A 288,358-nucleotide genomic window follows, 5' to 3' on the forward strand; every position below is an offset into this window, starting at 1 on the left:
ATCACCTTCACAGATGGAAGACAGGAGGGAAAGAAATAAAGAACAGAACATCACAAAACAGCCAAAAACCAGATGAGAAAGTGGCAGGAGTAAGTCTTTACTTATCAATAATGACAATGAATGTAAATAGATAAAACTCTCCAATCAAAAGACAGAGTGGCTGAGTGGATGAAAAAAATCAGACCCATTGATCTGTTGCCTACAAGAAACATACTTCACCTATAAAGACACACATAGACTGAAAATAAAGAAATGGAAAAAGATAATCCATGCAAATGGAAGCCAAAAAATAGCAAGAGTAGCTATTCTTATATCAGACAATGTAGAATGCAGATTTCAAGGCAAAAACTATAAGAAGAGATAGAAGTCACTATATAATGACAGAGGGGCCAATTCAGGAAAAGGATATAAGAATTGCAAAAATATATGCAACAAACAGTGTAGCACTCAGATATATAAGGCAGATATTATTAGAGCTAAAGAGAGAGATAGAGCAAAATACAGTAATAGCTGAAGATTTCAACAGCCCACTTTCAGCATTGAACAGATCTTCTAGACAGAAAATGAAAAAAGAAACATCAGACTTAATCTGCCCTGTAGACCAAATGGATGTAATAGATACTTATGGAACATTTCATTCAACAGCTGCAGAATACACATTCTTTTCCTCAGCACATGGATCATGCTTAAGGATAGACCATATGTTAGGTCACAAAAAAGTCTTAAAGCATTCAAAAAAATTGAAATAATATCAAGCATCTTCTCTGACCACAATGGAATGAAACTAGAAAATAATAACAAGAGGAATTCTGGAAACTATACAAATATATTGAAGTTAAACAATATGCTCCTGAATGACCAGTGGGTCAATGAAGAAATTAAGAAGGAAATTTAAAAATTTCTTGAAACAAATGATAATGGAAACACAATATACCAAAACCTATGGGATACAGCAAAAGCAGTACTCAGAGAGAAGTTTATATCTATAAGTGCCTACATCAAAAGAGAGGAAAAACTTCAAATAAACAATCTAACAATGCACCTTAAAGAACTAAAAAAGCCAGGCACAGTGGCTCATGCCTGTAATCCCAGCACTTTGGGAGGCCAAGGCGAGTAGATTATCTGAGGTCAGGAGTTTGAGACCAGCCTGGCCAATATAGTGAATCCCCAACTCTACTAAAAATAGAAAAAAAAATACCCAGGCATGGTACTGTGTGCTTGTAATCCCAGCTACTTGGAAGGCTGAGGCACGAGAATTGCTTGAACCTGGGATATGGAGGTTGCAGTGAGCCAAGGTCATGCCACTACACTCCAGCCTGGGTGACAAAGTGAGACTCAGTCTCAAAACAACAACAACAAAAAAAAAAAATTTAAAAAGCAAGAGCAAGCCAAACCCAAAATTAGTAAAATAAAACAAATAATAAACATCAGAGCAGAAATAAATGAAATGAAAAAAATACAAAAGATCAAAGAAACAAAAAGTTGGTTTTTTGAAAAGTTAAACAAAATTAGCAAACCTTTAGCCAGACTAAGAAAAAAAGAGCAGATCCAAATAAAATCAGAGGTGAAAAAGGAGACATTACCTAGTAGTGGGATTGCTGGTTTGAATGGCAGTTCTACTTTTAGCTCTTTGAGGAATCACCACACTGCTTTCCACAATAGTTGAACTAATTCACACTCCCACCAACAGTGTATAAGTGTTCCCTTTTCTCTGCAGCCTCACCAGCATTTGTTATTTTTTGACTTTTTAATAATAGCTATTCTGACTTTTTAATAATAGCTATTCAGAGATGGTATCTCACTGTGATTTTGATTTGCATTTCTCTAATGATCAGTGATACTGAGTTTTTTTGCATATGCTTGTTGGCCGCATGTATCTCTCTTTTTTTTCCTTTTTATTTATTTATTTATTTATTTATTTTTTATTATTATTATACTTTAGGTTTTAGGGTACATGTGCGCAATGTGCAGATTAGTTACATATGTATACATGTGCCATGCTGGTGTGCTGCACCCACTAACTTGTCGTCTAGCATTAGGTATATCTCCCAATGCTATCCCTCCCCACTCCCCCCACCCCACAACAGTCCCCAGAGTGTGATGTTTCCCTTCCTGTGTCCATGTATTCTCATTGTTCAATTCCCACCTATGAGTGAGAATATGCGGTGTTTGGTTTTTTGTTCTTGCGATAGTTTACTGAGAATGATGATTTCCAATTTCATCCATGTCCCTACAAAGGACATGAACTCATCATTTTTTATGGCTGCATAGTATTCCATGGTGTATATGTGCCACATTTTCTTAATCCAGTCTATCATTGTTGGACATTTGGGTTGGTTCCAAGTGTTTGCTATTGTGAATAATGCCGCAATAAACATACGTGTGCATGTGTCTTTATAGCAGCATGATTTATAGTCCTTTGGGTGTATACCCAGTAATGGGATGGCTGGGTCAAATGGAATTTCTAGTTCTAGATCCCTGAGGAATCAATGGTTGAACTAGTTTACAGTCCCACCAACAGTGTAAAAGTGTTCCTATTTCTCCACATCCTCTCCAGCATACCCAGAGGATTATAAATCATTCTACCATAAAGTCACATGCACACAACTGTTCACTGCAGCACTGTTCACAATAGCAAAGACACGGAATCAACCAAGATGCCCATCAATGACAGATTGAATAAAGAAAATGTAGTACATCTACACCATGGAATATTATTCAGCCATAAAAAACAATGAGATCATGTCTTTTGCAGGAATATGGATGGAGCTAGAGGCTATTATCCTCAGCAAACTAACATAGGAACAGATAACCAAATACCGTATGTTCTCACTTCTAAGTAGGAGCTAAATGATGAGAACTTATGAACACAAAGAAGGAAACAACAGACACTGGGGTCTACTTGAGGGTGGAAGTGGGAGGAGGGAGAGGAGCATAAAAGATAACTACTGGTACTGGGCTTCATTCCTGGGTGATAAAATAATTGGTACAACAAACCCCCATGACATGAGTTTACCTATGTAACAAATCTTCACATGGACCCCCAAACCTAAAAGTTAAAAAAAAAGACTTGAAACTAAATATCATGCCCCTAATCCTGTAACCCTATATAGGCATACCTCATTTTATTGTGCTTCACAAATACTGTGGTTTTGCAAATTAAAGGTTGTGGCAGCTCTGCAAGAAAAAAAAAAAAAAAAAAGGAGACGTTACAACTGACATTGCAGAAATTCAAAGGATCATTAGTGGCTACTATCAGCATCTATGCCAATAAATTGTAAAATTTTGAAGAAATTGCCAAATTTCTAGACTCAAATAATGTACCACGATTAAACCAGGAAGAAATCTAAACTCTGATCAGACCAACAACAAGTAATGAGATTTAAGCTGTAAAAAAACTCTCCCACTTAAAAAAAAAAAAAGCCCAGAACCTGATAGCTTCTCTGCTGAATTCTACCAAACATTTAAAGAAGAAATAATACCAATCTTACTCAAACTATTCTGAAAAAATAGAGGAGTTGGGAATACTTCCAAACTCATTATATGAGGCCAGTATTACCCTGATAGGAAAACCAGACAAAGACACATCAACAAAAGAAAACCACAGGCCAATATATCTGATGAATATTGATGCAAAAATCCTCAACCAAATACTACCAAACTGAATTCATCAGTATATTAGAAAGATCATTCATCATGACCAAGTGGGATGATTTATCCCTGGGATGCAACGATGGTTCAACACATGCAAATCAATCCATGTAATACATCGTATTAACAAAATGAAAGATAAAAGCCATATGATCATTTCAGTTCATGCTGAAAAAGCATTTGATAAAATTCGACATCCCTTTATGAAAAAGCCCTCAAAAACTGGGTATAGAAGGAATATACCTCAATATATTAAAAGCCATATATGACAGATTCACAGCTAGTATCATACTGAATGGGGAAAAACTGAAAGCCTTTACCTTAAGATCTGAAACACCACAAGGATGTCCATTGTCACCACTGTTATTCGACATCCTACTGGAAGTCCTAGCTAGAGCAATCAGACAAGAGAAAGAAATAAAGGGCACCCAAATTGGAATGAAATAAGCCAAATTGTCCTTGTTTGCAGATGGCATGATCTTATATTTAGAAAAACCTAAAGACTCCACCAAAAAAGCTGTTAGAACTGATAAATTCAGTAATGTTGCAGGATACAAAATCGACATACAAAAATCAGTAGCATTTCTATATGTCAACAGTGAACAAACTGAAAAAGAAGTTAAAATATAGTCCCATTTTTAATAGCCACAAATAAAATTAAATACCTAGGAATTAGCTTAACCAAAGAAGGGAAGGATTTCTTACAGGAAAACTATAAAACACTGATCCTAGAAATTGAAGAATACACCAAAAAATGGAAAGGTATTTCATGATCATGGATTAGAAGAACCAATATTATTAGAATAGCCAACTACTCAAAGCAATCTACAGATTTGATGCAGTCCCTAACAATATACCAATGACATTCTTCACAGAAATAGAAAAAAAATCCTAAAATCCATATGGAACCACAAAAGACCCAGAATAGTCAAAGCTATCCTGAACAAAATAAAAAAAAACTGGAGGAATCACATTACCTGACCTCAAATTATACTACAGAGCTATAGCAACCAAAACAGCATGGTACTATCATAAAAACAGACACATAGATAAGTAGAACAGAATAGAAAACCCAGAAACAAATCCACATTCCTACAGTAAACTCATTTTCAACAAAGGTGCCAAGAACATGTGCTGGGGAAAAGACAGTCTCTCTTCAATAATTGATGCTTGGAAAACTGGATATCCATATACAGAAGAATAAAACCAGACCCCTATTTCTCCCCATATGCAAAAGTCAAATCAAAATGGATTAAAGATTTAAATCTAAGACTTCAAACTATGAAACTACCATAAGAAACCATTGGGGAAAATCTCCAGCACATTTCACTGGGCAAAAATTTCTTGAGAAACACCCTGCAACTACAGACAACCAATGCAAAAATGGACAAATGGGAATCACATCAAGCTAAGAGGTTTCTGCACAGCAAAGGAAGCAATCAACAAAGTGATTGCCGATTATTTAACCCACAGAATGGAAGAAAATATTTCCAAACTACCCATCTGGCAAGGGATTAGTAGCCAGAATATAAAAGGATCTCAAACAACTCAATAGGAAGAAGTCTAATAATCCCATCAAAATAAGGGACAAAATATTTGAATAGACATTTCTCAAAAGAAGACATACAAATGGCAAATGGACACATGAAAAGGTGCTCAACATCACTGATCATCAGAGAAATGCAAATCAAAACTACAATAAGATATCTTCTCACCCCAGTTAAAAGAGCTTTTATCCAAAAGACAAGCAATAACAAATGCTGGCGAGGATGTGGAAGAAAGGGAACCCTCGTACACTGTTTGTGAAAATGTAGATTAGTACAATCACTATGGAGAACAATTTGGGGGTCCCTAAAAAACTAAAAATGAAGCTATCATATATCATCCAGCAATCCCACTGCTTGGTATATACCCCAAATAAAGGAAATCAGTATATTAAGGAAATATCTGCACTCCCATGTTTGTTGCAGCACTGTTCACACTAAGCTAAGATGTGGAAGCAACCTAAGTGTCCATCAACAGATGAATGGATAAATAAAATGTGCTACTTATACACAATGGAGTTCTATTCAGCCACAAAAAGGAATGAGGTCTTGTCACTTGCAACAACGTAGATGGACCTGAAGTTCGTTATAAAATAAGCCAGTCACAGAAAGACAAAAATCACATTTTCTTATTTATTTGTGGAATCTAAAAATCAAAACAATTGAACCTGTGGAGACAGAGAATAGAAGGATGGTTACCAGAGGCTAGGAAGCGCAGTGGAGGAGCTGATGGGGGGAGGTTGGGAAGGTGAATGGGTACAAAAAATAGTTAGAAAGAATGAATAATAACTAATATTTGATAGCACAATAGGGGGATTATAGTCAATAATAATTTCATTGTACATTTTAAAGTAATCAAAAGAGTATAGCTGAATTGTTTGTAACACAAAGGATAAATGCTTGACCGGATGGTTACTCCATTTTCCATGATGCGATTATTACACATTGCCTGCCTGTGCCAAAAGTTCTCATGTACCCCATAAATACATACATCTACTACATACGCACAAAAATTAAAAATTAAAACATTTTTTAAAGTGCTTTAAGGCATACCACATGCAGCCACCCTAGTCATTTATAATAGTGGTAGGCTTTGTTTCTTGGGACTTGATTGTTGTCACTTAGTCCTAAGAGAAGCACTAGGAAGGAAAAGCAGATTGATAAAAGGAGATGAATGCAGGTCTTGGGGGGACTAATAGGTGGAAAGACAATTAAGCACACATTTAACCAGAAAAACAGTGGGATAGGGGTTTAAGATAAAGAATCAGCCAAGACACTGGTTTGCATAAAGGAAAAGCTGACAATCAGGGGGCCTCCTGGGAAGGCAGTTCCCTGTTTAGAGGGCACATGGACTAGACCTAAGGTCAGGGGAGCAGCGGGTCCTTATCAAAAAAATTAAAGCTACTGAATGTACAGTTGTCAGTGGGGAAATAGCTAAAACTGGAATGCATGCCAGGTGCTTATTCCAGCTAATTACAAAAGATTATTCACCATTATAAGGCATAAGTTCTTTACTCTCACCATAAAAGGTATCTCTTACATTATTATTGCATTGTTTGAGATCTAGTATGTATTATCTTGGAGTGGTGATGCCACATGAAGCCTACCACTCATTTTTGTGTTGCCAGGATCATGAACCATTTTTCTGGCTTAAGTGGTTGAGGAAACCTAGGAGGACAGTCAGAGCTGCTGATCCCAGTGGTGGTGGTGGTGCAAAGAAGAGATCAGTGGAGGTAGGTGGCTTCCAGTGAATCAAAGGGCCAAATCCTACATTGATCCCCAGTTTAGAAGGAAAGGCTTTGCATATACCTTTTCTGTATTTAATGAGACAGAAAATCTGGGCAAGAATCTTGAAGAGTGTAGGTATCCTGAGGTCTCCGCAGCCACATGAGACTTGCTGTTTCCTCATTCCTGCACACAGACATGTAAGTCACAGGCCCTGGTCCTCCTGAGGTGTATTTCTCAGGCCAAGGACTGTGAGGCATAAGGGGCGGTGTCAGGTGGAGGAAGACTGGGTATGAATCTATACTGATTAGTATATGTTTTCTGTTTTACAAAGGTACTACGACCAGTATCCTTCTCTTTACTTCCAGGTATCCCTGCTAAGCCTTTTCTGGGAGTTCCTGGCCTCCTGTACTCCAGATGGTCCAGCTCTAGGCTGTCTATTTCCCTTTTGATACATGTTTCACTACATTTCCACCATTGCCCAAATCAGCTGTGTTCTTTTTTTTAAAAAATATATTGACTGAGTACAAGTGCCATTTTATTACATAGGATATATTGTGGAGTGGTGAAATCTGGGCTTTTACTGTACCCTCACCCAAATAGTGTACATTGTACACAATAAGTTGTTTTTCATCCCTCAGCCCCTTCCCGCCCTCCGACCTTTTGGAGTTTCCACTATTATTCCATCCTGTATGTCCTTGTGAATGTATTATTTAGCTCCCACTTATAAGTGAGAACATGCAGTGTTTGATTTTCTGTTTCTGAGTTGTTTCACTTGAGATAATGGCCTCCAGCTCCACCCATGTTACTACAAAAGACATGATTTCACCCTTGCATTTTTGACCTTCCTAAACACTATGGGTCAAAGGTGCCGCCAGATCCTCTTGTTATGTGTTGCTACTATGGCAGACTTCAGGCCAACTCTCTTGACTCTTTCTTTCTTTGATTAGAGATTACACACATTCTGCTTTGGACTCACCAGAAAGCAATGGTAGCCACAGTTACAATTTCACTGTTTTGACTCTATACAGTCTCATGGACCACACACATTCTACCTTGGACATGCCTAAAGAAACAGTCAGAACAGACAATATTTCACTATTTCTTTGTCCCACTTAAGAACGGAGGGAATCCCAGTTTTCGCTTAGTCACCATTCCCAACAGGGCCTCTATCCTTGATGCTATGCTAGCAATTGAGAGGCCTCTGCTCATGACTATTAGTGTCACTGTTGCTCTTCTCTTTCCTCCAGTGATTAGCTTTTAATCATGCTTTTATTACTGTGCCGAACCCTTCCATGGCACTGCCACTTTCACATGGGCCTCTCTAGTTGTCATAATGCTCACTATTGGTGAAAAGTTCCTCAAGAAGTGGTTGCCCACCTTGTATTGCTGCTACCCTCAAAGGAACTATATAAATTGAGTCCTTCTCAATTCTTGTGGATGACCATGAGTCTGTAGCTAAGCGAACCTAGGGCTGATTTTTTCTCCATTTTCCACTGTCAAGGACTGACAAGAGGCCTGGATCCACCTCTCCCTCATTTAACAAAAGGACCATTTTCCAGAGACACTGATGTCGTGAAATGGGCTCATTGTTCTACAACCTATTGCACTCTTATATCTAACTCTTTGTCAGTCCACCAGTATCCTCCAGCACACTGGGCCATATGACCGTTTGTTTCCTTTATATGCTTAAAATCTTAGCGAACTAGGTGGATGGCTCACTGAGTTCAGGTGTTTGTAAGCTGTCTCATCACTATATATAGAAAAGAATAGATTGGTGGCTCCCTGCATAATGAGTAAAACGCTCATTTGGTAGCTTTACTAAAAGCCACCCATTGCTCACCCTTCATAGTGTGTTGGAACATTTTAATTTTCCAGGATGCCTTACTGGATTTTTGTCTACCACAAGACAGCCCCTTCCTGACCATGCAGCAGCATGAGTAGTATGACTGAGATTCCCCATATGAATGGGTGCCCAAATCTCATTATGGCCACCCTCGCAGATATTCAAAAACATGAGTGGTATGTGTAAGACTCAGTCTATGCCTTTGAGGCTGCTATCCGGTTCACAGTGAAGAGGAAGTTAGCAAGATGTAGAGGCTCCTTGATCAATGTGTTTGTGAGGCAATTTTTCCTGCTGCCTCACTACCTTCAGACTTCTAAGGAATAGTTCACTCTTCATAACCCACCCTCTACAAAGGGATCAGTTCTTCCATTTATATGCCCTGCTAACTCATTGAAATCTGTTTTTTTAACCTGTGACAACACACAATTTTTGCCTTGGAAGCAAAATTGGTAGTGCCTTCCTGATGGATGAGTGCACATTCTTTCAAATTCCAGAGACTCTCAATATTTCTATATATCCTCCCTGAGGTTACTGCCAGATATGCTTATGAAACAGAACCAGTCCTGATAACTCACACGAAGAGGTAAGTAACTGATGGAGATTAAAATGGGGAACCTTCAAAGAGTAGAAAACAAAAAGAGCAGCCAGCCAATGTAGGAAATGTACACAGTCATGTATTCTAGTCATGTCCCAAGGACTCCCGGACTCCTGACAAAATATTTCTTCCCTGTTCTCTCTGGATAGAATTGTGCCCTGGAGCTGATTTACACTGCCTCAGGAGAAATGATTATTTACATCTCTTCCCAACTCCACTTTCAGGAATGGCACATGGTAGCTTAAAAATCAACCATGGTAGAAATATTTATACCATAAATGATATAAATTGGGGCACTTCCCTTTCTTTTCCCCAGACTGTTAAAACATTTACCTGCATACCACTGAGTATAAATAAATGACTGAGCTTAAATATAAAGAACCCCAAAAAATAGGGGAACACAGAAAGCAGTCAGAAAATATAATTATGTCACAGAACCCCAAGCATTTCACAGAAGTGATTCACCTGGCCCATCTCTTGAATACTTTCCTGTGTTTTTTTGTCCAATCTTGGAGAATGGATATGAAAAGCCTCCTGCAATAATGATCAAAATCCTCCTGTTTGAGATCATGGTACACAGGGTCTATGCCCTGCTTCAATAATTTATAACAAATTTCTCATTACCATTCCTTGTGCATAGCTATGGGTTTTATGTTTTTTCTCTTACAAAAAAAAAGAATCAAACCATACCTCAGAGGTCATGACTCAGTTTCTTCCTGTATTTTGCTCTAGATTCTTCACTTGACATGAGGCTGAATGACATTCAACCCATTCTGCTGAATAAGCATAGCTTACAGTTCCCTGACTTTCTGATACCCTACCACTGTGCTCATATGCAGTCATGTGCCACATAACGTTTTGGTCAACAATGAATTACATATATGATGGTGGTCCCACTGGATTATAATACCATATTTTTACCATACCTACTCTATGTTTAGATACGGAAATACTTACCATTATGTTACAATTGCCTGTAGTATTCAGTGCAGTAACATGCTGTACAGGTTTCTAACCTAGGTGCAACTAGGCGGATACATATAACCTAGGTGTGTAGCAGGCTATACCATCTAGGTTTGTATAAGTATGCTATGATATTCACACAACTATTAAATCACCTAAAGACATATTTCTCAGAATGTATCCCCATCATTCAGCAATGCGTGACTATACTTTAGGAACTCACCCAGGAGTGAGTGGCAAAGGTAAAAGTTACGAAAATTTTTTGCACCTGCTACCCTGATCTCACAGTCTGAAGTCATAGCCAATGGGGGCTCCCTCACTGATATATGCAAAAGCAGCCCTTTCTTGTCCTCTCTCTAACTTTAAGATCTCATATACTCCATGAGATCTTTTTTTACTCACAGACCCTGTATAATATTCTGCCAGTTTCTTGGAAACAGCCTGTATCTTAAATCAAAGATGAAACTCGCTATGGCTGGATCTGCTAGTGCTTTACCACAATTTTTCCCTCTTCAGAGTTCAACCTTAGCCTATATTTCCTACTCTCCTTGAAAGTAGTGTGAGAATTAATGTGCACTACATCCAGATCTGGCCAACAAATCTTCCCACCTGCTCTTCAATTGATCCCTCCTCCCTTGTTCTTGCTCAGTGGGTTGGAGATGATAATGGCTGTTTGGGAAGCCATAGATAAAAGACAGTTCCTGAGTGACTGCATGGAAAACAGCTACCGTTAGACCTGGAACACAGTGCTGGACTGTTATATGAGTAAGAAGTAAGTATGTTTTGTTTGAGCCATTTTCATTTTGAGTGTGTTTGTTACATTAGTTTAGCTTACCATAATAAATATAAAAGCTCACTTGTGTTCAATGCCATAGATTTCCCAGGCATGTTTCTCAGGTTTCTGGCTCTGCTTTTGACAGCTCTGAAAAAAAATATCACCCTCCCAAATCCCTGATGAAAATTTCTATTGTTAGAAAATTTTTCACTGGTGGTGATCATTAGCCTTTTGAGCCCTTGGGCTAGAACAACCCCTCCTTCTACCACAGGCCCAGCATGTTCAGAGACTTGGCTGAGACATCATACATAGATGGTGCCTACCTTTCTTACTCTTATACTAGCAAATATTCTAAAATTGTCCTCTTGGGCCATAAAGCCCTCTTCTATTCTGGCTTGAACAAAGGCTTGTATGAGATAGTTGGGGAATAACTGGGAAAATTTTAATATTTAGTATGTATTTAAATATGTACTGTGTTAGAAATTAAGAATTTTATTAGGCAGGATAATGGTGTTTGTTTTAAGAGGGAGAATTCCTTCAATTTTAAATATACATACCAAAGTATTTAGGGGAGAAATGTCATAATGTTAATTATTTGCTTTAAAATACTTTAACAAAAATTAGATTAAGCAAATATGAAAAAATGTTTACAATTGTTACATATAAATGAGTATGCACTTGTTCATTACACTATTCTACTTATCAGTACATTTGAAATTTTTAATATTAAAAATGAAATGAAAAACAAAGTCTATATTCCTTGTAAACAGCTCTCAAGTTATGGGCTTCCTTGCACAATCAAGTTTGAAATATTATGGTGCCCATCTTCTGTCTCTGGTCATTTTGTTATTGTGCCTCATCCTGGCATAAGAGGCACAATGGTTTTGTGAAATGGGTGGCACAGTAATAAAAAATCTCCCTTCCCTGGCTGCCCCATGACTCTGACTGTGCCCTCCTAAATTCATCCAGGCCTACATGGAATATCTAAGACCCATATTGACCTGAACACTTAGCATGAGGGAGAAGGCAGAAGATGGGTGTACTCCCAATGGTGTGTATGCATAAGTCAACTCTTCTTGCCAACTCATTGACTTGAAAATCCTGAAGAACAGATCTCTAGCTATGACCTCCTCTACCCTCTTCACAGGATCAGTTTTGCTGACTGCCCACCACTACCACACCTCTAGATATTGCCATGTCCTTGGAAATGTTTTGTATCTCTATCAGTTGTCCCAGACATTTTATTCTGGGTCCCAAATTAGTGGAGATTTATGACCTGTATGCATACATTCAGAAGCCTTCCAAATGTATCCACACCTTCCTTGCAACCTTCTTAATTCCTCTAGCAGGATAGTATCTTATCATCTCACTGACATGAGGCTGTCAAAAGCCAATTAGGTTTAAAATGGGCAACCTTCTAATAAGGGACCAGAAAGAAGACACAAAATATGATAAGGTCACAGGTGTCCCAACTTTATGACTTCTTGCCACCTTCGGCCACCTGCTCCTGTGTCCAAGTATCTTGACCTCCACTCACTCTAATTTGTCCCACAGACACAGCTCTAGGGCAGGGGATTTTCTCTCTGATGGAGGGCGCAAGACTTTTGTGCAGCACTATGCCTCTGCTTCTTCCTTCCTGCCATAGAGCAGGAATATAAATGTTTAAGGCTAGAACATGCTAAATGTGTTTGGGTGCCCTGCTGCCACATTACCAGCTATTCCAGACCGAGCCTTTTTACTAAGATTTGCTACAGCAAATCTCATTTCATATTTGTTGTGTTTAACTAAGTGCTTAGTGGCTTCCTTTTAAGTAGTCTAAAACAAATGCTTTGAGATGTTAGCTCAGATTCTGCTGTATTTTGTCATTTTGCATTTGCTTTTCTACCTAAACCAAGATAGCATACAGTGAAGGCAATCAGTTATGAGATGCAACAGTGCAAATTCTCCCTCCCTGGCTGCCTCCCATTCTTGGCCATAATGATGGCTTTTTGAACACTGGAAAGCCTGAATGCATGCCTGAGCTTTGGTGAGGTGGAAAGTAGAAAATTGTATGGTACTCACTGACTCTTGAGTAGAGATCAGCTCTCTTCATGGACTCTGTCAACTTTTTAGAAATATCTGGCCTTTTGACAGGCAAACACATACATTTTCCTTTGGCCATCAGGAGGGTAACTGTACCTTGACCTAGCTATTGTTGTAGACATCAATCTGGGGGACTGCTTGGCACGAATAACTTCCTTGTTCATGGGAAAGGTATCTTTTGTAGGGATTGAGTCACCAGCATTCATATCAGCACTCAGGCCCTTTGGCAGAGCCATTGCTTATTGATCCAAAGGTAAGTATTTGAGCTAAACCTGGTCAACGACTGTGATTACCAAGGAGTCTTTAACTGGTGATGCAGAGTGGGTGACATTTTCTTTATGGTGGGGAGAGCTGGAAGTTTTGGGAGCTCCCAATCACAGTCAGTACCATGTCAAGGAAGCTGGTCTGCAGGAGGAGGCAATGAATCTCACCCTCAGAGAAAAGCAGAGTCACAGAGTACTGTCAGCATTTCTTTCTTCCTCCAGTTTTTACTGTACCCTAGCTTCAGCTCTGGTCTTCCTAAGGTTTTGAGAGATGCCCCACTACTGGTCTACTATGTTTTTCCTTTTAGTCTAAGCTGGTTGGAGTTTAGTTTCTGTAGCTTACAATCAGGGCTTCTTTTCATTCCACATTTACTAATGTCTACCAGAACTACTGTTCCTTTTGGGAAATGCCTTAATTAAGAGATTTGCATAAGGAATTTAAAAGCCTACTACTAAGATTGTGTACCATTTATGGTACATTTGGTGTTATGTGTTCTCCTCTAATGTAGCTATCATGCAAATTCCTCTAAGATCAGGAGGGAACCTATAGGTAGTTGTCTTCCTCTGGGTTTTGGTTTTAATTACCAAGGAAATGAGTAAGTTTTAAGACACGAGAACTGAGGAATCAGACTTTAGGTAATGTATTTCTCTGCATCTTGCTCTTTGGTGTCAGGACTTTGAGCAATCTAGAAAACAAGTGTGCTCCTCAGTGGTGGTGGGAGGAAGGCTTTTATTATACAGAGTACATGGTCAGCAGCTAGTGAACAGTGTTTTCAGCCATTTTTGATCAGGCCCTACATTAAGAAATATTTACAATGCAACTCTGTGTGTGTGTATGTGTGTGTGTGTGTATTGTTTTGTGAACATTTTTATTATATATACCTATATGGGTATGTATATGTGTATAAGTATATATGTATACATAAATATGTAATATGTATATATATACATATATAACCAAAATACAAATTCACAAAAACCTTAAAATTATGATGTATAGTACACTCTATGTTTTATTCCATTTCTGTAAAAAATGTCACTTATAATCCACTAAAATCAATTTTAGAACTAACACCAGCTGTACCAGCTGTTCTCAATCTTTCTGGTCTCAGTACTCTTTTACACTCTTAAAATTTTTTGAGCAAACGAAAGAGGTTTTGTTCATGTGGATTATATCTATTGATGTTTACTGCATTCAAAAAGAAATATGAGAATATTTTTATATACAAGCATGTATAAACTCATATTCTATTACCTGACTGATCAACTATATCATCATGCATTCTTGAGCCTCTGGAAAACTCCACTATACATTTGTGGGGAAATGAGAGTGAAACAGGCAAATGATGTCTTAGTATTGTGATGAAAATGATTTTGACCTTGTGAACCCCTCTGAAATGGTCTCAGGGACACCAGTGTGCCTAGACCACATTTTGAGAATTTTTGTACTAGTAAGTTATGACCAGACTTTGAAAAACACTAATCTAGAAAAAGCCCAAGCTGATTACGGACAAACTGAACAAAGTAAATCCAATTAGCTAAATTTCGTTTCCCTATGTGTTTTCCTTTTGTTCTTCCTGAGTGAGAAGGGTATTATGGTTAATTCCATAATGATTTCATATAAGATAATTAGTCTAAGCCAATCCATGCATGAAATTCCCCTAGCAACTGGGCCAGGGGCAGTCATATCTCCTAAGCTGACTCCATCAGACTGAAAAAAAGGATTTAAATTCCATGGTTGGGGAGAGGTTTTCTCTCTGGGTCTTAACTAGAGATGATACTGGCAACACAGATTTGCAAAGCTATTGCAAATGGAATGTAAAGAAAAAAAAACCCTAGGTGTTTGAGGACATTTAGCTAATTATACCATGCCTGAGTCTTCTTTTACCTCCACGAAGGCATTGAAGATTTGTGAGAAAACACATTTCCTTACTGTTAAAATTTGGGGTTTTCTGCTTCTTGTAGTAAAAGGCATCCAATACACACTCAGGATTTAGAGAAACCTTATGAAATATCCCATCCTGATTTTTGCTGAGTTTCAGAGTATTTTGAAGGACAAGTTGTATATGACTCTATCTAGCACGGAACCAGCAAGTTGGTAGTTGGTGTAATTAATGAGAGATTTGCAACAGGAAGTTGTACCTCAGAGGATAGGTGCTAGGATTTCAAAGAGAAGCTACCCTTTCCCTACGAGTACTCTCTCATTTCCACCTTTGTGGCCACAGAAACTGTATTTTATTAGGGCAGGCCCTCATTTCTTTATAGCCTTCCACTCATTTTACAAAGACCTATTCCTATGACTCTGCTCAGATGTTGCTTCTTTACACCCATCATAGCCTCAAGCACAATACAGTGTAAGTACCTATCTCCCCAATTAGACTGAGCTCATGACGGCAGGAATTGTTTTATTCATCTTTGTAGCCTTAGGACTTTTCATTGACTGATACGAAATAGGTTCACAATAAATTTGTGTTGAAAGAATAAATGAATGGTAATGAAATATGCTTTTGTAATGCGGGGGTCAGCAAACTACAGCCGGTGGACCAAATCTGGTATGCCTCATGACCTGAGAATGGCCTTCACATTTTTAAATGGTTGAAAGAAGTCAAAAGAAGAATATTGTGTAATACATGAAAATTACATGAAATTCAAATTCCAGTGTCTATAAATAAAGTTTTATTGAAACGCATCCACACTCATTCATTTACATATTGTCTGTGTCTGCCTTCACACTGCAACAGCAGAGTTGAGTAGTTGTGATGAAGACCATATGGCCCACAAAGATTAAAATATTTGCTGGCTCTTTACAGAAAGTTTGCCAAGCCCTGTTGTAATATCCCCTCTTTTTTTCTTTCGATAAATGTATGGCCTTTAGTCTCACTTTTTTAATTCAATCTTTTTTTATCTTAATCACATTGCCAAATAACACATACAAGGTAAAGATGCATTTGACAAAGCTTTGATAACACTTGATAACACATGATTAGTAAGGAACGCTAAATGTAAATAGAGATGAAATATCCACTATGAGATATGAATTATGCAAATTAGGTTCATTGATGAAATAAATGTTTTAATTGTCTGGCATCACTATTGCTTAATTATGCAAACATCTGATTTGATCATGTCAATATTCAGTATTTTTTAAACTGACAAATGCCCAACACATTACCTAATTGTTGAACTTCACTTACTACACATTACAAAATTGCATCCTGAATATTGCATTGATGTATTTTGTATCAGAAGTTAATGCATTGGTGCATTAGAACGTATTTTATACCAGAAAATGACGTAGTGATGTATCAGAACATACTTTATATAGTATATACAAAAATAATGCTGGTTTTTAAATAATTGTGTATAAACAATATACTCATAATTGGCAATAGTTATCTTGATATGTGGAAGACGATGACTTTATTCTTCCTTTTTATACTTTTCAATTTTTCTATATTTTGCATTTTTATAAATACCAGAAGTTTTAAACACCAAATTATTTGACCAATTTAAAATAAAATTCCCCATCTCTAAGAACTTGCTTTGTATTTACTTTTCTTCCTGCCTACTCACAAAGCTATTTGATGTGCAAAGGACTAATACCTGCGGTTTTGGGCTGAAAATCAAAAACACAAGCAAAGGCATAGGAGCTAAGAATAAAATTAGAGGCACAGCCAACTTTCCACACAAGAATGTTTGCTTACTATTCTTGTGGGAGGAAAACACGCAAAGGCCCTTGAAATGAGAAAATAAAAGGTCACATGGTGGAACTAATTAAATAAGACACTACTTAATTGCCCTGTGGTGCACCCTGTCATGGGCTAATATGGAATTATTTTAGCAACTCCCAAAGAAATATTACATATGTATGTATTTAAGTATGTATGTATATTTTAGTCTCTAAAGTTTAGAGAAATGCTTATAAAGCCAACTAATAACTGGCAGGTATTTTTTCATAAATAAAAAGTTAATTCACTGTAAAGCAAAATGTGTAATAATTTTCCAGCTGTTAGAATTGTTTAGTAATAGCACCTAAAGTGTGAAATAAATTGCTATTCTAAATAACACACATCGGTGCAGAAAAGCTACGCTGTCAAAAAGAAGTGGATATGTATGTTTTGTGTTATTCCCTGTGGCCGACTGCTAGAAGATCACCAGCCCCATTTCTTCTTCTTTCTGGTCACACAGCTTTCTGATATTTTCTAGTTTTCTTTGTGTTTATATGTAGCCACAGAACTGACTTCTGGCCAGTAGAATGTGGGTACAGGTAATGTATGCTTCTTTCAAGCCTGACCACTATAGCCCTCCCACCTGCAATCCTCCATTTTTCTTCTTCTGACTGACTGGAGAGGACTACTCTGAGAACCTAAAAGGGGGAGGCCACAAGATGGAAAGAAACTTTGCTGCTCAGAGAAGAGCCACCTGATCAGGCATGCCCCCATGCCTGATCGTTGTTTCTGAATTATCAGTCTGTCTTATATACTCCTTGTATTAGTCCATTTTCACATTGCTATGAAGAAATATCCAAGACTGGGTAGTTTATAAAGAAAAAAGAGGTTTAATGGACTCACAGTTCCACACGGCTGGGGAGGCCTCGCAATCATGGCAGAAGGTGAAGGCGGAGCAAAGGCATGTCTTACATGGTGGCAGGCAAAGAGAGCGTGTGCAGAGGAACTGCCCTTTATAAAACCATCAGATCTCATGAGACTTATTCACTATCACGAGAACAGCATGGGAAAAACCCGCCCCCATGATTCAATTACCTCCCACCGGGTCCCTATGGGAGCTACAATTCAAGATGAGATTTGGATGGAGACACAGTCAAACCATATAATGCCTCCATTTTTAGACAGGTGTTAACTATGTGCAAATGGCTGAACTCACACTGCCTATAAGCAGAGAACTGATACCACTGACCAGCTGCTGTGACTTAAGAACAATAATGCTCAAGAGGGATTTTCAAATTCATACCAAGCTTTACCTAATATTCAAATATACCGCTATTGAGAAAATTGTTTCCTTAATTATTTAACTCAAGATAGACGCAGTGACATCTGCACTGCTAATTACCTAATGGTAAAGAAATTTGGAGACTCACTAGTTGTATTATCATAGCCTTAAATTTTTGGCTCAGATTTAATCTGATCATCTGCAGATAAAGTAGAGAAGATCACAATATGATGCTAATATAATTCTCAAATAATCTTTCACAAAAACATTTTTCCTTTGGGATCCCAGGTCAAGACAAATCTCTAAGGTAATTTTACACAATCCCTTCTCATCAGGCAAGATGGATCCTCTTGAAGATCAGGGAGACTAAACTCAGAATTGTAACTGCTCTTCTGGTTTAGACATGGCTGGCAGTTCTTCTGTGGTGATGAAAAGCCAGTTAGCATCTTCCATAATCTAATTCCCCAAACACAACCAGCAATGAGTTTTGATGAATAAGGTTAGATTTTGTCAAATTCTTTTTTTCCTTGAATAAAAAGGCATATTCACTCATCCAAGCTGCTCAGAGCTGTAAATTCTGATCACATTTTGCCATGCCAAAAATATAGATATTTAATCAAAGGAAGTCGAATCAGACAATAATGGGATGTCTCAGACCAAAATGACATTAAATGTTTTTATTGAACAAAAAAAGATAAAACATGGAAGTTGAATTTACTGAGCAAAAGCAGCTCTCCAGGTGAAGCTGCTATACTTTGTGCTAAATAACCTTATGAACTGAGTATACGGAATACATATAATATGCAAGTTACCTCAACAGCAAAGGAGAAGGAGTAGAATACAGTTTTTGAAGATAAAATCTGGTCAAGTGACAAATTTTGTTGCTCAAAATTTCTAGCCCTTATCCACCTAAATTCTGTATGGTTCTACATATATGCATTCAGTATGTGCATACTGAATTCCCATTTTAATGGAAGCTGCTTTTTGGAAGAATTCTTTTTAATTTCACATTTCTTTGATGTGCCACTCAATTTTTTAAAAAATTATATTTGACATATGTGTATGTGTGTATGTGTATGTATGTATACACACTTTAAAAACACCAAACCCTTGTTTATAAGTAGAGGGTTCATGCTGCTTTTTAAATTAATATTAGTGACTTTAAGCTACTTCTCCTGTATGTCTAAGAAACTTTGTGTTCTCAATGCACCCACACAGTCAAGTGGGTTGACAGATATGTCAAAAATACTTTATGAAAAGAGGGAGGTAGCTCATGCGAGTTGGCAACCTTTTGTGTATTGTTTCCTGTTCAAGCAGGCTGCCTCCCTTTGACATCTTACAGTCAAAGATGAAAGGAAAACTTTTTACTTGAAGCCTAGTGAGCACAGTTGTACATTTACTATAATCCACCTTCAACTTGGCTTATTGGGTTTACTAATGTAAGATGACAAATACCTTACACCCAATACACAGCATTTAAAAAGTACTGAAGAAACATTTTATGGACAATACTTTTTTTTCATGTGTTAAACATCAGCTTCTATGGGATACATTTCCAGAATGGTTGTGTTACCACTTTATAAACATTCTAGGCCAAACAAAGAGCACAAATAACATCAATGTTGTCTTTTTTCCAATATCTGTATCAATTACCAGAGGCTAATCCTAACATATATACTACTTAAGGGGGAAAAAGAAGAGAATTTATGACACATTGCAAAGATAGAACTACAGCATCTTAGTTGTAGAGACGATCTTAAGGTGCAGAAAGAGGGGACTCTCTAGAAGGTGATGGTGTGGTTTCTTCTGGTGGAAAAACTGTGAGTGTGCAAGCACGAATGCCGCCAAGGGATTCCGGGAGATCAAAAACCTTATGCCATTCATCTTTATCTGGATCATATTTCTGCACTATCTCTACCATACAACGATTATTCCAAGAATACCCCCCAACCACATAGATTTTATTTTCGAAGACAGCGACCCCAACATCACTCTGCCCTCTTAACATGGCAGCAATTGGGGTCCACTGGTCAAGGATAGGTGAATAGTATTCACAGCTTAGGACATCATCATAATCACTTGTTCCTCTGAAGTGATTGCCACCAATGACATAGAGCCTTTCTCCCACTGTACACATGCAATGCAGACCTCTGACAGTGGTCATTGGCGCCTTCTGGATCCATTTGTCAGCATCAGGGTCAAAGCACATGAGCTCCTTTTGGAAAGTATCATGAGTAATTCCTCCTAAAGAATGAAAACAATAGTTTTGAAGTAAATAGATTATTATAGAAATGCAAAAGTAATTAAAGGAGCTCTGTCACAGATAACTTTTAGTCACATATTATGACATACAGCTTATTAATACTGTTCTTAGGACTGTCTTTCCTCTATAAATACATTCTCTGGATTAAAGGTAAAGAAAATAGCATTTTCATCTTCTTAAAGAGCAAAACAATTACTTTTTTTGCAATCACTTACATTATTGCAATGACTTTCTCAAATGGAGATCCATGGTATTTAAAAGGCTTTGCTGAAGGAAAATATATTTTGATCACTGATAGAGTTGGGTCTGTAGTAAATTCCAACTACAAAGCATCATTCACTACTTACTGCCTTTTAGTGGGTACCCTCTGGGTCCTGAGCACTGGGCTACAGCACATTAAATTCCAGGTGCCCATTTCCTCACTTGTCACAAAACAATATCTACTCTAGTTATTGCATCAGGATTGTGACTCTGAAGTGAGATATTTATCAAAATGCTTTGAAAAAGTTGAAAGTCTTGCACATGTGTAAAAGCTTATAAGAATATTCAGAATTGTTTATGTTTATAGTTTTCTGCGGGCAGAGTGAGGGTGGATAATGTCATCCGTTATCAGAATGCATATTTAAAAATCTAAAGAATTAGAATGCTGAATATACGTGGAATTTTATATATGCACCAATTTGTTGTTAATCTAATTTAGTCTGTATCATCTACAAAGTGTACTCTTAGATCACATATAAACCAGTCTCTACAATGAAAGTATTAAACTACACCTTCTGTAGACAAGGGAGAGAAGTAAGCTAATCTTTAGTCAAATCATTCAAAGCTTTACTGTCAAGTGGCCAGATGCCAATCACTATCACTGTTTCCTTCTGCTTTTTAAAAATATTTTCCTTGTGCTTTACAGAATTCCCAGAAAGCAAAACACAGTTCATTGTTTTGAAAATCAGCTATAGTTTCTAACCACTCTTGATTGGGACGGTCATTTCTGCAATACACGCCAGTTATGCCAAAACACCACTAGAACAATTCAGGTGTCATTTTTCTCTGAGGAGTTGGAGCTCTCATTATAGTGGTACAGCAGCTGCCCACATAAAATAGATAGATGGTGTAAATCATTGATTAATGGGAGCATATTTATTACCTGGATGGCTCTTCCAATATAAGACATTCTGTAGTTGCTCATGAATTTAACACCAGAAACCTGCCAATCATATACTACAGGCCTTTCACTGATTCTTATTGATTACAGATTTCATAAGGCAGTGGTCAATCAGGCCACAAATAGTGCCTTTACACCCTTGGTCTCTAGTAATGTAACTGCTGACCTGGCACTGGCAGGCCTTCAAATGGGGAAGAATTGTCCCAGGCAGAGTGTGTCAGAGCCAAATGATAATAACCTGACTAACAAAGTTAAATGTCAATACCAGAGGTGGTCATTACATTAAAGGGAGACTTCTTCCTAAATTCTACAGGAGAATGAAAGCAGAAAATGCATTAAAAAAAGAAAGAAATTCTACAGTAGGTTGATTTAAACACCAACAATTTGAGAATGAAAGTTGCTACTGGGACACTGTGAACAAACTATAGCCATTTCAGAATTTTTTAACAGAAAAATATATCTTCATGTGCATAAAATACAGATAATCAGCACAGAAATATTTATGCAATGACACCATAGTAGAATCCCCTTATAATGCTAAGGAAGAAGGAAACCCATATTATGGGCTATACTGAAAGAGAGAACGAACATTATTATGTACTATTATGCATATTGGAAGCACGTTTTATGCATAGGAGAACTTATATAATGATACACTCCTTCACATAGTTTAGCTTAAATAAAATGAATTAATTGTTGCTACAGAAACTATGAATGGTGTTTATTAGAATACAGACCATGGGGACTGGAAAGCAAAATTTGAATGCTTTCCAATTTCTTCTAAGTTATACCTTACAACAGGATTGGTTTACTAGTACTCTTATAAATTTACAGAATGCCCAAGGCATTCATATGCAAATACACACAAAAATAGTTTCTAAAATCAATATAAATTCTATTTTGATTCTCCATTTTTCTGGATTTTTTTTTTTTTTTTTAAGATGGAGTCTCGCTCTTTCACCCAGGCTGGAGTACAGTAGCATGATCTCGGCTCACTGCAACCTCTGTCTTCCGGGTTCAAGAGATTCTCCTGCCTCAGCCTCCCAAGTAGCTGGGATTACAGACGTGCACCACCACACCCAGTTAATTTTTGTATTTTTAATAGAGACAGGGTTTCACCATGTTGGCCCGCCTGGTCTCAAACTCCTGACGCCTGAACTATTATTATTACTATCACTATATGGAAAGATAACCATATAGTTAAAAGCTTATACAGTATATTGTGTTCACATGATACTTGTTTACCTGAAATATACATCACTCCTCCATACACAGTTCCAGCATGGCCATAGTGGGGCTCACTCATTTTGGCAACATAGGTCCATTCATTTGTTCTTGGATTGTAACATTCTACTGTGGCTGTTAAAAAAAAAAAGAAAAGAAAATTATTTTTAACTTCAAATTTAGCAATTAATTATTTTTCTCTTAAGTGGAACAGTAATAATATCCAAACACTTGAAACATATCTATTATAGCTATGATAGATATGTGTAAGACTTTGGGGGGAGCTCTTATAGTAATTATTGAGACTATATTAATAATATAAACCATTAGTACATGTTACATTAGACTAGATAGTGTAAGAATCTAACAAATTTCTGTCATTGCAGAAATCACTAAGATTTATTCTGTAATCTGCTTACATATTTATAATTTGACATTTCTCCATTTTCTTTGCTCTAAAAACATAGGAAGAAAGGATGAAAAAAATAAAAAGAAATGAAAAACTCCTCAATTCTGGGTCCCCATGTTGATAGAAACAAACATTAATACATAAGAAGCAAACTTTTACATTGAGAATGAAAATATACACACTTCTTGGTTTATGTTCTGAAGCCCACTGCTTTAATTCATATACAGACTACAAAATGGACACTGATAATAATTTCTCTACATTTATACTTTAAAGCTAATAGTTTATATATACCCACCATCATTGCAGCCAGTACTACTCTTAACCTGAAGATGGTTGGCGGCATAATATAAAGATCTTTATTAAGAATACTTCCTGTCAGTAATATATTTATCATCTTTTAACATTATGTATTTTGGAGAAGTGACCTCAACTCACTTAAGTATCTTTCATTCAGTCTGTTATAACCTCAAGAACAGAACAATGTCACCAAGAAAGATGGAAAAGGTAATCACTTTTTAAAAGGCAGAAAAGCTATTAAGAGAACTCATCAAAAGCATGAGGTCTAGATTGACTTGAAAAGTTCATATTATTTATTGCAGACACTGCCAACTGCTAATCCAATTTCTTGCTTCCCCCAAACTTACTTTTTTAAACTAATAGAACCACAATACTGCTTAGGGAAGCACTGCACCAGGCTAAAAACGAAATTTAATTTAGCAGGTTCCCTTGAAGCTTTGGTCCACCATATGATATAGTTCTGGGCAGTGACAGGTAAGCAGAAGTTTATTGAGTAGGACAATTTGATCAAGCCACCAGAATTAGGTTTAGCTACTTGCAACCAAATGCAATCCTGATGCATCAACCTTTGAATGGGATTCTCTACTTAAAAAAAATAACATGGTGACAGGCAAAACACACACACACACACACACACACAGAGAGAGAGAGAGAGGAGAGAGAGGACAGAGAGAAAGAGAGAGAAAGACTACTTTTCCGCTCTATTCAATAATTTCATTTCATCATCAAATTCACTATGGAAAGTATGCTTTTCTCCTCCAAGCACACCTATATTATGCCACTTCTTGTATCTCTCTACTGACTTTCTTTTCCACTTACTTTAGCTTTGAATTTTCAGTCTTATTTCAAAGGCTTTTACTATTCTCATTTTTACCTACTGCTTTGTTGGCTTTGTTCATTGCTTTAGGCTTGGATCCTTGCCAATTCTATTTCTTTTAAACCCTATTTCTAAAATTAATAACAAGTTAAACTGCCACATGCCCCAGTACTGTTTTTTTTTTTTTTTTTTACTATTTCCAGTCACTGGATGCCTTTTCAAATGTTCATTTCCATTTGCCTTTGGCATGACTTTTACCTAACGGACAAGCAAAATCCTATATTATTATTCTCTCTCTCTCTCTCTCTCTCTCTCTCTCTCCTTTTCTCTCTCTCTCGCCACATAAGAGAAAACCTAGTGCATTGATTGGTACTTGGCATTAGCAAAGCCATTAATGGGAAGGTTTTAGAAGTAATTAAACCACACATCCTATCAGAAACGGGGTCTAAAAAGACTTCCAGATATCATCTCCATCTACTTGAAGCCAAAGACAGGATTCACTATAGTATTACACTTTTCTTAATGCAGGACTCTGACTTAAACTTTGAAATTTTTGGATTGTAACTGTCCTTTCTTATGTTTAATTCAAACTGTTCCAATGTGATTTCCATTAGTTTCTTCTTATTCTTTTTAAAGTGGAGTTAGAATTTGAATACTTATTCACTTTTTATTATTATTAATATTTTCCCATGTAGAAAGATAATTCCTCTGTCAGTGACTTAATTGCATTTTCCCCTAATAGTGGTTATAAGAATCCATTTGTACTTTCTCATACAGGAGCCCCTCAGTGCAAGATAGCTATTAACCACCAATAACAAAATTACTATATAATAGTCCATCATTCTTAAGCTTTTTTCCAGCTAAAAATCTATCTCCTTTAGCTGTTCCAGGAGTTTAATTTTTATTGTCAACTTTTATTGTCATGCAGTTCTCCATGCAGAATTGCTATTGTTATCAGTCAAATCAATAGTATTTTATTTTAAAATAAAATACATCTAATTAAAAAGTAGATACACATGCTCTTATTTCCATTTTCCATATTTACACGACACTCAGATATAGGTTAGTACCAACAACTCTGATGGGAAGAGGGAGCAAGGGATGATGCAAGGCAAAGAGTTGGAGCCACAAAGTAGTGCTTCAATCGTAGTCTATAAGAGTTGGAAATGGTAAAGAGGCAACTGGAAAAATCTAGAGCAGGTGGCAGCAAACCTCAGTCCATAGGCCAAATCCAGTCTACTTCCTGTTTTGTAGGGCCCAAAAGATAAAAATATGAATGATTTTATATTTTTTACACATTGAAAAAGAATCAAGACTATTTTGTAACTTATGAAAATTCTATAAAATTCAAATTTCAGTGTTCACAAATAAAGCTTTATTGGAGCACAGCCTCACTCATTTGTTTATGGATTATGTAGGGTTGCTTTTACACCACAACAGCAGAGTTGATTACTTGTGACAGAGATTGAATGGCCCACAAAGCTGGAAATAGACTCTTTCTGGCCCTTTACAAAAGTTTGCTGGCTCCTAATCTAGAGAATTAACTTCAGTAGTTTGGTGGCCTAGTGTTTACATTAAAGAATCTCTCCAATTTAAGAATTATACTTAGGTTGGTTATCTCACATATATCAGGAGTTCTTATTTTCTGAGATAATTCCATAGGAATCCAGAATCGGTCCCAGAAGATGATGTGGAATTTATTTGTTCTTTAAGATTAGGAAAGAGATTAGCTTAAAGAAAATCATCCCTTTGATCCATGGAAGTGTTTAATTTTCAAACATATGGGCTTTTCCCAGGTTCCTTTCTGATGTGGATCTCTAAAATAATTCTTTTGCACCCAAAGAACATATTTAAATAACTACAATCTTTTCCATTTTATTGAGACTTGTTTTCTGGCCCAGTGCATGGTATATCCTAGAATATGTTCTATATGCATTTAAAAGAATGTGTATTCCATAGTCAATGGGTGGAGCATTCTAAAAATGGTAATTAGGGCAAGTTGGTTAATAGTGATGTACAAGTCTGTGTATCTTTGCTTATTTTCTATAAGTTATGGGCAGTGGGATATTGAAATATCTAACTATTATTGCTGTTTACCTATTCCTCCTTTTAATTCTGTCAGGTTTTGCCTCATGTATTTTGAGGCCCTGTTGCTAAGTGCATATATGTTTATACTCTTTACATCTTCCTGATGGATCTACCTTTTAATCATATAAATGGTCTCTGTTTCCAGTAACATTTCTTGTCTTAAAGTCTTTTATGACATTAATAAAGCCAATATCATTTTTATGGTTTCTATGTGGGATAATTTTTTCCATCATTTTATAAACATTCAACCTATGTATTTATTTGACTCTAAGTGGTATCTGTTCTAGACAGGATATAGTTGGAGCTTGCTTTTGTTTGTCTTGGCTGATAATCTCTGACTTCTGAAAGGGATGTTTATTTCATGCACATTTAATACACATTGATATGGTTAGATTTATGTCTGCAATTTTGTCACGTTTTTCATCTGTTTCACTTTGTTTATGCATATGTTGCTCTTCATTTGCTTTTCTAGGTGAAATAAATATTTTTAGTGTATAATTAAAAAAAAAGAAAATCATTTAAACAATGATGGCTCTCATACAGGGGAGATGGACTCTAGAAACATAGAACGCTGGTGAGTGATCAAGAAACTCCCAAATCCTTTGGGGGGTATAGAGGAATTTAATAAATTTTAGTAGTTTTATTGTGCATGTATTTGAAAAACATCTAACATGTTTTCTATAAGTTATTTCATTATTTGAAACCTTAACTTATTAATATTTAACTGAAGTGAAAGATATTGGAGCTGTCACATTCTTCTTCAATATAGGAAGCCTCAATGGAAGACTGATTTCTTATATGACACAATTTTGAAAGACGCCAGAAATAACTGACTCCTTTTACACTTAAGTGACAGCTACTCTAAGCTTCCCCTAGTTTCCCATTGTAACCAGTGTCAAAGGAAAGCAGCATTTTGAAGGAATTATATTTCAGCACTAAACCAGGTGAGCACATGTGTGCTAGTGCGTACACACACACACACACACAGTCTTTTTTTGATGAACAATGGGCTTAGGTTTCCTTTGGTCCAAGTACCCCATGGAAAGATTTTAAAAGGCCAAATGCATTAAAGTGATCTAAACTGTCTTGCAAATGTTGCCATTGTTTTTTTTTATTTTTAATTTTTGTGGGTACATAGTACATGTATATTTTTATGGGGTACATGAGATGTTTTGATGCAGGCATGCAATGTATAATAATCACATCATAGAAGATGGAGTATCCATCCTCTCAGGGATTTATCCTCTGTGTTACAAATAATCCAAATATATATACTCATACTTATTGTAAAACATACAATTAAATTATTATTGACTACAGTCACCCTGCTGTGCTATCAAATACTAGGCCTTATTAATTCATTCTAACTATTTTTGTACCCATTAAATTTTTCTTTTTATAATTATATACAGGCAATGGTTACTGTGTGTATGAAGTGGTATACTGGTACTAATCAACCTATTAAATTGTTAAATGACTTTCCCATAAATCCCCTTTTCCTGCCACCCATTCCCATCACCTCCTTCTATTTACATAGGCATATGAACGTGTCAACTTAATCAGTTACAATGTGAATGTTAATTTATTATAACAGATGTTAATGTGTGCATTGAAGGAGGAATTCTATTTTTAAAAAGTGCTTGTAGGGTAGGGGAAATGTTAAAAACTCGGTTTCTGGCAGGAACATTCAGAAATATAGGCAAGAGTTTCTTTAGAATCAAAATCTGCTATTCTGCAAAAACAATGGGTCCAAGAAAACTGGAAATGCCAACTAACACAAATTCACTTTTTATTTATATAAAGAGAAACACGATCATGGATAGAATTCAGGAAATTTCATTAATATTATTCTTTGGGAGCAATAGTAATCAAGGCAGGTTTCATCAAGTTTGGTTACCTCAGTAATATTGGATGTGACGTGACAAGACAATCTACTTCTTGCTTCTATTTGAGTATAACATAGAAAGAACTCAAATGGGGTGGAGTGGATCAGAAACAAATGAAACCTCTTGCTTCTTGGCTTTATCTAATGACTCTTTTTGGCCTTTTTTCTCCTGAAATCAAGACTCTAAATTTGAATGCACTTACTAAGTCAATCACAAAATATTTTTTAAACTTCCAATATATTGTATAATAAAATGTTTAGTACAGAATGCGTTTGATGGGTATGCTGATTTTAAGGGACGCAATCATTTTCTACAAAAGTTTAGCTACTTATAGGTTACAAATCTATAAGGTCATTATAGATTTGTAATCTATAGATCATTTCAAATGGAATAAAATATCAAATAATTGGATGATAACTAGAATTAGAATTCTTGGAATAGATGGTTTGTGCCTGTATTATAACGACATGCATTTTTTTAAATGCAGTTTATGAAATAAGATTAAAATGGATCTATATTTACCATTAGAGGGGAAATTTTTTTAAGTCATTATCCTTAGGTTAAGCTTTAGAAATTTTATTGTTAAAGCCTAAATATGAATTTAGGAATACCCTAAGAAAAGCATGATTCCCTTGTTTCTTTTCCCTTTCAAAATGAAACACAGAAGACTGTTTTTAATCAGAGATGGAGGGGTGGTTTCTGAAGGTCAGGAGCAAGGATTCCTGTGTATGAGCCACTTGCCCAACAGGGTGGTCTATTTCTAGTTCCTAGACGGGTATACCATAGGAGCAACTGAAACAGGGTTGGGATAGGTTCAAAGAAAGAAGCCTCTAGCATCTTGGTTTTATGTAATGACTCTCCTTGGCCTGAAGATTAAAAACTCCCAGAAGATTATGGCTTTTAATTAGTATTAGGAACTATATATTGAAAACTAAGTAGCTGCATATTAACAGGGGTGATAATATCAACAAGCAAGGACTGACTTTGAAAAACGGAGCTATTTCCTTTGAGAAAAGAAGACTGACCAAGTTAATGACCTATTATTTGTGAAGAAAATATTTAAGAAAAGATTATCTTACACAGGGATTTTCTAAGAAACAACCAAGTCACTACTTGCACCTTCCAGATATTTCCAGATATCACAAATTTAAAATAGTATAATAACATGAAAATAATGTGTGTAGGTTGACTGAGGAGGCCTAAAGAACAATTGTACACTAAGGACACTTATGCCTTAACTGCTTTTAAAAGTCCAATTATTAAAATATATTGGAAAACCTATGCAGTTCATGATCATGCAACATAGTCCAACAATCTAGAAAATCTGGTCTTAGAAAAAAATATCATTGTAACAACAAAGAAAAAAAAAAAAACTTTGGGTAGAAAAGATCAGGAAAAAGACCATGTCACTAACAAGAAAGTGTTTTATAAACAGGAAAGTATAAAAGCTGAGAACAGTTATTCTTTTCTCTGATAAATAGCTTAGTCTCAAATACATTAAACTATCTCTTATTTCTTAGAATATTGAAGAATAAAGATTCTGAGAATTACTCTGAACTTATCCAGAGCCAATGCCAATATTTTGAACTTTCCCAGCTCTATGGAGCCTGGAATTGGTCAACTACAAGGACTTTATTTATTTATTTATTTATTTATTTATTTATTTATTTATTGGGTTCAAGCAATCCTGCTTCAGCCTCCCTAACAGCTAGGACTACAGGCATGAGCCACATCTGGCTTTCTTTCTTTCTTCCTTTCTGTCTTTCTGTCTTTTTTTGTATTTTTTTATTTATTTACTTATTTATTTATATTATTATACTTTAAGTTCTGGGGTACATGTGCAGAACGTGCTGTTTTGTTACATAGGTATACACGTGCCATGGTGGTTTGCTGCACCCATCAACCTGTCACCTACATTAGGTATTTCTCCTAATGCTATCCCTCCCCTAGCCCCTCAGCCCCAGACAGGCCCTGGTGTGTGATGTTCCCCTTCCTGTGACAGACTCTATTTATAATAGAGAATAAAAGAATTGAAAACAAGGCCAAACAATAATGGTAATGACAAATATATGTCACAACATAAAATGTGGACTTCCTGCCTTTATTTTTGGAAAAATTATACTATCCCAATTTTATCTGAAATAATAAAATTATACCTTTTTGGGTTAATTTATATAGCCAAAGTATTCTATATCAAAGTATGTTTATGACCAATTTTATATTGGGAAGACAAAAAGGTGACCATCAAATAAAGCTTACCAGATGGGCTTATGGAAAAGAAAACTATCTGATATTACGTCAAGAGAATTATTTTTAAAACAGTCATAGATCATAATATTCACAGTGAACAAACTTTGGATAATGTTGAACTTTGTACATTTAATCTATAAAGAAAATTATCTATGTGGCCACTAATAGGTAACAAATTTTGTAAAAGAAGAAACAATGAAAGTTTTATGTAATGAAGGATTATAACCTGTTCAGTAAAATATCATATGGCCTTTTAAAAGCAGAAAATGAGAAAACATGCCAAACTTCTATCCAAGACCTTATTATAATTTAAATGAGCTAAGTATACTTTTTAGATGAACCTTCAAGATGAAGACCATATACACTGCACAGGTAAAATATGATACAATATACTGATGTATTTGTAACAATTTGTTCCCTCGCCAACGATATATGCCCAGATAAGGCATAAAGATGGTCTCCAATATTTTCTCAGAAAAATAGTTTTAAAATAAAACCCTAACTACATTTTTATCTGATTTTACAGGACTGCTTATTTTATGATATGATAAGAATTTCTGAGTGAAGAAATTTGTCTCTATGCTTAATATAAATGCACTTACGCAGTTCACCTGCTGCATTTCGCCCACCAACTGCATACAGATATCCTTTGAGGGCACTTAGGTGGAAGAAGGTGCGCTTTTCATTTAAAGATGCAACTTGCATCCATTTATTGTATCGAGGATCAAATCTGAAGACTGTATCAACTGCCGTTTTTCCTTTTGTATCATAATTACTCTGTCCACCAACCACATAGAGAAAATTTCCAATGACGGCGATGCCATGCTGGTACCTTGGGGCATCCATGGGGGCTAACGATTTCCACTCATGGGCCTTTTCATCATACATGCGCAATTCCTTACTGACAACCAGCTGCTGCCTCAGCACTCCTCCTAGTGTAACCAAGTGAGTGGTGTCAGACCTAATGGCAGTCCTGTCTGACTGCATAACTGGCTGCATATATGGCATCATTTGGTAATTGCTGGCTTCCAAAAGCAAATTCACACAAGTATTGTCAGTTCTCATGAAATCCACCGTTTGCACGTAATTAATGAGCTCCTGTGGTGTCATCAGTGGAAATCGTATGTTCTTCATTAATTTTGCAGCAAAGTCCATCCGAGGCTCTTCCAGGCGAAGCCAACGACAGGTAGCCTTAAAGAGCTCAAGTTCAGTACAGTGCTTAAGGCTATTACTGGAAAGCACGAAGGCAAGACGCTCAAAAGGGAGTTTCAAGAACTCCCCCGTGCTCAGCAATGCAGGAAAATTCTTCAAGACGAAATTGTTAACATATTTATCCACTTCGGTTAGATTGTAGGTGTTGGCAATCCGTCCAACTTCAACACAATTGTCTAAAGTGACCTATTAAGCCAATTAAAAAAATTAAAACATGACTACTTTCATGGCAATCACATCTTGACAGCACAAATACCTGTTCTAGAATAAGAGTAAATTATGCTTTTAATGTTCATATAGATACAAACAGGATTCTTATCTAAATGTATCAATGATCTACATACAGATAATTTGCAAACCACCTTTACTTAATCCAGTAGAAGGCTGACTAAAAGAAAATGATCATTCAGTAAGTTAGAAGCTACTCTAAGAAACAATGTTATAACTGGAATATGGCCAAACTAGTTACTCTTCTCTCCTCAAAAATGTATCCCACCCCCACCCCCAAAATACTGATTAAATTCCTGCCAGATGGAAACTTGGGAAAATAGAAGGTTGTTCTATTATGATTCATCTCAATCCACTTCTTAGTCATTATTCTTAAAAATACCACACAGCTAGCAGATCCATGAACAGAAAAGCTCTAATACCCAATCCCTAGATTTCCCTTTCATGTAAATAGGCATCACTCATTACTATCATTCATTTTGGTTCCTTCAAAGTTATCACTCATAATGAAAATAATTTAATAAGATAATTATTCCTAGGGTAAATTAATTTTCAACATTATTTATCTGGAAATATAAGCAAGGAAATTTCTTTCTTAAGGGCAGAGGGGCGTAACTACAACAAATCTCTCATGTAAATGAGATTTTGGTATCTGTGATGACTGTTTCCATCTGGGCAACATAGCTTTCCTTAGCCACTCTTACTTTCAGCACATTCTGTTTCTCTCTGGCGTCAACAGGAGCCCAGAACCATCTCCCCACCATAGAGCAAAATATAAAGTGAAAAGCTGACAAAGAAGAGAAGTGACAGAGAGGCCTTTCCTCAGTAGAACCTCTTTTCAATGCTCTAATAACTGACTCGTCAAAGGAAAAATAGGAAAAATAATATTAGCAAATATAATACAAAGAACAAACCACAAAAACAAGCCTACCATAAAAAACGCCAGCGTGTATGTATACAAACAGACACGGATCACAGGCAAAAGACTTAAATGTTTGGTTGTGTTTAAAATTTTGTCAGGTTATGTGTCCTCAACATCACACAAACTTTATCAATGTATTGTTAACCTCACACCTGTATAGTTAACAGATTTGGCAGATGTTTAAGAGACAATAAAATAATCCTCCTGTTGACATTTCTTTAAAAACTGAAATAAAGCTAAAAACATTACTCCTCCACATAAAATGACAGCCCAGTTAGGATATAATATCACTGAAATCTCTAAGGTTAATACACACACACATTGTTATTTTCATAGATTATTTTAATTAGACTTTAACTTATGGGATATACATGCAGAACGTGCAGGTTTGTTACATAGGTATTACATGTACCATGGTGGTTTGCTGCACCTATCAACCCGTCATCTACACTAGGTATTTCTCCGAATGCTATCCCTCCTCTAGCCTCCCAGCCTCCAACAGGCTCTGGTGTGTGATGTTCCCCTCCCTGTGCCCATGAGTTCTCATTGTTCAACTCCCACTTATGAGTGAGAACATGTGGTGTTTGGTTTTCTCTTCCTGTGTTAGTTTGCTGAGAATGATGGTTTCCAGCTTCATCATGTCCCTACAAAGGATATGAACTCATCCTTTTTCATGGCTGCAGAGTATTCCATGGCGTACATGTGCCACATTTTCTTTATCCAGTCTATCATTGATTTATTACTCAAAAAGAATTTGTACTCTTTTAAGTAGCTGACTTGCTTTACAAAAATGTTTAATTGCTTATTTTACTTAGTAGCCATATATTTTAAAAATACCTAACACGTAACTGTAACATAAAAAAATAGAAAAATAAGTTAACAAATTATGAGTCTCTAGAAATAGACAGCATAACACTGTATAAATACCCTGGATTTCTAACGTGGTTAACAAAAAGTCCATTTAATCCAATTTGAGGAGCTGCAGGTTGGTGGTTCAAAAATTTAAGTTTTGTAAATGGAGTTACAGTCAATACCTGTTTTCCCAATTCACCCTGAGTGGAAGGAATTTGAAGTCATGAATTCACATCCCAAGACAAGTAAGAATTATCTTGTCCCCAGAGTGAAGGTGATTTATACTTTTGAAGATGTTTATTAGTACAGTTAAGCAAAAGTTGATGACAACACAAATATAATTCCCAAGTATGCAAATTCTCATCATTATTGATATGATTACTAAAAAACAACAAAGAATGGGTACTTTAAGAAGGCAAAATGATACTACCAGTTGCCAGTCACCAAACTGAAATCTAAATTTATAGCATGTAAAATAGAGCAAGATTAAAGATTAAAAGCCAAACTGTATAATTTAGAAATGGGATCAAGGTATTTAATTCCTTCACCTTTTCCCTCTTCAAACTTATCCAGTGAGAAAATGATTGCTAGAATAACACGAGAAAGAAACTTACATTTTATTTACAGGCATTTGGAAAATACCTTCTGTATATCAATACATTCATATATACAGACACACAAGACTAGAAAAGACTTTGACAGACCATCTAACCAATACAAATAGCTGCCTACTTTTTTCTTTAAAATCACCAGAGAAAGGTATTCCATAACCTTCTGAATTGTTATCTTCTTGATAGAAGAACTAAGTATTTTCTTTTTTTATTTCTTTCAGTTTTTAATTTTTGTAGGCACATAGTTGGTATATATATTTATGGGGTACCCAAGACTAAGTATTTTCTATAGCTCAGGTACAACAGCTACCATACTGTGAGTATACAACAAAGGCTAAATACTACAAATATCAAAAATATAAAAAGTAAAGATACGATGATAGATGCAATTAAAAATAGGATACCTGTTGAATTAATGTAGCAAATTACTAAAACCTTATTAATTTCAAAATGAGACACAGACAAGAAAAATATGTAATAGGAAATTAATTCTTAGCAAGTATATGTAATCAAAGCTTAAAAATTAATCATAGAATATAGAAATTAAAGAAGCAAAGCCTACAGTAATAATTAACAATATAAATAGATCAAAACTGATGGAATTATAGTAAACAATATTCAGAGAAATACATAATATTCTATTATGATTCATTTTAATCCACTTCTCCATCATGATTCTTAAAAGTGACTCAGCTAGAAGATCTCCAAACATTAAGCCTAGATAGTATTTTTAAATGGATACATGTGTTTGTGTATCCATTGGATACATAAAAGGATAAATGGATAATTGGATATCCATAAATGGATAATTGGATTTATAATGCAATTTATGTATATAATAGAATATACATTGAAAATATAAAATATGAAGTTTAAAGCTTATTTTAAAAATTTCTAAGTAGAAATTTCATCTGAGTTCATCTTTTATTTCATCTGAAAACCTGGCCACAATTCCAAAGAAGGTTCACTTAAAAACAGAGTTATAACAGAAGTTAATCCAAATAACTACATTGGCATTTAAAAAGAACAACAAGGCCGGGCGCAGTGGCTCACGCCTGTAATCCCAGCACTTTGAGAGGCCTTGGTGGGTGGATTATGAGGTCAGGAGATCGAGACCATCTTGGCCTACATGGTGAAATCCATCTCTACTAAAAATACAAAAATTAGCCAGGTGTGGTGGCACATGCCTGTATTCCCAGCTACTTGGGAGGCTGAGGCAGGAGAATCACTTGAACCCGGGAGGCGGAGGTTGCTGTGCCAAGACCGCACCACTGCACTCCAGCCTGGTGACAGAGCAAGACTCCATCAAAAAAAGAAAAAAAAAAAAAAAGAACAAAAAAGGATAAAATCCTTCAAGCACCTGTGGGAACCTATAAAATTGTTCTTAAAATAATCAACTGCTCAATTCCATTTCCTTGATATAAATTATTATATTCTTTTATAACCAAACAACTTTCATAGTCATCCTAAAGGCACTTCCAACATCATAACATTGCAAGTGGTATTCTCAATAACATATTGGTCCTCACTGCTGCTGTACTATTCAAATTATAACTGATGTACCCAAAACACTGTCATTAACATAATTTGCTATTTTAATGGAAGATTTCATCTGAAATCTAGGACTTTTTTTTAAAGATTGGTGTTTTATACAAAGAAATTCCCATTTAGAAAAAAATGGGTATCTGCTTTTTTTTTTTTTTTTTTTTTTTTTTTTTTTCTGGCTAGCGGAGTGAAGCAGTGGGAGTGAAGAAGGAACAAAGAAATCTGTAACTGGTTGTGATCAATTAGTCGTAAATGCCATTGCACTCAGACCAGCCAGTATCTGCTTTTGTACTCTCAAGGGAAATGCAAAGACTAAGAAATCTGGCAAAAATTTGGGGAACTCCTTAGCCATTCAATGTGCCAAATTCTACTTGGTGCTATCTAGTTTATTAAAATGACAGCCTGATATCTAGTACAATCAATGCAGAGAATGAAACCATGTCCACAGAATAAGACTGGGAAGAAATCAAACAAGCTACTTTAGCAGGCAGAGAATGTACAGGTATCTTTTCTCAAGCCTCCTTCCACGGATGAGACCGTCACAGGACACAAAGAAGAGACACTTTGGTAAGAACAAAGGGATAATTGAATAATAAATACCTCTCTCTCTTTCAGTTTTTGTCTTTCTTCAGTTTCTAAACGCTATTTGAGGTGAATGCCACTGGTGTCTCCAGCCCAAAATATTCAATTCTCTATTTATTTGCACTTTGAATGCAGTTCTTTTATTGAATGCAATGTTAGTTATTACAACGGCTTTTGTGAGGTTGAAGAGGTTTGAGCCCAGGCTAGGCCTCTTCTTCCCAGACAGAGTCCCAGATAGCAGATAGGCAAGAATGGGTACTCAAGGTTATAGGAGGGATATTCAGAATATTTAACAACCACACAAGATGGGTATCAACCAATCAGAATGGATGGCCGACCATAAGCAATGGGGATGGCCTTCTATGTACTCTTTGCCCAATATCAGCCCTGTCAATAAGGAAGTCAAGACTGGTTTGGTGGGGAGGGAAATAATTTTGATTCATTTTTAATTTTAATTATCTATACAATTTGTCTCTAACTTGCATTAAATTGCCCTCAAAGGTGAAAAAAAAATCTTAAAAAACATGTCTGTTAATCTTTACAGGTAAATACAATTTAGATTAAATGAAGAATGTGAAATATATGTACTATGCAGGAAATCCTCAGTAATTCAGTAACAAAGGCGAAAGCAAAAGGAACTGCCTTCTCCAATGACTTCTGATTCTTTTTGTTTTTCTTTTGAGAGAAACATATTCTCCCTATTCCTCTCTCGTCTCCTTCCCACTTATGAACCTCCTTTATTTTGTCTCCAACTCTTCATCACCTCCAGTCACCTCAATAAACTTTCTCTCTACTTCATTGTGAGCTCTCCACCCCTATCATTGATAACAAATGTGCAGGTGGAACCAGTAATCTCCCTGCATCAAGGGGGGAAAACACAAGTAAAAAATTATTTTAAGAAAGATTATCCCCAAGTCTAAAGCCCAATGACATCTTCATTCTCTTGTTAAAAAATGCTTTTATACAAACATAAAGTGATTTCTTTCTCACCTTTATTCTGTTTTGTTCATTCTATATATTTGTATATTTAAATTGTAATCTTTTGAGTTCAATTACAGATGCCCTATTTCAGCAGCCTAACATTAAATTAGGTTGTTTTGTGAACTAGCCTAAAATCCTCCATAACAAAAGTTCCGTGGGGCAAATGCTAGATGCTAAAAATTTCAAATTGCAAACAAAGGATAAACAAAACTTACACAACTTTCTTATAAACTAGCAAATGAGGCTGGGTGCAGTGGCTCACGCCTGTAATCCCAGCGCTTTGGGAGGCTGAGGCGGGTGGATCACCTGAGGTCAGGAGTTCGAGACCAGCCTGATCAACATGGAGAAAGCCCATCTCTACTAAAAATACAAAATTCGCAAGGCACAGTGGTGCATGCCTGTAATCCCAGCTACTCGGGAGGCTGAGGCAGGATAATCGCTTGAACCTGGGAGGCGGAGGTTGCGGTGAGCTGAGATCCTGCCATTGCACTCCAGCCTGGGCAACAACAGCAACACTCCACCTCAAAAAAAAAAAAAAACAACAACAACAACTAGCTAATGGGCACAGTATTTAACATGTTGTAGTTATACAATGTCATAAGGACAAAACCAATGCAATTTTTAGGTATCACTAAACAAAGGCAATTTTCCATTATCTCCATAGTATATAAAAGTGGTTTTAGTTTTACAGAAATTTTTACCTACTATGCTTCATATCTATCCTTCATTGTCATCCTTCTGTATTCATTTCATTGTCCTCTTTTCCATAACTCCAAGAAAATAACATAACAAAAACAAAAATGCCACATCCTATAAACCACTAAGTAACACTGCAAATGATGGCAAAGTTAGAAGGGAGGTTGGCTCTTGTTCTATTAACACTGATGCTCTGTTATAGAAAACTGGTATCTCTATCCCACCAAAGGTGAGTGTGGCTTTACTACTGTATCTAGAGTTATCATTCAAAACTAATACATACATGTTTTCTGGGTTCTTTACTGATTCGCATTTTACGTACCACTGTTACTGATTCACATTTTACATACCACTGTTCTTCTTCCTCCACACAAATGATTGAGAATAGGATAGAACAGAATTGTATTAGAAGGGAATTTTTCTGTCTAAAAGTTCAAACCCAAATAGTGTTTTGATTATGTGAACTATAATATCACTATATAATTAAAAACATAAAGCCTATTTCCTCTAAAACATCTGATTTCAGCACACCGTTCTTAAACATGAGAACATTATATTAAAATTTATCTATAATAACTTAGCTCATGGAAGAACTTCAAAAAATCTTCCTTTACAAAATACAGTATCTTGAGATGTTCAGTTTTTATAAGTAGAAAATACACTGGGCCACTATTTTTCCTTTTTCACTTGATTGCTGAGAAGCAAAGGGGAAATAAATAGAGCCAGACTGAACATAGGTTTAACTGAAAAACAGAATGCATGAAAGAAGGGTAAAGGAAAACTTGGGTTTTGCATGTTCCTGGAACTAATAATCTGCCAGATTTTCTCAAAAATTACAATGGATTCTGAGAGGGAAGAGATTTCTACTCTAAAACCATACAGACATATCCTCTGCAAAAAAGGATGAAGGACAAGTAAGGAAGAATAATGCAAAGAAAAGAGGTAATTCCTAAAAGTTCATAGGCAAGAAAATTCTAAAACTGAGAGGTAGGAGTAAACTCTATCACAAGTAATCTTTGCTACAGAGAAGCCTCTTCTCCATTAGAAACAGGTTTTAGGATGTCTGCAAAGGATGCAAAAAAATAATGAACATGATATTTAAGGCAACATTAAGTGTTTATAAAAATGAAGACATTTCTAAAAAACAATTATAATAAATGTTTCAACACAGGTTAAGGAACCAACAGTCTAATTACTGGAAATTAGCAATACAAAGTAACTATGGTCTCATCTTTAAATAAAATTGCTTTAAATACAGTTATCTAGAACAAAATTATTTTCTATTATTGTGACAATAATATTACTATAACTTTTTTGTATTGTGTATTATCCAGTTTGCTCATTTTCTTTCAGGTAAAGGAACTGATCACAATCAATATCTGAAGTTCTAAGTACTAAACTTCTGTATTAGAGGATATGCCAACAATGTCTCTTGTTAATGATTAGTTCCAAAGAAATCATGGCACTTTCCTTAATTTGGCTCAGGATGACCACGTGTTGCTAAGATCAGTGTAAAGCAATGTTAAGAGTCTATAAGTACAAGCTTTAGGTGTTACTACTAAATTAAATTCTGGACTTGAGGCATTTTGAAAATCACATTCAATATGATTCATTTTTCCTTGAAATGAAGTTGTTATATCATGCCAGTGACACAACTAGAGGTGAGATCCTAATAGCTCTTGAGGGGATGGGCCTTGTATGATCAAATTAAAATAAAATTAAGCACCTAAATTCAGTAATGGAGGCAAGCAATAGCATGGGAATTAACCAACTTCACTTGGGCTACTTGAGCAATAAAGAAGACAATACAAGTCAACAATATAGCAACATGCTGCCATAAAAACGCTTAAAAGTAGCAATTAGTTCAAATTTTATAAGTAATTGTGAGACAGTAGTCTGAGTTTTCTAAAATCAAACATACAAAAAACACACTTTCAATAGGCCAGTTAAATTAGTTATTGGCTGACTTTTAAGATAGCAAGTACCTTAATAATAAAATAATTAAGGACATGCTCTCTTGAAAGTTAGTGTTTTAAAGAAGGTTCCATGTTCAAAAAATGTAAGTTGTAAAGATCTAACAGCAATTATTTACCTATATTAAGACTGATATGAGTTAAAAAATTATAGAAAACATATCCATCAACATAATGAGTTAGAAAATATACTAAAAATTAATATTGCCAGAATTCTTAATCAGAAAAACAAGCTCCAAGACCTCTGGAAGTCTTGGCAATATTTCTGTCCAATGTAGCCATTTATCTCCCCAGAAGTAAAATGTAAGGGTCTCAACTAAAATAAAACACTCTCTTCAGGAACTGGGTGACTACCACTAAGTACTTCATCGATTGGTAGTTGTATGTGCCCTATCTTATCTATTAAAAAATGGCTAAACACTATTCAGTAGGTGGTATGTTTTTATGGAATCAAGACTTACATTCTTACAGGTTTGCCCATAGGTATTAGTTCTTCTTAAGATCTAGCTCCCATATTAAAAGAAGAAATTTTAAAGAGTTCTAGAAGCTCAGATTACTTTTCCATTCAATTACATTTAAGAAGCCTGCTTGTATAGTCATTAAGCTGAATAAAACCAGATTATGGTATATACCATTATCAAACAGTTAAAGTATATATCTTTATCAAACATTATTAGTATCTAATGTCATTTGATTACACAGAGGCTTTTTTTTTCTTGCTGAGATGGAGTCTCACTCTTGTTGCCCAGGCTGGAGTGCAATGGCGCGATCTCAGTTCACCACAACCTCCACCTCCCAGGTTCAAGCGATTCTCCTGCCTCAGCCTCCCAAGTACCTGGAATTACAGGCATGCACCACCATGCCCAGCTAATTTTTGTATTTTTAGTAGAGACGGGCTTTCTCCATGTTGGTCAGGCTGGTCTTGAACTCCCAACCTCAGACGATCTGTCCGCCTCAGCCTCCCAAAGTGCTGGGATTACAGGTGTGAGCCACGATGCCCGGCCAACACAGAGGCTTTTATTAAACGATTCCATTTCATAAAAATGCACCTGTTTCAATCTCACCTTGCTTGCAGACCACATACTACAAGACACATCTGTCTAATGGCAAGTTTCACATTCCTGCACAGCAGATTTCATGAGTCCTAATCTAAACAGGCTACATCAGAGTCTACCACAGGAAAAATCAGATTTCAAAATATCTTACCCCAGATATGAGAAATACTTTACAGAAGTCCAAAACTGGCAGAATCTGTAGAAAACTGGCAGCTTCCAGCGTGTCTTGAAGGTTGTCCATATTAAGAGAAAGCTTTGCAGTATAAATGAAATCAATAATTTTCCTTAGACCAACTTTGCTGACACCATGAAGTTTAATGCACATTAAATCTTGTTCTTTCATTCCACCTTAAATAAAAAGACATTCAATTAAATGAAGGTGGATAATTATGGTCAAACTCACTTCTGCTGCTAATTAGATGCAATAAAATCAAGGGAAAGTCTTATTTTATATAAGCAGTCGTATTAGAGTCAGCCTGCTGCACATTTTACCGTTAAAAGAGTACTTAAAAAAGATAACCTCTATACTAATGGAGGTCATATATGATGCAAGTGCTTCCAAAATGTTCTCACTTCCTATCTTTTGACATAGAGTAGAGATTGTATTAGCAGGACACAGAGTCTCTGATGGCCCAATAGATATGAGCTTGAAAAAGAAAAGCTGTGAGATAAAGATGGACAGTATGAAAAAAGTGCATCAATTTTCCATGTTAAAACAGCACCACCAAAAACCATACATACTGTTGTGTACTTCTTTTGAAGCTGTTTCCAAAAGAACTAAATTTCATGTTAGAAATAAAAAAAGATTTAAACACGGATTTTTCATATTGTTTTAATGTGGTTTCAGAGTTTTAAAAGGCAAACTACCTGTGAACATAGCCTTGAAGTAATCACTAGCAGATGCCATCATGACTCTATGCACAGGGAAAGCATCATCTGTGTCACCTGGCATCAGGGTCACATCACAAAGCAATCCTTCAAGTCGAAGCTGGTCAAAGCCCTACAACAAGAACATGAGTTGAGTCACTAATCAAGGTAAAATGAGGTTATAAATCTTCGTGTGCTAAAATTGAATATTAATGTGGTGCAACATATGTGGAACATAAAGCCAACAGAATAATTATTCAGGAGAAGAAAAAATAACTGCACAACTTTCCTGATATGTGCAGGTTTTCTTTCACTGTAGGAATAACACAAAATTAAGACTAATTTAGGTTAAAAACGATTAAGGAAAAGTATATACTTTAATTTAATAGTCCTTTTATAGTGCTTGACTGAAGCATCTTGGTTTTGTTTTGTTTTGGGGGAGGTTGAGAAAGAAAAGTAGAGAGCAACTGTATTAAGTGAATGATAGTTCTTTCTACTAATTGTATTATTTCATCTCTTTGAGAAGCCTATACTCAGTACATTGCTGCTGCCTGACCAAATATCTTTCAAGTTTCAAGTTTGAGACTTAATTATCTTTGTTTGAAAAAAAAAAAAAAAGCCCAGGAAACCCCAACGTGAGACTTAATTGTCTTCAAATGCCTAAAGGTTTAGTGAAGAATTAACAGGCTAGCAGCCACAATTCAGAGGAGTGACAGAGCTCTGGTGAGAAGAATCCTTGTTGGTTAGCTTTTTCACTACACCCTGATGGTCTCAACTAATGACAAATAGAGAGTTGTTCTATTGATATAAGTTGGAAGAATGACAATCACTTTTAAGATTATAACAGGTTGAATCTACAACATACACATATTTCAAAACAACATGTTTTTCGTTTTTTATCTTTTATTTTTAATTTTTGTGGGTACAGAGATGTATGCTTTAGGGGATGGATACCCCATTTACCATGATGTGGTTAAAATATCATGTTTTACACGTCAAATTATATATAATGTTTATTTGTTGATTAAGAATAATGAATTTAAAAAGATTGTAAAAGGCTAGTAAAGTACACCAAAAGGGAACAATATACAATTTAACAATGATACAAAAAATGAACATTTTGGCAAGATTGAGTCTGTAGTTTTAAAGATAGAAATGTTTCATTATAAAAAATCAGGAAGACAGATACACAAAATACACAAATTGCTTTCTAATAATATAATACAATAAAAACCAATAGCATTGATTACTCTGTCCCCTTCATATTTTAATGACTTCAAATAAAACTATGTTTTGTTTCACAGATTTAAAGAGCAAAAGGCATAACATATTAAGAATGCAGTTTTAAAAATATTGATCCTACACATATGTGTAATATAAACCCTAGTTAAGCTTCTCATTTTAAAGCTTTTTAAAGAAAATGCTTGAATTACAGAACTGGAACTTCAAAGAGATGATCTGATCCAGCCACTCTCCCTCTAGGGAAAGAGATGAACATTTTTATTCCAAAAATATTTATACATTACACATACACTTTAAAACAAGATTATATATCATATTTTTCTTTTTCCAACAATGATTGACATGTTTATGTTAACAAATATCAAATCTTTCACAAATGCCCCTTTTTCTTTGTAAACCCAAATATTTATCCTATGCCCATATTTATCCTATGCCACTATTTTTATTTTCCATTGCTAATTCGTCTGCTGTCTCTGTTATTTAGAAAAGTAGAAGTAAAATAATAATAGCTCATCTTGTAAAAGAGATGCCAATTTTAAGGGAATATTCTCATGCTGAAGGCATGAGAAGAGTCACTTCAGCTCTTTTTTTTTTTTTTTTTTTGAGACAGAGTCTCGCTCCGTCGCCCAGGCTGGAGTGCAGCGGCACGATCTCGGCATTGATATATGGGGTCTAAATTGCAATAAATTTGTGGGAATCACCTTTCAAATGTAGAGTATTGGGAAGTACTGAATGAGGACACTAGGGTGTGGGAGAGGATAGTCAAGCATCAGCTGAAACAGTTGAGAGACTAGCATCTTTGAATTCCCCAGTGTTTGGCATACTGTTGGTACTTAATATATGTTCCATTAACGCATGAACAAACAAACAAAATTTTACTCAGAAGCTACCACTGGTAACTTTAAAGCCATGTAGTCACATTGGGTAGGATGTAAACTTTGCAACAAGTTAACTGGAAACCAGGAACTTATTTGTGAAACCTCTCCCAATAATAAAATGAGTTGTGCCTAAAGTGTTCGTTTGTGGTAGTTTGTGGTAGTGGTAAAGGTTAAGGTAAGAGAAAAGGTAGTGAACCAGGAGTTAGGGAGAAAACGCTGGCTCCCAAACTTGTGTTTGTTTTCTCCCTCATATAAATTTCAGGTTTAAAAAATTAAATATGTGCTTGTATGTTTTTTGAAGTCAAAATACAGAAGGATATAAGTTAAAAACTTAAAGGCTACCTCTTTCACTTACTAGAAGTAACCACTGTTAACAGTTTAGTAAGCATACTTCAAGACCTCATTCTCTATATATCATAATCTACATTATGCTTATATTAAAATATATAAAGGCCTCTTTAAAGTGGGTTACTATAATACTGTTGTGCATTTTAAAATTCACTTGAGCAGATAACACAGATAGTCTTCTATCTCAGTGCACAGGATTTACTTCATTCTTTTAGTGCATGCACAGTAATCTATAGTAGGGGCATGTCATAAGTTATTTATCCATTCCTGCTTAGTTGAACACTCAGGTTTTCCCTCAAATTCTGCAGTTATAAGCAATGCTGCAATTAACCTCCTTGTACATACACTTAGTTGTCTAAGTATATCTGTGGGAGATATTCTCAGGATTGAAGTTGTTGGTTCGAAGGATATTTATTTTTAAAGTTTTGAATAGCTAATGGCAAGTTAAAGGATTTGATTTTTCTTGGGAGAAATAACATACCTTGGGCATTGGCATAAAGAGAGATGTCAAGATACTAATGAGATGAGTCTAGGTACTGTATGCCCCCTTTATTTTTATTTATCAAATAGTTTTTTATTCTTCTTCTCTAAAGCATACGTAGACAATATCTTTATAAAGCAATTCTGGATTATTTATTCAAAAGCAATGATTGTATCTGATCCATTATTTTCTTCCACTAAAGAACAAAAACAAACAAACAAAACCTTCTTGACTTATTTGCTAGCCTCCTGCCTTTAAAATATTCCTGCAAATATTTTACAATTGGAATTGAATAATGTCGGTATGTTCCATTCCTACTACGTATTACTTTTTATTCCCTCTGAAAAGAGGAGTAGCTAGTGCATCATGTATCGTCAGTTGTGTAATTTCTTGTTTTGTCCATATTCCATTCAAACTGCTTGTGGAAGTATGTAATCAATGCTCAAGATTCTGGACAGCTTTGCTCAGCTAAGACACCGGGAGCTTTTATTCTTTTCACAGATTTTATCATTTTGCGTCCCTTTACACTATCATTTTTAAAAAATCCTTTAACCTTTCTCAGTATAATCTGGTGTCCCAAAAGAAAAGAAGTTAAGGCACCTAGAGCATTTTTAACAAATTCGGAGTGTCTTCTATTCCACGCTTAATGTATCTACCTTTGGCAAGTTATCTGCTTTTGTAAGGTTTTACATTTATTTTCACAACATACAGTGTCCCTTTCTAAACATTTCATAACCTTTATTTTTATATGCATAAATGAACGACCCCACTATCTAATTCCATATTAGTGAATTTTATTCTACATTATGTCTATCTTTATCCAAATGATATCTGTCAATTCAGATTGTTTTCAAACAAATTCTAAACATCTTGTTTGTATATCATTTTCCAGATATCCCAGTTCCGTCTAAAGAGAAGCTCCTTCTGACTATACACATTGTTGTGTACAAGAAGGCAGTCATTTCTCTAAATACCTTTTATTCTCTAATCTTCTAGTGGAGTATGCATACATTAAAAGAAAAAGAGAGAGGTTCATTATCTTCCAAAATTCTCATCTGCCTTCTATATATCTACTTTTTGCTTTCACTCATAAATCTTTTGCCCTATTTAAGAAGCCTTTCAAAGATTCCTGCACACTCGAAATAAGTCCTTTTACTGTAAAATCATTTTCTTTCACCAAACTTGTACTCACTCTTCTTGAAAGATTTACATGAACATTTTTGTCTGTTTCCATATGCTAGTATACCATATACCTATGCAGCTCTGCTTTAGGCAAATTGTTCAGTTTCCAATTAGTTTTTCAGAATGTCCTTAAAACTGCTTCTGTTGATTTAAACTCATCATCTTTCCAGTCTCGCTATCTCAACACTTATCTTAGTTCTCTACTTTTCTGTCTCTGTGCCTTGGGTTTGATTTAAGAGGCGCTTGTCTGTCCTCAATTTCTTTAATATTTCCCTTTCTTCTTCTATAAATCTCCCCATATCTTCCTTTATTTTCTTCTCCATATCCTGGAAAAATAGCAGCATTTAATGCTATTTTGATGCTGGAAAATAGCATTAAAAACATGTTTTTTCTCTTCACTGTATTAAACTTACCCAACGTATCAAAACTTCAACCTCTATTAAATAGAGAGAGGTACATATCTAATACCAGGAAACAAAGAAAGTCTGAAACATCTAATGAGTTTGATAAATTTTTAAATGATCATATTAAAACAGAATAGAATATGACTTGACATTACAGGATTATAACATGGAAATCAGACAAGCTATGAATAATTTGTATAAAAATTACTTGGATGTCAATAGCTTTCAAGTGAAATATAATGCTATTATGAAAAAAAGCTACATTGATACTGTCAGGTATTTAAAAGGAATTTGATAAACAAATCATTCAACTAAATTCTACATTAGAACAAACTTACTAGCATATTATATCTAGTTTTGATCATTGTCATTTTAAGTAGAGAAAAAAACGAAACACATCCTGAAAAGAGTAGTGAAAATTATAATGGAAAATATGTTCTATGAACAAAGATTAAGGAACTAAAGAAAATTAAGAAATGGCTTTACTCCAATGTTATGTAAATGTAATGTATTAGATAAAAACAATACCAGCCATGTTTTTATGAGGCTGCTCTTCATTTTATTCAAAGGACAGAAAAAGGAACAGATGCACTTAAGTTAAAAGAAATATATAGGCTGGACATAAAGGTTTATATTAATTTTAAACTCTATGCTCATTATATAACACTGCTTAGACTTTAAAAACGTAAAGGCTTTCCATCACTGCAATATAGCACAACTTCTGGTTTGCAGAGACTTCTTTGATCTGATCCCAACCTTATTTTTTATTAGTTCCCTATATACTCTGACCCGTCTTATCAGGTTGTTCTCCAAACTATCACATTGGTGATAAATTTTTTTTTCACCTGGAATATCCTTCCTCCTTCAAAGACTAGCTTAAATTAGACCTCCTTTGTTGTTGTTTTGTAGAAAAGGGGTTTCATCATGTTACCCAGGCTGGCCTCAAGGATGCCCCCCAACCGCCACCTGTCTCAGCCTCCCAAAATGCTGGGATTACAGGTGTGAGCCACCACACCTGCCCAAATTTCACCTCCTTTGTAAAGCTACCTTTCACACAATCATCTCTAAAATAATTAGGCATTTTTAGTCTGGATTTCACCATTACTTATTCAATTATATCCTATAAATTTATGTTTCCAATAAGAGAGATTCGATTTACATTACGTCCTGAAACTCTTTAAAATCAGACAAAAATATACGGAAAAAAAGTTTAAAAACATTGAAGGAAAGGGATCTGTGAAAGATAAGAAACAAATTGGGTGAGCCCTATGACTGTCTAAATTTACTGCCTACGGATTTCAGACAGAGGTACAGGGAGTGGGAACCCAGGCAAAACCTAGTATTCTCCTAGAGCTGAGAGTCTGGGGACATTAAGGCAGATAGGACAGAATATAAGAAGAGAGATCAGCACACAGAGAGGATTCCAGAGCTCGAAAAACAGTCACCCTCAAGTATTCCAGCGAGTAATGATAAGCATCTTTGCAGAAAGAACCGCCAAAAAAGAGCACAAGGAATACTCTCCAAGGTTCACAAAGGGCTGGAAGTCGTTTCTATTCAAACCATGAGTGGAAACCTTACAAGGCTGGGGTTTTAGGCATCTGCCACCCCCACTGTCACCATTGTCAAAAGGATTCTGCCTCAGTACTGGGACAAAGTTTGCTCTAGAATAAATGCTGGCCTGGTGCAATTTCACAAAGCTTAAAAGTAAATGAAAACCACATGTTAATGAGAGCAGATGAAATGAGAAAGAAAATCAGAATGCAAACTTTCACCAAGCTGATGGTGAGTCACCCCACCCCCTATCTTATATTTCCCAGTGTACCCCGACCTGGACTTAGGGCATCACGTAAGCTGGAAACAGTCACCTGTCAACAGACAGGAAAAGCTCCAGGAGAAGCCCCCTACTTTTTTTTTTTTTTTTCTTTTTTTTTTTTTTTTTTGAGATGGAGTCTCGCTCTGTCGCCCAGGCTGGAGTGCTGCGGCGCAATCTCGGCTCACTGCAACCTCCGCCTCCCGGGTTCACGCCCTTCTGCCTTAGCCTCCCAAGTAGCTGGGACTACAGGCGCATGCCGCCACGCCCAGCTAATTTGTAGTTTTAGTAAAGACGGGGTTTCACCATGTTAGCCAGGATGGTCTTGATCTGACCGTGATCCGCCCGCCTCTGCCTCACAAAGTGCTGGGATTACAGGCCTAAGCCACCGCGCCCGGCCACTTCTTTCTTAAAGAGAAGAAGATTCTCAAAGCTCAGAGAGCTTGGAGAGGACGCCTCGCCTTGCCTCGCGCCGCCCCGCCTCGCCCCTCCCGGCCTGGCCTGGATCCCAAGGCAATTTCAAGGCATTGGTAGCAAGAGGAGTGACAATGGTGACAGTGGGGGTGGCAGATGCCTAAAACCCTGAAAAAGAGGAACCTTTCTCCTTTGTCAGAGAAGCAGTGATTGTCCTTCTGTGGTGAATATTCAATTCAATTCCTCTCTCTTTGTCTTTGGGCCAAGATGTGGGTGCAGCCATGATAACTGTGTGGCAGAGCAGGGAAAATAAGGTCCCAGCTTTCAGGCCAAAGGGACAAAATAGAGCCCTGGCAACTGGAAAGAATCCGGAAGATGGTCCAGGTGGAGGAGAATGGAGAAGAGACCTCACAAAGTTCCATACCATGGAATACTGCTCAACAGTATAAAGGAACAAACTATTGACATACACAACAAAATGAATCTTAAAATATTATACTAAGTAAAAGAAGCCAGCTCCAAAAGCTTACAGATCATATAATGTCATTTATGTAACATTTCCAAAAAGACAAAAATAAAGCGACAGAAAACAGATCAGTAGCTTCCAGGGTTTAGGGATGGTGGTGGGTATAACTACCAAGGGTAACAGGAGGGAGTATGCTGAGGTCATGGAATGGTTCTGTGTCATAATTCTGGAGATTAAATGAAACAATATATATGTTGAAACTCATAAAAGTATGTACTAATAAAAAATTGACTTTTACTGTATGTTAATTTACAAAAATAAAAGGATGGTAAAAGATATACAAAGCAAACACTAATTAAAATAAACCTAGCATGACTACAATACCAAACAAAATAGATCTCAGAGCATAGTACCAAAAATTAACCAGGTAACTTCATAATAAAGGTCAGTTTACCAAGAGAACATAAATTCCTTAGATGTTTGTGTGTTTAATAGCAGAGTTTCAAAATACATGAAGCAAACTGAGAGAACTACAAATAGAAATAAACAAATTTACAATTATAATTGGAGATTTCAATACCATTCTCTCAATAATTGATTTTAAAGGTGACAAAAACCAGTAAATATACAGAAATTAGCAAGGATACTGAAACAACACTATCAACCAACTTGACCTAACTGGCATTTACAGAATACTTCACCGAAGAACGGTAGGATGCAAATTATTTTCAGGTATATGTGAAACATTTACAAGATAGATCATATTCTGGGCCATAAAACTAGTCTTAAAAAATTTAAAAGGATTCAAGTCATACAAATTATTAATATGTTCTCTGACCCCAGCTTAATTATATTAGAAATCAAAAATAGAAAAATCTCTGGAATATCCCCAAATGTTTTGAAACTAAAACATACTTCTAAATAACCCATAAAGAAATCAAAAGAAAAACTAGTAAGCATTTTGAACTAAATGAAAATATAACATCAAAAATTGTGGAGTGCAGATGAAGCTCTACTTAGGGGAAATTTATATCAGTCAATGACTATATTAAAAAAAAAAGAAACATCTCCTGTGAAAGATCTGTTTCCTTCTTAAAAAACTAGAAATAGAAGAGCAAATTTATCCCAAATTAGGCAGGAGAATTGCAATAATAAAGATCATAGTGGAAATCAATGAAATAGAAAACAGAAAAACAGAAAAAGCAGTAAGACCAAAAGCTGTTCCTTTGAGAAGATCTATAAATCTGACAAAACTCTAACAAGACTGATTAGGTGAGAAAAAGAGAGAATATACAAATTACCAATGCCAGGATGAATAGAAGTGGCATAAACTAGAGATTCTACAGGTATTAAAAGGATAATAAGGAAATATGAACAACTTCATGCCAATAAATTTAACAACTCAGTTTAAATGGACAAATTCTGTGAAAGACACAAGCTACTAAAGTTTTAGAAGAAACAGATAAGCTAAATAGCTACATGTCTACTATAAAATTAAATTTTAATTTAAAATTGTTTCCCCAAGGAAAACTCTAGGATGAAATGGTTTCACTGGTGAAATCTATCAAACATTTAAGGAAGAAAGAACATCAATACCCCACAAACAAATCCAGAATATTAGGAGGAGAGCATATATCCCAAGTTATTCTACATGGCCAGCATTATTCTAATACCAAAACCAGACAAGACAATCACAGAAAGCCAAGATCAAAATCCATTGGGCACAAAGATGTAAAAATTTTCAACAAAATTTTAACAAGCCAAATTTACTGATATATAAGAATAATAAATATATCATGACCAAGTGAAGAGTTTATACCTCCAGTGCAAGGTTGTTTTCACAATCAAAAGTTAATCAATATAAATCACCATACTAACAGACTGAAAAAGAAAAATGCTAAGATCATTTCTTAATGGCTACAGAAAAAAAAGGCATTTGTCAAAATCCAACATCCATTCCTGTTTTTTTAAAAAGTAAACTCGCCAGATGTGGTGGCTCATGCCTGTAATCCCAGCACTTTGGGAGGTCGAGGCAGGAGGATTGCTTGAGCCCAGCTGTTTGAGACTAGCTTGGGCAATATAGTGAGACATCGTCTCTACAAAAAAAAAAAAAAAAAAAAAACTTAAATTAAATTAAATTAGTCGAGTGTGGTGGCACACACATATAGTCCCAGCTACTCTGGAGCCTGAGGTAGGAGGATTGCTTGAGCCTGGGAGGAGGTTGCAGTGAGCCAAAATCATGCAACTGCACTCCAGTCTGGGTGACAGAATGAGACCTTGTCTCAAAAAAAAAATTAGAAAATTAAAATAAATTTTTAGCAAGCTAAGAATAGGAGAGAACTTCCTCAAACCTACAGATAACATCATATTTAATGGTGAAAGACTGATTGCTTTCACCGTTTTTCTAGAGGTTTTATCCAGTGCAGTAAGGTAAGGAAAAAAAGGCATCAGACTGGAAAGAAAAAAGAAAAGAAGAAAGAAAAAGAAAGGAAGAAAGGGGAAAGAAAAGAAAGGGAGGGCAAGAAAGGGTGAAAAGGAAGGAAGGAAGAAAGGAAGGAAGGAAGGAAGGAAGGAAAGAAGGAAGGAAAGTAGGAAGGAAAGAAGGAAGGCAGGCAGGCTTATTTATAGGCAAAATGATTGCCTATATAGGAAAACCTATAGAATCTACCAAAAAAGCTGCTAGAACTGATAAGTCAGTTTACCAAGGTCGCACAATGCCAGATCAATAATTAATAACAAACTGTATTACTATATACTAGCAACAATCAGAAATTCAAATTATGTATTCCAGCATACTTGACTTTCAAGTTGGTTTGTGATAGCCCTCTCTAACACTTCGACACTAGCAAATAACCAAAAATACTCAATTGAGAGAGCAGGACAAGAAAACACTGAAGTGGCCTAAAAAGGGAAAGTGGCAGACAGTCTTCCAACTTTTATCCTAAAGATGCACCGTCAATTCGAAGAATAGGAATAATTTATTGTACCCCAACCTGAGTGCCCCAAGAGCTATGCCCAAGAAAAACTATAGACTCATTTCCCTATATTCTAGCTGCCATTTAGGAAATGAAAAGAAATTAAAAGTATCATTTTCATAAAAACCACAAGAATCTAGACTATTTGAACTCTTATTTTATAAAATGTAAATTATCTTAATCATTATGCTTGTTTCTTAACAACGTACTAACATTATATTTTTAAAGTTGTTTATTTTATGATCATAATGTTTAGAAAAAGGATACACTTCATCAACATGACATTATCAGCAACCCAAGCATTTACCTCAGGATAAACATTCAGAGAAATTAACCCAGGGAAAGGCAACACATGTTAATCTGTATAGGATCTTACAATAACCCATTTCTTTAACATTCTATTAGCTAGATGATAACTTAAGACTATAAAATGATATCCTACATTGACTTTAGAACTAAAAATGAAGAAAGAAAGTAAATAGCTATAAGGGAGGAAAACACAAGAAGAGCAGTCCAATAGGCACCAATCTTAAAATGAGAAAATGTCAACTAGAAGCCCACATAGCCAGAGTAACGAGGCATTTTCCACCTTTATAAGTTTGAGTATCGCCAGTAATCAGGAAATGATTTGTTTCCATATACCTAAGTATTCTGTAATTAATATACACTGCCACCAGCTGAAGCATGATACCCTCGTTATGGCCTCCAGGTCTTAAAGATGAAAGGGATTTTTTCAACTGGCAGTTAACATTTTTCTCCCTGACTTTTTTTTTTTTCTTTTCAGTAGGGGAACGGAAGAAAGGCAAGCCAGCAAGAAGACATTCTGTGTAATTCTGCTGTTTCTATCAAGAATAAAATATTTATTATATCATTCATTCCAAACTATCTTTTAGCCTTTGCTAATACATGTTTTTACATTTATAGTTAATGAACACAATATTTATAGACATTGTATTTTAAAAGGTAAGACAATTTAGAGCAAGACTAGTAGAAATGAAAATACAAAACTACACCATCATCAAATCTGTCTCAGTATTTATCACTTACTGGCTATGTGAACTTGGGCAAGCCTCCTAATCTCCCTGAGCTTCAGCGTCCTTATCTATAAAATGGAGATAACAATTCTTGCCTTTTGTACCTCATAGCATTTTTTTCAAGTATCAATGAGGAAAGTATATATGAAAGTGATTTATAAGCTGCCATCCAGATTAATTTATTTCACAAACAACATCAATAATAGCATTAAAAAGACACTGGGTACTTTCTCTATCCCAGGGCTAAGCTCTTTATATGTATTATTTCTTATTAAAATTTAATTTTTAATTATAATTGGCACATAATAATTGTACATATTTATGGGGTACAATGTGATGTTTCAATGCATGTATACATAGTATAATGATCAAATCAGGGTAATTACCATATCCATCATCTGAAATATTTATCATTTCTTTGTGGCTTTGTGGCAATAACATTCAAAATCTTCTCTTGTAGCTTTCTTGAAATATATATTACATTGTTATTTACTACAGTCACCCTACTGTGTAACAGAAAACCAAAATTTATTCTTCCTAACTGTAACTTTGTACTCATTGACCAATCTTTCCCAGTCCTCTCCTTTCCCCTACCCTCCCCAGTCTCTGGTAACCACTATTTTACCCTACTTCTATGAGATTAACGTTTTTAGATTCCAAATATGAGTGAGAACATGCAGTATTTCTCTTTCATTGCCTGATTTATTTCACTTAACATAATGTCTTCCAGGTTCATCCATACTGCCACAAATTACAGGATTTCATTCTATTTTATTCCTTAATGGTATTCCATTGTATCTATCTCTCTATCTATATCACATTTATATATAGATGTAGATACAAAATTTTTTTCTTTATCCATTCATTTGTAGACGAGCATTTAGTTTAATTCCATGTCTTAGCTATTGTGAACACTACTGCAATAAACATGAATGTGCCAATGTCTCTCCAACATGCTGATTTCCTTTGGATATATACCCAGTAATGGGATTGCTGGATCATATGGTAGTTCCATTATTAGTTTTTTAGGAACTTCCATACTATTTTTTATCATTGCTGTACTAATTTACATTTCCACCAACAGTATATAAGAGTTCTCTTTTCTCCACATCATCACCAGAATTTGTTATATTTTGTCTTTTTTATAATAACCATTCTAACTGGGATGTGATGATTTTGCATTGTGGTTCTGATTTGCATTTCTCTGATAATTAGTGTTGTTGTGTAATTTTCCACATATCTTTGGCCATTTGTATGTCTTATTTTGAGAAATGAAATGTCTATTCAGGTCTTTTGCTCATTTTTAATAGTTAATTTATGGGTTTTTTTGCTGTTGAGTTCCTTATACATTTTGGATATTAACTTCTTATCAGATGCATAGTTTGCAAGTACTTTCTCCCATTCTGTAGGTTGTCTCTTAATTTGCAAATGAAAAAGAGCCTAAAGAGCCAAAGCAATCATGAGCAAAAATAACAAAATTGATGTCATTACACTGTTTGGTTTCAAAATATCCTACAAAGCAATAGTAAACAAAACAGCCTGGTTCTGGCATTAAAAACAGACCCAAAGGCCAATGGGACAGAATAGAGAACCCAGAAATAAAAATCCATGTATTTACAGCCAAGTGATTTTTTAAATAAAGGTGCCAAGAACACACATGAGGAAAGGACAGTCTATTCAATAAATGGTGCCAGGAAAACTGGACATCCACATATGGAAGAATGAAACTAGTCTCTCACCACACAGAAAAATCAACTATAAATAGGTTAAATACTTAAAAGTAAAATCCAAAACTTTGAAACTACTAGAAGAAAATACAGGATAAATGTTCATGAAATTGGGCTGGGCAAGGATTTTTTTAATAGGTCCTCAAAAGCAGAAGCAACAAAAGCAAATAGACAAATGGGAGTATATCAAACTAAAAAGCTTCTTTATAGCAAAATAGCATCTCTTTTAATGATAACTAGTATGCTAATAATACAAAAGGTGGACATTTATTAAGCAGCATCATGTACTGATCATAGGCATACAGAAACAACAACTTAGATCCTACACCTTGAGGAGCTCACTGATAGGTGATATTTATAACAGATAAAATGTATGAATAGAAGAAGCTAGTAACTCTGCTTGGGTCAAGAAAAGTTTAATAGAAGAGGTACCATCCATTTAAGATGGATCATATACACCATGGAATACTACACAGCCATAAAAAACAAGAAATCATGTCCTCTGCAGCAACATGGATACTGCTGGGGGCCATTATCCCAAGCAAATTAAGGCAGAAACAGAAACTGAAATATCTATATGTTCTCACTTATAAGTAGGAGCTAAACATTGGGTACACATGGACACAAAAATGGAAATAATAAACACTGGGGATTCTAAAAGGAGGAAGGGAGAAATGGGGGAAGGGTTGAAAAACTACCTATTGGGTACTATGTTCACTACTTGGGCAATGGAATCATTAGAAGCCCAAACCTCAGCATCACACAGTATACCCATGTAACAAATTTGCACATGTCCCCCTGAATCTAAAGTAAAAATAAATAATTTTTAAAAAGAAAGAAAGGTCATTATAAATAAATTGAGGTTTACCAGACAGGAAAAGTGAAGTAAGGGCATTCCAGGGAGAGGTAATGTGTACAAAGGCACTAACATACGAACACACAATATACATTTAGGGAATAGTGAAAAATCCAAACCCTTCCAGGCATTTTCCTTGACCCTCTCTCCTACTAACTTTGCCAAGATAATACAGAAGCAAAGATTATATGGCTGAATGGATAAAGAATTGGAGATTGGCAAAGCAATTAGCAGAACAAGAAGGGATCATAAAGCTGAAGGTGCTTGGAGAAAATGCTTGTAAATCATGTATCAGATAAGGGATCTGTATCTAGAATACATATATATGTAAAATATATATATACATATATGTAATATAATATATATGTGTGTATGAACTCTTACTACTGAGTAATAAAAAGATAAACAACCCAACTGAAAAATGGGTAAAGGATTTCTTTTTCTGTTTGTTTTGGTTTGTTTTCTTCTTTCCTGGTGACTTGGCACAGAACAAGAATAAGATTTTTTTTCTTCCAGAATCACATACAAATGGCCATAAGCATAAAAAAAAGATATTCAACATCATTAGCAATCAGAGAAATGCAAATCAAAACTACTTCACACCTACAGGGATGACTATAATAATTTTAAAAAGACAGTTAATAAATGCTGGTAAGAATGTGGAGAAATTAAAACCCTCATGCACTGCCAGTGTGAATATAAAATGGTGCAGATACTTTGGAAAACACTAGCAGTTCTTCAAAAAATTAGACAGAATTACCATAGGATCCAGTAATTCCACTCTAAGTTGGAAAACACTAGCAGTTCTTCAAAAAATTAGACAGAATTACCATAGGATCCAGTAATTCCACTCTAAGGTATATACCAAAAAGAAATGAAAACATGTCCTCACAGACACTTACACATGAATATTCATAGCTTTTATTCATAAAAGCCAAAATGTATGAAAAAAATGCTTATCAATGAATGAATAGATAAACAAAATACCTACACAATGGAATATTATTTGAACACAGAAAGGAAGGAAGCATGTTATATGCCACAATATAGACAAACCTTGAAAACATTATGGTAAGTAATAGAAACCAGTCACAAAAGACCACATATTGTATGATTCCATTTATATGAAATGCTCAGAATAGACAGATCTACAGAAACAGAGAAAAGATAAATGGTTGCTGTATTAATCCATTCTCACACTGCTATAAAGAAATACCTGGAACTGGTCATTTACAAAGAAAAGAAGTTTAATCGGCTCATCATTCCACAGGCTATACAGGAAGCATGGCTGCGGAAGCCTCAGAAAATGTACAACCGTGGCGGAAGGTGAAACAGGCATATCTGACATGGTGAGAACAGGAGGAAGAGAGTGAAGCGGGAGGTGCTACACACTTTCAAACGACTAGATCTCTTGAGAACTCACTCACTATCACGAGAACAGCAAAAGGGAAATCCACCCTCATGATCCAATTGCCTCCCACCAAGCCCCTCCTCCAACATTGGGGATTACAATTTGACACGAGATTTAGGCAGGGACACAGAGCCAAACCAATCAGTTGCCATATTGAGAAAAGAGTTGGGGGCAAGTGGGGAGTGACTGCTAACAAATATGGGCTTCTTTTTGAGGTGATTATAATGTTCTACAATTGATTGTGGTGACAGTTGCACAATCCTGTGAATATACTAAAAGCGACTGATTTGCACAATAAATGGGTGATTTATATGGTATGTGAATTATATCTCAATAAAGCTATTATTTTAAAAACTGAAGGTGCTAGGAAAGGTATCATTCAATGAATTACCATACGATAGGACAATAAGAGAAAGATGCTGACAACCTGGAATAACAGGGAGAAGTCAAAGAATAGAAGGTTTCAATGAGAAATAACCACAGATGTAGCAGTAGCCAAGGAGTGAGGGAAATGAAATAATCCTTGATTTTACCAATCACTACTTAAGCTAACCTTAGTTAATCTTTCTTACTTGAGTAAAAGTCATTTGCCCTGCTAACTCAGTCATGGATTATCCTGGAACTTGTTCAAGATTCTAGGAATCCAAGCCTGTTAGGTATCAAATGACTTTCTAGGAATTTTCTTTGACAGCCTAGTTTGCTGAAGCCATTTAATGGAGATGAGCAACGTGCTAGACCTGCTCAAGCCAACTGCCTGCTCAAGCCAATCAGATGGATACCTTATTCGGTATACCCACAACTTCTTTTTTTATTATATAATCACATATTAACACATAATCATTTAATTCATTAACTATTTTCTGTTTTCTTCAATAGTCATTGCAGAAAATAAGTGGCCTCATCCATCTGCCCAATCTTATCCAGTGGGAGACACCATGACTCCTACCCTCACTGCTCTGCTCTGTGTAGATGAGACTTAAAGAGAAAGAGGAAAGACCCTAGTCTGAGAGGAACCACATCCCATAGCCAGAGCCTGGTCCATTAATGACCCAGGGGCTCAGGAGTTCCCTGTGGTATACCCATAACTTCTGATCAGCTCTATTCCCTGTGAGACCTTCTCCATTTACCTCAAGTGGAAGGAAAATAAATGAATATTTATTATGCACCTTATTTCCATAAATTGTGACACTTAATTCTCAAATCTCTTACCCAGATTACAAATAAAAAAAGCTGGGCCAGACAGTATAAATGACATTCCCAAAGTCGCATAACTAGCTAATAAGGGGGCACGATTAGAATTCTAGTTTTGGCTGAAACCCATGTCCTTCTCACTACAATTAGGTAGTGGGTAATCCTGCAGAGTGAGGCTTATTACAACAGTTTCTCCCCATGGATCAGTTCCCCTGACAGCTACTTTCAATGCCTTTTGAAGCTGGAGTATGTGTTATTGCTAATTTTAAAACAATGATAACATTTACACATTAAACACTTCTCTAGCTTGTTCTCTTGACAACCACACACCTAAGATTGATACAAAAATGTTCCCTGTTAGTGCTTGGCCTTAAAAATCTCAATTTGTGAAAACATAATTTTTAATAGACTTTTAAATAGAGCATAGAAGGGTTTTAATAGCAACATAGAGTGGTATCTCTATGCTACCAGAGGAAATATTGTAACAACATAAAAAATCAGTTGAAGAAAAATTATCTTCAAGTAACACAAAATTTCAGGTTACTTTCACATCACTGTTCTTTCTCAGCCTTGACCAATGAGCTAAGGCATGGCAGACCTAAGGGCTCTGAGACCCAGCTACACTTGTTTTGTCAGCTGTTATATATTTTTTTTATTACAGAGGTTATGCAGAAAAATATTTCCATTGTAAATAAAAATTAAACATTGTAAGATTTTACAGAGCAAAAGATGACATTATTCCTCAGCTTCCCTAGTGTTTCCATACCATTTGCTATGCATTCACATTCATATGTATACATACTGTATAATTTTTCTACTGATAAAAAGGATTATACAATACATATTGCCTTGTTACATTTTTAATAGCTTTATTGAGATACAATTTGAATATCATACAATTCACCCATTTAAAGTGCACAAATCAATGGTTTTAGTATATTCACAGATATATGCAATGATATCCAGAGTCAACTTTAGAATATTTCTATCACTGCAAAAAGAAACCCTGTACCTTTAGCTTTCATTCTCATATACTCCCAATTTCCCTAGCTGTAAGCAACCAATAGTCTACTTTACGTCTCTATAGATTTCTTTATTCTGGACATTTCATACAAATGGAATCACATAAAACATGAAATCACATAAAATACGGACTTTGGTGACTAGCCTCTTTCAATTAGCAAAATGTTTTCAAAGTTTATCCATATGATAGCATGTATTAGTACTTCATCTTTTAAAATAGCTGGATCATATTACATTGTATGGATATATCACATTTTCCCTGTTACTTTTTTTTAGTATCTTATTCTTTCCATTCAATATGTACAGATATTACTCTTTTTGGTGACTGCACAGTATTGCATAGTTTTGGTGCAACATATTTCATGCAACGATTCACCTACTAATAGATATTTATCTCTAATGTTTATCCATTGTAACAATAATTTATAACCTCCATAAAATATATAGGGAGAAAAGAAAAGGCCATGACTCTTGGTGGAAGAAGGTCCTACCTCTAGAACAACGGTCTTAAAACTATGTTCCCTGATCTGCAGCATCATCTAGGAACTTGTTAGAAATGCAAATTCCTGGGCCTTATCCCCAGAGTTTTTGATTAAAAAATTCTGGTTTGGGACCTAGTGTTCAGTGTTTTAACAAGCCCTCCTGATGATTCTGACATGCACTAAAATTTGAGAACCATTGCTTTAAATATCTCTCCCTGCACTACAGTGGCAATCATTGTTTGGTTTCCAGTAAATTTTAAAAATTAGCAGGACCACAATAATTGGCTTTAACTATGACTACTATGTGCATTACATAAGGTAGGAGTATAGTAGTGAGGTATTTCTTATTTTTCTTTAGCGAGAGCACTTTAGTATACCAAACACACTTCTTCCTCACATACTTTTCCTATCTGTTTGACCCCTTATTCTCTCTTCCCATAACTTGAAAAATCAACAAGTAAACCATTTACACAGCTTTTTTTTTTTTTTTTGAGCACCTTAAAAATCTATCCTCAGATGTATAACAAACAAAAATAGCCAAAGACTCGTTTTCATATATTAGAGGATTAGAGGGATTTATTTTTTTTATACTTAAAGTTCTGGGATACCCTTTGCCCACTTTCTGATGGAGTTGTTTGCTTTTTTCTTGTAAATTTGTTGGAGTTCATTGTAGATTCTGGATATTAGCCCTTTGTCAGATGAGTAGGTTGCGAAAATTTTCTCCCATTTTGTAGGTTGCCTGTTCACTCTGACGGTAGTTTCTTTTGCTGTGCAGAAGCTCTTTAGTTTAATTAGATCCCATTTGTCAATTTTGGCTTTTGTTGCCATTGCTTTTGGTGTTTTAGACATGAAGTCCTTGTCCATGCCTATGTCCTGAATGGTAATGCCTAGGTTTTCTTCTAGGGTTTTTATGGTTTTAGGTCTAACATTTAAGTCTTTAATCCATCTTGAATTAATTTTTGTATAAGGTGTAAGGAAGGGATCCAGTTTCAGCTTTCTACATATGGCTAGCCAGTTTTCCCACCACCATTTATTAAATAGGGAATCCTTTCCCCATTGTTTGTTTTTCTCAGGTTTGTCAAAGATCAGATAGTTGTAGATATGCGGCGTTATTTCTGAGGGCTCTGTTCTGTTCCATTGATCTATATCTGTTTTGGTACCAGTACCATGCTGTTTTGGTTGCTGTAGCCTTGTAGCATAGTTTGAAGTCAGGTAGCGTGATGCCTCCAGCTTTGTTCTTTTGGCTTAGGATTGACTTGGTGATGTGGGCTCTTTTTTGGTTCCATATGAACTTTAAAGTAGTTTTTTCCCATTCTGTGAAGAAAGTCACTGGTAGGTTGATGGGGATGGCATTGAATCTATAAATTACCTTGGGCAGTATGGCCATTTTCACGATATTGATTCTTCCTACCCATGAGCATGGAATGTTCTTCCATTTGTTTGTATCCTCTTTTATTTCATTGAGCAGTGGTTTGTATTTCTCCTTGAAGAGGTCCTTCACGGTGCTGGAGAGGATGTGGAGAAATAGGAACACTTTTACACTGTTGGTGGGACTGTAAACTAGTTCAACCATTGTGGAAGTCAGTGTGGCGATTCCTCAGGGATCTAGAACTAGAAATACCATTTGACCCAGCCATCCCATTACTGGGTATATACCCAAAGGACTATAAATCATGCTGCTGTAAAGACACATGCACACGTATGTTGACTGTGGCACTATTCACAATAGCAAAGACTTGGAACCAACCCAAATGTCCAACAATGATAGACAGAATTAAGAAAATGTAGCATATATACACCATGGAATACTATGAAGCCATAAAAAATGATGAGTTCATGTCCTCTGTAGGGACATGGATGAAATTGGAAATCATCATTCTCAGTAAACTATCGCAAGGACAAAAAACTAAACACCGCATGTTCTCACTCACAGGTGGGAATTGAACAATGAGAACACATGGACACAGGAAGGGGAACATCACACTCTGGGGACTGCTGTGGGGTCGGGGGCAGGGGGAGGGACAGCATTAGGAGATATACCTAATGCTAAATGATGAGTTAATGGGTGCAGCACACCAGCATGGCACATGTATACATATGTAACCAACCTGCACATTGTGCACATGTACCCTAAAACTTAAAAGTATAATAATAATAAAATAAAAAAATAGAAAAATTAAAAAAACAGCTCCTGGATTCATTGAGATATTGAAGTGTTCCTCGTGTCTCTATCTCCTTCAGTTCTACTCTGATCTTAGTTATTTCTTGTCGTCTGCTAGCTTTTAAATTTGTTTGCTCTTGCTTCTCTAGTTCTTTTAATTGTGATGTTAGGGTGTCAATTTTAGCTTTCCTGCTTTCTCCTATGGGGATTTAGTGCTATAAATTTCTCTCTAAACACCGCTTTAGCTGTGTCCCAGAAATTCTGGTATGTTGTGTCTTTGTTCTCATTGGTTTCAAAGAATGTATTTACTTCTGCCTTAATTTCGTTATATACCCAGTAGTCATTCAGGAGCAGGTTGTTCAGTTTCCCTATATTTGTATGGTTTTGAGTGAGTTTCTTAATCCTGAGTTCTAATTTGATTGCACTGTGGTTTCAGAGACTGCTATGATTTCTGTTCTTTTACATTTACTGAGGAGTGTTTTACTTCCAATTATGTGGTCAGTTTTACAATAAGTGTAATGTGGTGCTGAGAAGAATGTATATTCTGTTCATTTGGGATGGAGAGTTCTGTAGATGTCTATTAGGTCTGCTTGGTCTAGAGCTGAGTTCAAGTCCTGAATATCCTTGTTAATTTTCTGTCTCATTAATCTGTCTAATATTGTCAGTGGGGGTGATAAAAATCTCCCACTCTTATTGTGTGGGAGTCTAAGTCTCTTTGTAGATCTCTACGAACTTGCTTAATGAATCTAAGTGCTCCTGTAGTGGGTGCATATATATTTAGGATAGTTACCTCTTCTTGTTGCATTGATCCCTTTACCATTATGAAATGTCCTTCTTTGTCTTTTTTGATCTTCGTTGGTTTAAAGTCTGTTTTATCAGAAACTAGGATTGCAACCCCTGCTTGTTTTTTGTTTTCCATTTGCTTGGTAAATATTCTTCCATCCCTTTATTTTGAGCCTATGTATGTCTTTGCATTTGAGATGGGTCTCCTGAATACAGCACACCGATGGGCCTTGACCCTTGACTCTATCCAATTTGCCAGTCTGTGTCTTTTTATTGGGGCATTTAGCATATTTACATTTAAGGTTAATATTGTTATGTGTGAATTTGATCCTGTCATTATGATGCTAGCTAGTTATTTTGCCCCTTTATTGATGCAGTTTCTTCATAGTGTCAATGGTCTTTACAATTTGGTATGTTTTTGCAGTGGTTGGTACCAGTTTTTTCTTTCCATATTTAGTGCTTCCTTCAGGAGCTCTTGTAAGGCAGGCTTGGTAGTGACAAAATCTCTCAGCATTTTCTTGTCTGTAAAGGATTTTATTTATCCTTTGTTTATGAAGCTTAGTTTGGCTGGATATGAAATTCTGGGTTGAAAATTCTTTTGCTTAAGAATGTTGAATATTGGTCCCCACTCCCTTCTGCCTTGTAGGGTTTCTGCAGAGAGATCTGATGTTATTCTGATGGGCTTCCCTTTGTGGGTAACCCGACCTTTCTCTCTGCCCTTAACATTTTTTCCTTCATTTCAACCTTGGTGAATCTGATGATTATGTGTCTTGGGGTTGCTCTTCTTGAGGAGTATATTTGTGGCATTTTCTGTATTTCCTGAATTTGAATGTTGGCCTCTCTTGCTAGGTTGGGGAAGTTCTCCTGAAGAATACCCTGAAGAGTATTTTCCAACTTTGTTCCATTCTCCCCATCACTTTCAGGTACACCAATCTAACTTAGGTTTGGTCTTTTCATATAGTCCCATATTTCTTGGAGGCTTTGTTCGTTTCTTTTCATTCTTTTTTCTTTGATCTTGTCTTCTTGCTTTATTTCATTAAGTTTATCTCAATCTCTGATATCCTTTCTTCTGCTTGATTGATTCGGCTATTGATACTTTTGTATGCTTCATGAAGTTCTCATGCTGTGTTTTTCAGCTCCATCAGGTCATTTATATTCTTCTCTAAACTGGTTATTCTAGTTAGCAATTCCTATAATTTTTTTCAAGGTTCTTAGCTTCCTTGCACTGGGTTAGAACATGCTCCTTTAGCTCGGAGGAGTTTGCTGTTACCCATCTTCTGAAGCCTACTTCTGTCAGTTTGTCAAACTCATTCTCTGTCCAGTTTTGTTCCCTTGCTGGCGAGGAGTTGTGATCCTTTGGAGGAGAAGAGGCGTTCTGGTGTTTGGAATTTTCAGCGTTTTTGTATTGGTTTTTCCTCATCTTTGTGGATTTATCTACCTTTGGTCTTTAATGTTGGTGACCTTCAGATGCGGTTTCTGTGTGGATGCCATTTTTGTTGTTCTTGATGCTATTCCTTTCTTCTGTTTGTTAGTTTTCCTTCTAACAGTCAGGCCCCTCTGCTGCAGATCTGCTAGAGGTCTACTCCAGACCCTGTTTGCCTGGGTATCACCAGTGGGGGCTCAGTTGGAAATGCAGAAATCACCCACCTTCTGCGTTGATCTTGCCAGGAGCTGCAGACTAGAGCTGTTCTATTCGGCCATCTTCCCTTTTCCCTACACAGCTTTAAGATGCCAGGAGATGGAAAGATTTTCATTCCTGACTCTCACATATCTATTGATGATACCCACAGGACAATGAACCTTAGATAGACCCCAGCTCCAATTAGAAACTGAAATACTGGGGAAATGGGATTTTACTGAATTCAAAGATTGAAACTAGAAGGAAATTTAGAGGTGTGCTAGTCAAGAGTCACATTTTGGAGATAAGGAAAATGAAATCCGGTGAAATTACATTTAAACACAGAGGATGCACAGCAAGTACAAACCTTGTCCCTCATTATATTATATTCTATATACAGCTTTACTATAATGGTTCTTGATCAGGGATATGCATGAAATCCATCTGGGGAGATTTCTTTTAAATATGCATTTAGAAAGGCAAATTTTCCTTATCTTACTAAGGGTAGTAAGAGGACTGATATAATTTAACTATCTTTAGAAGACATTAATGGACATCCAGTATCATATTGCTCTCTAATTCAGCAATGCCCACAGAAGTCAGAAAATGTCCACAAAGGTCAGAAGTACTTAGGCTTCTAATCCCTGCGCTAAATAGCTCCAGATTGCTGTGTTTCATGTTCTTTTGGCTTTCTACTGTGTTTCTGTCCCCTGCTTTGATTTTAGTTATTACTTATTACATGTATCAGAGGGTTTGCATTCAGCAGTCCTAACCTCTACTCCCACAGTTACTACTACCAATGCGAGTTGAGACACCAAATAAATACAATCTTTAGAACCATTGCAAAGATGATAGTAAAACAGGCTGTGAATGAGGAACTAGGAAAATTCAGTGTAGGGACCCTGTAATACTTACTTTGATTGCTATGGAATGAAATCAGATATGGCATTCTGTAAGAAAGTGGCATAATGTCCTTTACACAAACCAAACAAAAAATTGATTCTGAGGATTTTTTAACCTCAGGAATGTGTGCATTCCTCCATCAAGATTTCTCTCCTGGTTAGTTTTTGTCTTTTGTTTCTTTATTTAATAAACTTCATTTTTTAGAGCCGTTTTGGGTTCACAGCAAAACTGAGCAAAAAATAGTTACCATACATTTCCTATTCACACATACACACCCACAACCTCCTCCACTACTGACATCCTGCATCACAAAATCCATGGTGGGTTTTTTAAAGCTATGTAAACACTACCAAAGAGACAGCTTAAATTACCTGTAACACCACAGAACTGTGGGTATTGCTGGTAAAGATGCGTGTAGGTCCTGCCTTGGAAGACTGCAAATGGGATGAGAGGCCCATTTCGCTGCCTCCAAGGGACAATTTCATGTGTTGGTCTTCCTCTTCCACGAGAGATCTGAAAGTTTTTTTACATAAGAAAGAAGGGGAAATTAAAACTTGTACAATTTACAATGAGATTATTTAGAAAAATAATCAGTCACTATTGCAATCATATGACCATGCAATACGGTGAATATTGTTTCACTGTATTATACGCTTGTACCACTCTTTATCTTAGAAGAAATGTATATTTGTAAAATGCTTTCCAAGTACAGAATATACAGATAATAACTGAGAAATCAACTTAAAAGGTGGTTCAAAATTATAGTCACAGAGTTTTTAAAGGCCACAGTAATTACTGTTGATACGTTACTATTTAGATAGCAATGCCATCAAATTATGTTGCATATAGTTAAAATTAATTTGGAACACCTAATTTTGAAAAGATAAAAATAATAGCTACCATTTATTGAATAGTCATTATATAACAGGTACTTGCCAATAATTTTATACACAGACTAAAGAAGGGTCAGAAACCACTTACCTGGGGTCAAAACGTTATTAAAGTGGTTGGCCCAGGGTTTGAATCTAGGTCTAGTCTGATTCCCACTCCAAACCCCCATTAATAAATGTAAAAGATTCATTGTTATATGTTAATGCATTACTTTATCTTGTTATAGTAATAGTTCTAATCAACTCCAACTGAACAAAATTTTTCACATGAAATAATTTCTTTTTCTAGCAGTATCTCTCACTTACCAGTTTGGGATCATTTAATAGCTACAATCTAGTCACATTTACAACTTTTCAAAGAAATGAATACTAAAAATATAAATACAGGCAATTCTGTATTTGCATATATTGCAGCAATAATATTTTCAAGGGGCATAAGTAAGAGTGGGAGAACCTTAGTAGGTCACTTAGTTGCAAAGATAATATGACAATACATTTGATAGTTTAAAAATCTCAGTTAGGTTATACTAAAAATGTGCCATTATTAACAATCTTTCATCATTCCTTAGAAGAGATCTTGTATTTCTCCATAGGTATACATTGCTAAAATAATCTCTGGATCACCTGCCTAAGAGTGCAGAGCCCATGGCTCATGAATTTGGTTCTGCATTCATGATACAGACTGCTAAAAAGACTGCTAAAATAGACATTAGGAAAAAAGAAGGAGAGCAGATTTTCAAGTGCTGGAACTCTTCATTTTTTCTGTAATTTCCTCAATTTTGAATTATTTGCTTTTCTAACGGTCTAACTGAGCTATCCAATATCAGAAAGGTTTCACCTTTTTTTCCTGTCATACCTAAAACCCCAAGTTGATCAGTTTTAACAAGAAAAAGACTATACTAAAGATTCTGCTTTTTGAATTATGACACCAACCAAGTGGTTTTAAATCTTGCAATAATTAGCAAAAATTCTGGCCTTAAGGATGACATCAATTCTTTTTAATGATATTAGAGCCATAGTATAACCAAAAATGAATTAATAATATATAACCATGTTTAATTCAATTCCGATAGATATTTAATAAAGAAGAGAATAATTTAAGTAAGATTTTAAAAAGCATAAAAGAAAATGGATATAGCCTTCCACCAGAGTTTCAAAGATAGCTTTAAATAGAATTAAGTTATATTTATGATATATAGCACACACACACACTTTTAAACAACTTTTGTGGACAGACGTTTAAAATTACAGAATCAATTGGAAAAGTCAGAAATTGATTGATGGTGACTGTTATCCCTAACCAGAAAATGTCTATTCATCCAGATTATATTAATAGGATATTCAAGCAGACTGTTTTATTAGTTTCTGTATTCCCTGCACAGAGCCTGGCACAAAAGACTTAATATATGTCCTCTGAATGAATACGGAATCTTCTTTCTGTAGATCATTCCAAAGACATTTCTTTATTATGCAGTGCTTAAATGACCATCAATTATCATTCTTATAAAACTGCAGATGTAAAAGGGATAGGAGTAAAGCTGAATTCCCATTGCCACAATGACATATCCTGGAAGTTGCTTTTTTGAGTAAACTACAAGTAACAACTTGTTTACTTTGTCATTTTTCTCTTGCTGTTAAAAACAGAAAGCAAAAAGTAAAAATGCAGCCCTTTCTTGCCAGTATAATATGCTTGCCTTTTTAATTAATTACTTCAAAAGCTGAAGAAGCCTGGACTAAAATTATCTTTTTCATGATGTTTTATCAGTATCTTTTGACTTTTTAACATTCAAAACACTCCCTATTAATTTCTGCTTTGGTAACAGTACATGCCATGTTAACCTTCTTAGCAGATTCAATATTCCCATCTATCTCCCCTTTATTAAGTTTATTGATTGAATGGGAAGAGCACTGTTCTTCAACATTGCAAGGAGGTAACACTTCTCTGCAAATCCCAAGCCACAATTATATCAATCTATGCTTAAAGGAATGATTATCTGAGTAATTCCAAGAAAAAAAATAACAGTTTTTAATCTGATGTTTTTTCAACTCATATAGTTAAATACAATATACACACAAGTCATTCTCAATGTGGGGAGGGGGAGTAGGAGGCATTTTGCCCCTCCTCCCACCTCCATGATTCATAATGTCTGCAGACATTTTTCACTGTCACAACTGGGGATGCTGCTAAACATCCTACAAAACACAGGACAGTTATCTAGGTCAAAGCTGTTCTCAGGCAAAAAAAGTCAAGTGCCAAAGATGAGAAATCCTAATATAGAGGAATTTACTGTCTCATGAAAATTTTTCTCAAGCAATTTCATGATTTAAATAATTTCCCAGTCACAGGTTGAATCCATGAGTTAATGCTAGCAATATGAAACACAGCAGGATTATTAATTATCACTAATTCTTCCAAGGCTACCTAACAGAATATCTCTGCTCTCCACAGGCCCATCAATTTGAAAACTCAAGTCTAAGAGTAAAAAAGTAGATAATGGCTTTGAAGTTTATAAGAAAATTATGCAGCAAAGCTTTTGTTTTACAGAAGCTCATGTAAGAATAATAATTTCCTAAATCTGCATAAAACAGTTGTTATTTGGATCCACTTTTACATGTTAAGTTAGAATCTGGCAAATTCTGTCTAAATAGTCCCATTTCACCAACCCTACAAGATTATTCATGGGAGAGACTATATTAACGAATTTTGTTTCTAAAAATTAAACCTCTTTTCCCAACAATATTATAGTCTGCATATTGCTTGCATGCCACCCCCCGCCTACCCAATCACCACAGCAGACGTCTTATTCTTGAAACAATGACCAACCATAAAGCACAAGAGCAATCTTTCACAAAGTGTACGTGAATCACTCAACTGTGCTGCTCAAAGAAAACAACTACTTTTTTGATGAGTATTAGCTTAGAGATGGAGGCACTGTCTGATCATTTTACTGAAAGCATTGTAAACGTGGTCAAACCAAACATACACAGACTGTGGCATTTCTCTGCACTGCATTTAAAAACAAAGGGAAAAAAAGTCTAAGCCATTGTCATATGTTAACAAAGGGTTGCCAACATTGTAATCCTGCCTCAAAATGTCCACATATTTAAAATTACCCGAAGGGAAACGTGTAAGTGATATGAGCACACAATTCACAAAGATCAAGGTGCAAATGGTTAGCAGATAGAAAAATGTTCAACCTCATCAGTATTCCAGAATATGCACAAAGATTCTATCTTTAAACCTGCAAAATTATCAGAGTACAAGATATACTCTCAAAATTGCTAGTGCAAACATGTAATAAACTCCTACTACTGTCTGCATAGAATTGTTCATCCAAATGGATTTTTTCAAAGGAAATTTAAAACTCACTAAATGGACAAATGTGGTTTTTTTTAATAGCAAGCAACATGACAATGAAGAATTGTGTCCTGGTATCTATGTCCTGGTAGGCAGGCCAAAGCAAGAGTGCTCTGCTGATCTGATTTAAATGTGTTTTCTTCAATGAATCCCTCTGCAGAGGTTTAATTTGGTAGACGTTCTATAGAGAACCACGTACTCTTAGAATTCATTATAGTAAATATGTTTGTTGAAATGCTATATGAGGAAGGAAAAAGCATCTCTTAATTGCATCATTTGGCTCAAAAGCCACAAATAATCTTCCAATGCTCCTCAATCTCCATACCTAAATAAATCCCACGATAATCCACTGAAACCAGTACCATTGTGTTTAAAAAATAAGATATCATCTTGATCAATTATAAAATGTGTACCTCAATTTTTTGGTTTCTATCATTGCAAATAGCAGTTCATGTTAAACAGAAACCCAGGTGTGGTCAAATTTCATTGTCAAGGAAAAGGGAACATTTTGGTGCTTCTTGAGATTATTATCATGAAAACACAATAAAAACACTTAACTTTTCTTGGTAGAGAGGTTATGTGTGCCAGTTCATGCACTGGTACATTAATGTCTAGCTCACATCAAATAAAAAGCAACATCTTGATACTGCTACGAATAAAAGACTGTTCTCTACACTTTCCTGTACTGTTTGTAATTTCTGAAGGGAAAAAAGAAGAAATGAATTAGAGAAAAGCTAGAAAGGTAAAAGTATATGAACAGCACTTTTCTATTTAGTTCCCTCGTTTGTTTCATAGTGCTTTAATTGCCATTATTTCATTACCAAAAAAGGTTAAATCTAACAATATATGCTAAAAACTCAATTTCACTGCAACAAAAGAATGAAAGTCCCAGGCTGGGCGTGGTGGCTCACGCCTGTAATCCCAGCACTTTGGGCGGCCAAAGCGGGCGGATCACCTGAGATCAGGAGTTCGAGACCAGCCCAGCCAACATGGTAAAACCCTGTCTCCACTAAAAACACAAAAATCAGCCGCGCGTGGTGGCAGGTGCCTGTAATCCTAGCTACTTAGGAGGCTGAGGCAGGGGAATCGCTTAAACCTGGGGGGCGGAGGGTGCAGTGAGCCAAGACTGTGCCACTGCACTCCAGCCTGGGTGAAAGAGTGAAACTCCGTCTCAAAAAAAAAAAAAAAAAAAGAAAAGGAAGAAAAAAAAAGAAAGTCTCTTGCGTTAGTGTCAAAAGTATAATATAGTATAATATAGATATTTCAAGTTCCCCAGATTTAACTAAAGTTGGTGTCAGTGGGTTGGTATACAGGAACAACAACAACAACAAAACAAAATGAAAACAAAAACAAGAAAGCTATGAATGGTTTAACAATACAACAAAACAGGTTGGTTAATCAAGGCACTGACTATCCACTACCCAATCCCCAGGAAAATAAAATACATATTGCTCACACTCACAATTTAAAAAGAAAATCAAGAAAAAGGCTTTCTTCAAAGTACTTTCCATCCATTTGTTTTTCTGCTCTGAAACAGAGAAGTGTCTGCTAGCAGCAGCATTTGCTAAATGAAACATTTCTTGTGATAAAGTTGCATGGCAGGTGGAGAAGAAATTTCACCACCTGTTCTCATACTCATTTGAATTTCAGGGCTAAATCTGTCAAGGTATTTCCTTCCACCCTTGAGAAATAAATTAAAAACTTAAGATGGTAGAAGCCATTTTCCATTGGCTTTTCAAGATAGAGTCAAAGTATTCATACTGCATTGAATTCAAAAGATATTAATAGCTTTTCTACTCCTCTCTTTCTCCACACTTCCCAAACAAAAGCTGAATGATACCACACACGTTTGAGTGTACACATACTCAACTTTCATTATGAAAAAAAGGAACATGTTTTGAAAAAATCGGGAACAAAATTTCCAACTCATGAAGTAAACTAATGTATATAAAATAAGCCTGGCATTTTTGTTGAAAAAAATTAAAAACTTAAAATTTCAAATATTGAAAGATTTGTCCCCCAACTAAAATGTCATTTATAGTATCATTACACAAAGAAATTATAAATATCATAGCAACTTCTCTCTCCTTTTTCTTTTTCAAATACCAACAAGAGTGAGCTTGAAAGTAACATCTATTAATAAGGCATAAACTAATTGTTTAAAGAATATATCTTCTTAATGAGGTGTTTTCCTGAAAGGAATCAAGAAAGATAAAGCTTTTGTTAGTTATTTGTAGTTTTTTTAATGATATAAATATATTATTGTCTACCTGAAATCATTTCACTAATGGAACTCCTTAGTTACAGATGAGATTTTATAAAATAGCTGCTATCTTTCCAAGGCTATAAGAAGCTATTGCACGGGCTATAAAAAGCTATTGCACAGGCTTCTTATATGCATATGTCTGTCACATTTAAAATAGAACAGTATTAATAAATAGCTTATGTCTGTTTTAACATAGGAATAAGATCATTTACCCAGCACCTGCTGTGTACTAAGCACTGTGTCAGGCACTTTCTAGTATCCTACTTAATCCTTGTAATAATCTCATTTAAAGACAGGGAACTGAAGCTCGGAGAGTTTAAGGCCTCACCATGAGTCTAGTAACTATGATTTGAACCCACATCTGAATCCAGAGCCTACATTGTTCCCATTTATACCAAGCCTAAAAAATTAAAAATAGCAGACAGTAGAGGCTACAAGTCACTTAGCATTTCAATGCTTAATTTATAAGCACAAGGAGGATATCAGAGAGATACATTCTGTTATAGGCAAGTAATTTTCTGGTTTAATTAATTCAATCTGAAGATCACTTACTTTTACCATTCTATTTCCATAAAAACAATACCAACACTAAAAATCTTTCATGCTATTCTCCCAACACATATGGGGTAGGGAGGTAGTAAATCCTAGAAAATAACTCAGATGAAATTTGGGGAGAATTTCACATACTGATATCAACATTTAAAAGAACACATTCTGAATTCTAATGCCAACCATCACAATAACAGATATAACACTATGACGTAGATAAGAAAATTGGGCTAGACAAATGATACTCCATTAGATAACTATAACAGGATGAAAGTTAATTACCCAAATCAAAAGGCATTTCCACTGAATATCTCAATCTTGTCCTTAAAGAACTTCAAAATAATATTTGCTCCCTCTGCTTACCATATTTCAAGACTTTAGTGTCCCTTCATCTTTTAAAATTTATATTACCAGTTAAACTGCATCATGTCCAATTCATCTTGACCAAAAATGTTTTCTATTTAGAAATCTTAGTTTATATATTATTTCTCATTCTCCACATTTCTTATATTTGTGTGAAAGCAAGATAAGCAGATGGGTAGATTGGTAGATAGGCAGACAGATGGATGGATGGATGGATGGATAAATGGATACATGGATGGATGAATGGTAGGTAGACAGGGTATGTAAGAATCCATTCTATTTTCTGAATGAGATAATTATTTTATTTCTAATGAGGTAATTTAAAAATAATTAGAAGATGAATGCATTTCTAAATGTTGATTCCATACCTTCTATACAAACAAGTGAATTCAAATCTTCCTTGCTTTTATAAAACCACATAGGTGAAAGAATGCACATGTGGTAATGGTGGTAGGGAGATGGCAATATGTAGAAGTGGGCTAGGAGAAACAGCATGTGCTCCCATCACTGTCAAGAGTCCCCTTCCCAGTGCACAGAGGAAATAGTTACAATCCTCTGGTGAAGCATAGGCCCTCTAGAAGGATGCTTTGCCCTACAGCTAGCGCCCAGCCTGCCCTTTGAGAAGTCTCTGTATCTGCGGCAGTGAGCTTGCCTTCTCTTTCTTTAATCCAAAAATGAAGAAACTGGAATGGGTATTCCAACCCCTTCAATGCCCAGGCCAATTTTCTAGGAGACTTGCTTCCAGAGGATTTGTTAACCAAGGTGTCATTTTACTCCCATTATCTGTAGCTCATCAACTTTAAAATTTGACTCTTTTGCTAAGGTGCATTAAAATCAAAAAGCATGTTAAGAAAGAACTGTGTTTCACCTTCCTAAGATTTTTATTAAATATTCAAACATCTGACTTACCCAATTTTAGAGTTTATTATTAAAGCAGATTCCACAAACTCAAAACCAATTAGAAATAACTGAGACAAATCGATTTGGGAACAGGAGACTCATTAATCAACTGCTAAAAGATGGTGAAAATCCTATCCTTTTCTGAATTTCCCAGTTCTATTCAACTTTACAAAGTCAGTAATTCATGACCAGGTCTTAAGAGAATGTTTATTTATCTTTTAAGAGGAAACATGAAAAAACCTAAGAGTAAGACTCACAAAGTAATAGCCATTGCATTCCATGTTTTAAGAAATATAGTTGGCCTAAGAGTCCCAATGACTCTATGTATTCAAAGCCTGTAATAAATTTACCAAATCTCAGTCTTGATTTTTGTAATGGCCTGGAGTCATCTCTAATTATTTCAATGAATGTAGGAAAAAAATAGTATCAAATCAATCATATGTTTTCAATATGACAGCCAGTATTTTTAAGACAGGAGAGAATAATACCAAAAAAAGAAGACAGGCTCTCAACCTAATGAGTCTGGGAATCTCTCTTAGGATAGTTCTTTCAAGCTCATCACAGATACGTGGCTCAATGGAAGCAAAGACTCTAAGTATCATTTTTCAACATTAAAGTTATTGTCCCTTTTCTGCATATCTGCCTCACCATTACGGGTTTTTTTCCACAAAACTTTATTATAAGACTTCAGTTTATCCCTTTTGTACTATGCTTCCCATAAAGAAACATATCCATTGCTGGCCATAAGCTCTCAAGTTGTTAGGAGTTACTTACAGCCCACTCACCTATCTACATATTCACAGTTACATTACTCCAAGAGTATATATGTGGTCTTTAGCTCTAGAACTGGTTCCTGGTTTTTCACCTAAAATGTTTTAGGATCCACCATTTTACTACACTCCTAGAAAGCTATTTTAATTAAGATCACTATAATATTCCAGTCCATATCACAGAGCAATTTCAGGATCTACCACAGACAACTCTGCTAATGTGAATAACAAAAATTGCTCTACCAAAACCACCATAAGTGTTTATCCATGGTGCAGTAACTCTAAAGAAGGATTCATTTGGGCAAGGTATTTATGTGTCACAACTATACATCATTACCTAAAATATTAAAAATTATTTACAAAATTTATGTTTTTCTGGAAGGCAGATTGATGATTTGGGGAGGGGCTATTCCAAATTATAAATCATCAAGAAATTTGTCTCTTTAGGGGTAAGATGTTTATTTTCAGAAACACCATGTTCTCTGGCTAAAAGGCAGCTATGTGTTCTTGGGTAGAACATACCGTTGTGATAAAAATGACATAGTAGGCATCAAGCATTCAAATCTCCTGGTCATTTAAATGGGAATTTTAAATTGAAGATAACTGGAGCGTTTTCAGATTGTGTGTACATGTGTTTTGCAGAAGCAATCTATGAATTATGAAGTAGTAATGAAGTACTTACCCTAATCTGTGTGAGATAAATGAAAAAAGAGAATTATTCCTTTCCTTCCTTTTATACAGTCCTTTAAACCAGTGTTTCACACCCCAAACTATAATTTCTGACTCTCAGTGCAGGTGAGAAGCAGACAAAAGGGGAGAAGAGTCACCATGTAGATGAAACTAGCAGGGAGTCAAGGTGTTAAAAGTTTCCCTAGCTAGTCAGAAAATGCTACTACCCTCACTCACTCCATCTCCATGAGCTACTTGTTGAAGCAATCATCATTTTTACATCTTCAAAATCCAATCTTTTCATATGTCAAAGATATGCTTAATGGTAATGAATTTGACTACATACATATTTCTTAATGACCATTCCTAAAATGTTTGTCAGTCAGAAGAAATTTCAGAAATCTCCGATGTATCCTGATATTACACATTCAAAAGAACTATAGATAAAATATTTGGATTCTAAACGGCAATTGCTCTCACCAAAATTATTTGACCACCTTTGACCCTTGCTTCTTCCCCATTTCCCATGTCCAATCAACTGTTAAGTTCAACTGAATCTCTCTCTAGAATGCTCCTATCCTTCAACCCCCATCCACTCTCACTGCCTCTACCATAGTTCTTGTCTCTATTACCTCTTACCTGGATTTAATTATAATTTTCACATACATAATGGTCTTTATACATACTGTGATTATATTTATAGCTCAGAAAAGCACTCTCTTGCTCAAAGGTATTCAGTGAGTCACTGCTTGCCGAACAGAAGCCAAATCCTACACTCTTGAAGTCAAGGCTTCCTGGCCTCGCCCTCCTTAACTAATTGCACAGTCCAGCAAATTATTCACAATAAATGCTTGTTTAATGACCACAGAACAAACGAAAATCCAAATTTACTTACAAACTACCAATTGTTTTGCTTTGGAATATATTGCTTTTACATATTCACAGCTATGCATTTTTTGTCTCTTGCTAAACAAGTAATGTGTAAAAGCCATTGTACTTAATCATTTTTAACACAAAGAAAATTCATTTAATTTAAATATAATATCGGCTAGACCTTTATGGTTAGGTTGAAGCCCTTTAAGTATAAAAAATTCAGGACATAAATGTAAATACTTTTTTGAGTGTTAATTTTTAATTTATTTCTCCTAAACCCTAGTCAGGTTTTCTTTTTCTCCTAGTCAGTGATTTCTTTTATCAAACTATACACACGAAACACATTATCATTTAAGTAAAAGCATATTAGCTTCAAAACATAAATATCTCAAATAGTTTTCTCCATTATGATGAACAGCATGCAAAAATAAGTCAAATAACTCTTAACTTTGAGAGTAGTTTCTATCGTAGAACAGATTAAAAAAAAAAAACTTATTTTCCTTATCAGTTACAATTTGATGAACCATGACTAAAGTATTTTAGTCACTGCTAGATTGCTTCTAGTAAAATTACTTTCAGTCTGTGCCAGCATCATGGTATTTCTCAGCAACAACGAACAGAATCTGGATTTTTGATTAGTTCTTTTCATAGGAAATACAGTCATAACTTATTCTCTAACAAGACCATGATACACAATAGCCCCCGTTATTCGGTGGATACATTCCAAGACCCCCAGTGGATGTTTGAAACTATGGATATACCAAATCCCATATACACTACGTTTTATTCCTATACATACATAACTACCTGATTTATAAATTAGGTACAGTAAGATATCAACAACAATAACTAATAATAAACAGAACAATTATAACAATATACTTTAATAAAAGTTATGTGAATGTGCTCTTTTTCTCTCTCTCTTTCTCAAAATATCTTATCATACTGTACTCACCTATTTTCATGCCATGGTTAACCATGGGTAACTCATTCCAAGGAGTTGGAAATCATGCATAAGGGACAACTACTATATTCAATTACTGCATATATCAGATGAATAAACTTAACACTTTCATGTGAAGTGATCTGCACAGAGGTACAGATCTAAAAACTATTCTCTAAATTCATTTATAAAATCGACATTTATTGAGCATCTGCTATGTGCCAGGCACTGCACTAGATGATAGGAAAACAAAGAGCAGTCAGGATACTTGCTTGCTAAGAGATGATAATAAAAAACAATTACTTTCCAAATAATTAAATGATATAAAATTATAATAAATGCTTACCACTATTTACTAACAAGTATCATGTTGTATAATTCATAGAAACCACAGTAACAAAACAATTGTCAACTTTTTTCTCTAATCCATAAGGGTATCAGTTCATATTTAGCATATAAGCACCAAATAAAAATAAATAAATAATATCAACTTTCCTTACTATTATGTTAAAGGGTTATTTGTTCGAGATCAGGCTATCTGCAGGGCTGGATCAGCAATCACACAATATTCACTATTCAAAAACATAATCTGCCATTTTAATTATATGGAAGAAAGTCAAAACTCTAGATGACGTGATAGTACCTCACATCATTTGAAAAAAAAAAACACTCTAATTGCATCTATCTATATGCTTCAGCAACATTTCTATGAAAAGTATATTAATGAACCAAGTCTCTGGTCTACTTAAAACCAAACCTTTGTTTCCAGTTCCACGAACTTTGTTGAGCTGTGAATCATTCAGAAATGACTACATGCACACACCCTCAGTAGGAAAGTGATCGTAACAAATGAGAAAATCACTTCAATTTGGTGATGCTAAGGGGTTATCTATTGGACAATGATTCACAATCTAGTGTCATCCATATACTTTTCAAAATTGTGTTTCAAATATTTTGTAGGTCCACCCAAACTAAAGCTAGATCAGACTATTAATTAAGAACATGTTTCACTGTCAGACAAGAGAAAAGCTCTGATATAATCACATTTAATAAAGAGAAACCTAGTTAAGATTTTGTAGAGCTGGTCTTTAACATTAATTTTAATGCAGTTGAAGAAATGGTATTTTAAAAAGGAAATATAAATTAAGACTGGGTTAAATCATCAAATACAAATGTACACAGATGGAGGAAAAGTGATCAGGCATTAATATCACATTCTCTTTCAAGGTAAATGGTATGACCAAAAGAGTGATTTCTAAGATTCCTATCAGCTTGTGGATTGAAAGAACCCTGATTGAGATAATTATGCACATTATATGATGTCAATGTCTTATCTCATTGATCAGTGAAAAGCTCTATATTTTTGAAACCAGAAAAAAAAAGTGAAAATAAAAGATGTTACAGGGCAACTTGTAAATGATTAGCCAAGTTCACTTAGAACTTTTAGAAACAGCTGCGGTGAGAGACTTAAATGTGGGAAGCAAGAAGGGAGTGCAGTTAGGTACAGAGGGATCACATAAGCACAAATTAAGACCAATTGCCCACATACACTCAACTGAGCTTGCCACTCCAATTCGTCATTCTCATAATATTTGGTTCTCTAAATTTTAGTGCTCTAAAACACAGTATTTTCAATCTAAACCTTTTAAATTTAAAATACCATCAGAAGGCCAAGTGTGGTGGCTCATGTCTGTAATCCCAGCATTTTGTGGGGCACAGGTTGGGGGCAGGGAGATAGCTTGAGGCTAGGAGTTCACGACCAGTCTTGGAAACATAGCAATATCCTGTCTCTACAAAAAAAAGTAACAATAATAAATTAAAATACCATCAAGCCCCTGCACCTGCCATAATAGGAGCCAGACAATGTCTAGAAAGTTTGGTAACCAGATCTGAGATCAGAACTTTCCTGGATGCACCTCCAAGTTTAGAAATGCCACTTTTGAGGCCATAACTTGCTGAAGAATCAAACATAATGGTCAATGACTGAGTAGCATAGACAGTCCTCACCTGTTATTTAACTGTTCCTATTTCACTCAGTAGATGTTACCTGACACTCAAAATTTCAGTATTTGCCCCCTGCACCTGCCAAAGACCAAACACTAAAGTGCATTAGCAACAACCACATAATCATATGCCACTGCTAGCTAATTCAGTACTATGTTTTGAAGATTTTTAAGGTTCTCAACAACCTATATTATTTGAATTTCCAGAGACATGCAAAGACCTTCTAGTTGTTAAGTTTGATTTTCTGGTAGCCTTTATGTTCAATCTGATTTTGAACAGTCTTTTGAATAAACTGAAAATGTTTTGGGAAGGTAGAAATGTAGAGTCCTTTGAAATTTTTTTCAATGCAATAAAATGCAATCAACCAACTTGTATTATGCACACACTTTAGTACTTTTTAAATGGCTCTGACAACAGTGGAGTTATTCTGAATGATTCTGCTTGTTGCATCAAATTTTATTAAGAAAACTAATTTCATGATTTTATTCAAAAGGTAGCACTATTACTTATTAACTTTTAATAAGAGACTTGGGCTATGTGAACCATCTCAAAATAGCCTGAATTTTCAAAAAAATAGTTTTTAAATAACTAGCATCTTCAATTTCACTCATATCTGTATTTTATATGATTGTATATGCTTGCAAAATCGATGTAATCAAAACAATTGTGCCTATTTTATAAAATGTGGAACACAATAAAAGCTCTAATAGGAGAAACTTGTTTTCATGATATTTTCTTTTTTTTTTTTTTATTTTTTTTTTTTATTTTTTTTTTTATTTTTTATTTTTTCTTTTTTTTTTCTTTTATTATTATTATTATTATCATTATTATACTTTAGGTTTTATGGTACATGTGCCCAATGTGCAGGTAAGTTACATATGTATACATGTGCCATGCTGGTGCGCTGCACCCACCAACTTGTCATCTAGCATTAGGTATATCTCCCAATGCTATCCCTCCCCCCTCCCCCCACCCCACAACAGTCCCCGAAGTGTGATGTTCCCCTTCCTGTGTCCATGTGTTCTCATTGTTCAATTCCCACCTATGAGTGAGAATATGCGGTGTTTGGTTTTTTGTTCTTGCGATAGTTTACTGAGAATGATGATTTCCAATTTCATCCATGTCCCTACAAAGGACGTGAACTCATCATTTTTTATGGCTGCATAGTATTCCATGGTATATATGTGCCACATTTTCTTAATCCAGTCTATCATTGTTGGACATTTGGGTTGGTTCCAAGTCTTTGCTATTGTGAATAATGCCGCAATAAACATACGTGTGCATGTGTCTTTATAGCAGCATGATTTATAGTCCTTTGGGTATATACCCAGTAATGGGATGGCTGGGTCGAATGGAATTTCTAGTTCTAGATCCCTGAGGAATCGCCACACTGACTTCCACAAGGGTTGAACTAGTTTACAGTCCCACCAACAGTGTAAAAGTGTTCCTATTTCTCCACATCCTCTCCAGCACCTGTTGTTTCCTGACTTTTTAATGATTGCCATTCTAACTGGTGTGAGATGGTATCTCATTGTGGTTTTGATTTGCATTTCTCTGATGGCCAGTGATGGTGAACATTTTTTCATGTGGTTTTTGGCTGCATAAATGTCTTCTTTTGAGAAGTGTCTGTTCATGTCCTTCGCCCACTTTTTGATGGGGTTGTTTGTTTTTTTCTTGTAAATTTGTTGGAGTTCATTGTAGATTCTGGATATTAGCCCTTTGTCAGATGAGTAGGTTGCGAAAATTTTCTCCCATTTTGTAGGTTGCCTGTTCACTCTGATGGTAGTTTCCTTTGCTGTGCAGAAGCTCTTTAGTTTAATTAGATCCCATTTGTCAAGTTTGGCTTTTGTTGCCATTGCTTTTGGTGTTTTAGACATGAAGTCCTTGCCCATGCCTATGTCCTGAATGGTAATGCCTAGGTTTTCTTCTAGGGTTTTTATGGTTTTAGGTCTAACATTTAAGTCTTTAATCCATCTTGAATTGATTTTTGTATAAGGTGTAAGGAAGGGATCCAGTTTCAGCTTTCTACATATGGCTAGCCAGTTTTCCCAACACCATTTATTAAATAGGGAATCCTTTCCCCATTTCTTGTTTTTGTCAGGTTTGTCAAAGATCAGATACTTGTAGATATGTGGCATTATTTCTGACGGCTCTGTTCTGTTCCATTGATCTATATCTCTGTTTTGGTACCAGTACCATGCTGTTTTGGTTACTGTAGCCTTGTAGTATAGTTTGAAGTCAGGTAGTGTGATGCCTCCAGCTTTGTTCTTTTGGCTTAGGATTGACTTGGCGATGCGGGCTCTTTTTTGGTTCCATATGAACTTTAAAGTAGTTTTTTCCAATTCTGTGAAGAAAGTCATTGGTAGCTTGATGGGGATGGCATTGAATCTGTAAATTACCTTGGGAAGGATGGCCATTTTCATGATATTGATTCTTCCTACCCATGAGCATGGAATGTTCTTCCATTTGTTTGTATCCTCTTTTATTTCCTTGAGCAGTGGTTTGTAGTTCTCCTTGAAGAGGTCTTTCACATCCCTTGTAAGTTGGATTCCTAGGTATTTTATTCTCTTTGAAGCAATTGTGAATGGGAGTTCACTCATGATTTGGCTCTCTGTTTGTCTGTTATTGATGTATAAGAATGCTTGTGATTTTTGCACATTGATTTTGTATCCTGAGACTTTGCTGAAGTTGCTTATCAGCTTAAGGAGATTTTGGGCTGAGACAATGGGGTTTTCTAGATATACTATCATGTCATCTGCAAACAAGGACAATTTGACTTCCTCTTTTCCTAACTGAATACCCTTGATTTCCTTCTCCTGCCTAATTGCCCTGGCCAGAACTTCCAACACTATGTTGAATAGAAGTGGCGAGAGAGGGCATCCCTGTCTTGTGCCAGTTTTCAAAGGGAATGCTTCCAGTTTTTGCCCATTCAGTACGATATTGGCTGTGGGTTTGTCATAAATAGCTCTTATTATTTTGAGATACGTCCCATCAATTCCTAATTTATTGAGAGTTTTTAGCATGAAGGGTTGTTGAATTTTGTCAAAGGCCTTTTCTGCATCTATTGAGATAATCATGTGGTTTTTGTCTTTGGTTCTGTTTATATGCTGGATTACATTTATTGATTTGCGTATATTGAACCAGCCTTGCATCCCAGGGATGAAGCCCACTTGATCATGGTGGATAAGCTTTTTGATGTGCTGCTGGATTCTGTTTGCCAGTATCTTATTGAGGATTTTTGCATCAATGTTCATCAAGGATATTGGTCTAAAATTCTCTTTTTTTGTTGTGTCTCTGCCAGGCTTTGGTATCAGGATGATGCTGGCCTCATAAAATGAGTTAGGGAGGATTCCCTCTTTTTCTATTGATTGGAATAGTTTCAGAAGGAATGGTACCAGCTCCTCCTTGTACCTCTGGTAGAATTCGGCTGTGAACCCATCTGGTCCTGGACTTTTTTTGGTTGGTAAGCTATTGATTATTGCCACAATTTCAGCTCCTGTTATTGGTCTATTCAGAGATTCAACTTCTTCCTGGTTTAGTCTTGGGAGGGTGTATGTGTTGAGGAATTTATCCATTTCTTCTAGATTTTCTAGTTTATTTGCGTAGAGGTGTTTGTAATATTCTCTGATGGTAGTTTGTATTTCTGTGGGATCGGTGGTGATATCCCCTTTATCATTTTTTATTGCATCTATTTGATTCTTCTCTCTTTTTTTCTTTATTAATCTTGCTAGCGGTCTATCAATTTTGTTGATCCTTTCAAAAAACCAGCTCCTGGATTCATTTATTTTTTGAAGGGTTTTTTGTGTCTCTATTTCCTTCAGTTCTGCTCTGATTTTAGTTATTTCTTGCCTTCTGCTAGCTTTTGAATGTGTTTGCTCTTGCTTTTCTAGTTCTTTTAATTGTGATGTTAGGGTGTCAATTTTGGATCTTTCCTGCTTTCTCTTGTGGGCATTTAGTGCTATAAATTTCCCTCTACACACTGCTTTGAATGCATCCCAGAGATTCTGGTATGTTGTGTCTTGGTTCTCGTTGGTTTCAAAGAACATCTTTATTTCTGCCTTCATTTCGTTATGTACCCAGTAGTCATTCAGGAGCAGGTTGTTCAGTTTCCACGTAGTTGAGCGGTTTTGAGTGAGATTCTTAATCCTGAGTTCTAGCTTGATTGCACTGTGATCTGAGAGACAGTTTGTTACAATTTCTGTTCTTTTACATTTATTGAGGAGAGCTTTACTTCCAAGTATATGGTCAATTTTGGAATAGGTGTGGTGTGGTGCTGAAAAAAATGTATATTCTGTTGATTTGGGGTGGAGAGTTCTGTAGATGTCTATTAGGTCCGCTTGGTGCAGAGCTGAGTTCAATTCCTGGGTATCCTTGTTGACTTTCTGTGTCGTTGATCTGTCTAATGTTGACAGTGGGGTGTTAAAGTCTCCCATTATTAATGTGTGGGAGTCTAAGTCTCTTTGTAGGTCACTCAGGACTTGCTTTATGAATCTGGGTGCTCCTGTATTGGGTGCATATATATTTAGGATAGTTAGCTCTTCTTGTTGAATTAATCCCTTTACCATTATGTAATGGCCTTCTTTGTCTCTTTTGATCTTTGTTGGTTTAAAGTCTGTTTTATCAGAGACTAGGATTGCAACCCCTGCCTTTTTTTGTTTTCCATTTGCTTGGTAGATCTTCCTCCATCCTTTTATTTTGAGCCTATGTGTGTCTCTGCACGTGAGATGGGTTTCCTGAATACAGCACACTGATGGGTCTTGAGTCTTTATCCAATTTGCCAGTCTGTGTCTTTTAATTGGAGCATTTAGTCCATTTACATTTAAAGTTAATATTGTTATGTGTGAATCTGATCCTGTCATTATGATGTTAGCTGGATATTTTTCTCATTAGTTGATGCAGTCTCTTCCTAGTCTCGATGGTCTTTACATTTCGGTATGATTTTGCAGTGGCTGGTACCGGTTGTGCCTTTCCATGTTTAGCACTTCCTTCAGGAGCTCTTTTAGGGCAGGCCTGGTGGTGACAAAATCTCTCAGCATTTGCTTGTCTGTAAAGTATTTTATTTCTCCTTCACTTATGAAGCTTAGTTTGGCAGGATATGAAATTCTGGGTTGAAAATTCTTTTCTTTAAGAATGTTGAATATTGGCCCCCACTCTCTTCTGGCTTGTAGGGTTTCTGCCGAGAGATCCGCTGTTAGTCTGATGGGCTTCCCTTTGATGGTAACCCGACCTTTCTCTCTGGCTGCCCTTAACATTTTTTCCTTCATTTCAACTTTGGTGAATCTGACAATTATGTGTCTTGGAGTTGCTCTTCTTGAGGAGTATCTTTGTGGCGTTCTCTGTATTTCCTGAATCTGAATGTTGGCCTGCCTTGCTAGATTGGGGAAGTTCTCCTGGATAATATCCTGCAGAGTGTTTTCCAACTTGTTTCCATTCTCCCCGTCACTTTCAGGTACACCAATCAGACGTAGATTTGGTCTTTTCACATAGTCCCACATTTCTTGGAGGCTTTGCTCGTTTCTTTTTATTCTTTTTTCTCTAAACTTCCCTTCTCGCTTCATTTCATTCATTTCATCTTCCAGGGCTGATACCCTTTCTTCCATTTGATCGTATCGGCTCCTGAGGCTTCTGCATTCTTCACGTAGTTCTCGAGCCTTGGTTTTCAGCTCCATCAGCTCCTTTAAGCACTTCTCTGTATTGGTTATTCTAGTTATACATTCTTCTAAATTTTTTTCAAAGTTTTCAACTTCTTTGCCTTTGGTTTGAATATCCTCCCGTAGCTCGGAGTAATTTGATCGTCTGAAGCCTTCTTCTCTCAGCTCGTCAAAGTCATTCTCCGTCCAGCTTTGTTCCGTTGCTGGTGAGGAACTGCGTTCCTTTGGAGGAGGAGAGGTACTCTGGTTTTTAGAGTTTCCAGTTTTTCTGCTCTGTTTTTTCCCCATCTTTGTGGTTTTATCTACTTTTGGTCTTTGATGATGGTGATGTACAGATGGGTTTTTGGTGTGGATGTCCTTTCTGTTAGTTTTCCTTCTAACAGACAGAACCCTCAGCTGCAGGTCTGTTGGAGTACCTGGCCGGCCGTGTGAGGTGTCAGTCTGCCCCTGCTGGGGGGTGCCTCCCAGTTAGGCTGCTCGGGGGTCAGGGGTCAGGAACCCACTTGAGGAGGCAGTCAGCCGGTTCTCAGATCTCCAGCTGCGTGCTGGGAGAACCACTGCTCTCCTCACAGCTGTCAGACAGGGACATTTAAGTCTGCAAAGGTTACTGCTGTCTTTTTGTTTGTCTGTGCCCTGCCCCCAGAGGTGGAGCCTACAGGGGCAGGCAGGCCTCCTTGAGCTGTGGTGGGCTCCACCCAGTTCAAGCTTCCAGGCTGCTTTGTTTACCTAAGCGAGCCTGGGCAATGGCGGGCGCCCCTCCCCCAGCCTCGCTGCCGACTTGCTGTTTGATCTCAGACTGCTGTGCTAGCAATCAGCGAGACTCCGTGGGCGTAGGACCCTCTGAGCCAGGTGCGGGCTATACTCTCCTGGGGCACCGGTTCCTAAGCCCGTCGGAAAAGCACAGTATTCGGGTGGGAGTGGCCCGATTTTCCAGGTGCCGTCTGTCACCCCTGGAAAGGGAACTCCCTGACCCCTTGCGCTTCCTGAGTGAGGCAATGCCTCGCCCCTGCTTCGGCTGGCGGACAGTGCGCTCACCCACTGACCTGCGCCCACTGTCTGGCACTCCCTAGTGAGATGAACACGGTACCTCAGATGGAAATGCAGAAATCACCCGTCTTCTGCGTCGCTCGTGCTGGGAGCTGTAGACCGGAGCTGTTCCTATTCGGCCATCTTGGCTCATTTTCATGATATTTTCAACACAACCCCAGATTATAGTTCTGTTACTGGATAATTCTACTTTTTAATAAGAATTCCAGGAAATCATTGTTGCAAGGGCTGAGAACTGCCTATGTAATGTTTACACTATTATAATTTTCAAGAACAAAACTACTGATCCAGAGATTAATAAATATGGTTTAGTTACAGGAATGCAAAATTTGTAGAACCACTTGGGTTAATTGGAACACTTTCTACAACGCATGTGTAAGCCCAACATGATTGTGTCCAACTAGAGTATTGTAGATAGAACAAATGACCTCCTAAAGATGTCCACATCTTAACCCCAGGAATCTGTGGATATGTTGTTACATGGCAAAGGAGACTTTGAAAATGTAATAAAGGTTACGAACTTTGAAATGGGGCGTGTCTTGTTTTATCCAGGTAGCCTAATCTAATTACACGAGTCCTGAAAAAAATGGAAGATGAAGGCAGAAGAGTGAGCCAGAAAGCAATGTGAAAAGGATTCAACCTGCTGTCGCTGGCCTTAACGAGGGAGGAATGGGGCTGGAATGCAAGCAATCTCTAGAAGCTGAAATTGTCCTTTAACTTACAGCCAACAAGATGATAGGAACCTTGGTCCTACAGCCACAAAGAATGGAATTTTGTCAATGACAGGAATGAGCAGGAAACAGATTCTCCCCTAGAGCCTCAGCCTTGCTGACACTTTTATTTTAGCCCCGTGAGACCAGTACCAAATTTCTGATCTGAAAAAACTGTAAGATAATATGCCAAGCGTGGTGGCTCATGCCTGTAATCCCAGTATTTTGGGAGGCTGAGACGGGAGGACAGCTTGAGCCCAGGAGTTTGAGACCAGCCTGGGTAACACAGCGAGACCTCATCTCTACAAATAACTATAATAATAATAATAATAATAATAATAATAATAATAATAAGCTGGGTGTGGTGATGTGTGCCTGTAGTCCCAGTTACTGAGGAGGCTGAGACAGGAGGATCACTTGAGTCCGGTGGTCGAGGCTGCAGGGAGCCATGATCATGCCACTGTACTCCAGCCTGGGCGACACAGTGAGATCCCCATCTCAAAAAAAAAAGAAAACTGTACGATAATAAATGTGTGACATTTTAGGCCATTCGTTTGCAGTAATTTGATATGGCAGTAATAGAAAAGTAATACATAGAGATTTGGGTTTTTTTTTTTCATTGAGTATTTGCATGCAATTAAGCAGTGGGAGGATAATGTCTGCAGGAAAGTACTAAACATACTGACTGGGGTAGAACCCTTGGAACGTGCTAAAAAGAGTACACCAGCTATAGCACTGTCCATGGTAGCTAATTACCATGGGTGGGAAATGTGTGTAATCAATGAAGGTGGAATAGTGCTTCAAGGAACTATGGAAACATCAAGAGACAATGAAGTTAATCCCGATATCATATGAGCAAGTAAAGATAATTGCCTCAATATTTTCCTTCAACTTCACCACTTGACAGTATGCAAGTAAAGCTTTCTAACCTCTTCCTATACCACCACCCAATTCAAAAAGCTTTTCCCATCTACCATACTTCCCTTTTCTTCTAATCCTACTAAGGTATTATATAATTAATAGATGGCATGAAAGTAGCAAAAGTCTATAAAAATGAAAAGGCATTGGAGAAATTATGAGCTTTGAAATCACGTGGCCCTAAATTTGAATTTTGGCTCAACTTGTAATTTGATGTGTAACATTAAGCAATTAACCTCTCTGAACTTGTGTCCTTATTCGTAAAATAGGGAGAAGATGTACACTTACAGGGCTTTTTGGGAGGAACGAAATTAAGTGCTTAGCACTTCTATAATAGAAGAAAATAAATTGCATTACATTTAACTATGCTAAACTAGGACATTTCAAAAATCTGGAATATGTCTCATGAAGTTTAGAATATCTGTTATACATGCTAGATTAAAATTTAATCTGAAGTTCTGAAAATTGTTTTTTTTTTGTTATTGAAGATAAGTTACTTCATTACTCCATTGAACTATATTATAAGAAATCCTCTCCAATAAATTGGGCATGTTCTTGCCTTAGCATGACATAAATGTGGGGGGGAAATGGGTAAAAACAACAGATACTCTCATCATAGTAAGTTATGCTGGGAAAAATATTTTAGTATAATTTGAAACACAATATAATTTTATTTTAAACTAAGATTCAATCTTAGAGTTTGAGATCAAATTATTACTACTTGGAAGGTAATATATGTACCCTTGTGTGCTATAAAGCACCTAAACAGTAAACTATTCCCTGTCCAATGTAAAGAATAGTATTCGATTCTTGTTGTTTAAAAAGATACTATGAAGATTAAACATAAATTGCTTCATTTTCCATCCTGTGCAATATGCACTTTAAAATGTGTTATCTACCTCCAGTTCAAGTCTCCTCATTTAGTCCAGACAAATTTTTCTTCTGAGGTGTTTTCATTGCCCTTAAATCCATTATCAATATTGAAAGTACAGTAAGCAAGAATTTATTTAACCTGTTTCTCTTGGTTCCACATTTTCACAGCAGGAGAATAAATTAAGCTATTTAATTGCTTATGAATGAAGATAGTATGGAAGATAAAAAATAATCACTTGAATGATCACAAAGACTACACCCCTAATCCTCAGCAGAGTTATGCCTGGCACATAATAGACAGTTGAGTAACTGCTGAATGTTATAAACTTAATATACAAGGTGACTGAAAAAGAACTGAGCACTTTCTTTTTTTTTTTCATTCTACTTTAAGTTTTAGGGTACGTGTGCACAACGCGCAGGTTTGTTACATATGTATACATGTGCCATGTTGGTGTGCTGCACCCATTAACTCGTCATTTAACATTAGGTATATCTCCTAATGCTATCCCTCCCCTCTCCCCCCACCGCACAACAAGCCCCCGTGTGTGATGTTCCCCTTCCTGTGTCCAGGTGTTCTCATTTTTCAGTTCCCACCTATGAGTGAGAACATGACGCATTTGGTTTTTTGTCCTTGTGATAGTTTGCTGAGAATGATGGTTTCCAATTTCATCCATGTCCCTACAAAGGACATGAACCCATCATTTTTTATGGCTGCATAGTATTCCATGGTGTATATGTGCCACATTTTCTTAATCCAGTCTATCATTGTTGGACATTTGGGTTGGTTCCAAGTCTTTGCTATTGTGAATAGTGCCGCAATAAATATACATGTGCATGTGTCTTTATAGCAGCATGATTTATAGTCCTTTGGGTATATACCCAGTAATGGGATGGCTGGGTCAAATGGTATTTCTAGTTCTAGATCCCTGAGGAATCGCCACACTGACTTCCACAATGGTTGAACTAGTTTACAGTCCCACCAACAGTGTAAAAGTGTTCCTATTCTCCACATCCTCTCCAGCACCTGTTGTTTCCTGACTTTTTAATGATCGCCATTCTAACTAGTGTGAGGTGGTATCTCATTGTGATTTTGATTTGCATTTCTCTGATGGCCAGTGATGATGAGCATTTTTTCATGTGTCTTTTGGCTGCATAAATGTCTTCTTTTGAGAAGTGTCTGTTCATATCCTTCACCCACTTGTTGATGGGGTTTTTTTTTCTTGTAAATTTGTTTGAAATTCTACCAGAGGTACAAGGAGGAGCTGGTACCATTCCTTCTGAAACTATTCCAATCAATAGAAAAAGAGGGAATCCTCCCTAACTCATTTTATGAGGCCAGCATCATCCTGATACCAAAGCCTGGCAGAGACACAACAAAAAAAGGGAATTTTAGACCAATATCCCTGATGAACATCGATGCAAAAATCCTCAATAAAATACTGGCAAACCGAATCCAGCAGCACATCAAAAAGCTTATCCACCATGATTAAGTGGGCTTCATCCCTGGGATGCAAGGCTGGTTCAACATATGCAAATCAATAAATGAAATCCAGCATATAAACAGAACCAAAGACAAAAACCACATGATTATCTCAATAGATGCAAAGAAAAGGCCTTTGACAAAATTCAACAACACTTCATGCTAAAAACTCTCAATAAATTAGGTATTGATGGGACGTATCTCAAAATAATCAGAGCTATCTATGACAAACCCACAGCCAATATCATACTGAATGGGCAAAAACTGGAAGCATTCCCTTTGAAAACTGGCACAAGACAGGGATGCCCTCTCTCACCACTCCTATTCAACATAGTGTTGGAAGTTCTGGCCAGGGCAATCAGGCAGGAGAAGGAAATAAAGGGTATTTCATTAGGAAAAGAGGAAGTCAAATTTTCCCTGTTTGCAGATGATATGATCGTATATCTAGAAAACCCCACTGTCTCAGCCCAAAATCTCCTTAAGCTGATAAGCAACTTCAGCAAAGTCTCAGGATACAAAATCAATGTGCAAAAATCACAAGCATTCTTATACACCAATAACAGACAAACAAAGAGCCAAATCATCAGTGAACTCCCATTCACAATTGCTTCAAAGAGAATAAAATACCTAGGAATCCAACTTACAAGAGATGTGAAGGACCTCTTCAAGGAGAACTACAAACCACTGCTCAATGAAATAAAAAAGGATACAAACAAATGGAAGAACATTCCATGCTCATGGGTAGGAAGAATCAATATCGTGAAAATGGCCATACTGCCCAAGGTAATTTATAGATTCAATGCCATCCCCATCAACCTACCAATGACTTTCTTCACAGAATTGGAAAAAACTACTGTAAAGTTCATATGGAACCAAAAAAGAGCCCACATTGCCAAGTCAATCCTAAGCCAAAAGAACAAAGCTGGAGGCATCACGCTACCTGAATTCAAACTATACTACAAGGCTACAGTAATCAAAACAGCATGGTACTGGTACCAAAACAGAGATATAGACCAATGGAACAGAACAGAGCCCTCAGAAATAACGCCGCATATCTACAACTATCTGGTCTTTGACAAACCTGACAAAAACAAGCAATGGGGAAAGGATTCCCTATTTAATAAATGGTGCTGGGAAAACTGGCTAGCCATATGTAGAAAGCTGAAACTGGATCCCTTCCTTACACCTTATACAAAAATTAATTCAAGATGGATTAAAGACTTAAATGTTAGACCTAAAACCATAAAAACCCTAAAAGAAAACCTAGGCAATACCATTCAGGACATAGCCATGGGCAAAGATTTCATGTCTAAAACACCAAAAGCAATGGCAACAAAAGCCAAAACTGACAAATGGGATCTAATTAAACTAAAGAGCTTCTGCACAGCAAAAGAAACTACCATCAGAGTGAACAGGCAACCTACAGAATGGGAGAAAATTTTTGCAATCTACTCATCTGACAAAGGCCTAATATCCAGAACTGTGCACTTTCTAAAATGAATTACTCAGTAACTTATTTATGTACTGATTCCCCAAGAATCTCATGTTTATACCACCTTTCTCAAAGTCTTGAGGATATAAAGCAATACATCATGGCAGCCATGTCAATCTAAAATTTTATCATGTATGTTGTTTGTAATTCGTAACTCTTTAACTGCAAGTCATTAGCACAAATACCTGCCTATCCCATACTTCTTTCTCATCTCTCCCTCTCCCCAAGTTTGGCCATACTTAAGTCTCAACTAAATATTCTAAGTTTCAAGCAGAATGTATGAGATTCTCAGTAACTCCGTACTTCCCATGATGGTATGGAGATATGAAATTCTGCCTCTCTTCCCTCTATAGAAAGTGGTTTCTTTGCAGTGGGGGAAGCGATTACTTGGAAGATACACTAAGTATAAAAAAAGGAATCTAGATAAATTGTTGACCAGCGAATGTCTTTGAAATATCTGAAAGTGACAGGAACACTAGCTCTTTGTCTTGCAAGTGTCTTGTGTGCAATATTTTTCTGTTATATTAAATGATTTCAAGAGGTCTTTTTAAAAAAATACACAATAGGCTTTAAAACAAAATGCTAACTTCATTTGCACATGCCAGGCTTCCTCAGACTAAAAGATCTGAAGAAGCTAAAAGAATAAACACAGACAGTGAGGAGCAAGCAGTCTGATTGTAAGGCCTTCAAAAAGGCAATTTGCAAACTGTAAATTCACTAGGGGACAGTGTGAATCCTATAATTAAAAAAATATATATAATCTCAGGCCCTTTAAGACAAGCAGAGCTTCTGCTTAAAGGAAGAGAATTGTCTTCTATTTGGACCCCATGTGGAGCATCACATTCAAATGTAGTGTCTTATGTAAAGATTAACATGAAAAAACCATCCACGTGAGGACAACCAGGAGAGTGAAGGGTCTGAAAACCATGTCACACAAGAAGATGCCTAAGCGTGTATGTAATAGAATTTTTTTTTTCTATATAGCTCTATAAGGCTGCACTGGGAATGGGAGATAAAAGATACAAGGAACTGATTTTGCTCCATGCAAGGAAAAGCTGTCCATGAATGAAGGGTGCAGCCTTGGTGAGGTAGTGAGCCCTTTGTCACTGACAGTGTTCAAGAAGGACATGCAATGCCATCTTCGAGAGGTGTCATGGAATGAGTTCCTGTGTTAAAAGGGGTTTGGACTTTCTAAATGACTTCTAACGTCACTTCTATCTCTATGATTTTCCATTAATAAATGACAACCTAGTCCTTCTGCAAGCTCAGACCATGCAAATTCCCAAAGAACATGCCACAAAAGTTGCAGACTAACACAAAATTTATCTTAGGTGTTAGTTGTGTTATTTTTCCACATAATTTTGTTAAATTGTGCATATGTAATAAAAACAAATTAAGTAGACACAAGCAAGTAAAAGTTTATGTTTTCAAGGCAACTAAACATTCTTTTCTATTTTGAGATTATCAATTTAATAAGTATTTTGCTAGAAAAGAAAGATTTCTCTAATTACAAACGACTATCAACTTAACAAGTATTTTGCTAGATAAGAAAGATTTCTGTAACCACAAAGTTTTCTTTTATTTACTAAATCAGAAAAAAAAGACAATATTAGGGGATAGAAACATGTCAAATTTAGAAAATTCATATTTTTATTATGTCTGTGCTGTGAATCACCTACAAACAAGGAGCATTTATACAATATACACAATATTTTCTCAGGAAATGCCAGGTACTGAATTTTATTGAAGAAATTACAGAAGCAATTGCTATAGAATGCTGTGTTTTTTGGCATTTACTATAAAAATATTTTTTACATATCAAAAAAATCATAAATAGGAAGCTAACTGAATGTAAGTGCAGGGACTAAAGGAGAACAAGTCTAGTTCACTAACATTCATCGTCTTTTAGATTGAGAAAGGTAACATTCTAAGGAAAACAACTCACAGGGTCTGTCTTGCTAGAATTCACTGTTATATTTCACTGGTTAATTCTTACCTAATTGCCTTCCTCCTTGCCACACTATTATTGTCAAAACTCGCTGCTGGAAAAGAAAAGATAAAAGGATCACTAGTGCTAATTTTGTTCTATTTCAGTGTGTCCTTAGCATCTAACAAGGCATTAACCCTATAATATTAGCCTGAAGGAACCATTTGCTGTTTTAAAACAATGAATACCTAAACACCATAAAAACACTTAGATGTGATTGCCCTTTCAGCTTTATTAATTTAGGCTAAATGACAGAGTAATTTATATGGTTTGCACCTGTCAGGGGCAGAGTCTTTACTAATGCAGTTTACACTGGCCAGGAGATCCTCCCTCAGGCTAAGGTTGAACTTCAACCTACTGTTGAACAGAGTGCAAAGCAAACACATGTCACCAAGCACTCTATTTCTATCAAGACAATCCCTTCAGAAATCCACATAGATGGCACACCACCCTGCAATGCTCAAATCTAAAGCTGAAAGAATATATCTACCCAATAAAGACTATTTGATCTTCAATCAATCTAGAGACTGAAGTATTATTTTCCTGAATCTTTCGTATTTAAGATATCCCACTTTTCTAGTATGACATTACAGCAAAATTTTTTAAGTGCTTTATACTATATAAGATGCCATTTCTACTAATATTGCCACAAATACTGTAGTCTTCATCATAAAGAAATCTTAAAAATGTTGGGACATTTCAACTGTCATTCAAGTTCTAAACAAACAGAAAGAAAACAAACATGGACTTTAAACCCACAAGGAAAAAACTAATAGTCTTGCTGCTCAATGTTTGCAGTAAGTAAAATGTTCTCTATTGTAGCCTTCACTAGCACAGCAGTACTGCCCTATCTGTAGCATCAATGGAAGAGCTACAGCGAAGCAGCACATACACTGGGTTTAGAAAGAGACCATAGAGCCTTTAGATTTTTCCCACACATGCTCAATCACTATAACACACTTTTACTACTACCTAAAATACTTCATATTGAAATTTCAGTCTTTGACAACGTACTCAAGTCTTCAATGAAAACCACGTAATGTATATTTGACAAAGCACGGTAAGTAATGATAAAACATTACAAACCAATACTGATGCTACACAAGCATACATACAAAAAGATCTTATATCACCTATGAAGAATTCTATATTCAAAATAATACTTTAAATACTTATACATTATTTTACAGGTAAATTTCCTATATATCACAATTTATTGAGGAGTCAGAATTGAACAATTCCATTTCAGTGCAAAGAGTTTAGACCCAAAAGACAGAAGTAACCATTTAAACCTATGTTTGCCAGCCAAACAATTGTGAGAACAAATATATAATGTTACTTGACCCAGTAATCTAATTTAGTCTTTATCGTTTTTGAAGTGAAATTATGCTATACTTAAGTATCATTTTGTGTGTAAATGTGTTGAGGAATATAGAGAAGTACTGATGAGAAAAACATGTTAAACATGATGTTTTTATTTTTGGCCAAGTGAGGCAATGAAATGTCATCTAAAACGGTCAAAAACTAAACAACATATTTAAAAACCTGATTTAAACTCCCCAAGCTAGTCTTGCTACATTTCACATAAATTTCTATCTGTGCATATTTACTTACTATTAAGTATTAATACACATAAAAAGAAAAATAAGTTAAGACCAATTCAATAATATAGAGTGTTATAATGTCAAAATAGTCTGTTACAATGTCAAAATACTCCAGCCTACCATAAGCTCTTCAAATATATTTTTCCATTCTACCTATGTGTACTACCAACAACCAATAGTCAACATGCAAGATCTATTACATTTTGTAGGTTCTATCTTCTAAATTGATTCACTCATATCATCAGGTCAAAGAGGTAAGCACTTAAAAGGAAGAAAGTGATTAATTTAAAATGTTGTGTTGAGTTGTATCTGAGCTTGTGGCTGGCATGAATTAATAAAATATGGGGATTTATTTCACCATCTCTAAAAATCGACAAATCAGCTGCAATAAGGGCTGCAATTTGGATCTTTTAGACAATCAAATATAGTAGGAATATTAGAAACATTAATAACCATTATAATTGTAACCTGATTTTAGTGAGGTTTTGTTTTGTTTTTATAATAAAGTTGCTTTTGGTAAATCTTTAGTCATGTCTTGCCAGTTAAGATGCATAAAGTCAGGAAGCATCCTATTTTCTCGAATTATTTGAAAGAGCTCCATTAACTTCTCACCTCCATTAACTTGTCACCTCCATTAATTTGTGCTTTTGACAAATAGTTTTTGAATAACAAATATAGCTGGTTTATTTTTGCAAACTAGCCTATTTTTTTTTTTACTTCATAGAAAAAAAAGTTTAACACCCAAAGAGATAAAAATATCCTGGATCATAAATGGAAAGGAGCATTGAAAAATCTGAAAATAAAATGATGACAAGATTTAACTCTGAAATAGCCTCATTTTTCAACACTTTCCAGGGAATTGCTTCTTTTGGACTGAGAGCATAACCACACTTCCTCAGCATCTGAAAGGGTTTCAAAGAACTAGATAGGTATAATTGTGCATCTCTATCTCACATAAAACAAAAACTAAGTTAAAAAATGGCAACTCACCCCAGCTCTAAATACACAATTAAACTAAGGCAGGAGAAGTTTTCCACATTTTTCCTACTGATAAATATTTTAAAAATAACACTCAAATTTAAAACATTCTTTTCAAAAGCTTTTCTCATACTAATATTTTCTTTAAAAAAAGATTCGGTTTTCCTCCACCAAAAAGGATCATGAACAATATTTTAAAAGAACATTTTATTATATCTCCTGGATTTTGCCTTTAAAGCAACACTGCAAATTTAAAAAGATTTTCAAAAATTTTGAAAACTTCTAGAAAGACTTCCCAGTGCACGTATTTACTTAAAATACATTTTTAAAACAGACATTTGTAGAATACTTTTTCAATCCCCATAATATAACTGCTCATAGAGATATAATATGCAAAAATTCAAACTTACACTTGAGAACTTGAATGATAAAACTGAGAAAGATGTACTATCAAACATATTAATATTCATACACAACTAAAGTATAAAAGTCTCAATTAAAAGATTTTCTGATCAATGTTAACTGTTTTTAATTCATGAAAAAATAGTATAGAGGCATTACCATATTTAACACACCACCATCAATCATCAATTTTTTAATGCCATTACACAAAAGAAGTCATCCTAAGTGTTTTAGATATTCAAAAATTCAAACAAATCCAACATATGTTAAATATTAAAATTAATTCTTTTGCAATTCCTTAGTTATGCCTTTGTACTTTCACACTGGTAATTAGATTACCATTAAACACTTTAAATAAACATAAACTTTAGAAAAACAAAACAGTGATGAAGTGTGGGCATGCCAACATCTTTAGTAAGCAAGCTTGAGGTTTTAAATCCTGTAGGTTTTTGGATGTTGCTGTTTGGGGGCTCCCCCGCCCCCGTTTTGCCACAAGGTAGATTCATGAATGAAATCCCACTTTAATATCCTATTTTCTCTCACTTACATGTATGCTGGAGAAAGTGGAGTTGACCTGGATGTTTTAAGCACAGGAACTGGGAATTTCCAGATAGCAGGAGAGCTCGTTTTCCATTTCAATGGCATGTTGTCACCACGGTACTACAATAACAGTAAAGAGCGTTTCCATAACAGACTACCAACTAGGACTTCCATTCCACACTGTACTGACACAGCAGTGGCTGCCGCGGAGAACAAGCAAAGGATTCTGCCAGTGCCCTTAAACCGATGCTTCCAATCTGTAAAATAGGGCTGTAAGGTACCTCCTTAAATTTTTCTGTCCCCTAAAGCAATATGATGATTCTATCATTCCAACTTAACAATAGTGCCAGAAAAGCGTTGACTGCAGTATATTTTTTTAAGACTGCACTGTGCATACCATACAATGCAGCTTTATTTAATAAAAGCAGCCAGGCTTTTTTTTTTTAAGCTTGCAATACCATTGTTCTACCTTAACAGGGATACTGCAGCACTGTACTATATTCTGCACCTATTAACCTGATTTCTGACCAATAGTAGCAAGAAAAAACATAGATGGGTTTCATATGAAAATGAAACAACATACCTACTCAGAATACACTTGTCATCCTCTGAACAATCTTCTTTTGAGCTGCAACAATACAAATGGGATATAAACCTCAGCATAGCCTTAGGCCACCGCTAATAGAGATCAGTGACTAAATTCAGCAGCCTGCTTTCCTCCTGTGCAAGCTCTGGTCACACAAATCAAGAATGCCATAACGGGAAAAGCCCGTTTCAAAAATTCCGGTCCCTCTGTTTTCCAGCTAGGAGAAGGCAAAATGTAAGAAGAATATAAACTGCTGCAGAACTCTGCAGGCTCTTCTAGTAGCTTCTGATTCAAGTTGCTCTCCTTTCCCTATTCTTATTTCCAAGCTGAGATGAGCAAAATCTCATATATTTACAACATGCTGTAGTAATACAAATATCACTCTCTCTTCTGCAGCAGCGAAGTACAGAGTAGCATGCTCTTAATAGCAGTCCTCAGAGGGACGCTATCAACAATCTAATTCAATACTGCCCTCCCCTTCTCTCCCCTTTCCCCTCTTGTTCACCCCCCTTACTCCTCCCCTCCCTCCCCCGCAAACAGCTCACAAATTGCCTAGAGGAAAGACCAACGCTGCTGGCCAAGCAGGTGTCCAGCAGGGACCACTCCAAAGCTCAACAGCGGGTCCGGTAACCTATAGGGATTAGCGATTGTCAAGGAGGTTCAAAAATTGAAGCTGCTGTCAAAGGCAGCTTGAGGTATTTCATGAAAGCAATGGCAAATAAAGGGTTCATCTATATTGTTTTAAAATACTGCCAGAAAATAGCGTTGTAAATGCCCTGAAAGTGACTTTTAAGCTTCTGTTTAAAGCACCAAAACAAACTCACAAATTTTCTACACAATTCTAAAAAGTGAATATAGGTTAAATGAGTATTATGCCGAACTGTTTATTTACAGGCTGAGGAATTTTACTTCTGATATAGGCAATTCAATTCACAATCATAGTATCCTTCTGCTTCTACCCAAAAACAGAATTATCCATTTCCATCAATGCAAGCTTAGTAAAGGCAGATCACGATTGACGTGAAAGCCACTACCTATTTTAAAAAATCACTGCAGGGACAAAGAGCTCAAATTTACTTTCAAGTCTGTATCCAAACAATAAACTCATGCCTCCAACTTAAATAGTTGGCTTTCGAATACTCTTTCCAAATTATTCCTAGTTTTTAAAGATTGAGATTTAGTCCCCTAAGAGGCTTTTTCATCTGTATTTTAGAAACACACATGAATGTTTCTACAGTAAGGAACTATTTTCAAAAATTCCAAAATATCAAATTTAATATATAAGAAATACAGCATGAAATCAGCTAATGTAATCACAAATGCCTTCCTTTTAAGATACAGACCAATATCAAGGCAAAAAGACAAACTACTACTTTCCTGTGAAGCACAAAACATATATGTACATGCAGTATGTAAATATACACATACATACATATATGGAAAGAGAAAGCTCATTTTGAAAGATTGACAAGTAATATATGAACTTTGTAAATATTAAAATTATGTCAACCATCATTACCTTACATATAATTTTTATTCAACCTATCATACAAAAGAAACAGCCCCCAAAAACCCAGTCAAGCATTTTAAAGGGTTAAATTATATATCCAACTCCTTTTAGTACTTGCACACAAAACAGACTCATAGAAATTGTCAAATGAGTCAGAGAAAGAAATATTTATCAATGCGTTAGTGGCCAAAATATATTTAAAAGTTTTTTTTAACCTGCCACTAATACGCATAAATTATAGTCAATATTTTACATTAGAAGGCTTTCTGCAATAATCCTTAATGGTTATATAGCAAAAAGGCCTCAGGTATAATCAGCAGGGGCAACTTGTTTGAAATCCAAAGAAGGAGAAATACACACACACACACACACACACACACACACACAGCCACACACATGTATGAACACATCAAGTTTGAAATGTCTTATTCCACAGTGAGTTTCAAACAAATTTTCAAAACCCGAAGCATTTGCAAACATTTAAAAATATAAAACATAAAGCAGCTATATATTATGTAGTAAGGAGGTGACGTTTTAGAAAACAGATTCAATCATTTTCCAGCTTATGAATCTTTTTGTTTGTTTGCTTTTTTGAGACAGAGTCTCCCTCTGTCACCTAGGCTGGAGTGCGGTGGCGCAATCCAGGCTCACTGCAACCTCTGCCTTTGAGGTCGCAGCAATTCTCCTGCCTCAGCCTCTTGAGTAGCTGGGATTACATGCACCTGCCACCACGCCTGGCTAATTTTTGTATTTTCACTACAGACAAGGTTTCACCATATTGGTCAGGCTGGTCTCGAACTCTTGACCTCAGGTGATCCACCCGACTTGGCCTCCCAAAGTGCTGGGATTAAAGGCATGAGACACCGTGCCTGGTCTACTTCACCTTCTGAGAATGAAGATTCAAAAGCCTGTGTAAAAACATAGTAATGAAGTGTTTCCAGGAGTTCATCTGTCTATGAAGACTTCTCAAACATTGATGAGTGGAAAACAGGCAAGTTAAGGTAGAACTTTCCAAATTCCCAAAAAGGGAACCACCACAAACAAGTGAAGATCATTTTATTGTAAAGATTATTATTCTTCTATAAGAATATTCTTCTATAAGTTATTATTCTTCTATAAACAATCAACTGATTCAAAAAAACAACATATTTTTGTCGAATTTCATTGGGCTCCAAAGAAGCTATCTAATACCATGAATCTTCCAGGTCAATTTTTCAGTCGATTCCCTGCAGACTTAATATTTAATATTTGTTTTTGTGGTACTCCAATAATTTTAATATTTGTTCAGCGTGAGAAGAAAGTAAGGCTGCCTCCCTACACCCCATCCTCAGCACTCTATAACACCTAAAACCCTAAAAGCATTATATGTGATGGTGGAGATGTATATATATTCAGTTCTTACTTTTCCTTTAATAAATTATTAAGTCACTTATAATTACCTCTCATGAGCAAACAACTATTATGCCAAAGTCCTTAAAAATAATCCCTTTGATCAGAAATACAGTTCATGAACAATACTTTACACTATTAATTCACTTAACAACACTATTCCTCACATATCATTTAGAAATAAACTTCAGCCAGGTAAAATCATCCTAATTACAAGTTGGCAGCATCCAAACAAATCAGATGTTACTACCCTGGTGGAGAATCCAGTCATAACTATGGAGTGTAATTATAATTCCCATTACATTCTAGAACTAAAAATATGTTCACCTATGGAATGAACAAAAATGATTAAACATATATTTTAAATATAATTTTATGCAGGCTCAGTGTCCCATTACTTTAGAATAGCAAATGTCAAAAAACCCTTGGTCACATCGTGGGAAACACTTATTTTGATTACAGAACACTTGGTTTCTATTATGTACAATTGCATAAAACAGGAGAGAAAGACAACATACATAAAAGCTCTTCAACACATTTTATGAACATTAACTAATCAGTTAAAAAATATCTGTGAAATGCATAGTTCAGAGACGTAACAAACAAAGGACAATGATGGGTCTTGGCTAAGGCTACAAAAAGAGCCAACTCTTAGAATGTAAAAGGAGAAGATTTGTTGAAATTTTAGGACTCTAAGAATTCATTTTTCTCAGTACCCTCATTGTATAAATGAAAACACTGAAACCCAGAGAAGCTAACTTGCCCAATGTTGTATCACAAGCTAGCAGCAAAAGAGAAACTAGAAACCAAATTTCAATCTCCTAGTATAGGACTCTTGTAGAATCCCTGCTGTTCTTCCCAATGAGACCATTCCACAAGATGCATGTTTCTATTTGAAGTGAACCACATTCTATAAATGTCTCAATGTATTCTAAAGAAACAGGATTACAAAGAGATATCAACTCCTCCAATTATATGTTCACTGAAAAATAGAAGTGGGAGAAAAACACCATAAAAGAAAAGCTGTGCATGAAGAACCATTTCCAAAATCTTAATTCCAGAAGATGTTTAAGAATGTTCAGGAAGAAAATATAAGTATAATTTAAGCAGTCACAGTATGAGAGAAAAGGTAAATATATTGCCAATACTCTGATTTTTTTTCTCAATGTATATGTTCCTAAATAATTTTATAGTAAAACTTAATTTGCTAACTGACTAGTACAGTTTGTCACCAGTACCGCCTCACCAAATGAACTAATATATTGTGTTTCTAATCTCTTGCTCCATTTTTTTCCTGATGTCCCCTAAGAAATTATCTACTTTTTCGTGCAAGTTTTGGTTAATCCTGTGGTAGGTACAGCTAAAGACTAATAGCCCTAGCCAGAGATTGTATGAACAGGCACTGTGTAATCTTTTCAGTTCTGAAATGTCTCTTCAGATTAATCTAAAATATCCATGTTATTCACAGTGCTTAGACAAGACCGCAGATCATGCCAAATTGTGTGCTTTGTTTATGTTCCACCAATCAGTAAAAGTACTTGGATAGCAACCAAATAGGACGATTAAACCCTTTAAAACACACACAAAATTCTGGACAGCAAAGCAAAATTCTTGATACATTAAGGGTTCCTTCTTACAGGAAATAAAATTGTTCACATTCATGGCTATGTACACTTATACACTTACATGCATGTGTGTTTGTATCTTTTATACACATATATGACTATATATTCGTGCATGTGTGTCTCCTTTATTTGTTTCAGGAAACTATCAGATACATTTAAAATTTCTTACTAGATACTCAGACATGTAGTCTTGCCGCAATAAAAAATGGATAATCCCAGATGTTTCTCAAAGACAACTACATTGGAAAGTTTTACATTAGAAATTTCCTTAACAGAACTGTGTGAAACCTAGTAGGCCGACAAAGAATCTACAAAGACATTCCCTTTTGTAGCTATGACTATGCCTTGGATTTATATCAAAGGTATCAAGCAATATAAATTAGTCAAAATCATCAAACAATACAAACAATGTTATGCAGGCACACACTCATGTATATGCGTAGAGAATTCCTCACACCATGATGGCATAAGCAATGTGAAGGGCAGTATTCTTCCTATCTGTAACATTTCCTTAAGATAAGAAGGCTGCCATGTTGGGCAGAGAAAAAACAGCAATAAGAGATGCTAGTGTATTGAAAAGGCAGGAACACTAGGTAATGGATCCAAAGGAGAAGACAATAGGGGTGAGGAAGGTAATGGCTGGCTGTAAGGGGAAAGGAAACCCAGAGTGGTAGTGATTGCTGGTATTTACGTAATACTTTTTATAGTTGGGTGTCAGATGAAAGAGGTTATGGGGCTAAGATAGGAGCTGGGATGAGTGGGCAAAAATACAGAGAGACTGAGCAGAGAACAAAGATCCAGTTGTTGGGGACCCAATGATCCACAGATTCTGACTAACTTTACTCCTTCACTAAGGCTGAAAAAAGGAGTAACATTGAATGGGAAATTCAGAAGTTCTTGCCCTTCCTTCTTCATTTTGTTTTCTGGCACTATCTGTACTCTTTATGGCTTTTTTTTTTTTTTTCCTACCCGTGTATGCTTCAAAGTATTCCCATCTGTTTAAAAAAAAAAAAAATGCTTTAAACTCCAAACCAGGATGTTTGTGTATGCTTGGGGTTGTGGTAGGGGAAATCAATGGTTTTTATTTTATTTTATTTTATTTATTTATTTTTGAGACAGAGTCTCATTCTGTAGCCCAGGCTGGAGTGCAGTGACACGATCTTGGCTCACTGCAACTTCCGCCTCCCAGGTTCAAGCAATTCTCCTGCCTCAGCCTCCCGAAGAGCTGGGATTACAGGCATGCGCCACTATGCCCGGCTAATTTTTTGTATTTTTAATAGAGATGGGTTTTTACCACGTTGGCCAGGCTGGTCTTGAACTCCTGGCCTCAGGTGATCCGCCTGCCTCGACCTCCCAAATTGCTGGGATTACAGGCGTGAGCCACTGCACCTGGCAAATCAATGGTTTTTAAGTATATATACTATGTACTATTTACATATGTGATTTTAGATTACCATTTTTAAATTGTTTGGTAAGAGCAATACAGAGAGACGATTTATCATCATCAGTAGGGTAATATATCCAATGCTCCAAAAAGAGGCCATGCTATTACCACACCCTGTGCTATAGCTATTTTACTTCATCTGCCCAAGATGTCTTTCCCAAATTCCTATGTGTCCTTCAAGAAGGAATCCCTAAATCTTTGTATCTTCCTAATCCAGCACCATTTCTGGCCCGTTGGAAAGCACTCAATAAGTATTTGTTGAGTAAATTGAAAGGGAAATTTATAAACAGAGGAGTGAAAATCAGAATTATATATTGAAGCCAGAATATATCCTGAAAGATTTTTAAAACACTGTTGTTAAACCTGCTATTACCAAAAGCAGAGGTCAAGAGGGATATTTATCTGTTAATTTGATAATTTTAGGCTATAATCTCCTTAAAATGAAAAAATATGTAGAAACATACTATCTTATTAAAAATAAGCATATATTGAAGGAAATCATCCAGAATACATATATACTTTCTTAAATAAAATAAACATTCCAATAAAAAAAACTCTATCACCTGAAATAGTGATCACTCACCTGTTTAGTCATCTCTCAGCAACTTCCTAAGTATCTCCTTAAACCACTTTGAGTAAATAAAATAGTCAAGCTATTGTTAGCTTTTCTGATTGAATCTGTAAACTTATCAAAATAAAAAGCCACTTAAAATGTACAGTGCAACTGAACAGTTAAGAATATGGCTCTACTGAATGAAAATACATTCATATGAAGCTTTCCAAATAGTTTCACTTATTTTTTTTAATTTTGGTAGCATCAAATATAGAAGCAAGACTGCCAAAGTGGCATGAAGACAATGTAAGGAATACTGAAATCTTTATATTTGTAAATCCTGCACTATTTTGGTAAGAATAAATAACATCTAACAATGTTCATTTATGATGGTTGAAAAATTTTTCAGTAATAAGCACATCACATACCAAATCTCAAAAGACATGCCAGTTAAACAAATTCAACATTTGCCATATTCTATATTATTTCAGAAATACCTATACTTTTATAAAAGTCTGAATTTCTGAAAGATCTTTAGAAGAGTATATTTTCTTCAACATCCCAATTTTAAATAAATGAAATAGTACTACTACCTTGAAAAATGTATATTTACATCCAAAAAGTTATAACATTCACATGTGCATCATAAATGTTATAACCAAAAATGAGGTTAGAAGATTACCTGGTTATCCAGTCTCTTCCTCTTCCTATTTATAAATATCGGTTAAAAATACTTGTAATCAAAATAACGTTTTGCTAACCAGCAGCACTTTCACAGAAAGCTAATCCTAATGACTAATTAAGACTATTTAACACCATTTAAATTTTCTATGAGAAAGAGCCATTTATATTCAATTGCTTTAACTTTTACCATTTCCTAGGTTTAATCATCAAAACTGAATTTCATATACATATGCCCACACAAACTATTGTTGTCTAAAAATAAAAGGTTTTGACCAAATAATGAATGAGAAAATCTTACACTTCAAAAAAGGCTCAATTTCAAACTTGAACCTTGTGACCCATTGCCATAACATGAAACCCAACAGTTTTCTTAAAGATGTCCTTATGGTAATGTTATTTGCCCACTATGCCACTATCCAAGAGACTTAGCAACCTGGTCAATACTTCTATTTTCATGACTATTTCCAGATCCTTTTCGTTTTCCAATTTAGAATTCTTCTCTTCAGCAATTTTAAATTCTACAAACAACTAAAGAGTACAGAGACAGTTATACTGAAAGATACCAAGTGTATGGTCATAGGTCTAAATTGTAGACTCTAGCTGAAAAGTATGTAATTTAAAATTGCTATGCCTGCAAACAGAAATTCAATTAAAATCCTATGATGTACAACATCATTAGCACATGCCACATCAAGTGTTCATGTGTTGTAAAATAATCACAGCTTGTTTTGGCATTAGGTTTAGCTTTATTATTTGGATGCAATGGCTATCCAATGAAAGGGAAATCATTTCTTTTCCTTTATCTCATGGTCTATTACTAACTAAAGTAAATTCAATTTTGAATAAAAACAGAATTCATCTTCTAGGTTGAATCTAGATTTAAGCTAGAGGTAATCTAAATCTGGGTTTCTTGACTTCCTTTCTATGTCTGTCTACTTCAACTAATAAGTTCAGAATCACTTCATGTCTTCAAAATCAAATATATGTTTTAAATAATCAGTTACTTCTCATAGAATTCTGAAGCTACATAACACTGAGTAAAATACATTTTCCCTTTAGCTAGCATATATTTATTCATTCATTCCTTATTCAGCTTGATTTAAGTCAGAGACACTTGAGCATTTTTATGAATCTTCCACTACAGGGTCTAGCCATTTGTTTAAATTTCTATGATACTGTTCATAAATTAAACAAAAATATTTATGTTTAGGGGTTTCTAGAAATATCAATTTTTCAGATTCAGATTTGTAAAGCACAGAATAACATAACATGTATTCCAAAAAGGGTGAAGAGGCAAGATTGAGTTTGAATGGATACTCTAAACAGGGAAAAAGCACACTTATTAATTAGGACCACACTTTCACATCTGTCAACTAAAATGCATTTATTTCAACTGAAAACTTCTTAGTATATTAACCATTACTGACAGTGTAAGATTGTCTCCTTTAACTTCACAAATGAAATCAATCAACTTACTCTGCCTAGCCCAAAACCCCTGGAAAGGAGATACAAGCTGAGTGAGTTATTTCAGTCACCAATAAGTATCAGTAACTTACGACTTTGCTAGACGTTACAAATATACAAAAGAACACATGTTCCCTGGCCACAAGACCATTATAATCTAATCAGGCAGACTAGATATACACATAGGAAACACAAATTAGTGTAAATACATTGTTACAGTAAACCCTTAACTACCAGAACCCTGAATAGCCTAGTTTTCTATACGGTTTTTTAAATTACTTTACAGTAAAAACAACTGGGAGATGTTATTAAAATATCAAAACTCACTTATTTTTCACCTTTTGGCAGAAATCTTTCTGCCTCTCATGTCTAAAATAGACAGAAACCTTTATAAAATACGTCAAAGTCACCACAATGAACAGTAGCTATTGTGGCATGCTTCAGATGTACATCCAGCAATGTGTGCAAATAATATCTGTCATTCATCACTCTTGCTTGCTCCTTGCTCCCCACTGCCCTGGTTAATATGGTTTGACATGGAACACAAGTTGCTGAGAGAAAAGTGGCTCTTTTCTTTATGCTGCAATACATATACCAAAAGAAAAGTTCTCTACCTTTAAGGCAGACGTGCTCAAACATTAGTGTGCATAAGAATCACATGAGGTGATTATTTAAAATGTAGATATCTGGAGGTGGGGCCCAGTACTCTGCATTCTCAACAAGTACTACAGCTAATTATCACACCAGGTCTACTAAACTATTAGAGAAACACAGCTTTAAAGCCAAGGTTGCTAACCCCTGCTGAATATCCCTTAGCTATAGTAAGATTGTCTTCTTTCTCAGTCCCTGGCCTTCCTTAGCATATGAACACTGGCTGCTCAACACCAGTTGTCATAGCAAACTGTACAGCCATTATCTTGCCCTCCCACACTCCAGATCCTTCTAGGTCTGGGAGAGTCTGAAAGTAAGGTCTCCAGCTGGCAGACAGGCGCAGAGGCAGACAGACAGATGCAAAGTGGGAAACTGTGAGGTACAACAATTAGAAAACAAATTATCTTGACTGTGTAACACAGATTACAGAGTTAAAAACTTGTTTCAAACTTTTTCCATGAGGAAGAAGGCAGAAGAGTACAGAGCTAGGCATCTGTGGTCCAACTGCAGCTGTGTCCCTGATTAGCTTTCTGACCTCCAGTGTTATCTTCCCCCATCTGTAAAATAGGGAAAATGCTGCTTTCCTTGCCCTCTCACAGTGTTGTCATGAAAACCAAAGTAATTTATGTTTGTGAAAGCATGTTGGAAAATACAAGGCACAATACAATGATGCGTGGCATTTTTAACAGCATGATTTACATATTTTTTCCTAATAAACACAGTGCCCTAGACATTACTGTAACTATACTTGATAACTGTCTTCTAGTATTCTCAGGGTCTTTCATGAAAACCAATTCGCACTGAAAAAAAAAAGGTAAGGAAAAATGTAGACCCCTGGACATACCCTGAAGTTGATTTTTTGAATATATCCTTGAAATCGGCTTGTTTTAATGACAATTGCCTCCGTCTCCTGAAAGTGGAGTGCAAAAAGAAACCTGGTTAATTGTAGTTTTATTATATTTAGTTCAAATTTTTCAAAGCATACCCCGACAGCATTTTAGCTGTAAATTAATAAACCATATTTATAAATCCTCAACAGTTAAAACCACACAGAACAATTTTAAACTATGTAAATTAACTTTTAAAAACCCTTAACTAGAAAGCCGTAAGATTCTATTTGTTTTTAGAAGCTTTCTTAATGTCTCAGAAAGTCTGGAATAAAGATTGGCATTAAGTATAACAATTATTGGCAGTTGATCTAAAAGACTAACCTAGCCAAATTTGGACACAAGGAGACACTTTTCTAGTAAATATATACTCGCCCCTTGGAATAATTTGCCATTTTGTAGCTTTTTAAGCCTAAAGGTCAATTCTTTGCTGATATACTTCTTTGCCATAAAAACTTGAAAGCAAATGACACATATTACAGGCTTTCAGAGAACAGATGGCTAATGTTCTTCTAGGTTCACTTACTACCAATTTTTTTTATTTTCATACTGCTTGTAATTAATAAAAACACACATATATATATACTGTCTCCTAACCAGAAGATTTGGTTTTTGTTAGGTTCTGTCATACATCTAGCTCTTTTGGGCTAATACAAAAAGCAACGTTGGATAGACATACTTCTGGTACTGCCTCAGGAATCCAGTTTTAAAAATAGAGACTACTACAGAAGCACTACAGTATAGGCTGCTGACAGTCAACTCTCTTAAAAAATTAAAGTATGCTGGCAAATGTTTGATGAGCTCTAATATAAAATTTCATTTATTTCCATTTATTTCATTTATGTTGTTATCAGCATATACGAAGTAAGCATTAGCCTTTTCTCACTTTTTTTCAAAATAAACTGTCTTGGTTTTTTCTGGGTCATCTCACAAGCACTACTGCATTATTAAATCCATAACTATATCAAAGTCATAGTTTAATAATATCTTTAGAAAGACCTTGACAAAGACCTTATCCAAAATGTGATACTAAATCTAATAACTTCCTATGAAAAAAGTAGGTGGAAAATATTTTATTTTTTTTTTGGAATGATAAATTCAAAACAGCATCTCCTTAATGACAGTACTATCTGAAAGTATACTTTTAAAATGCTATACACATAAACATTATTGTTGAATGATAAAAAGCTATAATAGGTCAAATTCATATCTGTCATGTTTTACAATTAAGCCCTACCAAAAAATAACAATTATATTATTTCTTTGCTTTAAAATGCATCAAAATGTCTTTAAATACAGCTTATTTTATATCCCTATTAATATTATTCCTTTTCTTTGTGCATTTAAAAAAAATCTGGTATGCCACCTTCTGGCGACTGAGTGAAATTATATATTTCTACATAAGTCACTATTCTTTATTTTAACTTTTTAAATATATGTATATATAGATACTTCTTACCTGCATTACATTTAAGCTATATAAATAAATCTATAACACAGTCTGAAATAAAATAAAATTCCCTTAGAAATCTTATTCAAAATCAAGCTTTGTACATGCTTCCTATGATTTTTGCATGGTTACCAATATGTCTCCTGAATTCTACAATACATCTAAAATTGATTTTTGTATATCGCTTCACAGCCACATATGGAAATAACAGGCTTGCTATTTTAATGAATAAGTAACAGCAGTAAATAAAGGAAAAGAAAGGTCTCTTACCAATAAGCCCATTTTTCTCTTAAGGTTTGAACTCTCATCATTTGTCATGTTCTTGTGGATCCCTCTCTCATCAAATTCTCTGGAGTTTTAAAGTTAAGAGCTGTGATGCACAGCTAGGCTCTGCTACATAGTAGCGCACCCCAGTGCATCTGCCTGGTATAACACTTCAGTTGTAGCTTCCAAAAGCAGAAACAGGCTTTATATATTAAAAAAAAAAAAAAAAACCTATGTACTGCATACCTTCCCTTGATAGGAAATTGTAGTCAGTGTAGTTGAACTATTTATATTTCATATCTAAACTGCTGGCCAGATATGAAAATGAGAAGTACATATATCTTGAGCTTAGTTCCGGTACACTGAACAGGAACAAAGTGTTCATCTTTGGAGCAAAGGTGGAGTGAGACAAACACTAACACCAGGAAATCTGACTTAGAAAAAAATACATGCTTACCTGAAAGTAACCTTATTTTTTTAAGGGTCACTATCCTGCTATTTGTTATATTATCTTAATTTTTTATTATCTTTAATTCTTCCCTCTCTCTTGCCCATAGTTGCCAGTCATTAAGTCCTATCTTTTTTTCTTTATCAATCTCCCAGGAATCTATCCCCTACTGTTTTTTTTAAACAAATGAGCTACTTCAAAAAATACATATAACTTATCTCCCTGCATTGCCCATCTTCAATCTGTCAATCCCATTCCATCTAGATTGCTTTTTAAAATGATGTAAAGTAAATGATCAATGAATATTTTTTCAGTAAGTATGTATTTATTGAATTGGCTACATGTTAGGTACTATGTTGGGTGGTGTGGATGTAAAGGTGAACCAGACACAATCCCTGGCCCTCAGGAAGCTCATAAGCTGAGTGAGGGAAGCAGGCATGTATTCTGACAATACAAAATATGGTGTAGAAGCTTTAGTAATATAAGCCTAGCATTCTACAGCAGCAGAGGAATAACAAAAATTCCGTTGCAACTGAGGCTGAAGAATGAAGCATACATCAAGTGAACTCTAGAAGAAATAGCCTGTGCAAAGAAAGAAACATGTGAAGGAATACAACATGTTGGAGGGATCAGCAAATTCTTCTTTATGACTGAAAAGAGTTCAATATTACTGAAAAGTGGGTACATAGTGTTGAGTGGAGTCGATTTTAAGGTATGCAGAAACCACATCACAGAAGACCACATGCCAGAAAGCGGCTTGGATTTTATCCTGTGGGCTATGAGAAACAATCTGTTGAATGAGTAGATCAATCAAATAATTAATCAAGTAACTAAGCCTAGCACTAAGAACTCAGTACATACCGGCCAACCTACTCTTCCAGTTTACTGTAGTAAATCATAACACCAACTTCCAGTTCTCTATCTCAAAAGCTTTCTTTGTTCTTTCTCACCTTTGCTCCAGAGGTCCCTCTTGCATGAAATCTCTTCCCAACTCCACTTTCCTGAACTCAACCCATTCTTCCAGATCCAGCTCAAATTCCATTTGTTTCTGTGATATCTTCCATGGTAATTTGAGTCTATGGTTTTAAAAATATTCTTTCATTACAGGGACCAGAAACCATGCATTCTTGCTAATGTTTAGCACTCAATGTTGAAGAAATCTTTTTGATCCTTTGCCCACAAAATAAAAGAGGATGGTGAGAAAATCACACTAAAGCAAAGGTCAGAGCCTCAGAGTAAGTAAGCAGGTCCCTGAAAGCCCACCTCCCAGACTTCATAGTGCATGCTAATCTTAGTAACTTCCTTCACCACTCTGAGCCTGAAAAGGAACAAACATGAATTGTGAAGAGAGATGGACTTGTATTGGGCAGCAACTCTAAAGTACTATGCAACATTGCTGGCTGTATACCTCACAGCCCTGGTTCAAAAATTCCAGGGAATCAATGAGAAAGGGATACCGACAGAAGAGCTGAATGATGGAGCTGTGACCTTTGGAAAAATAGAGCTGTAAGTGGAGAGAAATTGTGATTGTGCTTTACTACTCATAGTAAACCAAGATAATTCACCTAAAGATCTATATAATAAGCAAAAGGAATTCATGAAGATCTCAAAAAGAGATGAGTGGGTGAGTGTAGGTGCTTGGGTATAGAAGGTTTAGAATCTCCAAGGGTGAGCTTTAATAGGAGGAAATCTAAGTGTAAGAAAGAGGTGTTTCAAAAAGGGTTAATAATGTTAGCTAGGAGATTAGGATAAGACACTATCAGAGAAACATGTCCTTGGGTGTAAATATTTAGTATTCTCTCTCTGTGGAACCACATTCCATTATGCTGAGTGTCAAATACCCAGTAAGTACGCAAGCTTTCGTTGATTTTGGCACTTAACATTCAGCTTTGTCTCATCCTTTTTATGTATGTACAATCTCTTAGATTTATGCAATGATGCAAAAACCATGGTGATTTCTTTTATGTAAACAATAAAAATTTTTCCATCTTAGTCAACTGTTTTATGTTAAAATGGATTAAAAGATTCTGCCAATAATTTCAAAAAGTAGTTAACACTTAAAAATATTCTCTCAATGACTTAAAGCATTCCCAGATAAAAGCTGTCTACACCTTCCTTCTTTTTTATTGAGTGAAAAAACTGACCAGTTGCCTTTCCACTAACTTATAAGGAAAAAAAAAAGCAAGTACAGAACAAGAGGAGAATGTGAGTTGGTGAATGTGCCACATTTTCCAAATAATCTTCAAAAACAGGCAGTACTTGGGGGACATTAAAATGATTTAATCAACAGCACCTTCAGAAGAATGTTTTTAAACTGGGTATCAATGTCACCATAGATTTTAAAACAAAGAGAAAATAAGCCAGACCATTTCCTCATTTAGTTTTGTGAAAAAAAGACAAATTGACAGATTACTTCCTTAGGGCCTGGTAGAAAAATCTCAACAATCATTTTATATTATATTTTGACTAGAATAGGTGTTTTATCCAAATTCACATAACTAGTTCATCTCTAAGTTGCAAAGGCAGAAAGGGAGGAGGGGTAACTACCTCTTGGAATTCCACAAGTGTCATATAATATTAGTGATTATGATGACAGGATCAATACTAGTCTAGTATAAATAATTCAGTTACATTCCATTTAAAATACCATTGCGTTATCTCATCCATAGCAGTACTCTTTCCCTTTCTTCTGATGTATGTAAGATGGTTCAGAGCAGGATGACTTAAGTGGTTTACAGAATTTTCTGTCCTGCTGAAATATCCATAGTGATAGATTTTGAGAACCACTGATCTAAAGAAGGGTTAGCCAGGCGTATTTATATTGGAAGCAATTGCTCATACTCCTATAGTCTAGAAGTTCATAATTCAAGTGATTTATCAGATTTCAGTAGATTACCACTCAATCTAATGGGGGAGATGGGGGTCAAAGGAAATAAAATGAATGGAAATGTCATTTGCTGCTACTAATAACTTCTGCCTGCTTTGTCACTGAATTAGGAAAAATGGCAAAGAAGGCAGAAGGCCAAAGTCTCATAACCTCCCAATCCTAACTGAATGAATCAGGACCCTCTTATACATTTCTAAAATGGAACAAAACTCGTGTCCTACCACCATACGGAACAAGAAATGATAGACAGTATCTCACTAGTAATTCAAACTACTTAATAGGTATGAATTATTCAAGATTGACTATGAAATATACCAACTTATATTTTACTCACCTAAATCTTAAATCAATTGCTATTTAATAGTTATACTGAGAATTTGAAAGGGTCAAGATATACATGCCAGAACATTAGGAAGCTTAAAATTTTTATCATGTTAGTTTGGAAACACAGAAATAAGCTAAATGACATTTCAAAGACGAAAGGGCAGATATAGAGGGTTAACGAGGAAGTAAGAATTATTTTCCAACCTAATTTTTCTATCCAGATACTCCACAAAGTATTTTACTTGCATTAAATGTCAGCTTAACCTCAGCCAGCAGAATTCCAAGTAAAAGAGTTTATTATACCTCTTTAACAGTTTCATTTTCATCTTCAACCTGATCCTGAGGTAGGCAATGCAGGCATTCATATTTCCATTTTACTCGTGAAGAAACAGAGCTGTTAAATGCCTTGGCTCAAGTGACATAACCGCTAAGAGAAGTGGAAAACAATAAGCCAGGTCTTCTGATACCTAATTTGGTGTTTATTAGTCACCTCTGTATTGTATTAATATTTATATTAATATTCATTTTAAGGGAAAACTACAAATATGACTCCTAAACACCTCCCCTCCAAAAAAAAAAGGTCTTCATATAAATGGCTGGAGGAGGGGAGAAGTAAGGAATAGTTAATGGAAGCTACAGAATAGCTATATGACAAAAGTTACATAAATGATCAACCTATACCTGTACCAGAAATATCTTCCCAATGCCAATTCCACAGAGTTCTCTTTCATCTATTAATTAGCAATTTCTTGGCATACATTTCAAACATGTCATACTCCTTCATGCCTCAGTGACTTCACATCTGATTCCACTTGGAATTCCCTGCCCTTCTGCTCTACCAAGCAAACTTCTAGTCATGCTTAAGTGTTCAAGCAAACCTCCCTCAGTGAAACTTTCCCTCACATTCCTTAGAAGATGCAGGTAATGGGTTTGCTATCCTCCTGTGGTACTTTGAATATTATAGCTCTTCTCTCTTTGGGTTAAAACTGCTTCTATGTCTCCCTAGACTATAAATTCCTGAGAACTGAGGTTGGACCTTCCTTATGTTTGTATTATACCTAACTCAGTGCCTGTCACATAGTAACCCAATTATAGGAGGCAATTTTGGTGAAATCAAGCCAGCAGAGGTAGGTTCTTCCCTCCTCCATGCCTAACTACACTTTTCTGATGATAATTAAATAAGAAATCATTAAAGGGCCTTTTCCTTCCAAAACTAAGATTTGAATCATAAGAAAAAATAAAATGTTACAATTGCACATAGAATATCTAAATGCCTAAATGGCTCCTTTTGATGTTTGCATGACAGACCCTATGTGTGTCTGGCAGGGTGCCCAGCATAGTAGGTATATAACAACTTTATGATAGATGAATGAGGATGGGGGTGTGAATGGATCGATAGGTGACTGCTGAACTGAACTGAGTAAGGAAAACACTTAACTACCATAAGGAAGGGAAATGTCAGTAATCAGTTTTCTAAGTCAAGATAGGATTGGTAAAGCAAATGAATGCATTTTATTAGTTTGTCACCACCTAGGCCAGGGAATACTGAAAAATGAAACAATATCTCCTAAAAGCAGTCATTTTGTGGAATGGTAAATGAAAAGGACAAAAAGTATATTCTTTGGACTGTTAAATCCTATTAAATTACTGTTGCAACAAGTGATAATGAAAGAGTAAACCACAAAATCCAATTTTGACAATCACTGCTCCACTACATGGTGCAAAAAAATGAAATAGCAAATTCAACCAAGCAAGTCACTGCACATCACCAATACCTGGTAATGTAAATGGTATGCTGAGCAGTCAAGAGCAAAATATACAAATGACACACAAGAGGGCCCAATGCAAACAAGCCCTTTTAACATTAAAACAGAGAAAAATAAACATATTTGATTAAAGATCTATGAATCCTGTTCCAATGAGAGAATTATAATTTAGGCTTAAGGAAATGTCTCAAATCCCTTTCTCATCCCATTTTCTGGCTTCTCCTTTGTGCAGACTGGTGGAGGAGAAATATCAAGAATACTTACATAATGAACAATATAAAGAATAAAAGACAATGGGGTTCCCCAAAGGGAAGAGCTTATCTACAACGTGGTTTAACATGCATAGGTTAGGGAGTGGGTGTGAAGGTTCCTGCAGCTCTGAGGGCTAACTGATGCAGATCATTAACCACTATCTCTAGTGTGTTTTTGGGGTATGTTTGGAAAGGTTGGAAATTTTCATTAAAAAGTAAAAAAAAAAGTCTTATAAATGAGAGTTTTGTTTTGCTAACATTAGACTTGAATTTTGGGACACAGAAACATAATGTATAAGCCCTTATGTGCTAGTTGGTAATACAAAAGTCATAAAAGCTTCTAGGAGCATTAATCCTGAAGGAAGATTGGCTCAGGAGCCACAGGGAACAGACAGCCAAGGAGAGAGACACTAACAATTAAAGGTGAATGCCCAGAACCATGAAAAATGGTAACCAGAAATACGATTCTGTATAAACCAGTCCCAAGCCAAGAGTAAACATAATACTCCATCATTTCTAATTCGAAATTTAGAATTCATTTTGCCTCCTTTATTGGTTTCATCATCTTAAGCTTTTATTCAAAAACTTTCCATGACTACTTATTTCTATGGATGTATTTGTAGACTCCACTTTCAAGGTCCCCTCAACCCCCAGCCCCACCTTATCTATTCAACCCTATTTCCCATTACAGGTAATCCCAGATTTGCACACAACTAAAAAACACAGTATCACCATACCCAGAACTGCTACAGAAGTTATTCTTAAAAATAATAATAATAATAAACAACTTGCAGCCTATGGTAAACCTGTGAAGAGGAAAACACAAGAACAATTTGGGGGAGGGAGGTGGAGAAGAAAGGAAAATTAGGCAAAGCTCTTGGCCAAAGCTTTCCCTGTCTCAAAATATCTTCTCCTACAGTGAAACTCTCTCTCTCTCTCTGTAACCCTCACCCCCCTCCTACATTGTTTGCTCTGTACCAGTGCCAGAAATTCCAGCAATTACAGGTTCATTTGAGCTAACAAGAAGGCTGTTAAAATTAAAGTAAGTACAGCTGCCAGGATGAGGTGGCTATCAGTTATTCACACACTGGCATGAATGAGTTTAGTCAAGTTTCTTCAAATAGCAAAGAGCTGTTGCCCTGAGGGAATGAGGCAGGCTGGAGGTGAGAGAGAGCCTTTTAGAGCCCTAGCAACTTTGGGTGGGGTTCTGTTTCAAGGAAGTTAGCAGCATATGGTGCCTTGAGGGATAGAGAAATTTTCTCTTAGAGAAACTGAGATGTTAAAAAAAAAAAAAAAAAAAAAAAAAAAGTGCAGAAAGGGTCATAGGAGAACAACAAATCTCAATTTTCTCTATTACTCTGTCTTCTAGCCCAGAATCCATCACACCTTTCCTGACTCTCTGCTCCCAGGCTCTGGAGCACTGTCCCTGGGATAGTTCACTATTAAGTAGGTTATATACAATATTTTGAGCGGGCTAGAAACCATGTATATTACGTGTCATGTCCAAACAAATGATTTGTAAATAAATCTTTAGAACACACCCTGTTTATAGGTTATGATCTACTTGTACTTTTCAACATATACCTTCCCCCCATCAACACACATACACACACCCTAATTAGACTGGTCTCTTCTCTGTTTTGCTAAGGCTGGGCTTTTTTTTTTTTTTTTTCTTTTTTTCTGTCATCACCCATTCAACTCATAAAACATCCCTTTTGCATAGTAGATTGTGGCTGCCTCTCTGTTCACACAAGTTCTGCCCATTCTTAAGTTCTAAATCAAGCTCTACCTTTTTGAAGTATAATTTGATTACCCGCAGCACTCCCCTTTTCTTTCTAAACTCTTTCAGCACTTACTACACAATGTTCATAGTTATTTATCCTTAGGTGTGTTCAACTTAGCTTCCCAAATGAAGACTGTAAACTAGCTTTCTACAGGCAGAGGCCATTCAATAATCCACCCAAGCATTTAATAAGCATCTAATTTGTACCAGGGGCTGTGTTCAGGGTGGAAGTTCAAAACTAAGTAAACCCAGTTTCCCACCTTCAAGGTGGACACAACCCAGGGAACATCAGGTACAGTCACAGTACTATATAAGCTGTGATATAAATGAGATATGTTCCAAAGGACATAAGCGCACATGGAGAGCCCTAAGTGGACTAGCACAGAGGATCACGGAAAGTTTCACAGAGGTGACATCTGAGCTGAGTATTTCAGAATAAGCAAGAGTATGTCAGGCAGTCAAGTGAGACAGAGGGGATGGTTAGGAGAGAGGGTGCGGGTGCAAGACTAGTTAAGGCACAGTTGCAATTGTGACAACATAAGATCTTAAACTAAGGCAGTGGTAGTGGGTGACATTCAAAAAGACTTTTAGGAGACAAAATTGACAGGATTTACTGACTGGAGATGATGATAATGGCTAACATTTGTTTGATCACTTACCATGTGCCAAGCAGTGTTATAAATGCTTACCACATTTAATCATTTAACTTATTTAATCCTTACCAAAGCCTTATAATGCAGTTACTATTAACATCCCCATTTTACAGAAGATAAAACAAATACATCGAAAAATCAAGTGACATGACTAAGGTTACATGATGTGTAAATATTGGAACTGGAATTTGAACCCAAGCAGTCTAGCTCCAGAGCATACATTCTCAAGCCCTCTACTATTCTACCTTTAAATGTGAGATTTTTAGGGAGAGAGGAAGCCCAGAGGACTGCCAAGTTACTGAGAGAGAAAAAGGTAGAGGCAAAAAGGACCACAGTATATGAAACTTGATTACATTATCTGTTGCTTTTTTTCTTTTAGATGGAGTTTCACTGTTGTTGCCCAGGCTGGAGTGCAATGGCATGATCTTGGCTCACCGCAACCTCTGCCTCCTGGGTTCAAGCAATTCTCCTGCCTCAGCCTCCTGAGTAGCTGGGATTACAGGCATGTGCCACCACGCCCGGCTAATTTTGTATTTGTAGTAGAGATGGGGTTTCTCCATGTTGGTCAGGCTGGTCTCGAACTCCCGACCTCAGGTGATCCACCCACCTCGGCCTCCCAAAGTGCTGGGATTACAGGCGTGAGCCACCACGCCCGGCCTGCTGCATTTATTAAGTAATTTTGCTCCCTGTTTCTAATTTCAAAAGCAAATTTTGCTCTAAAATGGTTTCCCACCAACTCCCATCTTTCCAACAACCACGAATGCCAATATTAAGTTGGGGTTTTGTTTGCACTTGTACATAGAGTTTAGTTTAATTTCTTCCTATATATCCTAGCATCTTCCTTCCTCCCTGCCCCTCTTCCTTCTTTCCTTCTTCCCTTCCTTCCTTCCCGTTTTTAGTGACAGGGTCTTGTTCTGTCACCCAGGCTGGAGTGCAGTAGTGTGATTATAGGTGACTGCAGCCTCAAACTCCTGGGCTCAAGTGATCCTCCCACCTTAGTCTTCTGAGTAGCTGAGACTACAGGTGCTTGCCACAATGCCCACTAATTTTTTATTTTTTTAGAGATGGGGTCTCGCTATGTTGCCCATGCTGGTCTTGAACTCCAGGTCTCAAGCAATCCTCCATCCTCGGTTTCCCAAAGTGCTGGGATTACAGGCATGAGCCACTACACCCAGCAGCCTATTCTAGCATTTTCTGAAATGGTACTGGTAATCAAACCAAACAGGTACCTGGTCTTGGCCTCAGTCTGTTTGTCCTCTGTTCCAGTCTCACTGGGCACATTCAGCTTCTTCCTTGAATTATTTATAGATTTGGCTTATCACCTTTAGGTTGAAAGTTTTTCCTAAGGCAAAAGTCACATCTCGTTCAACTTAGATAAACAGCAACTAGTGTCCAATATGTTCTCACTAAAAATTGGCCAGGCACAGTGGCTCACGCCTGTAATCCCAACACTTTGGGAAGCTGAAGTGGTAAGAGTTCAAGACTAGCCTAGACAAACAACACAGTGAGACTTCATCTGTATAAAAAATAAAAAATAAAAAAATAGCAAGGAGTAGTGGTACACGCCTGTGAGGGAGGCTGAGGTGGGAGGATCACTTGAGTCATAGAGTTCAAGGCTGCAATGAGCTATGATGGTGCCACTGCACTCCAGCCTGGGCAACAGAGCGAGACTTTGTCTCTAAAACAATAATAATTATAATAATAACATAATAAAAATTAATTGGCTTGAACATAAAACAAAATGTCTCTTTGAAGCTGCCATTTTTCATTCATTTGTGAACTGCCTTCATGTGTCATATAAGTACCATCTTTCTTATTTTTTCTTTAAAACTTACATTTATCTTTAAAGGAAAACTTATTACTGCAAATAGAAAACTAATAATTTCTCATAAAAAGAAGGCAACTGTAAAAATACATACTTAACTCCTGTAATAAGAAATGCTTATGCACAACCTAACATCATCCTATTCCCCATAAAATGTCACACATACCACACTACTGGGTAAGTCTTTTTTTTTTTCCATACTGAGATGAAATCCACATAAGATAAAAGTAGTGATTTTTTAAAATTTTTTATCTTACTTTAAGTTCCAGGATATATGTGCAGAATGTGCAGGTTTGTTACATAAGTATACATGTGCCATGGTGGTTTGCTGCACCTATCAAGTAAACAATTCAGTGGCATTCAGTGCATTCAGAATGTTGCACAACCACCCCCTTCTATCTTGTTGTGAAACATTTTAATCAACTCCAAAATAAAACCCATACCCATTAAGCAGTTGCTCCCCATTCTCTCCTCCCTGCCCCTAGCCCCTTGCATCTGCATTCTGTCACTATGGATTTATCTATTTTAGCATTTCACATAAATTGAATCATATAGTATCTAATCATTTGTGCTTGGCTCCTTTCACTAACATAATATTTTGGAGGCTCATCCACTATTTACTAGTATATTAGAAGTATCAGTACTTCTAATATACTATATGGCTGAGTATTCCATTATATGTACATACCACAATTTATTTACCCATCCATCAGTTAATGGGCATTTGAGCTCTTTCCACCTTTGGGTATTGTGAATAGTCCCTCCCTGCACATGGGTGTACATTTGTTTGAGTACTAGTTTTTAATTTGGAGGGATATACACCTAGGAGCTTCTGAATGTCTGGGTCATATGATAACTCTATGTTCAACTTTTTAAGGAATCTCTCAGGTAGACTTTGTATAGCACACTTTGTGTTTCAAAAAAGCACAGGATTGAAAGGTTTCACACCAGAATGTGTGTCTCTACACATCTGACATACAAGGAAAGAGGTTCATTCTCATCATACTTATGAAAATACAAATTTCAAATACTTTCATCAAATTTGTGTGATAGTTGTTTTCTTTGCAGTTGGTCCTTCTGTAACAGTAGCAGATGATTCAATTTGCTAAATTTGGTCTTCAAGTTTGTCTAAAGCTACATGACTAACGTCATTAAAATCATCCCCTAATAAGATTTCCCTCACAGTCTGCACCTTTACACTTTAAAAATTCAATTTTTATCCATTGATCCATGCTGACCTCAACAACAAAACAAAACCGATTCCAATTTGCAATTATGCATGTTATAAATACTTTGTATATTTAAATATTACTATTTTCTGGTAGTAGAGTGTTGCTGTATCTATGAAAAGAATGCAGCAATATATTCTTGGGCATGCCTAAACACTGCACCAGTAATTCACTTGGTCTGGGTGAGGTGTTGTTACTTGCATAGTTTTAACTTCAGTAGTATCTAAGAAATGACAAGTGTAATATACCAAGCTTTTTTTCCTAATCAGCGTTAAAATAAGTAACAAATATATTCAAATTGTGTTAGTCTGTCTATTTCTACAGGTACGTATACCACCAGTAGCATGCACATAATACTTCAGAAAACACTGATCAAATCATAGCCTATTTAAAAAAAAAAAAAAGCTACATGTGCTATGCTTACATATTATTTGCCAAAGAAACAGGACATTTCCATCTCATCTGCAAAAAGATGAAGTATGGATTCATTACAAAATATTCAAAACTAAAGAAGGGTTCCTAATAAATCTGAAGACTCATCCATCTTGACTTTCTAAGATAAAAGATTAAGTGTCTTTGGTGGGCATCTCATAGAATCCAAGCTATAAAGACAAATGCTTTCGGGAAGACTCATAGTCACTTGCACTTTGCAACATCTTCCACTGGGAGATGCACTCATCCTGTGATTTGACAGGATACTTTGCATTCAAAGAGTAACCATCTCTAATTTAAATAGTATGCTACATTTTTTCATAAAGTATGCCATCTCCTAGAAGCCTACTGACACACACTCTCTTATGGAAAAAAAAAAAGAGACTGAGTCATCAAATTTTTAAACAAAACGTTTCCCTTTTTCAATATAGAGATTATCATATAATCTATTTACTCTAGTTCTCAGGTGAAAAGTGTTTAACCATCTTTTAAAATGTAGGTATCCATGAATAAATAAGAAAATAGAAAATACCTGAAAAGCAACATAAAATATAATGTTCTATCTTGTAGATTTTACTGCCACTGAGTTTTCATACATAACTGGAGGTAAGTTTCAATTAAAAAATAAAACAAATGAACACAAATCTGTCTTCAAGCAAAATATTTTGAAATCAGTCTAAGACATAAAATAATTTAAGAATATAAGGATGAATGTAAAGATTCAATATGAGAATATATGTAAAGTATGTATCGCAAGGCTCATTTGTGCCACAAACATTTAATAAATTGCAGCTAAGGTCCTTCAAGGTCAGATGATTCTCCTTGGAAATAATCCATGAATCCTTAGACCACAATTAAATTCTAATTTTCAGGGCTCGTGTTTCCTCATTTGTTCCCCTATTTTAGCACCCAGCACATTCAGTCTTATCTAATAATTCTATGTATTGATGTATCTATTTTACCAGTTTGTAAGTACCCCTGAAGGTACCCACAAAGCTCTTAAAATAAAACATAATTGAAAATTTGAAAACATAGAAAACTATTTAATAAACACAGGTATTATCGCCACTTTGTATGGTACTCTACTAATTACAAAGCACTTTCATGTCCTTGATTTCATTAATTTATGATCTTTTATATCACTGCCTCACCAAGACAGAAATTGAGACGCAGGGAAGCCAAAAGCAATGCTGGGGTTGGAAACTTAGTGTATGAAGGCAAATAGATGGAGAAGGAGAGAAGAGTGAGAACTCACAGTTAAGGTGGTGGGACATGAAGATAGAGAAAGAGAGACAAATACATAGGTACACAGAGACCCCATGGGAAGAACAGCTAAACTTCATTGGATTTTGAGACATTTCCCTAAAAGATATTTGAATTTTTTCAACTACAGATACAACGATATCATCTCTTAAGAATTGGCTTACCAGTGATACATGGTGGCTCAGAGAGATCTTTAACTGGTTGCAATTGTCTGGGTCTACTCAAGAGAGAGAAACCGCATAGTAATTTGAACAGGGAGAGTTGTACGTAAGAAATTATTAACTATGACAGAGGGTTGGAATAACAGGAAATTGGAGTAATGAGAAATTGGCTAGTAATAAGTAAAGAGATTCTAAAAAAAAACACAAGAATCAAAGAATCACAGATATCAGGAGCAACTACCCCTAGGGCTGAGAAAGAGCACCAAAGAAAGTGACTTCTGCTCAAGGCTGAGATCCAGACATTATTGGAGAGGGCACAGCCACAGTACAATGAAGGGTAGAGAAGCTGCTGTGGTACTCATTAGCTGGAATCTGCCAGAAACCCACCCTTTGGGACATGCTCAAAATACACCTTCTGGAAAGTGTCCTACCAGAAATACTCTGCTGTAAAACTGTCTCTGGGGGCACCAGGAGAAGCTACTGACCACTGGGTAAAGAAGTTGAGCACTGGTGAAGATGCTCAAAAAACAGCCTGCTGAGCAAGGACACAGGGAACCATGAAGCAAAACCATATAAATGCTATGTATATTATACATATTATATATAACAACTATATAAATAAATATTATAAATATATATAAATATTATATATAAATATATATATTTATAAATATATATAAATATTATATAAACAACTATATGAACATATAAATACTATATAAATTTGTACCATATAATTATTCCTCAAAATTATGATTTGATATGTTAAAGTGGTCACCATTGTCAAAGTACTTCCTTCCTGACGTGCCTTTCCAGCACCCTCTACTGACAAAACTTCAGTGTCAGGTGGTAAAGGAAGCAACCATTCAAAAGGTTCAAAACAAAAAAGAGATAAAAACAAAAGGTTCCTCAGGGATCTAGAACTAGAAATACCATTTGACCCAGCCATCCCATTACTGGGTATATACCCAAAGGATTATAAATCATGCTGCTATAAAGACGCATGCACACGTATGTTTATTGTGGCACTACTCACAATAGTAGACTTGGAACCAACCCAAATGTCCAACAATGATAGACTGGATTAAGAAAATGTGGCACATATACACCATGGAATACTATGCAGCCATAAAAAACGATGAGTTCATGTCCTTTGTAGGGACATGGATGAAGCTGGAAACCATCATTCTCAGCAAACTATCACAAGGACAAAAAACCAAACACCGCATCTTCTCACTCATAGGTGGGAATTGAACAATGAGAACACATGGACACAGGAAGGGGAACATCACACACTGGGGCCTGTTGTGGGGTGGGGAGACGGGGGACGGATAGCATTAGGATATATACCTAATGTAAATGACGAGTTAATGGGTGCAGCACACCAACATGGCACATGTATACATATGCAACAAACCTGCACATTGTGTACATGTACCCTAGAACTTAAAGTATAATTTTTAAAAATCTATTAAAAATAAATAAATAAATAAATAAAGGTTCAGGTCCATTTTCACAGAGCAGGCAACACATGGTGAATCTGAAGCTGAGGGCCAATAAATAAATAACTGGCACATAGAATGGAGAAATATTGTTTTTAAGCAAGAGCCAAATTATGGCCCGGTTAGGTCAAATAATTGTTTTACCAAGTCTACTTTCTAGACAAATTTACTAGGACAAGAATTGTGTAGCTGTGCTGTTTTGATTCTATTAGTTCATACTACATAACTTCTTCTTTAAGATTATTATTTTATATGCTAACGTGATCTTCATTGTCAAAGTACTTCCATAGCTCCTAACTCATTTTATACTTGTAAGATGGGAACTGTTAACCCCATCTGATGGATAGAAACATAAGCTACAAATGCCAAAGATTAATCAGTTAACCTAAGTTCATGTAGGTATTTAACATTGCCCTTACCCAAAACAGACCAATCTCCTCACTAATCTATTTGGCCAAACAAATGCAGCCAGGAGGACTTGTCAAGCCAGAACCCATCCTTATCACAGAATCCTAATCCATCACTGGGAATTGTGGATGGATTCAGGCTGCAACCTTCTCTCCTGCCCCAGCGTCCTAAAATTGCTACAAGATAAACTTAATTTCAATATACTTTGATTAAAAGTATATTTGGAGATTTTTACAACATCCAAAGATTATAACCAACAACAATGTATTTCCTTGCAAACAAAATAGAGAGAAAAATTATTATTGGCTAGGGATGAGTGTAACAGTAATGTTATACTCACTTCAATAGCTTTCAAGGGCTGTTTCCCATGCTTTTGGATTTTGTGGACTAATGAAATTGCAAAAACATTTTGGGGTCCTATATAGGATACTCAACTTTATTTTACAAAGTAAGGACATTTTAAAAGGCAACCCCTTATCCACAATTTCAAAATTCAAACACTTGGAAATCAATTTTTTCTTGCCTGTAACTCATTTGGCAGCAAAATCTGAACTGATATGAACTCATCTGGCAGTCAAGCTTGACCTGAACTGACGTGAGACTATTCACAGGCTTTTTCTCTCACTTAGTATAAATATTCTTATATTCCACTGCAGTAACATTACTGTAACTGATTATGGGGTGTCACCTCAAACCCTGCTGGGGCTGTTATGTAATATAGGATATACAGACTGTTACCTTTCTAAAATCCAAAAAGAATATAAGTTCTGAAACATATCTTGTCTCAAGGGTTTCATATAAAGATACAGATACAGTCCTTGATCACCATCGTAAATTTAATTCCATTAAATTAAGGACAAAAGAGCATTTGAACAAGCAAAAAATGTAAAGAACAATCTCAGAATAAAGGATGGTCCTTTGTAATCAATAAAGTTAGCTTTCTGGTAGATAATCACTACACTGTTGTTTCTCATACATCACTGCAGACCTGCGACAATATCCATAACAAACCAGCTTCCATGAGCTAACTGGCATCTGGGAACCACTGCCATTAGAAAACTTTCTACTCAGATGGCTTCAAACTCAAAAGATGACCTTTGGAACCTTTTCGTAGTCTGGGGCAGGACTACTGTAATAGGACCCAAACGAGTTTAGATATTCTATGGCTCCTGCAGGCCATGGATAGATGATATTTAAGCAGCAAAAGAGCCAATGTGATATCCATCCAACAACAAAACTTTTCATTGTTTTCTCCTTGAACTGCTTTAAGTGAACAAATCAGAAAGTACCTACAACTCTAATCCAAATCTAACTGAAAAGATTCTATGATTTTTAAAGAACTAATGCAATTGAATGAACATGAGTATACAAGGCTAAATCCTGATTGTCAGAACACTGGACAAGATGGAAGAAAAAGCCACCAGTAGGGTCGGGTATGGTGGCTCACACCTGTAATCCCAGCATTTTGGGAGGCTGAGGCAGGTGGATTGCTGGAGCTCTGGAGTTCAAGACCAGCCTCAGCAACATGATGAAACGGTGTCTCTACCAAAAATACAAAAAATTAGCTGGGCATGGTGGCACATGTCTGTGGTCTCAGCTACTCAGGAGGCTGAAGTGGGAGGATCACTTGAGCCTGGGAGGCAGAGGTTGCAGTGATTGTGCAAGCCAAGATCGTGCCACTGCACTCCAACCTGGGTGAGAGCAAGACCCCGTCAAAAAAAAAAAAAAAGCCTCCAGTAAATCATCGTGTTGCATATGAGTCTTACAGATTTTTCAGATTTCTTATTTCTGAACACTGCCGATTCTCTGAACAGTTTGTTATATTAACAAACTGGACTGCCTGGACATGACAAATTCTATCCGAACAGATACTAATGAATCAAGTGCGGTAACAGTTGAAGAGACATAATTTAATCTCTGCTATAAAAGCTACCACCTGCATCTATAAACAAGACAATAATTATTCAGTTTAACAACACTTAATGAGTCTCTACTTTGCCTAAACCACCGGGTTAGATGCACGAAATAGATGGCTAAATGGGAAGATGTCATTTTCCTCATGGACTTCGTGGTTTGGTCAGGAGAGATGATTTAAAAATTATTATACAAAGTGCTAAGCGTTATGATAGATGTGCAATAAAATGTTATGGGATGGAGGCCTGGCGCAGTGGCTCATGCCTGTAATCCCAGCACTTTGGGAGGCTGAGGCGGGCGGATCACCTGAGGTCAGGAGTTTGAGACCAGCCTCAACATGGAGAAACCCAGTCTCTACTAAAAATACAAAATTAGCCAGGCGTGGTGCTACATGCCTGTAATTCCAGCTACTTGGGAGGCTGAAGCAGGAGAATTGCTTGAACCTGGGAGGCAGAGGTTGCGGTGAGCCAAGATCGCACCATTGCACTCCAGCCTGGGCAACAAGAGTGAAACTCTGTCTCAAAAATAAATAAATAAATAAATAAATAAAATGCTACGGGATGGAATATCATGCAATTCTCTCAGAGGCAGGGTTCACAGTGCTAAGATCCAGCAAAAGCAAAGGCACAGAGAAGGGCCTAAAATAACGTACAGGGGCCTTAATTACAGAAAAGGCTATGGTGCTCCCTCACATGTATTTCAAAATATAAATAATTCTAAATTATGAATTAAGTGTAAGGAAGTCCAACAAAGATCTAATTTCCTTGATGATGACATGAAACATCAAATACTCTTTTTCTTCCTCATTGTTTGGTACCTATGTCTGTTTGGTGTTCCAAGCTTGTGCTTGATCTACCTTCTGGGTAATCGCACACTATCACAGAAATACAAAAGAATGTGGCACACTTGGCGAAGGGAAAATAATGTGGTACAGTAACAGCACAGAGTACCAAAATGAGAAGCAGCAGAAACTGAAGCTAGAAAGGAAATCTGAGAACCTAATGTGAAGAGCTTTCTATGCCATGCTAAGGAAGTCAGACTTTTTGAACTCATGTTCCTAACCCTAAATAACCAGGAATAGGTTACTGTGCAATAGGTTTTTAAAATACCTCTATTCAAAAATGAAAGGCTTCACTCTGGACAGGCGTTGTGGCTCACACCTGTAATCCCAACACTTTGGAGGGCCGAGGTAGGAGGATCACTTGAAGTCAGGAGTTCAAAACCAGCCTGGACAACATAGAGATCCTGTCTCATTTTTTTTAAACTCTTCTAAGCCAGCTTTGCTGATAGTTTATATTTATCACTGCTGTTTGTTTGGTTAGTGAAAAGAAAAAAAATTAAATGAAAAACATAAAAATAACAAAAAAGTATTATGAGAAAGTAGTGTTTCTATAAATTATACCATAATTATGTAAAAATCATCTTATTTCCAGTTGCCTCATTTTTAACATCTTATTAGGCAAAAATCAAACCAGTAATAATAATAAACCAGTAAACACATTAATATTAATCTGAAGAAAAGGACTCAAATTGACAAGCAAAAATCTCATAAATTATAATTTTAAAATGTGGATGTTGACTACAGGAAAGCAGAATTTATAGGAACTACAACAATAGAAAGTAAATATCCAGTACAAGGGTAGTAATCCTTACCATGGTTGTAAGGAAAAAGGTGGCAACAACTCGTCAAAGTACAGAAAATGTTCCTTCCCTTCCCCTTCCTGAACAGTTCAATCCATTAGTGGGGCCAAGCAAAGTAGGCATGCCCTATGAAGAGGGCACCATAGAGTCTCTTTGTGGGGCTTGAGAAGATGAGGAAGGTGTCATTGCAGGAAGACTACATCAATGGTGGACTGATGTGGTAAGGTGAAACGCAAACAAAATGAGGGTATTCATGCAGGGAGGTGGCAGCTACAGCCAGGATTTCTGGAAGTCAGAGTCGGGGAGGCAAGGGTGTGTCAACAGGGCATTGGCTACATGTGAAGGAACTGGTCAAGTAATAAGAGACATGTTTCTTAATGTTAGCAATTGAGAAGTGAAATCATGAAAAGGCAGAAAACTAGAATGAACCCTATGGTATTGGATTAAAATTGAAGGTATTGGTGAGAACTCATGGTTTCAATGGATAAAGATATAAACATATATGTATAAATGTGTATATGTATTTATATGTGTATATACATGTATACAAATATTTCCTAGCTCTCTCCATCAAAAGGGCCTTGGAACAGCAATACTGGAATAGCAATGAGCACTCCTAGCAAACAGATTTTGGTTCGAGATATGATTATCCACTAAGGAACCATGATGCCTGATTCCAGAGCTAAGGCAGAGAAAGTACAAGATGAAATGGAATGTAATGAAGCACTCAGAAAGTACAAGATAAACTCCAAACATAAGGAAGGATGATTAAGACTTGTCAAAAAGATACATAAACCAGCTTGAAGGGGATCATACAAATATGAGACCACTTGGCATCAAAATAAATCAAGGATTATAACTGAATAAAACAGGAAACTATGATTCCATATTGATGCAATAAATGAAACATTGAAAGTCTGATAAGGGATAAGATGTTTATATAGTCTCAAAGTATTCTCAACCTCATCAGAAATACTATTAATTAGAAATAAAAGAAAAAGTAACCTTGCAGTGGAGAGGCCTGACAGATACCACCTTAATCAAGTTATCAAGTTGTATGGGACAAATCAATATCAGGTGCCACCTGATAGGATGCAATGAGAAGATCATGTCTGTGCAATTCCTGCTGAAGAAGCAAAACCTCAATAATATCATGAGGAACAATTAAGACTAATGAAAACTGAGGGACATTCTACAAATTAACTGGCCTGTAATCTTCAAAAGTGTCAAGGTCATGAAAGTCAAGAGAAGACTGAGAAAGTGTTCCAGATGGAAAAACACTAAAAAGACATTACAATTAATTGCAATGCATAATTCTTAAGTTGAGCTTTCTGCTGTCAATAACACTTTCGGGATAACTGGAAAAAATTTGAATGCGCTTTGATTACAATGTATTAATGTTATCAGGGACTTGAGCATCTGTGGATTTTTGTAGCCTCAGGGGGTCCTGGAACCAATGCCCCACAGATAACAACGGATGACTGTATATATAAAATATTAAACAATTATTCATAATGGCTAGAAACTATCTTGCATGGAGGGCACTGGGACAAAGATTTGTGATAAATATTTTTGAAAATAATTTTTTAAGTTGAAAACAGCCATTATCTTAATACCCTCCAAAAGAAAACTCACAGTATGGTATAGTTGACATAGATATAGGGTGTGGTAGGCAGAATAATGGGCCCCCAAAGATGTCCACATCTTAATTCCTGGGACCTGTGCATATGTTGCCTAACATAGCAAGAGACGATGCAGGTGCGATTAAGTTAAAGACTGTGAGATGGGGAGATTATCCTGGATTATTCAGTTGTGCTCCTTAACATTGGAAGAGGAAAGCAGCAGAGGTTCAAGTGAGGAGATGTGAGAAAGATTTGACCCAGTACTGCTGGCTTTGAAGATGGAGGAAGAGAGACACGAGCAAAGGCACATAGGTGGCCTCTGGACGCTGGGAAAGGCAAGGAAACAGATTTTCCCCTACAGCCTCCAGAAAGGAACACAGTCCTTTAATTTTAGGCCAATGACCGGCAGAACTGTAAGGTAACAAATCAGTGTTGTTTTAAGGCACTGGAGTTATGGTAATTTGTTACAGCAGCAATAGAAAACTAAGACATGGGCCTATAAATAGCTGGAAAGAAATTGTGTAATGATTTTAGCAGTCTTTTCTAGGGAAAACAAAACAACTGAGGCAGGAGAGTGAAGTGTAACTGAATTAACAATGTTGTTAACAGCAAGGGCTGTGCCTGGATGTAGGTGTGTCATTAAATATATGTTTAAGGCCATATAATACATCAGAATTGCACACATAGCAAAGTTTAGAACAGACTGGGTTGAGTTTCCATTCTATTTTTATCCATCTCCCTACCACCCAATGATTATTAGATCAATACTTACTTTCTATCCAACCCACAGAAAAGAAACTACTGGAACTATTTAGATAAGAGGGAAAGTATTTTACATACAAAAATAGTGGTAAAGGCTATACTAATTTAACTATAAATACTAAGTTCATCACATGGACTGTTCAATAGTGAAAGTCTAACAGAATACATTTTACCAAAGAAGGGTTTTATTTTGCATTAAATATGTGAAATGCAGATTTCTGAGGCAAAAATAACTCTTAATTGTGCCAAAAAAAAAAAAAAAGAAAAACCAAACCTCTGGGTACTCATGTCTTGGCCCTTTACCTTGCTACGTGAACTTGGACAAATGATCTCACCTTTGAATATCAGATTCCCTGTCATTTTACATTTGAGAAGGTTAACAATATCTCTACAACCTTTTCCTATCTAAAAAAGTGTAGGATGTTATTTGTGGAGCCACAGCTATTCTTAGAAAAACAAATAGCCTTAACTCTGCTTTCAGCTCCTTTCAAAAAAATCAGCTTGAATTTATTCAGGGTCCACCTTTCAGGGAGAACACAGTGATTCAAGCATATCATCTCATTAATTTTCAAGATAGGAGAAAGTATTTCTGTTCTGAAAACAAAAAAAAAAAGGGAAGAAGAAAGAAACTGGTACCACTGTTAAGACCAGAGTCAAGACCAGAAAACAGTGGTTTTCAAACTCCACACTCAGTATCACATTCTGCCTTTACAACAGAAAGGTCAATCAGGTAAATAAACTACCCTTAAAGGGAAATGGGAAGGAGTATAGTAGTATACTTGAAAGCTAGTATTAATATACTTTCCCCTTTATATCACATGAGTAAAGGATAAATGTAACATTAAGGGGCAGGCATTGGGTGCCAGAGACCAAATAATTATCGCTCCCTAGAGGCCTTATTAGACTTAGCACTGCTTCAGGGAATCTAGAGAGAAAAGTGTGTTCTAGGTGACCTCCCACTGATTTGAGTAGCCTCCCAAGTTTGAGAAGTCAAAAGTAGGAGTCAGCCAGGTGAGGTGGCTCATGCCTATAAGCCCAGCACTTTGGCAGGCCCAAGTGGGAGGATCGCTTGTGGGCCAGGAGTTCTAAGCCAGCCTGGTGAACATAGCGAGACCCCATCTCTACAAAACAGAAAAAATTAGCCAGGCATGGTGGTATGCACCCGTAGTCCCAGCTATTCAGGAGGCTGAGGTGGGAGAATCACTTGAGCCACTGCACTTCAGCCTGGGCAACAGAAGGAGACCCTGTCAAAAAAAAAAAAAAGAGAGAGAGAGAGAGACCTGCCAGCCCTGGACAATGGCTGATCTCAGCCAAATTTGGACAAAGTTATATATTAGTATTTTCAATAATGTGCCAGCGAAAAATAAATGACACTGTCTACATCCAGGCACAGCTCTTCCTGTCAAAAACAACATTAAATTTAATTTGGATTCACTCTGCTGCTTCTGTTATTTGTTTCCCCTAAAACAGACTGCAAAGGTCACTAGAGGATTTTATTCTAGCTATCTATAGCTCATATCTATGTCAGCTATGCTGTGCTGTGCCGATATAGGAAAACATCTTTACCTTCAGGATCATGCATTTCGTAAACACACCATGGATACAGAGGGCCTCAGGAAGGGAGGAGGACACATTGCCCTTCTCTCAATGGTGGATTAAGGACTCTTAGAAAAGAATCATAGTATGCCTATCTGTGGATCACAAAGCCTTTAAATTGCCATAGCTATTAATAAGTCCCAAAGACAGGCATGGAAACTATAATCCAATGAAAAGGTAGATCTTCCAGGGAAAAGAGGTATTATTAATCTTTTTCTTTTCATTTTAATCTGAAACAAAGCAATGGTACAAAGAAAACCAAGTGTCTAATGGAGGGAAGGGGTCAAAACATCACACAGCACTGATAACCAGAAAGACAAAGGAAAACTTTGTCCTTTGGCTATATATTTTTAAAAGCATCCACATTAAGGCTCTGAATTATTTAATGGGTCCATATTCCTGGTCACATGTAACCCAAAATAGAACATTACACAACTGTTGTTCAGGAGCCTTTGAAAATTTTACATAATCTTTCTAACGCTCACCTTGTAACTGCGTTTGCTGGGAAGATGAAAAGGGGAAAAAATAAAAGACTGAAAAAGGAGGGAAGTGAACATTTGTTAAAAGAAAAAATTACCTTTATCAACTTCCAGGCTTCCAACTCATTAACAGTACTTAACCTATCAGCGTAAATGTATGCACACCCAAAATAAGCAGAACTAGCTTGGCCTTAGGGTAAACACCATGGGTGGCTATTACAATGACTCTTGCCAATACAACCAATGTACTACTAGTATTGGAACTTTAATATCTACTACAGACACCACAGAAATAAGATCTAATACTATGGGAGCTGTAAGAAAGGGACACCTAATTCTGCTTGGAAAAGACAGGAGGATACATTCCTCTACATTCACTTCCTGCGCTCTCTAAAAAGATCATCATGAGAAGTATTTATTACTGCCATGAATTAGTTTTAGGTAATGAGACACAAGAGAGGTAATACAAGACAGGCAAAACCCTTGTCCTCAGGGAGTTTGCATTCCAGGGAAGGAAAAAGACTCACATATGGCTAAATGCAAAGACTCTGGAGCTAGACTTCCTGCATTTGAACCCTGGATCCATGCTTATTTACTGTGTCACCTTAGACAATTTACTTAATCTCTCTGTGCCTCAAAGTCCTTGTTTGTAAAATGGGAATAATAATGATGAGTATCTACTTCATAAGGTTATTATGAGAATAACAAATTAATATGCATAAAGGTTTTGTACCTAGTACAAAGTAACCCTATTTAAGTGTTAGCTATTATAATGACTCTTGCCAATACAACTACTATGAGTACTGGGACTTCAATCCCCCCTACTAACACCAAAATGTAAGAGTCAATGCTATGGGAGCCATTAGAAAGGGATACTTGGCCACATGTGGTGGCTCACGCCTGTAATCCCAGTACTTTGGGAGGCTGAGGTGGGTGAATCACTTGAGCCCAGGAGTTGAAGACCAGCCTGGGCAACACGGCAAAACCCCATTTCTAAAAAAATACAAAAATTAGCCAGGCATGGTGGCACACGCCTGTCGTCCCAGCTACTCAGGAGGCTGAGGTGGGAGAATCACCTGAGCCTGGGAAGTCAAGGCTGCAGTGAGCCATGATTGCACCACTGTACTCCAGCCTGGGTGACAGAGTGAGACGCTGTCTCAAAATAAATAAATAAATAAATAAATAAATAAATAAGAAAAGGAAATATATCCCATGCTTGGAAGAGGCATGGGATATATTTCAGTGAAAGTTTCACAGAGAGGTCCTGAATGATAAACAGGAGTGGGTTAGGCCCAACATATGAGAGAAAGCATTCCAGAAAGAAGGGTGGCAATATGAGGGAAAGTGTCATCGTCCAATGTTGGGGAAGGCTGCAATGCATGCTCTGTGCAGGAGAAAAGCCTGGTGAGGTAGAGAGGAGCCATATAAGAGACCTTGCCATACTGGGAGCCACTGAAGAAATCTAAACAAGAAAACAATATGACCATATTTACATTTCAGAAAGATCATTATGGCTGCAAAGAGAGAAAGAAACTGTCAGGGGAGAAGGGGAGGGCTAAGACTAGAAGCAAAAAAAAAAATAGATTAGGAGGCTATTTTAATGATCTAGCTGACAAATTATGTGGGCCAAATCTAAGAAAGTGATAATAAGGATAAAGCAGCAGGGGGGGTGAATTGGAGAAATAATTGGGAAGGAGAAGTGGACTTAGTGACTAACTGAGTGTGAAGGATGAGAAAGAGTCCAGGATGATGCCCCAGTTTCTGAGTCAGACACCTGAGTGAATGGTGGTGTCATCAAACAATACCAAGAATATAGATGAGAAGGCAGGTACTCAGGGCTAAGATTACATGGGATTGGACATTGGATATGTCATGTTTACAATACTGGGGAATCTTTGTGTTGAATAAACATTTGTATTTATGAGATCCAAAATATTAACAGCGCTTTCAGTGCAGTGGGATTATACTTTCCTATAATTTTTCCAAATACTTCTCAATGAGCATAAATTATACAATTGGATAAGAAAAATATAGATAAATACTTGAATATTCAATTTTAAATAACAAATAGCTAGTTACTTCTGATCCTGCCTTGCCCAATTTACTGTTAAATATCTTGTAGACAGAGTCAGGAAAACCAGTGCCAGCACTGAAACTGAGACCTGGCAATGTTGTTGCTTTTTAAAGCAGCCAGAGTTCTAGTACCTTTTACTGTGTGCCCCTTTCTGACCACCACCACCATCAATTCCTCTTTGTGCTTGTATCAAGTCAGAAATTACAGCTCCTGGTATATATTAGGAAGTCTTTGTGCCAGACTCTGAAAATGAGGGATATTAACTTATTTCCACTGTGACAAATGATCACAAATGGTGGCTTTAAACAACCCTAGTTGATTATCTTACAGCTCTGAAGGTCAGAAGTCAAAAATTAAGTATTGGCAAAGCTTCAGGGGAGAGATGGTTTTCTTGTTGTTGTTATTTTTTTTTCCCAGATTCTAGAGGCTACCTGCATTTTTGGCTTGTGGCACCTTCCTATATCTTCAAAGAGCATCACTCCAACCTCTGGATCCATCATCGCATCTCCTTTTTCTGACTGGCACCTGTGTCCCTTTTATAAGGATCCTTGTGATTGCAATGGGCCTGCCTGATAATCTCCTCATCTCAAAGACCTTAACTTAATCACACCTGCAAGTCCACTTTGCCATGAACAGTGTCATAGTCACAGGTTCTTGAGATTAAAATGTGGACATCCTGGGCGGGGGGGTCGGGGGGCGGTATTCTGTCTACCGCTGGTAGTATTTGTCAGATTTCTTCACTATAAAGTTACCATTTTTTGCCATTCCACATTCTTTTCTTTGTAAGTGAATCATTAAATTAACACCCAGTGGAAGGAGAATAAAGTTCCAGCCTCTAAAGAAGATATATATACAAACAAACATTCACAAATAAAATATGGAATTCTTCTGTAAGGAAGACTTGTCTCTTCTACCCTACTTATTTATTCAATCGTTTATTTCTATTAGTATTGACTCATGGATAAAAATCAGAGAAAAGGGTGGGATTAGTGCACAAGAGCACAGACAGTGGGGAAATGGTTAATTCCTTTATTCATTCATTCAGCAAATATTTATTGAGTAACTCGTGTGTAAGAAATGGTTGTAGGTGCTGCGATTAAAGCAGTAAACAAGTTGAACAAGATGCCTGGCCTCTTGGAGCTTCTATTCCAGTGAAAGGGGATAGAAAATAAATAAAGAAAGAAAATATCTAATAGTTGGAATGATGAGTCTTATGGAGAGAATTAAATTGGGATGGTGTGACAATAGACAGTATACAGGTGGCCACTTTAGACTGGATGGTCAAAGGAAACCTCTCAGAGGAGAGGATATTTAAGTAAAGACCTAGACAACAAGAGTCAGCCACATAAAGACCATGAACAAAAAACATTTTAAACAACAGTACAAAGGCCTTTCAGGGAATCTTTCTTCCTTTGAGAATGAACAGACAAAAACAAAAACAACTAGCATGGAAAGCAGCAATGGAAATATATTGAAAAACACTATTTATTGAATAAGGAAACATGACTTCATTGAGCCAGGAAGAGAAAGCCAAGTAAGATAAGATGAGGAAAGATATAAATTATGTTGGTCAAGGAAACTAAAGGAAACTAAACCAATGTGACAAACAAAATGTACATTAAAGGGAGTAAAGAGAGGATCTGACACAGCATAGAGCAAAAATCAATAAATAGAAGGAAAAAAGATAAATTATAACAGATATGGAAGGCACTACTACAACTAATACCCCCATGTTGCAGGAAGTCAGAGACCCCGAACGGAGAGACCAGCTGGAGCCGAGGCAGAACATAAATTGTGAAGATTTCATGGACATTTATCAGTTCTGAAAATTAATACTTTTATAATTTCTTACGCCTGTCTTTACTACAGTCTCTGAACATAAATTGTGAAGATTTCATTGACATTTGTGACTTCCTCAATCAATACTCTTATAATTTCTTATGCCTGTCTTTAATCTCTTAATCCTGTTATCTTCGTAAGTGGAGAATGTATGTCACCTGAGGACCACTATTGTACAAATTGATTGTAAAATATGTGTGTTTGAACAATATTAAATCAGTGCACCCTGAGAAAGAACAGAATAACAGTGATTTTCAGGGAACAAGGGAAGATAACCATGAGGCCTGACTGCTTACGGGGTCGGGCAGAATAGAGCCATATTTTTCTTCTTGTAGAGAGCCTATAAATGGAAGTGTGAGTAGGAGAAATATCGCTGAATTCTTTTCCCAGCAAGGAAAATTAATAATAGGGACCCTGGGGAAGAAATGCATTCCTGGGGGTAGGTCTATAGATGGCCACTCTGGGAGTGTCTGTCTTATGTGTTTGAGATAAGAACTGAAATACACCCTGGTCTCCTGCAGTGCCTTCAGGCTTACTAGGATTGGGAAATTCCAGCCTGGTAAATTCTAGTCAGATCGGTTCTCTGCTCTTGAACCCTGTTTCCTGTTAACATGTTTATCAAGACAATGCATGCACAGTGGGACACAGACCCTCATCAGTATTCTAATTTTGCCTTTGCCTTGTGATCTTTTATTGCCCTTTGAAGCATGTGATTTTTGTGACTTACTCCCTTTTCGTACACCCCCTCCCCTTTTAGAATCCCTAATAAAAACTTGCTGGTTTTGCAGCTCAAATGGGTATCACAGAACCTGACGATATGTGACTTCACCTCTGGCGGCCCAGCTATAAAATTCTTCTCTTTGTACTCTTTCTCTTTATTTCTCAGACCAGCTGACACTTAGGGAAAATAGAAAAGAACCTACATTGAAATACTGGGGGCTGATTCCCCCAATATCCCCAAAATGGAATTGGCCTAAATATCTAATATTAAGACATTGTTTGTACCACAGAATGGCTTATGCCATGCAGCTATTATAACTACAAGTCTTTACTGATGTCAAAATATTCAAAATCTAGTAAGAAAAACAGGATGGTACAGACATGATATATAGTATAATAAAACAGTAAGTGCTTCCATTTACTGAGCATTTACCATATGCCAGGAACTCAACTATCTTACAAACATTTTATTTAATCCACAGAACAATCCCACATAGTGATATTACTTTATTTTATAGATGAGAAAATGGACTCATAGGAGTTAAGACACTTGCCAAATTTCACACAGCTAGTAAGTAACAGAGTTTGAATGAAACCTGTATTTGGCAGACTTCAGAGCCTCACCCTTAACCACACTACTATAACTAGATCATATTCAATAAGTAAAACCTTAGTTACATTTAAAAATGTATCAGAAGACTAGAGTGAAAATACATCGAGGTGTTAATAGAGGCTATCTTATGTGATTATTTACCCTGCATATATATAATTTTCTATTTTTCTAAGTGTTCTGTAATAAATATGTATTACTTGTAGAGTCCAAACAAACAAACAAAAAATTGTGGAGGGAGAAAATAAACAACTTTTAGTCTGGGACTAAGAAAAAAATTGAGACTCAAGCTATAAATGAAAGGTCTTCAGTATGTAGGCAAGGACTGAAATAATTGCAGTAGATGAGACTGCACAGGAAGAATGTAAATATGAACAGCAACACTCAAGATAGGTAGGATGACTGAAACTGGAGTAGCAATTATTCTCCCCAAGAACAGATATACTTTCTATGACCTGGAAAATTCCTTCAAATATATAAAACATGCAACATTACTAACAAGCCCATATCCTTTGTATGAAACACGCAACTCTTCAGTTATAGGAACAAATATAGTGATAAATTTCATGTGCATCTACCATAAGATCTTATGACAATAATAATGGATAACCAAAACCTACAGAACTTTTAAACCAAAATAATTCCAATGTATAAAAAGTAACTGGTCTCAGAATTTCATGTGTTACCCTCTTATTATTTTTATTGGCTAGATCTTCTAGCCAAAGATTTGGCTTACAATTATTGCCACGCTTACTTCACCAACGATAAAACCAGACCCTCACCAGTTTTTAATCTTCAAAAAACACAGAAAAGATATCTTCATTGAAAGTGAGAAAACCAAATTATGATAAATTAATAAAAGGACTTATCTATAATGGCTGATCACCTTGTTAAATTTGTTTCATGTGAAGTTAATCACATATGTGTTTTTTTAGCATGTACTATGTGCTTCAGCCTAAAAATATAATTTTAGACTTTTAAAATGAAAAGGAAGATTTCCATCTTCCAATTCTTACATTTGACAGATGAGGACACCACTTGACAAATACTAAAGGCTAAATATTTTTAAACATGGAATGACCTGATTCCCAGCCCTGTATTCCCTTAACATTCTACACCATGAAGACATGATTATACATTATGTCAGTACAAAAGTCTGGGCTTATTCCTAGAATCCATACTAAATTCAATTAGCCTATTTTACAGTTTTAAAGAGTGTCACTTAATATTAAATTACTTAACTATAAGTAAGAGTTAACTGTGGGAAACAAAAGAAAACTACTCTAAACCATTTTACCGAATAAAATCACCATCCAGTAATTGTTGATAAATGCTACAACTTCTACAGGTATTTACTGAAAGCTTACTATGTGCAAAATCCTGCATTATGTACAATACAGGATATAAAAATACATCAGATACAGCCAGTCACTCTCTGAAAGGGCTCCCTTAGGCATAAGCAAATAAAGGCTCAAATTACTTCAATGCAGAACCAAACATGATAAAATTCATTGCAGTGGTAAAGCAGTTCAGAGGCAAGAAGCTCTCCTGATCATGTGATTGGATTGATCAGATGAGGCCTTATGTAGGGTATGGAATTCAATATGGGTCTTGAGGAACAAGTAGGATGTTAATAGTCATAAACAGGAAAGGACAGTCTAGGTGACATTATCAGATTAACAATTTTAAAAGAACCTTCTGACTAGAGTGTGAAGAAACCAGTTGGTTGCCAAACATTGTAAAATTCATCCCTAAGTATTTCACAAATGCATTCCCTTTCACTCATTCCCACTGCCATCACCTTTGTTCAGACTCTTTTCATTTCTTTCTTTGACTACTACAATAGACTGATCACTGGTGTCCTAATTTTCCCGTCCTCCTTCCCCAAATAATCCACATAGCCACCAAAGTGATCTTTCTAGCAGTATAAGGCGGATCACATCACTCTTCTGTTTGTAAGCTTCAGTAGATCTCTGCAGTCTGTGAAGTATGTAAACTCTTTAGCATAAACATAAAATGCTTCTTAACTTGATCCATACCTCCCTCTCCTAACTCATCTCCAGCCTTTTTTTACTTTGCTCCTTATCATTATAATTAATAATCATCTGATTTTGATTATAGCTCTGTGAATGCATCATGCTTTTTCATGCCTTCATGCATAGTAGTGCAATGTGAGATTAACATTGGATGTTATCCTAAAATTAAGATACAGCTATAGAATAATTTGAAAGTGAAAAGGCAACATGGCTAGATTTGAATTCTGAAAAGAGAACTCTAATTAGAACCTAGAGAAAAATGAACTAACCAATTGGTTATTGCAGGACGTCAGGCAAAAGATCAGAGTAGCTTGAACTAAGATGGTGGTAGTAGAGTGGAGATGGAGAGAAGTAGAAGAAACATGACTTCACTCATAAAGCCTGTCCTGATCCCCCCAAGACCCGGTGTATATATGTGTTATACACAGTCAGTAGCACCCCATACATCCTTTCAACAGCACTTAAGAAACACAATTATTTGTGTGTATTCCCCACCACACAGAAAACCATGTATTATTCACTGCTATATCCCTGGCACCCTACCCAGTAAGTGGTGAATAATATTTGTTAAAATGATAAAAATATGACTGTACAGTGTTTGGCACTCTTTCTCCTGTGTTGGAAATACCAGACGATATTTTATACTGTGTTTCATCTATGAAAGACTACTTTTAGAAGACTGAAACTCTGTCAGAGCATTACAGAAATGCTTATTAGATCCAGGAATGTAATCAGAAAATACCGCCACAACAACAAACTGGTGACTGTCACCACAACGTGTCCTCCTAGACATTCCCATAATATATGCATGAGGATGTTCAGATAAGTATACTGTTTGCATCAAAGCAAGCCACATGTGGCTGACTTCTCCCTATAGCTCATAAAGCACTAGAATAAAACTTCATATAGGGTAAAATATATGATGGATGGTAGATTACAAGACTAAACACATGCAAGGCTAATAAGAAGTTAATGCCCTTCTACACTGACCTCCGTTCACTCTTAACTCTTTATATTTCCCCCTGCCTTATTAATTTTTCATAACAATTTTCTCTGTGATATATATTTATTATCTGACCACACCACACCCCCAGAAGAAGGTCAATGAGTAGAAGAACTCATCACTTTTCTTCATACTTTTGCACGTGAAAATGTTTAGTTCTTACCAATTACACAATAAATATTTGTTGCGTCATAAACAGAACAAATATAGATTTTTTACTAGTCCTTTATTTAGTAAATTAATGAGCAATTACTACATAGCAGACAATGTACTAATAATGGAGATACATTTCTTTCAGATATTTATTATCTTATTGAAGATTTGCTTTGCCAAATTTTTAAATATCCTACTAAATTTATGTAGAATGTATAGGACAATTTGGAAATAATGTTTCTCTTCTTAGCAGTCAGTCTTTTATCAAGAATCATGGTATGTATAACTCTCCATTTTTAAAATGTCTTCTTTCCTGTCTCTGAGCAGAATTTTTAAATATTCATAATATAAATCCTAGACATTTTTGTTATGGCTATTATAAATTGATTGTTTTCCATTATATCTTCTAAATGGTGATTTCTGATACAGATAAAAGGTACTGTTTTTAAAAATTTTTATTTATATCCAACTATTTTTTATAACTCATTAGTTCTAGCACTAAGGGGTTGTTTGTAAGACTTAGCTTTTATAGATATACAAGCCTAACCTTTTTTATTTATTTCTATTTTTATTGCATATATTTAAAGTGTACAATACGATGTTTTGGTACACATAGACAGAGTGAAATGATTACTATAGTTAAACAGATTAATATATCCATCACCTTCCACAGTTGCCTTTTTGTCTGGTAAGAACATCTAAAATCTACTTCCTTAGCAAATTTTCAGAATACAATATATCATTATTAACTATTGTCCTCATGCCATAGATTACATCTCTAGACTTATTCACCCTACCTAACTGCAAATTTTCATGCTTTGACCTTCTTCCCATTTCTTCCCACTCCTGCCCCTGTGTTGCTATTTGACATTTACAAATACAGTATTTTTTGTTCGATGTCTGCCTTATTGCATTTAGCATAATGTCCTCCACGTTCATCCATGTTGTTGTAAATGGCATTATCTCCTTTTATTATTATTATACTTTAAGTTCTAGGGTACATGTGCACAACGTGCAGGTTTGTTACATATGTATACATGTGCCATGTTGGTTTGCTGCACCCATCAACTCGTCATTTACATTAGGTATTTCTCCTAATGTTATCCCTCCCCGCTACCCTTACCCCACGACAGGCCCTGGTGTGTGATGTTCCCCTTCCTGTATCCAAGTGTTCTCATTGTTCAATTCCCACCTATGAGTGAGAACATGCGGTGTTTGGTTTTCTGTCCTTGTGATAGTTTGCTGAGAATTATGGTTTCCAGCTTCATCCATTTCCCTACAAAGGACAGGAACTCATCCTTTTTATGGCTGCATAGTATTCCATGGTGTATATGTGCCACATTTTCTTAATCCAGTCTATCATTGTTGGACATTTGGGTTGGTTCCAAGTCTTTGCTATTGTGAATAGTGTCGCAATAAACATACGTGTGCATGTGTCTTTATAGCAGCATGATTTATAATCCTTTGGGTATATACCCAGTAATGGGATGGCTGGGTCAAATGGTATTTCTGGTTCTAGATCCTTGAGGAATCACCACACTGTCTTCCACGATGGTTGAACTAGTTTACAGTCCCACCAACAGTGTAAAAGTGTTCCTATTTCTCCACATCCTCTCCAGCACTTGTTGTTTCCTGACTTTTTAATGATCGCCATTCTAACTGGCATGAGATGGTATCTCATTGTTGTTTTGATTTGTATTTCTCTGATGGCCGGTGATGATGAGCATTTTTTCATGTGTCTGTTGGCTGCATAAATGTCTTCTCTTGAGAAGTGTCTGTTCATATACTTCACCCACTTTTTGACGGGGTTGTTTGATTTTTTCGTGTAAATTTGTTTTAAGTTCTTTGTAGATTCTGGATATTAGCCCTCTGTCAGATGGGTAGATTGTAAAAATTTTCTCTAGGCATTATCTCCTTTTTAAAAGACTGAATAATACCCCATTTGTGTGTGTGTGTGTGTGTGTGTGTGTATCACAATTTCTTTATCTAGTCATCCATTGAAAGTTGTTTCCATATCTTGGCTATTGTGTATAATGTTGCAATGAACATGAAAGCACAGATATCTCGAGGAAGAGTTAATTCCGTTACTCTTGCATATATACCCAGAAGTGGGATTACTGGGTCATATGGTAGTTCTGTATTCAGGTTTTTGAGGAACTTCTATACTGTTTACCATAATGGCTGCATCATTTTATATTCCCACCAACAGTGTGCAAGGGTTCTCTTCTCTACATCCTCTCCAACACTTGCTATCGTTTGTCTTTCTGATAATGGCCATCATAATAGGTGCAAGGTGATATCTCATCACGGTTTTCATTTACATTTCCCTGATGATGTGATGTTGAGCACCTTTTTATATGCCTGTTGGCCATTTCTATGTACTATTTTTTAAAATATATCTATTCAGGTCCTTTGCTCATTTTTAAGTTGTGTTATTTGGTGTGTTTCTTTTCTACTGAGTTATGTAAGTTATGTTAAGATATTAACCCTCATCACATATATGGTTTGCAAATATTTTCTCCTAATATGTAGGCTGCCTTTTCATTTTGTTCATTGTTTTCTTTCTCATGAAGAAGATTTTTATGTAGTCCCAACTTGTTTATTTTTGTTTCTGTTGCCTAAGCTTTTGGGGTGATATCCAAAAAAATCATTGCCAAGGCCAATATCAAGGAGTGTTTCCCTTGTGTTTTCTTTTCCTTTTTTATAGCTCTTCCTGATGGCTCTGATCCCTTGTGTTTACTTCCAGAAGCTTTATGATTTCAGGTCTTACACTTCAGTATTTAATCCATTTTGCATTTATTTTTGTGTACAATATAATATAAGGATCCAGTTTCATTCTTTTGCAAGTGGATATACAGCTTTCCCAGCACTATTTATCTTCTAAGAATTGGTAATTTTCTCTTCTTCCTTCCATTAATTATGCCACTTTACTGACATTGGACAGAATTTATAGATATATATTCAATATTATGTTGATTGTGGGCATCCTCATTTTATTGCTGCTTAAGGAACAACTCTTACATATTACCATTAAGTGTGATGCTGAATTGTTGTTTCAGAGAGATAATTTTTTCTTATTATAAGTGCAAGTTTCTGTCACTAATCTTTTTTTTATTATTATACTTTAAGTTTTAGGGTACATGTCTTTTAAGGGCTCTTTTCTATTCTTAAAATGAGCATGTAATTGTTTTCAAACACCTTTGGATTTTCACTTTTGGTTCTCATTACATCTATGCATTCTATGAATAACTTTCATGATCTTAAACCATTCTCATGCTGGGATAAAACTTTCTTAATCAAAAAGAGTTTATTCCCTTCATATATTCAATTTTTCTTTTTTGACAGAGTCTTGCTCTGTCACCCAGGCTGGAAGGCAGTGGCACGATCTCAGCTCACTGCAACCTCTGCCTCCCAGGTTCAAGCGATTCTCATGCCTCAGCCTCCCAAATAGCTGGAATTACAGGGGTGCACCACCATGCCCAGCTAATTTTCTTTGTATTTTTAGTAGAGACAGGATTTCACCATGTTGGCCAGGCTGGTCTTGGACTCTTAACCTCAGATAATCCACCCTCCTCAACCTCCCAAAGTGCTGTGATTCCAGATGTGAGCCTTTTCATATATTTCTGAATGTTTTTGGTTTTATTGTATTTGGAATTTGAAACTGACCCATAATTTGTATATGCATGCAAGCAACGTTTTTCTCAGGTTTTGACATTTGAACTATGCAGCTTCCCATTATTTTCTATGTTCTGGATCACATTACTTAGAATCAGAATTATATTTCTTTCAAAGGGGCTTTATTTATAAGAAAGGTTACAAGAGAAGAAACTCAAAAGTCATTGTGTTATAAACTAGGGGCCATAAGACTAGGTCTCTCTGCAATGCCAGATTTAGCTCAAGTTATCATTCAGCTACCTTGCCATTTACAAAGGTATTAGCTTAGAATTAAAAGTACAAAGAACTTTTCTTCTGTAAAGTGGTCTTATTAATTACTTAGATCCTATGGGGAATCTAGGCCATACATTCACTTCTCTGGTTTGCGGTCAAGAACGCATTTATAATGTGAGGGCTAAAACTGTAAAACTTTTGGAAGAAAACCTCAAATTTGGAAGGGCAAAGATTTCTTGGGCAAGATACAAAAAGCACCAAGCATAACAGAAGAAAAATGACAAACTGAACTTCATTTAAAAAAGAACTACTGCTCATCAAAAGACACAAATACCAGAATTCGAGGGTAAGCCATGGACTGGAAGGAAATATTCACAGTACAAATACCTATATATCCAGAGTGAATTAAAAACTCCTAATAATCAAAATAAAATAACCCATTTTTAAATGGCCAAAACACTTGAACATATGCTTCTAAAATATATCCAAATAGCTAATAAACATAAGAAAACCTATTCATATCATTACACTAGTAAAGATTCTCACTTATTATTGGTGGGAGTATAAAATGGTACAACTATTTTCAAAAAACGTTTGGTAGTTTCTACAAATGTTAAACAACAGTAGCTTACTCTATGTCCCAGCAATTCCACTTCTAGTATACTGTAAATCCAAACAAAATGAGTGCATGTGGCCAAAATAAATTTTATACAAGAATCCTAATAATAGTTTTATGCATTATAGCCAAATGCTGGATGCAACTTAAATGACTATCAACAGGAAAATAGATAGAATAAATTGTTGCATATTTAAACAATGAAATATTACACAGCAAAAATAAAGAAGGAACTACTGATACATGCAGCTATAAATTCAACATCCCCGATCTACTCCTGTTTTCACCCAACATGGCCACATATTATCCCTGCTATGATTCCCCTATTTTCTGTATCTGTGAGCAAGTCTATTTTACAGCCCCTAAGCTGAATATTCTACCCTAGCCCAGATGATAGTACAGTAGTCCCTGCTTATGCACAGTTTCACTTTCCCCTGGTTTCAGTTACCCATGGTCAACCACATTCTAAAGAAAATATCAAATAGAAAACTCCAGGAATAAACAATTTATAAGTTTTCAATTGTGTGTCATTCTGAGTAAGATGATGAAATCTTACACTATCCTACTTCACTCCACCCCACCCACAACGGGAATTACCTCTTTGTCCAGCATCCTTGCTGTAAATGCTACCCACCCATGAGTCACTTAGTAGCCAGTTCAGTTATTAGATCAACTGCTGAGGTATTTCAGTGCTTGTGTTCACAGAACCCTTATTTAATTTAATAATGGCCCACAGTGCAAGAATAGTGATACTGGTGACTTGGATATGTCAAAGAGAGGCCATAAAGGGTTTCCTTTAAGTGAAAGGGTCAAAGTTCTTGACTTAAAAAAGTATGTTCTCCCTCCACCAGGACACACGTTTTAACTACGTAAGAAACCTGCACATCCTGCACATGTATCCCAGAACTTAAAACAAAATTAATTTTTAAAAATCACATGCTGAGGTTGCTAAGATCAACAGTAAGAAAGAAATCTTCTGTTGGTGAAATTGTGGAGAAGGAAGAAGAAGCTTGTGCTAGTTCTGCTGTCACACTCAAACTGCAAAAGTTATGACCACAGTGTATGATAAGTGCTTAGTTAAGATGGAAAATGTTTATATTTGTGAGTAGAAGAGATGAGCAGAAATATGTTCTGATTGATGACAGTTGGATTCAGTACTATCCTCAGTTTCAGGCATCCTTGGAGCCTTGAAATGTATCCTGCATGGATAAACGGGGACTACTGTATACATTCCAACAAACAGGCACCCATCATATTATTTCTCTAACTGGATTATTATGGAAAATTCCTTCTATGGTATCTGTCAAGTAACAGTAACTTTATATATGTTCCCTTCCTACCTCAACCTTTCCTACATTTTCTGTTCATTTTACAACATGCCTGTATTTTAAAATACCTCAGAATTGAAAAACACAAATACTACATTTTCAAAATAATTAAAATCTCACTTTTATATTTGAATAATATGAGGGATCTTCAAAAAGTTCATGCAAAATGCGTATTTTGAAAAAAACTACGCATGGATTTCAATTTTTTTGCACGAAAATAAACTCATAGTAATGTGTTATAACATGCCTGAACAGGACCCAATTTGAAGCACTAAGAAGTATAAGACATCAGTTTGAAAAGAGCCTCTATCAAAGCAACATGAATTCTGCTAAAATTGAATCAAGAACAAACATCAAATTTATCACAAAGTTTGGGTGGAAGAATGATGAAATCGTTGATGCTTTATGAAAAGTTTATGGGGACAATGCCCCCAAAGAAATCAGCAGTTTACAAATAGATAACTCATTTTAGAAAGGGATGAGATGATGTTAAAGATGAAGCCTTCAGCAGCAGATGATCCAAATCAATTTGCAAGGAAAAAATTAATCTTGCTCATGCCCTAATTAAAGAGGACCAGCAAATAACAGCAGACATGATACCCAACACCATAGATACCTCAGTTGGTTCAGCTTACACAACTCCAACTGAAAAATTCAAGTTGAGCAAACTTTCCACTTGATGGGTACCAAAACAATTACACATAGATCAGCTGCAGACAAGAAAAGAGCTTTCAATGGAAAATTTTAAACAAGTAGGATCAAGATCCTAGAGTATTTCTTCAAAGAATTGTAACATGAAATGAAACATGGCCTTACCAGTATGATTCTGAAGACAAGCACAATCAAAGCAATGGCTAGGAAAAGGTAGAAGTAACCCAGTCAAAACAAAAGCAGACTGGTCACAAGCAACAGTCACAGCAACAGTTATTTTGGGATGATCAAGACGTTTTGCTTGAGGATTTTCAGAAGGGCCAAAGGACTATATCATCTGTTTATTATGAGAGTGTTTTGAGAAAGTTACCAAAACATTACCAGGAAAATGCCTAGGACAGCTTCAGCAGAAAGTCCTTCTTCACCATGACAATGCTTCTGCTCATTTCTCAAACAAGGGCAATTTTGTGAGAGTTTTGATGGGAAATCATTAAGCACCCATCTTACAGTACTAATTTGGCTCCTTCTGACTTCTTTTTGTTTCCTAGTCTTAAAAACCCTTTAAAGAGCACCCATTTTTCTTCGATTAATAATGTAAAAGAAACATCATTGATATGGTTAAATTCCCAGGACCCTCAGTTCTTTAAATGGCTGGTATCAACACTTTAAAAAATATCTTGATTCGGGTGGAGCTTATATTAAGAAACAGTTACTTTTTATTTTTATCTTTTATTTCCATTTTTTCCATGAACTTTTAAAAGTTCCCTCATACTAGCTCATATATACTGCTTACTATCTGCCCAGCTCACTCACTCACACCTGCTCTCTATTTTTTTCTCTCTCTCCACACATACACACACACACACACACTTTCATACATCCCCCACCTTTCACACTTATTTAATCTTCACAACAACCCTGCAATGTAGGTACTATTATTAACACCATTTCATAGGTGAGGAAATTGAGGTATAGAATGACTACGAAACTTGCCCAAGGCTATACCACTAGTAAGCATCAGAGCCAGGATACAAACAACTCAAACATACTATTCCAAATGTTTCATCCAAACTGTACAATCAAGCTACTAGGAATAAGACAGACTCTGTCACACCTGCAAAACAAGGCTATTTTTCTTTAAATAATAAATTTAAAATCCTAATTTGTCAGAAGAAGCTTTAAATATCTCATAGTAACTCCCTAAAAAGGTTTTAACTGGATTTTTAAATAATATAAATATATACAATCACAGAACAATCCTATTTTTAAAAATGTGTTGTTGGCACATCTATTCTTAAGCTATGGATATCTGTATTTATTCAGATATGCCTTTAAAACTAAAAATTCAAATAAATATCTCCACTGATTGTATTCCAGGTGCTCATAAGTTATACCAATTATATTTTCTAAATATATTCTCTGTTTTTTCATTATCTCAGGACACATTGTCACTAACATCCTCTTTATTCAATTTCTTTGTCACTTAGTCATTCTCTAATTCATTAATACAGTAAATACTTATTTTATACCAAGTATTCAACAAATATTTATTGAATGCCTGCTATGTTAGATATATAAATAGGAAAGACATTATATAAGTTAAACTATTTCCATAAATATACCGGTTATGAAGTATTGCAGCAACCAATTCCCCTCTATGCAGATGATCCATCACCTCTAAAAGTTGGATAATGACCTGTTCAGGAGGAAAAGAAGCCAATATTTACTATGAAGATTAATACTGGAATTTTCAAATTCTGTTTTTATAATATTTTTATACTTTTCATGGTTGAATTAAAGGAAAAATGTATGCCCCTGTACTTAATGTCCATATTACATCTTAAGAAAATTAAGAAATTGAATCTTTTTTAAAAAACTGAAAGTGGAAATATCTATGAAATTTAATAGTGAATCACTAAATACTATTGACTAAATTTCATGTGAAATCAGTAACTAATGATTATCCATGGAAAAGCAACCAAGTGGAGTAGTCCTCCCTTATCCATGGTTTGGCCTTCTGCAGTTCAAAAAATATTAAACAGAGCATTCTCAAAATAAACAATTCACATGTTTTTAAATTGCACACCATTCTGAGTGGCAGGATAAAATTTCACATTATCCTGCTGCACCTCACCTGGGATGTAAATCATCCTTTTGTGCAGTGTATCCATGCTATATATGCCACTTGCCTGCTAGCCACTTAGTAGCGGTCTCAGTTATCAAAAAAAATAGTATATATAGGATTTGGTACTCTCCACGGTTTCAGGCATCCACTGGGGTCTTGGAACATACCACCTGCAGACAAGAGGGACTATTTATACAGGAAATTGGAATAAACTGAGAATCAGAAGACCTAAGGAGTCTGTGTGAAGTTGGGTTAGACAAGAGAAGTTAGAAGGGGGGAGTTGAGGCAAATACATGCCACATAGATACACACACATAGAGACAGCACTGATTCCCATGTTACCTCAGGAATTTGGGGTCTGAGAAGTCTATAAACAGGGAACACAATTTTAGAATTGGTTGCAAAAAACTATAAGCTAGAAAGGTATAGTACTTTGAAATTCGAAAGACATAAAATAGCGGATAGAAATATTTTCTTGGCCTGCACTGAATTTTTGTTTTGGTGATTATTTTTGTAGGAAAAGAGTAGGTGAGTTTTGGTAAACTCAACTATATCTAAAATATCTACATTTTAGTAATGCCGATGTATAGCACTGGGAAGGTAGAATATATTTTATGTATTTATTCTATTCGTTTCAGATATATTGGGAAGCAAAATGTATATTTTACTTAAATATCTCTTGTTAATAAAATCAATTTATTACATTGGGAAAATAAAAATGCATAATATGCAATTTAGTTTATTCATAAAGTTATGTTTGCTGGGTGCAGTGGCTCATGCCTATAATCCCAGCACTTTGGGAGGCCGAGGCAAGCAGATTGCTTCAGTCCAGGAGTTTGAGACCAGCCTGGACAATATGACAACACCCCATCTCTATAAAAATACAAAAATTAGCTGGGCATGGTGGTATGCACCTGTAGTCCCAGCTACTCAGAGGGCTGAGGTGGAAAGATCTCTTGAGCCCAAGAGGCAGAGGTTGCAGTGAGCCAAGATCACAGAACTGCACTCCAGCCTGGGTGGTAGAGTGAGACTCTGTCTCAAAAAATAATAATAATGAAAGAAAAGAAAAAGAAAAAAAAAGTTATGTGAAGATCTAAAATAATTAAGCAAGCCGGAGGAGGGATTCTTCATTGTCGTCAGCCCTCTTCCAGCCTCTGAATTTAAGGAAAAGAAATAGAAGAGGAAAAAAACTCTATTTATCGGGTTTTCATAATTCTAAAAAGGAAATAAATCAAATGACATCATTTATGTTTATTTGTACAATCATTTTTCTGCTTATAATTCTGTTATTACAAGTAAAGAAACTGAGTAGGCTAAATGAAATTAATATTTTACAGACTCTCACATGAACTGGCCTTTGATTTACCTTTTCTAAAACATGTTAAAGTGATGAGAGAATTTGAGATGTTAAAATTTTTTAATTATGTTTAGACTATACAATTATTTAGAAGATGTTGAAAAGGGAAAAATCTATATCTAGATTACTACTAGAAATCTGATAATGTAAAACTAAATAACTCATGCCCTGTTTCACTAATTGCATCTAGGATGAAACATACAGGTCCTGAAATTAGGTATGCAAATTTTCTCTTAATCTCTGCTATGGTTTGAATGTGCCCCCAAAAAAGCATGTGTTCGAAACTTGACCTCAATGCAACAGTGTTGGGAGGTGGGGCCTAACAGTAGGTGTTTGGCCATGGGGGCACCACCCTCATGAAGGATTAATGCCACTATGATGGGAGTGTGTTCCTTATAAAAGGACAAGTTCAAGTTCATCCTCCTCTTGTGTGTTCTCTCTCTCCCTCTGCCTCTTTTTGCCCTTCCAACTTCTGCCATGGGATGACACAGCAAGAAGGCCCTTGTCAAATGCCAGCCTCTTTATCTTGAACGTCCTAGCTTCCAGAACTGTGAGAAATAAATTTCTGCTCATTGTAAATTAATCTGTTATATATAAATTATAATGTACTCTGTTATAGCAGCACAAAACAGAATAACACAGTCTTCTTATTTCAACCAATCCTCCTACTGTGCCTAGATTTCTGAGTCTGGGACATTCTCATTCAGATTCTCCAGAAAATAAACTCTTTGGTCTCCTGAGCAGCAGGGAGTAGGTGATAGGATATGGAACTGCAGCCACTTATCATAAAGATTTTCAACAAATAACTCATGTATCCAATCTCATGACACATTCCTGCCTTCCACAGACCAGGTACCTCCAAGTCTTAAAATATTAGGAGTTCTATGGGAAGAATTAGTTGGTTTCTCTCAGAAGTTCATGTAGAAGGAGATATTCACGTTGAAACTTTCATTGCAATAAGTAAAAGTTAGTTTGAACCTTACACCTATCAATGCTTCTACTCCTGTTCTCTTTGTCTTATTGAGTTTTTCCATTACCTTACTCTCTTTTTCATGAAGTTAGGAAGGGAGAAGTAAACACATGTGATCAAGTTTATGTAGGATTTAACTTTAACAAAAATTTTTAGCCAGGGAATATATATATATATATATTTAGTTATATATATATATATATTTAGTTATATATATATATATTTAGTTATATATATATTGTTATAGATATATATTTAGTTATATATATATTTAGTTATATATATATATTTAGTTATATATATATATATATAACTAAAATTTTTAGCCAGATCATATATAGAGACAAATATATATTTGAAAATTATCACAGCTCCAACATGGGGATGGAAGAGAGATAGACTAAATATCTAGAGATCAGTTAAGAAAGTTCTTCTACAGTCAAGAACTGAGATAAGAGCCCAGACAAGGTCTATGAGGATAGCCAGAGTAAACTAGGACTGATTGACTAAAAGATCATGAATAGATATTACAGGGATAAGGAGATCACAAACAAAATCACAAATCTGTTTAAATAACTAGGATGAGGATGAAGATATCAAGTGAGGTAGCATGTAGAGAATAAGGAAAAATATTGAAAAAAGGAGAACAATTGTTTGATGCACACACATTTATGTACCACAGGACCCACCAAACAGTGTCTAACAGAAAATTGAAAAGATTACATCTAGATTTAGATTGGAACTAGAAGTGTCAATGTAGGAATATTTAGCCAATTAAGTAATAAGTGAAGTGATGAGATTGGGAAATGTTACTCAAGTGAAGGCAGTCAGAGCAAGATGGCTGAATAGAAGCCTCAAGTGATCATCCCTCCTGTAGGAAGATGAAATTGAACAACTATTTACACAAAAAAGAACTTTCATAACAACCAAAAATCAGGTGAATGATCACAATGCCTTGTTTTAACATCACATCAAGGAAAGAGGCCCTGAAGATTGTAGGATATACAGCCCTTAATCGCCTACACCACCACCCCTCTATCCCCTGGCAGTGGCCACATTGTGCAGAGGGAGAATCTGTGCACTAGAGAGAGACTGCAGTAATGGTGGGACTTTCCATGGGAACTCAGTGCTACCCTGTCAGAGTAGAGAGCAACAAGGGGAAAAACTCAGCCAACGACCATAGAGGGAGCATTTAGACCAGGCCTAGGAAGAGACAAATTGCTTATCCCAATGATTAGAACCTGAGTTCCATCAAGCCCTGCTACCATGGGCTAAAGCGCTCTGGCATTCTAAATAAACTGAGAAGGCAGTCCAGGCCACTAGGACTGCAATTCCTAGGCAAGTCCTGGTGTTATGCTGGGCTCAAAGCCAGTGGATGTGGGGTGCACATGACCCAGTGAGACACAAGCTGGTGCACCCAAGGGAGTGCTTGCATCAGCCCTCCCATAACCCCAGGCAGCATAGTTCACAGCTACGGGAGAGACTCCTTCCTTCCACTTGAGGACAGAAGGGAAAAAGGTGATTTTGTCTTGCAACTTGCATACTAGCTTACCTACAGTAGGCTAGGACAGCAGGCCCAGTTCTGAAGCCCCTATTCCAGGCCCTAATTCCCAGATGACATTTCTACAGACACCCTGAGCAAAAAGGGAACCTGCTGCCTTGAAGGGAAGGACCCAGTCCTAAGCAGGACTCATCATCTGCTGATTAAAGGGCCCTTGGGCCCTGAAAAATCAGCAGTGGTAGTGAGGCAATACTCACTGTGGGTTTTGGGTGAGACTCAGAGCCATGCTGGCTTCACATGTGACCCAGAACATTCCTAGATGTGTTAGCTATGTGGAGAGACCACAGTGGGGTAAAGGACCAAGCAGGCTCCTACAGTCCCCAGTTCCAGGCCTTGACTCCTGGACGGTATTTCTGGACTTTCCCTGGCCAAAGGGGAGCCCACTGCCCTGAAGAGAAAGACTCAGGACAGGCAGCATTCACCACAAGCTGACTGAGGAGCACTTGGGCCTTGAGTGAACATCACCGGTAGCTAGATAGTACTCATTACAGCCCTGGGGTAAGGGTGGCCAAAAGGAGTGGCTCCTCTGCTTCAGGAAAAGAGGGGGAAATGTGGGAAGGACTTTGTCTTGCAACTTGAGTGCCAGCTCAGTAACAGTAGACTAGAGTACCAGGTAGATTCCTAAGGTTTCCGACTCTAGGCTTTAACTCCCAGACAGGATCTCTGGACACACCCAGGGCCAGGGAGAACTCACCATGCTGAAGGGAAAGACACAAGCCTGGCTGGATTCACCACATGCTAATTGTAGAGCACTTGGGCCTTGAATGAACATAAGCAGTAGCCAGGAAGTGGTTATGAGGAGCCTTGGGCAAGACCCAGGGCTGTGCTAGCATCAGGTGGGACCCAGTGCAGTCCCAGTGGTGGTTGCCACAGAGGTGCTGGTGTCACCTCTCCCTCAGCTCTAAACAACTCAGAAAAGAGAGAGAGAGAGACTCCATTTGTTTGGGAGAAATTAGGGGAAGAGAACAAGAGTCTCTGCCTGGTAATCCATAGAATTCTTCTGGATCTTAGCAAAAACAACCAAGGTGGTATCTCCAAGAGTTTGCAAGAGCCACAGCGTTATGAGGCTTGGGATGCCCACTAATGAAAATATAGCCACAGTGACCAAAGACTTAGATCACAACACCCATGTCCCTTTAAATACCTGGAAAGCCTTCCCAGGAAGGATGAGTAAAAACAAGTCCACACTGCAAAGATTAAAATAAATACGTAATTCTTCAATGCCCAGACACCAACGAAAATCTACAAACATTGAGACCACCCAGGAAATACGACCTCACCAAACAAACTAAATAAGGCACCAGAGACCAGTCTTAGAGAGACAGGGATATGTCACATTTCAGATGGAGAATTCAAAATAGCTGTTTTGATGAACCTCAATGAAATTAAAGATAACACAGGGAAAGAATTCAGAATCCTATCAGACGAGAGCTGAAAAATACAAATGACATACTGAAGAATGAGTCAAAGTCTCTCAACAGTAGAACTGATAAAACATAAGAAAGAATTAGTGAGCTCGAATATAGGTTATTTGAAAATAGAGAGACAAAAGAAAAAATAAAAAAGAATAAAGTATACTTACAATATCTAGAAAATAGTCTCAAAAGGGCAAATCTAGGAGTTATTGGCATTAAAGAAGTGGTAGATAGAGAAATGAGGATAGAAAGTTTATTCAAAGGGATAATAACTGGGAACTTCCCAAACCTAGAGAAAGATATCAATAATCAAGTATAAGAAGGTTACAGAACATCAAGTAGATTTATCTCAAAGAAGACCACCTCAAGGCATTTAATTATCAAACTCCCAAGGGTCAAGGACAAAGAAAGGATCCTAAAGCAGCAAGAGAAAAGAAACAAATAACATACAATGGAGCTCCAATACATCTGTCAGCAGGCTTTTCAGTGGAAACCTTATAGGCCAGGAGAGAGTGACGTGACATATTTAAAGTGTTGAAGGAAAAAAAAACTTTTACCCTAGAGTAGTATATCTGGCAAAAATATCTTTCAAACATGAAGGAGAAATAAAGACCTTCCTTGACAAACAAAAGCTGAGGAATTTCATCAACACCAGATCTGTCCTAGAAGAAATGCTAAAGGGAGTTCCTCAATCTGAAAGAAAAGGATATTATTGAGCAAGACAAAATCTTCAGAAGGTACAAAACCTACTGGTAATGATAAGCACACTGAAAACCACAGACTATTATAACACAGTGAAATATAATTACAACTTTTCACAGCATAAACAGTATAACAAGATATAAATAGAAACATCAGGCCAGGCACAATAGCTCACGCCTGTAGCCCCAGTACTTTGGGGGACCAAGGTGGGTGGATCACTTGCACCCAGGAGTTCAAGACCAGTCTGGGCAACATGGCAAAACCCTGTCTCTACAAAAAATACGAAAACTAGCCAGGCATGGTGGTGCACGCCTATAGTCCCAGCTACTAGGGAGGTTGAGGTGGGTGGATCACTTAAGGCCAGGAGGTCTCGAGGCTACAGTGAGCTGAGATCACACCACTGCACTCCATCCTGGATGACAGAGTGAGACCCTGTCTCAAAAAGAAAAGAAAGAGACAACAAAAAGTTAAAAAGCTAGGGGAAGAAGTTAAAGTGTAGAGTTTTATTGGTTTTCTCTGGTTTTCTCTTATTTGTTTGATTATTTACACATTCAGTATTAAGCCGTCAACAGTTTAAATAATGAGTTATAAGATATTATTTGAAAGTCTCATGGTAACCTCATATCAAAAAACATATACCAGATATATAAAAAATTAACATATACAACCAGAGAAAATTATTTTCACTAAAGGAAGACAGGAGGGAAGGAAAGGAGGAAGAGAAGATCATAAAACAACCAGAAAACAAATAACAAAATGGCTGGAGTAAGTCCTTCAACATTGAATCTACGTGACTAAATCCTACAATCAAAAGACATAGATTGGCTGAATGGTTTTCAAAAACAAGACCCAAAGATCTGTTGCCTACAAAAAGTACACATAACCTGTAGAGACATACTTAGTTCAAAAATAAGGGAATGGAAAAAGATATTCCATGCAAATGGAAACCAAAAAAAGAGCAAGGATAGCTATATTTATATCACAAAACACATTTCAAGACAAAAACTATAAAGAGACAAAATGGCATTTTATACTGATAAAGGGGTCAAGTCAGCAAGAGGATATAAAATTGTAAACATATATGCACCCGACACTGGAGCACCTAGGCATATAAAGTAAATATTATTAGACTTAAAGAGAGCAATAGACGTCAATACAATCATAGCTGGAGACTTTAATAACCCATTTTCAGTATTGGACACATCACCCAGACTGAAAAATCAACTAAGAAACATTGGACTTAATCTGCACTATAGAACAAATGGAACTAATAGAAATTTACAGAACATTTCATCCACCAGCACAGAATACACATTCTTCTCCTCAGCATATGGATCACTTTCAGGGACAGGCCATATGTTGGGCCACAAAACAAATATTAAAACATTCAAAAAATTGAAGTTACATCAAGCATCTTCTCTGACCACAATAGAATATAATTAGATATCAATAACAAGAGAAATTTTGGAAACTGTACAAACACATGAAATTTAAAATATACGCTTCTGAATGATCAGTGGGTCAATGAAGAAATTAAGAAGCTGTTCTCTCACAGCAGATTTTATAAAAAGAAATTAAGGAGGAAATTCAAAAAATTCTTGAAACAAATGATAATGTAAACAAAACATACAAAATCTATAAGATACAGTGAAAGCAGTACTAAAAGGAGAGTTTATAGTTATAAATGCCTACATCAAAAAGATATAAAATTCTAATAAACAACCTAACAGTGCATCTTAGAGAAATAGAAAAAAAGCAAACCAAACCCAAACTTAGTAGAAGAAAGGAAATCATAAAGATCAGAGCAGAAATAAATGACATTGAAATGAAAAAAAATACAAAAGATCAATGAAATGAAAAGTTGGTTTTTTGAAAAGAGAAACAACATTGACAAACCCTGAGTCAGACAGAAAAATGAAGAGAAGACCCAAATAAATAAAATCAAAGAAGAAAAAGGAGACATTACAACTGATACCGCAGAAATTCAAAGGATCATTACTGGCTACTATGAGCAAATACATGACAATAAATTGGAAAATCAAGAATAAATTAATAAATTTCTAGACATATACAACCTAGTGACACTGACCCATGAAAAAATCCAAAACCTGAACAGACCAAAAACAAGTAATGAGATTGAAACTGTAATAAAGTGTCTCCAGCACAGGAAAGTACAGAATCAGATGGCTTCACTGATGAATTTTACCAAACCTTTCCAGAAGAAATAATGCCAATCCTACTCAAACTATTCCAAATAATGGAGAAGGAATGAATACTTCAAAACTCATTCTACCAGGCCAGTATTGCCCTGATACCAAAACCAAACAAAGACACATCACACAAAGAAAACTATAGGCCAATATATCTGATGAACATTGATGCAAAAATCCTCCACAAAATATTAGCAAACTGAATTCAACAACACATTAAAAAGACCATTCATCAAGATCAAATGGGTTTTGCCCCAGGGATGCAAGGATGGTTCAACATACATAAATCAATCAATGTGGTATATAGTATCAATAGAAGGAAGGACAAAAACCTTATGATCATTTCAATTGATAATGAAAAAGTATTTGATAAAATTCAACATCACTTCATGATAAAAAGAAAACCCTCAAATACCTGAGTATAAAAGGAACACACCTCACCACAATAAAGGCTGTTTATGTCAGACCCACAGCTAGTATCATATTGAATGGGGAAAAACTGAAAGCCTTTCTTCTAAGATCTGGAACAAAATATGGATGCCCACTTTCACCATTGTTATTCAACATAGTACAGGAAGTCCTAGATAGAGCAACCAGACAAGAGAAAGAAATAAAGGCTTACAAAATGGAAAGGAAGAAATCAAATTATCCTTGATTGCAGATAACATGATCTTATATTTGGAGAAACCTAAAAGCTCCACCCAAAAACTATTAGAACTGATAAATTCAGTAAAGCTGCAGGATACAAAATCAACATAAAAAATCAGTAGCATTTCTATATGTCAAAAGTGAACAATCTGAAAAAGAAAGCAAGAAAGTAATCCCATTTATAACAGCCACACATAAAGGAAAATACCTAAGAATTAACCAAAGACGTTAAAGACCTCTACAATGAAAACTATAAAACACTGATGAAAAATTGAAGTGGAGACAACAAAATGGAAAGATATTTCATCTTCATGGATTGGAGGAATCAATATTGCTAAAATGTCCATACTACCCAATGCTATTTACAGATTCAATGTAATCCCTATCAAAATACCAATGACATTCTTCACAGAAATAGAAATAATAATCCTAAAATTAATAAGAACCACAAAAGACCAGAATTGCCAAAGTTACTCTAAGGAAAAAAAAAAAAAAAAGGAAAATCAGAAGAATTACATTACCTCATCTCAAATTATACTCTAGAGCTACAGTAACCAAAACAGCATGGTGCTGGAATAAGAAAAGACACATAGACCAATGGAACAGAATAGAGAACCCAGAAATAAATCCATACATCTACAATGAACTCATTTTTTACAAAGGTGCCAAGAATATGCATTAGGGAAAGGACAGTCTCTTCAATAAATCATGCTGAGAAAACTGGGTATCCATATGCAGAAGAATGAAACTAGATCCCTATCTCTCACCACATACAAACATCAAATCAAAATGGATTAAAAACATAAATCTAAGACCTCAAACTATGAAACTTCTAAAAAAAAAAAAAAAAACATTGGGAAAAGACTCCAGAATATTGGTCTAGGCAAAGATTTCTTGAGCAATACCTGACAAGCACAGACAACCAAAGCAAAAATGGACAAATGGGATCACATCAAGTTAAAAAGTTTCTGCACAGCAAAGAAAACAATCAACAAAATGAAGAGACAACGATAGACGGATAACTTGCATCTATTTTTTCCCACATGCAAACCATCCATCTGACAAGTTATTAATAACCAAAATATGTAGGGAGCTCAGCAACTCTATAGAAAAAATTCTAATAATCCAATTAAGAAATGGGCAAAACAGGCTGGGTGTAGTGGCTCACGCCTGTAATCCCAGCACTTTGAGAGGCCAAGGCAGGCAGATCACAAGGTCAGGAGATCGAGACCATCCTCGCTAACACAGTGAAACCCTGTCTCTACTAAAAATACAAAAAAAATTAGCTGGGCATGGTGGCAGGTGCCTGTAATCTCAGTTACTAGGGAGGCTGAGGCAGGAGAATGGCGTGAACCTGGGAGGTGGAGCTTGCAGTGAACCAAGATTGCACCACTGCACTCCAGCCTGGGTGACAGAGCAAGACTCCATCAAAAAAAAAGAAAGAAAGAAAAAGAAATAGGCAAACTCTCTGAATAGACATTTCTCGAAAGAAGACATACATATGGCAAACAGGCCAATAAAAAGGTGGCTGATATCACTGATCATCAGAGAAATGCAAATCAAAACTACACTGAGGGCCAGGCATGATGGTTCACACCTGTAATCCCAGCACTTTGGGAGGTTGAGGCTGGTGGATCACTTGAGGCGAGGAGTTTGAGGCCAGCTGGCCAACATGATGAAAACCCATGTCTACTAAAAGTACACACAAAAAAAGTAGATGGGTGTGGTGATGCATGCCTGTAATCTCAGCTACTCAGGAAGCTGACAAGAGAATTGCTTGAACCCGGGAGGCAGAGATTGCAGTGAGCTGAGATTGAGCCACTGCACTCCATCTTGGGCAGCAGAGTGAGACTCTGTCTCCAAAAAATAAAAATAAAAATAAAACTACACTGAGATATCATCTCATCTCAGTTAAAATGACTTTTATCCAAAAGACAGGCAATAACTAATGCTGGCGAGGATGTGGATAAAAGGAAACCCTTGTCCACTGTTGGTGGAACGTAAATTAGTACCACTACTATGGAGAACAGTTTGGCAATTCCTCAACAAACTAAAAATAGAGCTACCATATGATCCAGCAATCCCACTGCTAATTACAAACCCCAAAGAAAGAAAATCTATGCATCAAAGAGGTATCTGCAATCCCATGTTTATTGCAGCACTATTCGATAGCCAAGATTTGGAAGCAACCTAAGTGTCCATCAACAGATGAATGGATAAAGAAGATGTAGTACATATACACAATGGAGTACTATTTAACTACAAAAAGATTGTGATCTTCTCAATTGCAACAACATGGATGGAACTGGAGGACATTGTGTTAAGTGAAATAAGCCAGGCACAGAAAGATAAACTTCACATGTTCTCACTTATTTGTGGGAGCTAAAAATTAAAATGATTGAACTCATGGAGACAGATGGTAGAACGATGGCTACCAGAGGCTGGGAAGGGTAGTTGGGTAGGGAGAAGTGGGAGAAGTGGGGATGGTTAATGAGTACAAAACTACCATTAGATAGAATAAATAAGATCTATTATTTGATAGCACAACAGGAGCAACTATAGTTAACAACAACTTAGTTGTACATTTTAAAATAACTTAAAGAGTATAATTAGATTGCTTGTAACTCAAAGGATAAATGCTTGAGGGGATGGACACCCCATTCTCCGTGATGTGTTTATTTCCCATTACATGTCTGTATCTAAACAGCTCATGTATCCCATAAATATATACACTTACTATGTGCCCACAAAAATTATAAATAAATAAAAAGCAGAAAATGAATATATTCACCATGAGAAGGTGGAATCCCAAAGAAATGGAAGAAGACAAACTAGTAAGGAAAACAGAGAGAACGGTAGAAGGGAAACTATGAGAATTGTGAGATAAAAGCTAAAAAAGAAGAGTAGTTCAAGAGCATTCAACAAATTCAAGACCAAGTAAGACACATCTACTTGATTTAACAATTATAATATGAGTGATGACCTTTACCAAGAGCAGTTTCAACATCAGTGGGGAGAACTTTACTGCAGTGGCTTGAAAAATAAAACAGAAATAAATAAATTATTTCAAGATCTTGTGAGCAATGCAAATACAGCAGGGAGTTACTCTGGGGTTAAGATGGCCTTTCAAACAAGTAAGAGAAGGGGGGATGACTGAATAAGTGATTTCAGGACAACTGGGTAGCCATTTGGTTGTGTTTATTTTTTTAAAAAAGCAGAGGTTATCCACTATTTCACTTGTTGCCCTGAAATACATTCCAGAAGGATCAAAATTTAGAGGTAACAAAATGAAGCTGAAAGAGTACCAAAAGAAAACCTAAGTGAAATTATTTATAATCATGCAGTGAAGAAGGCAAGCAGCACCCAAATATCAGAAATCATAACAGACTATTCAATCTGATCATAGAAAAAAATTAAAATTCTGTACTTCAAATATGCCAAGGCCCTCAGGCAACTGATAAACTAGGAAAAATAATTCATAACACACGACAGGCAACAAAGGGCTAATAATTTTAACCTACACAAATTAGTGAAAACAATAACATATAATGGTAAAGTAAGGAAATAATATAAGCAAGAAGCACATATAAAACCAATATTAGGTTGGTGTGAAAGTTATTGCGGTTTTTGCCATTAAAACTGCAATTACTTTTAATGACAAAAACTGCAATTACTTTCGCACCAACCATAATAGAAATAAGAAACAAATAAATGCTATTTTAATTGAGGCACTGTTTTCACCTATGAATTCACACACGTGCATGCACACGCACAACACATAAAGCCTGTTTATAGCCTTTATTTGTGAGAAGGAATATGAGATGGGAGAGATGTTTACTTTTAATCCTGTACTTTTTTGCTCAATTTATTTTGAAATAAAAAGACAAAAAGGATCTGGTAAAAAGAGTAAGGAGAGGCTGTGGGCTCGAAGGGAAACCAAGAAGGTGTGGTAACCCAGAAGACAATATAAGGTGTTATATGAAGAAAAAAGTAAGCAAGTGTGTCAGATGCTGCTGAGAGATTAAGTAAGGAAGTGAGAAATGACAACTTAGCGTAGTAACAGAGAGGCAACTGGAGACCTTGTTAAGTAAGACTGGGTTGCGTGGAGTGATGGAGATGAGCTGATTAGTGAGAGTTTAAGAATTAGAAGGGAGAGAGGAAATAAGTACACAACTCTTACAAGGAGTGTTCCTTTAATAGACAGTAGAGAAATGCGTGGCAGTTGGATGAGACATAATGTACAAGTAGTTAATGTTTTGTTTTATTTTGTTTTCATAATAGGAGATACTAGAGCAGGTAAATCTGAATAGCATTACATTAGACAAAAATGTAAACTGAAGAAGTTCAAGTACACAAGTACACACATGTACACACATATACATACACACACACACACATACACACAGATATAGAAAAAGGACAAAAATAATAATGGAAATGATAAATACCAAATTTTGGACAGTAGTTCCCCCAGGAGAGGATAGTAGGAAAATGTAATTGTGGAAGGATACTCTAGGAGCTTCACCTGTATCTTTTTTTTTTTTCTTTTTTTTTTTTTTTTTCTTTTTTTGATTTTTTTTTCTTTTATTGTAATTATTATTATTATTATTATTATTATACTTTAGGTTTTATGGTACATGTGCCCAATGTGCAGTAAGTTACATATGTATACATGTGCCATGCTGGTGCACTGCACCCACCAACTCGTCATCTAGCATTAGGTATATCTCCCAATGTTATCCCTCCCCCCTCCCCCCAACCCACAACAGTCCCTGAAGTGTGATGTTCCCCTTCCTGTGTCCATGTGTTCTCATTGTTCAATTCCCACCTATGAGTGAGAATATGCGGTGTTTGGTTTTTTGTTCTTGCAATAGTTTACTGAGAATGATGATTTCCAATTTCATCCATGTCCCTACAAAGGACATGAACTCATCATTTCTTATGGCTGCATAGTATTCCATGGTGTAGATGTGCCACATTTTCTTAATCCAGTCTATCATTGTTGGACATTTGGGTTGGTTCCAAGTCTTTGCTATTGTGAATAATGCGGCAATAAACATACGAAAGGAAACTACCATCAGAGTGAACAGGCAACCTACAAAATGGGAGAAAATTTTCGCAACCTACTCATCTGACAAAGGGCTAATATCCAGAATCTACAATGAACTCCAACAAATTTACAAGAAAAAAACAAACAACCCCATCAAAAAGTGGGCGAAGGACATGAACAGACACTTCTCAAAAGAAGACATTTATGCACCTGTATCTTTTTTGTTGAGGATCTAAAACAAAAATGGCAAAATTTTGAGGTTTTACACAGCTACATGGTGGCTACATGGGCAACTGTTGTACTTTTCTGCATGTTTGGAATTTTCTAATAAAGAAGAAACAAAAAAAGTAGAAAATATTATTTCTGCCCTGAAGTCGGGACTATGTAGGTGTGCAGACAGGATATGACATAGAAAGGCCAACATTTTTTTTTAAAGAGCTTTCAAAGAAAACCAGACAGAACAAAAATATAACGAGACAAGTATTATAATTAAAAATGCACAATTTCCCCTGGCCATGACACCCTCATGAATAAAAGGGAAACTAATCATTACTCAGAGCACATACCTGCCAACGACCTAATTGTAGTTTTGCTCTTAAAATATTCAATATAGCTCACCAGAAACAAAACTGACAAAACTGCTTATGATAGTTGAGATATCTTGCATAAGTTCAAGCAATTTTATTCATAAGTATTTAAGTAATTCACAAATCCAATATTTCTCAAGCACCTATCTTAGATATTTCAAATAAAGATTCCAGTTTATGACCTAGCGTTTAATTAAAACCCACTGTATCACTCTTTCCTACTCTGTCCAAAAACTAATAGCTTTAAAATAATCAGATTTGAGATATCCTTAGCCAATTTCACACTACATAAGGTAAGTCTCACTTATGAATTAAACTGATGCTATATAAAAGAAATTTTAGGAGTTTCTCTAGTACTCTGTCTTCAAATAAAATTTGGATAAGTACTGTGGTAAGAAAAGAAAGCTGACAGAAAGGATTAGTGAAAAATGCTAAACACGACAAAATCAAAAAACCGCAAAATCCAGAAAAACTGCACATAATTGCACTCCTCTAAATTAAGTTATATATAGCAGCATCACAAAAATTCAAAATCATCTTGAAAATGCAAAATCTGAAGTTTAACAGAATTGTGTTCTTTAAAATACAGTTTGTTAGACAAAAGTTGATTTTTTTAAATGTCCCAGAGTGTTAGATCATAGAATCATTTAGCTTATTCTCCCCTCCCACCTGTGGCACTAAAGAGGTCTTATCCTAAAATACCTGAGCACTAACTGTTGCATTGAGTGGTGATTTTTCACTACAGTAAATCTAAAAATTGATAGGTCTATCTGGTATGCTCCCACATACGCACCCTAACAAAATAGCAGTTGCACTATACTAAAGGTTGCAGCTAAAGCCTATTTCAGAACCCTCATTTTAAGTACATGATCAGCCTGCCTGGTTTCCCCTTGACCAGCATCTTATACTAGCGGGTCCAGAGAGGTATGTTCACAGCTACTTTTAGGTCTAAACTCCTACCAAAAAGACTGGATTCCCACGTTTCTTAGGTTTCTCCCTTTTCCTGGCCAAGTGCCAGAGTGGCTGACACACTCTTCTCAACAATTTCAGCTTCCCTGCTATAGTCACTGAAGCAATCTGCCCATGTCACCACCATGCGGTCACTATCATTGTACTTCATGTCGGCTATAGGTATACACCATACACCATGCAGTTCCACTGCTTAATATCATTCCTCCCGTCTTTTCTTTCTTTTTTTTTTCTTTTTAGACAGGAGAGTCTCACTATATTGCTCAGGCTTGTCTCAAACTCTTGGCCTCAAGCAGTCCTCCTGTCTCGGCCTCCCAGAGTGTTGGGATTATGGGCATAAGCCACCACACCTGGCCTCCTTCTTTCCTGACAAGACCCCTTGGTAGTCCCTTCTCATGTTGTCATTCATAATAGGCTTTAGGAATGCCTTTGAGGTATATTGTTGGCTCATGGTATCATCTGACTCATCATTGCAATTGGCTTTTTTGCTAATATTGACAGTATTATCCTTGTATTAATGCAATTCTATATGATTTTCTAATGGTGGTGACCCTCATATTGCAAAGACTGAACTTCATCTTACAAACATTCATTAAGTATCAAATGCCAGGCTTAGGCTTAGCTGTCTTTATTTCTTGCAATTTCATAATGTTACAATTCTTACTTATCTATAGGAGTGATCCTACTTTGAATCAGACTTCCCTCTGTCAACCACTAAAATCCTCACCCTAAATTGTATACTTAATTTCCCTCTTTCTTTCCTTCTCTCTCTCTCTCTCTCTGATTTACTTTTTCCTTATTCACCTAATTAAGGAATTAAGAAATTAAGGAATAATTCATGGCTCATCATTCCCCTCCCATCTTACCCATGGATGTTAGCGATTTGTCTCAGCCTACTCAGTCAGTGCTCATTCTATGTAATCCACTGAGCCCTGATACACACACATTTTGCAATTTAAAAAATGTGAGAAATGAAAATATGAGCAAGACAGCATAAAATTATTATTTACATCAGTGGTCTCCAAACTTGAGCATACATCAGAGTTTGGAGACATGTGAAGCACAAATTGCTGGAAAGAGTTTCTCCTTCAGTTGGTGTGGGATCGGTCTAGAGAATTTGCATTGCTAACAAGTTCCTGAGGAATGTTGCTGCTGCAGGATCATAAATGATTGTCTAAAAATTAATTATTTATAGGTAACATAAGGTTTATGGAAAATGCAAAAGTATCAACTGAAAAACTAGCACGATGAGAGGCCCATTACAAGAATGTCAGGTCCATGAAAACAAGGATTTCTTATATTCCACCAATATCATATTCTAAAAGTACTGGAAAAAATACAACCTACCTGAGAGCAGCAAAGTTTGTAAAAAAAAAAAAAAAAAAAAACTTACAAATATGCTTTAAAAGATGTATGAAAGACATATGAAAAACAAAATTTATGGCCGGGCACAGTGGCTCACATCTGTAATCCCAGCACTTTGGGAGGCTGAGGTGGGCAGATCACAAGTTCAGGAGATCAAGACCATCCTGGCTAACCTGATGAAACCCCGTATCTACTAAAACTACAAAAAAATTAGCCGGGCGTGGTGGCGGGCACCTGTAGTCCCAGCTACTCGGGAGGCTGAGGCAGGAGAATGGCATGAACCCGGGAGGCAGAGCTTGCAGTGAGCCAAGATTGCACCACTGCACTCCAGCCTGGGCGACAGAGTGAGACTCCGTCTCAAAAAAAAGTAATAAATAAATAAATAGAAAGAAAAAGAAAATTTTACAGAAGCACATAAAAGAATAAATGACCCTGAATAAATGGAAACACACACGCTCACGTGCACATACACACACACACACCATATCCAGGAACAGACAAACTCAAAATCATAAAGATGCAAACTTCCCTCAAATTCAATATACAAATTCAATACAATTTCAATCCAATTCCCTAAAAGAGTCAGATTTTTTGTGGAGAAGGTGGATATTTTGTACGCTGAATCTACAGTTCATTGGGAGAACTGAACACATAAAAATTGTCCAATAAGCTTAAAAAAGAAAAATAAGCAATAAACATCATGGCTGGTGTTTGGGGAGGGTGGTTGTGGAGGCAGAGGCAAGGAAACTTTTTCCAGTGGATATTAAAATGTAGTAAAAAATATATATAGTAACTATTACAGTGTGGTACTAGTGTGGGAACAGAGGAATGAACAGAATCAAATCTAAAAACAGATCAAAATACATACAGTTATTAACTATATCATGAATGTGGCAGTTGAAATCAGTAGGAAGATAAAACTTCTCAAAAAACACTTTAGGGGAAACTGGCTATGCTGGGGAGAGGAAATTAAAATCCTATTTATACCATATGTTTCAGATAGATTAAATATTGCAATATGAAAAAATAAAATCGTAAAAGTAGTAGAGGGCTGGGTGCGGTGGCTCACGCCTGTAATCCCAGCACTTTGGGAGGCCGAGGAGGGCGGATCACGAAGGTCAGGAGATGGAGACCATCCTGGCTAACACGGTGAAACCCCATCTCTACTAAAAAAAAAAAAAAAAAAAAATACAAAAAATTAGTCGGGCGTGGTGGCAGGCGCCTGTAGTCCCAGCTATGTGGGAGGCTGAGGCAGGAGAATGGCATGAACCTGGGAGGCGGAGCTTGCAGTGAGCGGAGATGCACCACTGCACTCCAGCCTGGGCGACAGCGCGAGAATCCATCTCAAAAAAAAAAAAACAGTTGTAGAGGCCGGGCACAGTGGCTCACGCCTGTAATCCCAGCACTTTGGGAGGCTGAGGTGGGCAGATCACAAGGTCAGAAGTTTGAGACCAGCCTGGCCAACATGGTGAAACCCCGTCTCTACTAAAAAAAAAAATACAAAAAATACAAAAAATTAGCTGGGCGCACCTGTAATCGCAGCTACTCAGGAGGCTGAGGCAGGAGAATTGCTCGAACCCAGGAGGTGGAGGTTGCAGTGAGCCAAGATCGTACCACTGCACTCCAGTCAGGCCGACAGAGCAAGACGCCATCTCAAGAAAAAAAAAAAAAAACTAGAAGATAGATAAAGGAGAATTTTTTAAAACAATTTTTAATGAGTCACAAAATCTTTCTAAGGGCTGACACAAAACTTAGAGCCCATAAAGAAAATAATGTTTAAGTTTGCTGGTTACAAAAAGTTGCAATTCTATGTGGTACAAAACACCATAAACATAATTAACAAGAGGCAGGAGGGTGTGAGGTTAGAAGCCAGGAAATGTGCAACATAGGCAAAAGTTTAATATTCATCATACATAAAATATTCTAAAAACATAATGAAGAAATACCATTTGACCCAGCCATCCCATTACTGGGTATATACCCAAAGGATTATAAAACATGCTGCTATAAAGACACATGCACACGTATGTTTATTGCGGCACTATTCACAATAGCAAAGACTTGGAACCAACCCAAATGTCCAACAATGATAGACTGGATTAAGAAAATGTGGCATATATACACCATGGAATACCATGCAGCCATAAAAAATGATGAGTTCATGTCCTTTGTGGGAACATGGATGAAACTGGAAACCATCATTCTCAGCAAACTATTGCAAGGACAAAAAACCAAACACCGAATGTTCTCACTCATAGATGGGAATTGAACAATGAGAACACTTGGACACAGGAAGGGGAACATCACACACCGGGTCCTGTTGTGGGGTGGGGGGAGGGGGGAGGGATAGCATTAGGAGATATACCTAATGTTAAATGAAGAGTTAATAGGTGCAGCACACCAACATGGCACATGCATACATATGTAATAAACCTGCACGTTGTGCACGTGTACCCTAAAACTTAAAGTATAATAATGAAAAAAAAAAAGAAAACATAATGAAACAAAGGTGAGCAATCCTGTGAGCAAATATTTCAACAGGCCTTTCACAGAAGAATGGCAATAAAAAGAATAAGCATAAGAAAAGATGTCCAATCTCAATTTGTGTGTGTGTGTGTGTGTGTGTGTGTGAGAGAGAGAGAGAGAGAGAGAGAGACAGAAACCAAGAGAAAATCTGAAACCATAGAATATAAAACACCTCTCAGGGTCCTAGTTACCATGCAAAATCCTATTTCTCCCACAATAAATTGCGAACAACAAAAAGACAATGAAGGAGAAAGAAGAAAAACGCTTACAAAAGATTTTAAATGGAAATCTATAGATAAATTGAGGGAAGATAAAAAACTGTTGGCATTTTATAGGGAAAATTAAGTGGCTTCACGTTATTAAAGCTTTCAATTTGGGATGAGTTTAAGCAAGCAGGTGCAGGTTGTTTCTTTTTTTCCTCATGTCCATGCTAACAAGCTATAATTCAATTTGTCCTCCATGTTCCAAAGGGTAAAATTCTTAAGTGCTTTTATATTACAGTAATCACCTTATCAGAAAGCTGTTTATCCAAGCAAAATGAGATTCACAAACTATCTTAAAACAAAAATGCCTATATCTCTAATATAATAAAATATGATTACGTTCCAAGTAACTCTTGAAATCTAGATGCAAGCGGCATTTTTATAACATGATATTCTTCTAGTATAGTAAAAGAAAAAACATCATTTTGCTTTCTTTGTACAAGAGGTCTTTAAGGTGAAGGATTCTGGATTTTGAGTGAATCTATAGCTGAAATCTAAAGTCCGTGCTCAAACACTAAGCAACATCTAAATAACAACAAGAAGACATAAAAGTATTTCTTTACCAATGACAAGTTTATTATCGCATTTCTTAAAAAATAAGTATTAATCATTTGCTGAAATGACATAAGCTAATATGAATTAAGAACCCTCTTTAAGGTCCACTCCGATTTATATATCACAATCAGTCTTAGAAATATTGTGAGTACTGTATTAAACTATAAACTGCCTCCTTAGGAGTTTATCATATTCCTCAATATTACATTAAAAAGACAAAGCATTTCCTTCTAAATAGATGAAATACTGTTTAACATCCTATTCGATCAAAAGCCACAAGTCAATTAAATGTAAAACAATTAAAACCTGTTGTGATAAAATTCATATAGTCAATGTACTAGAGTTTTAACTCTTTTTAGTAAGTGATTTTCAAATATGGTAAAAAAAAAAAAAAAAACTGGCAAATCACCAATCAGAACTCCTTAGAAAGCAGTATTTCAGATACAAATCCTTCCAGCAGAAATCACCATGTTACTAAATTAGGTCACTCTACTTTTACTGTGCAAGGGATTCAAGGGAGTACAGCATGCAGGTCTGAATAAAGGTAACAGTTTTTCTGGATCTATAACAAATATTTTTAGCAAATTTAAGAAAATGACAGAAGACATAAAGAGAAGTGTAGGTAGCTCTATCTTTTCTACAATCTTCATAGCCACAGTAGAAACCATCTTATGGAACACATTCAGACCCACAGTTCAACAATAGATCAAAAAAGTTAAAGTAGGATATGGTTTACTTTATCATTTGATATAGAACTAAGGCTGTTGATTTGCACAAATGCCTGTTAATTAAATCTTGGCATGGCATCTTAAAATTAACCTCACTACCATGATGAATGCATGAACTGTCAGTTACAGATTTGGTTTCTTTAAAACAGATATAGAATATAAAGACACTTGCAAAACAATCTGAATTCAGAATCTTTAGGACTTTTTACAATTTCCCCCAAATCTTCTATAACCACAGGGCCAAAACTGATGTAAAGTAAGTGAGGTTCTCACCTCAACCACAGAAATTTAAGGGGTTGCAAAAAAAATTCAGTAATAAAGATGAATATGCTGGGCATAGTGGCTCATATCTGAAATCCCAGCAACTCAGGAGGCTGAGGCAGGAGGATTACTTAAGCCCAGGAGTTTGAGACCAGCCTGGCCAACACAGCAAGACCCTCGGTTCTAAGAAAGAAAGATGAATAATAATTTAATGTAATATTTTAAAAAGTCTACAACACTATACTTGATAAAACATTAGATGCTTGTCCCCTAAAATCAGGAACAAGACAAGGATGTCTGCTCTCACTGCCTCTATTCAACATTGTGCTAGAAGCTCTATCCAGGGCAATTAACCAAGAAAAGGAATGAAATTCATCTTGGAAAACTCAGGGAAATAATTTTTAAAAGAAAAAAAGGCACCCATATTGGAAAGGAGGAAGTAAAACTATTTTTGCTTTATTTTTTCAGAGCAGATGACATGAGCTTGTATGTAGAAAATCCTACAGAATTAATGGAAGACTATTAGAACTAAAAAAATGAGTCCAGCAAAGTTGCAGGATACAAGATCAATATACAAAAATAGATTTTATTTCTATACATGTGCGATAAACAATCTGAAAATGAAATTTAAAACAATTCCATCAATGTAAACATAAAATACTCAGAAATAAATTTAACAGAAAAAGTACAAAATTTATATTCTGGGAACTATAAAACATTGCTGAAAAACAGAATAAGATCTAAATAAATGGGAAAACATACCATGTTCATGGATTGGAAGCCTTGATATTGTTAAGATGGTAATACTCCCCAAAGTGACCTGCAGATTTAACACAATCCTCATCAGACTCTCAACTGACTTATTTGTAGAAACTGACTAGCTAATTGTAAAAGTCACAATTAAGTACTCAAAAGCCACATGTAGCTAGTGGCTATTGTATTGGACAGGAAAGCCTTATCTGTCCTGGGTAAAAAAATACCTTTTTACCCTTTCAATTAATTTACAGTAGATAATATATTTACATAATAATTATTTATATTAAATTCTCTTTGTTCAAATAACTCATGTGATTTCTTTCTCTTGATTAGACCCTGGTTGATACATTTATTCATGTAGTTTCATTATCAAGGCAGCATGCTAACAGGCCTTTAGAAGCTTAATGACATAGGTTCAGCTGTCACTTTCTAGCTGCACAAGCAAATTACTTCATCTCATTAATTCTCAGAATGTTACTAGGTAAAAATGGGGAGCCAATACCCACTTCCTCAAGTTTGTTGTGAGGATATATGAACAGCTGACATATAATAGGTGTTCAATATATTTTACTTTTTTATTCATTTCTTTATTATCAGCTTTCAAGCACTTTATCTATTTCAGCTACAGCCTCCCAGAGTATTTCTTCCCCTGTCAAAACCACACTGTACTTTGTCCCTGTTTCTTGGGACTTTTTTTCAGCAAAGATTAATCTTTAAAGGTAATCACAGCAGAACAAAGCTGGAAGACTCACACTTCCCAATTTCAAAACTTACTATAAAGCAGTGGTAATCAAACAGTGTGGTGTTGGCACAAGGATAGATCAATGGAATAGAATTGAGAGTCCAGAAATAAAGCCATGTGTCTATGGTTAACTATTTTCCATAAGTGTTCCAAGACTGTTCATTGAGGAGAGGAAAGTCTCTTCAACATATGGTGCTGGCACAACTGGATAGTCACATGCAAAAGAATGAGGTATACACCACATACATATACATTTGTATATACCATATACAAATCATAACTAAAATGAATCAAAAACCTGTTAGAGATAAAACTCTTAGATAAAAACAAATTTTTATGACCTCACATTTGGCAAAGGCTTTTTAGACATGACACCAAAAGCATGAGCAACAATAGATAATTTGGACTTAATCAAAATGTAAAACTTGTGCATCACTGGACATTATCAAAAATGTGAAAAATCGGCCAGGTGCGGTGGCTCATGCCTGTACTCCCAGCACTTTGGGAGGCCAAGGTGGGTGGATCACGAGGTCAGGAGATCAAGACCATCCTGGATAACACAGTGAAACCCCATTTTTACTAAAAATACAAAAAAAAAAATTAGTCAGGTGTGGTGGCGGGCACCTGTAGTCCCAGCCATTCGGGAGGCTGAGGCAGGAGAATGGTGTGAAGCTGGGAGGCGGAGCTTGCAGTGAGCCGAGATTGTGCCACTGCACTCCAGCCTGGGCAACAGAGCGAGACTCCATTTCAAAAAAAAAAAAAAGTGAAAAATCCTACAGAATAGGAGAAAATATTTGCAAATCATATACCTGACAATAAATTATATGTAAGGATATACAGCAACAACAACAATTTAAAACTGGACAGCTTCCTTTAGGCCCAAACAGTCATCTTCCAGTAATCTGCCAAAGTGATGAATATAAAGAGAAAGACAGGCACTGGTACACGTTTTCCAGGCTTTTTAGAAAACATGAAGTTGTCCAATGTCAAAATAGCCAGAAGGGATGATGCCAGGAATCTAACCCAGGACTCTCTGATTTTAAAGCCTCTCCATTACATAGTGTTACCACCTTAGTCCTTTAAATTCTGATGTCAGCCCACTGTTTCTCATACTGATATCAATAATTGCAGCTCAAAGTCAACAGTCTATTAACAGCTTTGATTTGTCTTCTAAATATGAAACTACAGAGTAATATCTCCAGAAATCCCTTCCCCTACTCCCCCCCATTTTTATTTCTCTTACACACACTAATTAATTAAAGTATGCCACACTAATTTAGTGCTCTGTCTTTATCAGCTTCCACCTTCCTATTACACTCTATTTTATTTCATTCTACAGTTCCTCTCAGAGTTCCTAAACACCAAGTGCTTTAATAGTTCTCTACTCTTAAATCCATGGCTAGTGTCTTGATCTTTCAAAACAATTATAATCCTTTGCTATCCTGATGAGGTATTACTTCTTCTGGGTCAATAACTATAGCTCAGTTATGCAACGTGCCCAAATGAATGCTGGTCATGAATTTATCACCCAAAATATTTGTTGACTTTTCCTTTTAAACAGGATAAATTAAAGCACAATTTCTTTCATTAAGGTAGAAAGAATTTTACTTTCCAATAGTAATCAATTGCAAAATGTCACTAAAACAATCTACTGGAAAAGTAACTGAAATTCTGACTATTAAGCCAAACTATCCCTTTTAACAGACCGAATGAAAATTGACAGCATTTTATAATATAATGTCTAGAATGAACCAATTTTGCAGTAACTTCATCTATTCAAAACACAGTAAAGAAGTCAAAAAGAGGCCTCAGAGACAGAATAGATATCACAAAGCTCAAGCACAAACGCACATTCATGTTAGTAACTGACACACCTTAGTCCTTCATGTACAATTCTAAATCTGTTTGGCCAACTGGTTTTGAGCATGCAAAAAATCAGAAGGAGATAAGGAGCTGAAGGAAGGCACACTAAGGTATGACATAGAAGAAAATGCAAAAGCTGTTCAAGGAACATAAGAAGAGTACAACAATCCGGGATCATATATTGTAGAAGCAAATAGTTCTACAAGTCTCAACAGATCCTACAGCATCTCTAAAACACTTTACTGTAAGAGCTGTAATGACACCTATGAGTCAGCAGGAAAAAATTTAACCAAAGTATTGAAAATGAAAAATACATTGATGTTAAGGAGATAAAATCAGTTATAAATAAAAATACAATAAAACAAAATTCTGGAACAGTTCATCTCCTAAGCATTTAAGAAATCTGAAGTTTTAACTGTTACGAGCAGCATCTTCACTTTTCTTCTCATGCTGTTTCCACTACAAATATAGCAAATTCCCTAAAGCTATATCAATCATCTTAACCCCGCTATCAATGTATAAGGGAGCACAGTCAATGATGACATCCATTTTAAGCGATTTGGGGGCTTACTAGGAAATTTCACTCTATACCACTATAGAAATATATTTTTAATGAAGAAAGTGCATTTCAGAGATACAAATTTTATCTAAACCTTCAATACCAGTAGTACAAATAATATAGCAGACTATGTGCATTAAAATATAACTTCTTTTCCAAGCATCAGGACATGCACACACACCGCCAACTTGCCTTCAGGTAAGGCGTGCTTCAGGTTCTTGGTCCTACCAATTAAATGCTCCAAACTCCCTCTCTAGGCTACACTGACCTACAATATACCAGATGATGACCCTTCCATTCTCAGGGAAGAGACATTATAGCATAATGGTTAAGAGCATGGATCCTGCAAATAAGCTATCATGGTGTTCAATTCTAGCTCTACCACTGAACTGTGTTATCGTGAGCACTTAACTACTGTCTGTAAAACAGAGACAGAGACAGAGACAGCATCTAGCACTTAGCATTACTCATAAATGTTGGTAATATGTAATTTATAGCACATCTACAAAGAATCAGGCACCATGCAGAACATTAGGAATATAAATATGAATGAGGAACAGTCACTACATTCAAAGAGTTCAGTCTCATGGAGAAAACAGAAATAACAGAGCATATAAATGCTATGAATGAAGGTATGTGTGCTATGGCACTATGGAATACAGAGGAAGAATACTTATCTCAGCATATTCCCAGGGGACAGGTATACTGTGTCTTAAAGGAAGTTATGTAAGCAAAACAAAGGTTACAATAATATCTCCTGAGGCAAAATGAGGGTAATCCTTGTGCATCATGTAGACCTGGATGTGAGGTACTATGACTTTATAAAGTGTTAAATGCACATTATTGAGTATAAAGGTATTGAAAAAGCCCTACGACCCGCAAACCTCTCCCTCATCCACCAATCAGGCAGCCTGAAACCCCCACAATAAATGTCCATCTAACAAGTATGCCATTATACCATTTTTGAAAATGCAAAGTACACCTAAAAATGGAAGCAGATGAAAAAGAAGTATTATTTATAGAATTCTTCCACGTACCAGACACTTTACATTAGTTACTTTACCAAATCCTCACAACAACCCAGAGAAGAAAGTATTATTACCCTCATTTTACAGATTAAAAAAAACAGAGGCTTCTCAGAGCTTATTAATATGCTCAAGGTCAGCATTGCTAAGTGACTGAGTCAGAATTCTAACCTTGAAAATCTGAACTGCAACCACTAAATTATACTGCTATCTTGGTATACTAACATGGAAATAACACATAGTAAGAAGTATCAATCAGTCATTGTATTAGTTTGCTGGGGTTGCCATAATAAAGTATCACAAACTGGGCAGCTTAAACAACAGATTCTACATGTCAGCACAGTTGGTTTCTTCTGAGGTCTCTCTCTTTGGCTTCCAGATGGCCATCTTCACATGGTCTTCCCTCTGAACCTGCCTATGTCCCAATCTCTTCTTAAAAGGACACCAGTTACATTGAATTAGAGTCTACCATGAAATACCCTATCTCCACACATCACCACATTCTGAGATACTGGTGGGGTTGGGACTTCAACATCTGGGTTTCAGGAGGGCACAATTCAATCCACAACAGTCACACTGAAAAAAGGCTCCTCTTCCAAGAGAAAATGGGGATTAACCTTAAGTGTTTTTAAATCATAAATAAAATTTGTGGAGGCTGTTTTTCAAGAAATGTAAGCATATACATTTAGCTAGGAATAGCCAATGAGTCCAATGCCCCTGAGGAGCATTTTGGAAATGTGCTGGGGTACTTTTACCACTCAAAATTATTGAGAGAAACCACTAGCATTTGGTGGGCCGAGGCAAGAATTATGGAATACATGGAGCAGTCCCAAACAATAAAGAATGGCCTCATACCCCAGAAGAGGGAAATACCCTGCCCGGTGAAACTTAACACAATAAACACCAGGAACTGTGTATACTAATACACAGGTAGTATACGAACTGTGTATACTAATACAGGTAGATTTGACAAGAAGTTAAGAAAAAAGCCCAATAATTTAGGACAAAGTCTTTATGGAGGCAGAAGCTTGAATCAAATAAAGATGTTGTCTCAAAACTAAATTATATACCCACTCTATGCACTACATACTAGAGCATTTCTAATTATATATTTGTTGAAAAGAGTTTAGTACAATAGTGCAGTTACTGCAAAAGCAATGGAACCTCTGCAAAAATGGCAGAGGATATTTGAGTCCATTCTTAAAGATTACAAACAAACCGTTATTAAATTCGTAGAGACACATGAACCACAGGGATCTCAATAAAAATTACTAAAGTTGAATTCTGAAGAGCAAATTTTTTAAAAGAATAAAAATTATTTAAATGTTTCAAATTACAAAATCCTGTGTGTTAAAAAAATGTTTTGTAACACTAAGAAACATATCCTGTAAAAACCCATATTGAAAGTATTCATTTGGTGATTGCCTGTTATTTTTCTATCTTTTCTGTATAGAGACATCTACTGCCCCATCTTCTCCATACCTTACTGTTTTACTGTTTCTCTTTCTAATCCATCCTCTCTATTTCTCATCACCTAGAGAAGAATTTGGTCATCAAGGTCTTTTGAGGTGCCAGGAATCTAAACCATGTCTTAAAGTGGTAGTATTTCAAAATAGGAAATATGCTTTCTGTGATACCTCATCAGGGTCTTGTTCTCTATCACAACATAGGAAATTACTTTCTCAGTACCCTTATAAATATGGCCCAAGTCCTTTGTGAGAATATCGTACTTCCTCATTTTCTTGATTTTGAGAGTCTGTAATTTGTCATGACATGTTTTCTCGGCTTCAAGTATTTCCTTCTTTCTCTTATTATATACAAGCAAGTCTCGTCTGTGGTTATTTATTCTAACATTTTTATTTTATGGTCTACATGTACCACTAATTTTTCATTTTCTGTAGTTTTCTATACAGAATTACCTTGTTACTTCTCATAAACCTGAACTTATTCTTTAGAAGTAGGTACAAGCTTCATTTCCAAGATTAGGCTACAGACATTAAAAAATTTTTTGTTTTAAAAAAAAAAGTAGGTAAAGCATTCACTACTTCACTACATCTTCTAGTACAGTTGGGCCCTGACAGTCATATCCTGAAATATGTACAGTTTCATTATAAATTATATTTATTTATTCTTTATATTATAATCATGGTATTATGATTTTGTTATATGTATATAAGTAGGTCATATTATCTATGAATTCTATTTCCCATTCATTAAAAAAACTGCTACAAAATGTTTAAAAGGGTAAGGTCAACGTCTGACGGGGTTGAAAGCCACATATGGTGACTTACAGAGACCTGAACCAGGAGAACACAGAAACTGTCCCTGAATCTGGTGAAAAGGAAAAGGAAAATGCTCTTTTCTACTGGTCCTCTGACTAAACAGCAAACAGAACTGTAGCCAAGAAATTGGAAGCAAAGAATAAGTAAAAGAAAAAAATAGAGAAGTGGTTTATAAGAAACCAAATAATTAACTGTGAATATGCAAAACTGACTGCCGGTAGTGCTTTTAGATCTAACCTAGCAGCAGCCTAGCATTGGGGTTAAGGGATGATCTAAATAGATATGAAGAGAGACTAGTTAGAATTTCAATCGTGAAAGACTGCCAATAAGCTGGATTTGACTAATAGGTCAATTAATTAAATCCATAAACCATGCTCACCACTACAGTAAAATTTGGTTGTACATCAACAAACCTGTATATGTGCTGTACTTTAGAGGAGTGGAAAAAGGGAATCAAGAAGTTAGAGAGAATAAAAGGTCAAAAGATCACAATACCAAGAGTTTAGCTTCAGAAGAAGAAAACTGTGTCACTAATAAGCTCCTATCCTGTCTCAAAGCTTACCAATGAGAAAAACACTAGAGGTACTGAAATGAACTACAGAGGACAATTGGTTCAACCCATTAACTCTAAGTGGGCTTCATTTTCCCTACGCTGGGCCAATCAATATCTGGGCCAGTAACTCAGGGTTACTTTTAATTAGGTACTTTCAGAACAGAAATGCTGAGAGCAGTTTGGTCAAAACTCTTTTATGTTTGATGCTTAAAGTATGTCATGCTATATTAGTTTGTCCCTAGAAAGGATAGCTTGTAAAGGAATAGCCAAACTATTAAAGAACTAAAATAGCATGATTTTGGTTGCTCCTTTTATGCCCTAAAGGATAGCAGCAATGTGAACTCTGGAGCATCTAGCTCATCCTCATCTCAAATTCCTCTATTTCAAAAAGGTCATTGTGAATTCTTAATAAAGCATTAAGCTAGATTTACTTTATATCAATTTAATTTTAAGTCATGAGCCACATTTGATCGGACTACTTACAAAGAGAGTACAGTCTTATCTTTTGCTAAAGTCTTAATGCATATTCTTCACCATGCAGAGACAAAAATTATTATAGTTATTTTAGCAATTACACCCTAGCAGCTGTTATATATTTTTTTCCGACTAAGTCTGAAGTTACAATAAACCAAATAATTATTCATTTTAATTGTATTGGACAAGGCCATTTAGGTTGGTAAATTAGAAGGTAAACCATCATTAACTCACAGGTAAAAATCACAAATATTTGAAGGATAGTTTTTCCTCTATATCATCAATACCAGACAACTTAAACTTGTTTTATGTAACTATTACATAAAGCATTTATGTTACAAAATTTGTCTTTAACAATAATTTCTAAAGCATATATATTTTCTGATTTTTCACTTAAAAATGTGTTTTTGAAAAATAACAGGTTTCAAGTGGATAAACATGGAAAGCTTAATATACTGCCTTATACTATTTAGCCAGTCTTTGCTTTCCTCTTCCTGTTGGTTCAGACTAAAAAAGAAAGGTCAGCTTTCCCTTTTTCCCTCCAATTCCCAATTTAGCATGCATTAAGGTTTAGAATATAAGGTTAAAAAACATTTCTCTCCAAACTGAAGAAGCGACTGCTATTTTTAAATATTGATTTATCACTGTAATGACCTCTAAAAAATCCATGTGCTTAAGTAACTAACATTAGATAACTGATATGACTCTCTTTTTGCTCCAGATATGGAAAAATGATTATCATATGTTTGACACTGAGACTGTCTTAAGCACACAGACAAGAAAATGAACTGAATAGCTCCTGTATAGTCCTACTTATAGCCTCTTTTAGAAAAGTTTAATAAATATACTTTCATACCCCCAAACAGTAGAGTGAAGAGAGAAGAAACTGTGGAGTCACACAGACTTGAGCTTAAATGCTAGCCTCACTACATATTTGCTAGCTGTTTTCTGTGAGTTTTAATTTCTTCACTGCTTCTAGGATAACAATGCCTACTTCTCAAAGGGTGGCTATAAGGTCTGAATGGAATAAAATATGTTAAGTGACTGACTAGGCAGAAACACAATAAATGTTGGGTCTCATATCTTCCCTTCCCTGCAACTTGGAATTTTAATATATCTAAATGAAAACTCTTCAGAGGTAAATTTGTAATGCACGTCTAATATTTTAAATATTAATTTTCTTTAGCCTATAACACCTTCAACTGCTGGATCGACAAGACGTTCAGTATGTGGATGACTACCACCTTTGAAAATAAAGAGTACTCTGTGGTCAATATATTTGACTAAATTTGTTATATAAGCTTAATTATTTTTAACATGAAAGTAATAAAAGAATAGTCATCCTTTGATGTCAGTGTGACTTTTCTAGTTTTGTAATCCTTAACTCAGTTTTTAATACACAATGAACTTTTTATAAACTTCTACATTCTGAAAACCAAATTAATTAAAATTGATTTTAAAAGGTAAATGTATACCAACCAGCATTTTGTGAACTTGCAGTAGACCCAACACCCTTCTCAGTCTCTGAGAACTGCATACCATCTACCCACAAGGCAAACATGGGTTGTTCTTTCCGATCTAACTACCTTTGGGCCATGCTGATTAGACCAGAAGTGGAACTTGTCCTAAACTAATTATATATACTATCTCTCCTGGGAATTGGAGCAGAGCAATTCTAGTCTGGCCAGAAGTAATCCCAAGGTCTCAGGGCAGTCGTATGCACAGAGAATCAGAGAAAGCCAGTCTTCAGAAAGAGAGAGGTGTAAAGGACTCACATAAAAAGAAACAGAGCCAATGTAGCCTGGAACACAAATGATACAAGAAGCAAGAATAGCTTCCAAGGTTACTGAGCCCTTCTAGCTTCCTGCCCTTGGCCTCCCTAGGCCCCATTAGGCTAGAGCAAGCTCCAGTGTGTTTCTGCTACATAGAAGTAAAAGAAACTCAACTAAGACAGGAATAGGTAATGAAACACAAATACGGAAGAGTTATAGCTCCTCCAGGGCTGGATATCGCTATTTTAATAGATACTAAAATTCTACAGTATCACAATAAGTTCCTTCTATTACTCCATTTACTGTTTTTTTCTGACAACATAGCTGATAGTATATTATCTAAAAATTTGTAAAGTCATAACAAAAATTAAACTGTGCTTAGAGAAAAACCAAGTAGAATTGTTACAAAGCAGACAGAAAAGGGTAATGACAGGTAATATTTATTTAGTAGTGGAGGTGGTGAAGATTGTGAGTTCCAATTCAGGAAGACAGTTAAGCCAGTATGCTTTTTAAATTATCTGGAACCAGTCATGAGACATGAAATCTGTTTAGTGGGTCAGGACAAGTGTTTATTTTTAATGAAACAGAACTACAGGGGTAAAATAGTAAGAATAAATATTGGTAAGTATTCTTTCATGAAACGATTTGCTCCAGATACTACACACTTTTAAGTCACTAAATTACGAAATCAACTATAGTTCTAACTTCTGGCCAGGGTCAAAAGAGCTTAAATGTCACTAACAATCCCATGCTTCCAAAATACCAACTGGAGGCAATAACTCCTAGTAACACATTTCCATAACATATTTATTTTATGAGTTAAACAAATAAAAGTATTCCTAGCAAATAAATCTTATTTGCTTTAAGTTAACTCAAAGTGGATCACAGATCTAAATATAAAACCCAAAAATATACAACTTCTGGAAGAAAAGACAGGAGAAAATCTTCAGGATTTTAGGTTAGGCAAAGATCTTGTAGCTATGAAAAACATGACCCACGAAAGAGAAACCTGACAAAATGATCTTTATCAAATTAAAATATTTTGTTCTGAGAAAGACTACCAAGAAAATGAAAGGACAAACCACAAACCAGGAAGAAAAATTGCAACCCACACATCTGATGAAAGATTTACATCCAGAATCAATAAAAAAATTACAACTCTACAATGAAAGACGATCCAGTTTTTTTTCCTTAATGGGCAAAAATCTGAACACATACTCAAAGATATATGGAATAACAAATAAATATATGGAAAGATGCTCAAAATCATTAGTCATTAAGGTACGTGCCCATGAACACAATGAGACAATTCTCTATTCTTCCCATTGGTATATACATAGAGAGTTTCCAATAGTTTCTCATTATAAGTACAGTCATGCATCACTTAACAATGGGGATAGGTACTCAAAAATGGGTCATTAGGTGATTTCATCATTATGCAAACATCATAGAATACACTTACACAAACCTAGATGATATAGCCTATTATATACCCAGGTTATATGGTATAGCCTATTGCTCACAGGCTACAAACCTGTAATGCACGTGACTGTACTGAATACTGTAGGCAACTGTAACGTAATAGTCAGTATTTGTGTATCTAAGCATATCTAAACTTAGAAAAGGTGCAGTAAAAATATGGTATAAAAGATAAAAAATGGTACACCTGTATAGGGCACTTAGCATGAATGGAACCTGCAGGACTGGAAGCTGGTTGCTCTGAGTGAGTCAGTAAGTGAGTGGTAAGCGAATGTGAAGGCCTAGGACATTACCGTACACTGTTGTAGACTTTATCAACACTGTACACTTAGGTAAACTAAATTTATAAAAAACATTTCTCTTTCTTCAATAATAACCTTAGCTTACTGTAACTTTTTTACTTTATATGTTTTTTAATTTTTTTAACTTTTTGTCTCTTTTGTAATAACTTAGCTTAAAACACATATTATACAGCTGTAAAAAAATATTTTATTTCTTTATATCCTTATTCTATAATCCTTATTCTTACTTTTTTTTTTTTTTTTTTTTTTTTACTTTTTAAACTTTTTTTTAGCTAAGACACAAGCACATAGGCCTACACAGGGTCAGGATCATCAATACCACTGTCTTCCACCTCCACATCACATCCCACTGGAAGGTCTTCAGGGGCAATAATGTGCATGGAGCTGTCATCTCCTATGATGATAATGCCTTCTTCTGGAATACCTTCTGAAGAACCTGGCTGAAGCTGTTTACAGTTAGGTTTTTGTATACATAGAAGGAATACACTCTAAAATAACAATAGAAAGTATAGTAAATATATAAACCAGCAACACAGTCATTTATTATCAAGTATTATATACTATATATATAACAGTATTGCTATACCTTTATACCACTAGAAGCAGCACAGTGGGGTCGTTTACACCAGCATCACCACAAACACGTGAAGAATGCTTTGCACTACAACATTAGGAGGGATCTGATTTCACCAGGCAATAGGAATTTTTCAGCTCCGTTATAATCATATGGGACCACAATTTCATAGGTAGTTCATCACTGGCCGAAAGGTTATGTGACACATGACTATAATATCGTATTCTTATTTACACATCTCTGCACACACACAATTTCTGTTGGATCCAGCCTTCAGAACAGTATCACTAGAAAAGCACAATGGGTAGAGACGAAGATGGCTGACTAGAAGCCCCCAGCCCTCCTCCCTTCCATAAAGACAAGCAAAACAACAAATAAACAGCTATATTTTAACGAAAATAACTAATGGAGAACACCAGCGTACGTCAAAGGAGTAACACAAACCTTGGTGAGCACAGAAACTCAGGATAGTCACATAAAGAACAGAAGGAAATACTAGGACTCCATCACCCCATCCCCCATGTGAGATCACCTGGGAACCAGAAGGAACTTCTCTCTATGGTGCAAAGGTAGGCAAGAGTATCCCAGCAGCCCCCATCAACCCTTTGGATACCTACAATCCTCACTACTGGGGTCCCCTGCAGTCCTCACTAGCATTAAGCTCAGCTGAGGGAGCTGCCTAGAGACCACAAAGCTGTGCTCCCCCCACAGATAAGAAGCCAACACTGTGCCCCACCCCAAGTGGCCCACAGGGCTACCGCACTGAGAGCTAATGCTAGAGTATGTCTTGCCCCAGGATGAGTACGAGTAGTCACAGCACATCTTCTTCTCTGAGACTAAACTGCCCTCAAACCACCCCTGCTTAGTGGCCCTACATCCTCAAGTCCAGCTGTGAACAACTGTCCCTTCCCTGTGGGGCCAAGAAATGGTGGAACTGCTCCACCCACTCCTTCCCCCATCCCCTCAGGCAGAGTTGAGGCTGCACAGTCCCTCCTGGGGAACCCATACTTTGGCAGAACAGCTCCATCTTCTCTCAGCCATGCCTGCCCCCTGCCCCTAGGGACCTGAGCTGAATCTGCACTCTGCTGCTGAGCAAACAGCGCTTTGGTGGAGCCCTGCATAATGGTGAAAACAGGGCCACCCAGAAGAGTCACACACACACACACACACACACACACACACACACACACCCCTTCACCTGAACTAAAACTGAAAATTGCCCCCTTGGGAGTTGGTGCCTTTGCTGAGCTGAGCAGCTGCACATCCCTTCAGGAGGTATTCCAGAAAAAAAGCATTGTTACCATAGGAAATGACAGCTCCATGCACGTTATTGCCCTGAAGACCTTCCAGTGAGATAAGATGTGTAAGTGGAAGGCAGTGAAATTGATTATCCTAACCCTGCGTAGGCCCAGGCTGATGTATATGTTTGTGTCTTCGTTTTTAACAAAAAATGTTTAAAATTAAAAAAAAAAAATAACAATTGTAAAAATAGAAAAAGGCATATATATGGTAAAAGCCAAGACTTCACCATTATACAATATACCCATGTAACAAAATTGAACTTGTACCCCTTACATTTATACAAATAAAAAACAATATTAATTCTTCCAGTTCATGAAAAAAGAAAAATGCTTATATAAAAAAATTATATGTATATATGTATGGATATAAAAAAATAATTTTTGTATAGCTGTGCAATATGTTTTTGTTTCAAGCTAAGTGTTATTACAAAAGAGGCAAAAAGTTTTAAAAAATTAAAAAATGTACAAAGTAAAAAGTTACAGTAAGTTAAGGTTAATTTATTATTAAAGAAAAAATAATTTTATAAATTTAGTAGAGCCTAAATGTATAGTGTTTATAAAGTCTATAGTAGTGTACAATAATATCCTAGGCATTCACATTCTCTTCTCACTGACTGACACCCATAACAACTTTCAGTCCTGCAAGCTCCATTCATGATAAATGCCCTACGCAGGTGTACCATTTTTTATCTCTTATACCATATTTTTACCATACCTTTTATATGCTTAGATATATTTAGATACACAAATACAGATCATTATGTTTCAACTGCCCATAGTATTCAGTACAGTCACATGCATTACAGGTTTGTAGCCTGTGAGCAACAGGCTATACCATATAGCCTAGGTGTGTAGTAGGCTATACCACATACGTTTGTGTAAGTACACTCTATGATAGTCAAACAATGACAAAATTGCCTGAGGATGCATTTCTCAGAACATATACCTGTTGTTAAGTGATGAATGCTGTGTAAGCATTTAAGGCTACAAATTTTCCTGTAAGTTTTGCTTACGCTGCACCTCACACGTTTTGCTATGCAGTGTTTGTTATTGCTCAGTTTTAAGTAGTTTACATTTCTATTAGGATTTCTTTGACCCCATGTGTTGTTTAAAAATGTTTTTCAATATCCATACATGGCCATTTTTAGTTATTTGTTTCATATTTTTAGCACAATTGCACAGTAACCAGAGAATATACTCTAATTTTCAGTCCTTTTACTAGTTGTTGAGACTTGTTTGATGGCCTAGTATACGATCAATTTTAATAAATGTTCTGTCCATACTTGTGATAAGACATTTTCTCCACTTGCTGAAATATTCTATGTATACTCAATAAATTAAGCTTGATAATTGTATTCAAATTATGTATAACCATACTAGATTTCTTTTTGCCTGCTTGTTCTATCAGTTACTGAGAGAGGTGGTTTACAATTTTCTATTCTAATTGGTAGATTTGTCATTTTCTTATTGCTCAGTTTTGCTTTATGTATTCTGAAGCTATGCAATAGATCCACAAAAGTTTAGAATTGTTTTCTCTTCCTGATGAATTGAAGCCTATATCATGATGTGGTCAAATGGAGAAAGAGGCTGGGCATAGTGACACATACCTGTAATCCCAGCACTTTGGGAGGCTGATGTGGGAAGACACTTGAGCCCAGGAGTTTGAGACCAGCCTGGGAAACACAGTGAGACCCCCATGTCTCCAAACATTTAAAAATTAGCCAGGTGTGGTGGTGTGTGCCTCTATTCCCAGCTACTCAGGAGGCTGAGGTGGGAGAATTGCTTGAGCCCTGGAGGTCAAGGCTTCAATGAACCAAGACTGCACCACTGCACTATTACCTGGGTTACAGAGTGAGACACTCTCTCAAAAAAAAAAAAACCCCACAAATGAAGAAAGAAGTCCTCATTCCCTCTATTTCTCCCTTCTCCCCTATATTAGTCTGTTTTCATGCTGCTGATAAAGATATACCAGAGACTGGGCAATTTACAAAATAAGGAGGTTTAACGGACTTACAGTTCCACATGACTGGGGAAGCCTCACAATCATGGTGGAGGGCAAGGAGGAGGAAGTCACGTCGTACATGGATGGCGACAGGCAAAAAGAGAGCTTCTGCAGGGAAACTCCCCTTTACATAACATCAGATCTTGTGAGACTTATTCACTATCACAAGAACAGCATAGGAAAGACCTGCCCCCATGATTCAATTACCTCCCACTGGGTCCCTCCCACAACACGTGGGATTTAAGATGAGATTTGGGTGGGGACACAGCCAAACCATATCACCCCCCAATATCATCCTCTCTACATATACTTGGCCTTGGATATAAGAGTAGATTGACCGAAATTTCAGCCCTATCTATACTAGGGGTTGATGTTAACATTATTGTGATACAAATGTAGAATACAGCAACAGAAAGTCATAGAAGAGTTAAGGAATAATTTTGAAAGTTGTGGGAAGGGATGTTTGGAAAAGAATGGTTAAACTTTCAACAATATAAAGTTGGCTACCCAGACTGTATGTCCAGCTTACTTTTATAACTTTTACTCACTTCCACCAGTCATGACTACCCATTTCTCTTCCTTGCCAGTAACTGTCATGTGAGCCTGCCTCTATTTCACCCTCGTATCTGTCAGGGAGGTCACTCTAGATCAAATCATACTGTTTCAATGCTGAAACAGACCTTAAAAGATTTTATTATCTTCCTACCCTTAACATACCTTATAAATGAGGAACCTGGGGTCCTCATAGCTAACTAATTTGTAGCAAAGTAGAGATTAGAAACAATGTCTCCCCTTTCTGACTCCCTTGTCCTATTTTTTCTGCTTTTTTCCATTTTAGTTGCTCATTATAGTCACAGATTTTGCTATCTGCTGATTACTGGAATGTTCTACCTATATAAACTGTTAAAAAACTGTTTGTTTCTTCTTAGGAGTCTCCTTGGTATGAAAGAACACTATGACCTTAGCAGAAATGTAGGTTCTACCTAAGGATTTGTTTGTGAAGTAAAACCCTCAACCATAAATCTGTCAGCCCTTGTAGGTTGAGAAAAAACTGGTTCTCATAAGGGTTCAGAATCTCTTTTAATGCATATTTATGAGTCTGACCTGGCAGCAGACATTCATGTGTATTTCACCTAGTGTAATAAATTTGTTGGCCTCATCCTGCTGTGGGGGATTCCACCTGCATTTTTCTTAGTAAATCGTGTTTTCTTCACTTATCATGCAAACTGCCAGGCCAGGAAATTTTCCATGGATGTCCCCACTCCTTTGGATTATGCTACTGCTTTCTGTATGAGCTGGCTGGAGCAAGATAGGGTAAATACCACATGTCTTTCAAGCAGGTCACTGAATTTATGACCGTGGCAAACATTTTCCACTGGTGATTTTGTAAGAGCTTATTGTCAAGTTGTAAACTCTATATAAAATCTCTGTGCCCCTAATTATTATCTACATTTGAAAACTGGACCTCCAGTAAAGTCATTTTTGATTCAATGCCATCCACCCCCAAACTGTTTCACTATAAAAATTTGATAAGATTTTCTTAGGTTTGTGAGGCTGCTTCTCTTTCTTTTCTTTCTTTTCCTCTGTCCCAACATGTGCACATTGAATTATCCCTCCCGAAGTGTTCCCTTCCCTTCTAGAGATTCACTACTTATATTGAGAGTTACTGATAGAATGCACTACACATATGAATAGTATGGGGGAAATAATACATTGTAAACTACTGGTTCAGCCCCTTTGGATTGGAAATTGTTTAGATGATCTGTGAGGCTTTTTGACTCAGTATCTCAGATCATTGCTCTTTTCCCAAATTCAATACACTACAGTTAATATTCTTGTGTCTGTAAAGCTTCTGAGAGGTGACAAAGGTTGATTTCAGTCTTTATTAGACAACATGTATGGGTTAACTAGGCAAAGTGGGGAAGGGAGTGGGCATTCCAGGCAGAGGGAGCCACATAAGGGAGATAAAACATAAACCAGAGCAGAAAAGTCAGTTTGTTTGCTGTGTGTGGAAGACGATGAGAATTAGCAAGTGACCAGGTCCACACTGAAGGGTTTATGTGTAACTCAAAAAAAAAAGGTTTTTTTATACTGATGATACTGGGGAGCCACTGAAATACTTTCAAGCAAGACTGAGTTCAGAATAGCATTAGCAGTATTTCTCAAAATGCAGTTGAACAAACTGAAGGAAGGCAAGGCCTGAAGTCAGTGGATCAGTTAGAAAACTGATAGAGTAATTCAAACTAAAGAATCTGAACTAAGAAAAAAGAGAGAGGAAGGATGAATTGAAAGCTATTGAACGGTTTCACTACTAGAATGGATGCAGGAGTGAAAAGTGGGGAGGAATAAAGAATAAAGCTCAGGTTTCTGGCTTGCACTACTTGGTGCAAGACCTGCCATTCCCAGTGCCACGGAATAAAAGAGGAAGGGGGAGAGGAAAAAGATCATGTAGGATAGGATGAGGAGTTAAATTCTGGGCAGGTTAAAATCAAGGCACTGTGTGCCATCCAAGTTATCTACTAGACACAAAAGAATTAATAAATTTCAATGAGATCTTTCTTATTATCAGGAGATATTCTAACTGAAGGTTGGGTATGCTTTACCAAAAGTTCATTATTTGCTCACTAGTGTAATAGTCTGCTAGGTTCTATTTCTGTGTCATAAGATATTTGTGGGAAAAAAACTGTTTTCAAATACTTCATTAAAATAGTTAAGACAGTTTATTTTTTTAAGTAAAAGCAAGTTTATTAAGAAAGTAAAGGAATAAAGAATCGCTATTCCATAGGCAGGGCAGACCAGTTTCTAATTTTATGTTTATTTGACCACTAGAAATTTCAGCATTAGTGATTATTAATATTTATACTTTATTTTACAACAGTTTTTGTCTCTTCTATTTCTTCTTCCTTAATAAAGTTAAACTGCAGTTTCAGTTGAGGTCACTGGTACCTTATTTAGAAAGAGTAGCATAAGAAGAGAATGTTGTAATGTGTTCCAGGATTGAGGTTTATTTTGAAATTAATTCTTCTGAGAGATTTTTTTTAAATGTGACTGCAATGTAACAAAACTCACCAATCACAAGATAAATTGTTATACACAATTGGGATTTATCTGCAACTTTAAAATAACTTGGAATTTTTTTGGTTATGTGATCACTATAGTTTCTGAAGCATTATCATTTAGTTAGACCTTTCCAGGAATTTGTTTAGCATGCCTTAGATAAAACTGCTTCCTTTTTAAGGAGGTGGCTCCCACTGCAGTCGTTGCATTGGGAGAAGGACTGGGAAGAAGAGACTTGTGGAGCATTTTGTAGAGAAAAAAGGGTCTAATGGTTAATTTATGTGTCAACATGGTTATTTGGTCAACCATTATTCTAGATGTTTCTGAGTAAAGTAGGTTACTTTGAATAAAGTAGGTTATCCTTCCTAATGTTGATGAGTCTCATCCAATCATTTGAAGGCCTTAATAGAAAAATGACTGCTCCTTTTCTGTCCCCCACCCCCAAACAAGAAGACTCCCTTTGGCTGGGGCTTCAATATTAACTCTTCCCTGGGTCTCCAGCCTGTAGGCTTCCACACTTCCTTAAAATCTTTTTTCTCTTTCTTTTCTTTTCTTTCTTTCTCTCACCTCTCTCCTCTCTTCTCTTCTTCTCTCTCTCTCTCTCCCCCTCTCTCCCCTTCTCTCAACCCCCACCCCTTGACAGATAATCTCCTAATGGTTCCGCTTCTCTCTGAACAACCCCGATTAACACAGAGAGAAACATACTTTTGCTTTATTAGTGTATTTTGCTTTCCACATCCACCTCTGTGTTGCCTCTTGGCTTGGTGCTTTCTGGAATCATGTGGCACACTTGATTATGGCTGAACTTCAGTGAAAGTGCTAAGACCTTACAGTATAGCAAGGCACACTGCTAGCTGGTGTGGTGGGTCTCCAATGTACTAGGCTAGGTACTTAATGAGTTTACAACTGGAAGCAATCAAACATCTATGAGACAATGCCAAATGTGATCAATTCTATAAGAGAAAGTTAAGCAGCATGCAGTGGGAATCTACAAAAAGTAATTACTTCTGCTTGGGTGAATGAGGACGTTTGGGGCTGGTCCTTAAGGATGGATGAGGTTTAAATTGCGGCCTTGTTGTGGAGGGTGTGGGAGTATAAAAGTATATTCAAAAACGAGGGAACATGGTGAGAAAAGGCCTGGGACCAGGGACGTAGGGGGTGCATTATGATTAAGGAAAGATGTTACATATTGTGCACCAGTATTTTGTGGGGAGCACTCACCAAGGAGATATGCTCAGAAATAAACAGGCCCTAGAAAGGAGACAGCCTGCTGTTTTCTCTCAGCAGCCATGTAATACAAATGTGCACAAATACATGTTTACATGTATTCTCTGTTTTCTTCCATCAAAGTTGCTTCTGTTTGGGGACACCACAGCCTTACCATATAACTTGGCCTGTTCTACTATCTGAGACTGATTTTTACCTCTGGGTTAAGTGTCACTCAGGGAGAAAATGAACCTTGGGGTCTGACAATCCCTACTTCACAATTGTATTCATAGTCATAGGGGCTTGCAGCTTCATGGGAACATTTATTCGTTGTTAGTGAGGCATTGTTTTGCAATAATTCAAAATGAGATGGCATATATAAAAGTATCTTACAAACTCTAAAGTAATGTACAGATGCAGACATTATTGTGTTTTTTTTCTAGAAACAGTGGATATTATGTGAATGTCATATTCAAGTTTTTGAGCAAAGTTCTTACTCTTTCTGCAATTGAATATTTGTGTAACAACTTTTGTTTTAAAAGTTACTTTTATTTTCAAATTGGCCATTTTTGAACCTCATTCAAAGGATTTAATTAGTAGAGGTGGCAGAAGGGGCTCCTTATAGTTTAGCGTCACCTGTAGCAGTTTATTGGCAAGTTCGTATTTCATAATCACAAATGGTGGTCCAATTTATAATACAAATCACATGGGTTTAATTTTAAAATTTTTAATTAGGTTTATTGAGGTGTAATTTACATATAGAAAAATTCACACTTTTTAGGCGTACAGCTGAGTTTTGACAAGCATATAATAGTCATAATTACAACCATAATCAAGATACAGCACAGAACAATTCCATCACTGTCCAAATTTCCTTGATGTGGAATCATCCACTTTTCACCCCCATTCTCCAGCAAGCACTGACTTGTTTTCTGTCCCTATAATTTTGCCTTTTCCAGAATGTCATATAAATGGAATCATAATATATTTAGCCTTAATGAGTCTGACCTCTTTTAGTTGATTAGCATTAACACCTTTGAGATTCATCCAAATTTTTGTATGTATCAGTACTTTGTTCCTTTTTATTGTTAAGTAGTATATTTTGGTGTACATATACCACTGTTTGTTTATTCAATCACCAGCTGAAAACCACTCAGGCTGTTTTCAGTTTAAGGCAATTATAAATAAAGCTACCATAAACATTTGTATACATATTTTTCTGTGAACATAAGCTTTTACTTGTCTATGGTAAATATCTTTGAATGAGATTGCTGGATCATATGTTAAGTGTATATTTAACTTTGCAAGAAACTGCCAAATTGTTTTCCAGGGTAGCTGTACCATTTTGTACTTCCATCAGCAATGTATGAGAGTTTTACTTGCTCACAATCCTTGCCAGCACCTTCGCATTGTCAGTTAGGTATTCTTTTTTTAATTTTAAGACATTCTAGTAGGTTCCTAGGGGTATCTCATATTTTATTGCAGGTAAATTATACCACAGTAAAATTGATCATCTAAAAATAAAAGACAATCAACAAAGAAGGATAAAATAATAGTAACATACAAAAGTGACTAACAATAAAAATTCAAAGGAGAAAACGAATTCATAAAATTCAAAAGAAAAGCACAAATAGGGCAAATGATTTGAAATTGTAAATTCGCAGAAAATGAAATGTGAATATCTGAGAAGCATAAGAAAAGATTCAGCCATCTCTAGCTAAATATCAGGACATAAAATAAGGCTTAAAAGATGTATAGGAAGTCTAGCCAGAGCAATCATTAAACAGAATGAAATAAAAGGTATCCAAATAGGAAAAAAAGTTAAACTATCCCTCTTTGCTGATGATATAATTCTATTGTTAAAATACCCTAAAAACTCCACCAAAACGCTACTAGAACTGATAAACCATTTTAGCAAGATTTTGGGATACAAAACCAATGTACAAAAATCGGTAACCTTTGTATACACCAATAACACCCAGGCTGAGAGTCAAATCAAGAACACAATCGTATTTACAATAGTCACAAAGAAAATGAAATACCTAGGAACACCGAGAACCAAGGAGGTAAAAGGTCTCTACAAGGAGCACTATAAAACACTGCTGAAAGAAATGAAAGACAACACAAATAAATAGAAAAACATTCCATTCTCGTGGATTTGAAGAATCAATGTCATTAAAATGGCCATACTACCCAAAGCAATTTACAGATTCAACGTTATTCCTATGAAACTACCAACATTATTCTTCACAGAATTGGAAAAAACTATTCTAAAATTCATATGGAACCAAAAAAGAGCACAAATAGCCAAGGCAAAAAGAAAAAGCCAGAGGCATCACACTACCTGATTTCAAATTATACTATAAGGCTACATAACCAAAATAGCATAGTACTGGTACAAAAACAGACACACAGACCAATGGAACAGAATAGAAAACTCAGAAATAAAGCCACACACCTACAACCATCAGATCTTTGACAAGGCCAACAAATACAAGCAATGGGAAAAGGACTCCCTATTCAATAAATGGTGCTGGGATAATTGGCTAGCCATATGCAAAAGAATGAAACTGGATATTTGCCTTTCACCATATATAAAAATAACTCAAAATGGATTAAAAACTTAAGAACTCAAACTATAAAAATTGTAGAAGAAAACCTATGAATACTCTTTTCAACATCAGCCTGGACAAAGAATTTTTGGATAAGTCCCCAAAAGCAATTGCAACAAAAACAAAATTTGACAAACGAGACCTAATTAAACTAAAGAGCTTCTGAACAGCAAAAGAAACTATCAACAAACAGACAACCTACAGAATGGGAGAAAATACTTGCAAACTATGCATTCAACAAACATCTATTATCCAGAATCTATAAGTAACTTAAACAAATCAACCAGCAAGAAACAACCCCATTAAAAAACGGGCAAAGGACATGAACAGACACTTCTCAGAAGACATACAAGCAGCCAACAAGTATATGAAAAAATGCTCATTAATGCTAGATGACGAGTTGGTGGGTGCAGTGCACCAGCATGGCACATGTATACATATGTAACTTACCTGCACATTGGGCACATGTACCATAAAACCTAAAGTATAATAATAATAATAATAATAATAATAATTACAATAAAAGAAAAAAAAAGAAAAAAAAAGAAAATAAACAATTGAGAAAAAAAAAATGCTCATCATTAATCATCAGAGAAATTCAAATCAAGACCACAATGAGATACCCTCTTACACCAGTGAGAATGGCTGTTATTAAAAAGTAAAAGAACAACAGATGTCAGTGAGGCTGCAGAGAAAACGGAACACTTACACACTGTTGGTGGGAATGTAAATTAGTTCAGCCACTGTGGAAAGCAGTTTGGAGATTTCTCAAAGAACTTAAAACAGAGTTACCATTTGATTCAGCAATCCCATTACTGGGTACATACCCAAAGGAAATTAGATCATTATACCAAAAATACACATGCACTTGTATGTTCATCATCATACTATTCATAATAGCAAAGACACGGAATCAACCTAGGTGCCCATCAATGGTGGACTGGATAAAGAAAATGTGGTACACAGACAGTAAGGAATACTATGCAGCCATAAAAAAAAAGAAAAAAATCGCCGGGCACGGTGGCTCACGCCTGTAATCCCAGCACTTTGGGAGGCCGAGGCGGGTGGATCATGAGGTCAGGAGACCGAGACCATCCTGGCTAACACGGTGAAACCCCGTCTCTACTAAAAGTACAAAAAATTAGCCGGGTGCGGTGGCGGGCGCCTGTAGTCCCAGCTACTGGGGAGGCTGAGGCAGGAGAATGGCGTGAACCCGGGAGGCAGAGCTTGCAGTGAGCCGAGACTGCGCCACTGCACTCCAGCCTGGGCGACAGAGCAAGACTCCAACTCAAAAAAAAAAAAAAAAAGAAAAAAAAAAATCATGTCCTTTGCAGCAACATAGATGCAGCTAGAGGCCATAATCACAAGCGAATTAACACAGGAACAGAAAACCAAATGCTGCATATTGTTACTTAGAAGTGGGAGCTAAACATTGAGCTAAACATATGGACATAAATATCGAAACAATAGACACTGCGGACTACTAGAGGGGTGAGGGGCAGAGTGGGGCATGGGTTAAAAAGCTACCTATTGGGTATTGTGCATGCTACCTGAGTGCAATATACCCATGTAACAAACCTGCATATGTGTACACCCTGTATCTAAAATAAAAGTTGAAAATATTTTTAAATACCCCCTAACAAGAATAAATTATTTTTCTCTCTATCAAATTGTGTGCACACCAGTGCCAAAAAAAGCACATCAGATATGTCAAGGGGGTGGGCAGATAGTTAAACTCACTTATCATGGGAGCATGGGTTTTGGAACAACTTGTCAATATCTATAAAAAAATAAGAATACAAATACCATTTGTTACAGTGATGTTGATTTTTTGTTTTTTTTAACTGATACATAATAATTGGACATATTTTTGGGGTGCACACAATATTTTTGATACAAGCATATAATGTGCAGTGTTCAAATCTGGGTAACTGAGTTATCTATCACCTCAAACATTTATCATTTCTTTGTGCTGGGAACATTTCAAGTCTTCTAGCTATTTTGAAATATTCAATAAATTATTGTTAACTACAGTCACTCTATTGTGCTATTAAACACTAGAACTTATTCTTCCTATTTAACTGTATGTTGGTACACATTAACCAACCTTTCTTCATTCCTCCTGCTACCCTTCCCAACCTCTAGTAACCATCATTCTTCTCTCTACCTCCATGAAGTCAACTTTTGTATATGAGTGAGAACATGTAATATTTGTCTTTCCATGCCTGGCTTATTTCACTTAACATAATGACCCCCAGTTCTATCCATGATGCTACAAATGACATGATTTAATTCTTTTTAAGGCTGAATAGTATTCCATTGTGTGTGTGTGTGTGTGTGTGTGTGTGTGTGTGTGTGTGTGTGTGTGTGTGTGTGTGTGTGTGTGTGTGTATATATCTCTCAGCTTTTCTTTATCCAGTCATCCTTTGACATACAGTTAGGTTGATTTCATATCCTGGCTATTGTGAATAGTGTTGTAATAAACATGGGAGTGCAGATATTTCTTCAATATACTGATTTCCCTCCTTTTGAATATACAGTCAGCAGTGAGATTGCTGTATCACATGGGAGATCTATTTAGATTTTTTAGGAACCTTCACACTATTTTCCACAGTGGCTGTACTAATTCACAACTCCACCAACAATATGTAAGTTCCCTTTTCTCCACATCATCCCCAGCATTTATTTTATGTCTTTTTGATAATAGCCATTCTAACAGGGGTTGAGATGATATTGCACTGTGGTTCTGATTTGCATTTCTCTGATGACTAGTGATGTTGAGCATTTTTTTAATATATCTGTCGGCCATTTTTATATCTTATTTTGAGAAACAGCTGTTCAGCTCTTTTGCCAATTTTTTAATCATATTATTTTCTTTTTTGCTATTGAGTTGAGTTCCTTATATATTCTGGATATTATCTCCTTGTCAGATGCACAGTTTGAAAATATTCTCTCACATTCTGTAGGTTGTCACTTCACTCTTGATTGTTTCCTAGCTGTGTAGAAGCTTTCTAGTTTGATGTAATCCCATCTATTTTTGCTTATGTTGTCTATGCTTTTGAAGCTTAGCCAAAAATTTCTTTCCCCAAAGAATTTCATAAAGCACTTCCCCTATGTTTTCTTGTAGTAGTTTCAGGTCTTAGATTTAATTCTATAATCCATTTTGATTTGATTTTTTGTATACGGTGAGAGATAAGGGTCTACTTTTCATTTTTCTGCATATGGATATCCTATTTCCCCCAGCACCACTTATTGAAGAGACTTTCCTTTCCCTCACTGAATGTTCTTAACACCTCTGTTAAAATCAGTTGGCTGTAAATATGTGTATTTGTTTCTAGGTTCTATATTCTGTTCTAGTGGTCTATGTGTCTGTTTTTATGCTAGTACCATGCTGTTTTCCTTACTCAGGCAATGTGATTCCTCCAGTTTTTTTCTTTTTGCTAAGGATAGCTTTGGCTATTCTAGGTCATTTGTTGTTCCATATAAATTGTAAGATTGTTTTTCTCTTATTTTTATAAAACCTATCATTGGTATTTTGGTAGGATTGCATTGACTCTATGGATCACCTTGGGTAGCCAATATAGACAACTGTATGGAGGTTCCTCAAAAAACTAAAAAATAAAACTACCATATGATCTAACAATCACAATTCCAAGTATATATATGTATCTATCATCATATACCTACGCCCACATGTTTACTGCAGCGCTATTAACAATAACCAAAATATGGAATCAACCTAAGTGTCCATCAATGGATAAATTAATTTTTAATGTTGTATACATACACAATGGAATACTATTCAGCCATAACAAGGAATGCAACCTGTCATTTGTGACAAAATGGATGAACTTAGAGGACATTATGTTAAGTGAAGTAAGACAAGAACAGAAGGACAAATACCATATGATTCCACTCATAATGAGGAATTTTTTAAAAGTTTGTCTCATAGAAGTAGAGAGTAGAATAGTGGTTATCAGAGGCTGGGCGAGAGTGGTGGGCAGGTAATGAAGAGAGGTTGCTCAACAAAAAGTTACAGTTAGATAGGAGGAATAAGTTCTGGTGTTCTATTGCATAGCGGGATGACTACAGTTAACAATAATGTATTTTATAATAGAAGAGAAGATTTCAAATGTTCTCACCACGAAGAAATGACATGTATTTGAGATGACTGATATCCTAATTACCCTGATTTGATCATTACATAATGTATATATGTATCAAAACATCATATTGTACCCCAAAAATACAAACAATTATCATGTATCAATTTAAAACAAAATAAAACTGTTTTAAAAGGCTAAAAATAGATGCACTATGCATCTAATTTAATAAGCTAGAAAAACAATGTTATAAAAATCAAAGAAAGTACAAATGGAGAAATAATAAAAAAACAAAAATAAATGAAATAGAAAACTAAAACAATAAATGATCAAGAAAATCAAAATGTGGGTTGTTGCAGTGGCTGACGCCTATAATCCCAACACTTTGGGAGGCCAAGGTAGGCGGATTGAGGCCAGGAGTTTGAGATCAGCCTGAGCAACATAATGAAACTCTGTCTCTACAAAAAAAAAATGTTTAAAAACTTAGCTGGAAGTGGTCACATGCACATGCAGGAAGTAGCCCTACCTGCTCTTGGGAAGCTGAGGCAGGAGGATCCCTTGAGCCCAGGAGTGCTATGATTGCACCTTTGCACTCCAGCCTGGATGACAGAGTGAGACCCTGTCTCAAAAAAAAAGTTGGGTTGCTGAGGATTTTATTAGCTGAATAATAGTGACAAACTTCTTAAAAGATTGATCCAGAAAAAGAGAGATAGCATGAATATATTAGAAATAAAAATGAACATCACAATGCAACAGAGATTCAAAAGATTTTAAGAAAGGTTGTGAGGAAACAGGTACTTAGAGGAATAAACTGATGAAACTTCTCTGAGGGACAATGAGGATACATTTATAAATGCACATGCCTTTTGCTGCAGAAATTCCAACTCTCAACTTTTATCTCACAATTGTACACACAAATGTGCAAGGCTGTTTTCAATATCAATCACAAAGTCCATACCTAACCATAATGTCTCTATGTAGGAGACTATTTAGATAAATTATAAAACATCCAAATGACACAGTACTATGGAGTTATTAAAAACAAGGTAATAGGCCAGGCATGGTGGCTCACACCTGTAATCCCAGCACTTTGGAAGGCCGAGGCGGATGGATCACCTGAGACCGGGAGTTTGAGACCAGCCTGGCCAATATGGAGAAACCCCATTCTACAAAAGTAGAAAAATTAGCCAGGCGTGGTGGCACGTGGTGCAGTTCCAGCTACTCGGGAGGCTGAGGCAAAGAATCACTTGAACCTGGGAAGCAGAGGTTGCAGTGAGCTGAGATCATGACACTGCACTCCAGACTGGGCAACAGAGGAAGACTCTGTCTAAATAATAATAATAATAATAATAATAATAATAATGAGGTAACATACCACATACCAAATTATACACAAATGCTAACAGCAGCTTTATTAATAAGTAAAAAGTGCAAATAACCCAAATGTCCATCAACCGATAAATGAATAAACGTAAGTAGTAGTATATTCATACCTTGTAGAATGATTCATCCATAGAAACAAGAAAGTACTAATACATGCTATAACTAAGACGAACATTGAAAACGTTATGTTAAGGGAAAGAAGCCAGACACAATAGGCCATTTACTGTATTATTCCATTTATATAACATGTCCAGAATAAGCAAATCCATAGAAACAGAAAGCAGAATCATAATTGCCAGGAACTGGGGAGAGGGGAGATAGACTTTATTATAGAACAAATGGGATGAGTAAAAGGATATATATATATATATATTTCAATAGTTTTGGGGGTACAAGTGGCTTTTGGTTACATGGATGAATTGTGTAGTGGTGAAGTCTAGGCTTTTAGTGTACCTGTCACCCAAATAGTGTACATGGTACCCCACAGACAGTTTTTCATCCCTCATTCTCCTCCCAATCTCCCTCCTTCTGAGATTCCAGTGTCCATGATATCACTCTGTATGCTTTTGAATACCCATAGCTTAGCTCCCACTTAAAAGTGAGAACATATTATATTTGCTTTTCCATTCCTGAGTTACTTCACTCAGGATAATTGCCTCTAGTTCCATCCAAGTTGCTACAAAAGACATTATTTCAGTCTTTTTTATGGCAGAGTAATATTCCATGGTGTATATATATATACCATATATTCTTCATCCACTCATCAGTTGATGGTCACTTAGTTTGATTCCCTATCTTTGCAGTTGTGCATTGTGCTGCAGTAAACACATGCATGAAGATGGATTTTTTTTTTTTTTGAGACGGAGTTTTGCTTTGCTGCCCAGGCTGGAGTACAATGGCACAATCTCGGCTCACTGCAACCTCTGCTTCCCGGGTTCAAGCAATTCTCCTGCCTCAGCTTCCCAAGTAGCTGGGACTACAGGAGTGCGCCACCACAGCCAGTTAATTTTGTATTTTTAGTAGAGATGGGATTTCACCACGTTGGTCAGGCTGGCCTTGAACTCCTGCCACCAATTATCTGCCTGCCTTGGCCTCCCAAAGTGCTAGGATTACAGGCATGAGCCACCACGCCCAGATGTCTTTTTTATATAATGGCTTTTTTTTCCCCCTTTGGGTAGATACCCAATAGTGGGATTGATAGACTGAATGGTAGATCTACTTTTAGTTCTTTGAGAAATCTCTAGACTGTTTTTCTTAGAGGTTGTACTAATTTACATTCCCACCAACAGTATATAGGCATTCACTGATGAAAATGTTGTAGAATCAGATCACTGTAATGGCAGCACAACTTTGTGAACATACTAAAAAAAAACACTGAATTGAATACTTTAAAAAGGTGAATTGTACGGTAGGTGAATTATATCTCAATTTTTTTAATTACATGAGAAATAAAAGAATAAGGTAGGTATTTATGTCCTGACATAGAAATATTTATAATATAAAGTTTTGTTAAGTAGCCATAGATCAATGTGTATCATGTACTTCCATTTGTGTTTAAAAGAGGATATACACACATGCTTGTATTTGCATAGAAAACATCTGTAAGCAAAGCAAATAAACAAAACGATAACAATGGCTGCCTCCAGAGAGAGAAGACTTATTTTTCATGGATACTTTGGGTTTCTGTAAGTGTTTTGCCATGTGTGTTAGATGCCTTTATAATTTAAAAAAATAGAAAGCATATGAAATATGTAGATTGAAATTCTTCCAGTCTATGAGGCATGTATTAAAATGTGTTAGTCCTATATGTACCTATGATGAGATACAAATTTGGTGAAATCATAAAACATAACCTTAACAAATAAGGATGTTACTCTACAAAAAAAAACTTTTATTTTTTACTGCTAAATATGACACCTAAATACTCTGAAAATTGGAAAATAAAGGATTTCTCTTATTGAAAATGAGAAAAATACAATATTTAAACTATGCCCAAGTCTCCAGTTTAGACAAAATTTGAAATAATTCAAATCATAAAATCTCAAAGTTCAAAGGGAACTTTACAGATCAAATGGGCCCTGCCACTTACACAATGCTTAATTTCCCTCTAAACTCTCATCCCTGTTAAGAAGTTAACTACCCTTCCCTTAACCACCTCTAGTAATGTGAACTCCCTATAATTTGAGATGGCCCATTCCGTACTTCAATAGCTTTATCAGAAAAATCTCCTTATACTGAGGTGACATCTAACTCTTTGAAACTTCTATCCACTGAATCCACTCTTTAAAATATATATATACATATATATATATATCGTCTGTGAGTACATTTATTCATTGATCTATTTACTTATATAAATTTATCATAGGTTAATTAAATTATGAAACACTCTAAACCAGACATAATCATCCATATTTTTATCCCGAGTATACTTTTTCAAAATAAAAATTAATAAATTTGGGGACCTCTTTATCTAAAAGAGTCTGGAAATAAGATTTCTGACTTCTTTCCTTTTCTTTATGTATGCATAGTACAAAATTAAAGTACAGTTTAAATGCTTAAAGAATTACATTTCAAAAAACTTTATCCAAATATCTTTTATGGGAAAGGTCACCTTCTACCAAGTATTACAATTACTTTTGCCCTTCCCATCTGCTCCAGTAGACTCTTTGAGGGCAGCTTCTATGTCTGATTCTTCTCTCACTGTACCAGCTAATGGAAAATATAGTGGCCCCAGGATCAGAGAATCTGAATTCAAGTCCCAGTTCCTTCTAAGTAGCTTGTTACTTTTCCCAGGTCTCTTAACATTGCTGGGCTTCAGTTTCCTCATCTATAAACTCAGAGGGCTGATATACAGAGAGCTGTATTCAGCTCTGAATATTTTACACTTTTAGGATAAATTTTATTTATGACCATCAATGGATCTTCTTCCCCTTTATCAGTGGATTTCACCTGCAAGAGCAGGGGAAAGCAATGCCACTGATATTATTTTGAAGCCATATTCTCTAACTCCTTTAAGAGTAATACAACAGACAAGGCAAAGTAAATTCACAGTAAGCTACTGAAGTACCTAGGAAATTTATTGTTAAAGCAGATAGCCATTCCCTCAATCCAATCTACATTTACTGTTTCAAAGAATGTAAAACAATATCCTGTGCCAATATTTTATGTCTCTAAACAATTTTGATGAGAATTATGTGATTACTAGTTAACTGGTACTGCAATAATGTGTACATTAATCATTACTTAAGCATTATATATAATACATTACTGAATTCAGTATGACACTCATCCCCATTCTGACTTCAAAATTTTTCTCTCATGAAATCTGTCATCTATATATCACTTCACTTTTATTGCCCTTAACGCAAACAGGATTTTAAATAAGTAAATTCTTAAAGATATAACAGACACATATGTGGTACATGTTTCTTAGATTTAGCATTTTGTCTTACAAACTAAGGAACTGTTGCCTACATAATGATAACTTTAAATAACTCTATTGACAAAGCAGCAAAATAGAATATAAAGCCACTCCAAAATGTCTCCTGAGTTAGGACAAGGAATAGTTTCTGGTTTCAAGATATAATTAAACTATAATAACTTACAAAAACTTCAGCAAGGCCAAAATAAGTCAAACTTCCTCTGGGAAGATGAGGTAGATGCATTTTTTTCCATATTTCTCCTACAAAATATGGCTAACAATCATGGATATTGTATATAAAAACATAAAATGGTTCTGAAAGGTGGCAGGAAGAAGCAGATGGGCTAGGGACCTCAGGACCCAAGGAATAGCACAGTGGAGATTTTCCTGGGCATTCTTTTTTCCTAATATATTCAAGGTATAAAGCTGAAGAAGTTGGCAACCTAGAAATGACAGTGAGCACAAACCAAAAACACAGAAGAAGGAAAGTCTGCTCTCTCTAGCCAGAGGATCATAAAAAGGGCAGAATATCAGGACAGAAAATTTTTAGACAATAATTACTCTACTCCAGCTAAACACTACAGAAAAAAATATGGCTGCACCCTCATCCACATCACCAAAGTCTTAGTGGGAATCCTAGACTTCCACCTTCACAATGCTGTAATGAAACACACTCCTTTCTGCCCTGGGATGGGGTCAGAAGAGGCCCAGTGGAGAGCCAGGACTTTCACCACTATCCAGTGGCTGCGAGACCATCCCCCTAATGATGTCAGTGAAGGCTACTTGTAAAGCAGTAACAAGGCACTCTTAGCCCTCTCAGGCAGAGAGATATCACTGGAGGTCTAGTGAGGAACCAGGACTTCCGCCCTCACCCACCAGTAAGGAAAAACCACCCTCTTAGATATCAAGAGAGGTCAATTAGGAAACCTGGCTGTCTAGACCCACCTGGCAGTAATGAGGCAGTGCCCTCCCTCCCCTGACACAGCAGTATCAGATGAAGCCAGCTAAGACAGAAAGTTTCATTCACAGGGCAAGATTTTAAAAAGAAAGAGAAAGAAAGAGAGAGAGAGAGAAAGGAAGGAAGGAAGGAAGGAAGGAAGAAAGTTTCAATGAGATCCAGAATCTTATGACATAATGCCCAAAATGTCCAGGTTGCCATCAAAAAAATCATTTGCCATACCAAGAACCCGGAAGATTCAGCTGCATTAAAAAAGTATCAATAGGGCTGGGCATGGTGGCTCACACCTGTTATCCCAGCATTTTGAGAGGTCAAGGCAGGGGGATCATTTGAGGTCAGGAGTTCGAGACCAGCCTTGCCAACATGGTGAAACCCTGTCTCTACTAAAAATATACAAATATTAGCCAGGTATGGTGGCGTGCGCCTATAGTCCCAGCTACTCGAGAGACTGAGGCAGAAGAATCACTTGAACCGGGGAGGCAGAGGTTGCAGTGAGACAAGATCACGCCACTTCACTCCAGCCTGGGCAACAGAGCAAGACTCTGTCTCAAAAAAAAAACTGGATCCCTTCCTTACACCTTATACAAAAATTAATTCAAGATGGATTAAAGACTTACATGTTAGACCTAAAACCATAAAAACCCTAGAAGAAAACCTAGGCAATACCATTCAGGACATAGGCATGGGCAAGGACTTCATGTCTAAAACACCAAAAGAAATGGCAACAAAAGCCAAAATTGACAAATGGGATCTAATTAAACTAAAGAGCTTCTGCACAGCAAAAGAAACTACCATCAGAGTGAACAGGCAACCTACAGAATGGGAGAAAAATTTTGCAATCTACTCATCTGACAAAGGGCTAATATCCAGAATCTACAATGAACTCAAACTAATTTCCAAGAAAAAAAAAAAAACAACCCCATCAAAAAGTGGACAAAGGATATGAACAGACACTTCTCAAAAGAAGACATTTATGCAGCCAAAAGACACATGAAAAAATGCTCATCATCACTGGCCATCAGAGAAATGCAAATCAAAACCACAATGAGATACCATCTCACACCAGTTAGAATGGCAATCATTAAAATGTCAAGAAACAACAGGTGCTGGAGAGGACGTGGAGAAATAGGAACACTTTTACACTGTTGGTGGGACTGTAAACTAGTTCAACCATTGTGGAAGTCAGTGTGGCGATTCCTCAGGGATCTAGAACTAGAAATACCATTTGACCCAACCATCCCATTACTGGGTATATACCCAAAGGATTATAAATCATGCTGCTATAAAGACACATGCACATGTATGTTTATTGTGGCACTATTCACAATAGCAAACACTTGGAACCAACCCAAATGTCCAACAATGATAGACTGGATTAAGAAAATGTGGCACATATACACCATGGAATACTATGCAGCCATAAAAAATGATGAGTTCATGCCCTTTGTAGGGACATGGATGAAGCTGGAAACCATCATTCTCAGCAAACTATCACAAGGACAGAAAACCAAACACTGCATGTTGTCACTCATAGGTGGGAATTGAACAATGAGAACACATGGACACAGGAAGGGGAACATCACACACTGGGGCCTGTTGTGAGGTGGGGGGAGGGGGGAGGGATAGCATTAGGAGATATACCTAATGTTAAATGACGAGTTAATGGGTGCAGCACACCAACATGGCACATGTATACATATGTAACAAACCTGTACATGGTGCACATGTACCCTAAAACTTAAAGTATAATTAAAAAAGTATCAACAGATGTTGACAGCAAGATGACAGAGATGTTAGAATTATCTGACAAAGATTTTAAAGTAGCCATCATAAAAATGCTTCAATGAGCAATTATGAAAACGTTTGAAACCAAGAGTCTCAGCAAAAAAATAAAGTCTCAGTAAAGAAATAGATATAAAGCAGAACCAAATAGATCTTTTAAAAGCAAAAAATACAATAATTGTAATAAAATACCCAACAGACAGGCTCAACAGCAGAATGGAAAAGACCAAGGAAAAATCAGTGAACTGTAAAATAGAAGAACACTAATTATCCAACCTTAAAAACAAAGATAAAATGAACTGAAAAAAATATGAATACAGAATTAGGGACTTTAGGGACTATAACAAACGATCTAACATTTGCAATACGAGAGATGAGAAGGAGAGAGAAAGAGGGTGGGGCTGAAAAAGTACTCAAAGAGATAAGAAACCTACAGAATTGAGAAGCCATGCAAATCCCAAATAGAATATACCTAAGAAAATCCACTCTAGGATAAAGAAAATGTGGAGAGATATATATATATATATACACACACACACACATACCATGGAATACTACTCAGACATAAAATGGAATGAAATAATGGCATTCACAGCAACCTGGATGAAGGTAGCATCATTATGTATATACCAGAATATTCTAAGTGAAGTAACTCAGGAATGGAAAACCACCAAACATCATGAATTCTCACTCATATGTGGGAGCTAAGCTATGAGGATGCAAAGGCATAAGAATGATACATTAGACTTTGGAGACTCAGGAGAAAGGGTTGGGGGTAGCGAGGGATAAAAGACTTCACACTGGGTACAGTGTACACTGCTTGAGTGATGGGTGCAACAGAATCTCAGAAATCATCACTAAAGAACTTATTCAGGGAGGAGCCAAGATGGCCAAATAGGAACAGCTCCGGTCTACAGCTCCCAGCGTGAGCGACGCAGAAGACGGGTGATTTCTGCATTTCCATCTGAGGTACCGGGTTCATCTCACTAGGGAGTGCCAGACAGTGGGCGTAGGACAGTGGGTGTAGCGCACCATGCACGAGTCAAAGCAGGGCAAGGCATTGCCTCACCGGGGAAGTGCAAGGGGTCAGGGAGTTCCCTTTCCTGGTCAAGGAAAGGGGTGACAGACTGCACCGGAAAATCAGGCCACTCCCACCCAAATACTGCGCTTTTCCGACGGGCTTAGGAAACGGCGCACCAGGAGATTATATCCCGCATCTGGCTCGGAGAGTCCTACGTCCACGGAGTCTCGCTGACTGCTACCACAGCAGTCTGAGATCAAACTGCAAGGCGGCAGCGAGGCTGGGGGAGGGGCGCCCGCCATTGCCCAGGCTCGCTTGGGTAAACAAAGCAGCCTGGAAGCTCAAACTGGGTGGAGCCCACCACAACTCAAGGAGGCCTGCCTGCCTCTGAAGGCTCCACCTCTAGGGGCAGGGCACAGACAAACAAAAAGACAGCAGTAACCTCTGCAGACTTAAACATCCCTGTCTGACAGCTTTGAGGAGAGCAGTGGTTCTCCCAGCACGCAGCTGGAGATCTGAGAATGGGCAGACTGCCTCCTCAAGTGGGTCCCTCACCCCTGACCGCCGAGCAGCCTAACTGGGAGGCAACCCCCAGTAGGGGAAGACTGACACCTCACACGGCCTGGTACTCCTCTGAGACAAAACTTCCAGAGGAAGGATCAGACAGCAGCATTCGCAGATCACGAAAATCCACGGTTCTGCAGACACCACTGCTGATACCCAGGCAAACAGGGTCTGGAGTGGACCTCTAGCAAACTCCAACAGACCTGCAGCTGAGGGTCCTGGCTGTTAGAAGGAAAACTAACAAACAGAAAGGACATCCACACCAAAAACCCAACTTTACAACACCATCATCAAAGACCAAAAGTAGATAAAACCACGAAGACGGGGAAAAAACAGAGCAGAAAAACTGGAAACTCTAAAAAGCAGAGCGCCTCTCCTCCTCCAAAGGAACGCAGTTCCTCACCAGCAACGGAACAAAGCTGGACGGAGAATGACTTTGATGAGTTGAGAGAAGAAGGCTTCAGACGATCAAACTACTCCGAGCTACAGGAGGAAATTCAAACCAAAGGCAAAGAAGTTGAAAACCTTGAAAAAACTTTAGACGAATGTATAACTAGAATAACCAATACAGAGAAGTGCTTAAAGGAGCTGATGGAGCTGAAAGCCAAGGCTCGAGAACTACGTGAAGAATGCAGAAGCCTCAGGAGCCGATGCGACCAACTGGAAGAAAGGGTATCAGTGATGGAAGACGAAATGAATGAGATAAAGCGAGAAGGGAAGTTTAGAGAAAAAAGAATAAAAACAAACGAACAAAGCCTCCAAGAAATGTGGGACTATGTGAAAAGACCAAATCTATGTCTGATTGGTGTACCCGAAAGTGACGGGGAGAATGGAACCGAGTTGGAAAACACTCTGCAGGATATTATTCAGGAGAACTTCCCCAATCTAGCAAGGCAGGCCAACATTCAGATTCAGGAAATACAGAGAACACCACAAAGATACTCCTCGAGAAGAGCAACTCCAAGACACATAATTGTCAGATTCACCAAAGTTGAAATGAAGGAAAAAATGTTAAGGGCAACAAGAGAGAAAGGTCGGGTTACACACAAAGGGAAGCCCATCATACTAACAGCGGATCTCTCGGCAAAAACTCTACAAGCCAGAAGAGAGTGGGGGCCAAGATTCAACATTCTTAAAGAAAAGAATTTTCAACCCAGAATGTCATATCCAGCCAAACTAAGCTTCATAAGTGAAGGAGAAATAAAATACTTTACAGACAAGCAAATGCTGGGAGATTTTGTCACCACCAGGCCTGCCCTAAAAGAGCTCCTGAAGGAAGCACTAAACATGGAAAGGAACAACCAGTACCAGCCACTGCAAAAACATGCCAAATTGTAAAGAGCATCGAGGCTAGGAAGAAACTGCATCAACTAATGAGCAAAATAACCAGCTAACATCATAATGACAGGATCAAATTCACACATAACAATATTAACCTTAAATGTAAATGGACTAAATGCTCCAATTAAAAGACACAGACTGGCAAATTGGATAAAGAGTCAAGACCCATCAGTGTGGTGTATTCAGGAAACCCATCTCACATGCAGAGACACACAAAAGCTCAAAATAAAGGGATGGAGGAAGATCTAACAAGCAAATGGAAAACAAAAAAAGGCAGGGGTTGCAATCCTAGTCTCTGATAAAACAGACTTGAAACCAACAAAGATCAAAAGAGACAAAGAAGGCCATTACATAATGGTAAAGGGATCAATTCAACAAGAAGAGGTAACTATCATAAATATATATGCACCCAATACAGGAGGACCCAGATTCATAAAGCAAGTCCTGAGTGACCTACAAAGAGACTCAGACTCCCACACAATAATAATGGGAGACTTTAGCACCATACTGTCAACATCAGACAGATCAATGAGACAGAAAGTTCACAAAGATATCCAGGAATTGAACTCAGCTCTGCACCAAGCAGACCTAATAGACAGCTACAGAACTCCCCACCCCAAATCAACAGAATATACATTCTTTTCAGCACCACACCACACCTATTCCAAAATTGACCACATAGTTGGAAGTAAAGCTCTCCTCAGCAAATGTAAAAGAACAGAAATTATAACAAACTGTCTCTCACACCACAGTGCAATCAAACTAGAACTCAGGATTAAGAAACTCACTCAAAACCGCTCAACTACATGGGAACTGAACAACCTGCTCCTGAATGACTACTGGGTACATAACAAAATGAAGGCAGAAATAAAGATGTTCTTTGAAACCAACGAGAACAAAGACACAACATACCAGAATCTCTGGGACACATTCAAAGCAGTGTGTAGAGGGAAACTTATAGCACTAAATCCCCACAAGAGAAAGGAGAAAAGATCTAAAATTGACACCCTAACATCACAATTAAAAGAACTAGAGAAGCAAGAGCAAACACATTCAAAAGCTAGCAGAAGGCAAGAAATAACTAAGATCAGAGCAGAACTGAAGGAAATAGAGACACAAAAACCCTTCAAAAAATCAATGAATCCAGGAGCTGGTTTTTTGAAAAGATCAACAAAATTGATAGACTGCTAGCAAGACTAATAAAGAAGAAAAGAGAGAAGAATCAAACAGACGCAATAAAAAATGACAAAGGGGGTATCACCATCGATCCCACAGAAATAAAAACTACCATCAGAGAATACTATAAACACCTCTACGCAAATAAACCAGAAAATCTAGAAGAAAAGGATAAATTCCTTGACACATACACTCTCCCCAAGACTAAACCAGGAAGAAGTTGAATCTCTGAATAGACCAATAACAGGCTCTGAAACTGAGGCAATAATTAATAGCTTACCAACCAGAAAAAGTCCAGGACCACATGGATTCACAGCCGAATTCTACCAGAGGTACAAGGAGGAGCTGATACCATTCCTTCTGAAACTATTCCAATCAATAGAAAAAGAGGGAATCCTCCCTATCTCATGTGATGAGGCCAGCATCATCTTGATACCAAAGCCTGCCAGAGACACAACAAAAAAAGAGAATTTTAGACCAATATCCCTGATGAACATCGATGCAAAAATCCTCAATAAAATACTGGCAAACCGAATCCAGCAGCACATCAAAAAGCTTATCCACCATGATCAAGTGGGCTTCATCCCCGGGATGCAAAGCTGGTTCAACATACGAAAATCAATAAACGTAATCCAGCATATAAACAGAACCAACGACAAAAACCACATGATTATCTCAATAGATGCAGAAAAGGCCTTTGACAAAATTCCACAACACTTCATGCTAAAAACTCTCAATAAATTAGGTATTGATGGGACGTATCTCAAAATAATAAGAGGTATCTATGACAAACCCACAGCCAATATCATACTGAATGAACAAAAACTGGAAGCATTCCCTTTGAAAACGGGCAGAAGACAGGGATGCCCTCTCTCACCACTCCTATTCAACATAGTGTTGGAAGTTCTGGCCAGGGCAATCAGGCAGGAGAAGGAAATAAAGGGCATTCAATTAGGAAAAGAGGAAGTCAAATTGTCCCTGTTTGCAGATGACATGATTGTATATCTAGAAAACCCCATCGTCTCAGCCCAAAATCTCCTTAAGCTGATAAGCAACTTCAGCAAACTCTCAGGATACAAAATCAATGTGCAAAAATCACAAGCATTCTTATACACCAATAACAGACAAACAGAGAGCCAAATCATGAGTGAACTCCCATTCACAATTGCTTCAAAGAGAATAAAATACCTAGGAATCCAACTTACAAGGGATGTGAAGGACCTCTTCAAGGAGAACTACAAACCACTGCTCAAGGAAATAAAAGAGGATACAAACAAATGGAAGAACATTCGATGCTCATGGGTAGGAAGAATCAATATTGTGAAAATGGCCATACTGCCCAAGGTAATTTATAGATTCAATGCCATCCCCATCAAGCTCCCAATGACTTTCTTCACAAAATGGGAAAAAACTACTTTAAAGTTCATATGGAACCAAAAAGGAGCCCGCATCACCAAGTCAATCCTAAGCCAAAAGAACAAAGCTGGAGGCATCACGCTACCAGACTTCAAACTATACTACAAGGCTACAGTAACCAAAACAGCATGGTACTGGTACCAAAACAGACATATAGACCAATGGAACAGAACAGAGTCCTCAGAAATAATGCCACATATCTACAACTATCTGATCTTTGACAAACCTGAGAAAAACAAGCAATGGGGAAAGGATTCCCTATTTAATAAATGGTGCTGGGAAAACTTGCTAGCCATATGTAGAAAGCTGAAACTGGATCCCTTCCTTACACCTTATACAAAAATTAATTCAAGATGGATTAAAGACTTACATGTTAGACCTAAAACCATAAAAACCCTAGAAGAAAACCTAGGCAATACCATTCAGGACACAGGCATGGGCAAGGACTTCATGTCTAAAACACCAAAAGAAATGGTAACAAAAGCCAAAATTGACAAATGGGATCTAATTAAACTAAAGAGCTTCTGCACAGCAAAAGAAACTACCATCAGAGTGAACAGGAAACCTACAGAATAGGAGAAAATTTTTGCAACCTACTCATCTGACAAAGGGCTAATATCCAGATTCTACAATGAACTCAAAAAATTTACAAGAAAAAAAAAACCCATCAAAAAGTGGGCAAAGGATATGAACAGACACTTCTCAAAAGAAGACATTTATGCAGCCAAAAGACACATGAAAAAATGCTCATCATCACTGGCCATCAGAGAAATGCAAATCAAAACCACAATGAGATACCAACTCACACCAGTTAGAATGGCGATCATTAAAAAGTCAGGAAACAACAGGTGCTGGAAAGGATGTGGAGAAATAGGAACACTTTTACACTGTTGGTGGGACTGTAAACTAGTTCAACCATTGTGGAAGTCAGTGTGGGGATTCTTCAGGGATCTAGAACTAGAAATACCATTTGACCCAGCCATCCCATTACTGGGTATATACCCAAAGGATTATAAATCATGCTGCTATAAAGACACATGCACACGTATGTTTATTGCGGCACTATTCACAATAGCAAAGACTTGGAACCAACCCAAATGTCCAACAATGATAGACTGGATTAAGAAAATGTGGCACATATACACCATGGAATACTATGCAGCCATAAAAAATGATGAGTTCATGTCCTTTGTAGGGACATGGATGAAGCTGGAAACCATCATTCTCAGCAAACTATCGCAAGGACAAAAAAACCAAACAACACATGTTCTCACTCATAGGTGGGAATTGAACAATGAGAACACATGGAACACAGGAAGGGGAACATCACACACTGGGGACTGTTGTGGGGTGGGGGTAGGTGGTAGAGGGGAGGGGGGAGGGATAGCATTAGGAGATATACCTAATGCTAAATGATGAGTTAACGGGTGCAGCACACCAACATGGCACATGTATACATATGTAACAAACCTGCACATTGTGCACATGTACCCTAAAACTTAAAGTATAATAATAATAAAATTTAAAAAATTATACTTTATTTATTAAATGCTTTTAATTTTCAGAAGGGTACATAAAGTTAACTTTATATTATTTTCAAGTACAAAGATGTTATGGAAATAGGTATTTATGCATTTCATTGTACACCATCTGAAACAAATACTTTTGAAGGTTTCCCAAAAAAAGTTGTACAAATTTTCTAGACTCAAATTAATACAACTTAAAACTTCATTAAACTGAAAATTTCCTTCCAATTACTAGGAGAAAGACAAATGATAATATAAACTGTTTTCATTAGGTCCTAAAAAGTAAGTATCAATATGTGTCTGAAGCTATAAACTTAGAGACTTTCAAAAGGCTAAGTTATAGCCAGCCATGGGTTAAAGCCATGAGTAAAGTCCAAGTGTACACAGCTATTAAATAAATACACTCGGCTGGGCACAGTGGTTCACACCTATAATCTCAGCACTTTGGGAGGCCGAGGCAGGTGGATCAATTGAGGCCAGGAGTTCGAGACCAACCAGCCTGGGCAACACAGCAACACCTCGTCTCTAATAAAAATTTTTTAAAAAATTAGCTGGGCATGGTGGCACACACCTGTAGTCCCAGCGACTTGGTGGGGGATTCCTTGAGCCCTGGAGGCAGAGGTTGCAGTGAGCTGAGATGGTGCCACTGCACTCCAGCCTGGGTGACAGAGCCAGACTCTGTCACAAAGAAAGAAAGGAAAGAAGGAAAGAAGAAAGGAAGGAAAGAAGAAAGGAAGGAAAGAAGGAAGGAAGGAAGGAAGACACCCTTGACTATACAAATGAGCTATACTATTTATATAACAAATCTTTCTCTGTGTACATACTTTTTGTCTATACAAAGTCAAAATTTCCTCACAGGCACATGAAGTAAAAGTTCTCCCCTCACACTTTTCATTTTTAGATGATGCTTAATATACTAAAGAGAGCTCTGCTTATTGTTCTTTGTATTTTTGCGAAAAAACAGTATAACATTTTCACTTTCTACAAAACAATTCTTGAATAAAATGGCTCCAAAATGCACCAGGAGAGTTCATGTCACTAGTTAATTTACCCAGTCTCCAAATGGCTGGCAAAATAGCATGGGCTGATGCTGCAGCTGCTACCACGTTCTCAGTTACTTCTGGAATATTGGCGTAACGTGAGAATCTATACAATTATCTATAGTATGTCATGACTAATACATATGCAATACTAATACTATAAGCTTGCTACTTACACTCACTTTCTCCATTAAGAAAAACACTGATATTGTTATGTTAATTATCATGGGAATTGATAGTATATCATGTTTTTGCTTTTGAGCAAAAACGAGAACCCATTAAGTTCATATTTTTAAATTGGCATATTAGACAATATGCCAGTTTCATGACCCATTCAGCCTTCAACCCAGCCCACCTATCAGTCAGATACAACATACAAAAATTGTATTATTTGCCTATTTAAAACTGCCAATGGTTTCCCTCAGCAGCCTGGTATTTAAATCCCTCCAATTTTCTGGCCCAATTTTTCTGTATTCTCTCTTACTACTAAATATCACTCAACTAAAGAGATCTCAAAATTCTCCCGTATATCCTTGTTTTTCCACTTTTATTTATACATTGCCTATATCTTGAATGTCTTCTCATATCAAAATCCTACCCAGTGACCAAGGCTCACTGCAAAGCCAAGATCCTTGGTCAAACCTACCCTGACTATTCCAATCATTTCTACTCCTTCGGCAATTTTTTCTCAATCACCTCTTTCATGTCTATACATATCATCTGTCTAACGATATTACAAGATCCTTGAAAGTGGAGGCCCTTGAACAAGTAATTTAACTTCTCTCTATATATTAGTCGTGTGTCCTTTTAAAATCTTCTAGAAGGGTTGGATTAAATGATCCCTAGGGCTCCTCCTAACTCTTACACATCAATTGTTTGTGCCTTCTATAATTCATATATTAATCATCTGATGTTTATTTCAAATTATTTTATTTTATCAATACCTCTTACAAAATTACCCAGTCCTAGCTACTGGAAAATACTCTTAAGTACTGCAATTTCCAGATGGTAAATAGGAAGAGTTGACATCTTAATCAAGGAGTCATAATTAGTAAACTAAATATTAATTCATTCATTTTCTTACCAACAAACATTAACTAAACTCAACTCTGGAGCAGGTATCATGCCAGACAATACAGATAACTGAGTTAGCCCCTGTCCTCAAGGAATTCATAATCCAGGGAGAGAGACAGAGAAGGAAAAACACTACTTGTAATACAGGTTGCTAAAGAGAGTCATGAACAATACTATGGAAATACATGAAAGAAACACATAACAGGGGTGTGGGGTACAGGAGGCTCAAGAAAACCTTCCCAGAAGAGGTGCTATCTAAACTGAACCCTGAAGGACAAAAAGTAGGCAGCAGTTTAGGATGAGTAGTGATATCGTTTGGCTCTGTGTCCCCACCCAAATCTCATCTCAATTTATAATCCCCAAGTGTGGACGGAGGGACCTGTAATCCCCATGTGTCAAGGGAGGGAGGTGATTGGATCACGGGTGCAGTTTTCCCCATGCTGTTCTCGTGATAGTTCTAATGACATCTGATGGTTTTATAAGTGTTTAGCAGTTCCTCCTTCACTCTTCTCTCTCCTGCCACCTTGTGAAGAAGGTGCTTGCTTCCCCTTCACCTTCCACCATGATTGTAAGTTTTCTGAGGGCCTCCCCTCAAAACTATGAGTCAATTAAAACTCTTTCCTTTATAAATTATCCAGTCTTGGGTATTTCTTTATAGTAGTGTGAAAACAAACTAATACAAGTAGCAAGTACAAATGTGTGGTAAGAGAGCATGGCCAGTATGGGGAAGTCCAAGTAGTCCTTATAAGGCTGCAACTTCGGATGGGGCGAGAGAGGTGCTAGAGGGACAGGCAGGAGTCAAGTCATGATGGGCTTGTATACTCTGCTGAGAAGTTTTAATTTTTACCCTGAAGCAAATGTGTAGCTGATGTCATAGAGATAATATCTCCAGATAAGTCAAGAAATTGATGAATAATTAAAGGTTTACATTAGGGACAATGTATAGCAGAGACAGTTATTCCCCAATATCTGTTCTTCCCGGCTCATATAGTAATAATTTTTTTTGCTTGGCACATATCCATGCAGTGAAGGGCCACATTTTCCAGCTTAGGTATCACCATAGGATTAAGTTCTGGCCAGTGGGATATGTGTGAATGTGATGTGTGCAAATGCTAAACTACATCCTTAAAGGAAAGGAGTGTGTTTTCTCCTGCCGCTTTTCCTATTCCTTTGAATGGAATGTTCCTAGAAAAGAACAAAGAGAGTGCATACAATGCTGTGAGTACCTCATAGAATGAAGACAGAACTTTGTTCACCACTGCATCCCCATCACCTGGGTTAAAGAAAGTACTCACCAATTTCTGTTGAATTAATTTGTGTAAAATACCGCATTTTCTCTCATTAGAGAAAGTGCTGCCCTACATAATAAGGCTAATTAAAGCTAGCGAATCTTCTTTATGTGCAGATAAAGCAGATCCCCATATAAAACAGGTAGATGGACCTAACCTACATGCAGAGTCATTCTAAACCATTTAAGACTTTACCATTTTAGGCACTGATTTAAGCAGAAAATCAAACTATTGTGAAGTAATAGTTTATGAGTATAATGTAATGGGTTCATCTGTTAAAATCAATAAATGATATATCAAGTCACAGAAAACTCAATATTCACATTACTCAAATTCCTCTCTCCTAAATGATGTGATACTTTCTCATTCAGCATGCCCCTCTTATACCAGACCAATTTGGCTTGCCTTAAATGAACAGGTTTCTAACGTCTTTTAACACAGCCCAATATCACAATGGCTTAATAACCAAAATCTAGTTGTAAGAAAAGGTAGCATCATACATATAAGCCAGAATTTCTAAATCAAGCATGCTTTTTGTTTTTAACTCCACGGCACCTGACTCCCTGACTCCAGGTGATGTCAACTGTTGAGCTTAGTGATAAAGAGGAGCTTCCACCTAATTAATATAAAGGTATGCTTAGATTTTTTATTCTAGTGACAGCAGTGCCACCTTAATTGACTTCATCCTACCTACTAGCTGTGAGATCACTACACCTTTTGCCATACACGGCAAAGCAGAAATTCCATCTATGCAAATAAAAAATTTACTTAAGATTCACAGGAAATCATTTTATCAACTCACTTTAACTTCAACTAAAACTACTTTGGCCCCTGAGTAGAAACAACCCAAGTAGATAATAGGCATTTAAAAATACCGAAAAAGTGTAAAATGACATTTCAAGATCATTATGAAAGAAAAATTCAGTAAAATTAAAAGTAAGAAAAATCATAAGAAAAAGAGAGCAACCTAAGATTAACAGATTTTAAAAGACACCTATATTCTTTAAGACATTTAATTATGTCTGAAGGTCATTTTTTAATAATAGAAAGGAAATAGTAATTATTTAGTCTGAAAGATAACACTGACTGTAGCTTATTACTTTAATGAAGACCTGGGAACAGCCTGCCTCCCCCAACACACACAGAGATATTTGGTTTGGTAACTCTCACTGGACAGAAACACAGTCCTTGACTATAAACACTAACTGTATATTTTTTGAAACCTAAATAGCTGAAAAGTCAGTGGCCGAATTTTTTTTAATTCCAGTTATTTCATACTATCTGTACACAGTATCATGGAATACATTTTATAAGACATTTTTCAGCCACATGCAGTCGCTCACACCTGTAATCCCAGCACTTTGGGAGGCCAAGGTGGGAGGACTACTTGAGCCCAGAAGTTCAAGAACAGCCTGGGCAACATACCGAGGCCTCATTTCTACTTAAAAAAAAAAAAAAAAAAAAAAAATGCCAGGCATGGTGATGTGCGCCTGTGTTCCCAGCTACTCAGGAGGTTGAGGTGGAAGAAACATTTGAGCCCCAGAGATCAAGGCTACAGTAAGCTGTGATCATGCCACTGCATTCTAGCCTGGAAAACAGAATGAAACCCTGTCTCAAAAAAAAGACATTTTCCATAACACACCACCCCAATACTATGCCCCAGCCAAAAAAATGGCGTGGAGGAGTTGCTTTTACCTCAACCATCTGTCCACTAGTAACCTATATCAGGTATAACTTTTAGAAGTAATTAAAAATATCAGTGTATACACATAAAATTTCTCAGAAATCTTTGGCTCTGGCCCACTATAGAGCATATGCAGACAAGGAGGTAGCCACTCATACTAATGGGTTTAGCAGTTTTGTTTTAAATACGAGTCTGGCTTTGCTATTTAGAACTAAGACCAATACCTTTATGACAAATACAAATATACAATCAACTTGAATTGAGAATTCAAAATTAGATCAATACATAATGCCTTGAAAGACTGTCACCGATCAAAATTAAATTCAAAGGAGGAGGAGCTCTACAGCAATTTGGAGCTAGACTGCCGAAAAACAGCATGAGGTCTGTGTTAGACTGAGCATAAATCATGAACATTTTGATAGAGAAGCAGTAGTACCAACAGACACACTAGTTCTATCCTCTTTGTGGCCACATTTGTTTCAAAACAAATTTCTCTTTTTGAGGTGATGAAAATGTTCTAAAATTGTGGTGACAGTTGCTCAGCTCTGTGAGTATACTAAACACTACTGAATTATATTACTTTAAACAGGTAAATTGTATGATGAGTGAATTATATCTTAATAAAGCCGTTAAATATTTTTTCGACACAGGATTGTGAAGTCAAAATATTGTACACAAAAACAGAGCTCTGATTAGCTGTCAGTAAAAAGATTCTCAATTTGTTTTAACCTCTAAAGTTTTTTTTCCAGTTTAAAATAAACACTCCCACACACACATACCGACACGCACCTGTGCACACACATGCACATATGTACACATAGCTTTGGGCATTGAAATATTCAGAAATACGTTCCTTGCTTTTCAATAAGACCTCCTTTAAAAGTGCCTTCTTCAAACTATCTTTCCAACTTTAACACCCTCATCTGATCATTTCTCTGTATTTCTCTAGAATCTGTTTTCTAACATGCCTTTTTTAGATATCATGCTCTGTTATATAATGGCCTCTGTCAGAGATAGCATGAAAGGAAGTGTTGTGGTTAAAAGCATAGACTCAAGAATCAGACTACATGGATTTTATTCCTAGCTCTTATACTTATTAGGTGTGTAACCACAGGCAAGTTATCCAGCGTCTATGTGCTTCAGTTTCCTCATCTGTAAAGTGGGGCTAATAATAGTTCCTACCTTATAGTATTGTTATGTGGTTTAAATGTTATCAATGCATCAGATGCACTTGGAAGGGTCCCAGGCTCATAATGAGTGCAATAATGATTTATTAGTCACTGCCTGGTTGGTAATAATATTAGTATTGGCTGATATCAAATTGACTCATGTTCTCTGTTGCCCCTGGCAAGACTGTAACCTATTTCAGGGCAGTGAATACATTTTCTCCCTCCTAGTAGAGTGCTTTACGTATAATTGCTTGTTCATAAATGTTCACGTGGATACTGTACCTATATGATACCAAAAGTACTTATAAAATTCTTACTGAATCCAAAACTCATTTTGATAAATACCAAATTGTGCAAGAAGGTGTATAGGTATAGAATGTAGGTATCACAATTACTGACATTTTGCTTTAATCCCATCAATTGAAAGGCTACAGATATTAAAGGATCCTTTGGTCTAAAGAGCTTTTTTTTTTTTTTTTTTTTTTTTTTTTTGAGATGGAGTCTCGCTCTGTCACCCAGGCTGGAGTGCAGTAGTGCGATCTCAGCTTACTGCAAGCTCCACCTCCCAGGTTCACACCATTCTCCTGCCTCAGCCTCCCGAGTAGCCTGGACTACAGGCGCCTGCCACCGCGCCCGGCTATTTTTTTTTTTTCTTTTTGTATTTTTAGCAGAACGGGGTTTCACCATGGTCTCGATCTCCTGACCTCATGATCCGCCCGCTTTGGCCTCCCAAAGTGCTATTACAGGCATGAGCCACCGCGCCCGGCCAAGAGCTTTTTATATCATTAGTACAAAAGCATTGGATTAGAAACTAAAGGCCTACTCTTAGCTCCACCTCACAGGATGTAACCCTTCTGCAATTTACTTGAACTCACTGTGCATATTCCACAGGAATAAACAGAATAAGGACAGTTAATCATGCTTCAAAAGAAAGATGCTCTAAAAATAAAGGGTATTATCTTTATTTAAGGTTTGAGCTAATGACCTAATGGTAGAGTAAGTCTAATTTTTCTAAAAAATATATAAATTTGAATATTGTCTTTTTATCATCAAATGATACTGAGAATGATCACTATTTATAAATGTAGGTATCACTGCTAATAAATAATATATTTCATCAATATAGTGAGCTAAGCTTTTCAAGCACTTGAATATACATTATCTTAATAACAGTCACGAAAACCTGTGAATATATAGTATATGACCAATATGTTACCTGCTCTTTTCCCCTTCTGTGCACCTGTGGCACTTCATAACCAAGGATTATCTGTCTCATCACTTGTCTGACATTGGAACTAAAGGGCATCATGTAAGAAAGTAGGAAAGGTAGATTCACATACTTTCAACTTAAAAGATTAGTCTATCCCTCTAACACCTAAAGCTGTTCTCAATACTCCATTTAGACTTATCCATTCATTTATCAAAGGTACTATCAAACTTTTATCTTCTCTTAGAGTATTATTTGATTTGCTATTACAGTAACCATGATAAAAACTTGAAATAACCATAACAACTCAAAATCCATAGAAAGACATTATTCGCAACAGAATTATTCCTCTTCCCAATGGCTTAACTATTACAAATGCTTCAGTATTTTCTTCTTTGGGGACTTAAAATCTGGAACAATTAGAGATAAATCAGAAAAATGTGTGACCTCTGTGATTATCAGAAAACCAAATGTTTTCATGTTTAAAAGATAACATTGTTTATAGTACACATTATCCTGCATATCCCTTTTCCTTCAAAATGGATACTAAAGTTTAAAATCCTATTAAACCAAACAGTATCACATTTAAATATATATTGGGTTAATTGTATTAAAAACTGACATTTTTCTTGGAAGCGATGTGATGCCATATTTGAGTAAGTAATAAGCCAACATTCACCATAAACTTTCTTGTCTGCCAGAAAACTAGTGTTACTTCTAAACAGTCTACTCACCATTTACGAGATGCACATTCGAAAAATAGCATTCCAGCTAGGATTAAGACAATATAAACAAAGAAGACACACAATTTCCCCTCACATTTCTGCTTTATATATGATTGGCCAAGGTCCTATAGTATTCTCCAAGTTATCAACTAATTTAGCCACAAATCTATGAAAATAGTCAATAATAAGTATAGTTATATTTCATATGTGGCTTAAGTGTGCTTAGCACTCTATACGCATTATTAATTTAATACTTAAACTAGATGAGATAGTTTACAAGGGAGATAAACAAGGCTCAGAGAGGTGAAGCAAGTTGCCCAACAAAAGGCAGTCAGGATTTGAACCCAAGCCTATGATTCCAGGGTTCAAGATCATAGCCATTAAGCTCTACTGCCTTTCCACTAAGAAAATATCTGAGAGTGAGGCCAGGTGCAGTGGCTCATGTCTGTAATCCCAGCAAACTGGGAGGCTGAGGCAGGAGGATTGCTTGAGCCCAGGACTAGCCTGAGCAACATGGTGAAACCCTGTCTCTACAAAAAATACATAAAATTAGCCAGGCGTGGTGGCATGCACCTGTAGTCCCAACTACTTGGGAGGCTGAGGTGGGAAGATCACTTGAACTTGGGAGGTTGAAGCTGTAGTAAGCCTTGACTTTGCACCACTGCACTCTAGCCTGAGTGACAGAATGAGACCCTGTCTTAAAAGAAAAATGAAACATCCAAGAGTGGAACAGAAAACTTTGTTGAAATGAAGTGATCTTTAGAAATGTATCACCATTTTTTTAAAAGTGGGACCAAGAAAGAAAACTCTACAAACTACAAGCAAAACTCTTATCTCCTTTTACAGAATAGACTGTAAAAGCACTTCACATGTAGACGATAAAGACCATCCACTAATCACAATCCTCTATACCCATGTCCTTACAAGCTTTGAGCAGTAACACAACAATATAACAATGTCGGGCCCTGTGAACTATGTCTGGCATGGAACAACGACAATGAAAGTGGGACTGCAATAATGAAAATCAGTTGAAAGATTTAGTGTTTGACTTACTCCATTTACTTTCACCCCCTTTCTTCACTTGCCTTTTTCTTCTTCATCTTTCTCATCTGGAGCAAATTAAACCATCACGTTGTAACAGGCATTCCTCCAGTGCTCTGCTGGCCTATTTTCAAAACCATCTCAAACTGTAGAAACCTTTTATCAACCTCAAAGCACATAATCCTTGACAACTTTCTTCTAGTATTAACTATTTCAGTGGCCAGCAATTAACAAACCAATTTGTATACTATGTTGTAAATGAAAGCAGCTTTAAAGTTAGCAAAAGTGAACTTCAAATCAGTGAGACAGGCAAATGTGCACAGAACAAGGCAAAGCTTTGACACCATGAACTGTGCTGCTTTAAGTTTGTGGTCCTCGTGTTCTAATAACCTCTAGCCTTTTTAAAAATTTTTTTTAATTTTTTTTTTTTGAGACAGGGTCTCACTCTGTCACCCAGACTGAAGAGCAGTGGTGTGATTGTAGCCCACAGCAACCTCGAACTCCTGGGCTCAAGGGATCCTCCTGCCTAAACCTCCCGAGTAGCTGAGACTATAGGCGTGTGCCTCCATGCCCAGCTAATTTTTAAATTTTTTTTTGTTCTTATAGAGACAGAGTCTCGCTTTGTTGCCCAGGATGGTCTTGAACTCCTGGGCTCAAGCAATGCTCCTGCCTAGGCATCCCAAAGTGTTGGGATAACAGGAGTGAGCCACTGCGTCTGGCCTGATAACCTCTATTCTGAAGATATCATTCCCTAGGCAGGTCCTTCATAGTCACTCTTAGCCATTACCCACCAACATTAAAAACTCTGTAAGAACTCAACACGTTTAGATTTAGACCATTAGACCAAGGGTAACCAACATGTACCTTTGAAATTGCGCAACAGAGAAAAACATTTATGTCCATTAACTTTTCCACAGGTCATCATGGGAATTTACGGCTATGAAAATGTTTGGGTGTTTGACTAAAAGAACAGATTCGGGCAGTACAGCACCACCTCAGTGCTTTCCAAAGGGTCATCTCAGGGTTACCACAGCTACCCTTGCAAGCAGAGACTTTCTCTGAAATATTGGGGTTTGCCTCAAATTTTCTATGAATATTGCATTCTAAGGCAGAATGTATCTGAATTTGTTTAAAGATTTTTAAATAGCTACCAGTTAATGTTCCCCTAAATCTCTGTGTAAAACAGATGCTTCAAGAAAATACAAGCTGCTTTATTTTGTGGCTCCTGGGCGCACTACCTTGTCACCACCCTGCTCAATCAGTACATGTGCTCTACTTTGAAGGACCCAAAGTAATGGAAAGAGCACTAGACAGAGATTCTATTTGTTTAGACTAGCACAATGCTTGGAATATAATAGGCACTTAATAAGTATTTGTTGAATGAATTGGCAGAATAGTTTCAAGGACTAGTTTTCAACTGCAAGAAAATTGCAGAAAAAATCCTTTGAGACATGTAATTACTGGCAACCCCACAAAACCAAAGGAAAAAAAAAAACAGGCCAGGTACGGTGGCTCATGCCTGTAATCCCAATACTTTGGGAGGCCACAGCATGAGGATCACTTGAGGCCAGGGGTTCAACACCAGCCTAGGCAACATAGTGAGACTTCATCTCTACCAAAAACAAAAACTTAAGAAAATACACCTATTGTATATTGGTAAAGAACAAGAAAATCCATGTTGTTTTAGTTTAGTTGGAAAGGAAAAGGCTGTCAAGATGTTATATAAAGATAATACTGAGGGGGGTTGTATTAGGATAATTAAAACCCAATTCACATCGTGGACGCTAAGAAGAGTTTTCAATTAACTCTTGGGTTTTCCTTTGCATATTTTTAGTCTTAATGATGTCAAGTTTACAGAGGAAAATAAAGAATTGTAACGCACACTCATGTCCCCATGTAACCATGCAGGGCGCTGGGGCTAAGGAGGGTCAGGAATCATGTCTCACATTTGTTTTCTACCTTTCTCTTTTCTTTTTTTTTTTTTTTTTTTGAAACTGAGTCTCACTCTGTCACCAGGCTGGAGTGCAGTGGCACGATCTTGGCTCACTGCAACCTCCAACTCCCTGGCTCAAGTGATTCTCCTGCCTCAGCCTCCCAAGTAGCTGGGATTACAGGCACATGCCACCACGCCCAGCTCATTTTTGTATTTTTAGTAGAGACAGGGTTTCACCATGTTGGTCAGGATGGTCTCGATCTCCTGACCTTATCATCCGCCCGCCTTGGCCTCCCAAAGTGCTGGGATTACAGGCGTGAGCCACCATGCCCGGCCTTCTCTTGCTCTTAATACAGATTTCTATACACATTAGCAGTTCAATAAATGTTCAACAACTGCAAAAAATAAGTGTCTAATCACATTAAATAAGTTCTTAACTGAATTTCTTACCCCCACCCCCACAAAAGACTCTCTTGTGCTAAAGAAGCATAGGCTGGTTTAAATAACAACAGAAAAACAAAAACTAAACTGCTCTGAATGGTACCAGATGAGAGTACTAACAGACGAGTCTTGGCTCATTTCAATTACATGACCCTGCCATATCTATTTTCCTATGACATGAGAACCACACAGCCAGTCCTCTATTCACAGAGTTATTGCATGAGTAAATCAGTATATATTTACATGGTAACTATTATGAGCAAGCTATTGGGAAACATAAAGTAGTTTATTTACCTCCCTAATCTCCACCACCCACAGGAACAACATACTATGTGCAAGGCCCTGATTTAAGCAGTTTACTGCAAGGTGGACAATCTCATTGAAAAATCTTGGTGCCAGATGTGTTTCTGAATTTAGAAATGTCCAGACCTTTAGACAGGAAATATACTTCATATACCATATGTTATGTAATACACCATTAGGGTCTATGGTGCAACCCCATAAACATATTAGTAATTCTATAGCAAAACAAAATAAAGATCAACATTAAGTAGAATAAAGACTATAAATACCCTATGTCAGTTTAAGTCAGGTTTTGCCACCACATGAGTTTTGGCATCTAAGTTACCAAATAAAATCTTTTTCAGTTTTCAGAGCTTTAGAAATTTAAAAATTGCAAACAAATTGTGGGCCTAGGCCGGGGGAGGTGGTTCATGCCTGCAATCCCAGCACTTTGGGAGCCCGAGGTGGGTGGATCACCTGAGGTCAAGAGTTTGAAACCAGCCTCGCCAACATGGTGAAACCCTGTCTCTACTCAAAATAAAAAGTTAGGCCGGGAGCAGTGGCTCACGCCTGTAATCCCAACACTTTGGGAGGCCGAGGCAGGTGGATCACGAGGTCAGAAGATTGAGACCATCCTGGCTAACATGGTGAAACCCTGTCTCTATTAAAAATACAAAAAATTAGCCTGGCGTGGTGGCACGCACCTGTAGTCCCAGCTACTCGGGAGGCTGAGGTAGGAGAATCGCTTGAACCCGGGAGGCAGAGGTTGCAGTGAGCCGAGATCATGCCACTGCACTCCAGCCTGAACGATAGAGCAAGAGAGTGAGACTCCATCTAAAAAAAAAAAAAGAAGAAAAAAGAAAAAAGAAAAAGTGGGCCTAGCTAATTCATGTAATCTTTGCAAGTACCGTAACAGGCAAGTTCTATTATCCCTTTTTTACATATGAGATAACTGAGGTACAGGGAGATTTACTGACTCACCCAGTGTCCCACAACTATTAAGTCTCCTAGCTGGAATTGAAACCTAGGTGGCCTAGCTCCAGAGCTTGAGCTCTTAACAAGTATGCTCTACAGCCTCTCTCAGAAACCACTTCGGAACACCAAACACGTAAAAAGTAAAACAGTATTAAATGATCTAATATCAAAAAATTAATAGGAGAAACATCACAAGACAGCATTTATTCATTATTCAATAACTATTTATAAAGTGCATACCATGTGCTGGGTGCTCAGAATACAACAATGAGCAAACCAGATAAGGTCTAGGTCGCCTTCATGAAGCCAGAGGCAAGTGGGGAGATGGCCAGGCATCAAATAAGCATAATTATGACACAACAGGGCAAGTGTGTGACTGCTGTTCACCTTCAGAGGGGGAGATCTAGTTCAATGGGGAATAGTGTAATAGGACCTGGGATTTGAAATGACAAAAAAGAAAGGCATGGCATCCATTTGACAAGCACCTACTGTGCACCTACTCTATGCCAGGAATAATGCTAAGCACAAAAGTTCCAAACTGGGGAAAATCAGTTTAAACCAATAGAGATTTGTGAAAGGGAATAATAAGGACATATGGGAAAGTAGGCTGGGATCAAATCAAGTTGACCCTGCAGGCACTGATGAAGGTTATTTTGCAGGTTATTCCCCCACAATATTAGGATTTACTCCTATGGAATGTCAATAATCATCTGCATTCCTATTTGAGACCAACTAGACCTCAAAGCTGGATTGCTTTCAAGGAAGGGCTTAGGACAATAAATTCATTTAAGCCTCAGGAAACACAGTAACCCTAATCTCTCAAGGAATAAAGGTATGGCCATTTGAAAATGTTGGAGAGGCAACAGGTAAAAGAAAATGATAAGCCCTTCTTAAAATTCCAAAGGCCCTTTCTAAAACCTAGGTTATTCCTTTATACAAAATAAAATTTCCAACCTTCCAAAGGAAACATATTTCCATGAGAAAATAAGATATCATTCTTTGAAAAATAAATTCTTAAGTTGAACAATGATCTGATTTTTAATAAAGTTGGTGACAACTTACCTTGTAGCACAAGTCACAATGTGACAGTGGAAAGTAAACTGCCTTTTAACATACTCACCTCAGTGTTCCTATTCCCCCATCCCCTTACCTAAACAGAGTAGAGGAACCGAATTACATGATTATTTAGCATACTGATCATAGAGATTTTTTTATTCTCAGGTATTAATATAAATGACTGAATGAGTAGATATTCTATTTATCCTCTGCAAAACATTTTTTTTAATTTCCCTGGATAATTTTTTTAAGCCAATGACGTTCCCCAGGAAAGACTCTTCAGTGGCTTCCTATTGTTCTGAGAATCAAACCCAAATTCTTTCTCAGGACCTCCAAGTCCTATTTATCTGTTATTGAGCTGCTTCTAGGCTCTGTAACATCTTCTTTAATCACTACCAGCTCACTAGGATCCAGCCATGCTGGCTTGCTTTCTGATCTTCAAAAACGCCAAGTCTCTTTTTCCCCCCCTCAAGGCCTTGGCTCTTACTCTTCTCTCTGCAAGAATGTTATCTCGGGAATGTTCTCCCAGATCCTGACAAGGTAGGCCTATTCTCTCTTCTCTTTCAGGTCTCTGCTCAATCATCTTCTCTGAGAGGCCTCTTCTGACTTCCCACACTAAAGTAGGCCCTTCCTAGTTATCTGTATCATATTCCCCTACTTATTTTCATTGCTCTTACCACAGTCTATAAGGATCTTCTTCATTTGTTTGCTTGTTTATTGTCTGTATTCTCTGGTAGAATATAAGCACTGTGATACTCCACAAGAGCAAAGATCATGCCTTATAAGGTTTATCACTGTGCCTAACACAGGGCCTTGGCACACAAGTACCCAGTAGATTTTGTAAAATGAATTAGTAAATGAATGAATGATACATAAAAACCTGATTGTTATGAATATCAGTAACTTGAGAAAGCCTTTTTATAATTTTGAGATATTTTCTCTAGGGCTATTCATTTCTCTACAGTCTTTCCACATTTTCTGAAATAATTCCTGGAAATTTGTTGTATTATTTCATAGCAATAAAAATACATCGGTTTCAATCAGTGGATTTAAGAAAAAAAAATTTTCAAGAGGTTTTAGTGGTTTATCAAACATCAATAAAAATCAAACAATTTGAAAATTGGTCAGTCTCATTTCACTACTGCAAGTCAAATTACATGAAGAAGCATAATTTGAAATGTAAATAAAATGAGAAAGAAGATAATCCAATAAGTAAGTGCAGTTACATTTAGTAATATCAGAAATATCCAGTCTGATAACCTCTAGGTGTACCAGATGGACTATCAAACACATATTGAGTCATATTGAAGATTCAGAGCAAAATGCTTATGGCTAACTCACATCCATCTTTACTCTTCTCCTGGCAAATATAAATAGTCTTACTATGCAATCACATCAGCAGCAATCTTAGCTTAGATTTTGTATCAATAATAAGCATGAAAAGAAAAAAGTAAGAAAATAGTATAAACTCTTTTCCTTGAAAAAGTTGTAAGTTTTTATGTATTTTGAGAATGGTTTGCTAAGAAAATTACAGATTTAGAAAGGTGGGCCTATTAGAATAAGTACCCTTTCCCTACTACATTCCATTTTTTAATAAACCCCAAGTAAACTCAGGAATTTACCAAATCAATTGGGAAACTACAAATCATCTGCAAGTTATCTAACTAAATTGATAAGCAATAGGCTTTACTTTTCTTGTGAAAACTACTTTCTTCAGAACATCAACTAAGCCTTATATAATCACACTACACTTTTTGAAGTGTGCTTATAAAAATGGCAGATTGAAAACCTTGGGCTTTTTAATAATTGAAGCTCTTATTTATCTGTTTTTTAAATACATCATTTGATGTTGCAGCAGAAACTACTCTCATCTCACTGCCATAAGAAGTGCTACCAGGACAGTGAAATTTAGCCATTATCTTCATTCACAACCTGGTTTCTTCTGAGATTGCTGCCAATTAGTGCACACTGTGTCAATGACAACACTTGGTCATACATCAGGCAAAGAACTCTTTTACCATTAAGTATGAGGATATTAATAAGAACTTGCAGTTAAGGGAGCTAATATTTTTAGATGTAAAATGATGTCATAAATGCTGAATTATTTCATTTTTCTCAGTTTTTAAATTTGAACACTAGATACAGTCTATTTCCAAAAACACAGCTGCATATGTCAGCATATGCTTGTTCACTGGTATTTGCCTCCACTTTGTGCTTCTCCATTCAGCTTTCTTCACACACTAATTGCAGTATGAAAGTGAGCAAATGAACCTCAGTATGGGAGCTAACACCACAACTACATGGGGAGAAAGCGATATCGCTAAGAGTGAGTAGTCTTTTTTGTAACTACGTGGTTTTAAAATATGCTGCTTTTAGAGGGTTTATACAAACATGAAATCTACTGTTAAGAAACTGTGGCTTCAAAAAAAAAAAAAAAAAAGCAGGTGCCCTCCAGAGACAGTTTTAAATTCCAGCGTCTCTTAGTCTCCATTCAATGTGCTTAGTTACCAGCCTATGCTAACTTGAGCGACTTTATCCCAAACCACTAAAGTCCTCTGACTACATTAAAACGATTAACATTCTAGTTTACAATTAGAGAAATGGAGCCAGGCATCACAATTCCCACCAATCCTCTCTCTCAGGCCTGCTCAGCAGCCAGGGAAGAATCAGATTTAGGACCATATACGAAGACTGGGTATCAACATATATACATACGTTTTAAGTGGCTATTGTTCTTGGACTAAGTTAATGAAACCTAGAAAGAAACTTTAAAGTTCCCTATTTGATATTTACTAAGGCTATTTAGTGAAGGAATGATCTCATCACTTTCAGTAAACTGTAGCCTAGACTATAAGCCTCCAAGAAAATCATTAGTCAACTGTAATTAAACAAACAAACCAACAAAAAAGTCAAAATATTCAGAGCTGAAGACATTCAGAGCTAAGTTAAAAGCTTCGAGGAAGAAGAGGAGTGTGCTCCTGACTTGGGAGCCAGCAGAGGAGCCTCCTAAGTTAGAAGATTCTGAAGGAGAGATGGATTAGGAGGCACAAAGCAGAAACTGTTAGAGGGCAAAAGACAGTAGGGCTGGGGCGAGCAGCGGGACCCCAGACCGTCAGGGCAGCAACAGCGAGGCCCAGAGGAGAAGATCTTGGAGAGATGACAAAGAAGCACAGGAAAGCCGGGTTCTGGGGTCCTAGAAGAACCCAGGCGTCCGACGGAGCCAGAGGGACCGGCAGAAAGGGATGCGAAGGTGTAAGGATGAGGGCGCGCACCAGCACGCGGGAGAAAAAGAGGGGGCGGCGGGCAAAACGAAGCTGGTTCCCTGCTCCTCTGCCCCTGGTACAGATCGCAACTCCTCGCCGCGCACTGCGCAGCGCCGGGTCCGAAGGCAGGGAAGCGGCTGGAGCCCCTGTGACTTCAGGACCCTGCCTCACCTTGCTCGCCGCGTCCTGACGTCCCGCCGCTTGTCCGCCGGGTGCTGCGCTCCGAGGGCCAAAGAGGGAGTCGCGCGGCGCAGCCGGGGCTCCCTCCTGCTGCGAGGCACCAGCACCCGCACCTTCGCACCCTCTGCTCGCCCCGACCACTTCACCCTGTCCTGGCGCAGGCGGAGAGCACGGACCCTAACCCGAATGCCGCTCCAGTTATTTTCAAAAGTCCCCGTTCCAGGCTTCCCGGGAATAGGAGCTGAGCTACTGCGGCCGCAGCGGCAGAGCCTCCGCCTGACCTCACCAGGGTGTGCGGGGGCTGCTGAGGGAGGGGGGCGGGAACCCAGTTGGGGAGGGAGGGGGCAGTGGGGGGGGGAGCGCGCGGGCGGTGGAAACATGGCGGCGGGGGTGGCCCCGGCGGCGCCTGCGCGGGAGGCAGGGTGGTGGGGAGCTGGGGCTAGGACAGTGTGTGGGGTCCGAACGGAACTCCCAGGCTGTAGCCAAAGCGTGACAGGGCCGGACCCTGAAGCTGAATGACCGATAAGTGGCCCTCACGCCTCCGAAACCGGGAGGCTCGGGTGTGAGCCCACATGGCTTCTAGTGCCGGGAGGCAGAAAAAGTGAAAAGTGTCAAGTATCCAGGGACAACCGTGCAGCCGCCCCGGGTTAGCCACTCCAAGGAGGTCTACCCGTGCATTCTGCCAGCCGTGGCCTCGGCCTCCTCATAGTCACGGCGGGGCCCGAGCAAAGGGTGTGCTCTGGAAGCGGTGCCACCTCACCTCAATGGGGCCCACGTCTCAAAATAAGCCTGACCCAGGCTCTCACACAAATATCACTCTTCTAGTGGGATAAGCGCTTCATCCCTCCCCCTCCCTGCTGCAGTACACAACATTAAGAAAGAGGAAGGATAAAAACTACAAATAACAGTTTAACATTTTACTGAGCGTCTGCTAGGAACCAAGCACTGAAGCATCAACTTACCTAATTCACAGCTACTCTATAAGTTACACACTATTGTCTCCATTTTACAAGTGACAAAACTGAGGTGTATAGGTTAAGCAAGTTGCCAGAGGTTACATAAATAGTAAGTGGCAGAGCGAGGCTCAGGATCACAAGCGGTGTGATTCTGGCACCCAGGCTCTTAACCACTATGCAAACTGCTTCCAAACTCTGGTGGGACTGCTCTTCTAGGTCAGAATCTTGATTCTGCTCTATCAGCCTAGCCCCCAAAAAAACCCTAGTCAAGCCTGTTTTTCCCCTTGCTTGTCTTCTATTCATTCTTTGCCTTCTTGACGGTTACAGCCTGGGGCCACCTTCTTAACACCTATTCCTTTGCCCTTTCTACTTATAATTCCAGACTCCTCCTTGGGAAAATAAAGGGAGTTTGCTCTTAGCAACCAGTTTAATCACTATTGTGATTTTTTTTCTTTGGCTGTTTTTTTTTTTTTTTTTTTTTTTTCTTCTTCTTCTTAACGAAGTGATGCGGTGAGTGTGGAATCTTTATGTTTTCTAGGATTTCTCCCTCTGGGATCTGAGATCTTCAACATTGCTGACTTTGTATTTCAACTTACATACACTGAAATTCTAGTAGTAGGTTTTAGGTAAATTTGAGAATAATCAGCTACTCAAAAACTTGCTAGAACTAAAGATAATACCACATTGTTGGACTTTACCAAATAATCAAAGAACTCCAAATATACATAAAATTTGCATTATTACCTTTTACCTGCAAGTGTATTGAACCCAATTCCCCTTTGTTAACAGGAATGCATCCATTGGCTTCTCCACTATGCTTATTCAATAATTATTGTATACCTACCTTACACACTAAATGCTTATTAGGTAGAAAGCACCTTTTACAGAAGTTTACAATCTCACTGAGGTGATATATTCCAAACAATCACTTTTAGCATGTATCAAAAACCTGGCACACAGGTTAAAAAAAAATAAGTACAAACTGAGCTGGTGTACACTCGAGTCACTGCTTTGTCCTGCCATAAAAAGGTTCAAGTGGGGTTACTTTATAATAAGTTTCTCCCACAGAAATGCCACTAAAAATGGGATAATCCAGTGTGGGCCAAGCAGCCCTTATCTACACAAAGAGAAAACCCTCATAGCAAGGGTGTTGAGATGGGGGCAACTACAGGATCTGCATTTGAACTGCCAGTAGCTTGCACAGATTCTCAGTTTAAAAAAAAGAAAAAAAGAACTGGCAATAAGATATTACAAATATACTTATCCAATAGAAGTCCATTGCTGTTTGGGTTCGGATGCTTTATCTGAATAGTTAATCTACTGGATAGAGCACTAGACTCAGAGTCAGAAGACAATTTATGTGCTATGTGACATTAAGTTAGTGCTCTGAGAGTGTTTTCCCAAATTTCCAGTGGGGAGCAAAATAATACTGGTCTGATATGCCCCACAGCATTGTTTTGGGTTTCAAATAAGATAACACATGGGAGAGTACGTTGCATTTGGAGAAAAGGTCTTTAAAGAGGTAATTCAGTTAAAGTAATGTCTCTAAGACGGGCCCGAATCCAATATGACTGGTGTCCTTCTAAGAAGAGTTTAGGACTTAGACATATATGCACATAGAGGAAGGACCATGTGAGGATGCAGTGAGAAGGCAACCACTTGCAAGACAAGATGGGGCTTCAGAAGAAACCAAACTTACCTACACCTTGATCTTCCAGAATTACAAGAAAATACATTTCTGTTGTTTAAGTTACCCAGCCTATGGTGTTATACTTTGTTATGGCAGGTCTAGCAAACGAACACAATAGGAAGCATTTCAAATGCCAGCTAGAGTATCTGCTGACTTAGTTATTGTTCATTGCTAAAAACACACACATCAATTATCTGTTTCCATGTGTCAGGAGTCCAGGTATGGTTTAGCTGGGTGCACTGCTCAGGGTCTCACAAGGCTGCAATCAAGTTTTTGGCTGGGCTGTGTTCTCATGTGGAACTCAGAATCTTCTTCCAAACTCATTCAGATTGTTGGCCAAATTCAGTTCCTTGCAGTTACAGAATTAAGACCCGTAGCATTTACTGGATCTAGAGGCAGCCCCTCTCCGTTAGCAGTTGACAACATGGTTGTTCTGCTTAGCCAAGGCCAACAGAAAGACTTCTTTCTCCTCAGGAGGGGTCCAGTGCCTCTTTTAAGGTCTTTTACCAGATTAAGTCAGGCCCACCCAAGATTATCACCCTTTTGATTAACTCAAAAATTAACTGTGTGCCTTGATTACATCTGCAAAATCTCTTCACCTTTGCCACATAATGTAACCTAATCACAAGAGTGATAGCCCAGCATATTCACAGGTCCCAACCATACCTAAGTGGAGAATGTATAACAGAAGACAAGAATCTTAGGACCATCTTAGAATTCTCCCTACCATGCCCCAAAGATTTGACAGCACCAATTAATTATACAATTATAAAAATTAACTAAGAGACCATACAAGCAGATGTGGGCACACACATAACATACATACACACACACACACACACACACACACACACACACCAAAGTGCACAGAGCTGGTAGCTGATCCCTAATCAGTCTAAAAGCATTTGCAAGCTTGCTGTGTGCCTAATGTGAAACTAAAAGATTTCAACTGCATTAACTCTGACTAAAAAACAAATTGAAAACTATTTAGGATACATTTTGTCTCTCTGGTAAATTTGTGTTTCTTCAAAACACTCATCAATTATTGAATGGAGCCTATTATTGAATGGAATCTCTTATAAAAAAAAAAACCCTCACAGGGCTTTGGGTAGCATACACAGAAGGGTCTTGCTTTAGAAGTTAGAGATAAATCTGATTAAAGATGTGCAAGACCTGTCCTGAAAACTTTAGGCTTAAATAAATGTAGAAATATACTGTATTCATAGGGCAGAAGAATTGATATCATTAAGATGTCAATTCACTCCTAATTGATTTATAGTTACAGCACAACCCCGATCAAAGTCCTAGCTGACTTTTTCTGTAGAAATTGACAAGCTGATTCTAAAGTTCATATGGAAATTGACTAAAATAGCCAAAACAACTTTTAAAAAGAGCATTGGGGGATAATACTACCTGATTTCAATTTTTACTGTAAAGCTACAATATTTAAGACAGTGTAGTATTGATCAATGAAACAGAATAGAGTTCATAAACAGACCCACAACATATATGGGCAAGTTATTTTCAACAAATATTCAAAAGCAATTCAGCTTTTTGAGGAACCTACATACTTCTTTCCATAGTGAGAGCACCAGTTTACATTGCCACCAACAGTCTCCACATCCACGTCAATACCTGTTATTCATCCTTTTGACAATAGCCATTCTAACAGCTGTGAGGTGATATTTCACTGTGGTTTTAATTTGCGTTTCCCCTGATGATTAGAGATTTTCAACATTTTTTAATATATTTGTTGGCGATTTGTATCTCTTCTTTTGAGAAATGTCTGCTCAGATCCTTTTCCCCCCTCTGGGTATATATTCAAAGGAATTGAAATCAGTATGTTAAAGAGATATCTGCACTCCAGTGTTTATTTCAGCATTATTCATAGTAGTCAAAACGTGGAAGCAATCTAAGAATCCATCAATGAATGAATGGATAAAGAAAATGTAGTATATATACACAATGAAATACTATACAACCTTAAAAAAGAAATTCTGTCATTTGCATCCATGACAACGTGGAAAGAATTGGAGGAAATTATGCTAAGTGAAATAAGCCAGACATAGACAATACTGTATGATCTCACTTATATGTGGAATCTAAAAAAGTCAATCTCATAGAAACAGAAAGTAGAAAAGTGGTTATCAGAGGCAGGGGAAGGAGGAGGAAGCATGGGGAAAGTGAGGATGTTGATCAAAGGGTCCAAAGTTTCAGTTAGACTAGAGAATAAATTTTAGGGACCTATTGCACAGCATGGCGACCGCAGCTAATAGTGTATATTTCAAAACTGCTAAAATAGATTTTTAAAATTCTCACCACAAAAAAAAGATAAGTTGGAGAGGTGATGGATACGTTATTTATCTTGATTAAATCTTTCTATAATGTATACATAGACGAAAACCTCACATTGTATCCCACAGATATGCACAATCATTATTTGTCCATTTAAAAAATTTAAAGGCAATTCAGTGGAGGAAGGGTAGCTTTTTTCAACAATGGTGCTGGAACAACTGGACATCCATGTGAACTAAGATCCATACCTAATACCATCTACAAAAATTAACTCAAAATGCATCATAGACCTAAATGTAAAATCTGGAGCTATAAAATTTCCAGAACTTTGGCAAAAACCTTTGTGACCTTGGGTTAAGCCAAGATTTTTTAGATATGACACGAAAAGCATGATCCACAAAAAGACAAGTTAATAAGTTGAACTTGATCAAAATTGAAAAGAAACAACTCTTCTATAAAAGACACTGTTGACAGAATGAAAAAAGAAACTACAGACTGGTAGAAAATATGCAAAAATTATATCTAATATTAAAAAACTTGCAAACAGCATAAAGAACCTTCAAATCTCAATAACAAGAAGATGAACAACAAATTTAAAAAAAAAAAGGTAAACTATTTGAACAGACACCACCAAAGAAGTTACATCAAAGAAGCATGGCAAACAAGCCCATGAAAAGATTCTCAACATCATTAGTCATTAGGGAAACGCAAATCAAAGCCACAATGAGATAACACTACAATATACTAGAATACCTAGCACTAAAAAGAATAATTATAATAAGTTTTTGCAAGGAACTACAACTCTGATATGCTGCTACTGTGAATGAAAAATGGTACACTCATTTTGGAAAATAATTTGGCAGTCTTTTAAAAAGTTAAACATACAGCTACCATATGATCTGGCCATTCCACTCCTAGGTATTTACTCAAGAGAAATGAAAGCATATGTCCATACAAAGACTTGTACATTAATATTCATAGCAGTTGTATTAGTTATTAACTAAAAATAGAAACAACCCAAAAGTCCATCAACAAGTGAGGTGATAAACCAGTACATCCATACACTGGAATACTACCCAGCCATAAAAAGGAACAAATATACTACAATATGATATGCATAACAATATGGATGAATCTCAAAATAACTATATCCAAGCGAAAGATGCCACACAAAAAAGTATGCACTGTATTATTCCATTTATATAGAAGTCTATAAAATGAAAATGAATCTGTAGTGATAGAATGCAGATCAGTGTTTTCCTAGGGATGAGATTGGAGGGAGGGCAGAAAGGACAATTGGGTACAAGAGAACTTTTAGGGATGATAAGTATATTCCTTACTGCTTTTATGGTAATGTTTTCACAAAACATGTCAATATTTATCAAATTGTAGACTTTAAATATGCACAGTTTATTGTATGTCAGTGATACCTCAATTAAGCTGTTAAAATTAGTCATGTGCCTTGACAAACTGCAGTATCTCTGGTTTACTCCCTTTTTGTGAACAAGAATACAAAGACAGGAATACAGTCAAGGCTCAGGAATGGTTTGGAATCAGGGACTAGAGTGCTGGCAGGACTATCTCTGTCTCTTTTCTGCACAGTACCAGGAAATCTACTTCATTATTCTCTTTTATCACAGATGAGGATTTTGTGCTTTCCAGGCTGCATGATAGGACTCAGTTGGTCACATATCCCTGGGTTTTATCCTGGGTTTTATCTCCTCTATTCAACAGATCAGACAGACTGAGGCTGAAATCTCTGAAACCTAACTCTATATTCCACTGGAAGCTCTCTGACTGGCCATTTTGGTATCAGGTACCCAATTCTGGATCAATGAACTAATCTCTGGCCTAGATTGAATCTAAACTAGATGGAGAAAGTCTTAGCCTAGCTGTTAAGAATTTGGGAAAACAAGCTGGGCATGGTAGCTCACACCTATAATCCCAGCTAGCAGGGAGGCTGAGGCAGGAGGATCACTTGAGGCTAGGAATTGGAAACCACCTTGAGCAACACAGCAAGACCCTGTCACAATAATAATAATAATAACTTGAGGATATAGTGGTCATGACTTCAAGTCAGTATTGAGGCTTCAGTTAGCTCCAAGAAGGCTTTTGTTATTTGCAACCAAAAGAGTTCTAACAAAATCACCTAGCATTTGTAATGGAGATATCAGGTAAAAGCTAGAGACATCAAGTAGGCAACCACAATTTCTAAGGTCTCACCAAAAGACCTCCTGACGCCTCCTCTTGCTATAAAAACGTATTTCATGGTTCTCATTGTAAACTCAAATTCTACCATATTTAGTAGAATACATAATAGGGGCAACCAGAAATTTAAGAAAAAGGAAGCCTCCTATCTTCTGTTCTCACCCTACCACATAGTTTTCCACCCATGCTCTGAAGTTAGGACCATTAAATAGAGAATAATGGGAAAGACTAGCTTTTAATCAAATTGAACAAAGGGCATATCATTCTCACTATAAGTAACTACACTGTTGTAAGTAGCAAGAAATCTGGGATGCCACCTAATACAAGAAGGGTCATTGCTCCCCTCACACAACACCCTATGAACACAGAAAATGACATGGACAATGTTGGAGTTCAGGGGGCTATTTTATTATTTTTAGAGAAAGGGTCTCCCTCTGTCACCCAGGCTGGAGTGCTGTGGCATAATAAGAACTCACTGTAGGCTGGGCACGCTCATCCCAGCACTTTGGGAGGCTGAGGTGGGTGGATCACTTGAGGTCAGAAGTTTGAGACCAGTCTGGCCAACGTGGTGAAACCGCTTCTCTACTAACAATTAAAAATTAGCTGGGTGTGGTGGTGCGTGCCTAAAATCCCAGCTACTCAAGAGGCGGAGGCAGGAGAATTGCTTGAACCTGGGAGGTGGAGGTTGCAATGAGCCGAGATCGTGCCACTGAACTCCAGCCTGGGCAACACAGTGAAACTCTGTCTCAAAAATCAGTCAATCAATCAATCAGTCAATCATTGTAACCTCGAACTTCTGGACTCAAGTGAGCCTTCCTCCCCCGCCTTCCTCCCCCGCCTCCCAAGTAAAGAAAATACCATTTTCTTGTCCATACATTAGAGATTTTGCTAAATACCACTCATAAATTACAGTGGCATCATATTATACCAAATATTAAGAATTCTATAGAAAAAAATGAAAATTATAAAGGGTTTGCATTGCACATGAAACACCAGCAGTTATATTACTGACCAGTCAGAAGAGAAATAGGCAGCAAGAGCTGCTTACTGAGTATATAAAGTTTAGGACTGAACACTTTTTTTTTTTTTTTTGAGATGGAGTCTCGCTCTGTCGCCCAGGCTGGAGTGCAGTGGCGCGATCTCGGCTCACTGCAAGCTCCACCTCTCGGGTTCACGCCATTCTCCTGCCTCAGCCTCCCGAGTGGCTGCAACTACAGGCACCCACCACCACGCCCAGCTAATTTTTTGTATTTTTAGTACAGACGGGGTTTCACTGCATTAGCCAGGATGGTCTCGATCTCCTGACCTCGTGATCTGCCCGCCTCAGCCTCCCAAAGTGTTGGGATTACAGGCGTGAGCCACCACGCCTGGCTCAGAACTGCACACATTTTTAAAATAAAACAATATTCTGTCTACATTTGTGAAGATTTGGAACCACAGAATGTTTTTAAGAAAAAAAAATATTACATTACTTTCAAGTATATAGAGAAATGCAAATTAGGCTAAGAATTCATAGAAACCCTTAACAGACCCGCTATACTAATCAGAAAGATAATCAGCCAAGTAAGGTATCCAAGTCTTCTCATATATTGTTTCCTGTAAGGACACTATTCCCCAGCCCTATTCGCCTAGACAACTTCTACAAGTCTTCAAGTCTCAGCTTAGGGCTTTTCTCCAGAAGACCTTTCCTGATACCTTAGACTAGAATGAGTATTTCTGTAATATTCCCAAAGCACCCTGTACTCCTCAAATCATAATGTCATCCTGTTAATGTAAACCATTATTTATCTTCTTGCTAGAATGTAAGCCCCATGAAGACCAGGTCTGTCTTGTTCCGTTACTGAATCCCAGTGTCTAAAATAAAGCCTGTCACATTGGGACTGCACAAATAAATATTGTTGACTTAATTTATTAACTCAAGTCACTAAAGAATTACATTGTGTGATGGACTAACTGTATTGGCATACCAACTGTACCTAAAAGAGGACATCAACAGTATTTATTCTTCTAAGTTATTTATACTCTCCTGATACAATCTTGTCTATAATACTGATGTTCTTGGCAACGCCTTTATTTTTCCACAGATAGGGCAAAATCTCAGTTTCTGTCTAAATATTCTCAGATTCTGAACTAGTGAAGTATACATTAATGAAGCTATACTGCATCCTGATTAGATGATTCTTGAAACTTCATAACAACCACTTCATTTCAGGGATTAAAAAGTTTCAGAATGTGATGTGTCTACTCAACATGAATGATTTTAACTATGCAACTCTTTTTGATTCAGGCCCTGTGTACCTTACCTGCCTAAATACAGAATTTTGGTATAAATCCCATATTCATACATTCAAGATACAGGAAATTACATTTCAATGGCATTTGTAATTTATTGGCACTTTTAGTAAAATTGCTTTTTTTATAACTGTTTCCTTGCATTATAAATTATATCCAGCCAGAGGCTGCTCTTTAAGTACCCACACTCATCTTGCCCAACGTCAACACTATGCTAATTAGAAATGTAGCCTCATTTGAGTGTCAGAAAGGTCCTGAACTCTTCCAGGCCTCCCATCTCACTCCTCACCCCAACCTGCTCACCAATCAGTACTTGTCGTTCTTGGGTTTGACATCTACTGATATTTCCTTGATTATTCTTAATAATGGGAATAATGAGTTGACTTTATTATTTATTGAGTGCTATGATATGGCAGATACTGTACTCAGCCCTTTAAAAACATTATCTCATGTAGTCCTTGAAACAATCCAGTGAGGTAGATGCCGTTAATGTTCCCACTTCACAGAGATGAGATCTGAAGCACAGGAAGTTACATAACTTCCTTAAGGTTTCACAAGTATTAAGAGACAGAGATGGGCTTCAATCCTGGGCAGGGCAGCTCCAGAGCCTATGCTACAACATTTTTATGAAAATGTTAGTATATTGGTGTCACTCAGGGGAGGGCTTCCCCTCACCTTCCACCTTGCTCTGGCCTTCTCAGTGAAACAGGAAAAATTAATAAATTATATTACTTTTACTTGAGATAATTGGGTATAAACATAGCCAATGGAACATCTATCTTTTTTCAATTTAAGTTTCATCATCATTCCTCTTCCTAATCTCTACCTATACTCTATGTATTTGAAAATTACTATGGAAGATTCTCTTTACAACATGAAAATTATATATAGAATATCAATTTATCCCCACATTCCTTGTTATTGACAGCTCTTTTTTCCGTGTTCAAACTTAACATTTAAAAACTGAGGTCAGGAACAGTGGCTCATGCCTCTAATCCCAGCATTTTGGGAGGCTTAGGTGGGTGGATCACTGGAGGCCAGGAGTTTGAGACCAGCTTGGCCGACATAGTGAAACCCTGTCTCTACTAAAATTACAAAATTTAGCCAGGCATGGTGCCAGGCGCCTGTAGTCCCAGGCACTCAGGAGGCTAAGGCAGGGAAGAACTTGAACCCAGGAGGCAGAGGTTGTGGTGAGCCGAGATCACACCACTACATTCCAGCCTGGGCAATAGAGTGAGACCCTGTCTCAAAAATAAAAATAAAAACTGAGTTATGTCAGGTGTGGTGACACATGCCTGCAATCTCAGCTACTCAGGAGGCTGAGGCAGGAGGATTGCTTGAGCCCAGGCATTCAAATCCAGCCTGGGCAACAGAGCCAGACCTAGTCTACACTAAAAATAAAAAACAAAAATAACCTGGCATGGTGGTGTGCACCTGTAGCCCCAACTAGTTGGGAGGCTGAGGTAGAAGGATCATTTGATCATTTTCACTCCAGCCTGGGAAAATGAGTGAGACCCTGTCTCCAGATTGATGGATGGATAGATAGATGGGTAGATAGATATTTAATAGATAGATAGATTTTAATTTTAAAAAATAATGTTAATTTTTAAAAAATTATATGAATAGTGTTAAATTTTTGAGTTGGAAAGAACCTTAAAGATGATCCAACCTCTTTATCTTACAGGTGAAGATCTCTGGATCAACATTCAGTATGCCAGGCATTTAGTTAGTTAGTTAATTCTGCAAATATTTATTGAGTACAAACTATGTATTCGAGATGGTGCAGAAGAGACAAAATTATGACTTTGAAAAGCTTATATTCTAGGAGGGTAAGATAATAATCAAGAAATACTATAGCATGATAATTCCAGGTAATGATATGTGTCATACAAAATAAAACAAGGAAATGGTTTATCGTAAGTGAGTAGCATACATACTGAGTGACCTGGGACGGGAGAAACTAATTCTGAAGAGGTGGTCAGGAAAAACTGCTTTTAAGAAGTAAAATTTACACTGAGCCCTGAATGTTGAAAGGAAGTCATCCAAGCAAAGATCCGAGGGAAAATCATTCCAGAGAAGGAATGGCAAATGAAAAGCCCTGAGGTGGGAATGAATTCAATGCATTGAAAAAATAAAAAACAGCCATTATAGCTGAAGAATGGTAAATTATGGGCAGAGTGGTAGAACATGATGTCGTAAAGGTCGATCAAAACAAAATCATTTAGGGTCTGTGCACCATATCAGAAGATTTTGATATTATTCTAATTGCAATAAGAAACCATAGAAAGGCCGGGTGCAGTGTTTCACACCTGCAGTCCCAGCACTTTGAGAGGCCGAGGCAGGAAGATCACTTCAGGCCAGTAGTTCAAGACCAGCCTGGCCAACATGGTGAAACCTCGTCTCTACTAAAAACACAAAAATTAGCTGGGCGCGGTGGCGCTCACCTGTAATCCCAGCTACTGGGGAGGCTGAGACAGCAGAATCGCTTGAACCCGGGAGGTGGAGGCTGCAGTGAGTGAAGACTGCACTGCTGCACTCCAGCCTGGGCAAAAAAGCAAAGACTCCATCTCAAAAAAAGAAAAGAAAAAAATAAAAAGAAACCATAGAAAGCTTTGGAGCAAGGCAATGATATGATCTGTCTTAGTATTTTAAATGACTAAGTGATGCTAAAATCTTAAGTCTGAGTACAGCAATAGTTATACTTATCACTAGTTTTCATTTGTGTACAGAATTGACCAGTTATGAGTTGAGTTTATTATCAATATTTTAAGAAAACAATGCTGCCTGTGACATCCCGCCCCAGGGGCTAAAAGTGTCCGCCACCTTCATCCGCAACAGCACGGCCATCCAGGAGCTGTCCAAGCGCATCTCGGATCAGTTCACCGCCATGTTCCGGCGCAAGGCGTTCCTGTACTGGTACACGGGTGAGGACATGGACGAGATGGAGTTCACCGAGGCCGAGAGCAACATGAACGACCTGGTGTTCAAATACCAGCAGTACCAGGACGCCACGGCCGAGGGGAGGATGAGTTCAAGGAGGGGGCCGAGGAGGAGATGGCCTAGAGCCTGCAGTCACCCGGGAAAGCAGGGAAGCGGTGTGAACTCTTTATTCACTCCCAGTCTTTCCTGTGGCCTGTCCTGCTGTGTGTGCACTTGCTGTTTTCCCTGTCCACATCCCATGCTGTACAGACACCACCATTAAAGCATTTTCATAGTGAAAAAAATCAGTTAATCAGTTTCATAGTGAAAAAAATCAGTGAAATAAAAATCAGTTATCTAGTTAACTAACTAGTTATCTAGTTAAAATTTTCTGTCCTATCCACCTAGGATGACCTTCCTACATAACTATTATTATTTATTTCTCATGTATTCTTTCAGAATTTATATTTTTTATTTGAGAGCTAAATCAGCAAAACTATATTTTATGGTTTTTGAAGTAGCAAATGGGGCAAAATGGGGAAGATATGATGGCATTTGTTAAAAGAGAACAATTTCTGCATAGCATGTTTGCTACTGGGTTTTATTAAGTAACTGAAGATGTATTTATTAAGTCCCTTCTCAAGCATGATCCTAGGTGCTGGCTATAAATGTATTCCATATAAGAACATTATCAATATACTATGGTGAAACCAAAATTAGGTTTTAATGGAAAACTTTAATTTCATATGTAATAAAACAATTTTTATAAATGCAATATTCTCTAATCAAGAAATCCAAATTTTCTACTGAATATGTTAAAGGAAAGTGAACATTTAGAAAACAACTGATCAAATACAAACAGCTGGAAAGAGTAAATGAGAAGTTAAAAGAAAAATACAGGAAACTTGGGAAAATAGCTTTAGGAATGTCCATAGTCATTAGCTTTCAGCCACCAGGAAGATGTCCAACCAAAACTAAGATTTAAATGCCTTCAGGGAAAGAGTTTCAATATTTAGCAGTTTAGTTACTAAGAGAGTATCTGACCTAAATTCACAATAGAGTCGCTCATATTTTAGGTTACCTCATACTAATTCATTTCTCAAGCTTTTAATTACATTGGTGATATGATGGACACAAAAACATTTTAAAACAAAGACCACATGGGATTTTTAATATTAATCTGTATTGGGCTAGCAAACTAAATACTGTATGTCCTGATAGAAATCATAATGCAAAGCAACTACATAACATCATGCTGCACACAATGCCAGAAGAAAGGCTTGGTCAATCATGAGAGATCACCACTCACATTTATGAATCCATGTATTCCCCTCCTGGTCGTATGAAAGAGCTTTCACAACTGAATCAGTTCAAGTATGTCCACAATGTCTTTAAATATCCTTCAGGGTTCAGCATCTCATTCTCAAGTGAATACTTTTCCACCCATTTTTGTGAGTATGCTGAAGTTTTTTTTTTCCTTTTTTGATATAATTGCAAGGAGAAATATGGTCAAATTTTGATATCAAAAGCAAGCAGGTTTTTAAAGTAGATTGTTTTTAAATGTACTTCATATGAAGTTTCCCAGCTCTGCTACTTTCTGCTATCCTTATAGAACCAGATTGTGGGGAGGTAGAGATACTATTAATGGAATAGTTTGGATGGAATGCAACATAAGCAAGTGATGCCTTTCAGTGGAGTGAAATTCAGGTAAACTTTATATTACACAACTGTATTAGTCAGGGTTCTCCAGAGAAATACAATTAATAGGGGAAATATAGATAGATAGATAGATAGATAGATAGATAGATAGATAGATCACACACAGACACACACAGAGAGAGAGAGAGAGAGAGGGAGAGAGAAACTTATTTTTAAGGAATTGGCTCACCTGATTGTGGAGGACGGAAGGCTGGAGACCCAAGAAAGGGTTGCTATTGAAGCTCCAGTGGAAGGCAGTCTGTTGGCAGAGTCCCTCCGTCTTGGGAGGGTGGTAGTGAGTCTTTGCTTTATTAACGTCTGTAGGTCAGGTCATGTAAGCTGGAGTTCAAGGCAAGGGTTGAACCTCAAATTGAGGAACTAGAGTGAAAATCAAGAACCCAAAGCAGGAAGCTACTTCTTTAGACTGAGCAAACCAAGTCGGGGTTAGAAGGATAACTTGGAGTGAGTATGTTCAGGTTTCACTTCAGGTCTACGGATTGGATGAGGTCCACTCACATTGTGGAAGATATTCTACTTTACTCAAAATCTACTGATTTAAATGTTAATCTCATTTTTAAAAATACCTACACAGCAACATCTAGAATAATGTTTAACCAAATATCTGGGTGCCAAGGCCTAGCCAAGCTGACACATAACATTAACTATCAGAACAACCAATCACCAACAAATATTTCTTGAGCAATAGAGATATTCCTGGAAAGTGGTACGTACATATAATTTTTATAGATAGAAGCCCCGTGGGGCTTCATGCACTAACGTCTTTCCACCTGTACCCCAGTCCTGCTAGTTTTTGAGGAATCCAAACAAAGGCAAACAACCCAATAAATGGTAGATTCAGCTACCCTATGCTTCACACCTGGGAGATTAATGATCAGGTAACTGTTGCTCTTCTCAAGCTGGAAGACCTGAAGTGAAGCTTGAGCACACTGCTTTGAACTTTGGACTCTTTATTATTTTCTTTTTAAAGTCAAGGACTTGCTCTATCTCCAGGCTGGAGTGCAGTGGCATGACCATGGCTCACTGCAGCCTCGCCTTGAACTCCTGGGCTCAAGCGATCCTCCCACCTCAGCTTCTCAAGTAACTGGGACTACAGGCATGCACCAACACGTCTGGCTTTTTTTTTTTTTTTTTTTTCTTTTTTTGGAGAGACGGGTCTTGCTACGCTGCCCACACTGGTTTTGAACTCCCGGCCTCAAGCATTCCTCCTGCCTTGGCCTCCCAAAGCACCGGGATTACAGGTATGAGCCACCGCACCCGGCCTGGATTCTTGATTTTTCACTCCAGTTCCTCAATTTGAGGTTCAATCCCTGCCCTGAAGTCCAGCTTTTACTTGACTGGAGCCCAAATGCTCCCCTTTCCCCATGAATTGGTGGTGTTTCAACTTACCAACAGTAACTATTTACCCAACTCCAAACAACACTACATGGATGTTCCTAAAGGCTAGAATTTACAACAGTTTAGCTGTTTAGAAAGCTTTCTCACCAAACACCACTCCCTTTGTTTCCTTGTCCTTGGGAGCCAGTATACAGACCATTAGTTCTTTTAATTTCTTTTTTCCTTTTTCATGTTCTATCCCTTCTCCACTAGCCTGTGCCAGCTTGCACAGATTATGGAAGTATATGAAAAGGGAAAAAGGGAAAAATGAATGATCCAATTGTGAAATGAACAATCTCACTCATCCATTCTGCAGGATCAGATTCCTGAATATCATATTTTCATATTTGAGTGTGGATTCAGCTACACCTTCTAGAACAAAACTGAGAAGTATACACTATAAACAACACAAACGTGATATATTTCATAAGTCTCACTTTAATTCTATCACAAAGGGACTTTCTTTGTATGGGAATCACATATTCTAAAATTATGATCTTAACAGAAAAATGTACTACAAAAAAAGATTTTCAAAGGTGATTCATAAAATCATTTTAAATACATTTCTATACAATATTAAACCAGATTTGTCCAACAGTGCCTAGTTTGTAAATCAGACACCTATGAAAGACACATTTTTAGCTGATGTATATTTTTTATATACTGGATGACAATTTTTTTTTAAATGGAGTTTTGCTCTTGTTGCCCAGGCTAGAATGCAATGGTGCAATCTCAGCTCACTGCAACTTCCACCTCCTGGGTTCAAGCGATTCTCCTGCCTCAGCCTCCGGAGTAGCTGGGATTACAGGCATGTGCCACCATGCCCGACTAATTTTGTATTTTTAGTAGAGACAGGGTTTCTCCACGTTGGTCAGGCTGGTCTCGAACTCCCGACCTCAGATGATCTGCCTGCCTCGGCCTCCCAAAGTGCTGGGATTAGAAGCGTGGGCCACCGCGCCCAGCCCTCAAAGCATTTTCATACCCATTATTTCACCTGGCAGTGATGAGGACTCAGACACATGGAAGACGGCAAGAAGCCCAGTTGTCAGAAATGGTGAAACAATGTCAAGGCAACAATGATAACCCAATACTGAAACTCAGATGGCTAGGCTGGAACTGCCTGACTTGCCCCTGTCTAAAGTCAGGATTGGTCCAGGGACACATGTGGGATTGGATCTGTGAGTGGGTGGCAAGCAAGTTAGTTCCTGTCTATGGAGGCAAGCAATGGGGCTACGAAACAGGCAGCACCTGATGGCAATTTCATCCAAAAAGGCAAACAGCTCTAGATATACAAATGAAGGGACATCTTGACTTTGGCACCCTGGAGAATATGACAAATTGGGCTGAACCTTTGAGAATTATTACCCACAGCAAATGCAACAGAACTTGGAGTAATCAAGTTGAACAGAAAATCCTTAGCAGCAGTTGATGTTGTTGTTCACCATCACTTCTTGTTGAATCATCCCCCCGTCGCTCCTCTAGATTTCCATGATAGAATCTCCTGCTTTGCCTATTGCCTCTCTGGCTACTCCTTCTCTGTCTCTTGCAAGTTTCTTTTATTGTCTTTCAATGTTCCCTAGCTCAAAGAATAGTACCACCAGCCACCTAGTTATGCAAACCAGAAATTTAGACACTTAGAATTTTTCTCTACCCCTGCGCCATGTCTAAGTTACCATGAATTACTATAAAATTTACCTGGTAAATATCTCTTTAATCTATTCACTTCTCTCCATCATCACTAACCTGGTCCCAGACACCACCACCTCTGACCTTGAATACTGGAACAGTCTCCTGGGATAGAATCTTGGCTCTCCCACATTCCAGCTGTGTGTTCTTCAGCAAGTCTATTCACTTCTCTGAACTTCAGTTTCCTCATAGGTTAAGTGGGGACAATAACAGTAGCTACCTTGCTGGGTTGTTGCAAAGATTCAGTGACAATATATATAAATCCCTTTCAACAATGCTTAACACAGTAAGTGCTACATCAATGATAGCTTTTAAAATGTTATCTGCATTCTCACTCACCCCCCTTCATTAGTCACACTGTAGCCAAAGTGGCATTTTCCAAAATAAATATGATCATATCCTCCCCACCACCACTACACACAAGCACTCACAGAACACTCTGACGGATTCCCAGTGCACTTAAGATAAAGTCAAAACTGCTTAACATAGACTAGAACAAGGCAGTGCATGAATTTCTTCAGCATGAAGTCACAAATGAATTTTTCATTGTACTTTCTTTCACCTTCCTACAGCCTACTAGCCTACTAGCCTTCTCTTACTCCTTTACACCCAACCTGCTTCCTCTCACCCCGTAGCCTCCCATAGCCTTGTTCTGCCTGCCTGAAATGCTTTTTTGTTTTTCTTTTTTGAGACGGAGTTTCACTCATGTCACCTAGGCTGGAGTGCAATGGCCCGATCTCAGCCCACTGCAATCTCCGCCTCCTGGGTTCAAGTGATTCTCCTGTCTCAGCCTCCTGAGTAGCTGGGATTACAGGCACCCGCCACCACACCCAGCTAAGTTTTGTATTTTTAGTAGAGATGGGGTTTTACCATGTTGGCCAGGCTGGTCTCAAACCCCTGAGCTCAGGCAATCCACCCGCCTTGGCCTCCCAAAGTGCTGGGATTACACGCATGAGCCACTGCGCCCAGCCAATGCTTCCATTTTTTAACTGCACCTTATCCTTTGGTTATCAGCTCAAGCCTCACTTCCCAAGGAATGCTTTCCTGACCAAAGATGTATAAAATGCTCTGAAGCAGCCACATACCTCTCCCATATTGTGTATATCACAGTGGTCATTTTTTATTTCTTTGTATGATTAGAGGATTAGTTTTTGCTTTCCTGACCTGTTGGTAAGTTTCATGACAGTAAGGAACTTGTTTTTGTTCACTGCTACCTCACCAGCATGTAGCACGTATCTGGCACATAATAAGTGCTCAACAAATTGACAGACTCAGTGAAAGAATGAGTGAAACACACTTGTGCATAAGGATCAAATGGAAGCAAAAAAGAAATTGAAAGTTGTAATCATGTCTGTAGATGAGATTGTAAAATGGTCTGAGCCTTGAAACAGACTGTGGAAGCTAAACTTCTTTTTTCGTTGTTTTTTTTTTTCTTTGAGATGCAGTCTTCCTTTGTCACCCAGACCCAGACTGGAGTGCAGTGACAGGATCTCGGCTCACTGCAACCTCCACCTCCCGGGTTCAAACAATTCTCTGGCCTCAGCCTGCCGAGTAGCTGGGATTACAGGCGCTTGCCACCCTGCCTGGCTAATTTTTGTATTTTTAGTAGAGACAGGGTTTCACCAGCTTGGCCAGGCTGGTCTTGATCTCCTGATCTCGTGATCCATCCACCTAGGCTTCCCAAAGTGCTGGGATTACAGGCATGAGCCACCACACCTGGCCAAAGCTAAACTTCTTAAACCAAAATTGTGTTTAAAGAAAAACAGGACAGAGAAAGATGGAGTTTAGACTAATAAGAGAATCAGGGTGGAAGAGAGAGGGTTGTTGAATCCACTAAATCATGACAAAACAACTAAGCAGGATTTTAAAGTTGTATGCACACACGTGTGTGTGTGTGTGTACACACATGCATATTTGCATTTAACAGTCCTTCACTTTCCAGGTTTTTAATCACTCCTAAGTTATTTTTGATGGGAAAAGAAAAATCTAGGGAAAAAAGGGAGAAAAAAATTAATAAGGATTCTTTTTAAAAATTGAGCAGCTAATGTATTTTTCTGACTCTGAAGCTCACACCATAGCAGTTTATAATAAAGCAAACATTCAAGCTAAGAGCCTAGGATTTGAATCCAAAGTTGCTGATGTCAGAGAGTTTTTATCCTGAGTCCATGCCTACAAAATTCATTTGAAAAAAGATGGTTTGCACAGAGACCATAACAAAGCCTAACTATGTTTGAAAGATGTTTTTTGTTTTTTGTTTTCATCTTGCGAGAAATGTAAGACCGAATTAAAGTTGCATATAGCACATGGATTGGGGTATTTGGCTTGTTTGTTTTTTATTTTTTGCTTCCTATATGTCATTTATAGTTTCAAGATTTGTTATAAATTATTTTTTAGAAGAGCACAACAACACTGAGACTTAACACCATAAATGTTTTCCTAGGGCACAAACGCACACATTTTTCATTATTATGTTGTTCAGAAATCCTAAATCTTTGACAGAGTAGCTATAGGTCATTAAGCAATTTGCCTCCCTATTCTGAGACTCAGTTTAGCATTTACAAAATGAGTGAGTTAAAATAGATAATGTCTAAGTTTCCTTTAATATTTTTAAATGTTAATTGTGGTAAAGAACATATAACATAAAATGTACCATCTTAATCATTTTTAAATGTATCGTTCAGTGGTGTCAAGTATATTCACATTGTTGTCCAACCAATTTCCATAAATTTTTCATCTTGAAAGACTGAAACTTCATACCTATTAAACAACAACTCCCCATTTTCCCCCTTTGCCCAGCTCCTGACAACCGTCATTCTGCATTCTGTGTCTAAGAATTTGACTTTAGTTACCTTATATGGGTGGAATCATACAGTATTTGTCTTTCTATGACTGGCTTATTTCCTGCACGCTGATAATCAACCATATGAAAAAATAAAATGTGACTGGCTGCTTATTTCACTTAGCATAATGCCCTAAAGTTTCACCCTTGTTGTCACAAATAATAGGTTTCCTGTTTATTAAGGCTGAATAGTATTCTATTATGTATGCACACCACTTTTTTTTTTTTTTTTTTTTTGAGATGGAGTCTTGCTCTGTGGCCCAGGCTGGAGTGCAGTGGTGCAATCTTGGCTCACTGCAACCAGTGCCTCCCAGGTTCAAGCGATTCTCTTGCCTCAGACTCCTGAGTATCTGGAATTACAGGCGTGTGCCACCAAACCCAGTTAATTTTTGTATTTTTAGTAGAGATGGGATTTCACCATGTTGGCCAGGCTGGTCTCAAACTCCTGACTTCAAGCGATCCACCCACCTCGGCCTCCCAAAGTGCTGGGATCACAGGTGTGAGCCACCGCGCCTGGCCCACATTTTCTTTTTTAAATAATTTTTTAAGGAATAGGATCTCACTCTGTTGCCCAGGCTGGAGTGCTGTAGCATAATCATAGGTCACTGCAACCTTGAACTCCTGGGCTCAAGCTATCCTCCTGGTTCAGCCTCCCAAGTAGCTGGGACTACAGGAGCACACCACCACACCTGGCTTTTTTTTTTTCCCCACAGACTGGGTCTCTATGTTGCACAGGCTGGTCTCAAACTCCTGGGCTCAAGCAATCCTCCTGCCTCAGCCTCCCAAAGTACTGGGATTACAGGGGTAAGCCACCATGCCCAGTCTACACTACATTTTCTTTATCAATTCATTCATTGATGGATATTTACTTTGCTTTCACCTCTTGGTTATCGTGAATAGCTTCTATAAACGTGGGTGTGCAAATATCTCTTTTGAGACCCTGCTTTTAATTCTTGTAGATATATGGTCTGAAGTGGGATTGCTGGATCATACAGTAGTTCTATTTTCAATTTTTTGAGGAAATTTCATACCGTTTTCCATAGCAACCACACCATTTTACATTCTCACCAACGATATATAAGGGATCCAATTTCCCCATATTTTCACCAATACTTTTATTTTCTATTTTTTTAAGAGTAATCATCATAACAGACGTGAGGAGGTTCTCATTAACATTTAGATTTGCATTTCTCTACTGATTAGTGATGCTGAACATCTTTTCATGTGCCTGTTGGCCATTTGTCCATCATCTTTGGAGAAATGCCTATTTAAGTCATTTGCCCATTTTATAACTGTGTTGTTTTTGTTGTTGAGTTGTAATTCTTTATATATTCTGGATATTAACCACTTATTGAATATATGACTTGCAAATATTTTCTCCCATTCCATAGGTTGCCTTTTCACTCTAATGACTGTGACCTATAATGCACAAAAGTTTTAAAGTTTGATTTAGTCTATTTTTGCTTTTGTTGGCTGTACTTATGTGCCATATCCAATAAACCATTGTCAAATGCAATGTCATGAAGTTTTCCTCTAGCAGTTTAGTTTTATAGTTCTAGGTGTTACATTTAGATCTTTAATCATTTTGAGTTAATTTTTGTATATAATGTAAGGTAGGGGTCCAACTTTATTCTTTTGCATGCAGATATTATTTTCCCAAAACCTTTTTTTTTTGTACAGACTGTACTTTCTCCATTGAGTGATCTAGCACCCTTGTCAAAAATCATTTGACCATATTCACTAGGGCTTATTTCTGGGCTGTCTATTCTATTCCATTGTTCTACGTGTTTGCCTTTTTGTCAGAACCACACCATTTTGATTACTACAGCTTTGTAATATGTTTTGGCATCAGGAAATGTGAGATGTCCAACGTTTTTCTTTTTCAAGATTATTTTAGCTATTCAGGGTCCCTTGAAATTCCATATGAATTCCAATCCATGAACACAGGGTGTCTTTCCATTTATTGGTGTCTTTTTTAATTTCTTCTGGCAATGTTTGTAGTTTTAGTGTACACGTCTTTCACCTCCTTGGTTAAATTTATTCCTAAGTATTTTATCTAAGTATAGTATCTTTTTGATGCTATTGTAAATTAAAGTGTTTTCTTTTCACATTGTTCATTACTAGTGTATAGAAATGCCACTGATTTGGGGGTGTTTATTTTCTATTCTGCAACTTTGCTAAATTCATCTAACAGGTTTTTTTGTGGAGTCTTCAACATATATGACTATGTCATGTATGAACAGCGATCATTTTACTTCTTTCTGTCCAATTTGGATGCCTTTTCTTTTTCCAGCCTAACTACTCTTGTTAGACCTTCCAGTACCACATTGAATCCCTCTAAAACTTATCAATTTCTACATAAACTTTCATATATTTTACAAATTGTTAAGTTGACAGAGTTGACAGCCTCTTCCTCCTCTATCCATTTTCTTAAAATCATTCACTGATGGCTGTCAACTCTTTTCTCCTTTTTGTTCCTCCTCTAGCATTGCTCCCCCAACAACTCAGCTCAGACTCTTTTGTGTGTGTGTGTGTGTGTGTGTGTGTGTGTGTGTGTGTTGTTGTTGTTGTTCAGGCTGGAGTGCAACGGCACAATCTCAGCTCACTGCAACCTCCGCCACCAAGGTTCAAGCGATTCTCCTGGCTAATTTTTTGTATTTAGTAGAGACGGGGTTTCACCATGTTGGTCAGGCTGGTCTCAAACTCCTGACCTCAGGTGATCCACCTGCCTCAGCTTCCCAAAGTGCTAGGATTACAGGTGTGAGCCACCACACCTAGCCAACTCTTCTTTCAAAGAAAGTCTGAACCAAAACTCAGACTCTTCTTTCTCTTGATTTAAAACATGGCTTCAAGGCTGAGTGTGGCTTATGCCTGTAATCCCAGAGCTTTGGGAGGCTGAGGTGGGAGGATCACTTGAGGCCAGGAGTTCAAGACCAGCCTGGTCAACATAGCAAGACCCCACCTCTGCAAAAATTATTCTTTTTTTTCCCAAGACGGAGTCTTGCTCTGTCACCCAGGCTGGAGTACAGTGGTGAGATCTCAGCTCACTGCAACCTCCGTCTCCTGGGTTCAAGCAATTCTCCTGCCTCAGTCTCCCAAGTAGCTGGGATTACAGGCACCCACCACCACACCCGGATAATTTTTGTATTTTTAGTAGAGACAGGCTTTCACCATGTTGGCCAGGCTGGTCTCAAACTCCTGACCTCGTGATCCACCCACCTCAGCCTCCCAAAGTGCTGAGATTACAGGCAAAAAAATTTATCAATTAGCCAGTTGTGGTTGTGTGAGCCTGTAGTCCTAACTCTCAGAAGGCTGGGGTGGGAGAATCATTTGAGCCCAGGAGATTGAGGCAACAGTGAGTTATGATGACACCACTGCACTAACTCCAGCCTGGGTGACAGACACTGTGTCTCTCAAACCAACCAAATAAATAAATAAATAAATAAATAAATAAAAAATAAATAAATAAAACATGGTTTTGGCTTTTTGTATTCCACTGCTACATGTGATTATAACGGATCTTTTTTATCCAGAAGTACCTCACATAAAGAACACATACTGGGACGGGCCAGGCCAGTGGCTCACTCTTGTAATCCCAGCATTTTGGGAGGCCAAGGCAGGAAGATCACTTGAGGCTAGGAATTTGAGACCTGCTTGAGCAACATAGTGAGACCCCTGTCTCTACAAAAAATAAAAGAAAAAATTAGCCAGTCATGGTGGTATGCTCCTATAGTCCCAGTGACTCAGGAAACTGAGGTGGAAGGATCCCTCGAGCCCAGGAGTTCAAGATCAGGCTGGACAACATAGGGAGATCCCCGTCTCACAAAAACATTTAAAAAATTAGCCAGGAGTGGTGGCGTGTGCATGCAGTTCCAGCTATTTGGGAGGCAGAGGTGGGAGGATCACTTGAGCCTGGGAGGACAAGGCTGCAGTGAGCTATGATGACACCACTGCACTCTAGCCTGGGTGACAGAGCAAGATCCTGTCTCTAGAAAAAACAAGAACAACAGTTTATTCTTCTACTTCTAATAATCCATACTCCTAATAATACCAATAAAATATTCACAGTAGACTCTTCCTGCTACCAATGCATACATTTAAGTTCAAAGGCCATAGAAAATTCTCAAAAAAAAATCCCCTCTCCACTTGTTAGTTGCTATCTCAGTTCATCTTCCATGAAAAGAAAACTTCTCTTGTCCTCAGCCCCCAATATAAAAAAAGAGGGAGAGGATTACGTGGTATGTCCTTGGCTGCCTCACAGAGTTGACCAGCTTGTTCTTTATGTCTTTGGGCCCATAAACACAAGCAAACAGATATTAATACTTTTCTTGAAGGTATTCAGCTAATTCCTACATAAATGTTCTTTTACCTCCAGGGAGATGACTGTAAATATGAATGGTGATTAAGCTATTAAATGTTAATATGCTTAGCTCATTAAATCTTCTTAGGAATAATCTGCAGTAAGGGAGGGTCTATTAACGTTCATATGCCTATCTGTATGTCTGCCAGGGGCATATGTGGTACCCAAAGAAGTATGGGGTAAGTCTCAACCAGAGCACAGCCTAAGTATGAATGCTGCTAAGTGGCACACCTGTTGCCAAGGGGAGCCAGCCAGTCCCAGATGTGAGTAACATGGGGGAGCACTAGAGTGCTGAATACGAGAGTCATGGTGGATCGGGCCTTTTGAAAGAAACTGTCTGCAACATGTCAAAAAGAAAGGGGGAAAAGGAGGTATGGGTTACAACTCGGATTATCCTTATAGGATATTCTTATTTTTCAAAATACCTCTAGATCCTTAGAATTTTTAATTATTAAATATTAGATACCTACAATGGAATGTCTGCAATGTGTATGCAAATTATAAAGTATAGCCATAATACCTGTAAACCCAATGTCCATCAAGGAGATGACGGAGGTCTGCTTTTGGCCTCCGTATTCTGGCCAAGTCTATTATTTGGTTTTGATTTTGGGCTAGGTCTTTGGAAAGCTGAATAGCCAATGCCTACATCAACATCATTTCGGTTTCCCTGAACTTGTGCATGATCAGAGAACAACATTTGGAATTATTATATCAAAATATCAAAATATTCAGTTTCAAATGTAAGCATTCTAGATGATAATTGGACTGAAAATTGGCTCTGTTCTCTAGATGTCAAAATTCTCAATCACTTGGAGCCTAAATACACATCTATTATTGCAGGAGTAAAATGCTGCACTAATAAATAATGATTGAGGAAGCTGTTAAATTTATGTACAAGCACAATGACTATGCACATCAAGTAGTTAAATTAACAGGGAATCCTAGCTACTCAGAGGCTGAGACAGGAGAATCACTTGAGGCCAGGAGTTCAAATCTAACCTGGGCAATATAGCAAGACCCTATCTCTTAAAAATGAACAATAGGCAAATAGGTTGAGAGTTAGTATAAATATTTTAAAAGAGTGTGTTTACTTGATAACTATATGAAAAAATTATATACTTTTCAAGCTAATAAATGTTTATAAAAATTACATAATAATTCCAGAGCAAATAGTATAGATTAGATTTGAAAGTAATTCAAATTTTTTTATTAGTTTGACATACTTGTGTTTCCCACATGAAACAACATCATCTTTAAGGAATGAATTTAACTTTCAAGTATCTAATTCCATATAGACCATAAATAAACCTTTTAAGGAAAAGTCCCATTTGAGGCCTTAGTATTTTGTGAGGATGAATTAAAAATCAGCATTGTCACCTCTAAGTTTCACAAGGAGGAAAACTCCAAAATCATTTATAACTACATCCATGACAAATCATCTTCAACCACATACATAATAGAGAATATACAGAGTATAACAAAGATGAAAATATTAAAGAAAATTGAAGCACCCTAAAAATAGCTTGGTTCTGTACTGACCTCAGTTGACAGTGAGCATCTATTTAGTTTCATAAGTGTGTAGATCAGGAGCAATCTAACAGTTAACATTGTCCATAGGAGCAATCTAACAGTTAACAGTGTTAAAAAAAAATTGTTCCTATACTGAAGGTAAAACTAAAGCAATTTGGATATTAAACGGTTTAATAATGGAAGTATAGCAATAATACATTTTTTAAATGAAGTTTCAGACTTGTTCTATCTCAGAAGTTCATTCTACAATGATGATATTTGGTTTGGGCTGAATATTACACTAGACCTTTTAGTATTTTGTATTTGTCATTTCTTTATTGCTATTTATTGTTTTACCACATATATTGCTTAGCTTTGCTCATAATTGAACGTTCCATTTTTAATTTTTAAATATATATAGATACAGATACAGATATATACATACATACATACATATAATTTTTTTGAGACAGGGACTTGCTCTGTTGCCCAGGCTGGAATGCAGAGGTGCAACCATGGCTCACTGCAGCTTCGACCTCCCAGCCTCAAGTGATCCGCCCACCTCAGCCTCCTGAGTAGCTAGGACTACAGATGTGTGCCACCATGCCTGGCTAAATTTTTTTTTTTATAGAGACAAGGTCTCCCAGCCTGAACTGTCTATAGATGATATTATACTACATGAAACATTCTGGATGTTGACACTGGAGGTGAAATTGCTTTTTCACTCAATATTATGTTTATGAGATTTGTTTTCTTTCCTACATCATGTTTCATCTTATGTTTATACATACATTTATTTATCTATTTTCTGTCATTGGATATCAGTGTTGAACATTGAGGTTGTTTATTTCTCTTTCTTTACTGTTATTATCAAAGCTGCTCTAAATATTTTTGTACATGCCTCTTTATTTACATGTACAAGAATTTCTCAGGAGTATTTCCTGGAGTTGAACCATTGGGTCGTAGAGGATGTACATCTTCACTAGATAATACCAGTGTTTTTGAAAGTGGTAACACTAATTTATACTCTAGCCACAGTATCCATACCTATTCTTTCCATGTAACTTCACAGAAATCTTGTGACAATACTAAGGTTTACAGGGAGAAAGGACATGGGATTGTGAAATAAGAATTATTATAGGTGCCAGAAGACCTGCTTTGGGTTCTGCTACTAACTTGCTGTGGAAATTTAGATAAGCTGCTTCATTTTTCTGGGCCTCAACTTATTCACCTCGCAAATGAAATGTTTGGATAATGAAATCTTTGTGAACCTTCTTTCAGCTCCAAAATTCTCTTATCTGTAGTTTACAGTTGAGAACACTAAAACACAGAATGATTTGCTCTGCCCAAAGCACAGCATATCGGCAGAGCTCAAGTTCCTCATATGTGAAGGGAGGCTAGACTATATGATCTTGGATAGCACTTCCTATTTTATAGTTCTTGTGCAATAGTCCATAATTTCAGAGCCAAGGTTAATCACCATGCATCGCATTAACTAATCTATTACTACAAACATTAATTAAGTACATTCTATGTGCTAGTAAAAAAATTATAGATACCAAGGAGATAACGGGACATGTCCCTTGCCTTTCAGGAGCTAACAATATAACAGAGGAGCTAGGTAGGTAAACCAAGACCTATCCCACTATAGTGAGATAAGTGCTATGATGCAAATGTGCACACACCATGGCAGAAAGGAATACTAGTTGAGGGAAGTAATGCTTGAATGGCATTTTGAATGGCGAGTTATCTAGATGATGGAGTGAAGTCTCCAGAATTTATCCCATACTATGGGTTACTGGCAGTCACACCCTCTGAAATGTAATTTCTCTGAGGTCTCAAATTGGACTTTGCCTGCCTTGTTCTTTGCATTTTTCCAAGCATCTAGTGCAGTGCTTGGTGCAGCGTAGTCTCTCAATAAATAGTTGTAAAATGAATGAAGAGTAATAGTACCTTATCATCCTAAAACATGTGATCGTTTACAAAAATGCTACTCTATACATTATTGTAATTGATCTTATCAGGTCCTTTTGGTACAATCAAAACACATGGGATTGAAAAATGGTCCCTCAAATGGTAAGCATGAAAAGAGAATTTTAAAACACCTGATAAAGTTGTTGTTGTTAACTATACAAATCTGTTCTTAGCAGAAGATGTTGCTTATATATGAGGAAAAATTAAATCTGAAATGAGGAAAAAACTCTCTGAAATATAGTATCCTTCATCATTCCTGATTGCCAACACAACGATCTCCTATTAAATGCATGAGGCACTCTCTTCCATATTACTGCCCTGCCTCTCTTGACTGTATGTGCTCAAGAAATCAGAAAACAGACCTAGGACTAATTGCTATGAAAAATCAATTCCTGTCATTTTCTATTTTTATCATGACAATGAATGTCGGATTGTTGTATCTGAATACAAGAATGGGTATTATTCATGTAAAAGAAATCAGACATGAAACAAAGAGCAGTTCTGTATAAAGAGTGGGGTTGAACATTTCTGAACTACTTCAGAACTACTGCCTGAGATACTTCTTCAGTGTCTCATTCCTATTAATACCTTATTTTCCTACAAAGCTGAACTGCTGCTTCAGAGCTACATTTTAGACAATTATTCCAGATCTTGGCAAAGACCCAATTGGGGTCTCTGAGAATCTACAAAGGGATTGGCAAAGAGTAGAAGCAGTGAGACTTTGCTGTTTCCCCAATCTAAATAGAGCCATTTGGTTACTTTGTCTCTTAGCACCTGTGTTCCCTCAGGTGCTAAGACCTTTATCACAATGAAGCTCCAGTTTACCCAAAGGTTAAGTTCTAAAATCAGCATATGGGGTAAAAATAGCAGAGTCAAGATTACTATTAATAACCACTTAAATCTCCCATAAAATAGCATATAGTTGGTTTGTGAGTACTACCTTGTATGTAAATGTATTCTGTGAACAGGAATATTCTATATATAATAGGTTATATAGGGAAAATATAACTTTCCATATTTTAACTACATAAAAAGAAGGATGTTCAGAACAGAAATCACAGAAGTGCACCTATTCTGTTACTCTGTTTATTGATGTAATTATTTAATGCTTATCACTCCCACTAGTCTTCAATCTCCATAAAGCCAGGAAACATATCTGATTTTGATGGTTTCTCTATCCTAAATGCCTACCTTAGCTGTGCTCAATAAACAGCTGTCAACCGACTGACTTCAAGTTGAAATGGGAGGACACAGTCAGGATAAAAGATTCATTTCAGAACCAGGCTGTTCTGCCACCATAGTGACCTCAATAACAATGTGTCCTATGAGCTGTTAGGCCCTAAAGATCACCCTGCTGGTTAGCAACACTCCAGCTAGCTTCTGTATTACTCTGCTTCCTTCCTGCCTGCCTGAGAGGTGGACCAGAAGGAGATCTGCGATGGATGGCATGTGTACGCTAAAGGTCAAATAATCATTTAAGTACAATTATTTCTAACTTGGGTCAATAAAAGTGTGGACTTTTATTATTTTATAAATTTAGCCTGCAATTTTACTTTGAGAATTTCTGTGTTTACTGTTTTTAATCACTCCTATATGTGAATTTTATCATTTCAGAAAGGTACCCTTTCAGTTTCCAGCTCAGAGAAGGCCAAGGTGCAAACTTCTTCAGTCATCCTGAATCTGGGTTCATCTAACACCAGCTACCTCATCATGCCACCTAAGTTCAACCCCAATGAGATCTAAGTCATATACATGAGGTGCACTAGTAATGAAGTCGGTGACACATCTGCCCTGGCTCCCAAGATCAGCAACCTGGATCTGTCTCCAGAAAAAGGTTGAGTATGACATCACCAAGGGAACTGGTGACTGGAAGGGTCTGAGGATTACAGTGAAACTGACCATCAGAAGAGACAGGCCCAGACTGAGGCAGTACCTTCTGTCTCTGCCCTGGTCATCGAAGCCCTCAAGGGACCAGCAAAAGACAGAAAGAAACAAAAAGCATTAGACACAATGGAAATATGACTTTTGATGAGATTATCAACTTGCTGGACAGGTGTGGCACTGATCTTTAGCCAGAGAACTCTCTGGTACCATTAAAGAGATCCTGGGGACTTCCCAATCTGTAGGCTGCAATGTTGATGGCTGCCACCACTGTCATGACATCATAGAGGACATCAACAGTGGTACAGTGGAATGCCCAGCTAGTTAAGAAGTACAAAGGAAAATATTTCAACAAAGAATCATTTGACAACCAAAAAAAAAAGCAGGGGGGAGGGCAGATAGTATTCTTGCTCAGACCTTAACAAGATCTAGAAAAATGACAGAATAATCTGCTCCCATCTGTCAGTTAGGTTTCATTGTACTGACAACCTCAGCTAGCATCATGGACCATGAAGAAACAAGATGAAAACACACAGGAAGGAAAACCTGAGACTTTTTCTTCTAGGCGTGTAATAAATACATACAAATAAAATGCCGACGGACCAAAAAACAAGGGAAATGGGATTATGAATGAGCTTTATTTTCCTTCTTATATTTTCCTGTGTTTTTATAAGTGTTCTATAATGATTATATGTTTTTTAAATCAGAAGAAGGCCAGATGAGGTGGCTCATGCCTCTAATCCCAGTACTTTGAAAGACTGAGGCAGGAGGATCAATCGAACTCAGGAGTTCAAGACCAGCTGGGGGAACATAGCAAAACCCTGTTTCTGCAAAAAATAAAAATAAAAATAAATTAGCTGGGCATGGTGGCACGTTGCTGTAGTCTCAGCTACTTGGGAGGCTGAGGTGGGAGACTTGCTTGAGCCCAGGAGACTTGTTTGAGCCCAGGCTGCAGTGAGCTATGATGGTGCCACTGCACTCCAGGCTGGGTAACAGTGAGACCATCTCTAAAAACGAAAAAAGAAAGGAGAAAAAAGATTGTGCAAAAGAAAAGTTAAGAGACACTGAAAATCTAACTGTGATTATACTATTTTAATTGTGTAAAGATGCTACTTGATTACTTCTAACTTGGGTCAATAAAAGTCAGTCTCTCCCAATTAGTACTCTTTTTGAGACAAAATTGCAAATTGCACTCTGATCACACAACCATCTCTTGACTTAAGTTTGTCCTGCATTTCATTCACTACCTTGAAATAAGTACCATTTCTAAGATGTTATAAATGAGAGGCTTAGTAAGGGTCAGCGAAGAAAGAGGGAGACCATGGACAGGCGCGGTGGCTCACTCCTGTAATCCCAGCACTTTGGGAAGCTGAGGCAGGTGGATCATCTGAGGTCAGGAGTTCAAGACCAGCCTGACCAACATGGAGAAACCCCGTCTCTACTACAAATACAAAATTAGCTGGGCGTGGTGGTGCATGCCTGTAATCCCAGCTACTCAGGAGCCCGAGGCAGAAGAATCACTTGAACCCGGGAGGCAGAGGTTGCAGTGAGCCGAGATCACACCATTGCGTTCCAGCCTGGACAACAAGAGCGAAACTCCAAAAAAAAAAAAAAGGAAAAAGAGAAAGAAAGAAGGAAGGAAGGAAGGAAGGAAGGAAGGAAGGAAGGAAGGAAGGAAGGAAGGAAGGAAGGAAGGAAGGAAGGAAGGAAGGAAGGAAGGAAGGAAGGAAGGAAGGAAGGAAGGAAGGAAGGAAGGAAGGAAGGAAGGAAGGAAGGAAGGAAAGAAAGAGAAAGAAAGAAAGAAAAGGAAGGAAGAAAGAAAGAAAAGAATGATAAAAAGGAAGGAAGGAAGGAAGGAAGAGGTAGTCCAGCCGCACTGCTTGTTTCCACACATTTCAAGCGTGACTACCACCTTCTCACCAACCACCCCTTAACTTTTAGCATATTGATTTTTTTTTTTTTCAAACAGGGTCTGCTCTGTGGTCCAGGGGCTGGAGGGCAGTGGTGCAATCTCGGCTCACCACAACCTCCGCCTCCCAGGTTCAAGTGATCCTCCCACCTCAGCCTCCTACGTAGCTGGGACTACAGGTGTGCACCACCACACCCAGATAATTTTTGTATTTTTAGTAGAGATGGGGTTTCACCATGTGGGACAGGCTGGTCTCGAACTCCTGACCTCAAGTGATGCGCCCACCTTGGCCTCCCAAAATGCTGGGATTAGAGGCATGAGCCACCACACCCAGCCGACATAGTTGCATAGATCATTTCCTTGCAAATTTAGCTACCATTTGTATAATCCACATTCTTCAACTGCATTCTATAAATGCAAATACATATGAGGAGAAATAAGGAAGTAATTTAATCACACAGGTAAAAAGTCATGGAACAGTTGTAGCTTCCTCATCTTACCTCAGGTCAAGCACTGCATGATACATATACATCCTTTTAGAGATAAGGTTAATTTCCTTTATATGCCTCAAATCTCATTGAATTAGAGAACTACTGTATTGTAGTTTAAAATTAAAGGAATGGAACTGGATGGAATGCAATACCACGGGAGGCACACTGGGCTGACCTCAGTTCTGAGCTCTGCTACCAAGTAAAATTTTGGGTTAAACGTTAAATTAGAAAGTTGAAATAAAAGAACCCCATAGGGCATTTGAGTTCTAAAATTTCATTATTTTTCAGGTTCTAAACTGCAAGCATACCTCAATATGTTAAGTGACAGCTCTTTGTTAGCAAATAATTTTTTTCTCTAGCAGCACCGGGATTTTTGCATGACATCTACAATTCACATCATTCTGGAATCTATCTAAATACTCCTACCAGTGAAACATAAACCTCTTGTAGTCTGTGGCAGATTGGGCATGTAGCTGTATTATCTTCATCTGTGGTCCACTTAGGCCTACTTAATTCTACCAGGTGAAGCTGAGTCAATGCTCTGACATGGGTCTTCCAAGGTCCACCTAGGTCCTGCCTCTAAAATTAAGCTGGAAAAACACTACCCAGTGCAATTCCAACTCACTATCTAGCACAGGCTGAGAGCAACTATGTTACTTCATTTAAGATGAAACAAAACTTTGTAAATTGGCATCATGATGCAATTTTACATGAAGAGTATTGGCCAAGGCCAGGCATGGTGGTTCATGTCTGTAATCCTACACTTTGGCAGGCCAAGGCAGGAGAACTGCTGGAGCCCAGGAGTTCAAGGTTATGGTAAGCTGTGATCCTGCCCCTGCACTCCAGCCTGGGCAACAGAGTGAGACTTTGTCTCTAAAAAAAAAAAAAAAAAGTTTTTAAAAAACAATAATCTCACTATACTTCCATTCATAGTTTGCATTACCAATTTTTGGGCCTTATCTATTCTAAGTGGATCACTCCCAAATCTTCATCTCCATCTCCAGTTCAGAATAATCTCCTGAGTTCTAGACTCATATCTCCCATTGCTGAATGGCATCTCTCCTACTTTTCTGTCCATAGACACCTGAGACTCAACATACTCCAAAATGAACTCATCATCTCCTGCCTCTGTTCCTTAAATCTACTCCTCTTCCTGTGTCTATGATCTCTGAGGACAGCAATGCTTTCATCTTGGGGAGTTGGGTTTTAAACTTCAGCACATCATCTTTGACTCCCCTTTCTCATAAGTAATCAGTTGTCATGTTCTGTCAAGTCATGTCAATCTGCCCCTCAGCATCTCTGTCATCCATCTTCTCCCCGTATCCACTGCCCTATCCTCTAGTTAGGCACTATTCTCCCTAATTCTAGTCTCCAATTTCTCCCCATCAATCCATCTCTCACATTGCTGCCAAATAAACTTTCCAGAAGCACAGATATAAGATTTATATTCCCCAACCCCAAAACTTTCAGAGGCCCCCAATTCCTATAGAATATTGGTTTTCAGACATTTTTATTTTTCAAAATCAAATGAATGCTATCTTAGACAAAAACCTGTCACAGAACTCCAGTGTATAAAACACACAAAAGTGATATCTTATTGAAACTGCCATTGCAGGTTTGTGGCTGAGACAGTGAAAGAGATCTGACCTAACCAACTCCATCTTGCTTCTGGCCTCCAAGCTGTCCTTGTTCATTCCTGGGTGTAGGCTGAAATAACTTTGGGAGGAACTTAGTTTACAGTATATAGTTTAAAACAAAGATGATAATAGCCCTTTCCCAAAACAAACCTTCTTGCCTGTGGACTAGACTGTCTTTGTAGGACTAACAAATTAGCCACAGAATTAGAAGTTATGGTTTAGGAGTCACGCAGCTGAAGGCTACAAGATTCTGACCCTCCATAAACTGCTCCTAAGATCAGTGCTTGAGATATTTTGCAGACCCTGCACTTGATGGATCAGCTGATACCACCCAGATCAATAAACTGGCTCATCTGATCTTGTGTCCCCCACCCAGCAACTGACTCAGCAACAGAGGACAGCTTCAACTTCCCATGATTTCATCTCTGACCCAACCAATAAGCACTCTTGACTCACTGGCCTTCCCTCACCCACCAAATTATCCTCTGATCCCTGAATGCTCAGGGAGACTGAATTGAGTAATGATAAAACTCCAGTCTCATGCACAGCCAGCTCTGCACGAATTACTCTTTCTCTCTTGCAATTCCCCTGTCTTGAGAAATTGGCTCTGTCTAGGCAGCAGGCAAGGTGAGCCCACTGGGTGATTACATTATTAACATGAATTTCTTTTGTAAGTTAAAAATCATTACATCTATGTATTTTGAAATCAATCAGTGAGAAAAATGGGGCTCTTTTGATGAACACAAAAACCTGAAATCAAGGGCTAGGGAACTACATTCTTATATTAACATCCAATTTGATTCTGTTTTTGTTTTTGTTTTATAATAGAGCTGGGTCTTAGGCTGGAGTGCAATGGCTATTCACAGGCACTATCATAGCGCACTGCAGCCTGGAGCTCCTGGGCTTAAGCAATCCTCAATCTCCCAAGTGGCTGCAACTACAGGTGTGCCCCACCATGCCCCACTTATTTCTGTTTTTTTATTTTGGTGGTACAGTATTGAGAAAATTCTTACCCACAGATAAGTAGCTGCGAATGCTAACAATTTTAGCAGTTCATCTTGTAAGATACTTTATTTGTACAAGACACTTTACTATAAAGTCTACACAAAATGAGTCAAGAGGTAGCATAATTTTAATTGTCTCTAATATGTTAATTTTTATGTATTTTACATAGTTTTAATTTTATTAGAGTTTGAAAATATATATATATACTTTGAGACAGGGTCTGGCTCTGTTGCCCAGGCTCGAGTGTAGTGCCACAATCTGGGCTCACTGCAGCCTCCATCTTCTGGCCTCAAGCAATGCTGCTGCCTCAGCCTCCCGACTAGCTGGGACTACAAGCACATGCCACCATGCCCAACTAATTTTTGTATTTTTTGTAGAGACAGGGTTTCGACATGTTGCTCAGGCTGGCCTTGAACTCCTGAGCTCAAACCATCCACCTGCCTCAGCCTCCCAAAGTACTGGGATTACAGGCATAAGCCACCATGCCGGCCTCAACATATATTTTTAAAGGAGAAATTTAAACCAAGTATCTGTAGACCCCAGAAGCACTTATATAGAATCTTAGAGCTCATGAAATGTAATTTGAAACCCTTGCCATAAAAGAATGTGCTTGACGGTCTAGCCTCAATCTATTTTTCTTATCTTATTGTTTTCCATTGCCTTTTACACATATTTTGTAATGAGACAGGGTCTCACTCTGTCACCCAGGCTGGAGTGCAGTGGCTCAATCTCAGCTCACTGCAACCTCCACCTTCCAGGTTCAAGCAACTCTGATGCCTTAGTCTCCAGTGAAGCTGGGACTACAGACATGTCTCACCACGCTTGGCTAATTTTTGTATTTTTTGGTAGAGAAAGGGTTTCGCCATGTTGGCCAGGCCAGTCTCGAACTCCTGATCTCAAGTGATTCGCCCGCATTGACCTCCCAAAGTACTGGGATTACAGGCATGAGCCACTGTGCCCGGCCCTTTCACACATGCTTAAAAAGAAAGAAAAGTTGTTTTGCTTTTTCTAATTATTGCTGTGAGAATGTATATGTAAGAAAAGAAAATAATGAAACAGAGAAAAATTCCCCTTAATCCCTAAACCCAAGTACAACTACCATAAATGTTTTAGTGTAATTTCCTTCATAGTATGATTGATAGGTTATAGAGAACTATGCCAAGCACTTAAATAGAACTGTGCCAAGCACTTAGATATTATCTCATTAAATACTCACAAACACCCTATTATGCAATTAATTTTATTATTTTCATTTCACATTAAGGAAATATAGGATAAAATAGGTTGAGTAACTTGCCCAAGGTCACATAGTAAATTGCAGAGCCTGGCTTCACACCAATATGTCTGACTCCAGAGACTATGTATTTAACCACAACACTGTATGGCTTTCCTTTTCATGCCCTCTTTCACTTACTTTAACTCTGCCCACTTTAATTCACTATTCCCTGAAGACATCTCCCTCTGCTCATGGCTCATGCCATTTCCTTTGCTAGGATTTCCCTTTTCTCCATTTCTGCCTAGTCAAATCCTGCTTATCATTTAAATGCCACCTACTCCTGAAAGTCTTCTCTAACCCATTTTCAGCTCTCCCTTCTAGAACGCCCAATAATACTCTTTCCTGTACTTCTTCATCTACTCCCTTATCCTGTATCAACCTCCTCCCCTTCCCCAGCCTCCCACACTCTAACAAAGACAGCAGGAGTTTACTATATTTGTCAGTGCTGAGTGACTAGTGGCCTTTCTCCAGTTCCCACGCTTTGGACCTGGGGTTGAGCAGTTACTCTAGGATGCAGCTACTGGGATAGAGGGAGGTGGCTTGGTGCTCTGATACTAAGTAAAAACTGGAGCTCCTCTGCACACAAGTCAAGAAAACTGTTCCTTCTGTGATCTTGGCAAAGCCAATCTGCCACTCTTCCCCCCACCCCCCAACACTGCACCCCTGCTCCCAGGGCTCCCTGTTGCTTTTTTAACTTCTTTTCCCCTCAAGCCTGCCCTTGACATTCCTTTGAAGAGGATTTCCTCTTGATAAGTCATTCATAATGTGCGATAATGCCAGCTTTGTGATCTGTCCTGGGTTCTGCCAGGACAGCCTTGGTGGCTAAACAAATTTTCTTTGCTTTATTTCAAAGTTTTTGTGGCCCACTAAGGTGGCCATTACAATTGAAAAGCAATGTTCTGGATCTGAGATCATGAAATGTAGTTCCATTGGAACTGTGTTTCTGAGCTTCACAAGTCTTCCCTAGGGATCCTTGAAAGAAAGTGTGGACATGTTTATCCAACTCACTTGTTAAGGGTGAAAGCAATGGATTGTCTGTACATATGCCAACTGGAATGCAGCAGCCTCAAGTGACTGGGACTAGAAGCCACGAAACTTCTGGGTGCATGCCATTTGTGGAAAGACAGTTTGCTGATGTATTTCTGATATACCACATTCTTATTACAGGGATGTGGGAAAATGTCTATCTCCAGCCTGAACTTTGCCTTGAATTCAAGATTTATACATCCAACTGCTTACCAGACATCTTTAACTGGATATAGGACAGACATCTCAAATTTAACATGTCTAAATGAGTTTCTGATATTCCCTCTGCCCCCACCTACCCCACCCCCTAGACACAAACCCTTCTCTTCCCTCAGTCTTCTTATCTCAGCTAAGGGCAACCTCATTCTTCTGATTGCTCAGATCAAAAACTTTAGTGTATAATGTGGTAATATATTTGGGGAAAAAACAAACCTTAGTGCCATTCTTGTCTCCTCTTTTCTCTTTTCCCTTCCACCTCAAGGTTTTGTACTTGCTCTTCCCTCCACCTGGAAGGCTCTTTCACCAGATCTCCACAAAGCTAGCCCACACACAGTAATCACTCAACAAACATCAAGTGAATAAATGTTGAATGAATGAAAGATGCCAGATCTGAATGAAAAATGGTTTCACCCTAGTTTAAAACTTTTCAAACTGCTTTCACAGATTACATGGGGAAGGGACCCAAAGGAGTAAGGTTCTGGACCTCCAATCCCCTGCCTTTACCAGAAAAGACCCAAATCTTACATATTGGTCTTCCATGCCAGCCTTATTTTAAAGGAAACATTACTTGGATAGTATTTTTTGTTTTGTTTTGTTTTGAGATGGAGTCTCGCTCTGTCGCCCAGGCCAGAGTGCAGTGGTGCAATCTCGGCTCACTGCAACCTCTGCCTCCTGGGTTCAAGCGATTCTCCTGCCTCAGCCTCCCGAGTAGCTGGGACTACAGGTGCGTGCCACCACGCCTGGCTAATTTTTTGTATTTTTAGTAGAGACGGGGTTTCACCATGTTAGCCAGGATGGTCTCAATCTCCTGACCTCGTGATCTGCCCGCCTCAGCCTCCCAAAGTGCTGGGATTACAGGCATGAGCCAGCACGCCCAGCCAGTTTTTTTTTTTTTTTTTTTTTGAAAACTACTGCTCTAATTCTAAAGAAATTAGATATCATAACCTCCCCAGGCTAAGAACAATGACCTTGCTTCAAGGGCTGGATCCACCAGATACTTCCTTTTTTAAAAAATTATTTTCCTCAAGAGACAGGCTCTCACTATGTTGCTCAAGCTGCACTTGAACTCCTGGCCTCAAGTGATCCTCCCATCTTAGCATGTGCCACTGCATCCAGCTATACTAGATACTTTCTAGTTCCATGTTCCTCAAATTGGGATACTATGATGCGGCTTGGGAGTCCTAGGGAATGCCATGGAATATTAAAATGACACATTTTCCTGAGCAGCAATTTTACCCCAAAATTTGAGAGTAAATAATAATTTTCTATCCAAACAAAGGATGAAGCAGAATAAAAAGTTCTCATATATTTAGACAGTAAAAGACAAGCTTTAACAGAAATTATGTACTTGCAAGAAGCCACTTTAAACTACTCCTTGACTTGCCAGAGGGTATATAATTTCCCTTACCATTAGAAGAAGTAGAATTATTTGAGAAGCACTATGTCCAGGTAAACTTCTAAACTGTGAGGGGAACAGAGGAGATTAGAAATAAAGAGGTGTCAGGCTGAGTGCAGTGGCTCACACCTATAATCCAAGCACTTTTGGATGCCAAGGCAGGAGGATCACTTGAGCCCAGGAGTTCAAGATCAATGTGGGCAACATAGCAAGACCCTGTCTCTACAAAAATAAAAAATTAATCAGCTGTAGTGGCATGTTCCTGTGGTCCCAGCTACTCGGGAGACTGAGGTGTGAGGATGGCTCGAGCCCAGGAGTTCAAGGATGCAGTGAGCTATGATGGTACCACTGCACTCCAGCCTGGGTGAAAGAGACCGCATTGCTAAAAATAAATAAATAAATAAATAAATAAAAGATAAAATAAAAAATACATTTAAAAAAATTTTTAAAGAAAATATGTTGTAGTTGGAGCCCTTAAGAGCATGTAGGCAGAACTGCTTCCCCAAAGAAGCCTGGGCCAGTGGAAAAAACAGCAAAGCCTGAAATTGCAGTGAAGCATTTATTTCATTCAATACATGGTTACTGAGTACCTACTCCACATTCAGTACTAAAATTTAAAAAGTATAACATGAAAGTTTCTTTTTTCTTTTTTTGGTCAACCTACTCACCAAACATGGTTTTTTAAACATGAAAATGTTTTTAACAGTTACCACAATTATAGTTATCTAACCAACTAAAAACAGTGCTGGTAGCAATTAGGGACAGTGGAGCTGGCAAATATATGAACATCTTAAGTGCCCCTACTGATTGATAAGTCTGTGAACTCATTGGCTATAATAAGTCTGCATCTAGAAAGCATAATTTTTACTGGCAGCATTTTCCATAGTGGCTATCATTTATAGTGGGTTCATAATATTTATTGACTTCTTAGGAAGGAAAGTACCAGAGTCATAGATAAGGGGATGATTGATCTCCACAACTGATCTATGTAGCTCTTCCACAGTCGCACATAATAAAGATGAAGAGCTCTGGATTGAAAAAAAGAAAGAAACCCCAGCTCTTGTACTAGTTCTGCCACTAAATCACTGTGTCACTTTCCCTCCCTAGGCCTCAGTTTCCTCATCAGTAAAATGAGGACTTCGGTGGATGAGATCTCTCAAATGTTCCTTGTAGCTCTGATATTCTATGAGTCTATAAAACCCACATTCATAGCCAAGCCACTCAGTGCATGTACATATCTGAAACAGTTAACAACCACCACCACTGTGTAAGCGAATAAGCAGTCAGGGAAAACCCCGTTAAACAAATGGACTTTACTCCATATTCTCATTGTCAACAGAGAGGAGAAAGAGTTCAAATTCCAAGAAACAGCACCACTTCATCCTCCTCCCACCCCATTCCAACACAAGATTATTCTTTAGCACTTCAAAAGTCATATCAGAGATTGTCACGAGTCCAGATCCAATCTACCAAACCCCACTTGGCATGTTGGCAGATGTGGGAAAGCATTGAACAGAATGTGGTCAATTACTATTAAAGATTGAGATATGATCTGGATTTAAATCTACCATGGTCTAAACAAAAAGTTAAGAAGAACACAGGCCCACATAGGAAGGTGAGAAAGTCCACATGGGAAAAGAATTGGATGCCTGCTCAGTCCTTGGCTCCGCTTCAGTTTTCTCTGAGAGCAACAGCATTTCTTTCTAGATGCTGTCTGGCCACACACCCACCTGACCTCATTTCAGGGGTTTAAAGGATTTAGCTTTCAGGTTGGGTTTTTAAAATACTACCAAATAATGAAGGGTCATAGCTAGAGGGCCCTCAGAGAGGAACTAGGCCAGGGCTCCAACTGATAGCAAGTGGATTGTATTCAGCATGTTTTGTGAGATCAGCATAGATTTAAAGAAATGGTGGATTTTAAAAATATATTTGATAACAGCACAAGCTCTCCTGTTCTTCCCAGTAGTCACCACTCCTGGACTTCCACTGAATAGCCTGGGGCCAAAACACTCTTGAGTTTGAGCTAAGACTCAGAGACCAGACTTTCCCATGACACCATTGCTGCCCTCTAGTCTCCCTCCCTTTGCAGCCACCAGCCTTTTCACCAGCCGCTATCCAAAATCAGCTCAAGCCTTCTCTGAGAAGACTCTTAATTTGGGCCTGACAGTGCTTCCCCCTGCACTTCCTTCTATACTTTGGCGTTGCAGCAAATGTGGGAAAGCACTTTCAAGTGGGCCTATGTACTAACCCATGGGTCTTTCTCTCCATTGCAGACAGGGGACCAGTGCAAGCCACGGTGGGGTCAGCAAGGTGTTTCGGTGCTGCCAACAGCCAGAGCTGAAGGTTCAGACAGTCATGCAAACACAGGAGCCTCTGTGTATTTGCAGTTCACTAGAAGGCAGGTCCATCCAAGGGGTTTTAGTTACCAAGATATTGAAAAAGACAAAAATACAAAAAGACCTGGTGACAGAGGGCTGCCGCCTGGAAAGTAAGCAACGTAGTGAGTCCCTAAGGTACTTTATTTGGGTTTCTGTAAGAATGTCTGCCATGTGTCCCAGATTGTCCTGGACATTCCCACATTTCAATACTATGTCCTACTGTCACATCATGTGTCCCAATTTTTTGTTTCAAAAATGTAAGTACTAGGCCTAGACATATATTAGTTCTCCACGAGGAGAACAAGACAGTCCTGACAATATTTATTTGGTGAGGAGATGAACAAAAGTATCTCAGGTTTTTTTCCTTTTTCTTCCCTTCAAATTTTTTTTTTAATAGAGACAGGGTCTCACTCTGTTGTCCAGACTCGAGTGCAGTAGCATGAACACAGCTCACTTCAGCCTCAATCTCCTGGGCTCAAGCGATCCGCTCACCTCAGCCTCCCGATTAGTTGGAACTGTAGGCACACAGCATCAAGCCTAGCTAATTTTTTTTTTTTTGGTGGAGCGGGGAGGAGACAGGGGTCTCACCATCTTGCCCAGGCTGGTTTCGAAATCCTGAACTCAAGTGATCCTCCTGCCTTGGCCTTTCAAAGTGCTGGGAATACAGACACAAACCACTGCAATGGGCCTCAAACCTCATTTCTTACCTCTAACACAGGCTGGCTTTTATTCCCACTCTCATTTCAAACTAAGACACTAGAATTTGTACTTGGCAGTGATGGAAGCTGGCATAGAAAAGATAAAAATTATAAAATATTATTTAAATCAAATGATGCAAATTGGAGGCCTACAGGCATTGTCTATGTGGTGCACATGGTTTATTCTATCTTTTTTGTAAAACATTTAAAAAGTGGGAGATTTCACATGAAAATCTGTATTTCCATCTTTTCTTGAAAAATCAGAAAGTCAGGCAATACTAAGCCCATATTTTCCTGTGGCTATGATTGGCCAGAGCTGAAAAGAAGCTGCCCCATTAAACCAGACGTGTATTCTCTGTGCATGTGGTGAGGTAGCCACATTCCTTGCCATTCCCTACTGCCTCCTTGACACTGCAGTTGGGTATCAGGAGCCCTTTATCATTGCATTTTGAACTGTTCTTTTCCTTCCAGTAAAGAAGGTGAAATATTTCTCCTATCCATGCCTAACAAAAATAAGAAAACAAAAGATAAATATGGACTCTGTATTTCAAGAAAAAAATGGGGAGAAGAGCATTTTTTACAGAAGTGAAGAATATTACTATATATTCAATATGCAAAACAAATGTGTCTTTCATGAAAATACAGTCTGGCTTGCGTCACTCATTTAAATCACCTATCTGCCCTGACAGGCATCTGAGTTGCTACTTCTGCTTCAAATGAACAAATATTAGTCCTAGTGCCCTTTGCAGCTAAGAGGACAGTGCCTACTTAGATTCCAGAATTTTCTTCTGTTCTATTATTTAAACAGATGCTGACTCAGGAAATTAGGCAATAAAACTCTTTCCTTAGCTGGGCAGAGTAGTGCCCACCTATAGTCTCAGCTACTCAGGAAGCTGAGACAGGAGAAACCCTTGAGCCCAGGAGTTCGAGGCGTCAGTGAGCTATGATCGTTCCACTGCACTCCAGCCTGAGCAATCGAGTGAGACCCTGTCTCTTACAAGAAAAGGAAGGAAGGGGGGAAATAGATAGGAAAGGGAAGGGAAGGGAAGGGAAGGGGAGAGAGAAAGAGAAAGGAGGGAGGGATGGAGGGAGGGAGGGAGGAAGGGAGGGAGGAAGGGAGGGAGGGAGGGAAGGAAGAAGAGAAATGAAGAAAAAGGAAAGACCTCTTTCCTTTTTTTTTTATTTGTTTACCTTTCCTATGGTGCTGATCCTTTTTATTTAAAATGCCCCAGTTGTGTAGGCATATCTAATCCATTTTAGGATTATCTAATGTATCTAATGCCACAAGGAATACAGACACACACACACCCTCTAGTTGATTTTATCTGTATAATAAACTCTCACTCTGAGGGTGGAATTTAAATGATGCTATGCTGCTCTTTGGTATCTTCCACAATAAGAGGGCACGAAATACTGACAAGCACTGATATACTCCTATATGCTTAACATTTTGCCCAGAACTCTTTTATGGTATATATCACTTTTCTATTACGTATTAGATAGTTTGTAACTCTCCCATTCAACCTCAAGTTGGCTGAAAATATAATTTGTGTCTAGTTCATCTTGATGTTCTCATGGCACATAGTACAGAGACTTGTCCTGAGCAGGTATTCAAACTATATTGGATGGATGGATGGATGGATGGATGGATGGATGGATGGATGGATGGATGGAGAATGGATCAATGGATGGATGGATGAGAGAATGAATGGCTCTCTCTCATCATCCATCACTGCTTAACCATTTTGTTATCTTGCTTCATCATTTTTCCTTTGAGGACCTGTAGGTGGAGTTAAAAATCTGGCTACAAAAGCAAGTGAAGGTAGTAAAGAAAAAATGAGTTTTTCACACTTAGATGAGGCATAAATACAGTTCCTTAGTTCAACACAAATACAGATATATAAGACCATTCAGTCAGTCATGATCAAAGCCATCTGCTACTCTGAGATCTACCTCACCCCAGCAGGCTGTTTCACCAGTAATTTGTCTCTTAGTTCAGCCTCATAATCATCTCCTGTGAACACTAGTTCTAAAAGGCACTGCCTAAAATACTGGGCTCTGTTTCCACCCAACCCTGGCCCAACAACTTACAATACAATTGAGAATATAAATTTTGGAGAGAACAGAGTTTGTTGGTATCCATATTCTGTCCTTTGATTACTTTTAGAGTAGACCATGTTTCAATGTACTATGAAGTTTGCTAACACTAATTATGCTTTTCAATTATTTATTTATTTTTATTTTTTGAGACAGGGTCTCACTCTGTTGCCCCAACTGGAGGCAGTGGCGCGATCACAGCTCACTGCAGCCTCAACCTCCTGAGCTGAAGCCATCCTCCACCTCAGCCTCCCAAGTAGCTGGGACCACAGATGCATTCCACCACTCCTGGCTATTCTTTTATTTTTTTGTAGAGACAGGGTCTCACTATGTTGCTCAGGCTGGTCATAAACTCCTGGGTTCAAGAAATACTCCTGCCTCGGCCTCCCAAAGTGTTGGGATTACAGATATGAGCCACTCTTCCCAGTCATGCTTATTTTTTAAAGATTACCTCTTCTATAGTCTTTTTTATTATTAGTTAGTTCTGCCAGGTATGGATAAAACCATAAGTGGTTACTAAGACTATACCTGGTTTTTATATCTTATTCCTTTCCATCCATTCAAATGGTCCTTGTTCCTATCCACCGAAACATTTATCCTAGATTTATCCTAGACCATAGACCATTATAGCCAGAAACAATTTTAGAGATTGCCTAGTCCAACTCCCTCATTTTACAATGTGTTGGTTCCTTATTGATGCTCTAACAAATTCCCACAAACTTAGTGACTTAAAACAACACAAATTTATTTTCTTATAGTTCACAAGGCTAGAAATCCAAAATCAGTCACACTGGGCTAAAGTCCAAGTGTTGGCAGTGCTGGTTCCTTCTGGAGGCTCTAGGAGAGAACCCTTCTCCTTGACTTTTTCAGCTTCTAGTGATTACCTGTATTCCTTGGCTGGTGGCTCCTTTCTCTATTTTCAAAGCACATCACTCCACCCTCTACTTCCATCATCACACTGCTTCCTCCTCCTCCTCTGAATCCTCTTGCCTCTTTTTATAATGACCATTGTGATTATACTGGTCTCACCCAGATAATCTAGGCTGATCCCACCATATCGAGATGCTTAATTTAATCACATCTACAATGTCCCTTTTACCGTATAAGGTAACAGTCACATCTTCCAACGATTAGGACATGGACATATTGGAAAGGGGCATTATTCGGCCTACCACAATAAATGAAAAGTTTGGGGTCCAGAAAGGGGTAGTGACCTGGCCCAGGTCAAGTACTTAGTTAGTGGCAGGCAGAGCCTACACTCTAGGTCTCCTGATTTTCCAACCACCATTCATGACACAGCAAATCTTTACAGGGTTAAGCACTTTGTGTCTTCCACGGTAACAATCAGCTAATCTGATAAACCATCTTGAAATGGCTAGAAAACAATATCAGGATCCACCTCCCTTTTCCAGCGAATATCTTTTTCTTCTAGCATGGTCTTCCAGAGTTACTTTATGGTGAGAATGTCAGAGCAGATCAAGAAGTGGGGGTCAATGCGAGTGACCAGAGGAGAGGTGGGCCAGACTAGACTTCTCAGGATGATCAAAATTGTTGGAGGCTGAGCTGATTAGCAGTAATGTATAACCTTGTTGAGAATTCTGAAAATTACTTTATACAAGTAGAATATAGAATGTATTACAATCAATATATGAACAAATTCATGAATAGTATATACTCTCTCCTATTGGCATCCATTAAAGATCAGAGAAAATAGACATTTTTCAGCAGGTAACAAAAATAAACACATAAGGGAAATTATAAAGTATATTCATGAACAATGAATCAAATTAGTATAATCAAGCTCTTATCAAAGCAGATGCATTTTTTCTTAAAGGTATTAATGAGAGATTTTTTAAAGGATCTTTTGAAATACAGTAGTATGATGAGCACCATATTCCTAAATAATTTCCTTCACACTTAAGCCGAATCTATAAATTTCATATTCATGACAAGTTGAATTCACCACCTCCTAGCCTGACTGTGAATGAGTGGTTGTGACTTTTCAGAGAGCATAGTAGGAATACTGAAAACTTCACTTTTCATTTATTCTGACACTACATAGAAAGCACAAATTCTACTTACAATAAAGAACCATGACAAAGTAGCACTCCATCTTTTGGTTACAGTTAAATTCACACTAAATATAAAATTATTGATTGCTGCCCAGACATAAGCTACAAAACATAACTCTAAAGATCAATGAATTTAAATGGCACCAAAACTGTAGTGAACATCTAGTCAGACAATAAATTTAGTATAATGTATCCCTAACGGGGAATTAGTTATCATTAGACTCAATACTTCATCTACGTGGGCAAACATGTCTGTACAGAAACAGTACATTCTTCTCTACAGGCAAGCCATAGAAATCCAGTTTATGTATTCCATTACTAACAAAGAATTCACAATGAAAACAAAAAATAGTCTTTTGAAGAAAATGATAGGACCTCCAAGCAAAACAAAGTCAAACAAATTCGATATCTTCACACGTAAGTCTGACTCACAACCATTAGATTCTTATTGTTTCTTCTCCAGGTTAATCAGCTAACATTTAACCCAGTCATTGGAGACACAAGCCCTCCCTTGAGGATGCCAGGTCCTATCCTTGTTCAAACACAAGGCATCTTCTCTTCAGTCACCTAAGCCTGATCTACCAAGGTTCCTGGAGCTGTCAGCCCTTCTTTAACAAGCCTCCTTTCTCTTGCTGTGTGGGGAAAGTTTCCATCCTCTCTAAGTCTCAATTTCCTCATCTGAAAAATGGGGATAAGAAAACAATAAATATCTCATAGATTTATCATGAGAATGAAAGATGTAATTTTAATATAGAGAACCTGGCTGGGTGCTTGCCACACAGTAGGTGATTATTAAAAAATAACTAAAAATGATAACAGCAATGACAATTATGAGTTTTCTCCACTTAATTTATCTCCACCTGGACAGATGAGATCCTCACACTTGCTGTGTTTCCATCAACTTAGGTACAATAATTCCAATTTTTTCTGCAAGGTCTTTTACTTGGCCAGCCCTATCCTCCACCCCCAACCCCATATCTGGCCTGAAGATAACTTCTGGTCAACTGCCAATCTTTACAAATGATGAAATTAATGTATCTAAAGCCCACAGTTAGACTGACACAAAATCATGGAATTCTAGAGCTGGAAAGTACCTGAAATATCAATATCACCGAGTCCAAGATTTCCCAACTTAGATTGTATTGTGGTCCAGGTTAGTATTGAAATTCTTTACCCTGGACAGCAGGAATAAGATAGGGAAGGTGAGGAAGGGCAAGGCAACAGCCAGGAGTTGATTTAAAATGTTGACTTGCTCTATTATGGACTGGCTGTTTGGAAAGATCAGTCAAACCCAAACCTCTTCTTATTACAGAGGGAAAATCTAGGAGCCATGAAGGTTAAGAAATTTACTCCAAATCATACAAAACATTAGTGGCATAGGTTGAATTAGCATCCAAATTTCCTAGCTCCCAATCCAGTGCTCCTTCTTCTATACCATACTGCTTCTGGGCACATCTTTATATTTGAATAGACTCTATTGAGCTTGAGGCTGTAAAAAATTATTAACATGTCTGGCCTAACAATTTGAGATGTGTATACACACCATTAAGGGTCTTTTAAGCAGCCAGGGCCTCCCCAAAAGGATACATTCTCAACTGTTTGCCTTGTCTGCACCAGGGCTCCAGCTCTATTCACCTCTAAACTATACTGGCTGCTGGCTCTGCTACTCATCATATTGTGTATCCACCTAGCTCTTTACAGCTACATAATGTTATTTTCCTCCTGGTAATAATCTGTGGTATCTGGCCCTCAGTAACTATTCAGTGTGGAATTGCAGACTAATGGATCAAATGAGTAACTACAACTTTGCCTCTCTGTATTGACAATGGAGCCTCATGCATCCTTGGATAACAACCAATTTAGATTGACCCAATTCTCAGGACCTTCCTACACAACAGCAACTATAGGGGTTGAGAAGTTGAGACTTAGGGAGCTCATTGCTTAGGAAAGGCAAGACTAACTCACAAGCTGATGACTGATGATGAGTAATACAGCTCTTAAAAAGGATGAGTTCATGTCCTTTGCAGGGACATGGATGAAGCTGAAAACCATCATTCTCAGCAAACTATCACAAGAACAGAAAACCAAACACTGCATGTTCTCACTCTTAAGTGGGAGTTGAACAAGAACACATGGACACATGGAGGGGAACATCACACAACGGGGCCTGTTGGGGGGTGAGGGGCTAGGGGAGGGATAGCATTAGGAGAAATACCTAATGTAGGTGACAGGTTGGTGGGTGCAGCAAACCACCATGGCACGTGTATACCTATGTAATAAAACTGCACGCTCTGCACATGTAGCCCAGAACTTAAAGTATAATAATAATAATTTTTAAAAGACTGGTTTTAAATCCCAGCACTTTGGGAGGCCAAAGTGGGATGATCACTTGAGGCCAAGAGTTCAAGATCAGCCTGGGTAATATAGTGAGACCCTGTCTCTACCAGAGAGAGAGAGAGAGAGAGAGAGAGACCGGTTTTGATCCTAACGAGTTGACACATTTTTGACCTGGTCACTTTTTACTAGAGTTTTTTATAGGTTTAACTTCTGCCTGATTTCTTCTTCATTTTACCTTTCTTCACTGGACAACCTTAGCAGAGTGCCTGGCAAATAGCAGGCAAGCACTTCACAAAGGTGTAATGAACTCATCTTCCTCTTGCTACTTGAAATCTGCTTCCCAATCTTCTCCAGGACACGTGACTAGGAGTTGTATGGAGTTCAGTTATCCTTAAATTTAAAAGAAAAGGAGGCTGGGTGTGGTGGCTCACTCCTATAATCCTAGCACTTTGGGAGGCCAAGGCAGGCAGATTGCCTGAGCTCAGGAGTTCGAGACCAGCCTGGGCAACATGGTGAAACTCCGTCTCTACTAAAATTTAAAAAAAAAAAAAAATAGCCAGGCATGGTGGCGTGTGCCTGTAGTCACAGCTATTCCGGAGGCTGAGGCAGGAAAATTGCTTGAACCCAGGAGGCGGAGGTTGCAGAGCCGAGATCGTGCCACTGCACTCCAGCCTGGCCACAGAGCAAGACTCCATATCAATAAATAAATAAATAAATGCAAAAGAAAGATGGTCTTCAGCATTATGACCTTTGACATGCTGGATTTTTAGCAGTGCTGACTTTGGTTTTTGCTTTGTTGGCTTGGGGTTTGTATTTTCTCCATTTTCTGATACATATGGCCTTGCCTGCCCTAAGCAGTATAAGCGTAGGAAGCTGCCTGAGTTTTGGCAATCCTTCCCTCCAACCTCAGCCATGACATACACAACATAGTACAGGCAAGATGCTAGCTAAGTGGAGGGCTTTGACAGCTACCAGACTTGGGTTCAATTCTTGGCTCTACCACTTACTTCCCAGTTGTGTGACCTTAAGTTATTTCACTTTTTTGTGCCTAAGATTCCTTATCTATAAAATAAGAATAACAACAATACCTACCAGTGGTATAAGAAAAAAATATACTCGACTCTGTCCCCGGTTCCTGGCACAAAGCTCCTAAAACCCTTGGAATTTCCTGAGTGATAGGAGTGTCTTGTTATTCATAACGAATCTTTTTCAAACAGACCTGGGTTTATTCTATTCAACTGATGCAGGGTAGAATCCCTAGATAGCTTCTGGATGGGAGCTGGTCACAAGAAAGACTAAATGTGACTAGAGTGTTGGAACTTTCGGTCCCACTCCCAGACCTCCAGGGAAGGGAAGAGGGCTGGAAATTATGTTCTATAAAAACTCTTGAAAAAGGAGATCTGGAGAGCTTCTGGGTTGGTTAACATGTTGATGTGCTGGGCAGGAGGGCATGGAAGCTCCATGTAGGCCCCACCCCAGGCCCTCATGTCATTTCTTTCATTTGGCTGTTCCCAAGTTGTATAATAAACCAGTAATCATAAGTAAAATGTTTTCCTGAATTATTTGGGTTTTTGTTTGTTTGGTTGGTTGGTTGGGTTTTTGTTTTTGTTTTTGTTTTTTTGAGACGGAGTATCACTCTGTTGCCCAGAGTGCGGGGACACTACATCAGCTCACTGCAACCTCCACCTCCCGGGTTCAAGCGATTCTTGTGTCTCGGCCTCCCGAGTAGCTGGGATTATAGGTACCCGCCACCATGCCTCGCTAATTTTTGTATTTTTAGTAGAGACAGGGTTTTGCCATATTGGCCAGGCTGGTCTCAAACTTATGACCTCAAGTGATCTGCCTGCCTTGGCCTCCCAAAGTGCTGGGATTACAGGAATGAGCCACCGCACCTGGCCTGAGTTCAGTGAATTATGGAATTATTGAACCTGAGAGGGGTTGTGGGAATCCCTGAATTGGTAGTCAGCTGGGCAGAAGTGTAGGTCATCTGAGAAGCCCATTTGTGGCTGGTGTCTGAAGTGGGGACAGTTTTGTGTGATGAAGCCCTTAAACCGTGAGGTTTGGACTAACTTCAGGTAGCTAGTGTCAGAATTTAATTGAATTGTTGGACACCCAGTTGATGCCCACAGTGAATTGGAGAATTTTTTGTGTGTGTTTGAAAAAATACATCCTGTATTTGGTGTATTTGACACCAGATACAGCTCAATCTTGGCCTCCTCTCCATCTCCACTGAATCTCAGCATGCCTCACAGCTGAGTACATATGGGTTTGACTTAAAAGGCAGAACAAGACACACAAAAAAAATAGACTACCTCACAGAGTTGTTGTGAGGATTAAATAAAATAACCTGTGATATACAGATTAGTGATTAATAAAGAACAGCTATTACTATTAGTTGCATGACTGCTTCTTCCCCAGTTCCTGAATCATGCCCAATGTCTTCTGTCAGAACCCCAAACAGGTTGGCTATGACCCTCAGTCCCCATCTAACCCTAACCACTGCTTTTCTTCTTGCACTAGACCTCTCTCTCTCTCTCTCTCTCTCTCTTTCTCTCTCTCTCTCTCCCTAGCTACTAGCTGAATTCCTGCTGAAATTAGATGGTCATCCACACCCAGCCATCCACCCCAAAGCATGGTATTGCCATGTGCCTCACTCATAGCTCCACCTGTGCTACTAGGCGGAAACCATCAGATGAGACCCTCTGGACATAAATACTTGCCAATTCCAGGTGAAACTTGCCCCATCTCCTCAGATGCTGGGATGTGGATAGCAGGCAACTATCCTTGGATGAGAGCCTTAACTGCTGATTCAGCTCAATCTTGGCCTCCTCCCCATCTCCACTGAATGTCAGCATGCCTCACAGCTGAGTACATATGGGTTTGACTTAAAAGACAGAACAAGACATTAAGGTAATGGTGGTCTCATGACTTTCAGAGTGGCTGACACTAACAAAGATCTTAACGCTAACTTCAAAAAGAATTTAAGACTAAGTACCAATCTTCCGGGGATATTCAAGAAGGTTACCTTTTGTCTAAAAAGCAATCATATTTTTTTCCATGTGATTCACACATTACCAGAGGTCTGTGACTTCCTTTCGAGTGTCTAGATATTTCAGCAAAAAATTTTAAATATTACACTTTCTACTAACACCCCCCAGAGAAGAAGTACATAGAAAGGACTATTGAGACCATTATGACTCTCCTGCAACAAGAATCTGCTTGTCTGAGACCACCACAGGAGGCAGAATGAATGGTACTTCTCTGTTGATTTTCTTAAGGATCCTAATCCAATTACCTTCAGTTCTCAAGTCAAAATAAGACTTTCCTGGACAAAGACAGAAGTGAATTCATTCAGACAAGTGAAGTCTGTTGGTTCAAAACCAAACCCCAAACCATCATGCATATGTATCTTTCTTTATATAACAGACTTGTTTCTAAATGTGCTGCACGTGAAAAGGCTTTTTAAAAATAAATTGTCCCACATTTTAAGCACACCAGAGGAGCTTGCTATTTAAAGGAATCTCTGTCAGACATTTTGTACAGCAAATAACCACCATTAATTTATTTGCAAAATTTGGATTTCCACACATTGCTTTTACTTTAAGGGAAAAATGGTAACATATTTTCTACCAATTCCCAGAAGTACAAAATCATGACCAGGTCACGCCAGAATCTTATTTCTGCATTATAGCAACAATCAGCTAGAATTGTCTCAGTTCCTGGTTACTGACACATAGTGCCATAGAATCTCAAAAGGCCTTGACAATCAGGATCCCACTCTACAACAGATCTAAAATAAGCTGCCACCCCAGAACCAAGACTACCAAAAAAATGATCAAGCTGGCCACAAAGATATTTTTATGCCTATTCCAAGCACAGATCACAGATCATATACCAGATAAAGGTACACATTCTAATCAGCGGGATAAATGCTAGAATCATGTGCCAAAAGTGGCACCAAATGTAGCACCCAAGATGGCTGCAGGACACTTACATTCTAGTGCAATCAACAACGTGTGAATGGGCCAACATACACTGGAGTCACTGGTAAACGGCAGCCAAATTTTCTATAGGGGATGTCTGGAAGCCAGGAGGGAGAGAGCAGCAGTCCAATTTAGAATTGCTGAGCTGGGGGATATTTAGAAGGAATGAGATGAAGAAAGAGAAGTTTTCTCACCCTTTCCCAGGCAGCCAGCACCTTGTCCCATTTACTGCCCTAAGCTTTTTCTACTTTTTACAACTTCTTTATACTTTTTGACATTTCAGAAGCCACAGGCATCCAAAAGCCCCACATTTCCTGACAGCTCTCTCTCTCTGCCTGCTTCCAGCTTACCCACCAAACAAACCCTTCAGAGTTTCTCATCTTTGTTAACATGTACAGGACTCAAATGGTAGGATTAATTTTGTCTAATTTAAACAATAATTCACTTTGAATATTTATGTATAGGCTACTTTCTCCTATCAAGGATTTGGGATAGCTTTCATTTGAAAACAGAAAACAACAGAAGAGAACGAGAAACACAACTTTGGGGGTTTTTTGAGACAAGATCTTGCTATGTTGCCCAGGCTGGTCTTGAACTCCTGGCCACAAGAGATCCTCCTGCCTCAACCTCCTGAGTAGCTAGGACCGCAGGCATGTGCCACTGCTCCCAGCTGAAACACAATCCTACAATGGCAATTTTAAGGGGATGGGGTGTAATGAGAGCGGAGAACAAAGCAACATAGTTCAGCTGGGTAGCATTTCTGGTGAATGGACTAAATACAGGGATATAACTTAGAGAATCCCGGGGAATAAGTGGTAAATTTATGCCTTTGACTCTCCCTCTCAAATATCAACTGTCTCAGTCAGTCTTTCACTGAGAGAACAGGGGTATACTTGAACTGGGCTGTAATTGGGGAGATTCCCCTTAGGTGGTAAATAATTAAGTGCCAAACTGAGTGGCAGTCAGTGCTCTCAGAGATCAGAGGCAGAGAGATCACTGGGCACTGCAGCAACTGGGAAAGTTTTCCTGGAGCAAGCCAGAGAAGAGGCTGGAATTCTGCATGCCTGAATGACTTATTTTCCACTACTCTTTCTCAATGATCTTGCCTACCCTCCCAGAAGCTTGGTAAAACGGGGGCCTGTTTCCCATACAGCTACTCAGCAAATGAATGAACATCCCATCTCATAAAAATTTCAGGAGATTAAATCTAAATCTTTATACCTGATAAGTGAAAACATTTGGCCATTTGGGGTCCAGAGGAGTCAAATAATTGGCAACTATAATTGCATGGCTTTCACTAGGATGGAAGCAACTGCCCCTGAAATGACCTGTTGTCTGTAGCCCGGGAAACTGTGTCTATAACTTGCTCAGGTGCCTTAACTCTTGGCAGAACTGATGTTCAAGAGTACTGAGGTATGTATGGGGTCATAGGCTGGGTTCCCTGCCCAATGTGCATATCTGTCTAAAGACCCTACTTCTCACACTACCTGATTTGGCCTGCCAGAGACCACACATATTTACACATGTGTTCAACACAGCTCTCACCAGAAGGACATCTAATATGTACTAAAAATAATTAAAAATAGGTAACACTTCTGTAGCACTTATTGTGTGCCAAGAGCTATTCTAAGCTCATTACATATATTAAATCATTTAATCCTAATGAGGTAAATATTGTTATTATTGCCATTTCACAGATGAGAAAATTGAGGCACAGAGAAGTAAAGGGACTCGCCATGAGTTTCACAGTCAATACATGGCAAAGTGGCGATTTCAACCCAAGATGTCTGGCTCCAGAGTTTTTGCTTTTAACAATTACATTATGCTTTCTGATCTGTAGAGCAAGAGGCAAAGGACTAACTATCCTGTATTATCCACGTTGGTTCAGATGGCATATAACATATAGCCCAGATAACAGGGTGATTATCAAAAGAACACATACTAGGCTACCAACTACATGTTATAATTTGAGAAGAGCTGGACAGGATCTCTTGCCCAAAAATCTCTCTCGCCTCCTGCAAAAATACCCCAAATTTCCACCATTAGAAAGTCACTTCTCAGCCAGGCACGGTGGCTCACGCCTGTAATCCCAGCACTTTGGGAGGCCGAGGTGGGTGGTTCACCTGAGGTCAGGAGTGCGAGACCAGCCTGACCAACATGCTGAAACCCTGTCTCCATTAAAAATACAAAAATTAACCAGGCGTGGTGTTGGGCGCCTGTAATCCCAGCTACTCCGGAGGCTGAGACAGGAGAATTGCTTGAACCCGGGAGGAGGAGGTTGCAGTGAGCCGAGATCGTGCCACTACACTCCAGTCTAGGTGACAGAGCAAGACTCTGTCTCAAAGAATAAAAAAAGGAAGTCACTTTTCTATATCTTAGATTCTTTTCCATTTTCAAAAATCCCCTATGAAAAGGTATCACTGAGAAAGGTAATCTCTTAAATAATTATCAGGCATCTACAGTGTGATTTTTAAAACAGTAAATTGGGCTTCCAGTTAGAAGACAGGTTCTAATTCTGACTCTGTCAATTATTACCTATGTGACCTTGGGCAAAACAAGTGGATCTTGGTTTCTTTATCTGTTAAATGGCAATGCTAACACCTTCTGCAACTCCCTCATGGGACTGTCGTTGGAATTTAATGGTTGCAAAAGCATTTTACAGACTTTAAAAGATTATACAACTATAAGGTATTATTGTGATCAGCTAAACCTCTGGTAAGATTAGATAAGTTAGTTAACAACCAGAGAAATGTATTCAGCCAGTTTAAGGTGGATAGACCGACAAGGCATAGTCCAAAACAGAATTATGTCACAAGCTAGGCATGGTGGTACATGCCTGTAGTCCCAGCCACTCAGAAGGCTGAAGTGGAAGAATCACCTGAGCCCAGGAGTTCAAGGTTCAAGACCAGCCTCACAACATAGTGAGACCCCATCACACACACACACACACACGAATTATGTCACAGGCAATTCAAAACTGTCAGCCCGGGCAGAGATGGCCACCACCTGACTGAGTCTCTTTCAGGCAGGCTAACACTTTAGCATGAATCTCCTCTGGTTGTCCCTGGCTCTTCTTGGCTTTGGCCTCTATGACCGGATACTCTGGATTGGCATTTCAGGTTCCAGAGCCCCAGGCTTGGTCCTAGGTCCTAGGTCTTAGTGCTCTTTCTTGAACTTTCTCCTCTAGTGTGCTGGTTCTGGCAACAGCTCCACCTGTGGTCCAATACACCTTTCCAATGACTTCCTCAACTCACTCAGCCTTCCAGTTACAGCAACACCCCAGATCCTTGCTTATCTGCCTCAGTCAACAAGTATCTATTAAGTGCCTGTTAAGTGACAGGAACAGTGCCCCTACACCAGGTAAGTGGTTTCTATGTAACAGCAGAGAACTGGAGGTGACAGGCAGGGCACAGGGGCACCAAGATGCAGGAGAGGAACATGGAAAAGTAAAAGGCAAAAAAGTAGACGGGAGCGGTGGCTCATACTTGTAATCCCAGCACTTTGAGAGGACCGCTTGAAGCCCGGAGGTCAAGACTAGCCTGAGCAACAGAGGGAGACCTAGTGTCTATAAAAAATGTTTTAAAATTAGCCAGTGATAGTGACACGTGCCTGTGGTCCCAGCTACTTGGGAGGCTGAGGTGGGAGGATCGCTTGAGCCCAGGAGTTTGAGGCTGCAGTGAGTTGTGATTGCACCACTGCACTCCAGCCTGGGCAACAAAGTGAGACCCTGTCTCAAATAAATCATACAAAAAAAGTAAAAGGTAAAAAAAATAGTCTTGTCTGCTTCACTCTTTTGCAGAACAGAGTGTAATTGTTACAGAGGGAACTTGATGAAGCATTTACTGTGTGTTGCACACTTGAAACAGGTAGAAAGACAGGCTCCCTGAACTAGAAAGACAATATAATGGGAGTAAATAGACAATTACAACTCCCTGCAAGGGCCTAAGCACCTCTAAGGAAATATCATTTTGTAAAGAATCTCTCTTTCTTTGGTCACCAGTTTCTCCCCCTAAAGTTGCTAAAGCCTAAAAGGCCTCAGGTAAAACATAATACAGCAGTTTGAATTAGGTGCCAATGCTGTGTTTGAAATATAAATTGTGATAGGCTACTTTTTTAAAGTTTTATTGGGCTATAACCTACATACAGTAAAGTGCACAAATCTCAAGTGAATCACTCAATAAAATTTTACTTATGTATATACCCATGTAACCACTGCCCACATCAAGCTAGAAAATATTATAGCACACCAGAAACCTCTCTTGTACCACAAGATCAATCCCATCTGCACCATAATGAAGTAACCACTATTTTGATCTCACGTAATAGTCTTTTTATGTTTTGGTTTTTTTTTAGCACTGGGAAGTTAGATTTGTCTGGGGTGCTCCAGCTCCTGAATATTGGACCTTCTTCAATGTACTTGGGCAGCCCAACCCCTAAATATTTTGCCATCTTCAATGTGCTCAGGCTGCTCAGACTATTTTTCTGACTACTCTCCCTCCTCCATAACAACATCCAGCTGTCACTAAAAGAAGGGAAATCCAGAGGAAACAGACACAAATAAGGTTTATTCCACTGTTGGAACTTACTGACAAAGTGCTATCACTTTGCTAGAGGGCCAAGAAAGGACTCAGCTTTGTTTGAGAGCCCATGGGGTATTTAGGACAACTCCACCTAATCTGTTACCCTATTAACAGCATGCCTTACTTGAAGCAGAATGAAAATGTCACCCTTATTTTCCCTTTGGGTTAGAGAATGTCCCTTTATCTTCTCCACTGGACCTCAGGAGAATAGAGGGTATCATCAATTTGCTTGTACTCTCTCCATACACTGTGAATCTGTGTCATGCTCTAAAGGTCCACCCATCTAACAAGATTGCTCTTTGCTTCATCTGTGCAATGAAGGAATGAGTATATAATCAAACCAACACATAATAGAAGCAATCGTTAAACAATATCAACTATAATGAAGGTTAATACATGGTACAATGGGATACAAGAGGAAGGAGAATCTGAGTGCAAAAATCCTTCCCAGAGGAAGCTGTGCTTGAGTTCATTTGAAAGAGGGAACAGCGGCCAGGTGCAGTGACTCACGCCTGTAATCCCAGCACTTTGGGAGGCCAAGGTGGTGATCACGAGGTCAGGAGTTCAAGACCAGCCTGGCCAAAATGGTGAAACCCCGTCTCTACTAAAACTACAAAACTTAGCCGTGCATGGTGGCAGGCGCCTGTAATCCCAGCTACTCGGAAGGCGGACAATTGCTTGAACCCAGGAGGCGGGGGTTTCAGTGAGGCGAGATCGCGCCACTGCCCTCCAGCCTGGGCAACAGAGCGAGCTCCATCTCAAAAAAAAAAGAAAAGAAGGAAGGGAGGGAAGGAAGGAAGGAAGGAAGGAAAGAAGGAAGGAAGGAAGGAAGAAAGAAAGAGAAAGAGAGAAAGAAAAAAGGGGGAACAGCATTGGCATAGGTTTGGATATATGAAAGGACATGGAATTATCTGGGGACTCAGCTCAATGTTGCTACAGCATGAAAAGATAGACGTATGAGGAGATAACGCTAGAGAAAAAGATAAAGCCTAGATCATGAAGGACTTTATATGACCTACAAAGAAGTTTAGATTTATACCATAGGCAATGGAGAACCACAAAACTAAAGAATTTCAAGTTCAAGAATGACCCAAACAGATTTGTATTTTTAAAAATTACTCTTCCAGCAGTGTGGAGAACTTAATAAAATAGGGGTGAAACTGAAGACTGCTGCAGTGATCCAGCGGGGGCCTGATGAGATGCCTATAGAACATCCAGGTGGAGATATTCTATAGGCAGTCAGATATGCAGGTTTGGAGCTTAGAAAACTGGTCTAAAGGTAAGCTTCAGAGTCACATGTATATAAATGATCGTGTTTAGACTGTTCAGGGAGAAATACAGGACAGAGTACAAAGCCAAAGTTAGAGCTTTGTGAAACAACACTGAAGGTGTCAGCCAAGGAAGAGGAGCCAGAGAATGAGGTAAGAGGTAAGATAAATAAACAAAAACCGAAGATTATCACAGAAGCCAAAGGAGGGAAGATTTTTTAAAGAAGGAGTGGTTAATATTTCGTATGCTGTAATGCATTGCAAGATAAGAAAACTGTCCAGTGGTTTGGCAATATGGAGGTCACTGGTGACCTTAGTGAGAACAGTATCAGTACTAGATCACAACACATTAAAGACTGAACGGGAGTGAGGAAGCAGAGGCAAGTAGTTAGCTTAGCTAGAGCACGAAGAAAGGAAATAGAATATCTAGAGGGGAAAACCACAGCTAAAAGGGGCTGTGCATACAATGGTATATAATATTGCCAGAAAATACTATTCCACTGGAGGTGTTGTAAAAGGGAGCCAGGTATCTGATTAAATACTGGCCAAAATAACTTTTAAGACACAGATTTTATGATTCCTGCCGATAAAGGGTGATATGGCTGGAGCTTCCAACATAAAGGTTTTCTCAGGTTCGGAGGAGTTTCCTGAACTGTCAAGATGGAACAAAAAAAAATTAAATACATTTATTGCTGTAAATATAAAAAATGATTGGAAAGTGAGAATGCAACAGAAACCATTTTTAGGCCTTTGGTTTTTAAAGGCCTAAAAGGTTAAACAAAAACGCAACTTATGCAAAGGTAGGATACAAATCATTTGTCTTTCTAGGATTTTACCGAATTGGTGTATAGATAGGATTTTTAAAATCCTGTGTGGCTGCAATTTACTGACAGAAAAAACAAGTCAAAATGCAGTGGCCCAGTCGGGTATGGTGATGCATGGCTGTAGGCCCAGCTACTCGGGAGGATCACTTGAGCCCAGGAATTCAGGACCAGCCTAGGCAACATGGCAAGTGACTCTGTCTCTTTAAAAAGGC

General features: G+C 37.4%; 1 protein-coding gene and 1 pseudogene across 7 annotated transcripts; one reads left to right on the forward strand and one right to left on the reverse strand.

Annotated features, from left to right (window-relative positions):
* Nucleotides 1-19,055: 19,055 nt before the first annotated feature.
* Nucleotides 19,056-229,563, reverse strand: KLHL13 (kelch like family member 13). 7 transcript variants are annotated; one of them, XM_024241083.3, is made up of 8 exons: nucleotides 229,240-229,321; nucleotides 148,967-149,040; nucleotides 66,078-66,219; nucleotides 42,318-42,450; nucleotides 41,602-41,798; nucleotides 31,396-32,191; nucleotides 23,065-23,178; nucleotides 19,056-20,638 (listed from the first exon to the last, which is right to left on the reverse strand). In XM_024241083.3, exons 2-8 carry the CDS (start codon nucleotides 149,014-149,016, stop codon nucleotides 20,151-20,153), a joined length of 1,920 nt encoding a protein of 639 aa, XP_024096851.1. In that variant the 5' UTR covers nucleotides 149,017-149,040; nucleotides 229,240-229,321; the 3' UTR covers nucleotides 19,056-20,150. The 7 variants fall into 7 exon arrangements, with proteins under 7 accessions (XP_024096851.1, XP_054400964.1, XP_054400967.1 ...); XM_054544989.2 differs by lacking the exons at nucleotides 148,967-149,040; nucleotides 229,240-229,321 and adding exons at nucleotides 107,724-107,789; nucleotides 109,487-109,655; XM_054544990.1 differs by lacking the exons at nucleotides 148,967-149,040; nucleotides 229,240-229,321 and adding exons at nucleotides 96,981-97,093; nucleotides 97,557-97,647 and having other exon boundaries at nucleotides 19,064-20,638.
* Nucleotides 229,564-235,314: 5,751 nt separating this feature from the next.
* Nucleotides 235,315-241,752, forward strand: LOC129052830 (tubulin beta chain-like; annotated as a pseudogene).
* Nucleotides 241,753-288,358: the final 46,606 nt, after the last annotated feature.

The sequence above is a fragment of the Pongo abelii genome, chromosome X, assembly GCF_028885655.2.
Source record: "Pongo abelii isolate AG06213 chromosome X, NHGRI_mPonAbe1-v2.0_pri, whole genome shotgun sequence".
Lineage (NCBI taxonomy): Eukaryota > Metazoa > Chordata > Mammalia > Primates > Hominidae > Pongo > Pongo abelii.

What these genes read in the sequence shown, in the direction of transcription:
- KLHL13 (XM_054544989.2), bottom strand. Translation starts at nt 109,527, where the DNA reads ATGATGAGAGTTCAAACCTTAAGAGAAAAATGGGCTTATTG. An exon ending in TTCAAAAAATCAACTTCAGG is followed by an intron (nt 66,220 to 107,723) that starts GTATGTCCAGGG and finishes AAAAACTTTCAG; the next exon opens with ATCTCTCGTGGAAGAGGAAG. An exon ending in CTTCAAGGCTATGTTCACAG is followed by an intron (nt 41,799 to 42,317) that starts GTAGTTTGCCTT and finishes TTTTTATTTAAG; the next exon opens with GTGGAATGAAAGAACAAGAT.